Raw genomic sequence first — 288,358 nt, forward strand, 5'->3', positions numbered from 1 at the left:
CACCCCCACCACCATCCCCACCCCCACCCTCACCCCCACCCCCACCACCGCCATCCCCACCACCATCCCTACCACCATCCCTCCACCGACACCCCCACCACCATCCCCACCACCCCTCCACCCCCACCCCCACCCCCACCACCCCCCCACCACCATCCCCCGCCCCCACCATCACCACCACCACCCCCACTACCATCCCCACCACCATCCCTCCACCGACACCCCCCACTACCACCCCCACAACCATCCCCACCACCACCCCCACCCCCACCACCGCCATCCCCACCACCGCCATCCCCACCAACACCACCGCCACCACCACCACCACCATCCCCGCCACCACCACCACCACCATCCCCACCACCATCCCCACCCCCACCCCCACCACCCCCCCACCACCCCTACCACCACCCCCACCACCATCCCCACCACCATCCCCACCACCATCCCTCCACCGACACCCCCACCACCACCCGCACCACCCTCCCACCACCCCCCCAACCCCTCACCCCCCCACCCCCACTGCACCACCCCCCCACCACCATCCCCACCACCATCCCTCCACCGACACCCCCACCACCATCCCCATCACCATCCCCACCACCAGGCACAAACTTGCAGGCTCAGAGAGGGAGACTCTTGTTTTGAACAGCTTCCAGATACATTCCACGAATTTGAAGGAAGCAGTAACTAACAGCCTCCATTAATATCCCCGTGTGCACACTCATAGACTGTGTCATTGTGTGTGGATGAACAGATGTTCATGTGAAGATATGAGCAAGCATGTACATGGAGATGGGACCTATGTGGAGAAATGAACATGCCTGTGCATGTGTGAAAGCGGGTGCACACACATGCATGTGAACATTTTTGTGCAGGTGAGCCTGTGCATATGCACCCAAATGTGTGCGTGCATTGATGTGCATTGCAGGTGTGTGCTTGTACCTCCTGGTGAATCTCTCTGTGCATGTGGGTGTATGTGTACTGTTGAGCTTCCTTCTGCCCAGCCCAGGGGTACTGGGGAAGGCCATGGCCAGTCTGCCTTCCACACCTCCCTACCCTCAACCTCCAGGGAAGTGAGGAAGGCTTCACACTGCCTCCTGCCTTTTGACAGAGATAAATGAAGCATTCCTGTGAGGTTGCCGGGCTGCAGCAGGAGCAGCTGTGAGTGGCAGGGGTCTGGCCCCCACGGTGGCCTGGCCCTTGGCCGCCACCAGCCCTCAGCACACCCTGTCCCCCACTGAAGCAGTACCCAGGAGGAGGAGGACTCAGGACAGCTCAGCAAAGGGTAATGGCTCTGCCCTGGTCCCCAGGCCATAGGCTCCCTTTCTGGGCCAGCAAGTTTGTGCCTGGTGGAGGGATGGTGGTGGGGCCAGAGTGCCCAGGAGATGCCAGAGGGAATGTGCTCTTTCCTCTGGGGAGTGAACTTTGGTTGAATGAAGCAACAGGTTGATGCAGCAGGAGAATCCACTTGTGTGAACCCACTTTAGATGGAACAAGGAAATACAGGTTTAAAGTGCAGCAAGGAAGGTTTAGCTAGACTTAAGGAAGGAGTTCTTCAGTGGCAAAGGACAGAAAATCTGTGTCCACAAAGATCCAGACAAGACAAAAGGATTCATCTCCACCCATGGGGCGGGTGGAGGTGGTCGGAGGCAGGAGACTGGCCGGGATGACCTTTAGAAGTGCTCCCTCCCCACACAGTCCTGGCTCTGTCTCAGGGTCTCTGCAACTCCGAGGGGACCTGGAGGGGAGTCTGGTGGGGAGGATTGGTCAGGCACGCTTCTGGGCACTGCTCCCAAGCTCCTTCCCTTCTCTGCTTCCTCCAGAACCTTCTTATCCTCCATTTCCTGCTGCCCCCCTCTCACCTCCAAGTGGCTGCCCCAGCCGTGCTCCCAAAGTGGCTTCCTCACTCCCTCCCTGCTGCTCCAGAGTTTGGGAAAGAAGCCACAAATTCCCCCAGAGGACCACCCCCAAAGGCCCAGCCCCGTCCCACCCACGAGAGGTGCTTAGAGGTCCAAATCGGGTGCGGCTGCAGGGAGGGAGGCAGAAGTCAGGGGCCTCGGTAGGCACCATACCTCCACCGGGGTGGTCCCGAGGAGACAAGGCCAACTGCACAGAGAGGGTGTGCCCTGTGGGCAGGGTCACAGGAGCCCTGGGGCCTCCCTCGTTGGAGGGCTTTGGGGCCTCTGCTTACCCTTCCTGGTGGCTTCCTCTTGCTTTCTAGGGAGTAGCCCATGGAGAGGACGTGCAGAGGTGCTCGGGCAGGATGTGGAGGGACAGCAGGTGCCCCCTGCACTCCTTGCTCCCTCCCTTCCTCCCCCAGGAGCCCCTGTGCCTTCCCTGGGAGGTCTGACCCAGGCGAGCCTAGGGACAAGGGGAGGAGGTCATTAATCACCATTATTTATTATTTCTTATGTAACGGGGTGTTATGAAACATGCAACCCTGTGTCAGGCACGACTGGGAATATGGGAAAGACAGTCCCTACCAGTAAGAGCTTCCCAGGGGATGACCAGGTAGGCCCAGGAGCTACTGAGTGACCTGCGAACCAGCCTGGAACATGGGGTGCAGGCCAGGCTGGGCTCGGGCTGAAAGTGGGATGGTCCTGCTGCAGCTGTAGAAAAGGAAAACGAAGGAGGGGAGTGGGCAGCGGGAACCCCAGGGTGGGAAGGAGCCGGGTTTCCACCCCCACTCCCCGCACCTCGCCAGGCCAGGCCCAGACCAGCTCTGGCTCCGGGGTGGCCTGGGTCACAGCTGGAGTTGTCACAATATTGACCCAGGAGGAGATAACATCCAAAGGGCTTGGAGTCCCAGTCCGACAAGGAGGGGGATGTCGCCGGAAAAGATCCCTGGCCCCCAGGGGGATCAAACTAAATGGGGCTTTAATAGGTCTCTTCCAGCTCAGATTTCACGGGTAATTGGAAGCAGGTCTCCAGCCGGGAAGAGTGGGCGGCCCTAGTGGCCTGCTGGGCGGCCTCAGCAGCCAGGAGACAAGGAGGGCCCAGGTGGGGTGAAGGTGCCGCCCCCATGCCACCCCACTGTAGCCTAGTGGACCTCTGGCCTGACTGGGGCTTTTGGGCTTCCTTCTCTCAATTCCAGAAGTGCTGCTGCTTTAACCCCTTCAGGGAAGCAGGTAGACAAGTGAGGAGACCTGAGTCAGCTCCAGGGAAGGAGAGCAGCCAGTCCCAGCCATACACGCCCGGGCTCCTTCAGTCATTCAAATACACATTAGCATTTAAAGCTGGCAACAGCTCTGAAAAGAAAATCTTTACATTTTTTTTTTTAAATCACAAAAGGGGTACATACTTGCTGAAACAAAATTCAAGGTATATTAGTAAAAAGTGAGAATTCTCTCCCCACCACACACCCATTACTCCTCTGTCCCACTCTCACCATGCCAGACTCTGGGGGCAGCTTCTGACTGCAATTGACTGGCTTCTTCCAGAGCATCTCCAATGCCTTCTGAATTACATCCTGCTGTTTTAGCTCAGCGATGCATCATTGATATCCTTCCAAAGCCAGCAACTAGGGTGTGGACATTCTTCACTCCCATTTTAAAGATGAGGAAACTGAGGCTCAGAGAGGTTTCACAGCTGCCTTGAGCTGCACAGCCAGGCCTTGTTCTCATCCTACCACAGCTTTCAGTCTCTTCTCTGGAGCGGGTGGATGTGACACACAGAGGGCTAGAAAACCCTTGCGGGAGGGGGTTGGGATGGGGGAGAGGGGCTGGAGGATGAGAAGGAAGCGGCAGCAGGCCAGGGAGGGAGTGAGGTCTGCTTGGAATGAGGCAGTCGGTGCCTCTCCTCCCTGAAGGGCCCGGGTTTTCCTCAGGCAGTGGAGCCTGGGGCCCTGGAGGCCTGGGCTGGGCAGAGCTGGGCAGCTGGCAGTGGAGGGGTTTTCAAGGCAAACCTGGCAAGAAGGCAGGACGGATTGCATTTCAGCCTGAACGTGCCTGAGATATGCACATGTGTCCCCAGGCCTGGGGGGCATTTCTTGCCTGACACCACCAGTGGGGGCTAGCTCTGCCCCTGCCGACTGAGGCTGGCAGCTGGGTGCTGGCACTGCCTCCAGGGCTGCTGCAGTCTCTAGTGCCCCAGCCTCCAGCACATACTGCAGTGAGGGGGATGCCCCTTATTCCAGCCATGGCCCAGAGTAACCAAGAGTCACCTCTTACTTACGGAGGGCCTGGGGCACTCCTGCAGGGAAGAGCCCGAGGGGACAAGCAGGTAGGAGGCCAGTGTGGCCTGGCCTCGGCCTGAAGCGTAAACAAGGCAAGCTCTGGAAAGGTCCTGACCCAGAGGCCTCCACACCACACACCTAACCTTCCTCCTTCCTGCCCAGGACCTCCAAGGGAGGGACCCTGGGAAGCAAGAGGACACAGAAGATGTACGGGGAAGAAAATATCCAGTGTCCCTCCTGGGCCACGCGCCCCCAGGTGCATGCCTGCATGCACGTGCTCACGCACACAGGCACATGTAAGGGTGAACTCAGGAGTGCGGCACAGCTGCCCAGCAGAGAAGGCTGGAGGGATGCTCTCAGAGAGGCAGGGCCAGGGACCTGGTGGTCTTTGGAGAGCTCTTCACTCCTGAGATTGTAGAAAAATGTACCCAGACCTTGGAGGGGGTCACACAGGTTCTCCCACAAGGCACTTAGGCCAATCAGGGAAGAGGACATTGATCCATTCTGTTCGCCAATATCCTTAGCAAACCTATTCTGTGCCAGGCTCCATGTTGGGAGTACAGAGGTTACCTGCAAGGCATGACTAGTGCCAGGTACCAGTGGGAATGTGGGAAAGAGGGTCCCTTCTGGAAAAGCTCATCCCCCACGTAGGGCCGGCTGGGCAGTTGTGGAGGGACTGCAGAGCAGGCTTTGGCCAAGCTCAGTCCCAGATGAAGACCCTGCACCCCCACCCCAGCTAGTGGCCAGCTTAAAAGGAGCCTGGAAAGGCTGATGTCTGCTTTCTGCCCGCAACCCACCCCCATCCCCACAGTCCTGGCCCTGGCTGGGGCCCCAGGAAGGAAATCACTAAGGAGGATTGAGTGTCAATTCACAACCTAATCCCATCAGTGCACACAGCTACAGCACGGGCGGCCCCCTCCCCTGCTCTGCAGACCCTGGCGGCTGCCGGCTGTCAGGCCCAGCCCCTGCCTGGCTGCCCCTGCCTGGCTTCGAGGCCAATTACTGCGGCCTTAATCACCACGGTGGCGGCGGCGGCGCGGCGTTAACAACTGTCTGCTCATCAGTCTCCTTCCTGGGGCGTCGTGGAGGGGATGACCCCATGCAGCTCTCCTCGAAGGAGCCTGAAACTGGATCCCAACAACAGCCTGGTGGCTGCCGTCCAGGGAAACGCCTGGCTCCCTTCTGCTGCCTGCTGGTCTCCTGTGTGTTTGCCCAGCTCCTCCTGTCCTGCGGCTGAGAGCCCACGAGGACAGGCCCAGGGACCCCGCATCCCCTGAGCGAGCGCTAACGCCATGGTTCCCTCCGGCCAGCACTGCCAACAACGGAGCCCGGGAAGGCCAACGCTCCCTGGCAGCCAGAGCAAATTGGGTGCCTGGATGTTGAGGTCTGGCTGGCATTTCCTGTGTTGGCTTTGGCTGGTGAGGCCAGGCCAGTGGGCTGCCCTCTTGACCTGAGCCGAGTCAGGCAGGCACGTCCCAGACTCTTAAGCCCACTGACTTCTGCCCTGCGCCCCACAGGGAGTCTTGTTCTGGAAAAAAGATCTCCCTCCCCGCCTGGGTTCATGCTGAGCAGCCTTCCCTGCCTTGTAGGGTGCTCTGACAGCCCGAGGCCTGGCCGGCCCCCAGCCTGGCTGCCTCCCTGCCTGCTCCTAGGGCTCAGGCGGATCTCCGGGCTTCTGGATGTGGTGAGGCCCCTCTGTACGTGGCCCTCAAGGTTGTGGTCAGGGGCAGGGTTCTGAGCTCCTCTAATCCGCTCCCATCTGTATGCGGAATAATTTCCAGGCCCAAGACCTGAACCCCTAGGAGCCGTCAGCCCCAGGTTCCAGCTTGGGAGCCTGCAGGAGCTCTTATTCCCCACCCCTAAAGGGCCAGCTTCACCTGGAGGCTTCAGCAATGCTGGCTCCACTTCCTCAGCCGTGTCAGCCGTGTTTTGTTTTTTTTTGGCACTGGGTCTCTGGGACATCAGATTGTCCAAAACAAGACAATCTCATGATAATTATTTTTCCAAAGAGCACAGTCTGTACACAATTAGGCTTTCTGTGTGCAGCATGGAGCTTGCTGCCCCTGCCCTTGTTGCCCCATTCCTGCCCTAGCCAGGTCCCTCTGGGGCATGGAGTGCTCCTTGTTCCCTGTAGTGAGAGGTCTCTGGCCTAAAGCTCAGCAAGGCACTGGCCTGCAGTGCTTCCTTTTCTTCTTCCAGACTTGGAGAGCCCCTGGGAGAAGCAGCAGGACATGGGAACCACCTAGAGCATGAGCTCTGGAGTTAGAGAGACCTGATGATGAACCCCAGCTCTACTACACACCAGCTGTGTGCCTTAAACATGGTGCCAAACGATACCCGATCACCTGGTCAGCAAAATGGAGACAATCAAGGTACCTGCAGCACAGGGTATGTGCAAGGAGTCAGTGGGCCTGGCCTACAGGAAACCCTCAACAGCTGTCATTTACCTAGCTACTCCTCTGTGTGGGGCTGGCTGGGCAGCCACTAAAGAATCTACAGAGTAGACCTAGGCCAGCCTTAGGCCGCACCTGGGAGAGAGATGCTGTACCCCCACCCCACTAGTTGCTTCCTTGCCCAGGCTGGCTCTTGCCTGAGCCCCTCAGCTCCAAGTCATCAAGGATTTAAGACAGGGAGCCGCAGGGGGCACTGGGAGGAGATGGTTGGGTCACTGAACCCCTGCCTGTTTTTCTGAGCACCCCAGGTCCTCAGTGCCAGGCCCATGGGTGCTCAGAAATTTGCTGAATGTGTGGTGAACAGAGGAAAAGGCTCTGGGTTTCCTACACTGCTCATGGAGGAGGAATGGGCATGATTTTTCCAGAAAGTTTTGGGGGATAGTTATCAAGAGACTGAGGAGTGTTTATCACTTTGATGAGCAATTCCACTCCTGGGATTCTCCCTTGGAAAATCACCTGAGATGCTGGAAGTCAGGCAGGACCACAGAGGATCCCCCAAAAATTTCTACCAAGATGTTTTTCTCTCGGTCATTTTTAATAGCAAACAAATAAACCAAGCAAAGAGAGTTTCTCAGTATTTAAGAATAGGAGACTGGTGAAATATATTCTGCTATTCCATCTACAAGCAATGAAAAGGCAGCACTAAAAATCATGTTTAGGGCCCGATGTGGTGGCTCACACCTATAATCCTAGAACTTTGGGAGGCTAAAGAGGGTAGATCACTTACGTCCAGGAGTTTGAGACCAGCCTGGGCAATGTAGCAAAATCCCATCTCTACAAAAAAACAAAAAAAATGATCTGGGTGTGGTGGCATGCGCCTGTAGTCTCGGCCACCTGGGAGGCTAAGGTGGGAGGATCACCTGAACTGGGGAGGTCAAGGTTGCAGTAAGCTGTGATTGTGCCACAATCATCCCAGCTTGGATGACAGAGTGATATCCTGTCTTAAAAAAAAACATGTTTAGAAAAAAATTTTAATGACATGGCAACATCTGAGTAAAAAAAATCAGGATATTTAACACCTGACAAGTATAATCTTGATCATGTTGGAAAAACAGGTTATGAATGGATCAACAAAATGTGACACACAACGGAATATTACTCAGCCTTTAAAAGGAAGGAAATTCTGACACATGGTGCAACATGTGTCACCTTGAAACTAATATGCTCAGTGAAAGAAGCCAAACAGAAAAGGACAAATTCTGCATGATTCTGCTTATGCGAGGCGCCTAGAGTTGCCAAACAGAGACAGAAAGTAGAATGGAGGTTGCCAGAGGCTGAGGGGAGGTGGGAATGGGGAGTTGGTATTTCACAGGTACAGAGTTTGGGAAGATGAAAAGTCCTAGAGCTGGCTGGTGCTGAGGGCTGTAAAACAGTGTGAATGTACGAATGCCACTGTACACATAATGATGGTTAAAATGGTAAGTTTTAGGGCCGGATGTGGTGGCTCATGCCTGTAATCCCAGCACTTTGGGAGGCTGAGGTGGGCAGATGACAAGGTCAGGACTTTGAGACTAGCCTGGCCAATATGGTGAAACCCCATCTCTACTAAAAATACAAAAAAAAATTAGCTGGGCGTGGTGGCTTGCGCCTGTAATCCCAGCTACTCAGGAAGCTGAGGCAGGAGAATTGCTTGAACCTGGGAGAAGGCAGAGATTGCAGTGAGCCGAGATTGTGCCACTGCACTCCATCACTCCCTCTCAAAAAAAAAAAAAAAGTAAATTTTATGTTATGTCTATTGTACGACCATTTGAAAAATAACTTATAGGGAAATATGTCAAAATGTTCATAATGAATATTTTTGAGTGAGGGGCCTGGGGTGACCTCGGTTTTATTCTTTTTAGTTCCTAGCGTTTTCCCCCTACTAAATGAGATGTTTTGTCATATTTGTTGTTGGTTTTAAGGAAGCTTTCTCCAGCGTCTCCCAGATGTGTGCGGGGGCTGGGCGAGTGGGGAGAGGCTTGGTCCAGCTGCAGTTACAAAGGAGGGAGGCCACAGTCTGCTGAAGAGGGGCGGCTCAGACAGGGCTTGGGGCTCCCAGGCTCCCCTAAACTCTCTTGGCCTTACAGGCTGGCCTCTTTCTCGGCCTGCCCGGCCTGCCCTCGACACTCAGGCCTCACCAGGGGCCTCTCTCCCCAGCAACAGCTCCATCACTAGCCTGACGGGGCTGCCCTGGCCCTAGTGGGAATGTAGGCTCGGGGCTTTCTCAGACGGTCAGTGCGCAAGATGCCTTCCCGCTGCTGCTCCGCCCCATCCCAGCTGCAAAAACAACAGCCCATACCCAGAGCCCTGTTATTGCAGCCCAGAGTGGAGCCTCAGTGGACAGCGGAAGGAGTGGGGATGGGGCCGGCCAGCCCTAAACGGGCCTGGGGCAGGGGCTCCTTGGGGAGGGCTAGAGTCCCCTCCTGCTCCTTCTGGGGAAGCCTGGCTCTGAGGTGTGTGGGGGAGGGGGGCGTGCAGGGACCTGTGGGACTCGGGGACCGAGAGTCAACTCTGCCAGTGGCCTCCCTGTCCCCCTGGGGACTGTGGGAGGTGGGGGCAACGGGGGGAGGAAGTAAAGCCACTTGGGAACCCGCTGAGCCAAGCCGTGGGCAGGAGGCGGCACCAGCGTGGCTCCCGCCCGGGCCAGGGCCAAGGCTTTCCCACGGAGTGCGACTGGCCACTGGGCTCTGCGGAGCCGTCCACCCCAGTCTGGGGCCTATGAGCCTTGGGAAGTTTCTGCGCTCTCTTCCCTTAGGGGACAGGGACTGGAGGCCCGTGCGCAGAACCCAGCAGGACTCTTCCTCTGCACTCCCCGGTGCCCTCAGGTGTGTGCCAGGCATCTTATTGAGGCTGGGGTTCGGCTCTCAGAAGCCTGATGCCCAGCCTTCTCGGCACCCATGCCAGTTTCACCTGTCAGCTCCATACTCAGGGGACAAGGAGAGGGATGCAGAGCTTCTATCATTAGAGTCCTGAAGGCTTCAGAGGCTGGTGGGAGCCTGGCCCCTGTCTGACCCCTCAAGGCCATTCCTCCCATTCTAATGAGAAGGGTGTGGCCATGGTGGAATTAGAGGAGACAGACACCCTGGGTTAGACCCTACACTTGGTCCCCACCAGCTGTGTGGGCACGTCACACAACCTGAGCCTCAGCTTCGTCTGCTGTAAAATGAAGATGTTAGCATTACCTACAGAGCCCTGGGAGCCTTCGAGGCGATTATATAAAGTCTCTGGCACAATGCAGGTGCTTCATCAGTGCGGGCCACGCGATTCTTCTTCCTTAAGATGAAGAAGGGAAATTAGCTGAGATTGAAAAGAATTTTATGACCTCTGCTGTCCCCACCCCAACATTCCGTGCAATGGAGACAGCAGCTTGAGAAGTTTTGCCTTCTCCCCCGAAAACCCTGCTCAGGAACCAATTAATCAAACTACCCTCTGATGTTAGACAATGACTGTCTGTCAGAATATTCCTGGCCACAGCCGTCAAACCAGGGACAGAAACTATTCCTGGGACAGAGGGGAGTCAGATGGAGGGAGGGAGGGAGGGCCTCTGGTGGCCTCCACCTGCAGGTTAGTCACCGAGGGCCACATCTGCTCCAAGAATGGCAGGAAGCTGCTGGGACCCAGGACACAGGCATCCAGACTGGGCTGCAACCCCAGGCAAGGAGTCCTTGAAAGATACGTTCTCAGCTAGTTACAATAGCTGGGAATTCCTTGAGAGAGGAGTTATCAAAATAAAAGCCGACATTATTTTCTCTGAATTATCCAGTCTGAAATTACAACCAGGTCTACCAGAATCACCTTTTATGGAGAGTTCTAAAAATCGTCCCATGTAATGGGTATCCAGATCTGCTACTTCAAAGATCAGTAGTAGGTTGGGCGCCATGGTTCAGCCTGTAATCCCAGCACTTTGGGAGGCCAAATACAGTGGATCACCTGAGGCCAGGAGTTCAAGACAAGCCTGGCCAACATGGTGAAACCCCATCTCTACTAAAAATACAAAACTTAGCCAGTCGTGGTGTCACATGCGTGTAGTCCCAGTTACTCAGGAGGCTAAGGCAGGAGAATCACTTGAACCCAGGAGGCAGAAGTTGCAGGGAGATGAGATTGCGCCACTGCACTCTAGCCTGGGTGACAGGAGGAGACTCTGCTTTAAAAAAAAAAAAAGATCACATATCTCTAAATCTTTGAGCTTTACCATTTATCAGAGGTCACTGTTATTAACATCTTCACTGACAGACAAGATCAGTGGAGATGGGGCTTGTGAGGGGCAAACTCTAGGAGATGTGTGTGACTTCCAAACCCCAGCTTTTAAATGATTGAGCATTCAGTGATTAAGAGAATAACTGGCCACTGGGCCTTGATTTTTACTTTTTTTTTTTTTCAGAATCACAGACTATATTGTTTTGTGTACCTAATGTTTGGACATTCTCACTTTGCAGAATGGACCTATCAGTAGAATAACTATCTGCTGACCAGAGCCAACCCATCTCATAGGGCTGTTGTAGACACCAAAAGAGATAAGGAAAATGAAAGTCTCTAACCAAAAGGCAAAAATCCTCTAAAGTGTAAGGGATGATGCTGTTTATTAGTATTGCATTTCTCCTTGCCCAGGGTCTGTTTTCCAGTATGCAATGTTGGTGCTTAGTATAAAGGTGCATAATAAGTATTTGTTACACATTAAATATGTTGATCTATGAAGAGCAACAGTTAATACACAATCCTACTAACAATAGGGTAGGACTGTTTATTTTCTAATCACATACCCTGGTACCACTACCTGTGTCTGTCATTAGACTTTGTCTTCAAATTCCTAGCAATTGGCCTCATGCCTATAATCTTAGCACTTTGGGAGGCCAAGGTGGGCGAATCACCTGAAATCAGGAGTTTGAGACTAGCTTGGCCAACATGGTGAAACCCCATCTCTACTAAAAATACAAAAATTAGCTGGGCATGGTGGCGCAGGCCTGTAATCGCAGCTAGTTGAGGGGCTGGGGCAAGAGAATCACTTGAACCCAGGAGGCGGAGGTTGCAGTGAGCTGAGATTGCATCACTTTACTCCAGCCTGGGTGACAAAAGCGAGACTCCTTCTCAAAAAAAACCCCACAAAAAACAAACAATTCCTAGCAATTGACCACGATCAAGTGTCAGGGAAGCTCAAGAGCAGAGCCAGATGCTACAAAATATAAATCCATATTTACAGCAAGATTAGCTTCTCGTTTAGCAGAAACAATCAAATAATGAACTCCTCCCTTGACTGAAAATAGGCTTGGGCTCCTGGGAGGACACAAGCAGCTTAGTCAAGGCTCTAGCAACTCAAAAAGTTAAGCCAAAGGCTCTAACTTCAGGCATGGCTAGATCTAAGGGCCCACATCAGCTCATCTCAAATCATCAGCTCATTTGTTCTTTCTCTCTCTGTCTAGGACTGGGCTGTACTTGCTTCTCCTGGAGCAGTTGGCTGACTTTCTTCTACACTAGACAAGCTTACCCCACGAGGCAGGAAAGGTAGCCATTGCTAGTCCAAAGCCAACCTCCTTACAGCAGAGGAGGACAGAAACCTGCTTTCTTCCCAGGTCCATACAGTGAATCACAGGGAAGGATTGACTGGCTTTGCATGACCAATCAGCATGGAAGTTGGATGATGGACCAGACCCAGGTGTGGTGGGTCAGTCCTGTGGTTAGAGGCCACTTGGGGCACGAGGAGGTGCTGGGATTGACAGTTCCACCCAAATCACATGAGATGAGGAAGGGCAGTTCCCAACGGAAAGCTTGTGCAGGGTAGACAAAAACAACAGGTGTCTACTACAATAGCACTTGTTCTCAGGTTGCACAGAGACATGACTTATCCACCAAAACAATCAGAGAAGGATAAAAACAGTAGTACATTCACATGCCCAAGTGCTGAGTCAAAGCCCTTCAGGAAAAGGAAGCGATCCTATGGCCTAAAGGAGATTCTTTAGAACAGGAGGATAAAGTCACAAACATTTTAGTAAGCCTCCCTGGCCCCAGTTGAGAATTATCATCATAATCACCGTATTCTCCAAATTAAGTCCAGGAAACTGTTATTTGATAATTATGCAGATAATCAGCCATCATGTTTGGAATTGGGACATTTCTGGAAAATCTGGAAGATCTGATCAACAGAATCATATTTCTGGCTGAAAGAAAGGGACTGATAGATTTCTTATGTTTCTTAAAAATAACTTTTCTCATTATGAATGGCATATGTTGATTGTAGAAATTTTGGAAAATACAGAACAGTATACAAATAAAAATAAAAATCATTCTTGCATTTTATTAGGGTTGGGTGTGACTGAAAGTGATGGAAACTCCAAGATAACTGTGGAAGTTAAACAAGACCGAAGTTTATTTAGCTCTCAGTGTATGAAGCCCAAATGTAAATATCCGAGGCTGGTATGAGAGCTCCACTCCACAGAGACCTAGAGTGTCCAGGCTCCTTCTAGCTCACTCCTCTGTCATCCCTACAGTATGACCTGTATCCTCATCATCTAAGCTGGCAGAGCAGAAATGCAGCAAGAAAGAGAAAGGGATGAAGAGGCCAAGGACCCATCCCAGCTATCTCCTAGGGAAGGTTCTCAGAAGCAGCAACAAAATATTAATACTTCCATACATTCCCATTGGTAAGAACATAGTCATGTGACCACATCTACCTGTGAAGGAGATTGGGAAATGTAGTCTTTATTCTGGGTGGCTATTTGCCCAGCAAAAACTCTATTACTGTAGGAGGGGAGAGTAGCTTTGGGAGCAATTGTCTCTGATAAACCTGTAATCGTACTATCCAAAGAGAGTCACTGTTAATGTCATGGTATATGTCATTATACACACTTCACACACACACACGTGCACACACGCACACCCATATACATATATATGTATGTATAAGAATATGTGTAGTGTGTATATTTATATATATAATAATATATACAAATAACATACATTTTTATAATGAAATTGAGGTCCCACCAAATACACTATTTTTATATCCTGCTTTAGAAAATTTAGACTTTAAACAGCCTTTTTCATTATCTATTTTAGCATTGTGTTATTTAACAATTACAGCTAGAGTTATTTAAAAATTTGCTTGGCACAGTGGCTCATGCTTATAATCCCAGTGCTTTGGGAGGCTAAGATGGGAGGATCACTTGAGCCTAGGAGATCAAGATCAGTCTGGGCAACCCAGCAAGATCCTATCTGTAAAAAAAAAAAAAAAAATTAGCCAGAAGTGGTGGCCCACACCTGTAGCTGTAGTCCTCACTACTTGTGAGGCTGAGGTGGGAGGATTAGTTTGAGGCTACAGTAAGCTATGATTGGATCCCTGCACTCCAGCCTGGGGGACAGAGTAACCCTGTCTCTTAAAAAAAAATGACCAGCTCCCAAATGTAATGCTTTATAATTTTATAGTTTTATTTTAAATAGATGTTTTTATTTCATAAATCCTGGTTTTATTTTGTTTAACTATTTTGAAATAATTGTAGATTCACAGGAGGTTGCAAAGAAATGTACACCCTTCTCTCTCTTGATCCTTCCCCCAGACTACTCCAATGCTAACATTTTATACAACCATGATACAATGTCAAAACCAAGAAAAGGACATTGGTACAATCCATAAAGTTTATTCAGATTTCACCAGTCATACGTGCATTCCGTGTATGTGTGTGTGTGTGTGTGTGTGTGTGTGTATGCACAGTTTTATCACAGGTAGCCTTGCATAACCACCACCACAATCAAGAAACCCAACTGAACTATTAATATCACAAGACTCCTAGTGTTACACCTTTGTAGACACATACCCTACCCATCTGTAACTCCTGGAAATCACTAATCTATTCTGTATTTCTATAATTATTTCACGATTATTACATAAGTTATGCAGTATGTATACTTTTTTTTTTTTTTTTCTGAGACAGGGTCTCACTCTGTTGCCCAGGCTGGAGTGCAGTGGCACAATCTCAGCTCACTGTAACTTCTGCCTCCCGGGTTCAAGTCATCTTGTGCCTCACCCTCCTGAGTAGCTGGGATTACAGGCACATGCCACCACGCCTGGCTAATTTTTTTGTATGTGTATTTTTAGTAGAAACAGAGTTTCATCATATTGCCCAGGCTGGTCTTGAACTCCTGGGCTCAAGTGATCTGCCTGCCTCAACATCCCAAAGTGCCGTGATTACAAGCGCGAGCCACCACACCTGGCCTATACTTTTGAGATGGGTTTTTTCACTCAGCACAATTTTCTTGAGGTTAGTCTAAGTTGTTGCATTTATCAATATTTCACTCCTTTCTATTGCCAAGTTGTATTCCATGGTATGGATGGACACAGTTTGTGTAAACTTTCAGCAGTTGGAAGACATTGGGTAGTTTCTAGTTTTTGGCTATTATGAATAAAGCTGCCATGAACATTCATGTACAAGTTCCTATGTGGATGTTCTTCATTTTTCTGGGATAAATGACCAAAAATGCAATTGCTGGTTTGTATTACAAGTTCATTTTTAGTTTTGAAAGGAACTACCCAACGATTTTCAAGAGTGATTGTGTGCAATCCTCCTTTTAAACCTGACAATATGTTATCAACAGTTCTCCTTTGCTAAGCATTTACCATATCAAAATCCCCAAAACTGATATTCCATTATATGACTGTACTATAACGTTCTTTGGTTTGCTTATGTTGAAAATAATTATAACAAATACACAATCATAATTTCCTTTTCAGTTTTGAAGAATCGCAAAGACACATGGAAACTATAAAGCACCTGAGGTACCTTTCAGCTTTCCAGTCTCAAAAACAAGAATTACCTTCAACAGAAAGTAGCTCAGCCGGGCGCGGTGGCTCACACCTGTAATCCCAGCACTTTGGGAGGCCAAGGCAGGTGGATCACGTGGTCAGACGTCCAAGACCAACCTGGCCAACATGGTGAAACCCCATCTACACTAAAAATACAAAAAAAAAAAAAAAAAAGAAAGAAAAGAAAAATGCTGGGCATGGTGGCACATGTCTGTAATCCCAGCTACTCAGGAGGCTGAGGAAGGAGAATTGCTTGAACCTGGGAGGCAGAGGTTGCTGTGAGCCGAGATCACGCCACTGCATTCCAGACTGGGCAACAGAGTGAGACTCCATCTCAAAAAAAAAAAAAAAAAAAAGTAGCTCATCTTCCAAGTTTAACACACAAGAGGAAAATGAAGCTAGTATCATTTCAGCTTCAAATTTTAATCAGATTACTTTATATCAAGGTAATATAGATCGCAAGCATGCTAACAACCAGGTTTAAAGTACTTTTTGGACTATAATGCTCTAGACCAATGTCCTAGTTTTTAATTTTTCGGTTTCTGATTTTTGTGTTAGAAATAACAAAGTGAAAAATATTATTGTGAGCTGGGTGCGGTGGTTCATGTCTGTAATCCCAGCAGTTTAGGAGGCCGAAGCAGGTGGATCATTTGAGGTCAGAAGTTCGAGACCAGTTTGGCCAACATGGTGAAACCCCATCACTACTAAAAATACAAAAATTAGCCAGGCGTGGTGACACAGGCCTGTAATCTCAGCTAGTCAGGAGGCTGAGGCAGGAGAATTACTTGAACCCAGCAGGTGGAGGTTGCAGTGAGCCAAGATCATGCCATTGCACTCCAGCCTGGGCGACAGAGTGAGACTCTGTCTCAAAAAAAAAAAAAGAAAAAGAAAAATTATCGTGGATATCTGTATGCCTATTTCTGATTATTTCCTTAGAATGTATTCTAAACATGGATATGCTGGCTCAAAGGGTATAAATGAACATTTTAAAATCTTTTGCTGTTTCCTCAACTAAAACAGCTACTAAAAGGTGCTTTAATTTGCACTCTCACAGGAATATATGAGAATTGGGACAAAATTTCTAAAAATACTAATACTGCAACACAAATGGCAGTCAAATGGTTGGTATCCAAAATACAGTATATAAATAGACGTTACAAATCAACTAAAAACAGATAAATACCTAACATCAAGTTGCTTTGGGCTGCAAGTGATAGAGAACTCCATTCAAAATTATATAAACAATAGAGAAATGTATCATTTTATATAATACATCTAAAGGTAGGGCAACTTCTGGATATGTTGATTTCATACAATTTTAATAAAAGATACCACAGCCCATAGACTAACAGTGCAGGCTCTGAAGCTAGACTGTTGTGTTTGCATTCCAGTTCTTCCACTTACTTACTAGGTGTGTAATATTGAGCAAGTTACCTTATCTTTGCCTCAAGTTTCCCTTTTGAAAATGGTTACATTAATAGCACCTATCGCAAGGTTGTTGTAAGAATGAAAAGAGTTAATATATATAAAATACCCATTAAGTGTTGATATTGTCAAGAGTCTAGGTCCTTTGTTTTTCTTTTCTTCCTTTTTTTGTAAGGGGGAAAGGGGGTCTCACTGTGTTGCCCAGGCTGGTCTCAAACTCCTAGCCTCAAGCGATCCTCCCACCTCAGCCTCCCAAAGTGCTGAGATTACATGTGTGAGCCACCACACCCAGCTTCTTTCTGTTTTTCTGTTCTCCCTTCCTCAGCATGTTAACTGTATTCCCAAGTCTTGAGACCTCAGGTCACAAGATAGCTGCAGTATGTCCAGGCATCATATTCAAAAAGACTAGCCATAGAAGAGACTAAGTAATCTTTTCTACTTGCTTCTTAAGAGCAGGGAACCCTTTCCAGGGAATCCCAAACAGACCTCTTTCATATCCTGCTGGCTAGAAAACAGGTTACCCTACACCAATTTGTAAAAACAGGAGAATGGAAATAGCATGATTGGTTTAGACCAATTTGGATTTACCCATTAGTTACAGTCACTTTATCTATAGACAGAAACCAAACAAAATCAGTTTTGTTAATAAGGAAGAAGAAAGAAATGAATATTGGGTGGATGACCAAAATATCTGCCACACACTGCATTAGAAAAAGGGGCAAACCATAGGACCAGAAATTCATAAGAGAAGAAACACAAATGGTCAATAAATATATAAAAAATGTTCATCTTGACTAATAAGCAAATAATGAAAATTAAAAGGAGTTGTATTTTCACTTTCAAGTTGTCAATGATGAAAAAGAATGATAACTGCCAGGCACAGTGGCTCACACCTGTAATCCCAGCACTTTGGGAGGCTGAGGTGGGTGGATCACGAGGTCAGGAGATTGAGACCAGCCTGGCTAACATGGTGAAACCCTGTCTCTACTAAAAATACAAAACAAAAACAAAACAAAACAAAACGATAATCATCTACAACAGCAACAAACATAGAAGGTGGCTAGTAATAGGTCTTACATGAGATATACAAAGCCTACATGGAAAAAATTATAAAATTGTACTGAAAGATGGTAAAATCCTAAATAAATGGAAATACATACCATGTTCACAGAACGACTCGGTATCTTATTAACTTAAAGTTGTCAATTCTCTTAAAATTGATACATAAAGTTAAAGCAATTCCAACCAAAATCTCAATAAAGTTTTTAATTTAAATATCTTTTAGCAATGTTGTTTTTAAAATACATATGGAAATGGCTGAGCCAGTGGCCATGCCTGTAATCCAAGTACTTTGGGAGGGTGAGGCAGGATCGCTTGAGGCCAGGAGTTCAAGACCAGCCTGGGAAACAGAGTGAAACCCTGTCGCTACAAAAAATAAAAAAAATTAGTTGGGTATGGTGGCATACCTAGAGTCCCAGCTATGTGGGAGGCTGAGGCAGGAGGATTGCTTGATCCTACGCGGTCAAAGCTGCAGTGAGCCAAGACTGCACCATTGCATTCCAGCTTGAGCAACAGAATGAGACCCTGTCACTAGAAAATAAAATAAAATATTGGCTGGGCATGGTGGCTCACGCCTGCAGTCCCAGCACTTTGGGAGGCTGGGGTGAGTAGATCACACTGAGATTGTCCCATTGCACTCCAGCCTGGGTGACACAGTGAGACTCCATCTCAAATAAATAATAATAATAATAAATAGGCCAGGTGTGGTGGCTCACACCTGTAATCCCAGCACTTTGGAGGCCAAGGCAGGTGGATTACGTGGTCAGACGTCCAAGACCAGCCTGGCCAACATGGTGAAACCCCATCTTTACTAAAAATACAAAAATTAGCTGGGCATGATAGCGCGTTCCTGTAACCCCAGCAACTCCAGAGGCTGAGGCAGAAGAATTGCTTGAACCAGGGAGCTGGAGGTTGCAGTGAGCCAAGATCGCACCACTGCACTCCAGCCTGGTGATAGAAAAAGACTCTGTCTCAATAAATAAATAAATAATACAAAATAAAATAAAATATATAATAAAAATGTAAAGGCCCAAAGCTAGTTAAATAATTCTTAAAGAAAATAATTAAGCAAGAAAAAATTTCTTACCAGAGACCAAAACTTTTGTTCAACAAAACAATAGTTGCTGGGTGCAGTGGCTCATGTCTGTAATCCCTGCACTTTGGGAGGCCAAGGCAGGTGGATAACTTGAGCCCAGAAGTTCAAGACCAGCCTGAGCAACACGGTAAAACCTAATCTTTGCAAAAAATACAAAAGGCTTGTGTCTGTAAATCCCAACTACTTCGGAGGCTGAGGTGTGAGGATCAATCACCTGAGCCTGGGAAGTCAAGGCTTCAGTGAGCCTCCTTTTTTTTTTTAAAAAAAGATAATAGTTAAGAGAATATCATATTGATTCAGAAATAGGCAAATTCAGCGATGAAATCAAATAGCTCCAAAATAGACTCACAAATTATAGAAACTTGACATATGAAAGTGGTGACGTTAAAAATCACTGGAGAAAGAATGGAAAAACAAAATTATATTCAACTTCTCACCCTACATAAAATGTAATTCCACTTTGGGAGGCCGAGGTGGGTGGATCACGAGGTCAAGAGATCGAGAACATCCTGGTCAACATGGTGAAACCCCGTCTCTACTAAAAATACAAAAAAATTAGCTGGGCACGGTGGCGCGTGCCTGTAATCCCAGCTACTCAGGAGGCTGAGGCAGGAGAATTGCCTGAACCCAGGAGGCGGAGGTTGTGGTGAGCCGAGATCGTGCTGGGTAACAAGAGCGAAACTCCGTCTCAAAAAAAAAAAAAAATGTAATTCCAAATTATATGTAAAGATATATTTTTTAGTAATCAGAAGAAAATATAGGAGATTATATTTATAATTGTGGATTAGGGAAGAATTTCTTCTGTTTTTTTTTTTTTTTTCCAGACAGGGACTCACGCTGCTGCCCAGGCTGGAGTACAGTTGTATGATCATGGCTCACTGCAGCCTTGACCTCCCAGGCTCAAGAGATCCTCCCACTTCAGCCTCCCAAGTAGCTGGGACCACAGGTGTGAGCCACCATTCCTAGCTAATTAAAAAAAATTTTTTTTTGTAGAGACAAGGTCTTGCTCTGTTACCCAGGCTAGTCTGAAGCTTCAGAGCTCAAGCGATCCTCCTGCCTTGGCCTCCCAAAGTACAAGGATTACAGGTGTGAGCCACTGCACCTGGATGGATTTTTTTTTTTTTTTTAACTTTTTTGAGTTGAAGTCTCACTCTTGTCACTTAGGCTGGAGTGCAGTGGTGCTATCACAGTTCACTGCAACTTCAAACTCCTAGGCTGAAGGAAATCTCTTACCTCAGCCTCCCAAGTAGCTGGCACTACAGGCACATGCCACCACACTTGGCTAATTTTTAAAATTTCTTGTAGAGATAGGGTCTTGCTATTTTTCCCAGACTGGTCTAGAACTCCTCACTTCAAGTGATCCTCCTACCTTGGCCTCCCAAATAGTTGGGATTATAGGTATGTAATTTCAACACCTGGCAAATCCACTGTGCTGGCTGAATTTCTGAAATAAGACAGAAAAGGTATTAAGTATAAAAGACAAGGCTGATACCTTTGAACACATTAAAATCAAGAACTCTGTTCAAAGACATCTCAAAGTAAAGAAGACAAGCCATAATTGAGAGAAGATACTTATTTATACAATAAATAATTGAAAAAAGATTGTATCAAGAATATATAAAGAACTCCTACAAATCTATTTGGAAATATTTTTTAAGACAAAAACAGTAGGTAAAAGGCACAAACAGACAATTCACAAAAAACTCATGGCCAATAAACACATGAAAAAAATAAACAGTAATCAGGAAAATGCAAATTAAGACCATAATAAAATATCCTTTTATACCTAGCTGATTCCCAAATAAGAAGATATTTGATAATATCACATGTCGGTAAGGATGTGGATCAGCTGAAACTCTTTAAATATTGCTGGAGGGAGCATAAATTAAGCGAACCACTTTGTACAACTAGATGTATTTGTAAAGTTGAGCATTCATATAGCCTATGATCCAGCTATTCCACTTATATAAGTGCCAAGACATACACAGGACTATTTATAGTTTATATTCACCCACTCCCCCTAAAAAGATTGGAAACAACCCAAATGTCTGTTGAAAAAAAGAAATACATAAATTATACTATAGTCACATGAAATATTAGTGCAAATATGAGAACTACAAGTTCTCATCAGTACAAGTTCACCAGTGCAAATAAGAGAATTACAGGTACATGTAACAACATGGGTAAATTTTACGAATGTCATATTGAGCAGAAAACAGTGAAATATACCACATATATCCTTAATTGTAAAATAACACTAAACATAAATTTTATCATGTTTACCCTTTTTTTTTTTTAGATGGAGTCTCGTTCTGTTGCCCAGGCTGGAGTGTAGTGGTGCAATCTTGGCTCACTGCAACCTCTGCCTCCTGGGTTCAAGCGATTCTCCTGCCTCAGCCTCCTGAGTAGCTGGGACTACAGGTGTATGCCACCATGCCCATCTAATTTTTGTATTTTTAGCAGAGACGGGTTTCCCCATGCTGGCTAGGCTGGTCTCAAAATCCTGGCCTTGTGACCCACCCACCTTGGCCTCCCAAAGTGCTAGGATTACAGGCGTAAGCCACCACACCTGGCCTTAACTCTTTTTAAGTGTACGGTTTAGCAAAAACTGGCATGAAGTACATTCACATTGTTGTGCAATATAAATGCACAACCATTATCCACCATCTAGCTCTAGAACTCTTTTCAACTTGCAAAACTAAAACTCTGTTGCCATTAAACAGTAACTCTCTCCCTCCCCTCAGACCCTGGCAACCACAGTTCTACTTTCTTTTCTTTTTCTTTTTTGAGACAGAGTCTTGCCCAGAGCCCAAGCTGGGGTGCAGTGGCAGGATCATAGCTCGCTGCAGGATTGTACATAGCTCACTATAGCCTCAACCTCCCAAGCTCAAGAGATCCTCCCCCATCAGCCTCCCAAACTACATGGGAGTACATGAATGCATCACCACACCTAGTTAATTTTTAAATTTTTTGTACAGATGGGGTCTCGATGTTGTCAAGGCTCGTCTCACAACTCTTGGGCCCAAGCCATCCTCCCACGTTGGCCTCCCAAAGTGCTGGGATTCAGGTGTGAGCTACTGAGTCCGACCAATACAACTCTGCTTTCTATCTCTACTAATTTGAATATTTTAGTTTCAAAGTGAGGAACTGGTTCACATTCCTCAACCTGTTCATTTTGTCGTCATACTTTATAACTTGCATACACACACATATACATTCTTCAGTATATATAAAATAATATAAACCTTTTTTTTTTTTAGACAAAGTCTCGCTCTGTCACCTAGGCTAGAGTGCAGTGGTGTGATCTCAGCTCACTGCAACCTCCACCTCCTAGGTTCAGGCGATTCTCCTGTGTTGGTCTCCCAAGTAGCTGGGACTATAGGCATGTGCCACCGTGCCCAGCTAATTTTTGTATTAGTAGACACAGGGTTTTGTCATGTTGGCCAGTCTGGTCTCAAACTCTTGACCTTCAGGTGATCTGCCCCTCAGCCTCCCAAAGTGCCGGGATTACAGGTGTGAGCCAATATGCCTTGCCTATATACCTTATTTTTTTAAATGACTTGATATATATTTTAAAAAATGACAATATCCAAAATTGGCTATAATATGGTAAATGCTAACCAGCAGGTAAATTGATACAATTTTAAAGACATTTAAAAATTAACACACAATTAGCCAGGCATGGTGGTGTGTGCCTGTAGTCCCAGCTACTCAAGAGGCTGAGGTGAGAGGATTACTTGAGCCTGGGGAGGTTGAGGCTGCAGTAAGCAGTGAGCATACTACTGCACTCCAGTCTGGACAACAGAGTGAGACCCTGTCTCAAAATAAACAAAAACTAACAGAAAAATTGACAAATAGTTTATGGCTTTTTAGAGCAACTGTATTTTCAACTTCAATTTCTAATGTTCATTGCTAGTACACAGAAATAGAATTTTTGTAACTCTGCTAAACTTATTAGTTTCAGGTGGTTTTGTTTTTGTTGCTGTTGACTCTGGGATTTTCTGCGTAGACTATCATGTCTTCTGTGAACAGGGACAATTTCTTTCTTTCCATTCTGTTAATGCTTTTTCTTCTTCTTGCCTTATTGCAAGGGTTAGGACCTCACATATGATGTTAAATAGGAGTGGTGAAAGTAGACATCCTCGCCTGTGCTGATCTTAGGGAGAAAGCAATCTTTTACTATGAAATATTTTTAGGTATAGGATTTTGTAGATACCCTTTATCAAGTTCAATAAGTTGCTTTTTGTTCTAGTTTTCTGAGAGTTTTTATTATGAATATTCAGTTTCGTTAAATGCTTCTTCATCAATCGACACGATCATGTGGTTTTACTTCTTAGATTGTTAATATGGTATATTATATTGTTTTTTAAGTGTTTAACCAGCTTTGCATTCCAGGTTTAAGTTTTACTTTGTAATTACATATTATTCTTTTTTTTTTATGTATTGCAGGATTTGATGTGCTAGTAATTTGTTGCAAAATTTTGCCTCTATGTTCATGACAGACATTGATCTGTAATTTTCTTTTCTTTGTACTACCTTTGGCTAACTTTGGTATTGACATAATCTTTTTGGAGGGCAATTTGTCAATTGTAACAAAAGTCTTTAAAATGTGCTTGCCTAAGGATTCCACTTTGAAGATCTTATCTTAAGGAAATAGAGATTTCTTACACACAGACTTTGGGTTCATATAGTCCTGGATTTAAGTATGAACTCATCCCTTTATTACCTGCTTAAATTCTGTGGGTCTGTTTTCCACTCTGTAAAATGGGGATAAGAGGACCTATTTCAGACCTTTTTAACTGAGACAATTCACACAGTGCCCAACATCCAGTAAGCTTTAGGTGAATGGTAACTCTTGGTATAATGTTACACTCTCTGGCCTCTCTCTCTGTAGGAAGACAATTCTGTCCAAATCCGAGGATGTCATCTTTGCCTCTGCATTGGCTCCCACTTTGAATCTCCTTAATGGTTGGTAGTCTTCCTCATCTCTAATTCTGCCGTCTTCTATTAGACGTGTTAGGCCTTGAGAATACAAAAGCAACACAAGATATGGTCCTTGTTTTCAGAGAGGTGAACCTACTAGACACAAGCGCAAACGGTGCCAAGTAATGTAACAGAACAAAAGTGAGGCGTCTGCCTAAGGGGCAACCGACCTTGGACAGGCGTTCAGAGCGTCAGTGTCAGGGCACCAGGCGGTCCCCGAGCTGGGAAGCCAGGAAGGAGTGCCGCAACTTCTTCAGTGTAGCCTTAAATCGTGGTCGAGGGGCGCCTAGAGACTTGTTGCTTCCATAGCAACGAGACCAACCACCCTCTATAGGCCGGACGGGTTACTTCTGCTCACCTTCGGCCGAGCCAAGAAAGGCCGCTTCCGGTCCTCCAGCCCCGGAGGCGCGCGGACGCCCGGTTGGAACTGAGTGACCCGAGTCCCACGTCTCTGATTGGCTCAGACAGAGGAAGGGGGCGGGAGAGCAGCAACTAGAGGCGTGGCCTGCCTCCTCTCAAACTTGAGGTTCCCCCCTCCCCTCACAGCGGAAGCCGACCTCGCCTGCCCCGGAAGTGTAAACTGTGCGGTCTGGCAGGTGTGGATCGGCAGCTATCTTAGAGATGCCTGGAGCCGCAGCGAAGGGCTCAAAGTTGTCAGAGAGGATCGAGAGCTTCGTGGAAACCCTGAAGCGGGGTGGTGGGCCCCGCAGCTCCGAGGAAATGGCTCGGGATACTCTGGGACTATTGCGCCAGATCATCACGGACCACCGCTGGAGCAACGCGGGTGAGGCCGGCCTACCTCCGCCGGCGAACCCGGCACCTGTCTGTTCCCAATCCCAAGGCTGAAAGTTTCCGAGGCCTCACTTCGCGTTGGCTGCTCTTATCCTCTCTCTTTTGGACTGTAGGGGAGCTGATGGAGCTGATCCGCAGAGAGGGCAGGAGGATGACGGCCGCTCAGCCCTCCGAGACCACCGTGGGCAACATGGTGCGGAGAGTGCTCAAGATTATCCGGGAGGAGTATGGCAGGTTAGGCTTACGTCCTGGGCCCGGGGTTGGATCCAGTGACACTTTGCACGGGCCCCTCTCCCTGCTCGGAGGCTTTATTGGAGCTGAGCAGCCCTTGTTACCTGCCTGACCACTCCTTCTCCCCACCTGTCTCTTTGGGTCTTGTTGCCTCCATAGACTCCATGGACGCAGCGATGAGAGTGATCAGCAGGAGTCCCTACACAAACTGTTGACCTCCGGAGGCCTGAACGAGGATTTCAGCTTCCATTATGCCCAACTCCAGTCCAACATCATTGAGGCAATTAATGAGTTGCTAGTGGAGCTGGGTAAGAGGCCTGACCGCTGCTAAGATGGGACTGGTCACAGGCAAATAAGGGAACAGAAGCCCCTGAAGGTTGTTCATTAGCAGAGATGGGAGATTATCAGTCTTCTGGTTCTCAGAAGTTTGTCCTCCTTCCTGATTAGGAAATGTTGGAACAGGTGATAGGAGGAAAGTAACCCTCTCTACTTTTCCTTAAAGACCAACTCTTGATAGACTGCAAATCTGTGAAGTGGCAGAGACTCTATTTTGACAGTTCTTTATGTTCGTTGTAAAGAAAATGAACTCCCTAGAGAACCAAGGTCGATAGACCTCCTTCACTATCTCTGAATTTTTATACACACTACAATATACCACCTCCATCTCCCTTGTCATTGCGGCCCAAGTGACCTGCAGATACTCATTTTTATAATCAGAGTATGAAGAATCTGCTTCCAAATTCCTCCCCCATTTTTCTTCTCTGGCCATTCTCTCATGTGGAAGTGTGGCCACCTTTTGGAGGAAGAGTTCTTTTAGGCAGAAGCTCTGTTTACCCGATTCTCAGCACTTTAGGATTTCCCAGATTGCCATTCCTTGGCTGAATTCATTGTCTTCAGAATCACTTGTAATGAGCTGTGTAGTGACAGAGAGGTGGTTGATAGGTAGGGGTACTTCTGGAAGAGGGCAGGCAGAAAATCCCTGAGGAGTGGCGCTTCTAAGAAATTGTGGGCCAGGCCCAATGGCTCTCGCCTGTAATCCCAGCACTTTGGGTGGCGGAGGCTGGAGGATCACTTGAGGTCAGGAGTTTCAACATGGTGAAACCCCATCTCTACTAAAAATACAAAAATTAGCTGGGCATGATGGCACATTCCTGTAATCCTAGCTACTCAGGAGGCTGAGGCACGAGAATCGCTTGGACCTGGGAGGTGGAAATTACAGTGAGCTGAGAGCACGCCACTGTACTCCAGCCTGGGCAACAGAGTGAGACTTTGTCTCAAAAAAAAAAGAAAGAAAGAAAGAAAGAAAGAAAAGAAATTGTGATATAGCTGGGCACAGTAGCTCACACCTGTAATCCCAGAACTTTGGGAGGCCAAGGTGAGTGGATTGCTTGAGACCGAGAGTTCAACACCAGCCTGGGCAACATTGTGACATTTCACTTTAGGCACATTAACCCTGTGGTATCAGGGTCTGCTAGATGGGCAGTGCATGTGAAGGGCAGACATCTTTTTCCATATACTCGTCATGTGTTTGTGATATAGCAGAGCAGTTTCATATTTTCCTTGCAAAACTGTTCTTACAGAAGGGACAACGGAGAACATTGCAGCCCAGGCTCTGGAGCACATTCACTCCAACGAGGTGATTATGACCATTGGCTTCTCCCGAACTGTAGAGGCCTTCCTCAGAGAGGCTGCCCGAAAGAGGAAATTCCATGTCATTGTAGCAGAGTGTGCTCCTTTCTGCCAGGTAAGAAGACTGCTGGAGTTGCTAAGAAAAATGAAAAACGAAGAAGAAATAAACAAGGGATGGGTAGGGCCATTCCAACCTTGAATTGATAAGCAAGACTTTGAGACATTGAGAAGATAAAGTAAAACATTAAGGGAATTTTCAAGTTGTTCATCCTGTGAACATTCTTAAACAGTGGTTTAAGAAAGTTGGGGCTGGGCACAGTGGCTCATGCCTGTAATCCCAGCACTATGAGAGGCTGAGGCCGGCAGATTACCTGAGGTCAGGAGTTTGAGACCAATCTGGCCAACATAATGAAACCCCATTTCTACTAAAAATATAAAAATTAGGCCAGGTGCGGTTGCTCACACCCATAATCCCAGCACTTTGGGAGGCCAAGGTGGGCGGATCACAAGGTCAAGAGATTGAGACCATCCTGGCCAAGATGGTGAAACCTGGTCTCTACTAAAAATACAAAAATTAGCTGGGTGTGGTGGTGCACACCTGTAGTCCCAGCTACTTGGAAGGCTGAGGCAGGAGAATCCCTTGAACCCAGGAGGTGGAGGTTGCAGTAAGCCGAGATTGCACCACTGCACTCCAGCCTGGAGACAGAGTGAGACTCCGTTTCCAAAAAAAAAAAAAAATTAGCCAGGCGTGCTGGCACATGCCTGTAATCCCAGCTACTTGGAAGGTTGAGACAGGAGAATTGCTTGAACCTGGAAGGTAGAGGTTGCAATGAGCCAAGATCATGCCGCTGCACTCCAGCCTGGGCGACAGAGCTAGACACTCTCAAAAAAAAAAAAAAAAAAGGTGGTGAACTGCTGAGTCCAGGGAAAGATAAGTTGGTTTTTTTAGGACTCAAAACAGGGTAAATTACCTTGGGGATGACTGATGCTTGGTGTGACCTCACTCAATCCTAAGTAAATAATAGGTCTCAAAAAGGAAATATTTAAGGATGCAGGATGTTGTAAAATGATGAGCCAGGAGCTATCTTGTCAGCAGTCTTGATTCTGTTATACAAGCACCTTGTATTTCCAGTTTTGTGGCCACTCTAGTGCTGCTGTGGAGTATTACAGACATTTATTAGCTTCCCCTGGGCTTCCCTACACTTTACAGAGCTATGGTAGTCCAAAAAACGAGTTATCTGTTGGATATTAAGTGCTGGATATGCCCATATCACACAATTCCCCAGACCCAGTTACATTTGAGAGCACTTTTCATTATTTCTCACTCTTTCTCTTAGAATCAGCCTTTCTCTTCCATTGCAGGGTCATGAAATGGCTGTCAATTTGTCCAAAGCAGGTATTGAGACAACTGTCATGACTGATGCTGCCATTTTTGCTGTTATGTCAAGAGTCAACAAGGTGAGTATATTTGGAGTTACGTTGAATTCATGAAGATTATGTTTCTAAAATAGTGATTTTTATGTCCTGTAATATCCATGGTGAGAGAAAAAAATTTCTAGCACCTTTCAAAGTACATACTTGGGCCTTTTTAAACTGAATTTCTTTTCCCTTTTTCTGCATCATTGTTCCTTCTTGGAGTAGCCTCTAAATTTGGTTGAAGCACTGAAAAGAATGAAGTATTAAATAGCACTAAGGCAAGAGTGTCAGTTGCTAGTGATTGGCTACAGGGCTCCTGCCTTATGCTCAAAGAGCTTGGCAGCTGTAGATAGTGAATGAAAAGGTTCCTGGCTTCTCAGAAGGTGTGGCATCTCAATTTCCAGAAAATATGGGACTAAGAACAGTAGGTTTTGCAGTTTCTTGTTCCATTTTACATTCACTCCTTCCTTGGAAACTCACTTTTAAGCTAGAACTTGTGCTGAGCCAGGGATCCCTTCCCCTCTACCAGTCTGTGACCCCTCACGATACCAGTTCTGAGGCCTGAGCATTCAGCTTTTTGTGGCCAATGGCCCTTTTAAGGCTCCACCCCAGGATGCCTCACACTTTTCTTCTTTTTCCAAAGGTGATCATTGGCACGAAGACCATCTTGGCCAATGGGGCCCTGAGAGCTGTGACAGGAACTCACACTCTGGCACTGGCAGCAAAACACCATTCCACCCCACTCATTGTCTGTGCACCTATGTTCAAACTTTCCCCACAGGTATGTCTGTCTGTCTCAAGCTAGAAGCCAGCAGAAAGAAGGGAGCCAAAGGGTAGGCTTAAACTCTGGGACTTCAACTAACTCACTCCAGGGCCTCGATTGATCTGCATTTACTCAGTGGGTTATACCCTTAAGATTGTAAGGACAGTATGTAGTTGGAAAAGGCCCTTTGCTTATGATTGCCACCATTCCTGTCGCCTGACCATTTCTGAAAATGCCAAGCAGGTTGAAACTAGGATCATACAATCAGTATGGTTATTGTTCCAGGGCCTGTCCTTTGTAACCTGAATACAAGCAGGGACTAAGTGAAGGGCCATTTCATCAGTGATAGAAGCTGTTTGCTTTGAAAACATCAACCTATTTTAGGTCTCTATTTTTTAAATTGAGGTAAAATTCACATAACATACAATTAACCATTTTAAAGTATACAATTTAGTGGTATCTAGTACATTCATAGCATTGTACAACCACCACTCTCTAGTTTCAAAACTTTTTCTCCACTCTAGAAAAACACCCTGTACCCATTAAGTAATCTCTCCCTATCTCTCCTTTTCCCCATCTCCTCTAATCTGCTCCTGTCTCTATGGGCTTGCCCATTTTGTATAAAAGGAATCATATGTGACATGTTGTGCCTGACTTTTGTCACTTAGCACAATGTTTTCAAAATTCATCCTTGTTGTGATATGTCAGAATTTCGTTTCGAGGCTGAATATTCCATTATATGAACATACCACAATTTATTAATCCATTCATCTGCTGATGGACATTTGGGTTGGTTCCACCTTTTGGCTTTTGTTACTAATGCTGCTGTAAGCATCTGTGTATAAGTTTTCTGTGTGTACAGGTGTTTTAATTTCTCCAGGTACATATCTAGGAGTAGAATTGCTGGGTCTCTAGTTTTAAAAATTTTTTCCTTTCTAGTTCCCCAATGAAGAAGACTCATTTCATAAGTTTGTGGCTCCTGAAGAAGTCCTGCCTTTCACAGAAGGTACAGAAGCTCTGTGTGCATATGTGCTTGCGTGTGTGTGTTGTGTGTGTTCAGGGTTTGTGCGTGTGAGTGTTGTGGTCTTTTTGTTGTTTTGGTGGTCAGTAGACCTGAATGCTGTCAGGTTGTGTTTTTTATCACACTTCTTGTGGGGACTGTTTTCTTTAGCAGCTCAAAGTGCTTGAGGACCTAATCAAGTCCATGTTAATTTGTTGAGACAAATATATTTTAGATTTGTTGGGGCTGTGGTGGGTTGGATCATCTAGCATTGTCTGTGTTTGGCTTTGCATGTTGTTTGAGATACAGACAACGACCAATTGGGAAAATGAACTTGTTTTCAGTTGCTATTGGGAGTTGTTTTGGTGGATTGACTGCCAAAGGAAGCAGGCTGTGAAATGTTCCTACTTAGAAAACCCACTTGTAGCCTGGATAGTCTCATGTGTTGGGGTTATTTTCTCTGGCTTCTTCTAAAGGCAGCAGCTCAGCTCATTATGCCTGCAGCCTTAGCTAAGGTGGCCTTACACACCTGCTGAGAGTAAGGCATAATAGTTGGGGTACTAGTTCTTCTTGGAAGTTGAATGACTTCATCCCTTTATATAAACATTTATTCTTCAAGAAATAGTTATCGAGCACCTACAATGTATCCAGCACTCTTCTAGGCACTGAGGATGTAACAATGAATGAAAGAGATAAAACCCTGTTTCCACAGAACTTACATTCTATTGTGGAAGACAGATGAGGAAGTATCAGGTCATGAGGAAGAAATCAAGCAAGGGTGGTGTGATAGAAAGTGGCTAGGGGCCTAACTGACATTGAGGAAGAGTCTTAATGACATGACATTTCGGCTGAGTCCTGAATGAACAGAGTCTACTATATGAAGATCAGGGAAAGTTTTCCATGAACTGGTGCAGGGGCTTGGCCTGTTAGAAAAAGATGGCCATACATGGCTAGACAGTAATGAGTAAGGGGGAGAGTGGTCCAAATTATAATTCGTGTGGTGTGGTAGGGAGGGCCCAGATCTTAAACTTTAATCCTGAGTTTGAATTTTATTCTAAGGGCTCTGCAGAGGCATGGGAGAGGTGTAAGCAGGGAGTGTCATGAGATGAAGTCATCTCTTCTGGTTCACATTTTTCCATAGCTTCCCATCCTTGGGGAGCTAATATGCCTGCATTCTCCATCCTGGAATCTGTATGCTACTTAATTATGAGAGAGGGAGCCTCGGTTTTACCTTTAGCACGTGTGCTTGCCTTTCAGGGGACATTCTGGAGAAGGTCAGCGTGCATTGCCCTGTGTTTGACTACGTCCCCCCAGAGCTCATTACCCTTTTTATTTCCAACATTGGTGGGAATGCACCTTCCTACATCTACCGCCTGATGAGTGAACTCTACCATCCTGATGATCATGTCCTATGACCAACCAAACTTGTCCTAAGCAGAGATTGCTTAGGCAGATACAGAAGGAAGAGGAGACTTGAGTGCTGCCGCTGAAACGCATCCTTGCAATGTGGGAGTGCACAGGAGTCAACCTAAAAAAATCCTTGATACTGCTGCCTGCCTTTTTAGTCACCCCTTAACAAGGGCACACATCCAGGACTGTGTGTTGCCTTTCAGATCTTAACAGAGCAGCAGGGCTTAACCTATTGATTTTGGAGCCTCTTAGTGACCTGGTTGTGTCTGTGTCAGGAACTTAAACTTTCTGGTTCAGTAGTGTGTTAAACATAACACTGAATACCTTGCTGGGATACAGATTTTTGCTCAGAAATGGCTACGACACTTCTTCCTAGGCTGTGCCAATAAAAGCTACTTGAAGGTTCCGTAGTTGGTTTATTTATTGTCCCACACCGACAGAACTGCTTGAAACAGCAGCAGCAGAGCCTTTTTTGTGTTTGTATAGAGGGCTGTAGTTAAGAGGGAAAAATAAAACATGGAAATACTGGCCAGATGCAGTGGCTCCCATTTGTAATCCAGGCATTTTGGGAGGCCGAGGCGGGAGGATTGTTTGAGGCCTGGAGTTTGAGACTAGCCTGGCAACATAGCAAGATCCTGTCTCTACAAAAAATATTTTACAAAACCAGCCAGACATGGTGGCACATGCCTGTGGCCTTGCTACTCTGGAGGCTGAGGTGGGAGGACCACTTGAGCCCATGAGTTCAAGGCTACAGTGAGCCAAGATTGTACCACTGTACTCCAGCCTGGATCACAGAGCAAGACCCTGTCTCTAAAAAAATAAAACACAGAAGTACAAATGAAAGTATAGTTTCCTTTACAATTCACTGGTAATGGCCCCAAACAGCTTGTTAATAGGCTAAAACAGTAGTTCCAAAACCTCTCTGATCATCAGAATCACCTGAGAGTGATTCTGCTCACTCACACATACAGACTTGGGTTTCATCACAGAGGTACTGCATCTGATCTCGGTTACCACCTGGGAATCTGTTTAATGCTTCCCAGAAAAGGATAGTTCACGCAGTATTTATAGGACTATAAATTGGTACAACCTTTTAGAGGGCAATTTGGAACTTGTATTTCTAGAATTATTTGTACAAGCACAAAGATTTATACGGAATGTTCAGTGCAGTAGTTGGAATGTCATAGCCTAAGTGTCCAGCAACAGGAGAAAGGTTGAATAAGTACTGACAGTTACACCATGGAACATTAAGTTTACATGGCAATAGAAGTTTCAAAAGGATGGCTGGAGGGGCAGTGTCTGGAGTGAAGACATTTGGGCTGGTTCACTCTGCATTTAATGTGAATTTGTTACCAATATTTAAAAATCTGGAGATGGCACATTTCAAAAATTCAGATTTCTTGCTTTTCTTGAAAACTCAAATTTGGCAACTCTGGGCCAACATTTCCAAATGGCAATAGTTGGTTTGTGGTTGGCTAACGTCTGATGGCGTTAGATGGAACATCTCCAGTTTTCTGCAGTTCCTACTGGATCAATTTAACTAATTTATGTTATCTGCCTAACTCCTGTAGGCATTTGAGTTGTGATCCTAGTGTTAAAAGAATAGGATAGATTTGCAAGGAAGTGCATTTTTATATTCTGTTAAAAAAAGCTGGAGAAAAAACACAAGCTGCAGAGCAATATGCATAATATGGACTCATTTCATTAAAACAAAACAACACTGGCTGGGCATGGTGGCTCACGCTGGTAATCCCAGCACTTTGGGAGGCCATGGAGGGCAGATCACTTGAGGTGAGGAGTTCAAGACCAGCCTGGTCAAAATAGCAAAACCCTGTCTCCACTAAAAATAGAAAAATTAGCCAGGTGTAGTGGCAGGTACCTGTAATCCCAGCTACTCAGGAGGCTAAACTCAGGAGGTAGAGGGTGCAGTGAGCAGAGACTGGGCCACTGCACTTTAGCCTGGGCAAAAGAGTGGGTAAGCCTCTGTCTCATAAAAACAAAACAAAATTATATGTACATGCATAGGGAAACAGTATAGAAGTATAATACCAAGCACGGCAAGCAGAGGGACAGCCTCTAATTTTGTTGGTATGTTTATGTTTACATATTGTTTCCACTCTTAATGTATACTACTTTAGTAATTGACAGTTTTTAACCTAAAAGCCTCCCAGGTGATCCAGATTTCTGCCACGTTTAGGACCTAGTGGTCTGAAGCTGGGCCTCTTGTGCAGTGTCTGTGTGGGTGGAGGAAGCACTAAGAATCTGCATGTTTAACAAGTAAGCACCCCATGGGCTTTGAACAGGTGATCTAATAACCACATTTTGATTAACACTGTGCAGAGTTAGGTTCTGAGGGAAAGGCCTCTATTCTTTGATATCTCTTTGAGAGAAATCTTTGCCTTAGGTCTTCCAGAGAGGGAAAAAATAAGACCTCAGAAAGTCAATATTTTACACTGACCTAAAAGCTATGTGACTCAGAAGAGCCTGACTCGCTCAGGCTTAGTCTGTCGATGATTCTTAAAGCATCTAAGACCCCACGCTTTCTCAGTGAAGTGGCTTATAGCTACCAATTACGAGCAATTGTCTCCTCCAAAGGCACCAATTCTAACAGCAATTCACTTGGGTACAATTGTGTGGTTTGGAGTAAGAGCAGCAGAGAGGCAAGGAACTTAAATCTGTTTCTGGCTCCAAAAATGCTTTATGATAATTGTCCTTTGTGCATCTTAGTCTCTGTGTCTAAAATTAGCACCAACATCCTTCCCAGGCATGACAAAGATGGATGAAGGTTAATAAGTAGAAGCTCTGTCTCTTTCTGGTCAACTCTTAACAGCAGCTAGAACAGAACTGCAGTAATGCATAGTTTTAGAATCTTTATGACCCCAATTAAGTAAATCCTATAGAGGCTCATCTTCCTATTTCCCCTCTCTCCCTTTCCCTATTTGAGGATGGGCAAGTATCAGAAAGAGAGAACTTGAACTGAACAGGAAGAAACAGAAGTTCCATGTCAACTCACTGCCTATCAGCCTTGGTATCGGGGTGCCCACCTCCCACCCCTGCCTTGCTGGCAGAACCCAGAAACTCAGCAAAAAACAAAAACAACTGTTGTAGCTTGGAGAGAATTAATAGAACTAGGATTTCATGAATGTGAAAGTCTTCCTGAATATGCTAAATAAACCAAGTTAGATAACAGTGCAGTTTACTGTAAAGACACTTTTTCCCACGGTTTCTATCTTCCAGTTTGGGTAGAGGGCAGGAGAGGCACAATTCTTGGAACTTGAATAAGGAACAGAAATTCCTAATTTAGCCTCAGAAGAGACGTCTTTGGAAAACACTCTACCAGGAAAAACTGAAGTGTAAAATGATACCTCAAAGAAATCAATGCTGGTACCCATAGGATCATACATTTCATGGATGTGCTTCAAAACTATTTCGCAAAGCAATCTGTTGCATCAGTCTTTAGGCTAATGAAGGCTGCCAGTCACAGTTCCATCATGGAAATACATGATCTGTAACACTACAACTACATCAGAACTGCTCTGCCATAAAGACAGTACCAGATGGTGACGTGATTATTTTAAAGGCATCATAATCTCCACCTGTCCTTTGCAAAAACTCCCTTAGCAGACATGCACCTAGTTGGCATGAAAGAGCAATTTTGAAATGTGGTTTGGAAGTGTTTTATATCTGACCTACTTTGCTTTGAATTATTCTTTCATTTGCCAAAGAGTTCTTGCAAGATACTGCACAATGGCTAGGCAATTATTAATGGCAAAAACTAATTACTTTTGCACCAACCTAATAAAGAACTAAAGTCTAAGCTTCCAGTCCCTTGGCATCCCTCACATGATGGAGGGCAGTGCTTGAGGCTAATCACTCTTGAGATGGTGACTGCCTGATATGTATATTAAATACTATGCTTAAGAGATAGATTCTTTCAATAGCTTTTTTCAGGCATGTTACATTTAGAATTAAGACCTGCCTAGAAAAGAAGCCACTTAGTGCTGAAGAAACAAAAACTTGATAAGATTCCTAAAAGTCATCATTATATGTAATATTCTTCCTAAAACACTGGGTTTGGGAAGATAATAAATACATAAAAATAAAATTCTGCATTAACTAATATGAAAAAGAGGTAATGCAATGTTGAATAATGAGAAACTGCTAATTGCAGTAGCTAACTCCAAGCCACCTTTTTTGGATTGTTTGCCTGGTGCATCATGGGACATTCCTTACTTTGGAAGTAGATAAGAGCAAGTTGTAAGGGCAGAGCCAGGCAAGGCTGGACAAATCCCACTTCCTCAGGCTGCTCCTCGAGTGAGGCTGGCTCAATAGAGTTCCACATGCAGCACACTGCGATTCCCACACGGTTGGATCCTGCCTGGACCATACCCGATGCTTCTGGGTAAGCCTGAGTGCTCTGTAACTAATGGGCCTAGGGTGAAAATGATCCAAGAGTTGGAAACATCCTAAGCCATGTGATAATTTTTTTTCCTTTATATCCCCCACAAGTTCTGATACAATACATTTAGAAGGGACTCACTAAAGATTTACTGAATGATGAATGGAGGGATGGAAGGAAGAAGGAAAGAAGGCTTTATTTGGTGCAGATTCTTCAGTATTTTGTTTTTTCAGACTTCCTTCTTTTCCCCTTTTCTGGACCCACCTGTTTGCTGTCTCACCGTTGACAGGCAGCTTCATCTTAGAGAGTAAAGACAGGCATGATGGCGAGTGGCCAGTATACTGGGAGGTTCTCTCTGTTAGCAGACTTTTGCAAAGGGTTTGGATGGAATGGGTGGCTCTTAAGGTGGAAAACAAGTTGTGGGAGTCTGGTTCTGGGTGCCTGAAACTGCTCTTCCTTCAATCAACTGTGCCATGACTGGCTCCCACCCAAAGCTTCAGCTGAGCTGGCTTGTCAGGGCTCGCTATGAACTGCTGAGCCGCATCTGTTCTCCTCACTTGGCATGGCTTCCTCGGCCCACTCCACATCTCAAGAACGTGGCCTTGGGCCCCCTCCTGCTCTGACCGTTTTGCTTGCCTTGCTTTTTCACTGTCTGCTGTGCCCAGATCCCAGGTGTTTATTTGTATCTGACCTCTGACTGCTAGAACCCCTCCATTCTTATATCTCATGTAGTTCCAAGTCCCCAGCCAGGTTCTGGATGCTGCCCAAGGCCCCCCTCATTCTCCAGCTTCATTCTAGCCTACACTTTATGCTTTGCCTTAAGCTTTTCTGACACTAACTCCTATTGCCATCTCTAGTCTTAATTTTGATAGTGGGACTGTTAGCTCCTCCTCTTTCAATAATAAAGGGCTAGCTGTAACTAGCTGTGACTCTGATCCCTAACACCAGAGGAAGCTACTATAGTCTATCATTAGTTTTCTTGTCTTTCTCAGTGACTAAAGCTACGCCTCTTGAAGGTAGAGGCAGCCAGAGGAACCTTCACGTCTCAATGAAGTGTTGATGAATGTCACAGAAAAAGGAACTCTCAAGAAAGGCTGCATTTCACATCTCATCTCTCAAGTTTTACTCTGAAGTTACTAAAGCCTTCAGCGACTAATAAAGTTGAATCACCAAGTTTATAAACTAACGAATTCCTAATAAATTAAAAATATCAGGGACAGCATGTGGGTAATAACGGGAACGAGTGTGCAATTTGAAGTCACACAGACCTGGGTCTGAATTCTGGCTCTCATAACTAAGCCTTCAGTAAACCAGTGAACAACTCCGAGCTTCGGAAGTTTTATTATACAAAGGGGATAACCAGGTTCCTAAAAGGACTGTTCTCCACCTTTATTTTCCACTTTGTAAAATGGTGATAAAACTACCACCTTGCCTCACAGACTGTCAAGGAATTAAGATAAAGTATGAGAAAAATTATTTTGTAAACCTTAAAGCACAATATAGGTGTGAATGATTACTATTATAAATTACATGTATCTTTGTTCTTATGGCATCTGAATTAAAAACAATATAAAACCTTAATAGGTGATAAAGGTAATCTATTAGATATTTTTCTCTAATAGGTTGTTTTTATGCTGATGCATGCCCCTACACTTATAAATTATGAAAATAGAATAATTATCTCTTACATTGCTTGAGTCAGGCTAGCCAGGAAGCCTGGTTACATAATTTATGGAGAGCTTTTTCTAATCCTCTGCTACTCTCAAGAAAATAGTAGTTGGGATTACATATAGCAAATCCTTCTGAAATCATAATAAGAGGCATTGAGACACTTTTTTAAATCCTTCAAATTGGTCTGACCTTAAAAGATTTTTAAAACTCCCAGGACAGTTGGCTTCCATGCAGCCCTTGAGCAGGGAGGCGGAGGCCCTGAGGCCACGCTGCCACATTAGGCCTGGAGGCAGAGCCCCTGACAGCCTGGCAAATCCTCTGAAAACTCCCTCCTTTCTAAGGTCATGTCTTCCCGTCTATAAAACACCCGTTTATATGTCTTTGGAAGAATAAAAGCCATTTTTAGACAGTAGGGTCTGTTCTTCAGGGTTCCAATTACGTAAATCTACAAGGATCCCCTTGAAAACAAGTGAAGGTTTTCCCTGAACCTCCTCTGGGTCAGACGCTAATGAATGCAATACTTTCATTGCTCCTGTAAGATTCACTTCAAGGCTGCTGGCAAAGGAACCTTTCTTCCATGAGCACAAATTGGTTTCCTGTATTAAAAAATGAGGAAAATCATTCCATTGATATAAAAGCTACTTTGAGCAGGCAGGTCAGGAAATACAAAAGTGGAAATTCTCATTGCATCATCTTACTAATTGTATAGCACCCCAGTTGCAATAAACATTACCAGCTGGCTTTTTGCTTTTTTTTCTTTCTACTGTGCAATTTTACTCTATTGAGTCCTATTAACCACAAATCATGTGAAAAGGTGGGGGGAAATAGATTGAGAATGGCATAACAAGCATTTGCAGAATGAGCAGTCCTGGTCCCAAGTGAAATTATAAGGGCAATAGATAGGCATAATGTAATAACACCAAGATACCATTTGAAAGCGACCCAAAGAATCCTTGTCTCCTGAAAGAAAAAGTGTAAACATATTTGGTTAGGTTGAATATAGGCTGTGTTTTGATATGACAAGTGCTTTCATATAATGAGATACTTTATAAAGTACTCCTCCAAAAAATCATATTTATATGACAGGATATATTTGTTGGGAAGAAAAAGAAAAAAAGAAAAAAGAAAAAAGAATCATATTTTTAAAAACAAGCTTGGCCAGGCGTGGTGGCTCACACCTGTAATCCCAGCACTTTGGGAGGGTGAGGCAGGCAGATTACGAGGTCAGGAGTTTGAGGCCAGCCTGATCAACATGGTGAAACCTCGTCTCTATTAAAAATACAAAAATTAGCCAGGCGTGGTGGTGTGCGCCTATAATCCCAGCTACTCAGGAAGCTGAGGCAGGGGAATTGCTTGAACACGGGGTGGGGGGGAGGGGAGGGGGGTGGGCGGAGTTTGCAGTGAGCTAAGATCACGCCATGGCACTCCAGCCTGGGCAACAGAGACTCTGTCTCAAGGAAAAAAAAAAAAAAAGCCTCACTGTATTTTTACCATCTTACTAGTTTGGGATATGAACATCAGTCTCTTGAGTTTTTAAAGAAAACAAAACAAAACAAAAAACCAGGAATAGGACTTTAAATTTTCTCTGTTCTATCCTTGTCCTTCTATCTATCTATCTATCTATCTATCTATCTATCTATCTAAGTAGATATGGGGTTTCACCACGTTGGCCAGGCTGATCTTGAACTCCTGACCTCAGGTGATCCTCCCACCTCAGCCTCCCAAAGTGCTAACATTACAGGCATGAGCCACTGTGCCTGACGCCTTGTCCTTCTTTTTATCAATAGTTTTTAATCCCTAAAGTAACTAGAGGCCTGCTGAAAGACCTCAGGGAATGTTTTCACTGAAAGTAGAGAAACTCTTTAAGCCTGAGATGTAGCACGTGAAGCAGCAGCACAGGGAAGTGAAGAAGACTGAAGGGAAAAGAGGGGAGCAATGGAGACACCCTGGGGGCAGCCTGGGAAGGCAGACTATCCCTTGGACTTGAGCATCAGCTGAATTAGATACACGCAAATGTGAAGCTTGAAAAAAAGAAAACTGTATGAAAACAAAAATTACAACCTTCAAACAACAAGCAACCGATCAGTCATTAAATTTTATCATTAAATAAGCAGCAAAAGGTAGACATTATATGGCAACCTTCTGTGTCCACGGATGCAAATGAATGAGCTGTCTTTAGGCTTGAATTCCATCTGGCTACTCAACTAGAGGAATCATCTGCTCAAGAAAGACTGATACAAAGAGCCCTGCTGTCTAAGCTGCTCAGGGACACTGGGCTGATTCAGTCAGGGCTGTGCCGGTACCTGCTGCTGCTGCTCTCTGCTCAGAGGCATACAGTGAACATCCCTTTGTTCCTTTTAGACCAGTGATTCTGTTCTCATGGTGGCTCACAGGGAGCCGTGGATTGCTGCAAGCTCTGTCTCGTATCACACTCTGCTTTTCCAAAGAGACGCCAGGCCTCGGCCATTTTGCGAAGTTTAGTGAGATTGGGTTTAATCTATGGGAAGAAAGAATAACTTCAATTAGCAGTATGAAAATCTAGGTAGCACATAAATATTTCCAAAGTATGCTGTTATAATCCATTTAGATTTCTAAATTCTAGATTCAATAGAGATTATAGATTTTTTTAAGGATCAATGGAAGCCCTTCAGCAATGGGGACAAAACTTTCCTCATATTTTTCTTTGTGAAACAAAGAGGTTTTAATGAAGTAAAATCAACTAGTTGAGTCAGAAAACATTAGTACCTGAAATCTCCATGCAAGAAAAGATTTTATATTCCTTCGAAGGGAAAGGTTAGCAAAAGAAAAGATTTTGGAAAGCAGCAATAGGGGCATTCCTGTTATGCTCTCCATGTTCTCCTTCATTGAAGACTGTAACAAGGACAGAAGTTCTTAATTGAAGCCACTCTGTGCCTTTACTGCATTATCCATATCGTAGTTTTCAGGCTGCTGGGTAATCAAGGCCAAAGCATAATGTAGAGATCCCCAGGCCTGGGTCCCTACCTGATAATCCTCAAACCATAACTCAAGATCCTTGGGGATGGCCAGCTACAGTCACAGATCACCATTTCCAGCAGGTACTATCAATAAACCAGATGTTGAGGCTATATCATGCCAACAGTGAATTTGCTGTGCTTCTACCAACTTTCAGTAGCTTCAGGGAGAACTGCATCTTATCAAACCTAGAGCCTGCAGGCCACAGGTATTCAGGATATGTAAGTCTGTACATGTGTTAAGTTTTAAAATACAAAGCCATTATGTGGGTGACCTAACAGTTCAGTCTAAGCTCTATTTGGATTTGAACTGGAAGATGAAATAGGTGAGGCTTTATGTGAAACTTCCAATGCAGATTTTGCAAAATTCCCCTATTTTGGAAAGGATTAAGACAGATTACAGCTGGATAGTAAAAGCCAGAAAAGAAAGAGAAGATAAACTTTGCTCCCTCCTGCTCCTATTAGTCATTAATGTACCTGTTTTTCCTGCTCCAAGTGGTCTATGTCAGCTAATGGCAACATAGAAGGTCTCCCGTGAGCACACTGGAATGGCAGCTGGCACAAGGACAGAGCTTCAATAAGGCGGCAACTCTCCTCTAAGCTCAGGCCATCATTAAACTTAACGGCCCCTAAATGAAAGAGAAAAACAAGAAGGTTATAGTGTATATGGTGGGAAACCAGTGCTGACCTTGGGTCAGTGCCAAATATCTGGAAAAAGTAGTATGTTTCTTAGGCTTCTTTAATGAGGCTTTAATCCTGCTTAAAATTGGTGCTTATGACCATGGATGAAACTCAGGCTTAGGACTGACCTGTCTCTCAGCTTTTTCTTATGGAGTATTTGTCTTTCTAATCTCTGTAGAAGGCATTCCTTAACTTGTTAGGATCTTGCTTTCAGGGTTTTTCTCCAAGAGGCAAGAGGAGTGTTTTTGCCTACTCCTTATAGGTTTGTGAAGTGAGATTATCTTTTTCCATGGATCATCCAATAGCAATCTCTGATTGTTTTCTTACAATGTTCACTTTATTTGCTTCTTTTTTCTAATTTCCACAATAATCTTCCTAATCTAAACTCATATTGTTATAACCTGCCTTTATATATAACTTACCCAGTCAACAAATGTTTATTAAGTATATTGTATTGGGAGCTTCACCCGGCAGTTAATGAGACAGATAATTTCCACCCTCATGGCGCTTATGATCTAATAGCTCTAATAGGGGAGACAAACATGAAGCAGATAATTACACAATAATTTAAATGATAAGTGTAAGTACTATCAAATATGGGATATAAATATATAACAGGAAGACTAAACCTAGTTTAGGAGCTCAAGGAAGGCTTTCCTGGCAAAATGGTATTTAAGCTGAGGCCTTAAGTTAGGAAAGACATGGCTAATTGAAGGAGAGAAAAGTGTTTCACATAGACGAAAAGCCCAGTGCAGAGGTCCCGAGGCTGACAGATGTTTAGCTTACAGGAAGTGTAAGACCAAAAAGCCAGGATGTAAAGACCAAAGTGCAGAGTGATGTGATGCGATGCTAGCGAGGCAGGCAGGGGCCAAACCACGAAGACCCTTGTGGGCCACAGCAAAAAATTACATTTCTATCCCAAGAGCAATGGGTCATCACTGACACATTTTAGTTAGAAGAACAACATGCTCGGAGGGATATTTCAAAAAGGTTCCTCTGGGTGCTGAGAGAAGAGTGGCTTGACAGGGAGTCAAGAGTGGATGTGAGGAACTAAGTAAGAGGACTCAACAGTGGCAAGAATGAGGGAGGAGAAAGACTGAATCAGATGCATCTAAGATACATTTTGAAAGTGGCAATGATGAAATTTGGTGATGGAGGAGTATTAGTCTGTTCTCACCCTGCTATGAAGAAATGCCCAAGACTGGGTAATTTATAACAGAAAGACTGTTTAAATGACTTACAGTTCCACATGGCTGGGGAGGCCTCCGAAAACTTACAGTCATGGCGGAAGGCAAAGGAGAAGCAGACACCTTCCTCACAGAGCGGCAGGACACAGTGAGTGCAAGCAGGGGAAATGCCAGACACTTATAAAACCATCAGCTTTCATGAGACTCACTCACTATCATGAGAACAGCATGGGGGAAACTGCCCCCATGATCCAGTCACCTCCACCTGGTCCCACCCTTGACACATGAGGATTATGAGGATTATAATTCAAAATGAGATTTTGGGTGGGGACAGAGTCAAGCTATGTTTGAGTATATGTAAGGAGTAATGACAGGATGAAGGGGAAAGGACTTCAGGATTTTTGCAGGAGACAGACTAATGATGGGGTGTGGTTATAAAGCTGGGAAAGAAAGTGAAGAGAGAAGAAGGCTGATGGAGAAGGATAAAATGGGGAGGGGATCATTGGGTTGGAGACCCCATTGTGCTGACCATAATGATAGTTGCAGGGGATTCTGTAACTGTCATGATCCCTGAAATATATTCCTCTACTACCATTTTTTTTTTATTCTTTTATTCATTCATTCACTCATTTATGAGACAGAGTCTCACTGTGTTGCCCTAGCTGGTCTCAAACTCCTAGACCCCCTGCCTCAGCCTCCTGAGTAGCTGGGATTACAGGTGTGCACCACACACCCAAATCCCCATTTTCTATATTGTATCATATTACCCTGCTCAAGAATCCTCAATGGTGTTTGCTTTGGCAGCACATATAATAACATTGGAATGATACAGAGAAGATTAGCATGGTTCCTGAACAACGATGACATGCAAATTCCTGAAGCATTCCATCTTTTTATAAAAACCCTAGAAGAAAACCTCAGAAATACCATTCTGGACATAGGCCTTGGCAAAGATTTCATGAGAAAGACTCTAAAAGCAATTGCAACAAAAACGAAAATTGACAACTGAGACTTAATTAAACTAAAGAGCTTCTCCACAGCAAAATAAACTATCAACAGAATAAAGGGACAACTTACAGAATGGGAGAAAATATTTGCAAACTGCATCCAACAGAGGTCTAATATCCAGAATCTATAAGGAACTTAAATAAGTCAACAAGCAAAAACCAAAAAACCCTATTTAAAAAAATGGGCAAAGGACATGAACACAAACTTCTCAACAGAAGACATACACATGGCCAACAAGCCTATGAAAAATGCTCAACATCACTAACCATCAGAGAAATGCAAATCAAAATTACAGTGAGATACCATCTCATACCAGTCAGAATGGTTACTGTTAAAAAGTAAAAAAATAACAGATGCTGGTGAGGCTGCAGAGAAAATGGAACACTTATACACTGTTGGTGAGAAATATAAATTAGTTCAGCCACTGTGGAAACAGTTTAGAGATTTCTTGAAGAGCTTAAAACAAACTGCCATTCAACCCAGCAATGCCATTACTGGGAATATGCCCAAAGAAATGGAAATCATTCTACCATAAAGACACATGCATGTGTTATACTCACTGCAGCAGTATTTACAATAGCAAAGACTTGGAATCAACCTAAATGCCCATCAATGGAGGACTGGATAAAGAAAATGTGGTACATATACATCATGTAATACTATATAGCCATAAAAAAGAACGAGATCATGTCCTTTGCAAAAACATAGACAGAGCTGGAGGCCATGATCCTAAGTGAATTAGAAAACCAAATACTCTATGTTCTTACTTACAAGTGGGAGCTAAACACTGAATACATATCAAACACAAAGAAGGGATAATAGACACCTAGGCCTACTTGAGGGTGGAGGATGGGAGGAGGGTAAGGATGGAAAAACTACCTATTGGGTACTATGCTCATTACCTGGGTGACAAAATAATCTGTACACCAAACTCCTGCGACACGCAATTCACCCATGCAACAAAGTGCATGTGTACCCCCTGAACCTAAAATAAAAGTTGGAAAGAAAAAAAAAAAGAACGCTTGCTAATTCTAATGCCTTCTGTGTCAAATCCAAAAGTTTTGCTGTGACCTTCTAGGCTTCTGTTCTTTCTTACCTGCCTAGTTTCTTGATACTCTTCGCTGCTTCTCATATAACCAACTTGTTGCTGTTCTGTGTCTCTGCACAGGCTGTTTCCTCTCTCTGCCGTGAATTCTCCCTTCCATGATGTGAATCCACGTTCCTCAGCTCATTCAAAATTCAACTCAAAATGCATCTCCTCTAGAAGTAATTCCTCCATTCATATAGGTCAGGAAGCATTATAGTAAAATTTGTGTGCTGGGATTTTGTTTTTGTAAAAGTGATTTTTAAATGTATATTCAGTTTCTTGATCTAAACTGTATTCTCAGAGTCAAGTGGGAAATGTGCCTTCTGCTTCTTTTGTAATCCCGGCACCCCTGCCAGGGCTCTGCATGTAGAGGTGCTCGATTGCCGCTATATTAAAGAGCTTACCATGGCAGGCCTGGGATGCCAGCACCTTCTGGACAGTCAGTGGCAATATCCCTTGGATGCCTCCTGTGGTCTGGAGTAGCTAATGCATAAACACATTGTTAATAGGAAAAGAAATGGGGCGATGAAGCCTTGTATGTGTGGCACTTCTGTGTGAAACCCCCAAATAAGAGAAAAGCTTACCTCCACTTGTTCTCGGATAAATTCCTACAAAGCAAAAGGAAAATAGGCTTTAATCTACTGTTATGTTTTAATTCCCTTTGATAGTTTACAAAATATCTCAATTTCCTTCTTTAAATCATGCCTCCTGAAGGAAAGAGTTCCGGCAATATAGCATTTGGGTACAAATTTATTTGTTGTAAGGCACTTTGAATATGAAAAAAACAAGCAACTGAATGGAACTCTTATTGCACATAGAATACATTTAGCTACTGAGACTTCCTCCAGAGTTAGCTTCTCAACTAATGAGGTTATGTAGCTAGTAAGAGTAGCCCTGATGATTCAACCAATTCAAAACATCAGGAAGGCTTCTCACTAAGAGGCTGTCTGTTTGTGTGTATAATCTTAGCCAGAACAAGTGTAATATTACACACAAACTGAGAATAAATACACAACAACCTTCAACACAACCACTGCTCAGTATAACACTTGCTTAAATATCATAAACACAAGTAAACAGTCACTTTAGTTCCCACGGGCTTTTTGGGGACAATTCCCTTCAGGTCAGAAAGTTTATTTTCTGAGGCATTTTGTTGAGAAATTTCTCCTCCCTTGCATGTCTCTGTCCCTGGGGTAAACTTTTTAACAGTTATATCCCTGTGGATATTAATATTTACAAAAGAACTTTAAAGAAATTTAAAGCACACACTATTTCATGCTACCAATTTGTTTAACCTCTGGAGGTAAAAAGAAAAAAACCTGTTGCACATTTAATGATTTCTTTATAAGAAAATATTTCTTTACTCTGGAAATGGCTAAGTGTAAATCTGCCTCCTAAGATTACAACTTGGTATGTTTTCTTTTAAAATCAGACTCAGGAAATTCTCTTCCCTCCTTCATCTATACTCTAGTCTGCCACGCCTATAAATGAGCACAGTTACCAAGAACTAGGTAGTAGATACTATATTATCTATAATTTAAAAACCACGTTTTCCCAAACAAACCTAAACAGAAAGATGTTCTCATAATACTCAATCCACTAACAAAGCTTAGTGTGGCTGGAGAGCAAACCTAACTGCTCTGCTATTCTCTCTTGTGTTTGTATATCTTGGGGTGGTAAAACATCCGTTTCTAAGCCTAGTGAAGGGGAGATGGGACTCATCTCAATCCATTTTACATCATTTAATGCTGGATAATTTAATATTCTTATTTATTTATTTATTATTTTTAATCTTTTGAGACGGAGTCTTGCTCTGTTGCCCAGGCTGGAGTGCAATGGCACAATCTTGGCTCACTGCAACCTCCACCTCCTAGACTCAAGCAATTCTCCTGCCTCACACTCCCGAGTAGCTGGGATTACAGGCACCCGCTACCGTGCCTGGCTAATTTTTATATTTTTTAGTAGAGACGGAGTTTCACCATGTTGGCCAGGCTGGTCTCAAACTCCTGACCTCAAATGATCGGTCTGCCTCGGCCTCCCAAAGTCCTGAGATTACAGGCATGAGCCACCGCTCCTGGCCTAATTTAATATTTTTAAAGCCTCATTCATCAGGCTAGAAGATAGAGCTTTATAGAAAGATGTATTAATGATCTTTCAACTGCTAGGATTCAAGTAGCTACCTCCTCAAAACACCAAAACTGTTCCAGCTTCTTCCAGAATCATACAAAATCTTTCCTGATCAACCTGACATAGCATAATCAAGATTTTCTGAAACCAGAAGGTTTGTTTCCATTGGAAGTAAACTCCTTAACAGTAGTCTTTGAAGTTCCTTCAGGAAAAGTTTTTCTTGTAATTTTCTGGTTACATATTTAGGGATTGAATTACAATAAAAGACTCTAACAGATCTTATCTTTTGGATTTAGGACAATTGAAGCAGGAGACTTAGAGAAAGTACATCTGTGGGGAGGAAAGAGCTTCGCTGGAAGCAGAGTAAAGTCTGACTGATCCAAAGGCGATTCTGGAAAGGACAAAGCCAAGATGATCCAAGAGCTGACTGGCAGCTCTCTTCCTCTCAAATGTTTCACCCTTGGCCTGCAAATGTGCTTAGGTCTTTCTTGTCTTAAAGCAAACAAAAGCCCTTCCTCAGCCTTGAGTCCCACCACACTTCCCACACCTCTAACCTTTAGCTATCAACCCATCTCTCTTTTTCTGTGTGTAGCCAAAGTTCTAGAAGGAGCTGCCTACTTAGCTTCACTTCCGCTTCATGCACTCCTGACTCACTACACTCTATCTTCTGCCCCACCTCATCCCCAGGAAATGATTCCACAAGACAATCGATGTCCGCACGACAGCCAAGTCCAGCGTTTCGGGCTCTACTTCGTAGCCATTATTGACCATTCCCTTCTTGTTTAAAACTTTTCTTGGTTTTGGCAATATTACTTTTTCCTGGTTTTCCTCCTTCCTCTCCAACCAAATATTTTCAGCCATCCTTAGAATTTCCTCTTTTCAGCAGAGCTTTCCAGACCTTTGCCAAAACATATGCACCCTAGATGCTGATGTTCTACAGGCTCCACCATTTTCTCTGTTCTTCTTCACTCTCCATATTCTCCCTGGACAATCTTGCTTCATCAAGGCCCTTCTCCAGCTTCTAATACTATCAAAATATATACGCTGTTAACTCTAAGATAAATAGGTACAGCCCAGATTTCTTTGCCAAGTACTAGATCATTTAAGTCTGCCTATCCACTGGGCATTCCACCTGAAGGCCCATTCACTGTGTCCAAACCCAGCTTCATGATGGAACCCCCAGACAGGTTTGTTCTTTCTCATCTGTGTCCCTTCTCTGTCAATGGCACCACCATCCTTCCAGCTGCCCAACCTACAACCCTCAGAATCACTGTTGCTTCTCTTTTCTCCTTTATTCCTTTCACATTCGATTGCTTACCAAGTCCTCTAGCTTCTGCCTCCCAAATTCTGTCTCAAATATCCTCTCTACTCCCTCTGCTACTGACTCAGTCCAATCCTCATCTTCTCTTACCTGAACCACTGAAATAACCCCTCAGCTGCTCTCCCTGACCCAAAGCTTCCTATATCAATCTATCCCCCAATTTATCCACTATATCTGTCTTCTAATTTTAGATATTACTATTTTAGATATTACTAAAGCATTTCAGACTTCTACACAGAGTTGATGTGGATGTGCCTGTGCTCCAAATAAAGAAAGCTAGAGACAAAGGAGTAGAAACAATAATGAAAAAAGCAGGACACCATGAAAAAGGAATGGGGAGATTTGAAAAAAAAAAAAACAACTTCTGGAAATTAAAAATTTAGTCACTGAAATAAAAAACTCAGTGGATAAGCTGAACATATAATTAAATAGAAGATGAAGAGATACTTTAGTTCACCGGAAGATAAGTGAGGAGATTTCCCAGAATGTACCAGAGAGAGAGAAAGCAATGGGAAATATGGAAGACGGCTGAAGAGGCATGGAGAGTAGAAAGATAAGGCCTAGTAGATATCTGGCAAAATTTCCAAGAGACAAGAGAGAGAATGGGGAAGAATCAACGTTTGAGTTGATAATGACTGCACACTTTCTAAACTTAAGAAGCATAGTGAATCTCCAGAAGGAAATGAAAATAAATCCATACAAAGATACATCATAGGGAAATTACAGAACACCAAAGACGAAGTGAACATCTTAAAAGCAACCAGAGGGAAAATCAGATTACCTACAGAGTAATAATTGGATTGACAAAGGACTTCTTCAATAGCTAAAACAGAAAGTCGGGCTGGGCGCACTGGCTCACACCTATAATCCCAGAACTTTGGGAGGCTGCGGCAGGCAGATCACCTAAGGTCAGGAGTCCAAGACCAGCCTGGCCAACATGGTGAAACCCTGTCTCTACCAAAGATAAAAAAATAAGCTGCGTATAGTGGTGAGCACCTATAATCCCAGCTACTCGGTAGGCTTAGGCAGGAGAATCAGTTGAATCTGAGAGGCTAAGGCTGCAATGAGCCAAGGTCACCCACAGCACTCCAGCCTGGACAACACAGTGAGACTCTATCTCAAAAAAAAAAAATAATAATAAATAAATAAATAAATAAATAAAATAGAAAGTCAAAAGTAGTAGAATATTTTTAAATGAAGGGGGATAACTGGCAATGTGAAATTCTGTTTTTAGGTAGATAATCATGCATGTATGAAGGCAAAATAAAGATATTTTAAAAGATAGCTTATCATTCATGGACTTTTTGTTTTTGAGACAGAGTTTTACTCTTATCACCCAGGCTGGAGTGCAATGATGCGATCTTGCCTCATTGCAACCTATGCCTCCCAGGTTCAAGCAATTCTTCTGCCTCAGCCTCCCGAGTAGCTAAGATTACAAGTGTGGTCACCATGCCCGGCTAATTTTTGTATTTTTGGTAGAGACAGGGTTTCACCATGTTGGCCAGGCTGATCTCGAACTTCTGACCTCAGGTGATCCACCTGCCTCGGACTCCCAAAGTGCTGGGAGCCACGGTGCCTGGCCCATGGACTCTTAATAAAATAACTTCTGTTTATTATTTTTTTTTTTTTGTATTTTTTTGTCTCAAGATTTGTTTGTGGATAAAATATCTTTTAAGAGATTTACTTAAAAAACAATAAAACAGAATACAAAGAACACAGAATAAGTAGGATGCAAGAGGCAATGGGGAACAAAGACTCTGGTGAACATTTTAATCTAAATAAAGATTGACTATGAAATAATTGACCACCAGGGGATTAAAAACAAGATGGAATTAAAGTACTAGACAGCTACATGGAAGATGGGAGGAGGGTGATGCGAGATGAAGGGTTTGTAAGATTTTGGTATAGTTAGGAAGAGGATAGAGAAATGAATTACTTTTAAACTTTGATAAGTATGCATGCTAAAATGTAAGGCTAATTTCTAAAAGGATACAAATGGAATATATAACTTCCAAACCAGTAGAGAGAGAAAAAAGAGAAATAAAGAAAACTATAATAGAAAACAGGAAAGGAGAGGATAAAGGCAATAAAGGCAAAATAAATGATATTTGCTGTCAAAAAAAAAGAAACATAATCAAAATAAAAAGTAATGGTCCCCTCTAACACCTCCAATGCCATATTTCAGCAGTTGCTTTTCAAACCTTTACCCCAAAACATATATGTAAAGTAATCATATTTGGAATGCAATCTAAAATGTACCTTACTCTCCTGCTTAAAATTCTTCATTGTCTGCCTATAAGATGAAATGCAAATACTTAGCAGAATAAGCTAAATTCCTTTATGATTTGACCCTGACAACCCATCTAGCTGACCACCATCCAGTCAAAGATCCAAGTATAACTTCTGATTTACCCACATCTTTTTTTTGAGATGGAGTCTCACTCTGTCGCTCAGGCTGGAGTGCAGTGGCAAAATCTTGGATCACTACAGCCTCTGCCTCCAGAGGTTGCAGCAATTTTCATGCCTCAGCCTCCCGAGTAGCTGGGAATACAGGCACACACCACAATGCCCGGCTAATTTTTTGTATTTTTAGTAGAGACAGGGGTCTCGCCATGTTAGCCAGGCTGGTCTCGAGCTCCTGATCTCAAATGATCTGCCTGCCTCAGCCTCCCAAAATGCTGAAATTACAGGCATGAGCCACTGCACCTGGCCTGATTTCCTCAAGTCTTAACTACCAATAGCCTACCATTGACCAGAAACCTTACCAATAACATTAACAATTGAATAACACATATTTTTTGTGTTGTACATATTATACACTGTATTCTTACAATAAAGTAAGCTAGAGAAAAGAAAACGTTGGCCAGCCGTAGTGGCTCACACCTATAATCCCAGCACTTTAGGAGGCCAAGGCAGGTGGATCATTTGAGGTCAGGAGTTCAAGACTAGCTTGGCCAACATGGTGAGACCGTGTCTCCACTAAAAATACAAAAATTAGCCGGGCATGGTGGTGTGCACCTGTAATCCCAGCTACTCGGGAGGCTGAGGCAGGAGAATTGCTTGAACCAGGGAGGTGGAGGGAGTGAGTCAAGATTGCACCACTGTACTCCAGCCTGGGCAAGAAAGAAAGAAAGAAGAAAAGAAAGAAGAGAAAGAAAAGAAAGAAAAGGAAAGAAAGAAAGAGAAAGAAAGAAAGAAAGAAAAAATGTTAAGAAAATCGTAAGGAAAAGAAAATATATTTATTATTCATTAAGTAGAAATGAATCATCATAGGGCCGGGAGTGGCAGCTCACGCCTGTAATCCAAGTACTTTGGAGGCCAAGGCGGGCGGATCACCTGAGGTCAGGAGTTCAAGACTAGCCTGACCAACATGGTGAAACCCCATCTTAAAAAAAAAAAAAAATGAATCATCATAAAGATCTTTATCCTCATCATTTTCACATTGAATAGGCCTAGAAGGAGGAAGAGGAAGGGTTGGTCTTACTGTCTTAGGGGTGGCAGAGGTGGAAGAAAAACTGCATGTAAGTGTACATGTGCAGTTCAGACCCAAGTTGTCCAAGGGTCAACTGTAGATCTTAATTTGAGCCATATCTGTTGATAGTTTAGGATCTGCTTCAAGTCTCTGATATGTGTTCCTCTGTCTAGAATGCCCTTCTTCCCTCTTCTGTACTTGGCAGTTTCCCACTATTCTAGAAGACTTTTCTTGCTGCGCGCAGTGGCTCATGCCTGTTATGCCAGGGCTTTGGGAAGCCAACACAGGGGGATTGCTTGAGACCAGGAGTTCAGCCCGGGCAACACAGCAAGACCCCATCTCTACAAAAAAAAAAAAAAAAAAAAGGAAAAAATTAGCCAGGCATGGTCGTGCATGCCTGTAGTCTGGGAGGCTGTACTTGGGAGGCTACCTGTACTTGGGAGGCTGAGATGGGAAGATTGCTTGTGCCCAGGAGATCAAGGCTACAGTGTTCTATGATTGCACCACTGCACTCCAACTTAGGCAACAGAGTGAGACCTGGTCTCTCAAAAGCAAAAACCTGTCCTATGAAAACAGCTTTTCTGTGACAGTTTCATTGACTCCACCTCCCCAGGAATGGGAGTCATTCTATGTTTCCGTAACACTTCTGAAAAAATACCTGGGTGCATTCTAGACTCTTAGTTTTCATTACCGTAATTGTACTGGGAAGAAAGTAAAACACAAAACCTCTCCTAGCCAAAGTTCACTGACTATAATTCTTCAAATGCCTTTTTTCCTTATTCTGAGCTAATTCATCTCTGAATTTCTAGCTCCTGGCACACAGCAGGTAAATACCATGAATGCTTGTTGAAGAAAAGATGAATTCAGAGAATCTACAGACAAAATACAAGGTTACCATCACTCAGCAATTTCCTTAACATCTGCAGCTGTCTTACCTCCACCATACTCTTGGTCACAGTAGATCTTCCTCTCCGAAGTTCATTGGCTTCTCTTTCCACAAAACAGAGTGGTACTTTTCCCACAAGGACCAGAGAATCACTAGTGTCTGGAAATACAAATTCAAGGCCCAGATCTTCCAGATTTTCATGGTAACACCTAAAGAGATAACCTCAAATGTAAAAAAAAAAAAAAAAAAAAAAAAGTGCTACTTCATTCACATTTCAGTACTGGTTCTAAATACTACTTGGTAGTTTTTCAAAAGCTGCCACTGGGCTTAAAAATTGTATTGTTTTTCTCACACTTATGTGTGTTTGTTTGGGATTTTTTTATTATAAAATTTCCTTTTTGGATTATAGTAACCTTTATTGTTTTTCTCTTTTCCATTGAGGATCAATTTGTGTCTAAATCTTGTTTCTAAGTGTGTTTTCTTCATTGAGGAACTGCTAACTTCTGGCTGCTGGCACTTAAGAGAGTCTGGCACAAAAAAAAGGTCTGAGAGTGATTTGGATCAGCATTAAAGCACGGAGGTAATTAACAACCAAGGAACTTAGAAGTCCTGATTAATGGGATGTAAGTAAATAGATCTGCCTATAATATAAATTATGTCACAGAGAAAAAAGATTTACTGGCAGTATCATATTCCCAAACTTGAAATACATTGGGAGAAACTTCTCTTTCTCATTTTCAATAATTTGTGCTGCTCAGAAGAGGCAAAATGTCCTATCTTGTGACTCACTATATGATTTGCCCCTTCCTTACATCCCAGTGTTTTAGTTTCTTCCCATTATGATTATGATAATGGAAACTAAGAGTCTAGAATGCACCAAGGCAAAGCAGAATGGGAGCAATTACTGCAGAAACTTTGCTTTCACAAAGCATGGCATAAACACAACTGTTCCAAGAAATGAGAAGAGTGTTCTAAGCCAACTGCTGGAAAAAATTATCAGGGAAACTCTATCTTATACTCACCAGCTGGGACACAGTGGAAAGAAGAGGCTGGGTGCAGTGGCTCACGCCTGTAATCCCAGCACTTTGGGAGGCCAAAGCGGGAGGACTACTTGAGTCTAGGAGTTCAAGACCAGCCTGGGCAACATGGTGAAACCCCATCTCTACCAAAAAATTACAAAAATTAGCCCATCATGGTGGTGCCCACCTGTAGTTTCAGCTACTTGGGAGGCTGAAATAGGAGGACTGCTTGAGCCTGGAAGGTGGAGGTTGCAGTGAGCAGATTGCACCACTGCACTCCAGCCTGGACAACAGAGCAAGACCTTGTCTTAAATAATTAATTAATTAATTAATTAATTATTTTAATGGACGATTAGATGCAGAAAAAACATATTTTAAAAAAGGAAAAAAACCAGCCTGTGGAGTTAGATGACCAGCCTATGAGTGCCTGCTCCACTACTTAATAACTGCTATGACCTTAGACGAGTCTTGTAACCTCTCTTGGTCTCATCTGAAAAACGGAACAATAGTTATGCTTATTCCTCACAGAATTATTGTGAGAACTGATACCGTGAACATCACATTCTTATGGTGGTACGAACCGTAAGAGTCTCCTTTGTTCCTCTGTCACTGTTATCTCTAGTGGAGGAATTAGAGTAGAAGACAGTAATTTCTTCCGACCAGAGCCCTGTGCCTGTTGCTTCTCGTAGGAATCTATTGGCAGAAAGATGAATGGGTTAAGAGTAGGAAGAGAAGTCTTCTAGATTCAGATAAAAATACAGCACAGCCTTGATATAATCATTCTAGTGCATAGCAGAATGTTTAATGTTCAGTTTTAGACTTTGGATTTCCATTTTTAAAGTCAAGCTAATACTCAGCCTATTAACCAATTTTGGTAGTATTTTCCAAAATAAGAAATATAAGACTTGCATCGTACATTCAGATGAACAATGCAACGTTCCTGTAGTTAATAAATGTGGTTTTGATGACAGAGGTGAATAATGTGGATTACCAGGGACATATGTGGGTTTAGCACACAATCTCATGGCTCCAGAAGGCTTCCCTTTCCTTGAGCAGGGTCTCCCAGTCTCTGGAGAGAATTAGTATTATTCTCAAATGGTGCAGGGCCTGTAGAAGTAAGTTTTTCTAACACTGTTTTTACTATATCTTTCCCAACTTTTAGGCCATCATTTTATAAGGAAAGTGAAAATAATAGTAATATCATTGCCTTTCTAGTCCATGAAGCACCTCCTGAGGTCCTTGCCTAACTCTCTGACATTACTCATAGGCCACAGGAGTAAAGACTTTCCTGGTATTTTGCAACTTGGCAAACACAGTCTCATGATGAAAAAAATGGGTAGCAAAAAAAAAAAAAAAAAATTAAAAAGCATATATTGCTTTGGAAAGCTAGATTTAGTGATGTTGGCTGTGTCTGGGGAAGAGAAGCAAGGAGGGATGGGGGAAGGGTAGAAAGGAGACTTTATTATTATTCCCTTTTGTGCCTTTCAGAATTGAATCTATTTGATTATACTGTATATTCAAAAGCCAACTAAAATTTAAAATCAAAACAGTATACTGGGCCTTCTGAGCTGCCAGTGGTCTCTGCCTGAAGGGCTATGGGAAGGCATGCCAAGATCACCGGGCATAGGGAGGGGCAGATCTTTGTGCTGGATGTCAGAGTAAGCAGCCTGTCCTCGGCACCTCTGGGTTGATCATAAATGTGTGGCAAATACGCCTCTGACCACATAAATAAGACCTACATTTTTGAATTAGTGAACTACTACATTCTTTCAGTTATAACACAGGCCAAACTGGAAGACTGTAGTTTAATTTTTGAACATACAGTACAAAGCGTGCTTCCTCACAACAGTCACAGTTAGAAAAGCTTTTTGAGGTGTACCGATTCTGCTGGGAGTCTCAATTTCCTTCTGCTTGCAAAGATCCTTACCATTGATAAGCTGTTCCAGGCGTACACGCTCATGGGCAGCATGCTGATCCACCAGCACGAGCAGGTTCCCACCTAGATGAGCAAGGATTGTGGACTTTCAGATTCTCAGAGCAAGATGACAATGTGACAACCATCATGTGTGTTGAGGAGACAGAAGGCTTAATTCAAACTATCTAACAACAGCATAAAAGAAAACATTTTGAGTAGTAACAATTGAACCTTTTATTTTCTAAAACATGAAATTATGGGGAAAATGAAAACAAACTTATCCCATAAGTTTGGATCCCAGACCCAACACTGAAAGGCACAAAAGGAAATATAATCAGGTCTCCTTTATGCCCTTGCTCCACTCCTCCTAGTTTCCCTCCCCAGAGATAACCAGTATTACTAATTTTTATCTGATAAGTTTATTATTTTCCCCATAATTTCATTTTTTAAAAAACAAAAGGTAAACTAAGAAACTCTTTAGTTCATCAGTATCTCATTTAGAAAACAAAGTCAGGCTGGGCATGGTGGCTCACGCCTGTAATTTCAGCACTTTGGGAGGCTGAGGCAGACGCATCACCTGAGGTCAGGAGTTCAAGACCAGACTGGCCAACATGGTGAAACCCAGTCTCTACTAAAAATACAAAAAATTAGCGGGGCGTGGTGGCACATGCCTGTAATCCCAGCTACTCGGGAGGCTGAGGCAGGAGAATCACTTGAACCCGGGAGGCGGAGGTTGCAGTAAGCCGAGATTATGCCATTGCACTCCAACCTGGGCGACAAAGTGAGACTCTTGTCTCAGATAAAAAAAAAAAAAAAAAAAAAAAAAGAGGAAGAGAAAAGAAAAGACAGGGTTGGGAGGCCAAGGCAGGTGGATCACGAGGTCAAGAGATCAAGACCATCCCAGCCAACATGGTAAAACCCCGTTTCTATTAAAAGTACAAAAATTAGCTGGGCATGGTGGCAGGCACCTGTAGTCCCAGCTACTCAGAAGGCTGAGGCAGAAGAATTGCTTGAACCTGGGAGGCAGAGGTTGCAGTGAGCCAAGATCGTGCCACTGCACTCCAGCCTAGACAGAGCGAGACTCCATCTCAAAAAAAAAAAAAAAAAACGAAGTCAAAGTGGCATTTCTTCAAGTTTGAAGCTTGAATATATAATTCCTATGTTTAAATACTGATTTTGCTTTATTGATTCAACTTTAATATGATAAAGGATCATTAAACCACACATTGTTATAATCAGCTAACCCTGGCGTACAAGTTCCTTGGAAACCCATGAAGAATGTACCTCTAATGCACTTTAGATCAGAAGCCGGTGAATGTTTTCTGAAGGGCCAGATCATAAATATTTTAGGTTTCTTGGGCCACACGATTTCTGTCATGACTACTCAACAGTTCTTTTTGAGACAAAACAGCCACAGACAATATGTAAATATTGTAGCTGTGTTCTAATAAAACTTTATTTATCGATACTGAAATACTAATTTCATGTAATTTTAATGTGTAAAGAAATCTCCTTTTTCTTTTTTTTCCAACCATTACAAAATGCAAAAACCATTCTCATCTCCCCAGCTGTACAGAAACAGGCGATGCCTGGATTCCCCTTAGGTGGTGTTTGTCCTGCCTTAGACCTGGGCTTCTCAAACATTCATAGGCACACATACCACCTGGGGATCTTATTAAAATGCAGATTCTGGCTGGGCTCTGTGGCTCATGCCTGTAATTCCAACACTTTGGGAGGGTGAGGAGGGTAGATCACTTGAGGTCAGGAGTTCAAGATCAGTCTGTCCGACATGGTGAAACTCTGCCTCTACTAAAAATACAAAAATTAGCCAGGAGTGGTGGTACTCCCAGCTACTTGGGAGGCTGAGGCAGGAAAATCCCTTGAATCCAGGAGGTGGAGATTGCAGTGAGTGGAGATTGCACAACTATACTCCCACCAGGGCAACGGGGGCGGGGGGGGGAGGGGGGGGAGAGAGAAGGGGAGGGGGGAGAGGAAAGGGGAAGGGGAAGGGAGAGGAAAGAGGAATGGGGAGGAGAGAGGGAAAGGGAGGGGGAGAGGAGGGGAGAGGGAGGGGATGGGAGGGGGGAAGGGAGAGGGAAGGGGAGGGGGGAGGGGAGAGGGAAGGGGAGGGGGAGAGGAGGGGAGGGGGAATGGATGGGAGGGGGAGAGGAGGGGGAGGGGAGGGGGAAGGGAAAGGGGAAGAAGGGAGGGGAAGGGGGAGGGAAGGGGGAAGGGAGGAAGAGGGAAGGGGAGGGGGGAGGGGGGAGGAAAGGGGGGGAAGGGAAAGGGGGAGGGGAAGAGGGAGGGGAGGGTAGGGGGAAGGGAGGGAGAGGGAAGGGGGAGGGGAGGGAGGAGGTGACCTGTTTCATTAAAGCAGGTCACCAAGAGAGTCTGTGTAAATCTTGATAAACCTAGCAGAGTTCATTATATATACTTTCTATTATTATAAAGGGAAAATACGAAAATATTATTAAAAAGTCAAAAAATAGAAAATATTTAAAAGAGTACAAGAAGAAATATCTCCTTTGCGCACTCTCATTTTCATTCCCAAAGTAAATACTCTTGATAGTTTAATGTGTATCCTGAGCATATGTATGTGTATGAACATAAAACTAAATGTCTGTTGCCCAGGCTGGAGTGTAATAGCGCAATCTTGGCTCACCGCATCCTCTGCCTCCCAAGTTCAAGCAATTCTTTTGTCTTAGACTCCTGAGTACCTGGGACTAAAGGTGCACGCCACCATGCCCAGCCAATTTTTGTATTTTTAGTAGAGATGGGGTTTTGCCATGTTGCCCAGGCTGGTCTTAAACTCTGGCCTCAAGCAATCCACCTGCCTTGCCTCCCAAAGTGTTGGGATTACAGGTGTGAGCTACTACACCCAGCCTTCATAATATTCTTAATTTAGATTGGCTTTCCCTAATCCATCCAAATCATTGAAACTGTATTATATACCAAAAATAATCATTAAAAAAAGGTTATAAGAAGACCAGCTGGTTAGTCATTGAGGCTAAACTCCATTCTTACCTGCCTTGCCATTCTCTTCAGTCTTAGTGCTCATCAAGCAGGCAATAAACTTGTTATCCACTTGCTGGAGAACCTGTCAGACATTCACGTAAGTGGTATAACACTGAATAAAAATTAACAAAGGCTTATGTGCATAGAAAGGTACAGAACTGTACTTTCAGAGTTATTTGCCTTATCACACTCCTATCCCTAAGACTGGGTAAGGTTCTGATGAACCTGAAAAAGTCACTAGGAAGGATGAAAGAATGGGCAAGTGGAGTGATCAGAAGATACAAGAGGAGGGAGGCAACAGGGGAAGACAGATTCCCACATCTAAGAGTGGTGTGCTAGAAAGACTTTAGAGAAGGGCTGAGACGCTCCCAACAGAGTGACTCTTGAGAATAGGTAATGTGACCAGAGATTGGTAACATACAGGCTGAAATACATTTTTAAAATTTTTACAAAAGCAAAGAAAACTATTTTGGAGGAGCTAATCAATTAAAGAAGTTAAAATCCACTGGTGGCTTTAGACCTTGGTGGTTCCTCTCTGTCTAGGTACATGAGGCTCCTCAATACCCCCTAGCCTATACCACTGCCCCAGGATCTATTTCTAGATCAACTGCTTGCCTGCTCTGGTACCAGATGAATGCCAGGTTAGGAATTTACCTAGATCTGTTAACTGCCTAATTTGTTCCACACTGAAAACAAAGGGACTAAGACAGCCAAGGTGGTAAGCAGAGGGCAAAGCAGAAGAGCGGATCAGACAAAGGGTCCCTTTTGTCAATGGAACTCCTCAGTATGGGCTTTCCCAAGCCTGTGTAGCCTCACACAATAGAGGGTCATTTCTAAGACGGCATTGTTGCACACTTAAGGACAAGGTCACTAAAGCACTTATTGATTTATAAATTATTGCCAAATATAAAGTCAATATATAATCTACTTCAGGAGAACCTTGAGAATCCTTGAAACTGTGAGCCTGAATCCATAATTCATTCCCTCCAAACTTACTCACACTACCAAAGACATTTCTTTCTTTGTAATTATAATGAATTCCTTGCTTTTTCTTCTGATGATAAAAGTTGTAGTAAGATAAGTGTGCACCCACGCACTACACACACACACACACACACACACGTGCCTTGACCAGGGTAGTCTATATCATTAAATAAATCCAATTTCAGAAGAGTTAGTCTAGCTTAGGCCTTATATATATTTATGAAATTTTGAAATCAATCTTTTACCTGCATTGAATGAATCATTTCTTTGGTGAAACGATAGGGATACAAGATGTTGTGAATTTTAACCGCTAAGCTCTCAGCCTGGCCACTGCTTACATCAACAGCAACCTAGAAAGACTCAGCAAAACATAATGGAAATTTTAATTTTTGTGTCTGCAGAACTGTTTTACCAAAGATATCAGTGCTTTAAAAACATTCATTTTTATATAGCCTAGTAGAGGTGGGTTGAATTCAGGGAATTTAGAGAAATTCAAAAGAATCTATGAATAATGAGTCTTAAATAACAATTTTTGCATATAAACAAAATTACTGACAAAAAAAACCCCAATACTGTTTCAGAACAATAATTTGGCTATGCTCCACGATCAAGTCCTTAAATGACATCTCGAGGAAAGAATCGGCAATCAAATGCTCATCTATCATACACCCTGTTTACAGCATGCACAGTACATTCTGTGAAAACACACCCAGGAGAGAACATTCATCCAGGGCCAACTGTTCCTCCAGTAGAAGATGCGTGGCTTTATCTAATGATAACAGTTTTATTATCACCACCCTGAATACTGCGCCAAAGCTACAAGTCAGGGTTTCTGAGAGTAGTAAACACTTTCACTATTCTCAAATTGATTATACATGTTTAATCCAAAATGTCTGAGCTCCCAAAATGCTATAAATTTGATTTTTCCTCTCTACATTAAACATTAACTTCCAAATAAATTACTTGGAAATATGCCCAGTTTCCAATCATAATTATGACTTAGTATAGTCTTGCATGACCATACTCAGCTTAAATAAAATTCAGATTTTATTTTTAATTTATTTACTTTTTTTTTAAGAGATGGAGTGTGGGATACGGTGGCTCAAACCTGTAATCTCAGCACTTTGGGAGGCCGAGGCGGGCAGATCACGAAGACCAGCCTGGCCAACGTGGTGAAACCCCGTCTCTATTAAATAGACAAAAATTAGCCAGGCGTGGTGGTGCACGCCTGTAGTCCCAGTACTCAAGGGGCTGAGGCAGGAGAATTGCTTGAAACCGGAAGGCGGAGGTAGCAGGGAGCCAAGATCGCGCCACTGCACTCCAGCCTGGGCGAAAAAGCAAAACTCTGTCTCAAAAAAAAAGGGACGGAGTCTCACTATGTTGCCCAGTGCAGTGGCTATTCACAGGTGCAATCAGCACACTACAGCCTTGAAATCCTGGCCTCAAGTGATCCTCCCACCTCAGCCTCCTGAGTAGCTGAGACTAAGTGCATGCCGCTGTACCCGCCTTGAAACTCAAAGTTTAAAACAACAGGCAAAGAAAAACTGCTACAGACCCACCTCTGGATAACGGGCAAATACTGGATTGTCCCATTCTGAGAACAAAGACTGAAGCGATTTGCTACCAGCAGTATCATCCACAGTATCTAGGGCAAAAGGGAACAGGTAAAGTTGGCATCAAGAACCACAGGAAAGGAGGGAATGGCATTTCCTGTTTGGTGAGCTGTAACCTCAAGACCAAAGATCACATACATTGTTTCTATATTCTACAAATGTGCAGTGTTTGCTATATCTCTAAATTGTTTTGATTTGTTACTTTTTAAACTAGAGTTGGTGACTGTATCTTCTGGCATTATAGCTTTTCTCCAAACTGTTTACAAGAGATATTTTGGAATACTGGTGGAGAAGCTATGGCTCAAATTTGTAGCCTTACTGCCTTTAGGGAAAATATATACCTTATCTATTTTTAGACACACACAAAAAATAGCTGTCTGTAGCTTTTTCTGAAGATTTTTGCTTAGATAAAACTACAGCAACTTGGAGTGCCAGTCCAGCCTTTTTAAAAATAAGAAACATGTCCCCCAATCACAAAGACACCACAGACTACGCATAATCACCAAGTATTGACCTCAAGTCTGGAAAAGTAATTTCTGATCTAAATGCATGCACTGAATTACTTAGTTCTGCTGTTAAATAGGGCCGTGGGGAATTGCTGATTCCAGTACGGCACAGCTGGCACTGATCAAGCTTAATGCAAGCCTGCTTTTGTTTTTTGAGTTAGGTGGTACGATGTGTACTGGGTGCCCCAGCAGTCTCTGCCACCCCTACCTCTGTTTTCCTGTCTCATCACTGTCCTCTCTGCTCGAGCTCTCGGAAGGAAAGGAAGAACAAGGTCGCTTCTAAAAGGATGACACCTGTACTGAGATCCTAAATGTAAGAAAGAAAAACCTAGAAATTTGAACTTAAAATACAAGTAAACTATTCAAAAATTTAATTACATAAAACCTCTTTCTACACAAACTGAGTCAAGACATAAAGCAGACTACTAAACACTAGATGGAGAATCAGAAGTCCTTTAATGAAATTACGCTGTCAATTTAGGACTCTCCATTAATGCTTAGTTCCCTTATCTATTTATACCAGACAGAATGAAGGCCTAGAATAGGTCACTGTGATTCTCAATGGCAGGTAACTTTGCCCAAGGGAACATCTAGCAATGTCTTGAGACACTTGTCATTGTCACAACATTCTACTAGTATCTAGCAGATAAAGGCCACAGATGCTGCTAAATACCCTACAATGCATAGGACAAACCCTACAATGAAAAATCATCCAGAGAAGCCCTGTGTTAGACATAGAGCAGCAGTATTTAATTGTCACCCACAACTTGCTACAACCTTCACAACTCTCCAGCTTGAGTCTCTTATCTCCAATGTATGATTCTATCCTAACATGTGTCTCATTATATTACAATTATGTTTAGATAGCTGTCTTCCCTAATAGTACTGTGAACTCCTGAAAGCAAAGTCAGTTAACCTGCAATGTGGCAGCACCTCGCACAGTGTGGATGATCAACAAATGTTGCATGAATAAGTGAACAGATGGACAAATGAAAGGTTCTCAATTCAAATTTGAGTCTAATAAGGTCTGGCCCAAAGCTGCTGTTCTCCATCAAGGAAGATAAGATTTGAGTTGTAGAAGCAATGCTTAATTTGACAGCTTTAGAACAGGAGCAAAACATGATAGATAAATCTGTTGGACTACACCTGGAGAGGTTAAGAATGATAAAATTAAGATAATGAAGTGAAACATGTTTATAACTACTAATAGAAAGAATTGAGTTAAATAAAGAAAAAACTGCCAGGTGCGGTGGCTCACGCCTGTAATCCTAGCACTTTGGGAGGCTGAGGTGGGTGGATCACCTGAGGTCAGGAGTTCAAGACTAGACTGGCCATCATGGTGAAACCCCATCTTAAAAAAATAAAAAAATAAAAATAAAAAATAAAAAAATTTAAAAAAAAAAAGAAAAAACTACCAAGGCTTGGGGACTTGACACTACTCCTCAAAATCACCTTTATAGATCCTCTCTTCTGTACATTAAAATTTATCTTTTAGGCTGGTGGCTCACACCTGTAATCCCAGCACGTTGGGAGGCTGAGGCGGGCAGATTACCTGAGGTCAGGAGTTCGAGATCAGCCTGACCAACATGGAGAAACCCCATATCTACTAAAAATACAAAGTTAGTCAGGTGTGGTGGCACATGCCTGTAATCCCAGCTACTCAGGAGGCTGAGGCAGGAGAATCACTTGAACCTAGGAGGCAGAGGTTGCGGTGAGCTGAGATCACACCATTGCACTCTAGCCTGGGCAACAAGAAAAAAAATTATCTTTTACAATTTATCTCATGTAACACCTTTGTGTAAAGTTTGACAATGTCCTAATGTCATAATGTATATAAGCCATTTCCAGAAAGGTAGCAGGGTACTGAGGAGCCATCTCTTCATGGAACTCCTTTTTGTTTTTTGAGACAAAGTCTCGCTCTGTTGCCCAGGCTAGAGTGCAGTGGCACGATCTTGGCTCACTGCAACCTCTGCTTCCTGGGTTCAAGGCCTCAGCCTCCCGAGTAGCTGGGACTACAGGCACGTGCCACTACGCCTGGCTGATTTTTTGTATTTTTAGTAGAGATGGGGTTTCACCATGTTAGCCAGGATGGTCTCAATCTCCTGACCTCATGATCCACCTGCCTTGGCCTCCCAAAGTGCTGGGATTTCAGGTATGAGCCACTGTGCCCGGCCCACGGAACTTCTATACCAAAAATATTTTTCGTTAGGAAACTATGAGTTAACATGACACTCAAAAGTTCACTAAAAGGTATGCTAATCCAGAATGTTAAGTAGGTTAAAGTGTTTTAAATATCTAGATTCGAAAGGAAGAGATATTTATGTTGAGTATGGCAGCTAAGATTTCCCCCTTTCTTTTAGCAACAGCTATCTCACAGTGTCATGTAATCCAGTTATTTTTTGGCACCGTATCAGAAGCAGTTGCATTTCAGGAAGATGAGGTGCCAGTGCTGTAGATTTACCTCTGATAAACATTCAATATAAATCAGGACATAAAAATACATAGATTGAAAAGCACATAATGTGGCTTTAAGACCAACTTGATAGTCAGAGGAATAATAGTCAAAGAAATGAGTTTTCTCCTAATACTACTGAAATACTACTGAAGTTACTATAGTGATTTTTTTTTCACACGGGAAAAAACAGAAAAACACTGAAAAGTAAAGGTCTTATTTAACCTTAAAGAAATCACAGCTTCCTGCTAGAGATACTCATCCTCAGGAGAAATTATAAATTGACTTATAACTACATTTATACACGTTCCATTCTTCTGCAGCATTCAAAACTTTTAATATGGATACAGATGTAATGTTTATCCTCCTAGTGCAAAGCCAAAATTATAGCCAGATGAAAATCAGCTTTATCACCTCTCAACATCTGGCTCTCAAAACACTGCCAAGTTGATGTCATTTTAAATGTTGACCAAGAACCCAGAGTACTAGTGCAGGCTTTAATGTAACCCTGTGGTACGATCTAATAGTCATACTATTGTCTTCCTGCATAACAGCTACTTATACCATAAAGAGATCAAGGAGATTTTACCATATGCCTTATAATAAGGTATACATTTGAGGCCGGGCGCGGTGGCTCACACTTGTAATCCCAGCACTTTGGGAGGCCGAGGCAGGTGGATCACAAGGTCAGGAGTTCGAGACCAGCCTGACCAACATGGTGAAACCCCATCTCTACTAAAAATACAAAAATTAGCTGGGCATGGTGGTGCACACCTGTAATCCCAGCTACTCAGGAGGCTCAGGCAGGAGAATTGCTTGAACCTGGGAGGCAGAGGTTGCAGTGAGCCTAGATCATGCCACTGCACTCCAGCCTGGGTGACAGAGCGAGACTCCGTCTCAAAATAAATAAATAAATAAAGTACATTTGAAAAGTATAGTCATAAAAATACATACTTGACCTATATTTTGAAAAGTTCATGGACAAGTCCTACTTTCTAGAAAGAAAAAGTTCATAAGTATAGTACTGTACTAAGCCATAGAGTTTACTGGGAAACGTAGGATGGTTACAGAATCATTCTGGCCCTTAACCTGGAAGCCATGCAGAGAAACTTCCAGTAAAATACCATGCTGACACTGCAGGTGCCTTTAAAGACATATTTTTAGGAGAGTTGGGCATGTGAGAGGAAGGGAAAACAAGGTAGGAAAGTACTGTGGACTTTCCCAACTATTAATAGCATCATTTTCATTAAAATTTGACAGTCTAGGCCGGGCGCGGTGGCTCACGCCTATAATCCCAGCACTTTGGGAGGCCGAGACGGGTGGATCGCGAGGTAGAGATGGAGACCATCCTGGTCAACATGGTGAAACCCCGTCTCTACTAAAAATACAAAAATTAGCTGGGCATGGTGGCGCATGCCTGTAGCCCCAGCTACACGGGAGGCTGAGGCAGGAGAATTGCTTGAATCCAGGAGGCGGAGGTTGCGGTGAGCCGAGATTGTGCCATTGCACTCCAGCCTGGGTAACAAGAGCGAAACTCCGTCTCAAAAAAAAAAGACAGTCTCCCCACCTTTTACATTGTTGTTCTTGGTATATACTCATCACCCCCTTTCTTACACATACACACACCCATAGACACATATATACACACTTAAATCCCTTCACTGTATTTCTCCATTTAAATAGTGTTGGACCTAGAGGCTGGGCACGATGGCTCACACCTGTACTCCCAGCACTTTGGGAGGCCAAGGCAGGCGGATCACTTGAGGCTGGGAGTTTGAAATCAGCTTGGCCAACATGGTGAAACCCTGTCTCTACTAAAAATACAAAAATTTAGCTGGGCGTGGTGGCGTGTTCTTGTAATCCAAGCTACATGGGAGGCCGTGGCAGGAGAATCGCTTGAACCAGGGGTCAGAGGTTGCAGTGAGCTGAGAGTGTGCCACTGCACTCCAGCCTGGGTGACAGAGCGAGACTCTGTCTCAAAAAAAAAAATTAGTGTTGGACCTAGAGAATGTTCATATAGCATGAAAACACAACATATGTTTTATAAGTGGTCTTTAAAATGTTCTATCTATTGAGATCATCTCTTTGGATAATGAGGATCTTATTCCTTGTCCAGCATTCCCATCTCCAAAAGCATCTCATGCACATGAACACTACATACTTACCATTCTCAAGTACAACATCCACAGCCACAGTTGTCAGGTCTTTAGTACAAGCAGCCCGAATGTCCTCAGTTGGGGCAATGAATGTGCTGAGTCCAGTTATTTTGTTGACATAAACCATTCTTCCCAAGGCTACATCAAAATGCTGCTGCCAATCCGAACAACATGTGTTTGACTCTTCATTTTCAGAACAAGCTCTTGCTTTAGATTCCTCACTTTGAAAACAAATTCCTTTTTGGTCACCTGTGGCATCTTCTACCAGATTCATTAACATTCCACTGGGAGAGTCAGGACTTCCTATCTGTTCCTCTGAAGCTCTGATAAGAACATCTGAATCTTTACCGACAACTTTAGAATTATTACAGGGCAATACCAAAGGAGTTTCTGATATCACAGAGTTCTCTGTTGTATTGCTGTTAGAGTGTGTCTCACTATTTTTATTAAAGGAATTACCTTGTGTGGCAGAATCTGATACTGGGATGACACCATTCTCTACTTTTTCATGCTTGTTTTTAAATAACATACAAAAATCTTGTGTTAATACACTGTACAACTCGCTGTCTTTCTTACTGGAATCTGAATTTGGAAGTTCATTAAAAGGACTCGTCATCTCCATTGTTTGAGTTTCTTTTTCAGAACCCTTCAGTCTGGATAATTTAGAGGCTAGTGATTCAGATGACTTCTCAAGGTCCAGAGGTTTTCTATTAAAGAGAGAGAACTCCTTCAGGGTCATAGGGTTTTCTCTCAAACCAGGCATCTGTTGTTCTAAACAGTCTTCATCCTTGGAGAATGGAAACTTCTCTGAGTAAAGGATGTGGCTTGCTGGTTGACAACTACTATTTGAATCACTATGCTTCATAGTAGTGATTTTACAAACATCAGAGTTGTCTAAGCGGTTCTTGTCCTTCAGCAGAATGTCAGGTTCAACTTGAGGACAGAGATTGGTAGTGACTTCAACGTTACTTTCCTCTACTTCAGTATCCTGAGGATTTTCAATCTTTCCATATTGCCTCTTAAACTTCTCTAATGATCCTAGTTGTGAACTCAAGCTTAGCTTCTTATGGACGATTGGTTTGGAGGAACCAATTAATTTATCTGTTTTCTTAATATCATTTGAAATATTTCTACACCAGGGGAAAGAGGGGGATGTATTAGATAAGATGCAACCTGTTTGTGATTTTTTGCTACCTTCTTGAAAAGTAGAAAACATTTTATAAGTTGCTGTAGGTTCCTTCTCTAGCCCACAACTTATATTTGTTCTGCAAATTTTTTTGTTGGGTAATTGAGCAGATTCTTTACTTAAAGTTCTGGCTAAATATTTTATGTCTGGAGTTTCAACTGAATGACGTGTTCTATTTCCAAATGTTTCTTGGGCACTTGTGGGACCAGGTCTAACATAATTTTTAAATGAATGTTCTGTTTCAGTTGATTTAGTTTTCTCATTTTGTACCACATGAGTTATAAAGCCAGTGGAACATAATTTAACTTGTCCATAACTAAAAACATTTCTTCCTCCACAAGTGCTAGGTTCTTTTTGTCTTTTCTCTTTCTCTGTCTGAGCACTATGTACTCCCAATAATGTTGCCTCAGAAGGCAGAGCCTGGCATCTCACTTCAGTAGCATCTTTAAATCTCTCCGGTTGATTTTGAATTCTATTATTTTTCAAGATGTTGGCAGCCATGCCATTAACAGTACTTTCTTTCCATATTGTTAGATTCTCCCTGCTCTCCTCAAAGTGAAGTGGTGTCTGAGAGGGGCTTAAAAACATTTCCGAACTGGTTCCACACGGATTTTCTAAAGAGCTATGTTCCAGGCAAGATGTTTTATGTTTCTCATTTTCTCCTGCTTCTGATGCGACGATTGCCTCTTGTTCTAACATCTTTGATTCTGAGCAAGAGCTGTCTTTGTTTTGTGACGATGGCTCTGTCATTTTTCTGTGGCCTGGACCACCTGATTCACAAGTGTACAAAAGCGAATCATTTGTATTTCTTCTGATAACTTCTAAATCCCTAGAATTCTGTGTGTTTATGTTTTCTGCAGTAGCTTTTCTTTTCACAGCTTTTGATTGCAAATTAAACACCTCATAGGAATCTAAAATATTATTACATGCTTCCTGGAAACTGCCCTGGTTACTCCTCTCATTGGAAGTCGCATGCTTCTGAAGAATAGCACCAAATAAACTAAAACCGTTATCTTCACTAAATTCCTTAATATCCTCACCTGATAATTCCACAAATAATTTTTCTTGCTTTAAAAACATTTTCACTCCTTCCTGAATGCAAAACAAGAGAGTGTCCCAGTTCTGAAACTCAATCAGAGTTTTGGCTGGCTCCATGCACACATCATACTCACAGAATTGGCACTGCACATTAATTACATATATACCATAGAGTTCTGGGGTAGACCGGGACCGAGGACTTGAATTCATTTGCCTACTACTGGAACCATTCTTTGGCTTGCATATAATACTTTCTTTCCTTAATAAAAAGTCAATGAGTTTATGTAGCTTTGTCCTTAAAATTAGTCTTTTGTTCACAAATAAAAACTGCATATTCTTATTGTAATGTGCTTCAGAGCTGATATAGCCACTAAGCTCAAACTCTTTATATTTAAAACTTATTTCTCTTAACTTTTGGGACTTCCCCAATCCATAAATTTGACAAAATCGGGAACATATGTCTTTGGTTTTAGGGAGCTGAAGAACCATGGAACCGGAAACATCATTTCTCAAAGAGAAAGAAATGGAAGGGTGCATGAGTGAGAGAGCTTCTATCCTCTGCCTAACCTTCTCAAACTCCAGTCTAGGGTCCATGCATTTCCTCCGTACAGGCAGCTGGTAAAATAGGTTATACACTGTTACAGTTGTCCCGGCGCTTGGTCTCGTCACATCAGCTTCACAAGCTTTCAGGGCTTTTCCATTCTGAAACAGTTTCACAAAAGTTTTCATTGTCCTGTTTTTCTTGGATGAAACTTCCACAGTGCTGGCCATGTCAGCAATACTTGCCAAGGCCTCTCCTCGGAAACCGTAAAACCTTGGATTCTCCAAGTCCTGTACCGAGTGGCATTTACTGGTGAAATAACGATTTCCCACTTTCTCTACATCATCACTTCCCATCCCAAATCCATTGTCTATCACTTGAACTTGGAAGGTTTCCATATTCACCCTGACAGCCACACATTTTGCTTCAGCATCAATACTGTTGAGGGCAAGTTCCTCAACACATTGGCTCAAGGAGCTTATGGCCAAACCCGAACGCAATTTGGCTTGTACTTCAACTGACAAGCACTTGATCATGGCAGGTAGAAAGATGATGAGAATGCCAGGCACTGGTTTCCTTTTCTGACTGGAAATAATTGCCTATAGGAGAAAAAAACCATACACACACACATAATCAAAGCTTCAGCATTACACAATATTACACATTTCTTTCAAGCATTATGAAGAAATAGCATCTGAGGTAAATGAAATTGCTCTAATTAAACCAAATTGTGAAACAAAGCAAAACAAAGTTATACCTCTGATCTCTAGGCACAGCTCATGCTTGGTGCAATGGATTAACATCCAAAGAAACATTCATAATTTCATAATTTTCATTGCTCCTTTCTAAATCCCACATGCCCTAAAGTGAAATCACAATTACACTTGAAGTTGACCGGTAAAGACAGGATTCGAAATTCTAACCACTTCACCAAAAACAGATGCCTAAATTAAATACAGCTAAGAAACATTAGCTAGAAATTATTATTCATGACAAAAATGTCCAAGCTAGTTTCATAACATTTATGCATTACACAATAACCATGACTTTTAGAAAAATACTTAAAATGAATTGCTAAGACATTGTAATAAGGTGAAGCAACAGGAAGAAATTTTAAAAATCAAATTGTTATCAAGGAGAGGTTGGGGGCATTAGGAGATTATTATTATTATAGTTAAGCATAGTCACCTCAGGGGAAAGAGGCTGAGAATGGGAAAAGATAAAGAAGGAAAATTCCTTTTTTTTTTTTTTTGAGACGGAGTTTCGCTCTTGTTACCCAGGCTGGAGTGCAATGGCGCGATCTCGGCTCACCGCAACCTCCGCCTCCTGGGTTCAGGCAATTCTCCTGCCTCAGCCTCCTGAGTAGCTGGGATTACAGGCCCGCGCCACCATGCCCAGCTAATTTTTTGTATTTTTAGTAGAGATGGGGTTTGACCATGTTGACCAGGATGGTCTCGATCTCTTGACCTCGTGATCCACCCGCCTCGGCCTCCCGAAGTGCTGGGATTACAGGCTTGAGCCACCGCACCCGGCTGGAAAATTCCTTTTCATATAAACCTTTCTTTGCCATTTGATTGTTAAATCCTGTTTAATCTTGATGTTTTTATAACGTCGTTATTATTCTTTTTTTTTTTTGAAACAGGGTCTCGCTCTGTCACCCAGGCTGGAGAGCAATGACAGTCTCGGCTCACTGCAGCCTCTGTCTCTCAGGCTGAAGCAATCCTCCAGCCTCAACCTCCCGAGTGGCTGGGATTATAGGCGCACACCACCAAGCCTGGCTAATTTTTTTTTTTTTTGAGATGGAGTTTCGCTCTTGTTACCCAGGCTGGAGTGCAATGGCGCGATCTCGGCTCACCGCAACCTCCGCCTCCTGGGTTCAGGCAATTCTCCTGCCTCAGCCTCCTGAGTAGCTGGGATTACAGGCACGCGCCACCATGCCCAGCTAATTTTTTGTATTAGTAGAGACGGGGTTTCACTATGTTGACCAGGATGGTCTCGATCTCTTGACCTCGTGATCCACCCGCCTCGGCCTCCCAAAGTGCTGGGATTACAGGTGTGAGCCACTGCGCTCCGGCCAGAAGGTCATTATTATTAATATTCTTTTGGTCTTTACAGATGGGCATAAACTACCTTGGCAATAATGATGGCATGGAGCTGCCTGAACTTGATTTTAAGTTTTCCTGCAAGTAAAAAAAACAAAAACAAAAAACAAAAAAACCAAAGCCTAAGATTCTAGTGGCATTAAAGGTATCCCCCTCTTCTTCATCAGAGAGCCGCGTGGGTGGGCCCTCTGCAGGCAGTGGGGCTGGTTTTCGAAACTCGGGAAAATCAGGGCTCTAACTGCAGAACTTCTGCTGCTTTCTAAACTAATGCACTTTGTAGCCGGCAGCAAGAGAGGGGTAAACGTTTAATAAGTATTCCGATTAATGTAAGCCCTACGATTTCCTGATGACGTCTCCCAGCGCCTGGGACGGACAGGACGCCAGGGCCCAGATTCAGGGCCCAGGGTCCTGGGAGCGCCGCGCGGGCCGAGCCCCGGGCAGCGCCGCCTTCCAGCCAGGCCCAGCCCCTCCCCAGCCTGCCCCGTCCGCGTCCCCATACTGGGCCCGCCCCGCCGCCAGGCCGCCGGGCCTCTCGGGCCCTTGCGCATCTGGCTCCGAAAGCTGCACGCAGCCGTCCCAGGGTTCTTCTGGTGTTAGAAGATCTCCCGGAATCATCTTTTTGTCGCGTGCTTCCCCCAGAGTCACCTCGAGTCCCGCTTAACCAACTCCCAAACGCCAACCGCCTCGGACGCTGACGCGCGCACCTTGGGTCTTGAGGCTCGTGCACGTACGAGCCCACGAGCATGCGCTTCGGAGGGGGCGCGCCAGGCCGCGACACGCCAGTGCACATGCGCGCCAGGTGTTCCAGCAAAGGATCCGCATCCCAGGGTTTAGTGAACGGTACCTACGATTCTCAATCCTTATCCCTTTTGGCATGGTGTGAAAGATTATGCAGTAACTTTTACTTTTGTTTTTGTGTTTTTTTTTCCCTTTCCTTTTTTGTCATTTTCACCTTTGCTCTTGCTACCGTTTAATTCAATACATATTTTATGTGTTTGCGGATTGTCTTCTCTCCCTAAAATGTAACCTAGGTGAAGGTAAGGATTTTGTCTATTTTGCTTACTGCTGTATCCCAGTGACCAAGAACAGTGCCTGACCTATGGTAGGTACTGAATAGATGAATATTCCAGAGCCTTCCATCTTAGAATTACAGCATTTGGAACTGGAAAAGGCTCAGCAACTGTTTAGCTCAACTCTTTTTTTTTTTTTTGAGACGGAGTTTCGCTCTTGTTACCCAGGCTGGAGTGCAATGGCGCGATCTCGGCTCACCGCAACCTCCGCCTCCTGGGTTCAGGCAATTCTCCTGCCTCAGCCTCCTGAGTAGCTGGGATTACAGGCCCGCGCCACCATGCCCAGCTAATTTTTTGTATTTTTAGTAGAGACGGGGTTTCACCATGTTGACCAAGATGGTCTCGATCTCTTGACCTCGTGATCCACCCGCCTCGGCCTCCAAAGTGCTGGGATTACAGGCGTGAGCCACAGCGCCCAGCCCCTAGCTCAACTCTTAATTTACAGATGACAACACCAAGACTCTCTTCACTGACTTGACATCTCCCCAATGCCACCACAGCTTCTTTTATAACTAATGAAGAGCGGAACTCTGAAAATGCTGTGAGAATAAAGTGTTCTGGAATTGTTAACCAATCCTTAGATTTGGCTTTCTATCTCGTTTTCATTGAGAATTTAAAGTGGCTGATTGTTGTTAGAATACTGGACTGTATCTTGCTCATTTTCACTTCCCCTGTTAAATTGATAACAAATTTGTCAGACCCGGTAAGCATTTGATATATGCTCGTTTAGTGGTGAACCAAACTCAACCAACCGATATTCTAGGGTTGATTAAGTAAAATACTGAAAATTGTTTATGCTTATTACTATTGCTAGGGCTGCCATAACAAAGTACCTCAGACTGAGTAGCTTAAGCAGCAGTTTATTTCCTCTTAGTTCTGAAGAGAAGTCTGAGATCAAGGTATTGGCAGCAATTATTTCTTCTAAGATCTCTCTCCTTGGCTTGTAGACGGCCATTTTCACAGGATCTTTCATTTTGTACACGTGTCTATGTCCAATATATTCTCTTATAAGGACATCAGTCAGATTGGATTAGGGCCCACCCTCACAGCCTCATTTAACCTTCAGCTCTTTAACCGCCGGTACTGGGGATTGGGACTTTAACATATGAATTTGGCAGGGACACAGTTCAGCCCATAACATAACTTTATGTGAATTCCTTACCCAGAGAAAAGAAACAACAGCAGAAGTTGCAGAAAACTAAAAGTAATTCATCCAAAACATCATGTGAGCAGCTAACAAATTGAACTTGCAGTATTTGTTCTTATTAGGCATGCAATTTCTTGAAGAGAATTTCATGGAAACCATTTAAAGAAATGACTCAAAGTAGCATAACTTTTTCTCTTTTCTTTTCCTTTTTTTTTTTTTTTTTTTTGAGACGGAGTTTCGCTATTGTTGCCCAGGCTGGAGTGCAATGGCATGATCTTGGCTCACCCCAACCTCCGCCTCCCAGGTTCAAGTGATTCTCCTGCCTCAGCCTCCCAAGTTAGGATTACAAGCATGTGCCACCACACCCAGCTAATTTTGTATTTTTAGTAGAGATGGGGTTTCTCCATGTTGGTCAGGCTGGTCTCAAACTCCCGACCTCAGGTGATCTGTCCACCTTGGCCTCCCAAAGTGCTGAGATTACAGGCATGAGCCACCGCGCCCAGCCAACATAACTTTTTTCTTTCAGACCTCTTTAAATTACCTCAAAATCCTCTTCCCACAAATGTTTACTGAATAAATACTTCTTATTTCGCCCAAAAGGAAGTTCACTGAAGATTTTTTAAAAGTACTCTAAGCAGAAGGTTCTAATGTTTTTATTGATTAGATTTGTGTACAGTTGTAATCCTTCCATCATACAGGTAATATAATAACATTCAAATATCTGACATTAAAATAACTTATTGACTAATGCTAATATTAACACACAATAGTTCTATCTCTATTGACAATAAAAACCAAACCACTGAGATGTTTAAATTGAGACCATTATTTTACAATTTGGAAGTCTGAGTAATCCAACTTTAAGATGACTTTCTCATTGTTGAAGTTTGCTTTGTCGATGTGTGATTTGGGACTTCCTCTTGTTTCAAGCCATTCCTGCATATGACGCACCTTGGAGATGGGACCTTGCAATTGTCCTTGCACTGTGCCCTGGTCAGTGTTCTGGACCCAGCCTACCAATCCCAGCTTTTTACCCTCAGCCTAAGGCGGGAAAAAAAAGAGAGAGAGATCCAGTGAGATTGAAGAAAACAAAGACTACCATCTGTTGCCAGACTCTTGGCCTAGAATCAAGCCACTGAAACTAATTTGATATTGCCCAGAACAGTCAAAACAGAAAGACAGCAGGAAGGATCTCATTGCTGATCTTCACATGACGTGTTGGCCACTTGATTCCATGTCCTCCTTCTTCTACCCTATAAAACCCAGGCACTAGAATTTTTCAGTGTGTAGTCAATTTGGTTAAATACCAAAGACTTAAGTCCAAAACAGATGCTTTTAAAATGATCCCCTAAGGCTGATTGTTGTTAGAATACTGGACTGTATCTTGCTCATTTTCCCTTCCCCTAATCAAGAATCTATTGGGTATGTTAAATGGAAAAAGCATGAAGTTATTTGATCCTTCCCCTTGCCTTTAACCAGGACCACACCTAAACAAATCCAGATTAGTGTTCATTATATCTTCAAAGATCATTAGAAAGTATTTCAAGTTCAAAGTAAAGACATGTTTGCTTAATTTGTTTGTTATTTCCTGGGCAACTCATCCCATTGTTCTTACTGTAGTGAAACGGTCTAACCCAACATCTTTATATTGTATCCAAAGCCCACTTTGTTATTTTCCTAGAAAAGGAAAGCAGCTGGCAATCAGCCTCTCAACAGCAAACCATGAGACTATGTAACTATCAGGTTTTCACTTGACTTTCTTCTCTTCTATCTAAATAATCACAATGCCTTTAGGCTTATGAAAAGCATCTAATCATTATGGTGGCTTGTCCTTTTTAAGGTTCTTTCCTTTTATTAAACTGTGGCAAGACTGAATGTTTAGGAAAGGTAGCAATGTTTTGGAGGTAATTTTATTTTTGTATAGATTTATGATTAGAATATTAAGTCATTGATTGTTAAAGTAATCTATCTAATAGAAGGTGTTGGATTACGAAAGAAAATAGGAGTTAACATGATTGCATGTTAAAATGCCAGAGCAGTAACCTTGTCAATGTGGGAAATTGCTGGAAGTGGCCAAAGAAAACGTTATGCATAGCAAAAAAAAATGTTTCATGAGGAATTGAAGTATCCATCAAATGAAAGACAAGTTCAAAGCAAAGACATGTTTGCTTAATGAACAAAATAGACTCCAGTCAAATAAATAACCGTTTGAGGGATACAGAGGAAATCAAGGAATAAAGAAAAATAGAAGATACCTATCCGACATACTGCTAAGTGCCAAAGATGATAGCATAAAAGAATACTGCTGGGAATTAATTTTGAGTAAGATTCCACATCCAACTGACTTGGTATAACAACTGCACTCTTCTGTTTCAAATTAACCCAGGGGAGCTGACTATCTCTAGTTCTTAAGAGTTATCTTAAATAGTAAATAGCTATAAAAATGTGAAGCTTTAAACAGGAGGTTGTAATAGTCAAGTAAATCTTTAAAAATTTGCAATGTGATTTATCTGAACTCTTGAGAGTGAACAGAACACTCCAAAATTTAACTAGTATTGAGAATGGGCGTTTCCTACTGGTTTCATTTATGTGCTCAATTCTGTTCTTATTTTTTTAATGATGGCATAATGTTGTTGACTCATGTTCAGTTGTGAATATCTATTGAACAAGTAAACAGGGTTTTTTTCTCCTGAGAAAATTTCAAAAAGCTAATTCTACCTCATAACCACATTTCTGCTTAAACAATCATCTGACAACATTTGAAGGAACATAATCACCAACTCTAGTTGCAATCTAAAAAGAAAGTCTCTTCAAATCAATAATCAAGATATCGGGCCGGGCGCGGTGGCTCACGCCTATAATCCCAGCACTTTGGGAGGCCGAGACGGGTGGATCATGAGGTTAAGAGATCGAGACCATCCTGGTCAACACGGTGAAACCCCGTCTCTACTAAAAATACAAAAATTAGCTGGGCATGGTGGCGCACGCCTGTAGTCCCGGCTACTCAGGAGGCTGAGGCAGGAGAATTGCCTGAACCCAGGAGACGGAGGTTGCGGTGAGCTGAGATCGCGCCATTGCACTCCAACCTGGGTAACAAGAGCGAAACTCTGTCTCAAAAAAACAAACAGGCCGGGCGCGGTGGCTCAAGCCTGTAATCCCAGCACTTTGGGAGGCCGAGGCAGGTGGATCACGAGGTCAAGAGATCGAGACCATCCTGGTCAACATGGTGAAACCCCGTCTCTACTAAAAATACAAAAAATTAGCTGGGCATGGTGGTGCGTGCCTGTAATCCCAGCTACTCAGGAGGCTGAGGCAGGAGAATTGCCTGAACCCAGGAGGCGGAGGTTGCGGTGAGCCGAGATCGTGCCATTGCACTCCAGCCTGGGTAACAAGAGAGAAACTCCGTCTCAAAAAAAAACAAACAACAACAACAAAAAAAAACCAAGATATCCACCTTAGGATACTAGAAGAAGAGCAAACTAAATTCAAAACAAACAAGGAAATAAAGATTAGAGCAGAAATTAATGAAAAGTGGAAGAATAAAGAAAATCAATAAAAGTTGCTTCTTTGACAAGATCAACAAAATTGACAACCTTTAGCTAGACTGATAAAGAAAAGAGGATGAAAGCCTCAAATTACTAAAATCAGAAATAAAAGAAAAGACATTATCACCAACCTTACAAAGATTAAAAGGATATGAGGGAATTCTATGAACAATTATATGCCAACAAATTAGATTAACTTGGATGAAAAGAAACCTAATATCTAGAAAGACAAACAACCAAAACTGAATCAAGAAGAAACAGAAAGCCTGAATAAACCTATACCAAGTAAAGAGATTGAATTTTTAATCAAAAAACTTCCCACAAAGAAAAGCCCAGGACCAGATGTCAAATTCTACCAAATGTTTAAAAAACAACCCTTAGGCCGGGCTCAGTGGGTGACTCCTGTAATCCCAGCACTTTGGGAGGCCGAGGCGGGCAGATCATAAGGTCAGGAGATCAAGACCATCCTTGCCAACATGGTGAAACCTCATCTCTACTAAAAATACAAAATTTAGCTGGGCATGGTGGCACATGCCTGTAGTCCCAGCTGCTCGAGAGGCTGAGGCAGGAGAATCGCTTGAACCCGGAAGGCAGAAGCTGTAGTAAGCTGAGATCGTGCCACTGCACTACAGCCTGGTGACAGAGCAAGACTCTGTCTCAAGAAAAAAAAATCCTTTACCAACCCTTCACAAACTCTTCCAAAAAAATAGAAGAGGATCCAAAACAAGAATTAAGCATTAAAAAAAAGAAGAAACACTTCCCAACACATCCTATTAAGTCAGCATTATTCTCATACTAAAACCAAAGCTAAAAAATAAAAATAAAAAATAAGGAGAAAAAAAAGCCCAAAGTAAAAGAAAAAACAAATAAACCCCCAAAAAACTAAAGCTGTCACAAGAAAAAGCAACCAAAAAACCATACTTTTATGAACAGAGATGCAAAAACTGACAGCAAAATACAAGCAAACCAAATCCAGCAACATATAAAAAGAATTGTACGCCATGACAAGTTAGGATTTCTTTCAAAAATACAAGGTTGGTTCAATATACAAGAAGTAATCAATTTAATATACCATATTAATAAAACAAAAGCTATTTGATCATCTTAATAGATGGCAAAAAAAAAAAATCATTTGACAAAAACCAATACCTGTTTTATAATAAAAATACTCAACAAACTAGATCTATGAAAAACCCACTGCTAACATCATAGTTAGTGGTGAAAGACTGAAAATGTTCCCATTAAGATCAGGAACAAGACAAAGATGTCTGCTGTTACTATTCTACCCAATGTTATACTTGAGGGTTTATCTACAGCAGAGAAAAAGAAAAGTCATTCAGATTGAAAAGGAAAAAGTAAAACTACCTCTACTTACAGATGACATATCTTGCATACAAAAAGTCCTAAGGAGCATACACAGGCACATATTAGAGCTAATAAACAGTTTCACAAGGTTGTAGGATATAAGATTGTTATACAAAAATCAATTGTATTTCTATACACTAGCAATGAAAACCTAAAAATGAAATTAAGGAAACAATTCCATTTATAATGGCATCAAAAAGATGAAGTGTCTAGGAATAAATTTAACAAAAGAATTGCAAGACATATATGGAAAGCTACAGAACATTCTTGAAAGAAATTAAAGAGGATCTAAATAAATGGAAAGGCATTCCTTATTGATGGATTGGAAGACTTTACATTGTTAAGATGATAATACTCCCCAACTGATCTACAAATTCAACTCAATCTCTATGAAAATGCCAGTGCTTTTTTCAGAAATTGAAAAACTGTTACTAAAATTTACATGGAAACATAAAGGACCCAAGATAGCTAAAAATAATATTGAAAAGGAAAAACAAACTTGAAGGATTCATACTTCCCAATTTCAAAACTTACTACAAAGCTGCAGTAACTGAGACAGTATGGTATTGGCATAAGGATAGTGGCTTAGTCTGTTTCTTGTTGCTATGAAGAACTACGTAAGGCTGGGTAATTTATATAAAGAAAAGAGGTTTATTTGGCTCATGATTCTGTAGACTGTACAAGCATAGGACTGTCACTGGCATCAGGTGAGGGCCTTAGGCTGTTTCCACTCATGGCGGAAGGCCAAGGGGATTCTGCATGTGCAAAGATCATGTGGTTAAGGAGGAAGTGAGGCAGGGGTGGGAAGAGGTAAGGTACCAGACTCTTTTTAACTAGTTCTTGAGGGAACTAATTGAGTGAGAACTCATTGACCATTCCACCCCCCAGGAAGGGCATTAATCTACTCATGAGGGACCTGCCCCTATGATTCAAATACCTCCCATTATGCCCCACCTTCAACACTGGGGATCAAATTTCAACATGAGATTTGAAGGGAACAAACCTATAGCAGACAGCATACGGATGAATGGAATAGTACTGAGAGTCCAGAAATAAACCCTTACATTATGTTGATTTTTGAAAAAGGTGCCATGACGAATGTGGGAAATAATACTCATTTCAACAAATGGTGCTGGGACAACTGGATATTCATATGCAAAAGAATAAAGCTGGATTTCCTACCTCACATCACATAAAAAATAACTCAAACTGGAACAAAGACCTCAATCTAAGAGTGTAAACTATGAAACTTTGAAGAAAACATAGGCATGACAGCTGGGTGTAGTGGCTCACACCTGTAATCCAAGCACTTTGAGAGGCTGAGGTGGGCAAATTGCTTGAGGTCAGGATGAGCCTGGGCAACATGGTGAAACCCAGTTGCTACAAAAAACAAAAACAAAACAAATAAAAAAACACAGGCATGAACCTTCATGACCTTGGATTAGGCAAAGATTTCTTAGATATAACACTAAAAGTACAAGCAAAAAAAAGAACAGATAAATTTGACTTCATCAAAAGTAGAAACTTTTGTACTTCATAGACACTATCAAGAAAGTAAAAAGACAACCCACAAAATGGGAAAAATATTTGTAAATCATGTATCTGTTAAGGGACTAGTATCCAGAATAAAAACATTCTTACACCTCAAAAATAAGGCAAATAACTAAAAATGGGCAAAAAGATTTGAATGGACATTTCTCCAAAGAAAACATAAAATATGCCAATAAGCAAATGAAAAGATGCTCAACATCATTAGTCATTAGGAAGGCAAATCAAAACCACCCTGAAAGTATACACGTACAACAGGGTATTATTCAGCCTTACAAAGAAAGGAATTTGTTTTTACTTTCATGATATAACACGAATGAACCTTGAGGATATTACGCTAAGTGAAATAAGCCAGCCACAAAAGGACAAATTCTGACAAATTCCACTCATATGAGGTAACTGGAGTAGTTGAATTAATAGAATGTAGATTTATGACTGTCAAGGGCTTGGAAGAAGGAGAAATGGAGAATTAGTGTTTAATGAATACAGAGTTTCACTTTTACAAGATGAAAAGCATTCTGTAGATGTAAAAAAACAATGTGAATGGTTAAAACAGTAATTTCTATGTTTTATGTATTCTACCACAATTTTAGAAATAAGTGTGCTATATGGTTTCCATATATTTAGGGATTTTCCAGTTATCTTTTTTTTTTTTTTGAGACAGAGTCTCGCTCTGTCAACAGGTGCCAGGCTGGAGTGCAGTGGCGCAGTCTCGGCTCACTGCAACCTCCGCCTCCCGCGTTCAAGCAATTCACCTGCCTCAGCCTCCTGAGTAGCTGGGACTACAGGCGTGCGCCACCACGCCCAGCTAATTTTTTTTGTATTTTTAGTAGAGACGGGGTTTCACTATGTTGGCCAGGATGGTCTCGATCTCTTCACCTCGTGATCTGCCCGTCTCGGCCTCCCAAAGCCAGTTATCTTTTTAATTTTTTTATGTGGTTTACTTCCACTGTAGTTGGAGAACATTTCTTTTATGACTCAAATCCTTTTAAATGTATTAATACCTGAAAAACAAACAACCGCAATGAGATATTACCTTATACCCACTAGGATGGCTAACATAAAAGACAGTAACCGCTGTTGGCAAGGATGTGGACAAATTGGAATTCTCACACATTGCCAGTGATAACATAAAATTATATAGCTACTTTGAGAAAGTTTGGCAATTCTTCAAAAAGTTAAACCAAGTTACCATATGACCCAGCAATCTACTAGTATTTACATAATCAATGGAACTGAAAACGTCTACACAAAAATATGTGCATATGTGTTCACAGCATTATTATTCATAATGGCCAGAAATCAGAAACTCAAATTTCCATCAGTCAATGAATGGATAAAACAATGTGGTATATCCATATAATGGGATATTATTCAACCATGAAAAGGAATGGAATACTAATACATGCTACACTGTAGATAAATCTTGAAAACAATATGTTAAGTGAAAGGAGCCAGTCACACAAAAAAGGACACATTTGAATGATTCCATTTATATTAAATATTCAGAATAAGCATGGTGGTTCATGCCTATAATCCCAGCACTTTGGGAGGCTGAGGCAGGTGGATCACCTGAGGTCAGGAGTTCGAGACCAGCCTGGCCAACACAGCGCTCTATTAAAAAAAAAAAAAACTTGGGTGTGGCGGCATGCGCCTGTGGTCCCAGCTACTTGGAAGGCTGAGGAAGGAGGATCATTTGAGCCTGGGAGGTTGAGGCTGCAATGAGCTGTGACTGTGCCACCATACTCCAGGAAAAAAAAAAAAGAAAAAGAGATATTGACAATTCACACTCATATTTCAAAGATTCAGGTTAGAATTTGAATTGTAAGTACCACAGTCCCAGGAACGAGACATTTAAGAAGTCCTGCAGTTCTAACACATTATCTGTGGGGTTAGAGACATACTGGGAAGGCAGTAGCCAATACCTGCAGAAGGCAGAGGAAACGAGCTTGCATTTGTGTGTGCCTGTTGAGGGAAGATTAGCCACAGTAGAGCAGAGGCAGAGGCTGCCAACACTTTGTCCATCCCCTCAAATACTCCCTTATTGCTCTAGTAAGAATTCCAGGCTCCATATTCAGATCCCCTATTCTGGAATGGGTAAAGAGTTTTTAATAAGAAAAACATCAGCTAGAAAAGGTAAATGTTCTTTCAAAACCAAAAAAGAATAGAAAGCAATTAAGTGGAGAATTGAGGGAAGCTTGGAGAAAGGTCTGAAGAAAGTGCAGCAGCTACAGAGGAAGCATATACCTAAGTTATAAAAATGCCATCAGGTCATCTAAATGCCATCTCTTCAGTCAATGTTAGCCTTCCCCTAAGAAATCTGACTTAGTTTGATGATGCCACAACAGCGAGAACTGGGTACACCCTCTATTCCCCTTGGAAGAGAGAAGCTCATTGATACGTGTGTCTAGATGCTCAGGCACCACTGTTAGAAAAAGACCAATAATAACAGCAGGATGATCTTCCATTTACACCACGTTTTACCGATTGCACAGCATTTTCTACTTATTGCTCTACAAACTCCCTCTTTGCCATGCAGCTACCAAACAGCCAGCGGCTTCCAGTTCACAGTTGTCAGGAACATGTCCCTTGTTCCCATGCTCACAACCTAGGTTACGTCCCCAAAGCCTGCAGGCCACATACCTGAGTATACTTGCGGAAAAACACCCCTTGGACCTTCCCAAAAACTTCATAATCCACTGATATCAGGGTGTCTCCTTCTGCCATGCTCAAACCTGTCAGAAACCAGGAAAGCAGAAGAGTGAAGGACTATTCCAGGACCCGCAAGCCTGAGTCAGAAAGGGCCACACTCACACCTGTTCGTCCTTAACCACTGCGACCTCGCTGTGAGTGGATGGGATAAGGCGTGTGTGAAGGAGGAGCCAGACGCCGGGAGAGGAAGCTTCGGTTCGCAGCTCCGGCTGAAGCCTCTTCTGGGGAAATCACCTGCTGACCAATGACCTCCTTACATCCATGCCGGGTCCCGCTCTCTCCCTACCAGAATCTCCCGCTACTAACCCCCAGAATCCCCTGCTACTAACATTTTAGTGCTAATCAACCTGACAAGCACACTCCGGGGACCCCTCCCAGCTCACCCTCCTTGTCTTCCCCACCAGCCGCCGGGATCACACAGGGACCACCACGCCAATGGCTCACCAAGGCGCGCAAACCTCCGCGCCCGGAAGTTTAGTGTGCAGCTGCCCCTTCGCTATCTCTCATGCTCATCACCTCCACACGACCAATCAGAGATGGCGCATCAGCCCGAGCCCGCCCAGAAGATGGGACTTAAGGACGCGGTTGTCCGGCAACCCAAAAAGCTTTGGGTTGGGGATCTGTCCAGGATCTCGGCTGGGCCTCCACACATCTTGCCTTTATCCATTTCATTCACCAAGCGCACCCCTCTTCTCATTTTCTCATGGAGAGAAAGGCATAGACGAAGAAGTACATTGGGATACATTCAGTTAAATACCGACTGACAGCTACTGTGTGCCAGGCACCTGTTCTAGGTGACCTGGCAAAAGTTAGTAAACAACACAGGATCCCTGTCCTGGAGGAGCTTAATTCTGGAAGTGAGAGACAAACAGTACACATTAAATACCATAAATAGCTTGTAATCCCAGCATTTTGAGAGGCTGACGCGGACAGATCACTTCAGGTCAGGAGTTTGAGACCAGCCTGGCCAACATGGTGAAACCCCATTTCTACCAAAAATACAAAAATTGACTGGGTGTTGTGGTGGGTGCCTGTAATCCCAGCTACTTGGGAGACTGAGGCAGGAGAATCGTTTGAACCTGGGAGGTGAAGGCTACAGTGGCTACAATGCCCCACTGCACTCCAGCCTGCGTGATAGAGCAAGACTCTGTCTCAAATAAATAAATAAATAAATAAATATAAACATTATAAATAAGTCGAGTAGAATACATATAACCTTTTTGTCCCTTTTCATTCAGTTCTCCTTAAATTTTGGGTCATAACTAATCTGGAATAGGGGATACAGGGACATAAGTGCACAGGAGGTCCCAATGGAGGTTATTTCTCCTTCTGGGCTTCTGGAAACTACTCACTGGTCTCCCTTACTATGAAAATGTCAAATAATGCTTGAACAAATAACTAAACAAATAAAGTAAGAGCACAAGCAAAATAACTCATGGCTCCAGAATTGCAGTTGAATCAGTCAATCTAAGCCAAATGGCCAAACTACATGAATTTATTTTGGGAAAAGGGAATTGTCAGGGGATTTGGATGAAGATGGTTAAAATTAGAGTTGATGTGTAGACATTTGAATCCAGCTACCCTTATGATTCATAATGTGTGTGGAAAAAAAAACTGTGGTGTTTATTGGACCTTTGTGGATTGCTCATATACACTACACCCCTTCATAACATAAGACTCCTTATATGAATATGCCAGGTTGGCAGACTTGGCAATGAGAGATGGGTTTGTGATGGTAGCCATGGAAATTCATCAATCTGCTAGTTTCCTGCTACAGAGTGAGGATCCATATCCTAGAGAATCATAAAACGTTAGTGTTGAGAGGTGGAGGGTTGGTGGTGGACAAGCTGGATTGAATACTGTGCTTGGCAATATCTGAAAATAACTCTAAACAGAGTATCTGACTGATGGTATTTCTTTCTCTAAAATTCATTTAAAAAAAGTTTCTCAACTGGGTGCGGTGGCTCATGCCTGTAATCCAAGCACGTTGAGAGGCCGAGGTGGGTGGATCATGAGGTCAGGAGTTCAAGACCAGCCTGGCTAAGATGGTGAGACCCCCATCTCTATTGAAAATACAAAAATTAGCCGGGTGTGGTGGTGGGCATCTGTAATCCCAGCTATGAGGAGGCTGAAGCAGGGAATTCCTTGAATGAGGGAGACAGAGGTTGTAGTGAGCCGAGATCACGCCACTGCGCTCTAGCCTGGGTGACAGAGCAAGACTCTGTCTGAAGAAAAAAAAAGTTTCTCTATAGAATTCAAAACCTACTGAGTGTCTAATATATATGGGGCACTCTAAGATATACAAAGATGAATTATATATAATCTTTGCCCTCAAAGAGTTTTCAATTTAGTGTAAGGGATATATATGCATGCAAATAATGACAATAAAATGCACAGCATGGTAATTTAATTCCATGAAAATCCATTGAGAGCTCATCAGGAACCAGCCCTGTGCTATAACAAGAACAGAAAATATTACAAATGAGCAAAGAAATTAATTCTGACTGGGAAGATTGGGAAAGGGTTCTTGGAGGAAGCAACATTTAATCCAAGGTCACACAGCCAGTAAGTGATGAAGCTGGGATGTGGTTCCAGAGGGTCAGTCCAGAGTCAACTCCCATGAATGATATGCTCTACCAGTTCTCAGTCTGTGGAGCTTAGAGTAAGGTAGCACCATGGAGATGAAGAAGTACAAGTAGTCAGTTGTGGCTAGACCAGAGGTTCACTACCCTGCTTGTGCATTAGGATCTTTGGGGAAGCTCTAAAAAATATTAATGCTCGACTGGGTGCAGTGGCTCACGCCTGTCATCCAAGCACTTTGGGAGGCTGAGGCAGACAGATCACAAGGTCAGGAGTTCGAGACCAGCTTGACCAACCTGGTGAAACTGCATCTCTACTAAAAATACAAAAATTAGCCAGGAGTGGTGGCACACACCTGTAATCCCAGCTACTCAGGAGGCTGAGGCAGAAGAATCGCTTGAACCTGGGAGGCGGAGGTTGTAGTGAGCCAAGATCACACCACTGTACTCCAGCCTGGGTGACAGAGGGAGACTCCATCTCAAAAAATAATAATAATAATAATTAATGCTCAGGCCTCACCCCTAGATATTGCTTTCCAAGTAGTCTTAAGCAGCCAGGGTTGAGACTCACTGGGTTAGACCCTGGGGCTTATTAAGGGGAGGCAAGACTGAAAAGGTAGGCTGGGCCTAATCTGGGAGGTAGAAATGACATGCTAAATCATGCATTTCAACTTTATTCTCTAGGTAGAGAAGAAGCCACTGGGGAGGGAAATGATAGGGTTAGAAATATTTGGTAATTAGCTTGATTTAATCACTGCACAATGCATACATGTATCAAATCATCACTTTGTACACTGCAAATATAGATATAATTTGTACCTGTGAATTATATCTTAATAAAGCTCAGGGGGAAGAAATATTTAGCATAATTATTCTGGCAGCAGCATGAAGGATGGGTTTGAAGAGCAGATATTGAAGGCAAGAAGAGAAGTTAGGAGGGCTATGCCATCCCAAGGAGAAGTGAAGAAAAACTCACTTGGGGCAGCAGAAATGTAAAGGAAGAGTCATATATGAGAGACGTTGCAGAAGTAAATGAATAGGATGAGCGCAGTGGCTAAAGCATGTAATCTCAGCACTTTGGGAGGCTAAGATGGGTGGATCACCTGAGGTCAAGACCAGCCTGGCCAACATGGTGAAAACTCATTTATACTAAAAATACAAAAATTAGCCAGGCATGGTGGCATGCACCTGTAGTCCCAGCTACTAGGGAGGCTGAGGCAGGAGGATCACTTGAACCTGAAAGGCGGAGGTTGCAGTGAGCTGAGATCGTGCCACTGCACCCCAGCCTGGGTGACAAGAGCAAGACTGTCTCAAATTTTTTAAAAAAGTAAACTCAATAAAACCTGTGATCAGTTAGAAGGAAGAGGCAATGGTCAGGCGCAGTGGCTCTTGCCTGTAATCCCAGCACTTTGGGAGTCCAAGGCAGGCGGATCACGAGGTTGGGAGTTCAAGACCAGCCTGACCAATATGGAGAAACCCCATCTCTACTAAAAATACAAAAAATTAGCTGGGCATGGTGGCGCGTGCCTGTAATCTCAGCTACTCGGGAGGCTGAGGCAGGAAAATAGCTTCAACCCAGGGGCGGAGGTTGCGGTGAGCCGAGGTCGTGCCATCACACTCCAGCCTGGGCAACAATAGCAAAATAAGGAAGAGGCAACAAAGAGGGAAGCATGGAAGACTGATGTTGTGGGCATGAACAGGCACGCTGGAGAAGCAGATCTGAGAAAGGGAGAGGATCACGAGTTTATGTTATCATACAGAATTTGAGGTTCCTGAGGCACAATCTTGTGGAGGTGTCAAACGGGCAGTCCAAAATTTGAGTCTGTAACTTATGAGAAAGACTAAAACTAAGTTGGCTGTCATTTAAACACATGTGAAACCTGAAATTTCAGCACTTGGTTGAAATCGTTAAAGAAAAGAATGTCTGGAACTACATATATATATATATATAAGAAATATGAGGGCTTCAGAACACACGTAAATTTAGAGGGCAGATAGGGAAAAGATATATGCCAGAGACTTGGAAGAAAATGGAGCAAGGACATGAAAGAAGAAACCAAGAGGGCACAGGAGCAACTGAGAAGAGCGTTTTAAGTGGGTGGATAATCAATAATGTCACACGAGTAGGATGAAGAAATGAAGCGTTTGTCTTTGGAAGGTCACTGGTAGCTCTGTAGTTAAATAAAGTGGAGAAAGTAGAAGCCAGGCCCCAGTGAGCTGGACAACGACGGGGAGATGGGGATATGGGGGCAGCAAATGTGGAGATTTCCATTAAGAAGTCTTGTGGGGAGAAGAGGAGAAATGAATGGGACTGTAACATGAAAGTTAGGTCAAGGGAAGTAAAGTTTGTTTTGGAGGGGAAAGTTGAGTATCTTTTAAAACCAAAGAGATGGAGTTTATGGAGAGGTACAATTTGAAGTTAACAAGATGCAGGCAGGGTGCCGTAGCTCACATCTGTAATCTCAGTACTTTGCGAGACTGAGGTGGGAGGATCTCTTAACTCCGGATGTTTGAGTCCAGCCTGGGTAACAAAGGGAGACCCTGTCTCTACAGAAAAAAAAAAAAGTTAGCTGGGTGTGGGGGGCACACACCTATAGTTCCAGCTACTCCTGAGGCTGAGGTGGGAAGATTGCTTGAGCCATGGAAGTCGAGGCTGCAGTGAGCCATGATTGTGCCACTGCACTCCAGCCTGGGTGACAGAGTGAGACCCTGTCTCAAAAACAAAGAATGGGCGCAGTGGCTCCCACTTGTAATCCCAGCACTTCTGGGAGGCCAAGGCAGGTAGATCACCTGAGGTCAGGAGTTCAAGACTGGCTTGGCCAACATGGTGAAACCCCCTCTCTAAAAAAATAGAAAAAAAGCCGGGCGCGGTGGCTCACGCTTGTAATCCCAGTACTTTGGGAGGCAGAGGTGGGTGGATCACGAGGTCAAGAGATCGAGACCATCCTGGTCAACATGGTGAAACCCCGTCTCTACTAAAAATACAAAAAATTAGCTGGGCATGGTGGCGTGTGCCTGTAATCCCAGCTACTCAGGAGGCTGAGGCAGGAGAATTGCCTGAACCCAGGAGGCGGAGGTTGCAGTGAGCCGAGATCGTGCCATTGCACTCCAGCCTGGGTAACAAGAGCGAAACTCTGTCTCAAAAAAAAAAAAAAAAAAAAAAAAATAGAAAAAAATTAGTCAGACATAGTGGCAGACACCTGTAATACTAACTCAGGAGGCTGAGGCAGGAGAATCACTTGAACCCGAGAGGCGGAGGGTGCAGTGAGCCAAGATTGCACCACTGCACTCCAGCCTGGGCAACAGGGCAAGATTCTGTCTCAAAACAAACAAACAAAAAACCAAACCAAAACAAACAAAAAACCAGAAAACGACAAAAAAGGCCAGGTGTGGTGGCTCACACCTGTAATCCCAACACTTTGGGAGGCTGAGGTGGGCAGATCACAAGGTCAAGAGATCGAGACCATCCTGGCCAACATGGTGAAACCCTGTCTCTACTAAAAATACAAAAAAAAAAAAAAAAAAAAAAAAAAGCTGGGCATAGTGGCACATGCCTGTGGTCCCCGAGTGGAAGGCTGAGGCAGGAGAATCACTTGAATCCGGGAGGCGGAGGTTGCAGTGAGCCCAGCTAGTGCTATTACACTCCAGCCTGGGCAACAGAGCAAGACTCTGTCTGCAAAACAAACAAACAAAAAACCCAAAAAAAACAAAAACAAAAACAAAATGCAGGGGTATTCAGCAGAACTTTGAGTCAAAAATTAAAAAAACTAAAAAAAAAATAATAAAAAAATGCAGGGGTAAAGTGACAAAGTCAGTTCCTGGAGGGTACTGAAAAAAACTAATTCGGGGCTGGGCATGGTGGCTCCCGCCTGTAATCCCAGCACTTTACAGAAGGCCAAGGCAGGTGGATCATGAAGTCAAGAGATTGAGACCATCCTGCCCAACATGGTGAATCCCATTTCTCCTAAAAATACAAAAATTAGCCGGGTGTGCTGGCCTGTGCCTATAGTCCCAGCTACTCAGGAGGCTGAGGAAGGAGAATCTCTTGAACCCGGGAGGCAGAGAAGATAACTCATGGAAAGAAAGTGGCCCTTCTTTCTCATAAAGGAGAGGGAAGGAGATGGAAAGAGAGAGACAGACAGAGAGAGAGATAAAGAGGCAAGCTGGTAAATTCTGCCGACGGCAGCTGTAGGAGTTGATAACTGGGACTCTGAGTGGGGAATGTCTAAAGCTGCATACATGGAGAGGCGGTGGAGTCAACTAGGGATGAAAACAAAGAATTAAAAACAAAAACAAAAACAGGACTGACCTAGAGGGTCCACCAAGGAATTTCTTTGTAATATGTAACAGCTGTAATGTGACATGCTGAAGTATTAACACTGATGACTGCTGTCTACATTATTTTCCATGTGCATGAATTGAGCAGCTACAGGGAAAAAGTGAACTGCCTCTTCCAAACGGTTTACACAGATGAACCGAAGCGAAGAAGAAAAATAAACCTTCTTTTGATGTCAACAAGTTATAGAGTATCATTTAGTGTTGAAACCAGGTTATACCGATTATTTTCGATCTGGTAGTTAACTTTATTATCATTACATTTTGCTGAGTCATTCTTGGGCCCTAAGTAGAGACGGCCAGAGTTACCACGTGAGAGTAAAACATTATAATATCAAAATAATTAGATTGGCCACAAAAGCTACCCAGGAAAGATACTGCGTAGCAAAAACGTCGACAGCAAGTTCCAAAGCCTTGGCGAGGATAAGCAGGGAGCGCGCGCGTGCAGCCATACCTGGGACCCGCCCAGCGCAGCCGAGCGCGCCGAGAAAGGCCAGCAGCAGCCCCGCTCGCGCCAGGCGGGCGGACGCCGGCATCCTGTGGCGGAAACACATGGGGGCACAGCCAGGGCCTCCACCCTTTGCCCGAGAAGGGCACACCCCAGGGTCTGGGAGCATCGTTCTCAGTAAAGTACAAGTTCTTCTTTGATGGAGCCCCAGAAAAACTCTCCCCCGCCTCCCCTGTTCCCCAAGGGCAGGGCTGGACCGAGCTGCAGAGTTGGCCGGACACTGGGTCAAGTGACGCCCGGACTGACCGCACCCCCACCCCCGGCCGCCCGGGGTCGCTGGTGCACGGCGCCTGCGCGCGCCTCCCCGTGGAGTGTGCGGCGAGGGGCGGGGCTCGGCGCGCCCGTGACTCCGTCTCCAGGCACCGGGAATAACAGAGCCCAGCTGAGAGCGCCTGCGCGGCCGTCGGTCGACGGGGAGGTCAGATCTGGGAAACTGGGGCCTGGGGTTTCCCTTGAGCAGGAGCGGTGCCCGAGAGCCTGAGGTACGCAGAAGGACTCGGAGACCTGGGGTCAGCACCTCCACCTTCCAAGGGCCGGAAGGGCAGGCGAGCGAGAGGGCTTGTCCCCAAAGGCGGAGTCCGCAGTGGGGGCGCCCCAGTTGACCCTTCGGGACAGAACGTGACTTCAGCCTTCGGGATCTAAAACCGGCCGCAGCCAGGTCAGGTGACCTCAACGCTCAGGTTACAAAACTTTTACCGTCTGCGCCACGGGGACTCCTGGGATGAGGGTTTGACAGCCAGGCACCTGCTCCAGGCCCTAGCAGCCTCTGTGCTCTTTGAAATCAAGCACGGTTCTAGTAGGAGGGAAGACCTGAGAGCTCTTTGTGCCAGTCAGTATCTCTGGGGCACAGCTTTCTCACCTGTAAAATGGTGAGGCTGGACTCGGAGGGAACCCTTCAGTTTACAGGCGAAGAAACGGGGCCCAGCAAGGCAGAAGTCGCTTGTCCTGTTATAAGCCTAAATCCTGACTTTCAATCCGATGCTTTTTCCACCTACTATAGAATATACTGTGCGTGGCAGAGGCTGGTGCTGGAGGAAAGAAAGCCAGGTAGCAGGAACACCTGTGGCACCTTCGTTTTTCTATCTTTAGGGCCTAACACAGTGTCTTGTGCATTATCATCACTCACCGAATGCTTACTGAAGGGAAACTGGCAGATCGAGCACCACTGTCCCTAGAAAAGTTTCAGGAAATGTGGGCAGGGCAAATGTAGAAATAGTTTGCTCTAGCAGCTAAGAGTGAATCTCAAACTCTTCCCATGTATCTGGTTTAAATCTCCCATAGGCGTCAGTCCAGGCCCTGAATGGCTGGTCTCCAGTTGGCCTCACATCTGCCTCTGGGCGTTATGCTCCCACATAATACAACAGAAGCTCCAGGGCCCCACTCAGCGGAGCAAGACTCTTACAAACAAGGTGACTCTTCCCAGCAGTCCCTGAAGGGGCACCTGAGGAACAGTTTCCAGAAGAAGCTTTTGAGCAACAAAGAGTTGACGCTGGATAATGTCTACCCTCACCCCAAATGGAACACCCACACAAAAGCGCGGAGCTACTCCTATCCCGACTGTACTGGAATCAGCCAGCAAGATCCAGGAAGTGATTCCCAGGGCCAAGGAAAGTGTTCGTTTTACTCGTCAGGCCCTCAATCCTGGTATCCCAAAGCCAATAACCAGGACTTTATCCCCTTTACAAAGAAACGAGTTGGGGTGGACCGGACGTACCCACTGAAACCTGTGGTCCATCGGAAGTCGTGCAGTATGGGTGAGACTGGCACGGATGGGGACCAGAATGTCTACCCAAGGCCCCCTGAGCTGAGAGAGTTTTTATCCAGCAACCCTGGTGTGAGGGACCAGGTCGACTTTTCTGTGGTTGGCACTGTACTTGCTGCGGTTCAGGAGGAGAGGGCCGCGGTAAACCTCGAGAGGACTGAGCAGGTGCAGATCCGAAGACTAGAAGCTGCAGGGTAAAACTTAGAGGAGGAAATCCGGAGGAAGCAGATTCTTCTGAGGGGAACGCTGAAGAAGACAGAGGAGGAACTCAGAAGGATCCAGAAGCAAAAGGAACAGGCCAAGGAAAATGAAAACAGAGAGCTACAGGAAATTATACTACCCAGGAGAAGAGTTAAAGGTAATAGCAACACCACGTACAAAGCTATCTTCTCCCCAGACTGAGTTTGAGGAAGAATTCGGTAGAGACAGGAGACAGGATGAAGCTTGGGGATGGTCTCAACAAAATTCGAGTCCATTCCAGCTCTCTGATTATAGAATCCAGAGGCTCAAAAGGGAAAGGCTGGCGGCAAGTAATAACAAAATTCGAGACCGAGTCTCAGAGCCGTCGATGGAGAAGCTCTCTCTGCCTTCAGAAACACCAGGCGGTTCTTTGCAGGGATCCGCCAGAAATTCCAGCCCGTCCACGGCACCAGACTCCTCAGGTTCCGGCGGCTCCGTTGAAGAGCCACAACTGGGCGAGTGCAGCCACTGTGGGCGCAAATTCCTCTTGCTCAGGCTGGAGAGACACCACCGTCTGCAGCAGGATGCGGGAGTCCAAGAGGAAAGTGACTCTTCCAGGGCCCGGGCTAAGGGCACAGAACTAAAGCAGTACTTGAACTGGAAGGGGCCAGCTTCAGCCAAGGTAACAAGAGCCTTATGGATGTGACTTGGTGTGGGGATCATTGTAGGGGTCTGTTATGTCATCACCAGTTTTCTTTAGGGAAAATTCATGTGTCATGTAGGAAGAATTGACGTCTAAAATTAACATTTCTTGATTACTACTGTTTGCCAGCATTGTAATAGGAGCTTTTCATGTGATCCTCGCAGTATCTCTCATTGTATCAATGCAAAAATCAAGACTTGGATAGGCTAAGTGAGTTTGAGGTCACAAACAGCTTTAAGTGGCAGGATCAGCATATAACTCTTGGTTGGAATGACTAAAAAATCTAGACCTAGAATTTGTGTCCTTTGGATTGTAAAAGTAATAAACGTTTACTGTAGAAAATTTAAAGGACACAAAAAGAAAAAAATGCAGCATTTTGTTACCTGGAGAGAACCCCTCACTCTTTGCAATGTATTCTGCCACCCCCCAAGACTAGGATCTGTGACATTGAGCTTTCACTATCTACTCTTTTAAGATCAGCTCAGTGTTGACATAGCTTCTGAGTAAATAGAGGAAATACAACTAAGTTTGGAATTCTTTTTCACCCCATTTAGAGTATAAACACCTTGAAGGTAAAACAGACTTTCTTTCTGGTTATCTTACAAACCATGCCCCTGCCAATTATTTCTCACTTTAGAAAAACCAGGTTGTAAAAAGTAAGGGCTTCACGACACTTACATGATAAATTTAGGCTAACTTCATAGGCACATTTGGACAACATATCTGGAGAAGATTGTCTCATAAATGAATGGCCTGTCAAGGTGTGCCACTTGGTTTATAAAATGGGTATTTCTCAAAGTGTGGCATGCTGACAAACTTTATTTTAGTAGTCTTAGTGTCCAGTGTTTTATTAGAAAAATTTATTAGTCATTTGGTGTTATATTAGGAAAATATGACAATATGTTAAGCCCCTGATTTCCAGGGACAGAAAAATCTTAATTAATTGTAAGGATTAAGTGAAAGTGCAAATGATTGAAGTTTGGGAAGTGTAGACCATATGATCTCGGACGCCCATCTAGTTCTAATATTCCAGAAAAATAAGAGAGTGTCGTTCTGCTTTCATTTCTTTCCAACGCTCCCTCTGCTGTGCTGGCACCTCTTGTCCATCAGCACTTTACAGTTTCTGTGTATTTGCTGGAGCCTTTAAAAACTCACATTTATATGATGGTTGTTAGAAGAAACTGTTTACAGTTAGAGTTCTTTCTTTCAGTACAGTTTGGGGAAATCACAAGCAAGTCCCATCTGTGTTCAGAGACAATCTCCCTGAACTAGTTTCCAAAAAAGAAATCAACATTTTGCTCTTGCAGATAATAATATGATGGCCACTTACTGTTTTTTCCTGTTTTCTTTCTGTTCAACCCAATAATCCACTGGGGATTCATTCTGTCCCACTATAGCAATTTATTTTTGGCCAGAGCCTAAAACATCTTGTGTTTCTTAAATTCGTAAATACAGTTGCAGTAAAGTAAAATAATTAGGTTCCTGAGATCAGATGCTCCAGCTTTATGGCAGCTAGTTTGGCGGAATGTGTGACACTGAGGACACCAAGACCGAAGGGAACTAGACTAAGCTGTACCCACACCGCCCCGGTAATGTCTCAGGTCTTATTCCACAGTGCTGTGCCTTTGGAAGCTGAGTGGTTGTACCTTCCTGTCATTCCTCTAGAGTACTCAAGAACAGGTGATTTTCCTGAAATCCTTTAATCTTCACGTAACTTCCAGTGGACATATACCCCATCTCTCTCCTGGACTAATAAGCATTTTCAAGGACAGGGAACATATCTTTGTGCTTTGTGCTTAATAAGTGTTAACTGAATAGAATTTCAGTACAATGAGGAATAAAATTATAGGAATTAGTGTATAAGAAGTAAATTACTAAAGTATTTCATACACTTGAGGAACTTTCCCCTAATCAAGTTCTTTTAAAGGTTCCGGGATACCATCTCTAACACTTTCTTGCCTTCTTGTCTGTTTCAGTAAGAGACTTTCCCCAAGGACCCTTTCTTTTCCTTTGATAAAATCTCTCTTCCTACTATTCATCATTAACAATGCCAGATCACCAAGAGCTATTTGTCTGTTTTTTTTTCTTTTTTAAAAATCTAATAGTATTTGTACACATTTAAAAAGGCATGTTGTACTGAGTGACCTACAGTGGAGCCCCTAGTCCAGCCCCCGGAGGCAGCCTTTGTTAGATGGTTCTTCTGGTCTGCCTTTCCATATTTCTTTTCTTTTTTTTTTTTTTTTTGGAAAGTAGCAAAGAAGAAAATTTTATTTTTGTCATTGGTCAGAGTTTACCCCATGTGGGGTTTAACCCCCAGCCTTTCCATATTTCTAAATAATATGCTTATTTTCTTGATTTATCAATTTGTTTTTTTTTTTTTTTTTTTGAGACAGAGTCTCTATCATGCAGGCTGGAGTGCAGTGGTGCCATCTCGGCTTACTGCAACCTCCACCTCCACGGTTCAAGCAATTTTTGTGCCTCAGCCTCCCGAGTATCTGGGATTATAGGCACGTGCCACCACGCCTGGCTAATTTTTGTATTTTTAGTAGATACAGGGTTTCACCATGTTGGCCAAGCTGGTCTTGAACTCCTGACCTCAAGTGATCTGCCCACCTTGGCCTCCCAGAGTGCTTGGCCTACCTGGTATAACTTCTTACAGAAGCTGTGAGTGAAATTCTCTTTCATATCCCCGTCTCCTACTTTTCTCCTTCTCTTACCCTTCCACTGTAGTTGAATCACAATTTTTGGTTAAAAGAAGTCAGCTTTCACATTGTAATGATCATGTAAATTTTGTTCATTAATGAGTGAATAAATGTCTCTGCCCACATGTACCTAGAGTTAATAATGGACGTATGTTTTCATTTCCTTTCATTTCCTTAATTTTCTACATACCCCCAGTGATCCATCTGATACCAGACATCTGTTAATGTTTTTGTAATGCTCAAACACCTCTCATAATCTATCAGTTTGATTTTTTAATTCTGAAAACCTCCCTTCCACCACTGTGATCCCTTCTGCTTCAACCTGGACTGGTTATTTTCTAGGCCTGGTGCAAGCCCATTGTCTTGGGACTTCTCTTTTGTGTTGGCTCCCCTGTTTGCAGCATTCTGTGTCTTCCTTTTTCTTGCATTACTCCTTGCATTGCTGAAGCTAAGAAAGGTGCACAGCAGGTATATTGTCTTGGAATGAATGGTAGTATCTATCTAATAGGCTCCCATTTGATGATTTGGCTGGGTACAGAATTCTAGGAGGAAAATGATTTTCTGTTAGAACTTTTAAGATATTTCCCACTAGCTTTTAGCATCCAGTGTATTACTGAGAAATCTAATGTCATTTTGATTTCTGTTCCATTACAAGAAACCTGTGTTTTTTTTGTTTTTTTTTTTTTCTTTTTCTGAAAGGCTATGAGATTCTCTATTTATTTTGAAATTCTTAAACTTTACAATAATTGTGCTGGATACTTGGTAAGCCATTTCAATCTCGAGATGTGTGACTGTTAATTCTAGGAATGTTAATTGTATTATGTCCTTAATAATTTTCTCCTCATGCTTTCTCTATTCCTTTTGGAACTCTTACTGGTCACATGTTGGACTTCCAGGATTAACTTTCTAATTTTCCAATCTTATCTTTTTACTTTCCATCTTGATCTTTTTTCCCATTCTGAGAAATTTTCTTGACAACATTTCTATTTGATTTTTATTTTTAGCTATCAAAGTTTAAATTTATAATAGTTCTTTCTGGTTCTCTGGTTGTCCTTTTTTCACAGTATATGCTTCTTTTTTTATGGACACAACCTCTTCTAATACTCATTTTGTTGATATGGTTTCATGTTAAAAAAAAGTTTTCTTCTGCTATCTGCCTTGTTGCTGCTTCCTGGGTTTTTTGTTTGTGGACTTTTTGGGCCCTTTTTCTCGTTAGAGCTTTAGTAAATATTTGATGATTCCTGGCTGTCCTTTCATATTTAAGCTTAAGTGGGGCTTGTTGACTAAGGACCTTCATATTAAGGTTACTAAATCGTGAGCCTTTTAATTAGCATCCTCCAAGGTATCTGAAGGCTTTTCTCTAGACTGCTCTGTGTATCCAAAGAACCCCACTTTTTCCTAAGAGGATGCCAATATGCTTGGTACTCTGGGGGCTGAGCGGGAGAAGGGGGCTGACAGTTCCATAATTTGGTATGTACACTTGTATTTAATCCCCATTTTCAGCCCCCAGATTAACCCCCAAGTTTCACTTATCTGGATTTCCTGAGTCGGAAATTTGTCTGGTTCAATTTCTCCAGAGAATAAATCCTTGTTCTTCTGTAAGTGTGCTTGGTGTTGGACACTTGGGTGTGCAAGGTAGGAGGAGCTGTGGGGTCCTGCCTGTTTTCAGTCCTGTACCTCCTTACTTTCCACTATCTGGTACTTCCAAGCACCGAACCTCTCTGGGGTTCTGCTGAGAAAGCAGCTTGCCTCTCAGCAGCACCCCCTTTGCAGGTCCTTGGTTTGCCTCAACTCTGGCAAGTCAGTTACCACTGTTGCTCCTTTCCTGTTCTCTTTGACCTTGCAGATTATTACCCTTTTCATTTTCTTACTGTTATTCTAATGGAGACTCAGCCAAGTTGAAAGATCAGTATCCCTTTTACATTACAGGCGGAACCTCCTCGGAAGAGCAACTGAAGACAGAAGCACGAATATTTTATCCGTACCCTCCGCCAGGCTCGAGAGGTCCAGCAGGTAATTGCCAAAGGTGGAAACCCTTCAGACTTGCCTCCCATCCTGCCTTCAGAAAACCCAGACTACATTCAGTGTCCTCACTGTAGCCACCACTTTGCTCTCAAGGTGGCTGAGCAACACATTCCCAAGTGTAAGACCATCAAGAACTGCCCTCCACCTCCAAGGAAGCATTATAGTTGAGCAGACGACGGTGGAAACTTTTGGATAGTTCAGAAAGCTCTGCTTTTCTTCAGGACTAAATGGGAGTAGAATTTGATACAAAGCAGAAAGAAACGAAACGGCTCCCACATCTGCCTGCAGAGCTAAAATCTGAGGAGAGAGCCACTGCTAAGCAGCAGGAGGCAGAAGGAAGCCCCAGCTCCCCAGTAAATTACAACCTCGGGCTGGTATGCTTTATGTTATTGCAGTCAGAACTGATGGGTGAAGACACTGAAGAGTTGGGAGCAGGCTCCATTAAAGCTCTCTTCTTGCATGCCTGACTTGTGGTTTGTGCTAGTGAAGTGCCTGCATCTGGTTGTGCCTTCTTGTCACTGCATGTACGTTCATAGTTCCTGTTAACTCTTGCTTTTGTAGAAGTTGGAGTTACTAGGATGTGTTGGTGTCAGAGGGGCATGATCACCGAGATGGTAACTCTTTTATAAAAGACAATACAATTTTCCTGTAAGACATTATTAATGAAAATCTATCCTTGGTCTCCCTGGTGCATGATCCTGGCCAAAAACCAATACAAGTATGTAAGGTTAAGGCACCAGTGTCTCCTAACCTTCCCTGTGGTGTACTGTGTAATAAAGGAGAGATCTTTATATACTTCACACGGTAGAGATGGGTGTTGGGGGGACACATATTATACTTCTACTTGTTCTTTTCTAATGGGTTTCATATGTTAAAAAAAAGAAAGAAACCTCCATTTTAGCTGTTACTAGCACTCTACTTTCAAATCGGTTGGGCTAAATGACTGTTTAGAGGCAGCAAAATCTACCATAAAAGTGAGCTGAGACAGGCTGGGCATGGTGGCTCATTCCTATAATCCTAGCACTTTCAGAGGCTGAAGTGGGAGGACTGCTTGAGGCCAGCAGTTTAAGAGCAGCCTTGACAACAAAGCAAGACCCCATCTCAAAACAAAACAAAGCTGGGACATTGCACAGTGTCACATGCCCTTGCAAATTGTAGCATAGTCAACTTCTATTTCAGAGCATAAACTTTGAAGGGAAAGGGATCAAATCTTTTTAATTGTCTCTGTGTAGCATATTGCCTAGCACAAGTTAGACCCTCAATTAATGAGATGTGGAGATTTAAAATTAAACAAAAAGATGAGCGAGACCTAGACTAGTGAAATGAGAGAACTGATAAGTTAATGTCTGTGAGAGTATTAATCAGTCCAGATAGGAGTGAAGTTAGCACAACAGATAGAAATCCTAGGATTACTGTTCTGCATTACTCACATTGTTAGTTTAAAATACTGGAGAAAAACTACTCAATTTGAGCTAGGGCTAGACAGACAACAAAATCCTATTTTACTAAATAACAAATGGCCACTCACTCTTGTTCCATTTCCTCTGCAGCTTCTGCTGAGTGGCCGGGCTAACAGACCAATTTGAAATGTGAGTTAAGGCTTGAGTGGTGAAGCTACAGGACATAGGCTGGGAAAAAAATCCTATATATAAATACCTATTTCTTTGCACTTCTTTGTTTTTGAGAGACAGAGTCTTGCTCTGTCGCCCAGGCTGGAGTGCAATGGCGCGATCTCGGCTCACTGCAACCTCCATCTCCCAGGTTCAAGCGATTCTCCTGCCTCAGCCTCCTGAGTAGCTGGAATTACAGGTGTGTGCCACCATGCCCAGCTAATTCTTTGCACTCTTTTTAATTGTTTCAAAGGAAAGGAGGTATCACATCATAAAGCTTTTGGTTAGCCCCTTAAGGAAAGCTCACACAGAGATACTGGATAAACCTAATATGTACATTCTCTAGGCAAGTTCAATGAAATGCACACTTTAAGTGGAAATGTAAACTAGTATATTGCAATAGATGGCAAGAATAAGCTGTGGCCAAGGTCACAAAATGGCAACATGTGGAATGCTTTGCTCCACAGATGTTTTATTTAGCTGGCCTACCATTCAAAATATAATCTGACATTTAAAAACTGGGATATGGGGCTGGGCGTGGTAGCTCACACCTGTAATTCCAGCACTTTGGGAGGCTGAGGCGGGTGGATCACAGGTCAGGAGTTCAAGACCAGCTTGCAAGATGGTAAAATTCCATCTCTACTAAAAATACATACATTAGCCAGGTGTGGTGGCATGCACCTATAATCCCAGCTACTCAGGAGGCTGAGACATTGCTTGAACCCGGGACGTGGAGGTTGCAGTGAGCCAAGATCATGCCACTGCACTCCAGGCTGGGCAACAGAGCAAGACTCTGTCTCAAAACAAAGAACAGAAAAAAAAAAAAAAAAAAAAAAAACTTGGGATATGGAACATCTCTTGAAAAACTGGAAGTTCTGGAAACACTGGGCCAGCAACCTGCACAGCACAGATTGGGTGGGGTTTAGAATCAGATGCTCCTTCCAATGGGAATGGTAGCAGCAGACCACCACAGTCTCACCTGGCCTACTTCACTTCTTTACCTTATCTGCCTGGTCCCATAGGCACTTGGATTTGGGATCCCTGGATAATGTTAGTAGGGTCGCAGATCAGGGCCCTCCAGATAGAACAAATGTTGTTATATGTGGAGAGTGCTTTCTATAGACAATGAAGCAGTTATTCACTCTCATTTTGCTAAAGAAATAAAACAATATTCAATGCTTTAGGGTTCCCTTTAATCTCTACATGTTTAGACCTTGGTTATATTAGAAATAGCTTTCATCTTTTAAATTTAGCTTCATCTGGTCTCTGGGAAGATGTAAGAACCTTTTTTTAAAAAAAATCTATATCTTGGGCCAGCTGAGGTAGCTCATGCCTGTAATCCCAGCACTTTGGGAGGCTGAGGCGGGCGAATCACCTGAGGTCGGGAGTTTGAGACCAGCCTGACCAGCATGGAGAAACCCCGTCTCTACTAAAAATGGAAAAAAAAAAAAAAAAAAAAAAAAGAGGCCGAGATAGGAGAATCGCTTGAACCTGGGAGGTGGAGGTTTTGGTGAGCTGATATCGTGCCATTGCACTCCAGCCTAGGCAACAAGAGTGAAATTCTGTCTCAAAAAAAAAAAAAAAAAATCTGAATCTCTTCCTGGATAGCTCAGCGGATGGCAGTAAATAAATGCATGCTTGTTAATGTCTGTATTTTATACTACTTTATCCAAGAACCTTTAGTGCAAGTAAACATTTTAAGTTCTAAAGTTCAAAGGTTGATCCATGGGAAAAATTTCATAGGGAAACTCACATAGAAACTCATTTCATTAAAAATGTGTGTGGATGTGCTAAGACAGTATTTCTGGACAGCAGTGTATGTAATGCAGCACAGCACCTTCTAACCAATGTTTGCTTTCATTATCAATATATCACTCTCCACAGCTTCACAGGAGGTAACAGAAATGTGACATAGTGGAGTTTTTCGCCCTAATGTTCATGATTCTGTGAGGTTTAGTGATCAGCTTATTTCCACACTTAATCACTGAAACAATAAATGATTTTTGGCTTTGCAGCGGGAAGGAATGTTTTATAGTCCTGATTACAGCCCACTCTGCCCTAACCATCATGAATACTTTTTTGGGGTTCAGGCATTTCATCTGAGTGAATTTATTTAAAATGCATTCTTGCTTCTGAATTGTTCTATTATGAATGTTTGTGAACATATGGCAAATGAAATGAAAACTTTTAGTCTACTTTTGCTTTAAACTTCAGTGAAATGCTCAGCCAAGAGAAGTTGTAACTTGGCTATGCTATGCCAGGGAAACCAAATTCAGTTCAATCTCTTTGAGGGAAAAGTTTCACAAACCATAAACTGGCATTATCACTTGGAAAGGCCCCCCACTGAGACTGAGACTGAGACTGAGGACGCAGGTACAAAATTCATCCTTCTTTTTTTTTTGAGGCGGAGTTTCGCTCGTTACCCAGGCTGGAGTGCAATGGCGTGATCTGGGCTCACCACACTGAGACTGAGACTGAGACTGAGGACGCAGGTACAAGAAGGGATCATCCTTCTTTTTTTTTGAGACGGAGTTTCGCTCTTGTTACCCAGGCTGGAGTGCAATGGCGTGATTTCGGCTCACCGGAACCTCCGCCTCCTGGGTTCAGGCAATTCTCCTGCCTCAGCCTCCTGAGTAGCTGGGATTACAGGCACGCGCCACCATGCCCAGCTAATTTTTTGTATTTTTAGTAGAGACGGGGTTTCACCATGTTGACCAGGATGGTCTCGATCTCTTGACCTCGTGATCCACCCGCCTCAGCCTCCCGAAGTGCTGGGATTACAGGCGTGAGCCACCGCGCCCGGCCCATCCTTCTTTTAATGGATAATTTTTTCCCTCCCTTTGCACTTTTGGCACTTTTAGATCTTATTGGGAAAAAAGCTGTAGCAGCAGAAATGATTCTGCTGGCAAGAATAAGAAACTGGAGAGAAGCAAAGATTATTTCTGTGCAAATGTCCCTTGCATTGTTTCTGTTCCAAGAACATTATTTATATAAAGAGTCACAGAATCAAAGATTCACAAAGGCCTAGAATCTGGATGTTTCATCCCCAGAGACTAAGGTCCATGCACAGACTTACTGAGGCACAGTACTGACTGAGAGTTTAAATGTTTATTTAAAACAGAAATGCCAAACCACTCCACCCTCAACCTTTCAAGCAACCTGGCTAACAATAAGCTAGTTCTTCTGCAACAATGTTAGAGCAGAGGAGTAACTCAGGTTATAGTGTAACTCAAAAGCAATACTACTAGAAAACTTAAAAACACCTAGCACTGCATAAAGAAAAAAAGCAGGACAAAATTTAAAGAGAATTAGCTACAGAAAACCATTCAAAGGCATTTCTACTGCCTCATTTTTTACTCTATCCCCCTTTGAACTGGTTTCCGTTTGCATACTTGTTTGGTGGAAAAAAAGTCATATGGCTGTCCCAGGCACAATATAGGAAAGTGCAAATTGTCTCTAAGGCACAGAACTTAGATTCTCAGCCACATTAATAGCAAATGTAGACTTCCCAAGGGAATATGCTAGAGAAAATGACCACAGCATTCCACTGCTAGGGAAATACTCCCCTCTGAACAAGAGCAAGGCCCTCACCCACCCCCGACGCTCACTTTCACCCCACCTTCTCGGCAACATGCCTATGTCCATCAGATCCACAGCAGAAGCAATCCTCATGATGAACACCCAAACTGACCTGGCCTCTCAGGCCTGCTGAGATGATGAGCATGAGGATACAGGGACATGATAGGCCAATCGGTCCTTAAGAAAATCAAAGTTCATTTACATGCTGAACCAAAACCCACTGTTAGGGTTTATGGCAATCCGAAGTCCCCAGAACTTGCAACTTTAATCAAAGTTTGGCCGCTTCCCTTATTTCAAGAAAAGGTTTCAGTGATTATATTAGTATTAATGTACTAGGCTTCCCAGAACTGAGAAAACAATGGGAACATCAAACCAAAGAAGATCCCATCGAACAGAGTTGCCTCTCCCCAGCCATGGGGTTCTCCCCGAGCATCAGTCTTTATGCCACCAGTTTTGGGGAAATGGCAAAATTTCCATTGCACAGGACCTCCCACAATGTTGAAAAGATTATCAAACACTTTGGTCTGGAGAAAATGAAACAAAATTAATTTAGCTTTTTGTAGGAAGGTGGGATGTGAGACTCATCAAAGGTAGGATGTTTGACTCAAAATACTACAGGAATATTTTACAAGGCTAGGTGGAAACACAAAGCTCACATCCTTAAGGAAACCACCAAATACTTGTCTAGAACTTTCTCTAAGAAGTTTTGTTCTTCAAGGACACTGTTTCTCTTTGGCAAAGCTAGCTTTTTCCTGTCTACAAAGACACAATGAGTACAAGATTAGAAGTGAGCTCTCAGCCAAACTCCTTTTGCAAGTTCTGCCTGTTGTTAGGCTTCAGGGACTCCAGGGTTTGGTGCTGGCTTTGGCCACACAGGTAAGATGATAGAGATTCACTGGTTATCATATGGCTTCATAAAACACCAAAAGGGGAAAAATACTGACTAGACATACAGAACTGAGAAACAGCATACAAAGCTGTTGGGGCTGCTGATATCAAGATTAGAACCCTAAGAGCCATGAAGGCAGGGGCTCAAGAAGTCTTCTCACAGGCAGAAGATTCAGAGCCCTCTAAGCCCTCTCTAAGATGCCAAGTAGAGGCAGCTAAAGGAAGACTTCTTCTCCTTCATGATTTTCTCTTAAGGCTATTCCAACTGCCCCATGGACTCAATTCTCTGAGACACCTCATCCCTCAGAGGCATCTTCCACAGTTAGGAAATCCCACCCTGCACTGGCCACAGCCTGAAACTCCAGCTGTGTGATGAGGAGGGTCCTGCCCTTTCTCTACTCCTCACTCAAGAAATTTCAATCAACCCTCAGAGGAAAAGCAACCTAAGCCTACTTTTCCTCATAAAGCGTTTAGCTGCACAAAGTAACCGAACTTTCTGGAAAGAAGCCCTAGACTGACTCCATCAGACATATTTTCCTGGACTCAGGGCTCCCGAGAGGGCTCAGACTACTTTACCACTCTGCAGAGGACACTTGGGCGGGACACGCCTGACTCCAGCCCGCTCCAGCTTTACACTTTTCCCTCTCCCACCCAGAGGGGTGATGCCTGGTACTGAATTCCCAAGGCAGCTTCCAATCAGTGGTGAAAATGATGTATGGGATATAAGCTGCTACCAGCACAATTAAGGTGAGCACTGTGTCTCCTCTTCAGAGGTGGGATCAACAGATGAGGTACAGAGCTGCTGTTGCTATGGCAGTCACTGATGACAAAGCCAGGGCCATGGGGGCCCTTCCATTCTCCAAAACAATAAAATCACTCCTAGATCCTATCTAAAAGGCAATGCCACTCTCCAAATGTACAAGGAGAGTGCTTCAGAGCCTCTGCCTTGCGCTGCTTGTCTGCAAGTGAACAAAGCCAGGAAAGCTGCTCTCTGCATTCAGTAAGTGTGCTGTGAAGTTCTTTGGGTCCCAGTTTCCTGGGGGCTCTATAGGCTCAGGAGACTAGAGGCTGGGTCGACAGGAGTCTGTTCCCAGGAGGCACCAGGAATCTGAATCTAAGTCAGGCTTTGGATCCATTTCCATCTCTTCCTTTGCTGTCTGAGTTCCTTTGGAATGCATCCCCACCTGTCCAGATAGAATACAGTTCCACATTAGCAACAGTGCCACCTAGTCACAGCAGCAGTCCAGTACTATATTTTCAATGCCAGCCTCTAAGGATTTGTAGCCGTGATCTTGTGAGAAGCTCATGGCACTCTTTTAGATACAGTCCATACCTTTACTGCAGGTAGGGTGACCAACTAGCTAGGTTTGTCCAGGACTGCAGGGTTTTCTGGGATGCAGAACTCTCAGTTTTAAAACGGAAAAAGTCCTGGGCAAAACAATCTTCTACCTCCTATTGCTGCCAATCTTACCTCGTGTGTTTTTATTTTTTTGAGACAGGGTCTTGATGTGTTGCTTAGGATGAGGTGCAGTGGTGTGATCATGGCTCACTGCGGCTTCAACCACCACAGGCTCAGGTGATCCTCCCACTTCAGCCTCCTGAATAACTGTGGGACTATAGGCATGTGCCATCATGCCCAGCTAATTTTTATTTTTGGTAGAGATGGGATTTCACCATGTTGCCCAGGCTGGTCTCGAACTCCCAGGCTCAAGCAATCTCCCAAAGTGCTGGGATTACAGGCATGAGCCACTGTGCTCAGCCCGTGTATTACTTTCTAAAGTAATTTCATAAACATTAGTTCATTTAATCCTCCAAAGAACCATGCAAGGTGGGCATTATTTTCTTTCAGGTGAGAAACCAGAGCTCAAAGAAAACAAAGTAAGTAGCCCAAACACCTACAGCTGGTAAATGGCAAAGCCAAAAGCCTAACCCTATTTCCCTCTATATAAACAATAGCATGGCTCTCAAAAAATAATGCAAGCAGCATCACCTTTGATGTATTTTCACTAAAAATGTTTAATGTGAAGCTAATCAAGCCTTAGGTTACAATTCCAGTTTTCAGAAAAGACAGGGTGACAGAAAAACAAGTTAGACAACACCCTAAGAAAACAAGGGAAATCTAGAATGTGGGACATTCTGTTGAATGACTGGTTCTTCAACAAGTTAATATCATGAAAGTATTTTTTAAAAAGGTGAAGCAGGCTGGGTGTGGTGGCTCATACCTGTAATCCCAGCACTTTGGGAGGCCAAGGAAGGGGGATCACAAGGTCAGGAGTTCGAGACCAGCCTGGCCAACATGGTGAAACCCTATCTCTAGTAAAAATACAAAAATTAGCCGGGCATGGTGTTGGGCACCTGTAATCCCAGCTACTCGGGAGGCTAAGTCAGGAAAATCGCTCGAACCTGGAAGGAGGCTTCAGTGAGCCGAGACTGCACCACTGCTCCACAGCCTGGGTGACAAAGCCAGACTCTGTCTCTTAAAAAAAAAGGTGAAGCCAAGCGTGTTACCACATGCCTGTAGTTCCAGTTACTTCTACTTGGGGGGCTAAGGTGGGAAGATCACTTGAGCCTGGGAAGTCAAGGCTACAATGAACCATGTTTCTGCCACTGCACTCCAGCCTGGGTGAAAAAGCAAGACCCTGTCTCTAAATAAATAAATAAACAAATATTTTTAAAGAGGTGTTGGTGGTGGAGGGAATTGTTCTAGATGAAAAGAAATAAGAGACATAAACAAATATAATATGGGGTTCTTGATTGGATTCTACCTGATAAAAAATGGTTATAAAGGACATTTTTGTGGGGAAAATTGGGAAAATTGGGGTCTCAGCTAGATACTGGATGAGAACTGAGAATATTAGTGTTAATTTTTTTAGGTGTGGTTATAGTATTGTGGTTGTTCAGGAGAATGTCTTTATTTTCAGAAATATGTAATTAAGTATTGTAAAACAAAAAGCATACAGTAACAAAAGCAATGCAAGTTAAGTGATGAAAATGATTCAATACAGGTGCTTGAACAAGGCCCAAGGCTTCTGGGATTATAATTACAAAAATGGTATCATTAAAAAGTAAGGACCTGCGAAGGAACAAGTCTATTTCAATACTTTGTGTTTTGTTTCTGTGATTCTTCAAAACAGGCTTAGAAATTGAATTATTCTTTGAATGCTCTCACCTGCTGCTCTCCTTCTAATTTATTCTTCAACTTCTGCAGCTCAGTAAAAATCTGGAGGTTTTCTTGCTGTAGCTTCTGTTGTTCAGCCATACACTTTAACACCAGATCCTGCAATCTCTCAACCTCCATCTGCAGAGAGCTGCATGCACAGGCAGGAGGAATCAGTGGTGTTCCCTTCCCAGCACAGGCTACTGCAGGATTCAGCCTAGGTGACTAGAGAGACAAGAAGGAAAGATTGCAGGAGGTTCTGCCCAGGTGCCATAGCTCCTCAATCCAAACTTCCTCTAAGTGCAATCAGATTTTACTTGTAAATTAACAAGATAAAACATAAATACACATGAATATATGTAAGAAAAACAGAAATGCTAGGATTGTAACAGCATTTGGGCACTGACGTAACAGGGAAAGCGAACTCTCAGTGCCTCAGTCCCCATTAGGCCAAGGTGGAAGACCAAACATCTATTTTGGATGACTGTGAAAAATTTTAAACCACCTTGGTATCCTCATTTAAAATGCTGGAGCAGGGAAAAGCATGATCTGGTTTGGAACAAGTCTTTCAGATCACAGTGAGACCCAAAGGGTCAATATTCATGAAATGCAGTGAATTACACTTTAGAAAAGATCTGAGAGGTGGTCAGTAAACAGGACCACTAACACAATTTAAGAAGGTGAACTAACAGAGAAATGAAAACATTCACTCTGAAGTTTCAAAGGTTTTATTACCACTTCTGGGAATCTTTCTGATGATCCTAGTCTGGATTTTTCTCTTTTCCACTGTACTGTTTATAGGAAGGTTCAGCAAATAGCCCATGGGGCAATTCTGGCCTGCTGCCTGTTTTTGTAAATACAATTTTATTGGAACCCAGGGATGCCCATTCATTATGTACTACTTGAAGCTGCTTTTTGTGCTACAATGTCAGAGTTGAGTAGTTAAAAAAGAGGCTGTACACATTTCTGTCTAAAATAGTCTAAAATAATTACTATGTTGCCTAAAATAATTATTATGTAGCCTTTTATAGAAAAAGTTTCATGACCTTGGCTTATAGTTTTTACCACAATTTCATTTCTACCAAGGTTAGGTGTACATGGTGTTGCTTCCTCACTAGACTACCAGTATTACTTTTTTTTTTTTTTTTTGAGACAGAGTCTCGCTCTGTTGCCCAGGCTGGAGTGCAGTGGCGAAATCTTGGCTCACTTTAACCTCTGGCTCCCGGGTTCAAGGGCTTCTCCTGCCTTAGCCTCCCGAGTAGCTGGGATTACAGGCGCGACCATGCCTGGCTAATTTTTGTATTTTTAGTAGAGACAGGGTTTCACCATGTTGGTCAGTTTGGTCTCAAACTCCTGACCTCATGATCTGCCCGCCTCAGCCTCCCAAAGTGCTGGGATTATAGGCGTGAGCCACCGTGCCCAGCCCAGTATTACTTCTTTCTTATATTTAGAGCGTCTAACCCACCCTAGTAGTGTCATGAAAAACTGAATTTGAATTTTGGCATTTCTAAGGCAGAGGGAAAAGATAATTCTTTGGTCTAGAAAGGTGTTAGCCTGTCAGAAATGTGGAATGGCAAATACCTTTCTGAGGCAACTCAGTTTAGTCTTGGGTTGAGGCTTTAAGTACTGCTGAATGGACAGTATAATGAGTTAATGCAGGGCAGCTGAGACCCAAAAGCTAGAGTAAGGCCAGAAGAACCGGACAGAGCTTGCAGTGACTGTTTACCTAGTTGTGATTCAAAGGCAAAAAGCTCAGTTACCCAGGCTCCTACTTGGGGCTTGTGTTCCAAAGGAGCTTCAGAGGCCACTTTGAGTCCTTGTAGCTCTTCATAGGGCAGGGTATCTTTTTCAGATTCTGAAAATGCTGCACTGAGGGGAGATGGGCTGTCAGGCATGGGGATAAATTCTGCATTTTCCAGCTCCTATATAGATGAGAAAGAATCTCATTAGTATCTCATTATTCTATTTGCAGTATTTGCTTTCTCCCAAATTCCCTTCTCTGTTTTGCTATAGTTTTCCTTGTCATGACATCAGCACCCTCTAGTGGGCAGGACAGTTGTGGTTAACAACATATCTCAGCCTACCTGTGAGCAAACTGCCACCCCTTCATTGGAGGAAGAAGAGTGATGCTGAAGTAAACTCAAAGAACACAGGCTGGAGTGTCTGGTGTGTCTCCCCGACACACTTATTCTACACAGGCTATTCAGTGAGCTGGGAAGCTCCAAGGAAATGGCAGTGAGGCTGGCTGCCGCACTGCTGAAAGCTGAGGCTAAAGGTACAGACAGAACAGTGTGTGGCTTCCTGTTCATACTCTTCAAATCATTATCAAGTTAAGTCTTACTAGACAAGGAGCTTTAAATCTACGGTGTTTTTTTTTTTTAAATAGGGTCTTGCTCTGTTGCCCAGGCTGGAGTGCGCAACCACAGCTCATTGCAGCCTTGACCTTTGGGACTCAAATGATCCTTCTACGTCAGCCTCCTGAGCATCTACGACCACAAGCATGTGTCACCATGCCTGGTTAATTATTATTATTATTTTTGAAACAGAGTCTCACTCTGTCGCCCAGGATGGCGTGCAGTGGCACGATCTTGACTCACTGCAACCTCTGCCTCCCAAGTTCAAGTGGTCCTCTTACCTCAGCCTCCCAAGTAGCTGAGATTACAAGTGTGCACCACCACGCCCGGCTTTTTTATATTTTTAGTAGAGATAGAATTTTACCATGTTGGCTGGGCTGGTCCCAAACTCCTGACTTCAAGTGATCTGCCCGCCTTGGCCTCCCAAAGTGTTGAGATTACAGGCATGAGCCACCTTGCCCAGCCTAACTTATTTATTTAATTTTTGAGATGGAGTCTCACTCTGTCACCCAGGCTTGAATGCAGTGGTGCGATCTCGGCTCACTGCAACCTCCGCTCCCTAAACTCAAGTGATTCTCCTGCTTCAATCTCCCAGGTAGCTGGGATTATAGGCGTGCATCACCACACTCAGCTAATTTTTGTATTTTTAGTAGAGACAGGGTTTTACCATGATTGGCCAGGCTACTCTCAAACTCCTGACAGGTGATCCACCTGTCTCAGCCTCCCAAAGTGCTGGGATTATAGGCGTGAGCCATCATGCCCAGCCCCGGCCTTATTTTTTAAATTTATTTTATAAGGATAGGGTCTCCCTATGTTGTCCAGGCTGGTCTCAAACTCCTGGGCTCAAGCAATCCTTTTGCGTTGGCCTCCCAAAATTCTGGAATTATGGGTGGGAGCCACTACGCCTGGTCTTTTTTTTTGGTGTGTGTGATAAAAAATTTAAAATTTCACAAACCATAAATATTCACAGTAGAAAATGAGAAAATACAAATGGGCAAAGGAAATTAATAAAAACCACCAGCAATTCCATCAATCACAGATAACCACTTTAAAAATTATCAATACATAGTCTTGTCGACATTCTTCTGTGTATTACCTATTTCCTAAAAGAATGAGATCATACAGATATTTCATCCTCTTCTGCATAGCCATATGTTATGACTAACTTTCCATGAAAATGAATATACTCCAACTTTTTTTTTTTTTTTTTTTTGAACAGGGTTTCGCTTTGTCTCCCAGGCTGGATTGCAGTGGTGTAATCATGGCATAGCTCGGCTCACTTCAGCCTCCACCTCCCTAGTTCAAGTGATCATCCTGCCTTAGCCTCCCAAGTAGCTGGGACTACAGGTGCACACTACCACACCCGGCTAATTAAAAAAATTTTTTTGTACAGACAATGTCTTGCTGTGTTGCCCAGGCTGGTCTTGAACTCTTGGGCTCAAGTGATCCTCCTGCCTTGGCCTCTGAAAGTGCTGAGATTATAGGCTTGAGCCACTGTGACCAGTCCAACATTTTTACTTTCTGTACCTCAACTTTCATCAACCATTTTCCTATTGTAAGACATTCCAATTGCTCTAATATTCCATTTCTATAAATGACGGTATGAAATCTATAAGCTTAATCTTTACATACATATACTACAAAAACTGCCATCAAGGTAGGTTATAGTACTTACGATACATTCACTTAAGTAACAAGGGTATGAGAACATTTTGTATTCCTTTTTGGAAAGTAAAAAGGATTAGTGATTAGGCAATTTCTTTCCAGGTAAAAATCAGAAAGCTGGATTCAGGATGCAAAACAGTTTACTAGGTACTTTGAAAACTGAGAGACCCTGACAGCTGTTTCTAGTTCCTGCAAAGAGCCAGATATTTTATTTGACTTACTTCTTCCAAAGGAATTACCTTTCGAAGCCAGCCAGGACAGGAGCTGCTGGCCCCATTAGTGTTCCCCATGGCCTCTGTGGGACTGATTAAACCTTCCATTCCTCGGTCTGCTTCCATTGTTCCTCGGAAGCCTCCACTTGGGTCAGGAGTTTCAGATTCCTGCTGACTGTCCTCCTCTTCACCACTGCCGCCGCCACCACCGCCCCCGCCGCCTCCTCCCGGGCTAGAGCTCTGAACCACTGACAGATATACAGCACAGAAATAGACAGCTTTGCTGCACAGATTTACCATCTGACAACCCCACTTACCCTGGAAAGGTGCCTAAAGTTGCATGAAGTGCAATGGCAACAGTACAAGTCAAATACTAGGAACTAAATTTTAGGTTTTCATGCAAACTAAGTTTTGTAATTTTGTATAGTTGTATTTGTGTATCAGGATGCTCATAACCACAATTCACTTCCATTTAACAATTTTATCTTATATCCATAGCAGGTTATCAATATTCTAAAAGCATTACCAAACAATCCCCCCAACCACACAGCCCATCGAATCTAGCACCCATGCTTACTCTGCTTCTTTAAGAGATACATTCAGATTCCAGCATTCTCCATAGACATTCATCATATATAAAAAGGTCTTTAACATTTGAGCCAAACTCCTCTTAAAGCTGTCAGATAAAAGTTACCATCAACTCCCTGTCTGGGGAAAATCTGAATGTTGAATTCTCTTTCTCTTTTTATTTTTATTTTGTTTTTTGTTTGAATGTTGAATTCTTTTAATTTTTTGTACAGACTTTTTTTTTTTATTTTTTGAGATGGAGTCTCGCTCTGTCACCCAAGCTGGAGTGCAGTGGCCCGATCTTGGTTCATTGCAACCTCTGCCTCCCAGGTTCAAGCAATTCTCCTGTCTCAACCTCCTGAGTAGCTGGGATTACAGGTGCACACTACCACACCTGGCTACTTTTTGTATTTTTAGTAGAGGTGGGGTTTCAACATGTTGGCCAGGCTGGTCTTGAACTCCACACCTCAGGTGATCCACCCACCTTGGCCTCCCAAAGTGCTGGGATTACAGGTGTGAGCCACTGCACCCAGCGATTTTTATTTTTTTGAGACACAGTTTCACTCTGTCACTCAGGCTAGAGTGCAGTGGTGAGATCTTGGCTCACTGCAACCTCCACCTCCCAGGTTCAAGAGATTCTTGTGCCTCAGACTCCCAAGTAGCTGGGATTACAGGCGTCCACCACCATGCCTGGCTAATTTTTGTATTTTTAGTGGCAAGGCATGTAAAATTTGTATTTTACATGCCTTGCCACGTTAGCCAGGCTGGCCTTGAACTCCTGGCCTCAAGTGATCCACCCGCTTCAGCCTCCCAAAGTGCTGGGATTATAGGTGTGAGCCACTGCGCCCGGCCAATTCTTCAACATTTAATGTGAACGTTACATTCTCTGATGACTATCTGTATGAATTTTTATAATGTAATGCTGGTTCTTTCATATCATATAGCATATTCCAAGCAACCTTAATGAAGACTAGCTGATGTGTGGTCAGGAAATGAAACTGAATTTTAATATGGGCCAAAGAAAAATATAATTAAGAAAATTAATTTGTCAAAGTTAAAAAAATTGCCTGTTATTTTCTTTTTTTTCCTTTTACTCCTCAGAGATCCTTGTTCTGACGCCTGGTATTTTTCAAGGATAAATGTAAAGAAGGGTTAATTATCACCTGCTGTGCTGGCCTGGGGACTAACCGGGTCATGCTGAGATCCTAGGGAAGCAGCAGAACTACTGTTACCAAAGTGAGTTCTGAAGCTTACTCTTTTGTTTTAAATGGTTTTTTAAGATTTAGCTGCATTTTAGATATGCCTGACTATTTTAACATTATGTGTAAATATTCAGGCTTAACAATAAACACAAGTCTCTCTGCCACTAGAAGAACTAAAACTGCACTATCCAGTATGAGTTACTAGCCATATGTGGCTGTTTAAACTGAAAGAGAATTAAAAATTCAGTTCTTCAGTCACACGAGCTACTCTCTTGAGTGCTCAATAGCCACAGGAAGCTGGTAGCTACTCTACTCAACAGCACAGATATGGAACATTTCCATAGTTGCAGAAAGATCTACTGGACACTGCTGAACTAGAGCATTACCTATGTCACTGTATCTGCCTTGTAAACTCCTTCCTTCTCTGGCCTCTTACCCAGATGAAACCATTCTGTTTAATTTTGTATTTATCATTTCTTCTTAAAAACTTTATCACCTTTATGCATCCTTAAACAATACATTACTATTTATTTTACATTTTTTTTTTTTTTGAGATGGAGTCTCGCTCTGTCACTAGGCTGGAGTGCAGTGGCGTGATCTTGGCTCACTGCAACCTCCGCCTCCTGGGTTCAAGCTATTCCCTTGTCTCAGTCTCCTGAGTAGCTGGGACTACAAGCATGCACCACCATGCCCGGCTAATCTTTTTTTGTATTTTAGTAGAGACATGGTTTCACCATGTTGGCTAGGATGGTCTCGATCTTCTGACCTCATGATTTACCCGCCTTGGCCTCCCAAAGTGCTGGGATTACAGGTGTGAGCCACCATGCCTGGCCTATTTTACTTGTTTTTAAGTTTTATAAAAAGGCATGTAGTCTGCTGCAACTTGCTTTTTACATTTCATATTATGGAAATATTTGGAGATGTTCACATTCACTCCAATGGATGGTTATAACACATTTAATCAACAAATAGTTACTGAGCATTTACCATTTGCCAGGCATTGTTCTAGGCAGGTATATAAAGTTAATGAATAAAAAAGGCACAAATCCCTGCCCTTACTTGAGTTTACATCTTCCCACCAATGGACATTTGCTTTTAATTTTATGTTTTTCCTTTAAATTCTGTTCTGGCAAAACAAAGTTGTAGAACAGCTGTGCTTAGCAAAAAGATCTTCAGTCAGTTTTGACAGATATTAATATACATAAACAGAGATGCCAAGCAATTGGCTACTTAAGTAAACTATATATAATATGGTATAAGTCGGTGTATACGTGTAAACTGAAGTTCAACAATTCTAGATCATGTTTTCAGCTGTTTCTTTTTCGGGGTTTAATCTGTTTCACTGACTGACTGACTCACTTTATATATTTATTCATTCATTTGAGATAGGGTCTCGCTATGTTGCTCAGGTTGGATTGCAGGGGCTATTCATAATTATGATCATAGTGCACTGCAGCCTTGAACTCCTGGCCTCAAGTGATCCTCCTGCCTCAGCTTCCTGAGTACCTGGGACTAATGGCTGTGCCACTGTGCCCAGCTTTAATCTGCTATTATTCTGAGTGTTTATGTGTTTTGATTTCAAACAATATCAGAATCTGGGCTGGGCACGGTGGCTTACCCCTGTAATCCCAGCACTTTGGGAGGCTGAGGTGGGCGGATCACTTGAGACCAAGAATCCAAGACCAGCCTTGCCAACATGGTGAAACCCTGTCTCTACTAAAAATACAAAAATTAGCTGGGTATAGTGGTGCACACCTGTAATCCCAGCTACTGTGAGGCTGAGGCAGGAGAACCGCTTGAATCCAGGAGGCCGAGGATGCAGTGAGCCAAGATCATGCCACTGCACTCCAGCCCGGACAAAAGAGCAAGACTGTGCCTGATTCCTCAAAAATCAATCAATCAATCAATCAATCAATCAGAATCCTGGTTCTGAGACATCAAAGACTACAAGGACTCTAGCAGGTAGAAAACCAAAAAGGAAAAATATAATTTCCTGGCATGGTTCCCAATAATAGAGAACTATGAAGACAGCAGTCAAAGGAAATCTATCAGAGAATTTTGGGATGATTCTCCTAACCACACTGAAAGTTTAGCTGAGTTTTATTCTGAGTGCCTGTTTTGGTGGACTATTTCTTTAGACTGGAATACCCCTGGGAATACTGTGGAAGCAGAGGACACATTACCCACTAGGATAGTAAGGAAAGGAATAATATATAAGTCACATTACAGTACTGGGCAAGTTACTTAATTACTTCCATATGCATTGGAGGCAAAGATGATGTACTGTCTCTCTGACCACAATGTAAAGTCATAACTTACTGTGAAATCCACCAAAGCATAATCTTCTCTCTTAATCACTGTATTCCTCACTTCCCAAAGAAATTTCCTATTTTCCTTTGAGTTTTGGAGACTACATGGAATCTAGCCAAAAGACCCACACTTCAGAAAACCACTAGTACCTGAAACATTGGTACTTACCAGTTCCAATGGATAAGCCACTGCTATTGGAACGGATGGTCTTAGAATTCAGTACTTTCTCTGAGAAAAAATATTTGGTAGGTAAGCACTGTATACAGATATAGGCAAGACAAGTGAGAGAAGACTGGGATAGGTAGATAATTGCTCTCCCTGACTCCAGATAACTTTAGAATTATTACTTACAGTTTTAGAAATTAATATCATAAGCTAAGTACCACTTGCTATTCTAACTATATTCACTATCTACATTAGCAACTGTCTGCCTTGGCTGGTCACTGGAATCACCTGGGAAGCTTTAGAAAGTAACCATGTTTGAGACCAGCCTAGGCAACATGGCAAAACCCCATCTCTACAAAAAATACAAAACTTAGCCAGGTATGATGGCACAGGCCTGTAGTCCCAGCTCCTTGGGAGGCTGAGGTGAGAGGATCAATTGAGCCTCACAGATGGAAGCTGCAGTGAGCCATGTTTGTGCCACTGCACTCTACTCTGGTAACAGAGTGAGACTCTGTCTCAAAATTTTTAAAAAAGGAAGTAACACTGTGTAGGTCCGTAGATTCTACCCCAGAGATTCTGATTTAATTGGTCAGCAATAGGGTCTGGATAACAGTATTCTTAAAAGCTTCTTGGCCAGGCACAGTAGCTCACGCCTGTAATCCCAGCACTTTAGGAAGCTGAGGCGGGTGGATGATGAGGTTGGGAGTTTGAGACCAGCCTGGCTAATATGGTGAAACCCCGTCTCTATTAAAAATACAAAAATTAGCCAGGTGTGGTGGCGTGCTCTTGTAGTCCCAGTTACTTGGGAGGCTCAGGCAGGAAAATCGCTTGAACCCGGGAGACAGAGGTTGCAGTGAGCCGAGATCGCACCACTGTACTCCAACCTGGGTGAAAGAGCGGAAGTCCATCTCAAAAAAAAAAAAAAAAAAGGCTTCTCGGGATTCTAATGTATGTGCTGCTAAGGTTGCAAACCACTGACCTAAAAGTAGACTTATAAACCCTTACACAAGCATTTATAAAGTAGTTCATAACAAAGTAATCTTTATGCAGAAAGGACTTACAATTTAAACTATCTTTTAAAGATTGTACTGAATGTTTCTCATGAAAGCATGAGCATAGACAACAAATTAATTGGTGGATGATTAGAAGTAACAAATTCTAGGGCTGGGTACAGTGGCTCACGCCTGTAATCCCAGCACTTTGGGAGGCCAAGGCAGGTGAATCACCTGAGGATAGACGTTTCAGACCAGTCTGGCCAATGCGGTGAAACTCTGTCTCTACTAAAAATACAAAAATTAGTCAAGCATAGTGGTGGGTACCTGTAGTCTTAGCTACATGGGAGGCTGAGCAAGAGAATTGCTTGAACCCAGGAGATGGAAGGTGCAGTGAGCCGAGATCACATCATGGTACCCCAGACTGGGTGACAAAAGCAAAACTCTTGTCTCAAAACAAAGACCAAAAAAAAAAACCCAAAAAACAAAAAAACCCAATTCTAAGTGGGGAAGCAGAGCCCAAAGTTATATTAAAAAATAATCAGGCTGGGCACAGTGGCTGACGCCTGTAATCCTAGTACTTTGGAAGGCTGAGGCAGGCAGACTGCCTGAGGTCAGGAGTTTGAGACCAGTCTGGCCAACATGGTAAAACCCCATCTCTACTAAAAATACAAAAAAATTAGCTGGGCGTGGTAGTGTGCACCTGTAATCCCAGCTACTTGGCTACTTGGGAGGCTGAGGCAAGGGAATTGCTTGAACCAGGGAGCTAGAGGTTGCAGTGAACCAAGTCACGCCACTGCACTGCAGCCTGAGTAACAGAGGGAGACTCCACCTCAAAAAAAAAAAAAAAAAAAAAAAAAAAATCAAGAGATGTCAGACAGCAAAGCTCCAGGAAATGACAACATTGTATTCCCACCACTGGGCATGGCATCCTTGACCATTACAAGACTTACAGAAACGGCTTCTTTTCTTCAGGACATTTCTGTTTCCAAGAATGTGACCAATAGTACCTTAGATGTGGGTCTATCCTCTGTCAAAGCCATCCCAACCGCAGACATATGAAACGCTTACCAACAATGAGAATGGTATGCCAGCCACGGCAAGATAGGTCCGGGACGTGATGCAGAGATCCAAAAATAGGCCGAGGCCATGAGGTACAGATATCAGAGCCATGTGGTCTCTCTGTGGGGGTCATTGCCAGGCGGCCATTACCACCATTGCCCCAGGCAAAAATGTGATTATCTAGGAAAAAAGTTAAACAGCAGACCATTTAACAGAACACTGGCTTCCCAACTCTCTGAGTTCTTCCCCATCTTTACATCCTAGAGCTAGAAAGACTTCCCACTATGTACTACACAAGGGAAAGCTGTTTATTTTCCTATATAAAGCCTAAACTCTTCCTGATCCCACTCGTGTAAAAATGCCCACTCTTCCTATGTACTGACATCCAATCATTCATTCATCCATTCAGCTACCTTTTTCTTCAAGAACTTTTTCTTGGTCATTCATTTAAACACTGACTGAACATCTACTTCATGACAGGCAATGCATGGGGTGATAGAGCAGTGAACAAAACCAGGTCCTTGCCCTTGTGGAACTGACATTCTAGTAGGGGGAGACTGATAATACATAAATAAATGCCTAATATTTCAGGTGGTGATAAATGCTATTAAGATAAATGGTGAAAAAAAATAAGTGGAAACAAAGAATAACAGTGAGGTGGGATATCATTATTTTAGAAAGGGTAAGTCAGAGAAGTTCTTTTTGACAGTTGAACAGAGATCTACTGGAGTGAGGAAGAGTTTCCAGGCAGAGGGAACAGCAACAGCAAAAGTTATGTCAGTAGCACAAACAAGGAACAAGGAGACTCCTGCAGCGGGAAGAAAAAAGTAAAGGAAGGGACAGTGATAGCAGAAGGGGTCAGGAGGTGGCTGGGGTCCTGCTCACATAGGGCCACGCAGGCCACTTTGATGACTCTGGTACTTACTGACTGATAGAGGAAACCACTGGAGGTTTTGAGGAGTAGGTATTTAAGAGAATCCCTCCGTCTACTGAGGAGAACTGATAGGAGGAGAGCAAGGATGGAAGCAGGGAGACCAGTTGTAGTGCAGATGGTGAAAAGTGGCTGGATTTATTCTGAAGGTAATCAGTATGGATGGGATGTGGAGTGTAGGATGAAGCTGCCATTTACTGAGACAGGAAAGCTGCAGGATGTACAGGTTTGGGCAGAAAATCAGAAGTTTGATTTTGAGTATATGAAGCTTGTCTGAGATGCCTGTAACTTCTCAACCAAATCAGGCTTTTTTTCCTTTTAAATGAAAAGGGGGTGCTATTAATCATTAAGCCAGGACAACAGGCATGAAGGCATGAATCAGGATTGGTCTAAGATAACTGGGCGATACGGTTCACCCTATAATTAGACATCATGTTGAGGAGCTGTTGAATAAATGAGTCTGAAGGTCAAGGCTGGTGATATAAAGAAGTCAATGTATAGGGGAAATTTAAGAGAACAAGCTCACTTTGGAGAGACGAGTAAGCCTTGGAGTACTCCAGGACTTAGAAGACTAGGTTGCTGCTGTTACAGCACCTAACACCTGCCTGTGCTAGTCCCCTACTCTACTAGACTGTGGGCTTCTTGAAAGCAGGGGTTTTCTGAGACTAATTTCTATATTCCTAGAGCCGAAAAGAGGACCTGGACATGAAGGAGGCCAGCAAGTAAAGTTCAGAGAAGTATAGGAACATCAACAGGTAATATGCAAAGCCACAGAATCCAAATTTACATTCCTCATTCTGAAGTTAAACTCATAAACTACATAGATCTATTCAAGAAATATGAGCTCTCTGAAGTCCTGTCAGAAAGTGCTACTGCATCTGCTGCACTAAATTTATATTCAGTGACATCCTGACTCTGTCCTACATACCGTTTCCATTTATCCAAGTCTGGCCTAAACAATTTGCTCCTTAAAGTCCCTTGTTTTGGGACAAGCAGAGAGAGTTAATATGCTGTTCTGAAAGCTGGTTTACTTAAATATGGTAACCAATCACTTAACTGACAATATCCCTGAGACCCCTCATAAGTACCCAACAGCCACAGGCCAAAAGAAAACCAGGATACCTCAGAGCACAAGCAACAAGAAAAAAGTTGATGAGTCAAAAAATAAGAAGATGAAATGTATTAGCTGGGCATGGTGGCACCCGCCTATAATTCCAGCTATTGGGGAGGCAAAGGCATGCGAATCACTTGAACCTGGGAAGTGGAGGCTGCACTCCAGCCTGGGCAACAGAGCAAGACTCTGTCTCAAAAAAGAAAAAAAAAAAAAGAAAATGAAATTTGAGTTGTTACTAGTCAAGTGAAAAAAGTGGCACAAAAATTTAGAAGTTCAGAAGATGACGCAGGAAAAAGAAAAAAGAGGAAAAAAGAAAGCAGAAGAGTGAAGAGAATGAAGGATAACAACAGCAGCAGTATAGAAGAGGAGTGGCCAGGCATGATGGCTCATGCCTGTAATCCCAGCACTCTGGGAGGCCAAGGCAGGTGGATAGCCTGAGGTCAGGAGTTTGAGACCAGCCTGGCTAAATGGCAAAACCACATCTATACTAAAAATACAAAAATTAGTCAGGCATGGTGGGGGGTGCCTGTAATCCCAGCTACTTGGGAGGCTGAGGCAGGAGAATCGCTTGAACCCAGGCGGCACTGGTTGCAGTGAGCTAAAATCTTTTTGTACTCCAGCCTGGGCAACAAGAGTGAGATTGTGTCAAAAAAAAAAAAAAAAGGAGTGAGGAACCAGACAATACTGCAGAAAGAAATAGCCACAGATGACCGGGTGTGGTGGCTCATGCCTGTAATCCCAGCACTCTGGCAGGTCAAGGCGGGCAGATCACTTGAGGTCAGGCGTTCAAGACCAGCCTGGCCAACATGGCAAAAACCCGTCTCTACTAAAAATACAAAAATTAGCTGGACGTGGTGGTGCGTGCCTGTAATTCCAGCTACCTGGGAGGCTGAGGCATGAGAATCGCTTGAACCTGGGATGTGGAAGTTGGAGTGAGCCAAGATCATGCCACTGTACTCTAGCCTGGGCAACAGAGCAAGACTCCATCTTAAAAAAAAAGAAAGGGCCGGGCGCGGTGGCTCATGCCTGTAATCCCAGCACTTTGGGAGGCTGAGGCGGGTGGATCACGAGGTCAAGAGGTCGAGACCATCCTGGTCAACATGGTGAAACCCCTGTCTCTACTAAAAATACAAAAAATTAGCTGGGCACGGTGGCACGTGCCTGTAATCCCAGCTACTCAGGAGGCTGAGGCAGGAGAATTGCCTGAACCCGGGAGGCAGAGGTTGCGGTGAGCCGAGATTGCGCCATTGCACTCCAGCCTGGGTAACAAGAGCGAAACTCCGTCTCAAAAAAAAAAAAAAGAAAAAGAAAAGAAAGAAATAGCCACAGAGAAAAGAGAGAAGAAAAATCAATTAGACCAACTCAGAAATCTGAGAGACACACAATGTAGAAAAAAACAGCACTTCAAACCTTAGCAGTCCCTATAGATACCACTGCAGTACAATTGGCCTCAGTCAGCAGAGAAAATATGCTGTTTTCTCCAGCTACCCAATCAATGTTTATTGAAACCAACCAACAAAATACTGGGCAAGGTATAATATAGAAGTACTTAATAATTCTTATAACATTTTACAAAAAAAAGTTAAAGTTGAAATGAAAAAAGGAGGAATGTAGAACATTAACCTATCATTATCTAGAAATCTGGCCTTTAAAATTAATCATTATGTTGAATACACGAAAAGTTAATGAAGCTCAATATATAAAATGGCCACCAATTTAATACAAATAAAAAAGGGCATCCATAATTTAGCTATACAAATAACCAATCCATTTCTTTCCCAGTCAAGAACTGAAACAGAGCCATCCATCCAGAAAGCTTGAAATGATATGTACAGACTCACCATCAGTGGCAGCAATGGTAAACTCATCACCGCAGGAGACCCTGATCACTTGCTTCCCACCTAGGGGTCCCCCCAACAGGTTGATTCCCAGACGCTTCTTATAGTTCCCAACGCCCAGCTGCCCACATTTGTTGCAGCCAAAGGTCAGCAGTCGGCCTCGCTCTGATAGAGAAGCAAAAAAAAATAACCAGTCACAAATGAATACTGGAACCCAGAGAAGATGCAGCCAGACAGATGTCCGTGGACTAGCTTCTGGTTGTTAGAATATACAAATACCAAACTAGCCACATGATCCTGGACCTAGGGCAGCTAAGAGTATCTAGGCACTATAACCAGTTAGATCCGGTCAGTGACTTGATATTGTATTCGCTCTCCAATATTGTATTTTTAGTGAGAAAAATGAGTACTACCTTTGAATACTTATAAAAGGTGCTAATCAGAGACAACAGATGTCTGGAATCATAAGTGTGGTGTTCCCATAAAATGATATATTTATTAGGCATTTATAATGATTATCAATAAAAATATGTACCTGAATACATTAATAATACTAGATGTTCAGGGGAAATCAGGATGACATATATATGAAGAAAACCTAGTACTTGATAGAATAAAAGAGGCTGAGCTACTAAGGCATGTTATATAGTTGTAAATCAACTTACCATCAATAGCAGCTGTGTGAGTCTTGCCTGGGGCAATGGTACGGATTTTATAAAAGGACAACTGTTTGGCCAAGGTAAAGGATGTTGTATAGGTAACCTCATGGTATGCCTGAAATAAGATAAAACATAAAGCAGATGCATGAGGTAAGAAAATGGAAGGGAAATCAGGTTGAGAATGGAAAAAAGTCCTGGTGATCAAAAGGTCCTTCAAGTGAGTCATATTATTAAGAAGAGGGTGCCAGGTAGCTTTCCATTTCCGACAGAATACCAGAGGAAATAAGCTCAATAAGTAATCAGAGAATGCAGCACATGAGGCAGAACTTTCTGACAACCAAAGTTTTAGATTCTGAATTAGGGTTTACAAAACATGAACTTTCCATCCCAGAAGGTATTTATATAAGGATAGAATCACCGACATTTACCTTGCATATCTAACAAGGGCAAGGCAAAGAATTAAAGTCTTGAGGACTCTCTCCAGCCCATAAAGCAATCAGTTTACTGTGATCTAATTTCATCTATAGGGCAGTGTTTCTCAACTTTATTAAAACTCATGTTCCCTTTGAATTAGTATTAAGAATCCTCTTAATTTAAAAATTTCACAACAAATCCACTGCTATAATGAAAACATAAATCAAGTAATAGTAATTCTGAATATTTCTTTTCAAACTACAAAGACACTCTATCTTTGCCCTGAATTTGTACTCTCCTAATTGAAAATCACTACTTTAGAGATTGCTTAAAAATTCTTACCTTTTCATTGAGTCAGAAAATTTCTGTCTCTTAATTTTATTCTTTGGAAAATGACAAAAATTCACCATATTAACACAAAAAGGAAACTAAGGCAAAACCAGTGGTGAATTTACTAACATTTTTGAAGAGAGAATGGTAATTACATTCAATAAGCCTATACAGGATCAGTGATTTGGGAGAAATAAATCTAAAAAACTCGAGGGAGGTGATGCATGGAAATGTGGTTTTTTTTCCCCCCTCGTAACATTAATTTGCTTGTTCCTATTTCAATGATAAGGTAAAAGCTAAATTTCATCATTTTATTCTTTGTAATCAATTTATTTATTGAGGTACAACACACTGTAAAATACCACACAGCTTGAATTTTTCTATATATATTTACTTGTAAAACCATTATAGATCAAGATATAGACCATTCCCATTACCCTAGGATCCCTTCCACCTCTTCTGTTAATACCCCTCCTTCCAGAAGTCGCCACAATTTTGATTTCTGCCAGTATAAGTTAATTTTGCCTGTTCTTAAATTTCACACAGATAGAGCTATATAGCGTGTATTTGTGGGTGGCTTCTTTTGCTGCACACAATGCCTGTGAGTTCATAACTTTATTCTTAAGTCAAATGCCATGGTCACTAACCAATAATAGCATCTCAAAGAAATTCCAACTTAGAGAAATTCTGATAATGTGGTTAGAACACCAATCAGGACACTCACTTCATGGTTGATAATTCCTGACATGCACTGATTCAGACCCAGCTTATTGAATTCATTGAGTCCACAGGCCAGCACTTTTCCTGATTGGGTCAAAAGAAATGTCCCATCACAGCCACATTGAACTGCAACAATAACCAGGGCCTTGGGAACATCCACCTGCAAGAAAAAAATAAACCAGAAAAAGAAATCCCAAATATATAATTTGTATTAGAAAAAAAGCTGTCAAATTCTTTGAAAAGAGACATGCTGCATTTAGCAGAGTGACTAAAGGAAAGCGAGGACCACTCTATTCTTTGCAGATTTGCCCAGTGTCTTAGAGACTACGAAGTATTTTCTTTTATTTTGCATGAAGAGTTGGGCTTATTTCAACAATAAATTTGAAACTCTTGCCTTAAGCAAGAGTACTGCAGTAATTATATCAGGATTAGACAATAGAAAATTTCCTACACTGTCAAATATATAAAAGTCCCTTTTGCACTTTCTTTTTCTCTTTGCAGATTCAGTCCATATTTGCTTTGCTCTATCTACTGAGTTAATCCAAGCTGCTTCTTCAGAGACTCTGGAATTTTGGGTGGAGGAGGGTGAGGGAGCCTGAAGTAGACCTTCACGGAGACAGATAAACCACTGTAGTGCAGTCAGGGTACCAATCATGATGATACGGGCAAACAGTCCCTTCCATACACTTTTAAATCCAAGTCTCTGGAGGACCTGAGAAGCACTGCTACCTTTTTCTTTATTCAACACAGATACCACAGAATCAGCAGGGTGAGAAACAACTGCACAAAAGACTCCAGCTATGTAACCTGGTACAAATGTTATAGCCGGCTGCTTTGGCTTTGAACATTCACTGTAGGACTTAGGAACCACAAACTTGTACAGTGCTTCAACAGTACTTTCAAAGCAGGTGAACTTCATCATGGTGTATGGTATCTGCCTCATTCAGAGAGGAGCATCCCCCTTGTAGAATGCTTTTAGGTCTTCTTCCTTATACATTTTGGGAGCTGCGTCCCTCAAAGTGTTGGCATAAACTGGCTGGGTTTGAATTTGAACCTTAGCAGCTTCCATAGGAGCCAGGGCAATGTCAGCAAAGAATTCAGCACTGGCAGAGGCAGCCAAATATAGTGCGCCAGAGACAAGTATTCTCCTCTCCAAGCATGTTGCTATAGAAGACTTTAAAGACCGCATAAAAGCCAAACTTGCAGAGCCGCTGCATGGAGTAGCCAATGAAAGTCAGAGACCATCCTTTAGCCACACCATGAATACTATCCTCTTTAAGTGTAAATAAGAATTTGTTAAATATGCCCTTGTACTTTTGGGGGTCCACCTGCATACAGCAATTGACTAAATCCAGGGGAACGACAGCAGTGTGTGTCAGACCACATCTTAAGACCCTACCAAAGCCACACAGTGGATAATTCTTCATAAAGCCAAATTCACAACTGTACTCTTCCATGGCGGTGGCTGCCAGGTTGCAAGGGCGGTAGGGCTGGCCAGTGGATCTGGGAGGGCTCCTGCAGAGGCCATCATACACCAGCTGCAGATGAGGCACGTTGAAGGGGTTCACCCATGCCAGGTGCGTCACGGATAATGAGAACATCTTTTCCCTAAGATGGTGATCACCCAACCACTCTGTTGGAAAGGTTGTGGCTCACAGTCTTCTTATTTTTTTTTTGAGACACAGTTTCCCTCTTTCACCCAGGTGAAAGTGGTGTGATCTCACCTCACTGCAACCTCCACCTCCCAAGTTGAAGCAATCCTTCTGTCTCAGCCTCCCGAGTAGCTAGGATTACAGGTACATGCCACCATGCCTGGCTAATTTTTGTATTTTTAGTAGAGACAGGGTTTTGCCATGTTGACCAGGCTCGTCTCAAACTCCTGACCTCAGGTGATCCACCCACCCTGGCCTCTCAAAGTGTTAAGATTACAGGCGTGAACCACCACGCCTGGCCGAGACTACTATTTTCTTTCTTTTTTTTTGAGATGGAGTCTTGCTCTGCCACCCAGGCTGGAGTGCAGTGGTGTGATCTCGGCACACTGCAACCTCTACCTCCCAGGTTCAAGCTATTCTTCTGCCTCAGCCTCTTGAGTAGCTGGGACTACAGGCGTGTGCCACTACACCTGGCTAATTTTTGTGTTTCTAGTTAGAGATGAGGTTTCACCATACTGGCCAGGCTGGTCTTGAACTTCTGAACTTAAGTGATCTGCCTACCTCGGCCTCCCAAAGTGCTGGGATTACAGGCTTGAGCCATTGTGCCCAGCCAAGGCTACTATTTTCAACAAAGAGTTCAAGTTTTACAATATCAAGGAAAAGGTGACAGTTCCAGGTCAACTAAACAAGACAGCCCCTTCTCAGTTTATCTTAGCAAGAGGTCCTACTTCGGGTGACTTGTCAAAAAGTTGAGAAAGAAGCTTCAATTCATTGCTGACTTTGTCTTTTAAGATGGAAGGCTGCTTGACAGTTACAGAAACTCAATAGCTCTGTGGGGTCCCAATCTGGTCATTTTATAGGAAAGGTGACAGAGTACTGAGGTAATATCTAGAACTTCCAAATGCTTATATCCTTTTACAGCTAACTAGACAAGGCTGGAGAATGGTGGGGTGATGCATGTGTGGGGCCACAGTGGATGTGTGTAAAACCTGAAACCTCAACCTTCACAGTTTCTGCCTCAGCCTTTCCAGGAGAAAAGGAACAGCTGGGAATCCCACTGAGGATGGTGCCCACAAATGCATAATTTAATAATTTAATTTTTAAAATGTAAATAAAAACTGGTTTGTCTAAAAGTTCCCAAGGAAAGAAAAAAGAAAAAAAAAAAACAACGAAAACACTGGTAACTGTAAATGGTATAGCTGATTTAGCCAACTCTCCAGTGGGTAAGCCTGTGCCCTATGGAAGGTGGGAGAGATGTGACTGTGCTTTTCCTTTCCCCCAGCTGGTGTCAGCCTCTGTCAGCCTATCACAGGGCCAGCTCTGGCAAGGCTGAGAGTAATTAGATCGTATGTTTCATACAACATGACCACTAAACAAAAACAACTATTAATATTTTATCTGGTGGTCAACTGTAGAAGCATGAGAGGAAAATGGCTGAGTTGGGTTAAGAGACAGTATACTGCTTTACAGTAGCTTCTCGAGTTTTCCAGTGTATTTGCAGCTATATGTGACTTTTCTGCTGTACATGTTGATTTTAGCTATCATCCCTGAGTAAGATGTGACTTCACATGTCCACAGTTGCTGTACCCACTTTCTCAGTTTTCTATGATTCAGTCAGATGACAAGACCACAGGATGCTAAATCAGAAATCCTAGATTGTCAGTCTCCCACACAGGAAACACTTAGGAAATAAACACCTTGATACAACAGAGCCAATGAAAGGGCAAATGTTATTGGAGTCTGTGCGATTTAGCTAGGTTTTAGAAAGAAGCTGCTTCTGATTTTACCTTTTGTGGTGTATAATAATCCTCTTCTGAATCCAAACCCAGTCGTCCTGAAACACACATAAGAATGAAAATCATTATAATGAGGGCTTCCTTCCTAGTGAAGAGGTTCTATAAGATTCTCTTTTACTGAATTAACACTTCTCATTTAGGGGCTGCACGATGTATTTAGATGAATACAAGTTTGAAGTCAGGTTGTATACTGGCGAAGAAGTGGACAGAGACAAGGCTACCCCTACCATATTCGCCACAGCCCCAAGAATAGACTTCCTTGTTTCGTGTCAGAACCACCACATGATTATCTCCACAGGAGACCTGCTCCACTGGATTGCTGAGAAAAAAGTTCAGCTGCATGGGCTCTAGCACTTCAGGGCCAGCAACTTTGTCCACCCCCATGCAGCCATAATAATCTGATCCAAAGGCATAGAGCTGACCCTCATCTGCAAAAGAAAGAAAAACAGAACTCATTAAAGGACTGACTTATTATGTAATCAGAAAGTTGGGCAGGGCTGGAATGAGGACTACCCCAGCAAATGATCTCACATGAAATGATTACATCTGAGAAATTAAAAGGATAGACTGTGCAGGTCTAGAGTTGTTTTCATTTTAGAGAGTCGTGTGTACTACTACTACTACTAAACAATTTAAAAAGTGGTAGCATTATCATGTTAAAAGGATTTAATGGGGCCATCTTTATTATGTAGATAAAAATATAAGTACCAAGGAATCATAAAGTAAGTAATGACAAGACCAAAACTAAAGTTAGGCCTTGATCCTAATTTTGTGTTATCCATAGCCTGATGAGGTGGTAAGATTCTTCTTCCTGCCAACTGGGACACACATTTTCTCCTGATCCTACCTCCCCTGTTACCCACCTGTCTTTTCTTTGCTCACCACCCCCTAATACTATAGCAAATTTGGCATGTTATTATTAATGAGTACATTTGCTCAGTGTCCTCTGGTTCTTTGAATACTGTCTTTTGTTGTAAAATCCCAGCTCAAATAGCACAGCATTAAGCAAATATCCCACATTAAATGCACTTAAGACACTTTCTGCTGATGGCTTACCAGTCACACAGACAGTGAAATCATCACCACATGACACCTGATGGATAGCTTTGCCTTGCAACTTTTCCACATGCTTTGGTTGTCGATAGGAGGCTTTGTCTCCATGGCCCAGCTGACCATGGAGTTTAGTACCTCCTTGCATATTCTGTGAAATAAAGAGGTTTTATGAATTTTTTAAAATTACATTTTATTAAACTTAAATTTTAAAAAGACATGGGGTCTTCCTATGGTGCCCATGCTGGTCTTGAACTCCTGGGCTCAAGTGATCCTCCTGTGTCAGCCTCCCAAAGTGCTGGGATTATAGGCATGAGCCACCATGCCCGGCCAAGAGGTCTTATGAAGTTTTAATTTTTCATGCCAAAAGCTGATCTTCAATGTAACTTCATAAGAAGAAAAACAGTAGAAAAAAATAGCTAGAAATTTAGAAATTAGAAAAAAATGGGCAAAGGGATTAACATTTTGTAATAGGTAGTATAAAGACCCTACCAACAAGTAAAGAAACTTAAAAAGTATCCAGATTAATATTCATTAATCTAATCTTTATTCTTCAAGTCTAAGGTAATATTTAATTACAGGTGATGGTGAAAAAAATTCTTTATAATATAGTCTAATTTGGTTGCTTTCTATAGGAGTAGAGCTTCTTGGAAATCAAGTTTTATAAGTTTTAGTCAGTTTCCCTGAAGCATGGAACAGTTATAAAGAATCTGGCTACATCAAAGAGGCTGCTATACAGCAATGAGATTAGTCCTTGATGGTTTGCAACAATTTTATAGAGAGAAATAATTATTTCTATTAAATGACTAAACTACAAGTCCTCATTTTATATATATATATATATATATATATATATATTTTTTTTTTTTTTTTTTGAGACAGGGTCTCACTCTGTTGCCCAGGCTGGAGTGCAGTGGTACAATCTTGGTTCACTGTAACCTCCACCTCCCAGGCTCAAGTGGTTCTCATGCCTCAGCCTCCTGAGTAGCTGGGATCACAAGCATATGCCATTACTCTCAGTTAACTTTTGTATTTTTAGTAGAGACGGGATTTTTGCCTTGCTTGCCAGGCTGGTCTCAAACTCCTGGACTCAAACAATCCACTCTGGCCTCCCGAAGTGCTGAGACTTCCGGTGTGAGCCACTGCACCTGGCCAATAAATGTTTAAGATACTAATTGCTCTCCAGCGGCCTGAAATGAGCCTGAGAAGGCACAGCAAGAGATAGGAGGAAAGCCAAGAGAACACGCTATCACAGAAGGCAAGTGAAGACAAAGCTTCAAGAAGGAGGGAGTGGTCAACTATGTCAAATGCTGCCGAGAGGTCAAGCTAGGTAAGGACTAAAAAGCATCTGTTTTATTTGAGCAATTTATGGGTCATTTTGTCAAGACCAGTTTCAATTGAGTGGCAGAGATGGAAGCTGCATTGTAGGTGAAAGAGGAGAGAGTGGGAGATAAGGAAACAGACAGTAAACACAATTTGTTAATGAAGGTGAGGAGGAGAATCTAGAAGGCAACAAAGAAATTCTACACAAAATATATCTAGCTATCTTCAATGACTGCTGTGGGTTTCAGGGGTTTCCTGACACAGTATAGTGGTTCCTTTGTTTACAGAGCTATTTCACAGATAACAGTTGCTCTGAACTTCACAGTAATATAACAGAGTAATTGAGTGATTTGTCTGAAATCATCCAGCTATAAATGGAAAGCCCAGTTTCCTGAGTCTTTCAATTTTCTCTCCCTCTCTGATTCATTCATTCAAAAAACATTTATAAGTGACCTAATATGTACCAGGCCCTAGGCATACATCAGTGAACTAAACAGACAAAATCCCTGCTCTCATAAGAACTTCCATTCCATCAACTTGTGTTGCCACTCCCTTAGTATGGGTTCAACTAATAAAATGCTTAGACATCCTGGGCCCAGTAAACAATTAGGCTTATAGCACCATTCCAAAATGCTGAGCTTTCACTTACCACCCAAGTGTACAGTTCCTTCTCCACTGTGACCACAGCAAAGTGGGTATTCCCTGCGCACACCTGCCGGGCACTACAGCCACTCTTTATAACATCCAGTTTCTGGGGGGTGGATTTTCCACCACCCCAAACATAGACTTCACTGGTTCGTGATGTTACGACAGCAATGGGTGCTTCAGTCACAGTGCTTGACCTGCCAACAACCCCCAGAATAAAGGCACATTTAACATTAAAAACAACATCAAAGAAAAGTGCTTCCAGTCTATTCCCTGAGAAGAAGTGCCAATTATGGTATGAGAAAGTATGTTCTTTCTCAACAACTTATTTCAACGTGCTCTATCACAGCAGACTTTGCAATTCCTGCCTCAGGGCTTCATCACAGCTTGGCCAGATCAGGTTCCAGTCTGACCCGTAACACCTACACTTTTCAACATTCATTATGGTAATAATGGCCACTTTAGTGTGAGGGTGAAATTATAGCTTTCTTCTTAGAAATGACTGTCTGACATTTAAGCAGATGCTGTCTCCTGAAAGGATGCCAAAGGATCCTGGGATCAAATAATGCCTACACTCAAGAAATACCATACACTGGTGGTAATTTAGGATATATTAGTTTTTAAGAGTCTCTTGATCATTACCTTGGTCTCTTTGTAGGTGCATTAAGCAGAGTGACTTTTTCCTCCATCTCTCTACCAAATAAAAGCAAAGATACATGAGTGAAATATAGGTTTTTATATTGCAAAGGTGTCTAATACATTTCACAGATTTAATCCTCTTATAAACTGTATGCATCTTACAACATTACAATACTTTTAGCAAAGTACTTCAATACAACTCAAAACAGTTATATAGTCCTTTCATTAGACAATTCATTAAATACCCAAGGGCTAGCAGTATGGGGCCATTTGCTTTATATCTCTGAGAAATGGTGCAGGCTGGAACAGAGAGCCTTAAGAACCTCTGACGTACATGTTTAATATCTGATGGACACCTTCATCTAGTCTGCCCACTTACTCCCAAACTCAGTATCTCCAAATATGAGCTTGTTAGCTTTTTCCCAAAGGAGCTTCTCTTTCTGACTCCTCTATTTCTGTAACTAGTAGCAACACCCTTCGCCAATTCTCCCAGTCAATTGGGCTTAAAACCTCAGTCATCTCTAATTCATCCCTCTCCCTTTCTTTAATATTCAAGTTCTACAGATCCTACCTATATAGTACTTTTTGTACTCACTTCTTCCTTTCTAGTCTCACCACCTTAGTTCTGTGCAGTTCTACTTCCCACCTGTACTTTGGTAATACCTTCTACTCAGCCTCACTATAGTCTTAATCCATTTTACTATACTAATTTAACACAGATACTAATATTGCTAAATAACTCTTCCTTAGGTATGCCTCTCATCACATAAACTGCCCTCTTGCAAACATCTACTATCTCTTGAAAGTGGGTGTAATATCCACTCTATCTTCTGCACTATCTCTTGAATTAACCACAATTTCCTTGGCCTGGCATGCAAGATTCCTTATTTTTCCAGCCTTCCTTCCTTTTGTTTACACCCCATGTTCTAGCCCAAGGCTCTCATTCTACCTAAATCAATTATAGCTGGGCTATTGGAGTAGCGCTCAGGCATGAATACTTTTTGAAAGCTCCTGATATTTTGCATCAAAAGTCCCATGTCTAGAACCACTAATCTAGCCAAATAGAATTTTGTGTTTCCTGAATATTTTCCACAACTTCCTATGTCTATCTGTGATTCTGCTTATGCTATATTCTTTGTCTAGAAAACTCTGTCTTATGTTTTCCATCAAAGGACAAAGTTCCAACAAAGTATTGCAGGCAAATCTATAATTAGCTCAGTAAATATTTCATGCCATACTATACTCAAGAAATAAGAGGTTAAAATAGTGATTATGCCGGGCACAGTGGCTCATGCCTGTAATCCCAGTACTTTGGGAGGCCGAGGCAGGCGGATCATGTGAGGTCAGGAGTTCAAGACCAGCCTGGCCAAGATAGCAAAACCCCGTCTCTACAAAAAATACAAAAACTAGCTGGGCATGGTGGCGCCTGCCTATAGTCCCAGCTCCTCAAGAGGCTAAGGCCAGGAGAATTGCTTGAACCTGGGAGGCAGAGGTTGCAGTGAGCCAGAATCATGCCACTGTACTTCAGCCTGGGCAACAGAGTAAGACTGTGTCTCAAAAAATAAATAAATAAAATAAAATAAAGTCAGTCATTATATTGCTGAGAAATAAGCCAGATAAAAATTTTAAATATGCTTAACCAGACCGAAAGGGTGATACTGCCTACACATGCACAGAACATAAATGAAAGGTCACCATGCTATATGTGGAGTACTGTACATAATTGCAGGCACTAAAACACTGGCTAGAGACCAACTGGAGAAGAACCAGGTAAGATTAATTAAATGACATAGTAGAATAAAAGTATTGATCAAACAGCAAATATGGAATTAGGGATGTACAGAATGTATCTAAGGGCAAGACTTGAAAAGAGCATTGTATGTATTTGAATATTTGGAAGATATAAAAACAAAGCACCGGCCAGGTGTGGTGGCTCACACCTGTAATCCCAGCACTTTGGGAGGCCAAGGTGGGTGGATCACCTGAGATTAGGAGTTCCAAACCAGCCTGGCCAACATGGTGAAACCCTCTCTATTAAAAAAAAAATACAAAAAATTAGCTGGGTGTGGTGGCACATGGCTGAGGCAGGAGAATTGCTTGGACCTGGTGGAGGCTGCAGTGATCTGAGATCACGCCGTTGCACTCCAGCCTGGGCAACAAGAGTGAAACTCTGTCTCAAAGAGAAAAGAAAATAAAAAAAAGAACTGGTAGTGGAGGAAGAAGGGTAGCAAGTCAAAAATAGTATAATAGGATGAAATTTAGAATCAAACATTTAGGAAAGATAAACATTTTAAATTAAGGTATGAAAACTCCTAGAGGAACCCAGGGATAAAGGATGTTCTTCCTATCTCGGAACCCAGGGATAAAGGATGTTCTTCCTATCTCTAAAGATATCTGATAGAATAAATCTCAGGAAATAACCTCTGAGGAGTCAATAAAACTCAACTTCAAAAATAGGCAAAATGTACCCGAAGAAGATTCTTCCAACTCCAACCTACTACCTAAACAAATGCAGTAAAAAACAAAGGCCCAGGCTGGGCACAGTGGCTCATGCCTGTAATCCTAACACATTGGGAGGCTGAAGCAGGGGGATTGCTTGAGGCCAGGCAACGGCTTTGAGACCAGCCTGAGCAACATAACAAGACCCTGTCTCTACAAAAATAGAAAAATTAGCCAGGCATGACGGTGCACACCTGCAGTTCTAGCTACTTGGGAGGCTGAGGTAGCAGAATCACTTGCAGCAGGAGTTCAAGGCTGCAGTGAGCTAGGACTATGCCACTGTACTCTAGCCTGGGTGAGACTCTGTCTCAGCAAACAAACAAAAAACAAAACAAAAAAACAAAGGCCCAGTCCAATTCACACTACTATCCAAAAATTGATAAGCACCCTATGCCAGGCCCTAGGCTGACCACTTTTTATGCGTTACCTTCTTTAATTCTTACTTTATCTTGCTTTATAGAGGAGAAAGTTAAGAAATAAGGATGTTAAATAACTTGACAAAGATAATGACAAAATTCAGAAAAAAACATCCAGACACCCCTCTTCCTTATTGCACTCTAGTGCCTCAATTCTAGGTTTAAAACCAATGGATGGGGGACTGAAGGACTCTTGGGCCTCATCAGTAAAAATTTAGAACAAAATAGCACAGGCTAAGGAGGTGAAAGTCAGAAGCTACCCCCAAGCAATAAAAGCAGAAATGCTGGTAGAAAATAGCACTATTGCAACCAAATCAGGAAATGCTACTCTTCCTTGTAGTACTCTGATCAAGCCTCTAAAAGTCAACCATCTCAGAAAAGACAATGGAGTAACGTCTTCATACTTTACCTCCTGCGTTTCCTGAGGAGGGGGCGATCCAGAAGTTCATCTGCAGTAGGTCTCTGTTCAGGATCCTAAAAAGTAAAAATAGGGTTAGCTTTCACTTAAAGGAAATGGGCAATATGGGATCTAAAGATGATAATTAGTCAAAGCCTACTGCATTATCCTTTTGTTTCAAAAATCATTCCTCTTATGTGCTTCTCACCTCATTATCATCAACACTTGTACATGAAGGAGGATGTTTATAATGCACCTTCCTCACTTGTTCAATTAGGGTAATTCAATTAGGGCTCTCAAACCTCAACATATACAGAAGAATCACCTGGGGTGTTTGTTACAAATAAAGATTTCTGGGCTTTATCCACAGAGATTTTGATTGAGTTCGTCTGGGGTGGGGCCCAGGAGTCTTCTTTTTACTTACAAAATTCCCCCACTCCCTGGTGATTCTGACTCCAGTGTTTCATGAAACATACTTTGAATAATACTAGGACTACACAGGAAGAGAACTACAAGATATGAGAAGTATATACATTCCATATTAGAAATGATAAATTATCTTTCATTGCAGTTTTATGAAATCTATATCCAGAAATTAATCTTGGTCATAAAAATGGAGCACAATTTAGATGGGAAATTCATTTCCCAAACTAGTACTCACAAAGCAGAATAAAGTAAGAATTTGTTCACTGAAGCACATAACTATAATGAATTATCAATGCCTATAATGGGTACAGCCACAAATACACTCTACCTTGGGGAAGTAGATGTGGTTTTTTATGGTTTATAGCTATGCCATACATCAAACACTGAGGTTGAAGTGAATATTTAAGTCACACCTACCTGGTCAAGGCATGAATGAACCATCTGGATCAATTCCAAAGAGTACTGGCTAGAATCAACTTCCATGGCCCGAATTCCTTGCACGATCTTCACACACAGGTTGAGTGGATTCTATGAGAAAATTATGACTGTATTGCTCCTGGTTATATAATGATGATGCTATACTCTACTGGTAGGGGCTCTGAGGTGTCTGTGACCATTACTTAAAGAACTGGCAATAGGTCTGACTTCCTTTTACAACTATTAGTATGCATCAGCAAGAAATGGTTAGGGATGCACTGATGCTATCAGACAGAATGAAGCCAACTGGCCATAAAATCTGTAACTATGTGGCCAATAATGTAATGCTCAGAATATATTATAATCTGACCTTTCAAATGAATCCCAACAAAAAGGAAGGCAAGATTAGCCATGCTTCTTGGCTTCAAGTAGTTCCCTTGCCAACTAACTTGCCTCCTAATTGTGGTTGTACAGGCAATACTCTGCTGCAACAGACAAGGCAGTGACTAATAATAAGACAATAATACTAACAATATTATGTAATACCATAGGGTTAGTTTTCATTTAAAGGAAATGGGCAATATGGGATCTAAAGATGATAATTAGTCAAGACCACTGCATTATCCTTTTGTTTCAAAAATAATTTCTTATGTGATACTCCATGTTTCATGCTTCTCACCTCATTATCATCAACACTTAAACATGAAGGATGTTTATACTGCACATTCCTCACTTGTTCAATTCGGGCAGTGGCTCTCAAACCTCAACATATACAGAACAGAAGAATCACCTGGGGTATTTGTTACAAATACAGATTTCTAGGCTTTATCCACAGAGATTTTGATTGAGTTACCACATTATTGAGAGACTACTACATACTAGACAGGCACTTTACATATATGATATTTTTTAGCCTCACTAACACCATTTAAGGAAGTTATTATCATTATTAATTTATATATAAGAAAAATGGGGCTCAGAGATGTAAAGTATCTTGCCCAAAAAATGGAGCTATAACTCCAACCAAAGCCTGTCTGACTCCAAGTCATATATATATATTTTTATTTTATTTTATTTTTTTTTAGGACAGAGTATCACTCTGTCACCTAGGCTGGAGTGTAGTGGTGTGATCTCCACTCACTACGACCTCCTCCTCCTGAGTTTAAGTGATTCTTGTGCCTCAGCTTCCTGAGTAGCCGGGATTATAGGCATATGCCACCACGCCTGGCTAATTTGTGTTTTTGTGTTTTTTTTTTTTTTTTTTTTTGAGATAGAGTCTTGCTTTGTTGCCAGGCTAGAGTGCAGTGGTGCGATCCTGGCTCACTGCAACCTCTGGCTCCCGGGTTGAAGCGATTCTCCTGCCTCAGCCACCCAAGTAGCTGGGACTACAGGTGCGTGCCACCACGCCCTGCTAATTTTGTATTTTTAGTAGAGACAGGGTTTCACCAATGGTCTCAATCTCTTGACCTTGTGATCCGCCCGCCTTGGCCTCCCAAAGTGCTGCGATTACAGGGGTGAGCCACTGCACTCGGCCTGTATATTTTTTAGTAGAGATGGGGTTTCACCATGTTGGCCAGGCTGGTCTCAAACTCCTGACCTCAGGTGATCCACCTGCCTCAGCCTCTCAAAATGCTGGGATTGCAGGAGTGAGCCACCATGCCCGGCCTCTAACTCCAAGTCATTTTTCTTCTACCATACTATTTAGGAGAATTAGATGATATACTACAACAACCTTCAGGATTTAGAAAAATGAATAGGTCTCATGAAAGGGCAATGAATTTGCATTACTGTACATTTGCATTTTTCATATACATTACAAGAGAATCTCTGTGTGGGGAATATACATTGTTACCATGTCACAGATAATGAAACAGAGGATCAAAGAGATGAAGGGATTTGTCTAAATTCTCACATCTGGTTGGTAGAGGCAACTGGATGTGAATCCACTTTAACCCCTCAGTGTGCTCCATGGACCAGTGGCATCAGCATCACCTGGGAGCTTGTTAGAACCACAGAATATCAACCCCATCCCCCCAAAAATCTGCATTTCAACAAGATGTATGCCTATTAAAGTTTGAGAAGTACTGCTTTATATCAGGCTGCACTTTAATTTACTTAAAAAAAGAAAAAAAGACTTAAAGGGATTCATTGTCCATAAAATGACAATCTTTATTTTTTAACAGATAAACTTTTTTTCCTAGTCAATGAATATTTATTAAACATGCACAATATATTAGGTATTGCAGAAAATAAAGCAAACATTTGGAAGGGTTTTAGACTACCTGGCAAAACCACAGCTATATAAAAAAAGTTAAGTGCAATCAAGTGATACTGGTGCTATGTCAGAAGTGTTTACAGGATAAAGGCACGAAGAAGTAACAATTTAGAAAAAGGCATAAACATGCTGGGCATGGGGGCTCACACCTGTAATCCTAGCACAGGCCAAGGCAGGAGATCACTTGAGGTCAGGATTTCAAAACCAGCCTGGGTAACACAGTAAGAACCCATCTCTACAAAAAATAGCTGGGCATGGTGAGGCACGCCTGGAGTTTGAGCTATTCAGGAGGCTGAGTGGGGATGACCGCTTGAGCATAGGCGTTTGAGACTGCAGTGAGCTATGATCACATCACTGCACTCCAGGCCTGGGCAACAGAGCAAGACCCAGACGGTATTAAAACAATTATCTTTTGCTCCATTCCATTCTGTTCACTAGATTTGCATCCTTTTACACGTTTCCAAGAAAGTGATGCAGTAGTTGCTAGTTGCATGATCATCTGGCTGCTGTTAATAATGTTCTAATTCCTACTGCTTGAAAAAGTGAACCATCATATTCCATTTTTTGCTTTTAAGAGATGAACTTTCTAATTTAATTTAATTTTTATTTATTTTATTGAGACAGTCTTGCTCTGTTGCCCAGGCTGGAGTGCAGTGGTGCGATCTCAGCTTACTGCAGTCTACACTTCCCAGGTTCAAGTGATTCTCGTACCTCAGCCTCCTGAGTGGCTAGAATTACAGGTGCAAGCCACAACGCCCAGCTAACTTTTGTATTTTTATTAGAGATGGGGTTTCGTCATGTTTCCTAGGCTGGTCTCAAACACCTGGCCTCAAGTGAGCCTCCTGCCTTGGCCTCCCAAAGTGTTAGGATTACAGGCATGAGCCACTGCACCTGACCAATAATCTTTAATAAGGGTCAGGGTGTTTAATTTTTCATAAAAAAGATCAAAACACTTTAATGGGTATTATATAATCAGCTTTAAAAAAAATGTAGTTAAAGCATAAGAAATAAAATGGCTTTTCCAAACTGCAGCATCACACAGTTGACCCTAGAGAGTAATTTTTTTTTTTTTTATTTTAGTAGAGACGGAGTTTCACCATGTTGGCCAGGATGGTCTTGATCATCTGACCATGTGAACTGCCCGCCTCAGCCTTCCAAAATCCCATAAACCAAAATGGGATTACAGGCGTGAGCCACCGCACCCGAGATTTTTTTTTCTTTTTTGAGACGAAGTTTTGCTCTTGTTGCCCAAGCTAGAGTGTAATGGTGCGATCTCGGTTCACTGCAACCTCTGTCTCCTGGGTTCAAGCGATTCTCCGGCCTCAGCCTCCCAAGTAGCTGGGATTACAGGTGCCTGCCACCATGCCCAGCTAATTTTTTGTATTTTTTTTTTTAGTAGAAACGGGGTTTCTCCATGTTGGTCAGGCTGGTCTCAAACTCCTGACCTCAGGTGATCCACCCTCCTCAGCCTCCCAAAATGCTGGGATTACAGGCGCGAGCCACCACACCCGGCCAAAAGCCAGTTTTAAAATGACAATGAACAAATTCATGTACAGTGTTCAAACTACTTTGATTATGATCATTTCAACAGGGAATTTAAGTTGGAGATTAATTGGGTCTATAGCATTTTTTTTTTGAGACAGAGTCTTGCTCTGTTGCTCAGGCTGGAGTGTAGTGGCACAATCTTGGCTCACTACAACCTCCACCTCCCAGGTTCAAATAGTTCTCATCCCTCAGCCTTCCAGGTAGCTGAGATTACAGGTATGTGCCACCATGCCACCATGCCCAGCTAAGTTTTGTATTTTTTAGTGGAGATGGGGTTTGACCATGTTGGTCAGGCTGACCTGAAGTGATCCACCCACCTTGGCCTCCCAAAGTGCTGGGATTACAGACATGAGCCACTGCAGCTGGCTGGGTCTATAGCATTTTAATAATAGATTACCTGTACCTGAATCCTGTACCTGAATACAGGTTATTTTTGCCAGAGATCAGAAGCCTGGGAATAGAGTTGATCTGCTTGGCCAAGCTATACCATTTGCAACCTGCTAAATGTAAAACAGGGATAATATGCCAACTTACTGTAGCATCAAACGTCCTCTTTAGGGTAAGCAGTTCAAAAATGACGCAGCCTACTGCCCAGATATCAGACTTGAAATTGTACTTTACTCCTTGACAGAGCTCTGGAGACATGTAATATGGGGTTCCTACAAGCTGAGCAACAAAGAAACAATCAAAGAATAATTTCTTTTCTGAGGTAACTATGTTAACATTTCAACAGCTTAATTCAATTTCCCAGGAACTAGTGGTAACAACCATAAAACATTCATCAGCAGATTCCAAAATGGTTTTTATGAGACGATGTCACCATGGAAAGAAATTTTTTTTTTTTTTGAGACAGAGTTTCACTCTTGTTGCCCAGGGCTGGAGTGCAATGGTGCGATCTTGGCTCATCGCAACCTCGGCCTCCTGGGTTCAAATGATTCTCCTGCCTCAGCCTCCCAAGTAGCTGGGATTACAGGCATGTACCACCACACCCGGCTCATGTGTATGTTTAGTAGAGACAGGGTTTCTCCACGTTGGTCAGGCTGGTCTTAAACTCCCAACCTCAGGTGATCCACCTGCCTCGGCCTCCCAAAGTGCTGGGATTATAGGCGTGAGCCACCACACCTGGCCTAAAGAAATCTTATTCACATCAAATCTCTTGGGTCAATCATAAAGGGACAATCTCTGAAGTAAAGGAACTGTGGTAACTTGAGGGGCTCAGTAACTCTGTGATTCCTAGATCACACAGGCTTCAGGCATTCAATGCCTACTAAAGACTTTACACATACTTAGGGAAATACTTAGTAAAAGTTCACCAATGAGGGAAAAAACCCAAACACTGGCAGTGGGGAGCTGATAACTGAATGAACGAATTAGATGTTCTGACTAAAATACGCAGTAATGAAACTTTTAAAATGGCCCAATTTGGCATCTGTTACACTAACACAGCTAGTGAATTTCCTTGTTTTTTTTTTTTTTTTTGGAGATGGAGTCTCACTCTGTAGCCCAGGTTAGAGGGCAGTGGTACAATCTTGGCTCACTGCAACCTCCACCCATCAGGTTCAAGTGATTCTCCTGACTCAGCCTCCCAAGTAGCTGGGATTACAGGCACCTGCCACCGCGCCCGGCTAATTTTTGTATTTTTAGTAGAGACAGGGTTTCAACATCTTGGCCAGGCTGGTCTTGAGCTCCTGACCTCATGATCTGCCCGCCTTGGCCTCCCAAAGTGCTGGGATTACAGGTGTGAGCCACCGCACCCGGCCATGAATTTCTTTTGAATTTGAAAAAGATTTTCTGACTTCAGAAATAAATTTGGAAATAAAAATGTCCTAAGAAGTCACGCCTCTCCCAAGATGAGATATAATGAATGCCCTAGCAGCTCTAATAAAACTCACAGTTAGCTTTAATCAACAAAGCAAAGCAAGTTTCAGATGGCTTATATGGCTTTTATAAATTTTCATATCATTAATTCTTTGCATTCAACTAGCTAAAAAAAATCAAGTCTTGGTTTTATCAGATTGTTCTTGATGAGAAAAATCTATATAAAGAAATGATTGCTTCTTCAGAAGCTCACTTTGGCCTCCATCGAGTCCTTGAAGCAGACTCCCAACCCTAAACATCTAAATTGCTTGCAGGCATATCTTGACAATATATATATATATCAAAAAAAATTATTGGCCAAAATCAGTTTTCAAGTTAAGGATAGAGCATTGTGAAACCAGAAGAATAATAACTGGGTTTTATAATTCCTAAAAGGATAAGATTACTGTTCTAAAGATTAACTTATGTCTACTCTTTACCAATGATCTTTTTCAAAATCACGTGAGAGGGGACCCCTGTACAGTTCAGACTGTGTATGATATGAAAGAATTGACTGTTCTCTGAGCATCAGCCTTCATTTGTAATATAGGGCTTCTCTTTGAACCAGAAACATTCAAAGAAAGTACAAAAAGAGACGTCTAACACCTTGAGCTCAAACATTAAATAAAAGATAAAGTGAAATCTACTAAAGATCCTAAGCTGGACAAAATAATAAAGCATTTTGTTGCTTTTAGATTAAGTCCCTAGTCAGTGTTGAAAAAGGCTATGAGGTCAGAGCTATAATGTGGACAATGACTCTTGAAGGGACACCTGACCATGTAAATGCCTGCTAGTGAGCCCAGGAAAATGATTTCTGAAGACTTGCATTCAAAGTGTGGAGAACGTCCAAGAATATTGAGAGAAGTATGCAAGATTTAGGGAGCATAGTTATATTTCACAGTGCTGGAAAGGAAAAGAAAATAAAAATGAAGTCAAGGGCAACACATACCGTCTCAGCCATGGAATACTCAGAATTAAGTTTCTTTGCTAGGCCATAATCTCCAAGTTTTATCAGGTTTGCCTTGGTCAGAAAAATATTTAATGTCTTTATATCTCTGAAAAAAAAGATGCTGCATATTAAGTTCACACAAATAATTGTTTTATTTCATCCCCCATCTTGCCCAGGATTATTATAGAATAAAAATGAGTGTGGGGCGGGTGCAGTGGCTCACACCTGTAATCCCAGCACTTTGGGAGGGCAAGGCAGGAGATTGCTTGAGGCCAGGAGTTCTAGACCAGTCTGGGCAACATAATGAGACCCCATTTCTACAAAAAAGAAATTAGTCAGGATTGGTGGCATACACCTGTAGTCCTAGCTTCTTGGGAGGCTAAAGCACCCGATAATCAGTTGAGCCCAGGACGCTGAGGCTGCAGTGAGTCATGATTGCACTACTACACTCCAACCTGGGCAAAGGGTGAGACCCTGTCTCAAAAATTAAACAAAACAAAAAAGAGTTTTACCATTGCTCATATTCTGTCCTAAACATTCCACAGTGGTCATCACTTTCACATGCTGTTTAACAATGAAGGGAGAACTTAAAGAAGTGAAGGCAGAGAATTAATTTCATCCTCTAGGACTTCACAGCATAGAAATACTACTGAAGCTACTAGAAAAAGTTGAGAGGGTCAGATGAGGAAAATGGTGCTCTAAGTAACCATAATTCCCATAAGATACCCCCCCCTTCAACTATTACTTATGACTTGAATTAAGTGATATCAAGACAACTTTAACAAACTTGGTTGGTGTCAAAGTTTTGAATAATCTTTTAAGGCAAGAGAAGAGCCTACATGTCCCTGTAACAATATGCTTAGGCCATTTAGTCATCTAAATAAAATCACAAGCTACTTTTCTAAGGATGAATGGACCATATGTAAGACAAAATGAACTGTGCCTGGTTCACTAGGGCTTTCTTTATTGAAAGATGCAAATAAATCAGAACAATATACTTTGTTACTTTTAAAAAGAAAATAACAACATGCAACATAAGCCATTGAATAGTTATCAAGAAATATACATTAATTGAATGAACAAACCAATGAAAAAAGAAATCTTAGTGTATTATAATTAATCTGGTACTAGTCAATGACTCACTTAAGAAGGTTATAATGATGTGAAAATGTTATTGAGACGGTTTTCTTCATTAGCTAGAAATGAATGGAAACTTGTTTTTTTTCCCCAAAGATCTGGTAAATTTGTACTATTAATTGTACAAAGTCAAGAGACTTTTATTTAAATTAAAAGAGCTTAATTATAGACTCAAAAACAATTGGCAATTATTATTGCCGTGAATTCTTACCAAACACTCCTTATGAGGCCTTCTAAGCTTTACTGATAAATTAACAAACTGAACTCTAAACTTTTTGTCTGTTAAAGAAATGACAGCCAGGCGCAGTGGCTCACGCCTGTAATCCTAGCACTTTGGGAGGCCGAGGTAGGCAGATCACTAGGTCAGGAGTTCGAGACCAGCCTGACCAACGTGGTGAAACCCCATCTCTACTAAAAATATAAAAATTAGCTAGGCATGGTGGCACGTGCCTGTAATCCCAGCTACTCAAGAGGCTGAGGCAGGAGAATCGCTTGAACCAGGGAGGCGGAGGTTGCAGTGAGCCAAGATCGTGCCATTGCACTCTAGTCTGGGCGACAGAGTGAGACTCTGTCTCAAAAGGAAAAAGAAAAGGAGAAATGACTAGGAAGTACTTAGCTACTGAGGAGATTCTTCCTAGATCATAAACATAGTTTAACCTCAGGAAGTGAAAATAATATTCCTCATTACTTTCCTTTCCTAACGATATCAATGGAAAAACTCTTGGCTGCTTAATCAAGAAAATAAAAGTGTTGATGGGTAGTATCCAGGGTAGGGGCTGAATTGGTAGGAAAGAATCCATCCATAAATTTTTTCACTTCTTACCTATGAAGGATTCCAGCTTTATGGATACAGCTCACTGCTGAAACAATCTGGAATAGGTACCATACCACCATCTGCAGAGAAACAATAAATATTTGGATTAGAAACAAAAAGCTCCATTTAAGTAAACACACACACATATATAAACAAACAAAACAAAAGAAAGCTGAAACCAGAAGTTACGATTCAACATGACTTGACACCTCTTCCTTGCAGATTGAGTAGGCAAAGAAAAGTGAAGGGGTAAAAAAACACAAAAAACAGGTTCATCATAAAACAGTTCCAATGTCATTATAAAATATAGTATGGTAAAGTAGATATGTGGAAAAACTCAGGAAGAATGCAAAGTTATTAAAAACTGGGCATACCAGTATGCAGTAATAGAACCAGTAAAGAAAGCCCACAGAGAATCATGATGTGGAGGTAAAACGTTTAGGAAGCAGCTATAGACAGCTTAGCTTCCTTGTTAGAGGTTTCCTTTCTCATGAATATCAGAGCCTGGAAGGAGTCTGAACAAAAGGGAAAAAACACTCTTCATTATTGGAAGAGTAAATACAGAACTAGAACGCAAGAATTACAACACTACAATTCTAACTTCCTTCCATAAAAATATGAATTACCTCTTCCTCAAACAACTTGTCCTTCTGACGAAGGATTTTGTCATACAGGTTCCCTCCTGCAATTAAACAAGACACAGGTTTGAATTGCTTAATACAGATCCAAGCTTGGCTCCTGTAACAGGGTTTTAACAGATGACACAAAAGAAATGAAGGATTCTGTTTCTCTCCATAGGCAACTACTTCTTTTGGCTTTTCACACGGGGACAAAACTCTTCCCATGTCTCAAGGACTGCATCAGAAATATTCTTCAAAGATTTTCCTCTCTAACACAAGAGGCTCAATACAAAAAAAGAAATTTTTAGAAAAGAGGAGTAAAGACCATTCCTGTTATTCCCAACAAGCGAAATATATTCAAAATCAGATGATTTCTTTTCTAGAATTCCCCTTTAAGGACTCTGCAATATTTTTGTAACAATTCTCCGAGTTGTGACTACTATAACATTTGGATTAGGCTGGGTGCAGTGGCTCATGCCTATTATCCCAGCACTTTAGGAGGCTGAGGTGAGCAAATCGTTTGAGCTAAAGAGTTCAAGACCAGCCTGGGCAACATGGCAAAACCCTGTCTCTACCAAAAATACAAAAAATTAGCTGGGTGTTGGGGCACACGCCTGTGGTCCCAGCTACTCAGGAAGCCTGGGAGGCAGAGGTTGCAGTGAGCCAAGATCGTACCACTGCACTCTAGGCTGTGTGATAGTGAGACTCCATCTCAAGGAAAAAAAAGAAATAATTGGATTACACCTGTGATGCAAAGTTTTGTATTGATAGGGTGTATATTGACATATTTTCTACTTCACACTGAAAAATTTCCCAAAATTTAGGGTCTACCCCTAGACTGTTTCCAATCATTACTCTCTTTACTAATTCCTTCCTGTGGAATAAGTGTGAATGTACTTCTCTCTTTCCTTTATCAAGTAGTACAGACTGCAAGTAATCGTGGTTCATCTTACATCCCACCTGCAACTATAACTTACACTTTAGCCCTGTGTAAGTTTTTACAACTGCTTTTTCCTTGCAACTTAATAATTTAGTTTCAATAAATGTATCATTTGTTCCAGTTCTTCCTAATCCCAAAAGAAGTTAACTACCTAGGGCTTCTGCTACTTTGAAAATTTTTAACATAATCTTGAAAATGGCTGTGATCACCAATGATCATAATATACAAGAGTCAACACAAGAAAGTTGTAAGTGATGAATATGCTGGGACATCTTTAGCAGGCAGTTCAGAAAAGGGCTTTGGAGGTTCTCTTGTACAATAGGATAATTAACAGCTAGTACAGTATGTAGCAAACACTTCCTACCTACCAAGCACTATGCACTTAATACAACAACCCTAGAAAGTAGGTACTGTTATCCACAAACTTTTTTTTTGAGATGGAGTCTTGCTCTGTCGCCAGGCTGGAGTGCAGTATCGCAATCTCTGCTCCCTGGTTCAAGAGATTCCCCTGCCTCAGCCTCCTGAGTGGCTGGGATTACAGGCATGTGCCACTACGCCCAGTTGATTTTTGTCTTTTTAGTAGAAATGGGGTTTCACCATGTTGGCCATGATCCTGACCTTGTGATCCGCCCACCTTAGCCTCCCAAAGTGCTGGGATTACAGGTGTGAGCCACTATGCTAGGTTTTTTTTTTTTTTTTTTTTTGAGACAAGGTGTCGCTCCATCACCCAGGCTGGAGTGCAGCGCTGCAACCTCTGTTTCCCGGTCTCAAGCCATCTTCCCTCCTTATTCTCCCAAGTAGCTGAACTACAGATGCACACCACCACACCCAGCTAATTTTTTGTATTTTTGGTAGCAACAGGGTTTCATCATGTTGCCTAGGCTGTCCTCAAACTCCTATGCTCAAGGGATCCACCTGTCTTGGCTTCCCAAAGTGCTGGGATTACAGGTGTGCACCACTGTCCCTGGCCAACAAACTCATTTTAAAATCAGGAAACTGAGGCACAGAGTAGTAGTTTCTTACCAAGGTTATAGAGAAAGTAGAGAAACTTCGGATGTGGGTTCAGAGTCTATTTTCTTAACAACTAGTCTATATTGCTATCTTACAAGCAAAATGATCTGAAGAAATCAGAGACCAGATAAATAGGGCCATGCTTTACCATATATCATTTTGACTCAGTTATGATCTTTGGACCACTTTTTAATAGGATAGCTTTAGCTGAAGACAATATAAATAAATATCACCTGTAAAATCTTATTAAATATTGTATCAAGTGGTACCAATCCACACTCTAGTTAACCAATGTCATTTCATAAAGAAAAGCATTGAAAAATAAATCCAACCGAAGAAAAAATAGTTTGAAAATGGAACTATAATCACAAGAGAAAATTTGGGTATGCAGGGGAAAATCCCTCTCCTTCTTTGGTATACCACTTCAAAACTCTCCAAGGCCTGAAAAGTTTCTATTAAGCTCTATAAATTCATTTAAAGTTTTTATCACTGTATATGTCTCTTCTTATATTCTTATCCTTAAGGTAAGTATGAGTCTAAGAAAGTCTTGCTGGAGAAAGGCCCACTGAAGTCTATCTTACCATTACAATACTCCAGCTCAATCAGCAGAGTGGTATTGTCCATGAAATGATTGTAATAGGCAATAATGTTGTCATGCTGCAGCAGTGCCAGAATAACAATCTCATTCAAGGCATCACGACGTTCCTTCTCAGATAGCCGAGTCAAATCAACTTCCTTCCACACAACCAGTGAGTCATCCTACAACACAGTAACAGAGGTATCGTGCTTTCTTCTTGCCTGACAGCAAATGAATCCATACCTACATCTGTAAGCCTAGAAGGAAAACTTCCTAGAGGGGCAGAGACTGACTCCTCTTATTTTTTCCTTTTAACAGACTTTAAAGGTTGTATGTAGAATTTAGCACTATAATTTATTGCAGGACAGGGGAAGTAAAGCATTAAGTCGTTGTTGCTGTAACACTTAAATCTGTCATTTCCAGGTAAAAATATGGATTAGGGATAGATCTCAAAAAGATTCTATTGAGGACACTATGACAGACTGCTAATCATGATGGTGATTATGGCAGGGCAAGAATACTGGAGAAGAAGAGAATTGGGGAGCAATTATCTATAGCAGATCACAGCTTCCACTAAAATGAAAATACTAAACTTGCCTCTAGTTTTATAAATTTAGACTTCCCTAGTGATTTTCACTTACCCTTTCTGCTAAGAATAAGTCATGCCCCCTTTTGCAACACTATAATCTCCTATCACACTTTTATGTATCACATTTTCTTCTATTCCTGAAAGTTCCTGATGTCTACTATCCTTTTACTTATTATTTTTGTTTTTTTAGAGATAAGATCTCACTCTGTTGTCCAAACTAGAGTGCAGTCATAGATCGCTTCAGCTTTCAACTCCTGGGCTGAAGCAATTCTCCCACCTTGGCCTTCCCAGTAGTTAGAACTACAGGCACGCACTGCCACACTCAGCTAAATTTTTTTTTAAGAGATGGGGTATGGCTGGGCGTGGTGGCTCAAGCCTGTAATCCCAGCACTTTGGGAGGCCGAGGCAGGCAGATCACAAGGTCAAGAGATCGAGACCATCCTAGCCAACATGGTGAAACCCCGTCTCTACTAAAAACACAAAAATTAGCTGGGTGTGGTGGCGAGTGCCTGTAGTCCCAGCTACTCAGGAGGCTGAGGCAGGAGAATTGCTTGAACCCAGGAGGTGGAGGTTGCAGTGAGTCAAGATCATACCACTGCACTCCAGCCTGGCGCCTGACGACAGAGCGAGACTCTGTTTCAGAAAAAGAAAAAAAAAAAAAGAGAGAGATGGGGTATCACTGTATTGCCCAGGCTGGTCTATAACTCCTGGCCTCAAGTGACTCGACCACCTTGGCCTCCCAAGCGTTGGGATTACAGGCATGAGCCACTGTGCCTGGCCTCATTCTTTGCTAACACTGCTTCCTAGCCCAGGAGCATCTCCACCTATATAACTCTCCCTATCCTTTTGAATGCCTCTGTCAAGCCTTTACATTATTTTTGAAAAGACTCTGATGAACCTTTTACTGTATTTCCCATGCATAAATCCTGTAGGATAAACAGATGGTTATGCCTTTCATTTTTAGACCTCATACACTGAAATGCTATTTGTCCATTCTTTTCATATCTCCACATGTGCAACTTAATGCTGTTTACTAACAATGGCTAATTTATTTTCCTATTGAAATATAAGCTTCTAGAGGAAAAGGGTGCTTCTGAACTTTTGTAAATTCACAGACCTAATAAATATTTGGTGATACAGATAACACTATGCAATTTTTAGGAAGTGTAATCAGATTTAACTCAAAACAAACCCAGTAATCAAGTTCAACAGGATAATAAAAAGGAAATGGGCAAGGAGATTTAAGCTTTAGTTCTAGTCCAAGATTTACTTGTAACTTAAGTGAGCAAGTCACTTAAATATACTGTCTTGGTTTCTCCAACAAAAATATAGGAATAACAATCCTTATCTCCTCTTTCTCATTTTGAGTGCAAAAAAGAAAATAGACTACTAAGAATAACTAACTACAGCATCATACATTAATGTGGCATCAAGATAAAAAAGAACACTTAAAAATTTTCTCTTGCAACCACTTCTCTCCTCCATCTTTCAGCCTTAAAAGTATGCTGACTTGGAACACACACCAGAACTGTAGATGGATTTCTGATGGATGAATCACCTTCAGCAACCCCAGCAAGTTCTCACTAAATATTTACCTTAAAGTAAGATTTTAGTGATCAAATCCAGTGTATTGTTAGTTTTTGGAAGTAGAATCATCACTGCAGAGTTTTGCACTAGTATATATTCTTAACTTGGGATTCTGTGATCCATGGATCTCTCCAAAGGATGTGCATATGTGCAAACGTGTTGATGGAGGGAGTAAGATTACTTTGCTTATGGTAGGTTCTCAAAGGGGTCCTTGTGCCCCCCAAATTAAGAACTAATGGCTTAGAATATGCCAACAAAGTATTTCACATGCATAAACGCTGTAGGATAAACACTGAGGAAGAACCAACACACAAAGATCTTCCCAATGAGCTTCAAAAAAAAGCTTCCAACTGAGTGATCACTGCTGAACTTCAAGATAATGACAAAAATAACGGAGATGCCACTGGTGTGGGAATTTTGAAGCTATGCCCCTCCTCTCCACCCCGACCTTGGAGAGCTATATATATACTGCATGAGAGAAAGGAAGTTTTGGCAATACCTCACATTCGTATACCATTTTAATTTACAGAACAAGTGCCTTCGTTCGTTTGATTCTTAAGATAATCTTTAACAAAAAAAGATGATTTCAAGGTATTATCACTAATCCATTTTACAGATGGGGAAACTAAAGCTCAGAGACGGTTCGGTGACTTAGGTCAATCAAAAATGACTAGTTAGTAAAACCAATGATCTAACCAATTTCTAGTACCGGTGAGTGGGCAAAGTGGTGAAGACCCTGAGACATATACCCTGTGGGAGCCTAAAGGACTAAGCTCACGACGCGGGGAAAGCGGGACCGGGAAGGAGGAGGGGCTTGGGGCGACCCGGCAGCGTCAGGCAAGGCGGCCGGTGCCTAGGGCCGCTACCTCGGTGCGGCGGTACAGCGTGGCTTCCCCGAAGGCGCCGCGGCCCAGGACACGGATGGGGATGTAGTGCAGCTCCTCCTGTTCCGCCGCGCTGCCGCCGGCTCGCGGCCCCTGACTGGCGCTAGGCCCCGGACTCGAGACCCCGCAACCCCCGGACTCGCTCCCAAAGTCCGAGTTGATAGAATCGCAGTGTCGCTCGTACTCGCCCAGCACCGACATGGCGGCGGCCGCGGGCCTTCGGGACCGGCCTGCGTATGCCTGGCGGCGCTAGCCGCACTGCGCCCCGCTCGCTTCAGACACCGGCCCGCGGATCCGTCAGCCCATCAACTCCGCAAGGCTCCATGGTGGCTCCTGCCCCCTGACCCGGAAGCAGTTCTCTGTGTTTCCGGCCCGGCTAAGTTTCCTCCGCCTTTGCCTCCTCGCTTGGCTCGTCTAACGGCTGAGGTTTCCTGATTTCGGGCCCGGCCTGCAAAGTGCGGCCTCAGGCTGGGGTTGGCGGGCCCGTGGTGGGAACCGCGTGGAACCGAAGAGCTCCCACGGGAACAAGAGCATCACTGACGGTACGACCTCACGAGTCTGTTGACCCTCCTCGGCCTCCCTGGTCCGGTCCCCATACAACTTCGATTTCCAGAGGTCGTTCAGTCTCATCTTGGCGTCAGGCCTGTCTCAAGAGGGTGATTGGGGAAGCAGCCTCAGTGTACACCTTCTTCCCCCTTCCAAAGTTGGACAGCATTCTTGTTTAGAGAGATAGTATAGTAAAGATAATATGGCGGGTCAGGGTGGCTCACGCCTGTACTGTAATCCCAGCACTTTAGGAGGCCGACGTCAGGCGTTTGAGACCAGCCTGGCCAACCTGGTGAAACCCAGTCTCTATAAAAATACAAAAATTAGCAGGGCGTGGTGGTGGGCACCTGTAATCCCAGCTACTCGAGAGGCTGAGGCAGGAGAATCACTTGAACCCCGGAGGCAGAGGTTGCAGTGAGCCAAGATCGTGCACTCCAGCCTGGGCGATAGAGTGAGACTCCGTCTCAAAAGGAAAAAAAAGGTAATATAGACAGCCTAAATGTCTGCCTGTCATCTTGGCCCCTGGGCCCAGTTCTTTCTCCCAGAGCCATCCTAAGTACCTCCCTCTTCTACACAACTCCAAAAATACTGTAAGTCAACTCTCCTGACACTTTCCTTTTCCGCCTTCTCTTTCTCCCGATTCAATTTCTTCTATATGTTTTTCTCGATCTTTGACCATATGATCTCATGAAACATTTTTTGAGCACTCGGTGCCACACACTGTTTGGAAACAGGAAATCTGCAATAACATGCTCCCTGCCATCAAGTAGGAAAACATCAATAAACGAACAATAGGTGTTTCATCAGTTATGTGACCTTCGGCAACTTTACATCTCCAAGCTTGTTTTTTTAACTCTATAAAGTTGTGAGAATATGGTCTACATCACAGAGATAACAACTAATATTTATTGTTATGTTCTGGATATTATGCTAAAAGTTTTTCATGTATTATCCCAGACATTATTATGTATTGTCCTATGTATTCTCTTAACATTCTCATTTTACAGAAACTGAGGTACAGAGAGGCTAAGTAACCTGCTCAATGTGACTGACCTATTAAGGGGAGCTGGGAAGTTGAACCCAGCAATCTGACTCCTGAGCCATGAAAAAGCAGGATGTGATGGGGCTGAGAAAGCCATGTGGCTAGCTGGGTGTGGTGGCTCATGCCTGTAATCTCAGCACTTTGGGAGGCTGAGGTGGGTCGATCACTTGAAACCTGGAGTTCGAGACCAGCCTGGCCAACATGGTGAGAACCCATTTCTACTAAAAATACAAAAATTAGCTGGGTGTGGTGGCACACACCTGTAATCCCAGCTACTTGGGAGGCTGAGGCACGAGAATCGCTTGAACCCGGGAGGTGGAGGTTGCAGTGAGACAAGATCATGCCACTGCACTCCAGCCTGGGTGACAGAGCAAGAACCTCTCTCAAATAAATAAATAAATAATAAATTGTGTTATATGGATTTGAGAAAAATTCCTACTTTAACAGAGCTTACAATCCATGTAACAGAAAACCACCAGTCAATTAAAACAGTTTGTATAAGGGCTATCAAAGTGCAAGATTCTAGAAAGGCATTTATGGGGGGCATCTGTCCAAGCCAAACTTGCCATGTCGGTGCAGACTCCCTGAAGGAATATACAAAATGTTAAATCCAATGGTGGCTAAACAAAGTAGAGAAATCATTCCAGATAGAGGCCATTCCATCTACATCCTCATAAATTAGAAGGCATTTTGAGGATAGGTATTGCCTCTTTAGATAAACGCCAGAGTTTAGTTTGGTTTAAATCTGTTAATTCTATTAACTGTTAATTCTGTTATTCTCAGTTAACTTTGTTAAAACAGAAAAGATGCTCAATAAAGTGTTTCTCAGTTGAATGAGAAAAAAACCAATTACTTAAAATTGGGAATGTTGACTTCCAATGAGGCTGAATAGATTTCAGCCTAAGCTTTAAAATTCATTTTTTCTGGCACCTTTGCAACGAGGAGCTAGTTTTCTATAACTTGGTTGGCCTGAAACTGAATTGTTCTAATGATAATGCATAGATACTACAAGCTTAGAAGAAACATGACCTATTACAGAGCAGAGACATTCCTGCTGAATTCTTCATTATATTGGATGTAACTAAAACAAATTGTCTTATCTTTGAATATTCATAAGTTCAAAAATAGTCAACATTTATTCTAAAGGTATAACTTTTTTTTTTTTGAGACAGAGTCTCACTCTGTCACCCAGGCTGGAGTGCAGTGGCACAGATCTCTTGGCTCACTGCAACCTCCACCGCCTGAGTTCAAGTGATTCTCATGCCTCAGCCTCCTGAGTAGCTGGGATTATAGGCGTTTGCAACCACATCCAGCAAATTTTTGTATTTCTAGTAGAGAGGGGATTTTGCCATGTTGGCCAGGCTGGTCTCAAACTCCTGACCTCAAGTGATTGGCCCACTAAAGTGTTGGGATTATAGGCATGAGCCACCTTGCATGGCCAAGGCATAAAATTTTAAAGGGCCTTTGGTTGAAACCAGACTATTTCCACATTTTACTTTAACAAGTGAATGGTTAGAAACTTCTGCTGTATTGCAGAAGTTTCCAATTTGTGAATGGCAAATTCCCAGGGGCCGTAGAGTTACTGTAAAGATGAAAGAATCTACCAAAGACCAACTAGAGTTTGTACCCTTCACTGTCTGCCACAATAGCTGCTAGCTACATATAGCTATTGAACACTTGAACTGTGGCTAGTCTAATTTTAAGCTATAGATGTGGTATAGCTTAAAATGCACACTGGACTTCCAAAATTTTATATGAAAAATACAATGCAAAAACATCGCGTTAACCATTTTTATATTAACTATATGTTGAAATAATATTTTTGGTATATTAGGTTAAATATTCTATTATAAATAATTTTCGGCCGGGCGCGGTGGCTCAAGCCTGTAATCCCAGCACTTTGGGAGGCCAAGGCGGGTGGATCACGAGGTCAAGAGATTGAGACCATCCTGGTCAACATGGTGAAACCCCGTCTCTACTAAAAATACAAAAAAATTAGCTGGGCATGGTGGCGCATGCCTGTAATCCCAGCTACTCAGGAGGCTGAGGCAGGAGAATTGCCTGAACCCAGGAGGCGGAGGTTGCGGTGAGCCGAGATCGCGCCATTGCACTCCAGCCTGGGTAACAAGAGCGAAACTCCGTCTAAAAAAAAAAAAAAAAAAAACAAAGTAGCTGGGCGTGGCGGCACGTGCCTGTGATCCCAGCTACTCTGGAGGCTGAGGCAGGAGAATCACTTGAACCTAGAAGGCAGAGGTTGCAATGAGCTGAGATGATGCCACTGTACTCTAGCCTGGCGACAGAACTAGACTCTGTCTCAAAAAATAAACAAATAATTTTACCTGTATTTTATTTATTTTTGGAGACCCAGTTTTGCTCTTGTTGTCCAGGCTGGAGTGCAATGGCATGAACTTGGCTCACTGCAACCTCTGCCTCCCAGGTTTAAGTGATTCTCCTGCCTCAGCCTCCCAAGTAGCTGGGATTAAAGGCATGCACCACCACGCCCAGATAATTTTGTATTTTTTTAGTAGAGACGGGGTCTCCTCCATGTTGGTCAGGCTGGTCTCGAACTCCCGACCTCAGGTGATCTGCCCACCTTGGCCTGCCAAAGTGCTGGGATTACAGGCGTGAATCACTGTGCCTGGCCAATTTTACCTGTTTTATACATCTTTAATGTGATACTAGAAAATTTAAAATTATACATGCAGCTCACATTATATGAGACACCACTGCAACACACTGATTTATAAAGCATATACATGGTGGCTCATGCCTGTAATCCTAGCACTTTGGGAGGCTGAGGTGGATCACTTGATGTCAGTTCAAAACCAGCCCGGCCAACCTGGTAAAACCCTGTGTCTGCTAAAAATACAAAAAAAAAAAACTAGCGGGGCATGGTGGTGCATGCCTGTATTCCCAGCTACTCAGGAGGCTGAGGCAGGAGAATCACTTGAACCTGGGAAGTGGAGATCGTGTCACTGCACTCCAGCCTGGGTGACAGAGCAAGACTCTTGTCTCTTAAAAAAAAAAAAAAAAAGCATATATTACCACTTAAGTTTAATGATACTACTGAAACTATTAATTTATAAGTTTTGCTGAACTCATTATTTATACTCTCTAAAAGTAAGCATCAGTGAGAAGACTTTGTGAGACACAGTCTTGCTCTGTCACCAGGCTGCAGTGCAGTGGCGTGATCTCGGCTCACTGCAACCTTTACCTCCTGGGTGTATTTTTAGTAGAGACAGGGTTTCGTCATCTTAGCCAGGCTGGTCTCAAAGAAAACATTTCTTTTTTTCTTTTTGAGACAGAGTCTTGCTCTGTCGCCCAGCCTGGAGTGCAATGGCATGATCGTGGCTCACTGCAACTGCCGGCTTCCGGGTTCAAGTGATTGTCCTGCCTCAGCCTCCTGAGTAGCTGGGATTACAGGTACTCGCCACCATACCCAGCTAATTTTTTGTATTTTTAGTAGAGATAGGGTTTCACCATGTTGGCCATGCTGGTCTCAAACTCCTGACCTCGTGATCCACCCACCTCTGCTCCCAAAGTGCTGGGACTATAGGCATGAGCCACTGCGCCCGGCCTGAAAACTTTTTTTTTGAGACGGCGTTTCTCTCTCGTTGCCTAGCCTGGAGTGCAATGGTGCGATCTCAGCTCATTGCACCTTCTACCTCCCAGGTTCAACTGATTCTCCTGCTTCAGCCTCCTAAGTAGCTGGGACTACAGGTGTGCGGCACCATACCCAACTAATCTTTTGTATTTTTAGTAGAGATGAAGTTTCACCTTGTTATTCAGGATGGTCTCGATCTCTTGACCTCATGATCCACCCACCTTGGCCTCCCAAAGTGCTGGGATTACGGGTGTGAACCACCGTGCCCTGCCAACATTTTTAATATTAAAGCATTTATACCCAAATAATGGAAACCACTACTTTACAGACTATGGATTCATAATAAAAGTTTGAGGGAGAATGCAGATAGGATAAATAAGAGGCCAGTCAGTGAGTGTGCAAAGCACTTCATATTGGCTCTTGGAAAGCTTTGAAAAATGTTCAACTGTAAGTGAAAGGAGAGGAGAAAATGGCCTTTACCTCCTGGAGTGGGGCTTTGCATTGGATATGATAGGCCTATAGTGAGTCCTGAGAGGTCATATATTAGGAGGGGTCTTTTAGGAATGGAAGGCAAGGGAGATGGCTCTCTGTAGGAATGATTCTATGTAGTAGCAATTTTAATTGCAAAAACCATAATTACTTTTGCACCAACCTAATAGTAGCAGTTTCCAAAATAGAGACGATAAAGAGAATAAAATGCCTAGCTTACAGAACTGTATTTGGTCTGAAGATGTATAATGAAGGATTCTTAATTATATATAAAATGTACATGTATTACATATATAAAAATATGATAATCTTTTACTAGCTCATATAGACTATAGAACTGCAGTAACTGAAGAATAACAATATTTTTTTTCTAATTCATCAGGTATCATTTCCCATAATTTAAAAGTGGAGAAATATGGAAGAATTATCACCAATCCAGACACAGAAGTACTCAAGAGTAACAGAATATACACCTAAAATGGTTTCTGCTAGCCTTTATTTGCGAAAATTTACACAAAACCCCCCAATCCAACATTTACAAGTGAATCTGTATAAATCCCACATGCCTCTTTCCCAAACAAATCGAAAAATGGCTTTATGACAGGGGTCCATGACAATGGTATAACAAAGCTCACTTAAACTGCATCCTTCTCATTTATATTATACAGACCATTTTGGATAATATGCTCAAAAACGGAGGAAAGCAGATAACACCTGTTTTTAAAGCTTATTTGTGCTTGTATCAGTCTTTTGTCAAAGGCAAATACTTTTACTTTTTGGATAAAACCAAAGTATAATATCAATTAACTTTTAAAACAAAAGCACAAAATATCCCAGTTGATAGTTTTGGCATGAGTAAAGGGAGGGGACATGAAAGAATGTGAGCTCCTACAAAGCTTAAGTTTAGGGTCACACTTGGGAACAAAAGCATCAACAAAATAAAATATCTTTTCCTATCTTTTCTTTGACATTTTGTCACATCTGAAGAACATAACAACAGAGTAGCCTTCGTTGCTCCTAAAAAGGGGAAAGGCACCAGTCAGAAATATGAAAGAAAATCTTGTTAGGCTAATGGTACATGATAGAATTTCACATTTAAAAGTTTAAGGATGGAGGCTGGGCGTGGTGGCTCACGCCTGTAATCCCAGCACTTTGGGAGCCAGAGGCGGGCGGATCACTTGAGGCGAAACCCTGTCTCTACTAAAAATACAAAAATTAGCTGGCTGTGGTGGCATGCGCCTATAGTCCCAGCTACTTGGGAAGCTGAGGCAGGAGAATCGCTTAAATGGAGGAGGTGGAGGTTGCAGTGGGCCGAGATCATTCTGTTGCACTCCAACCTGGGCGTTGCAGCAAGACTCTGTCTCAGAAAAAAAGTTTGAGAATGGATCTTAGCCCACTTATTATTCTCTATTTGGATGCATCCTCTGTAACTTAGTATATGTAATAGTACAGGACAGATAGACTTTCTCAACATTTGCTGCCCCTATGGTGAGGAACTGCAGCCAGGTTCTCAGAAGCAGTACCTACCAATTCTCAACAGCAGATGGCAATGTTGTACAAGTTAATGACGACTACTTTTATGCCACATAAAGTACAAGGAGTCAAAAATGGGGAAAAAAAAAAAAGGCTTTGGGTTCATAGTGGCTGGAACATTAACAGAATATCCTGAGATTTTAACAACATAACTCACCCCCTCTTCCACCTTTGTACTTTATCCAGGTCAATACATCAGGGTTCAATTCCAATATTCTGCTTCTTTACTGCAAGATACATATAATTCTTGCCACTGTGATTAAACAAGCCCTGTAATATTCAGCAGGGTTAAAAAGAGATTACAGAAAGGATAAACTCCTACCTACTTCCTTAGGAGATGTGGGAAAGATTTCAAGTGACAGCATTTTTCATAACTTTATTAACATTTATATCCACATTTTCTCTTATTTACATGAGTTTTGGCCCTTAAGCACCTCATACTCCTACAGTGACTATTGGCTTTGCTTTCATAACATGTATTTGTAAGTATTTATTCTCTTAATGGCCCTCCTAGATGTCTATTTTATACATCATATCTCTTAATTCTCTAGGTGGAACACAGAAGGACAGGAATTAAGTAAGTGGCCATGCAAAAAGAGTTGGAAATTTTACTTATTTTTCCTTGGTAGAAGTTATGTTAAAAATTCAGGGCTGGGCGCGGTGGCTCACGCCTGTAATCCCAGCACTTTGGGAGGCCGAGGCGGGTGGATCACGAGGTCAAGAGATCGAGACTATCCTGGTCAACATGGTGAAACCCCGTCTCTACTAAAAATACAAAAAATTAGCTGGGCATGGTGGCGCGTGCCTGTAATCCCAGCTACTCAGGAAGCTGAGGCAGGAGAATTGCCTGAACCCAGGAGGCGGAGGTTGCGGTGAGCCGAGATCGCGCCATTGCACTCCAGCCTGGGTAACAAGAGCAAAACTCCGTCTCCAAAAAAAAAAAAAAAAAAATTCAAGCAACCACATATCTAACAGAGGAATTTTAGCTAGGATATATAAAAAACTCTCAAAACTCAATAGTAAAAAGAACAAATGATCTAAACAGAAAATAGACAAAAGACATGAACAGACATTTCACTGAAGGGGATATATAGATGGCATATGAGCACATGAAAAGATACTCAACATCATTAGCCATTGGAAAATGTAAATTAAAACTATATGTGGCATCATTACACACATCTATGTGAATGGTTAAGATAATAATACCAAATGCTGGTGAGGATGTGAAGAAACTATATCAATCATACATTGCTGTATGAATTGTATGAGTGGCTGTATGTGAAAGATACAGCCAGTCTGGAAAAACAGTAGGGTAGTTTCTTACAAAAATAAATGTGTTTACCACACAACCCAACAATTGCCCTTTTGAGCATTTATCCTAGAAATGAAAATGTATGTTCACATAAAAACCTGTACATGAATGTTCACAGCAGCTTTATTAGGGCAAAAAACTGAAAACAACTCTTATGTCCTTTAGCGGGTGAATGGTTAAGCAAACTGTGGTACATCCATACCATAGAATACTACTCAGCAATCAAAAAGAACTGCCTAGACTTCACCACAATCCAATATATGCATATAAGAAATCTGCACTTATACCCCCTAAATATATAAAATATTTTTAAAAGAAAAAAAGGAACAAACAAACTATTGATACATGCAATTTGGTTTCAAGAGAATTAACTGAATGAAGAAAAATCAACCTTGTAAGATTACATTGTATATGATTCCATTCATACAACATTCTTGAAATGACAAAATTACAGAGATGGAGGACAGAACAGCAGTAGCCAGAGGTTGGGCTGAGGGGATAAGGGACATGGCTGTGGCTGTAAAAGGGCAGCAAAAGGGATCTGTGTGATAGAACTGTTCTGTCTCTTGTGATGGTGGTCACATGAATCTACATGTGATAAAATTGCACAGAACTAAATAAACATACACGAAAGAAGTTCAAGCAGTTGAGCACAAATATTTTAATTGCCTAAAATGACATTTTCTTTAAGAGTTATCTACAGTTCAAAGCTCATTTTTATGAGATGTCACATCCATCACCATTTTAAGAGACATAAAGTCATGAAAAGATACCACCAGAAGCTACATAAACATTTCAGCTAAGGGTAAAGGGAAAGTTAAGGGTGTTTGCACAAGAAAACTGAAAGAGGGCAATGCGAATGAAGTCAACATGGTCACACAAAATCTTGGTAAAAGAAGTAGAATGGAAGCCCAAGCTGCTGAGCAAGTGGGAGAAGAAAAGAAAACATGGTTCAAACAGATCATACAAGGGAACCCAGGACAAATGCTGACTTTGGCATTATCTAGGTAACCCCTATTTTTTTGTCATAGGTGACTCTAATAATAGACCTATTGTTGCAAAACCAGTCCAAATCCTACCAAATTAAAAAGAAGTCCCTCATTGACTTGTTGGGTATAGGTGGTACCCCATGTCCTCCTACAACAAAAGAGATCAGTTCTGGCAAGAAAGCTCCAATGTGCCTTGATGGTGCTATTGGTAGGATGCCTTAGGCCAGACACGTCCCAGCGATGTTCTGCTGGCTGAGGTACAAGGTGGGAGAAGAATGTGCCTCAGTCATTCATTACTCAATCAACTTCTTGGCCTTGAAGAAGCGTCGCAGGTAGAAGACCTGCCAGGTGGCTAGTCCAATGAGGCAGAACATTGAAAAGATGCTGAAGTACAGGACCCGAGTGTTTGTTGACTCTTAAAAAAAAAAAAAAAAGCATTATAAACATAATGAAGTGAGCCTCCTCAGCTGGCTAAACAATGGCAGGGGACGGGGGTAAAGGCAATTAATTAACTTCACTCTGTCCCTAGGTCTAATAGTAGGATTTCAGATAATTTTTTTTAAGTTCATTATCCTATATATAAATGTTGAAAATTACAAAGATTGGTGCTATTTGATATGGGTATAGGCTAACTGAGGATGTTGTCAACTGCATTTATCACGGAGAAATTTCTACTTTCTTGAAAATCTAACAAGGCTCATTTACCGTTAGAAGCAGCAACAGTGAAGCAAGCAATTTCCCTTCCATTTACCGGTCTTGGCAAAACTGAGTAAAGGGTACACCAGAAGTGAAAGTTTGGGGATGGTCTCATTTATGGGTCACTTAAGAAGAGTCGCCTTTCCCCTCACCATTGGTATCACGCATCTCCTCTTCTCTCTTTTTCATGTAGGCAAAATCATTAACAATAGATTCTGAAAGGTCTTCTAGGCGTCGCAGCTCCACCTCTAATGGTTTGAGCTTCTCAACTTTTGCAATCTGGAAAAGAATGAATATTTTCAGCTCCCTGAAAACACTGCTTCACTCAAGAACATAAGGAAGGCAACGGAGGAGTCTTTTTTTTTTTTTTTTTTTTTTGAGATGTAGTCTCACTCTGTCGCCAGGCTGGAGTGCCGTGTTGTGATCTTGGCTCACTGTAAACTCCGTCGGACTCCCCGGCTCAAGCCATTCTCCTGCCTCAGCCTCCCACGTAGCTGGGATTACAGGCACGTACCACCATGCCCAGCAAATTTTTGTATTTTTAGTAAAGATGGGGCTTCACCATGTTGGCTAGGATGGTCTCAATCTCCTGACCTTGTGATCTGCCCGCCTCAGACTCCCAAAGTGCTAGGATTACAGGCGTGAGCTACCATGCCCAGCTTAGGAGTCTTTTTTAAGTTTCACCAGATTTAAATTCTTCCCTATCAATCACCCTAACATTTTAAAATTTGGGCTTCTTTCTTTCCCTATAGACTGTATCTTTTCATTTCAGACCTTTTTTGATACTTTAATTTTGACTAAAATCTCTTTAGAAGTAATATAATAACAGTAGGCTATTAAGTAAGATATACTATTGTCTCAAGATTTTTTACTTTGTTTTGAGACAGCGTCTCACTCACTCTGTTGCCCAGGCTGGAGTGCAGTGGCACGATATCGGCTGATTGCAGGCTCAACCTCCTGGGCTCAAGCAATCATCCCACCACCTCAGCTTCCCCAGTAGCTGGGACCACAATCATGCACTGCCACCCCCAGCTAATTTTTGTACTTTTTGTAGAGATGGGGTTTTGCCATATTGCCCATGCTGGTCTTGAACTCCTAAGCTGAAGCAATCTGCCCACCTTGGCCTCCCACAGTGTTGGGACTACAAGTGTGAGCCACCAGGCCCAGCTGATTTTGGACTTTAGTAAAGCACTTTACTTTGCCCTTCCACTCGTGTAAGAAGTAAACAATATTATTAATATAATAAATTTGAGAGTCATATTAGTTCAAATCTGATTTTAGAAGAAAAACCACTAAATTCATTAAAGCTTTGACAGTACATAGGACTGAGAGCATGTTTTATTATAGCATTAAGGTAATAATTCAAAATACACAAGTAGAGAATTCCGGTTTGTTCCGATAAATCCTACAACTTTAAGGTTTACTATCAGAGCACAGATGGGAGAAAACTACACTGAATTTTTCTTTTAGAAATAACACAGCCAATTATCAAAAGAAATCTCGAAGGGAATTCCCTGTGTACTGAGGAATGAAGGATGTGAGAAATAAATTAACTGTCTCCTGTTCTCAACTTAGACCCCTAAGAAAACTCTAAGAGTTAACTAGAGGCATGTATCACACCAGCAAAGATTTCATTATTCTATGTTTTTTTCTTATCAATCTTAGATTATGCTTGTCTTTAAAATGGGATAAACCACCAGAACTTTCCAGATCTTTTTTCTTTTTGTTTCTTTTCTTTTTTTTTTAGATGGAGTCTCACTCTGAAACCAGGCTGGAGTACAGTGGTGCAATCTTGGCTCACTGCAACCTCTGCCTCCAGGGTTCAAGTGATTCTCTTGCCTCAGCCTCTTGAGTAGCTGGACTACAGGCATGCGCCACCATGCCCAGCTAATTTTTTGAATTTTTAGTAGAGACAGGGTTTCACCATGTTGGCCAGGATGGTCTTGATCTCTTGACCTTGTGATCTGCTCACCTCGGCCTCCCAAAGTGCTGGGATTACAGGTGTGAACCATCACTCCTGGCCAGGTTCCAGATCTTAAATCCTCCCACCTCAGCCTCCCGAGTAGCTGGGATTACAGGTGTGCACCACCATACCAGGGTAATTTTTATATGTTCAGGAGAGATGATACTTCACCACGTTAGCCAGGCTGGTCTCAAACACCTGACCTCAGGTGATCTGCCCGCCTCGACCTCCCAAAATGCTGGGATTACAGGCATGAGCCACCTCACCTGGCCTTAATAATTCTGTTTCTATATCTGCTTCTTTACTCCCTATTTACTGTACATTCCCTATGGCCCACTTTTTTTCCTCTCTTCTGTTCAATTCATTGTCCTTGTCCTTTCTCTCTATGAAATGTTAACAGCAGTCAACAAGGGATGAATAGGAGGCATTTATTTTATGTTTTCTTATTATATTCTTCACTAAATGTGTGAACAAAAGTTATTTAAAATAAAACAAACTGCTGTTAAGATTGGGATATAAAAATTGAGTTTATATTTAAGGTCCATAAAAATATGGTGATAGACTTATGATGATACACCTACGTTTTCTCTCACCAGATGCACATTTTCTTGCATTTGTAAAATGTTGGCTACAGTTAATGGTGTGACTGGTAACTGCAGAACAGCTTCTGGGTGTAAGATTTAACCAATGGTTAATGCACAGAGCTAACTTTCCTAGTTGTATGGCCAAATGCCAGGTTTTGTCATTAACCCAGAATATATATCTGTTCATTGATCTTATACAGAGCTGCAGAACAAAAACATTCCCCAAGAAAAATACAGGAGCTATACAAGCTAAGCCTTAGTCTAACATCTTTCCTCCTGCTCTGTACTTCCCCCCGCCACCCCAGAGCTTCCTGAATGAGACAGTATAAAGGAAATGGCATGATACTTCTTAGAGATAAATTATTTAAAGTTCCCTAAATAGAAATTTGCAAAAGAAACTGGAAGTGAAACTATGGCTGTGCCTCTGCCAGCTGAAAATAATATTTTTAAAAATTACTTTAAAGCCTGCTTAATCCCCCTTTCCTGCCTTTTTTTTTTTTTTTTTTTTTTTGGGTTAAAGGACAATAGTCCAGAGGCCTAAAACCCAAAAAACAATGATGGAATTAAACTTTGTACTGAAGATGGCTTTTGTAGATTACAGCCCCCTGCAAGCTGTACCCAATCCCTTTCCAGTAATAAAATTTATTTTTTAGTTGTACAACCAACACATGGATATATTCTTCTGCTAAAAATTCAAACTCCAGAAGCAAAGAGAATATAAACCAAAAGTCTACCTTCATGGTTCCTCAATCCCCACATTCCCGCATTGCTTTCCAGGGGTAACGATGGTTATAAAGTTGATATATTATCTTTACACACTTTTTCTTCTGAGATATTATGCTTTTCTATGTAAATGTACACAGAAAAATATAACTTAAAATATATTTAAAAATGAGATCATACTATATACATTGTTCTACAGCCTTTTTTCCATTTAATAAGATCTTTCCAAAAATGTCAGTGCTTATCAATTCACTTTATTCTTCCTAACTGCTGCATAGCATTCCACGCTGCTTGTATTCCACATTGTTTACTTAATCATTCAGTCCCCAACCCCTTTCCTAGTACAGGTGCTACTCCAGACTCTACACCTCTATTCATAACCAAACAGTGAAATTCCTATCTTCAAAGTTGATTTTATTTCCTCAACAAAATCTCTGCCAAGGCCAGGCACAGTGGCTCACGCCTGTAATCCCAGCACTTTGAGAGGCTAGAGGCAGGAGGATCACTTGAGCCTGGGAGGTCAATGCTGTAGTAAGCCAAGATCATGCCACTGTACTCCAGCCTGGGAGACAGAGTGAGACTATGACTCCTCTCCACACAAAAAAATTCTCTGTTGAATCCCATCTTTCATCCAGGAAATTATTTTCAAAACTTCATTAGTGGGATGAAGTCTCATTGCCTAAAAGTCATTTTTGCCTAATAATTATGTTCACTCATGATACTAATTTAAAGTCTAGAAATCTTAAAGAAATCTCAAGAGACTAAAACAGTACTGAAATCTAACTTGCTATTCCAAACACCTAGTACACTATGGATACTCAACAGTAACAATAATCATAGATCTATTTCTACATTGAATCTAAACCTAGAAATCAAAATAATATTTGGAGGAAATTAAAGAACAAAAATCTGTTCAAACCACCAAAATCTGACAGACTTAACAATTAAATGCTATTAAGGGAAGTAACTCCACATTCCTCCATGTGAGAACAGAGTGAAAAGGCAGTATGCACTCAGAAGAGGGCCCTCACCAGAACCTGACCACAATGGCGCCCTTATCTTAAACTTCCTAGACTCCAGAACTATAAGAAATAAATTTCTGTTGTTAATTTTTACAAAAGAAAAAAATTAGTCAGGTGTGGTGGCTCACACCTGTAATCTCAGCACTTTGGGAGGCCGAGGCAGGGGGATCACTTGAAGACAAAAATTTGAGACCAGCCTGGCCAACATGGTGAAACCTTGTCTTTATTAAAAATACAAAAATTAGCCAGGCATGGTGGCATACTCCTGTAGTCCCAGCTTCTCAGGAGGCTGAGGCACGAGAATCTTTTGAACCTGGGAGGCAGAGGTTGCAGTGAGCTAAGAAGGTACCACTGCACTCCAGCCTGGGCTGAGTGGACTCTGTCTCAAAAAAAAAAAAAAAAAAAGAAATAAAAGAAATAGTAGTAGTCAGTGGTAAAAACAAAACAAAGCAAACAAAAAAACCCCCACTTCATTGCAGGCTAGGGGCAGTGGTTCATGCCAGTAATACCAGCACTTTGGGAAGCCAAGGTGGGTGGATTGCTGGAGACTAGCCTGTGCAACACACAGCAAGACCCCATTTCTATTACAAAGTAATAATAGTAATACAGAAAAAAAACTTTATTGCAAGAATATATAATTAACAATAGACTTTTGTAGCCAGCTTAAAACAAATGTAAAAAGTTGCTTGATTTTTTTTTTTAACATTTTAAGGCCTTAATGTTTTTTGAGTTATTATTATGTGCAAGGTACCAAGATAAATTATGATCTTAAGCTCTCATAATCTGATGGAGAGGCTTACACAGTAAGTTATAACCGTAATATATGGCTTTATATAGTAACTTCTACAACAAAGATACACATTAAAAACTGAGTTCTAGTTGGGAGGACAAAGTGAAGCTTAACAGGAAGTGGGTGAGCTGGGTCTCACAAGTTGGGCAGGACTTTTGAGAGGGCCTTTAAGGCTGAGGGGAACCTGTAAACCAAAACACGGAGGGAGTAAAGTGCAGGCACGTTTAGCAACTATGAACAGTCAAGACATAAACAGTCTGGTGTGCTAGAAACTAGACTATAGGGTGTGTGTGCATGTACACACATAATTGCCATACACACATGCTTTGGGAGGGGAGGGGATAATAGCAAATAAAAGGCTCAGAAGTTAGGCTGAGACGAAACTGGGGAAAGGGATGAAAAAGGTAGTATAATGAATCAGACCTATTCATATATGCTCACAATGTGGTATATTTTATAATCTCATTTAATCCTCGCAAACCTATAAGGTGAATATTTTTATCCTTAAGTTTTGTAGATGAGGAAACTAAGGCTCTGAGGTGTTAAATAACTTGCCCCAAGTATCACAGCTTGGTGCATTGGGATCAGAATTCAAGTCTCTCCGAGTTTATTCTGTAAGTACTAGAAATTTAATAAAGAAAACCAGATGACTATACTAAGTTTTTCCTGAATCAAAGGTGAAATGAACAAGCTCTATTAGGCTACAAGGATCTATGTAAGTTGTCCTTTTTGCTTGACTAATAAAGCTTGACTAATAAACGTCCTAGGTTTCCCATTGCTATTATTTTTATGGGGCAATAGAGTAAAATTTTAAGACAAATCATGGTAAGTATTCTCAAGAAGACCTTCTTTACTTGCTCAGGACTAAGCATACAATAAATAGCATCAAGACTTTATATCACAATGCAAAAAGCTAAAAAACAAATCCTCAATATTGAAATTCCCACTTTTCTGTTGTTCTGTTCTTCTAAATAGTTGATTGAACTGTTCAAAGGATCTGTAAGAATGCCAAATTATACATGTTTCATGAAGGCAGGCTGGTATTCTATTCTACTTTCCTTCACGGCTGGAAGCATGAGGTGTTTTGCCAAGTCTGTAAGATAATGTACACCACAGGTTCTCCAGTAGGGGGTGACATTCCCCTGGCAAGCTGCATGTAGTTGTTAAATAATCAAAGGATGTTATAGCTACAAGGTGAATGAGGAAACTAAAGATTCCGTAAAGTTACTCAGCCCTTTGGGTGGCCAACCAAGATGAACAGTACCATGGTCTCTTAACTCCCTACCAGGGTCATTACAGCATTTAAATTGCCAAACTCTGCTGTAAAATTTGAGAAGAGAATCCCTGACTTCCAAAAGCATACATGCTCACTGTACCCAAATCGGACCTATCTTTCAAGCCTCCTTCAACCACTCCTGTCCGTGCTGTCTCTTCCCTGAACCCCTACAACACTTACTGTGTCACACAATTAACACTCAATCATATAGTCATATTCACAAATTGTTTTGATTTTATCCTATCCCTCCCTCCACACTAGTTTGGCCCCTGAACTCAAGGAAATTAAAACGATTTATAGTTTATAGAGTCTTAAACACCTGATACATAGTAAACACTTGTAATTGACCTGTTCTGCCCACTCTATGCCTTCTTCAAAGAAGCCAACTTTCTCAAAGTAGCTAAGTGCTGCTGGTCCCCTGAAGCAAGTGTTTCCTGTATGCTAAGAGCACTCTGCATCGATTTTCTTTTTTCTTTCCTTTTTCTTTTTGAGATGGAGTCTCACTCTGTCACCCATGCTGGAGTGCAGTGGCATGATCTTGGCTCACTGCAACCTCTGCCTCCTGGGTTCAAATAATCCTCCTGCCTCAGCCTCCCGAGTAGCTGGGATTACAGGTACTTGCCACCATGCCCGACTAATTTTTGTATTTTTAGTAGAGACAGGGTTTCACCATGTTGGCCAGGCTGGTCTTGAACTCCTAACCTCAGGTGATCCACCCACTTCAGCCTTCCAAAGTGCTGGGGTTACAGGCGTGAGCCACTGGGCTGGGCCTGGCCTGCATCTATTTTCATGAGGCTCACTGCCTAGCAGAAAGCCTTCTCTACCACCATATCTATTAACATCATTCTTAGCAGTCATGGTAGGTACTGTTTGGAAAAGCTACAAGTTACAAAGCCTTTTCCTGTATAACACCTCCAAAATAGCAGTAAAATTAAACTCTTTTTAAACCATATCAAAACCGTCCATTATAATGATGCTTTGAATCTAAAGAGTTTACACAGTTATATGTAACTGTGCCAAGAAAAGGTGTTAACTCTCTGAAAAAACTGCTTCTTAAAACAGAGGTATTAATCTAACCTCTAGAGAATCTCTAGATTCTTTTCCTTGGTGGAGCATCAAGATCCAAGAGAGAAGCTTCTTGTGACAAGACAAATTCAGTCAAAGTAGTTTGCTGCCTCCACATCTCCCACCACAGCCCCCACCAACTACTCCAGGAGCACTGCAATAAATGTGAAGATGATCTAGTCTAACACAGCAAGATAAACATAACACCGCTGGGTGCAGTGGCTCATGCCTGTAATCCTAGCACTTTGGGAGGCTGAGGCAGGTGAATCGTTTGAGCCCAGGAGTTTGAGACCAGCCTGGGCAACACAGGAAAACTCCATCTCTACAAAAAAAAAAAAAAAAACACACACATAAGAAATTAACCAGGTGTGGTGGTGGCGCACACCTGTAGTGCCAGCTACCGGGGGGCTCAGGTGGGAGAACCACCTGAGCCGCCCTGGAAATTCAGGCTGCAATGAACCATGAGCCATAAGCCATGCAATTCAGCCTGGGTGACAGAATAAGACCCTGTCTCAAAAAAAAAAAAAAAAAAAAAATTAACAGACCTACCTAGATCTAAGGACATCTACTTCCTGGAGATGAGAGTAGTCACAGAAGTTCAAAAGGTCACCAAGGTGCCAAAATAAGCCCAGTTAAAACTATCAATGTTAGGGCTAAATGAAATTTAGAAAGAGCCTATTTACTCCGTCATGACCATACCAGTTTCCAGAACGAGTATAAAATATACTGAAATGACAAACTAATTATGTGTCAGGTGCTTTACCCATGTTATTTCATTTAACTTATATCAAGAAAAGGATTGTGGCCAGGTACAGTGGCTCATGCCTGTCATCCCAGCACTTTGGGAGGCCAAGGTAGCCGGATGGCATGAGGTCCGGAGTTTGAGACCAGCCTGGCCAACATGGTGAAACCCTGTCTCTACTAAAAACACAAAAATTAGCTGGGTGTGGTGGTGCACGCTTATAATCCCAGCTACTTGGGAGGCTGTGGCAGGAGAATTGTTTGAACCTGGGAGGCAGAGGTTGCAATGAGTCTAGAGGCTGGGTGACAGAGCGAGATTCTGTCTCAAAAAGAGAGAAAAAAAAAAGGGAGGGGGGGGCAGGCCCAGTGGCTCATGCCTGTAATCCCAGCACTTTGGGAGGCCAAGGTGGGCAGATCACACGGTCAAGAGATCGAGATCAGCCTGGCCAACATGGTGAAACCCCATCTCTACGAAAAATACACAAAACTTAGCTGGGCATGTTGGCATGCACCTGTAGTCCCAGCTGCTTGGGAGGCTGAGACAGGAGAATTGCTTGAACCCAAGAGGCAGAGGTTGCTGTGAGCCGAGATCATGCCACTGCACTCCAGTGGGCAACAGAGTGAGACTCTGTCTCCAAAAAAAAAAAGAAAGAAAGAAAGAAAAAAGGATTTTGGATCTAGTACATGGTCAAAGTTCTTCTTTCCTGAGAGCACTCAGAGAAACAGAAATTTTAGAAAGTCTTCAGCTGTTGCTCCAACTAGGGCAGCTGTGTTTTTGGTATATCTGTTGATAGCAATGACAGACAGATAGAATCCCTAGGCAAAACAGTATTTTACTTGTGGGATGCACAGCCCAGGAGTTAGAAGATGTGTCAGATAGCTCCTTCTTTGTGGGACAGTAATTGCCTGCACTCTCCCAGCTGCACAATCAGACAATAAGTCCTTGCAAACAACTGCTCTAGTCCACAGATCATAAACTAAAAAGAAGTGGCTTGGTTCACATCCTGAATCTATAAAGACACACTCTCTGAAGGGCAAAAGCAAGACAGTGGTCAGAGGTTCATAAACTACAATACAGGAAATCAAAATCAAAAGTGCTTTATTTCTGAGGACAGAGGTATTCTTTCTCTTTCAAACGACAAGACTTAATGCTTCTTTACAATATGACAAGCATTTTGTCTTCCAAATAATATCACCTTATATTTATATTGTGTTAGATAGCAATTTCACGTACATTAACTAATAACAATTTAGGTAGGTAGTGTGGTACAATTACTATTCAATTTTACAGGACCACATGGGATTTCAGAATTATGAGTCCACAAATATGAGGGAGAGATGTGTTGGATGTGAAGAAAGTTAAAGAAGTGTGCCACATTCCTTTAATACTGATGCCAAAGGTTCCAAATCCTCTGGAGATAAAGCCTGTCCATTATCTCAAGGGCCTGAAATTAAATGCCTCAAAAACTCTACATATGCTCAGTGTGCTCTGATTAACAAGGGAACAAAGTTCTTCTTTTGGAGACAGGGTCTTGCTCTGTTGCCCGGGCTGGAGTGCAGTGGTGCAATCTTGGCTCACTGCAACTTCCGCTTCTTGGGTTCAAGCGATTCTCCTGCCTCAGCCTCCTGAGTAGCAGGGATTACAAGCAAATTTTTGTATTTTTAGTAGAGACAGGGTTTCACCACGTTGGCCAGCCTGGTCTCGAACTCCTGATATCAGGTGATCTGCTCACATCAGCCTTTCAAAGTGCTGGGATTACAGGCTGGGATTACACCGCACCTAGCCCAGTGCTTCTATGATCTGTGTTCTTGTCACAGATATTAGCTCAGAGACAACTAACAGCCATTTCTTTCTTTTTCTGTTTTTTTGTTTTGTTTTGTTTTGTTTTGATATGGAGTCTCACTGCACTCTTACAGAGGCTGGAGTGCAGTGGTGTGATCTCGGCTCACTGAAACCTCCATATCCCGGGCTCAAGTGATTCTCTTGCTTCAGCCTCCTGAGTAGCTGGGACTACAGATGCCTGCCACCAAGCCTGGCTAATTTTTGTATTTTTAGTAGAGATGGGGTTTTCGCCAAGTTGGTCAGGCTGATCTTGAATTCCTGACCTCAGGTGATCTGCCCACCTCAGCCTTTCAAAGTGCTGGGATTACAGGCTGAGATTACAACACACCCGGCCCAAAGTGCTTCTGTGATGTGTGTTCTTGTCACAGATATTAGCTCAGAGACAAGTAACAGCCCATTTCTTTCCTTTTCTTTTCACTTTCTCTCTCTCTCTGAGATAGAGTCTCACTGCACTCTTGCACAGGCTGGAGTGCAGTGGTGAGATCTCAGCTCACTGCAACCTCTGTCTCTCGGGTTCAAGCGATTCTCTTGCTTCAGCTTCCTGAGTAGCTGGGACTAGAGGTGCCTGCCACCACGCCCGGCTAATTTTTGTATTTTTAATAGAGATGGGGTTTTCGCCAAGTTGGTCCGGCTGGTCTTGAACTCCTGACCTCAGGTGATCTGCCCACCTTGGCCTCCCAAACTGCTGGGATTACAGGCGTGAGCCACTGCGCCCAGCTAGCTAACAGTCACTTCTAAGGAAGGTTCAAGGGAGCCTTGCTGCAGACTGAAGAAAGGGCTGGTTCTTGGACTGCGTCATAGCCATTCCTCTTCTGCATCAATCTGGTTTGCTGTTGGGGGACATGCGGGGAGGGGTAGGAGGGTGGGGAGAGATGTTAAAGACAGTAGTGGGGAGGAGTTTCTTGATTAAGAAGCAGAACTTTGGAGCTGTGTTGTAACTACATGCGTAAAAAACGGCTTAGGACATGTCAGACATGTGAAGCAGGAAGCAGGCAAAGGAAGCACCGTAGTTTCCTTTGGGCTAGGGATTCCCCTCTTGGGTTAAGCAAAAGGTCAGGAAAGATAAGCCCCTTTCCTAATGTCTATAAAGTCCAAGGATGATGGAAATTCCAGGAGGTATAGGGGTTTTAAAATGCTATACAACAACTTTGTCTAAAGCATTCTTCATATAAACCCACAATAATGTCCTCTGATTTTTCAGGGGAACTATGTCTACTGTCTAATAGGGCATTGATGTGTTGTTATTTAATAAATACCAACAGCCATCATGTTGGAGAAAAAAACCACAACAGGTAAAATTCCGCAGAGTACAAATTCAACTGAGAATGGTCCACAGTTGGGGAACAGAAGCAGTAACCACAAACTGGAAATCATTTTACCTATTCTTCCATCTCATAATAATGACAACATTTTCCCTAGTGTTTATATCTTACAAAAGCACTTGAACATAATCTTATATAAATATAATTAAGATATAATTAAGATTCTTCTGAATCATGAAGGTTTAAAAAGATTTTTCAATTTACTCTGAAATTCATCAAATAAAGAAGTTTTTTGGTTTTATTTATTTAAATTAAACTAGCCTGGAAACAGAAACAAACAACTTGTCTCTACCGGGAATTGTCACCCATTCACAACTGTATCACTTGCTCCTACTTACTGCCTCTAAATAACACTACCTAGTTTCATTCAACTGAGGATCTGAACAAGGAAGAGCTGCAATTGTGCTACTTCCTGTTGCAGAATTACACAGTCACTTCCAATCTTCTTCCATTTTAGGATATTTTCCTTCCAAAGTCCTGACCAAAGAGAGAGCAACTTCTGTTCCACTATTCCTAGACAATTTTCCTCAATCACTTAAACCAATTTTCCTTCATTTTCTTGGTTCGCATTCTTCAAAAGTCAATTCTATTTCCTGTACCCCACTCCTCCTTCATGCCCTCAGATTCTGTTCTGCTGGGTAAAAATACTCTTATCTTTCTGTAAAGATCAATTCTCTAGTCTTAAATAGTTCTGGTGGTTTTTCAAAGGTGCCCTTCGTTTGAAGAACGCTTTTGTGCTGCCCCCAAAGTCTCGCACAGAGATGAAAAAAGCTGTTGCCCTTCTCCTCATTCTGTGCACACCTCCATCTCCCTGTCACCCAAATAAATGTCAGTTTTTATTACTCTATAATAAATACTTCCTATCAGCATCAAATTTCTATTAACACCATTCTTAGTCTCTTGCAGCTTTTTCCTCCATCCTGCCCTCTTATAAGTTTGAAATTATTGTAACTGAAAACTATCTTTGACTATTGTTATTTCCCAAAGACAGAACACTTGTTGAAGACTAAACAGCACTGAATCCATGCCCTAGATATAGATAGATAGATAGATAGATAGATAGATAGATAGACAGACAGACAGATAGATAGAAACAACCGCTGGTCTTTGGAAAAAAGTCTTAGGAATTAAAAACAAATCACTTTTCTTAATCTTGGGCATTAACAAATAACTGAATTCCAGTTTTAAACATTTTAAAATCAATCTCTCTCTTTCTCTCCACACACACATCTTTAGTTTCTGTCTCAGAAGTAATGCCGGCCGGGTGCAATGGCTCACACCTGTAATCCTAGCACTTTGGGAGGCTGAGGCAGGGGGATCACAAGGTAAGGAATTGGAGACCAGCCTGGCCAATGTGGTGAAACCTCATCTCTACTAAAAATAAAAAATTAGCCAGGCGTGGTGGCAAGTGCCTGTAGTCCCAGCTACTCGGGAGGCTGAGGCAGGAGAATCGCTTGAACTTAGGAGGCAGAAGAATTGCTTGAACTCGGGAGGCAGAGGTTGCAGTGAGCTGAGATCACACCACTGCACTCTAGCATGGGCAACAAAGCAAGACTCTGTCTCAAAAAAAAAAAAAAAAAGAGAGAGAGAACTAATGCCATATGCTTGAGTGTTTTACCAAACCAACATTTCTGTGGGACAGTGAGTTCAGTCCTTTGGCTGACAGCACAGCCAGAATTACTGTTCAAGGCTGTTAATACAACTTTTTTATCAGTAAGATCATGGCTGGCTGTCACATGACTGCTAAGAAACCACAGCCTTTTGGGCAAAGCACAGCCTGTGGGCCTGGCGAGGTCACAGAAACCTCACAGCACAGCACACTGCTGCCTCTTCTGGCTGTTACTGTAGGACATACCTCTTCGTAATTTTTTGCCTCCACTCCATGCTTCATGTCTAGGATCACGAGTTGGTCAGGTATCCGCCCTGTTCCTGAGAAAGAAATAAAAGGATTCATTGTGTGGAATACTTAAAATTCCGGGAAATTACCCACCCACCCACCCGCCCTCCCTCCCCTGAACCCCTACACACTCAATAGAGGGAAACAGCCACAACTCCTCCCCCTGCTCAGTTGCAGAAAATTCCTGGCTCTGGCTAAAATCACAAACATTCCAGACAAAGCCTCTATCTGTGCGGGGTACCGGAAAGCAACAAGAACATGCTGCTGGCAAATATCTTTGAGCAGGCAAGGACACAAGATACTGCAACTGCTACAGAGGAACAGAACAGCAGAAGAGAAAACACATAGGCTTATTGAATTGAGAAATAAAACTCAAAAATCAAAACAGTGTGAAATTGATTGGCATATAAATCAAGAGATAGTGGGCACTAACTTGGGCTGAAAATGCATATTTCCAAATCTGAAAAGGTTGCCCTGTCAAATTTTGAGGGAAGGCCATAATGAATTAGGATTATCGGATATGTGCCTAAGCTTGGATTTACTTAATAAAAATCTGAGCACTGAAAAGAGCACAAGTTTTATCTAATATTCCACTCAAACACTGTGATCAATGTATCCCTTATTTCAGCAGATGAATAAAATGTTACAGAGCTATTCCCACTAAGCCCTTAAAAGAGTTACAACAGCTCGAGGGGAAAAAAAAACTTTACAATAAGAGTTCAAATCTTAGGGATGATTCTTGTAATAGAAAGAGTTCATGTTAGAAGAGTCAATCTGATTCAGCTGGATCAAAGAGGCATTCTAATCTTAAACCATCAAGTAGGAGAAAGGAAAAGATCCAAAGAGCACCAGAAAACTGTTCAGCCCCGATGCCCTGGCATTCACCTAGTTATAAAATTTAAAACTACCTGCATGAAATTAGAAGCTTTAGGAAGCATAGTGCCACTTAAGCACTGGGGTTCCTGAGACCATAAGCCACAATTAATGGTACTGTACCCTCTGATGCCTGAGAGACACTGGAAGTTTTCTGAAATGAACTGAAGTCAACTCAGTAACTACTCATTGAGAACTCACTAAGTACTAGAACTGTGCTAGAGATTTTAAAGGGATAGGATACAGCTTAAATGCATCCTTCTCAAAGTTCATGTGTTGGAAACTTAATCCCCAATGCAAGAGTGTTGAGAGGTAGAACATTTAATTTTATATACTTATTTAAAAAATTTTTTTTGAGACAGGTTCTTGCTCGGTCCTCCAAGCTGGAGTGCAGCAGCATCATCATGGCTCACTGTAGGCTTGAACTCCTGGGCTCAAGTGATCCTCCTGCTTCAGCTTCTCATGTAGCTGGGACTACAGGTGTGAGTCACCACACCCAGCTAATTTTTATATTTTTTGTAGAGACAGGGTCTTGCTATATTTTCCAGGCTGATCTGGAACTCCTGGGCTCAAACGGTCCTCCTGCCTCAGCCTCCCAAAGTGCTGGGATTACAGGCATGAGCCACTGTGCCCGAACAAGAGGTAGGACCTTTAAGAACTGATTAGGTCGGGTCCCTTGTGGTGGTTCACTTTGGGAGGCCGAGGTGGACAGATCACGAGGTCAGGAGATTGAGACCATCCTGGCCAACATGTGTAAAACCCTGTCTCTACAAAAATACAAAAATTAGCCAGGCATGGTGGTGGGTGCCTGTAGTCCCAGCTACTCAGGAGGCTGGGGCAGGAGAATGGTTCGAACTCAGAAGGTGGAGGCTGCAGAGAGCCAAGATCCCACCACTGCACTCCAGCCTGGGTGACAAGCGAGACTGCATCTCAAAAAAAGAACTGATTAGGTCATGAGGACTCTGCTCTCATCAATCAATTAATGTCATTATCATAGGAGTAGGTTTGTTATAAAAGTGAGTTCAGCCTCCTCTTGCTCTCCTGTGCATTCTCTCGCCATGTGATACCTTCTGCCATGTTATTGTGACACAGCAAGAAGGCCCTCCCTCACCAGATGTGGTCCCTTGATCTTGGACTTTCTGGGCTCCAGAACCATAAACCAAATAAATTTCTACTGTTTATAAATTACCCAGTCTGTGATGTTCTGTTACAGCAGCACAAAATGGACTAAGACAGGATACAATCTCTGCCTTTAAATAATTCAATTGGGATTTAAGACATATACACAAAACAGCTATGGTGAAAATTCAAAGCAATGTAAAATTTTAAGCCAAAGGAATTGGTTCAGACAATCCCAATATGGAGCAAAGGTAAGAGGAGGGAAGACAGTAGTTGTGGACAGACTTCACTAAAGAGGGAACGCCTAAAGGCAGGGCTTAGGCAAAGTACTCTAGGCAGATGGCAAAGCATGAGCAAAGACTCAGAAATTAAAACTGGAGTATGGCATGTTTGAAAGACAGTAAAGAACTTCTTTTGGACTGGGCACGGTAGCTCACACCTGTAATCCCAGCACTTTGGGAGGCTGAGGCAGGTGGATCACTTGAGGTCAGGAGATGGAGACCAGCCTGGCCAACATGGCAAAACCCATCTCTACTAAAAATACAAAAGTTGGCCGGGCGTGGTGGCTCACGTCTGCAATCCCCAGCACTTTGGGAGGCTGAGGTGGGCGGATAACAAGGTCAGGTGTTCCAGACCAGCCTGATCAACACGGTGAAACCCCATCTCTACTAAAAATACAAAAAAAAATAAGACAGGTGTGGCAGCACGCACCTATAATCCCAGCTACTCAGGAGGCTGAGGCAGGAGAATTGCTTGAACCCGGGAGGTGGAAGTTGCAGTGAGCCGAGATCATGCCACTGCACTCCAGCCTGGGTGACAAAGCGAGACTGTCTCAAAAAACAAAAACAAACAAACAAACAAAATACAAAAATTAGCTAGGCACGGTAGCACATGCCTGTAGTTCCAGTTACTCCGGAGGCTGAGGAATGAGAATCGCTTGAACCCGGGAGGCGGAGGTTGCAGAGAGCCAAGATAGCGCCACTGCACTTAAACTTGGGTGACAGAGCAAGACTCTGTCTTAAAAAAATAAAATAAAATAAAATATTTTTTAAAAAATCCAAGAATGTTGCTGGGTTAAAATAAATTTAAAAAAAGAACATCTTTTGGATAGACTGCAAAGATTAATTTGAAAGCAAGAGAAATATAAATAAGACTGCACAGGGTAAGACTGAGAACAAAGTAAGACAAGTCACAGGATGTCTTCTGAGCATGAAAACAACAAATCTCCAAACAAAACGTGGTACCCAGAGTGTTCTGTTCTCCCAAATCCGATGTGTAATCCTGATTATGACATTGCCCATAGAAGATGTAATGCAAATTTTTGCTTTTCCTTCCTCATTGAAAAAGTTGTGAAACCCAAGCAGTTCCCAGCCCCACCTGGTCCAAATGATCAGGCTGTCTTCTTACTTACAGTCTTCCAACTACCTCCCTGATTGTCACAGCACAGTACAGTCATGCACTGCATAAAGATAGTTCAGTGAAGGATGAACTGCATATATGAAGGTGGTCCCATAAGATTATTATAATACCGTATTTTTACTAAATCTTTACTATGTTTAGATACACAAATACCATTGTGTTCCAATGGCCTACAGTATTCAGTACAGTCACATGCTGTGCAGGTTTGTAGCCTAGGAGCAATATAGCCAAGGTGGGTAGTAGGCTAAACCATCTAGGTTTGGGTAAGTACACTTGATATATGCACAACAAAATCACCTAACAACCATTTCTCAGAATGGTCAGAGTCAAGTCTATATAGTCTCTTGCACAGAGAACTGTCAGGCACTTCTGCCTCAGCCTCCCAAGAGCTGGGATTACAGGCATGCGCCACCACACTCAGCTAATTTTTTGTATTTTTAGTAGAGATGGGGTTTCACATGTTGGCCAGCCTAGTCTTGAACTCCTGACCTCAGGTAATCTGCCTGCCTTGGCCTCCCAAAGTGCATGGGATTACAGGCATGAGTCACCATGCTCAGCCAGTTTTTTTCTTTGGCTGTTGCTACTGTTTATTTTTTTGAGACACAGTCTCACTCTGTTGCCCAGGCTGGAGTGCAGTGGCAAAATCTTGCTTACTGCAACTTCCATCTTCTGGGTTTAAGTGATTCTCCTGCCTCAGCCTTCCGAGTAGCTGGGATTACAGGCATGAACCACCACACCCAGCTAATTTTTTTTTTTAGTAGAGACAGGGTTTCACCATGTTGGCTAGGCTGGTCTGAAACTCCTAACCTTCAGTGATATGCCTGCCTTGGTCTCCCAAAGTGCTGGGATTATAGGCATGAGCCCAAGCCCAGCTTTCTTTTTTTTTTTTTTTAAGACTTCATTTTGTTAGAGCAGTTTTAGGTTCACAACAAAACTGAGAGGAAGGTACAAAGATTTCCCATATCCCTCTTCCCCTTACCCATATCCAATGCATACCTTACCCCATGATCCCTTACCAACGCATAGCCTCCCCCATTATCATCATTTCCCACCACAGTGGTACATTTGTTACAAATGATGAACCTACATGGACACATAATTATCAACCGAAGCCCATAGTTTATATTAGGATTCACTCTTGGTGTACATTCCAAATGTAATGTTTGGACAAACATATAATGACATGAATCTACTATTACAGTACCATACTGAGTATTTTTACTGCCCTAAAAATTCTCTTGTTCCACCTATTCAATCTTTTATTCCACTTAGATGACCTTTTAAAAGGTGCTCCAAAGACTACAAGGTAACAGGTCTCCAAATCAGAATAAACATATGAAGGAAACTAGATATTAAGTGCTGACTGTAATAAGGAGCACTAGAGTTGGAGAAGATTTTTAATCCAGGGAAACACTCTGGTTACTCACCCTTGCTCTCAAAACACACTTCAAACATGTCATAATCTTCAGTGGTAAAGGCAAATTTCCCCTTGGTTGCATCCTCTTTGGAGTAGAGAATATGGCCAGCAGAATCTGTGATCTAAAAATAAGGTAAGTAGTAAGAACAGGCATAGGCAGCAAATAACACTCAGGAAGAGAATTTGCAGAAACTGGGGAGACAGAGACACTACCTATGAAAGACAATTGATAGTCATTATGATGACTACGTTCCAACCATCCCGAAAGACAAAAACTGAATTAGAAGATTAAATCCAATGCTGGAGAGGATGTGGAGAAATAGGAACACTTTTACACTGTTGGTGGGAGTGTAAATTAGTTCAACCACTGGGGAAAACAGTGTGGCGATTCCTCAAGGACCTAGAAATAGAAATTCCATTTGACCCAGCAATCCCATTACTGGGCATATATCCAAAGGATTATAAATCGTTCTACTATAAGGACACATGCACACGAATGTTCATTGCAGCACAGTTTACAATAGCAAAGACCTGGAACCAGCCCAAATGCCCATCGATGATAGACTGGACAGGAAAAATGTGGCACATATACACCATGGAATATTATGCAGCCATTAAAAACGAGGAGTTCACATCCTTCGTAGGGACATGGATGAACCTGGAAAACATCATTCTCAGCAAACTGACACAAGAACACAAAATCAAACACCACATGTTCTCACTCATAGGCGGGTGTTGAACAAGGAGAACACATGGACACAGGGAAGGGAGCACTATACACGGGGGTCTGTTGGGGGGGAGGGGGGATAGCGGGGGGGGGGGTGGGGAGTTGGGGAGGGATAGCATGGGGAGAAATGCCAGATATAGGTGAAGGGGAGGGAGGCAGCAAATCATACTGCCACGTATGCACCTATGCAACAACCTTGCATGTTTTTCACATGTACCCCAAAACCTAAAATGCAATTAAAAAAAAAAAAGAAGATTAAATCCAAATACAGCAAATTTCATTCATTCAAATATTCTAATCACATTGTGGGCTAAAATCTGTTGCTGCTATAGGATGTCTTACCATACCAAAAAGTTAATCTAGCCAATGCTCCAAGTTATATACATTGGATTTATTTGCAAAAACTCACTTTATAGAATGCAGACTAGTATCATTCCCTGTAGAGGGACATGTCACAAAAATGAAAGTAGACAATTATCAAAAGATTATACAAGAGTGACAAAGATATATAAAAACACATTTCTTCTATAAAAACAAATTTGATAGGGAAGGGTTGTGGGTGGAGAATAAAATTAGGACATACGATACAAGGACAGCAGGAAAAAAAGGAATGCATACAGAAGAAAAGCCAGGAGATCTATTCCTGCAAATTTCATGTTAATTATGTCAATGGCTAGGTAGAGTGGGAGCAAAACACAGGAAACAAACAAGAACTTCCTGGCCAGGTGTGGTGGCTCACGCCTGCAGTCCCAACATTTTGGAAGGCTAAGGCAGGAGGATCGCTTGAGCTCAAGAGTTAGAGACCAGCCTGGGCAACATGGCAAAACCTCACCTCTACAAAAAACACAAAAATTAGCCAAGTTTGGTGGTGTGCACCTCTAGTCCCAGCTACTGGGAAGCCTGCTCTGTCACTGCAGCCTGGGTGACAGAGCAAGACCCTGTCTCAAAAAACAAACAAAAAAAAGAAGAAATTTCTCCTAAAAAACAAAAATATCCTTGGCTTCTAGAAATGATTACTCCTTTCTTCTAGATCCTTAGCTTTAGTTCTTCTGCTAAAGCTGCTCTATTACCAGAGAATGGCCTATCAGCACAGAAGAAAGGGCATACATTGGTAAGTAAATGCCCACATACAAAGCAAGGGAATTCCATGGTAATTTAACAGCCTGGATCTCAGCCTTCTTTTCTAGAGGACACGACTGTCTTAGTAGAAGGCACATTTCATCACTTAAGACTAGAAGCTACTTTGCAATGTGGAACACAAAAATAGTGGCTTAATTATATTAAACTGGATGTCCTAATGCTATTTGTTAAAACATAATTCTTTTAAGGGGAAATTTTAAGCAGGAAAATTAAGTAGCACACATTTAAGCTTATACATTTAAAAGCACTTTATAACAGTAGTTATTTCCAAGGAGTAAGAATAATTCTTACCCTACTGGCAAGAATTATTTCCCCCGTGTTCCACTGGAGGAAACTGAGGCCCAGAGAGATTAAGTGCCTGGAGAGGTACTGGCCAGATCGTGAACTAGAATAGCACATCTCTACTATGTGCTATTCTAGTTCAGAGATGTGCTATTCTAGTTCATGATATGGCCAGTAACTCTCTAAGATGAAGCCACCTGTACTATGAAGACAGACGAGAGAGAGAGAACCCTAGAGATAAGGAGGTGGGTTGGGACACTACTCCAGGTAAGAAAGGAGGAGGGCTTTCAGTATAGAGAGAAAGGGACAGATTTTACGTAATTAAAATAATTTTATATTTTATTAAATTTTATTAAAATAATTTTATTTAATTAAAAAAAAATTTTAGTAACACATTAACTGAAGAGTTTAAGGGATTTTAAGGAGGTAGAGTCTACAGGACAAAACCAAAAAGTAAACGCCCACAGAGTAAATGCCCATTAACTGAAGAGTTCGAGGGATTTTAAGGAGGTAGAGTCTACAGGACAAAAACAAAAAGTAAATGCCCACAGAGATCAAGTGAGAAACATATTGGGTCTACTGAACCAACACAAGTCATACATGGCAAACTAGAAATGATGGCCTGTGTCATAGGAAAAGCCAATGACTACCATGGCACTCCGGTATTCAGATCATCCAGTTTTTCAAGAGAAGCTAGATATTTTAACTTTTATTTGAAATCTCCTAATTTTTAAATCTTTACAACCAATCCCAACATTTGGAAAACAATCTCAAGGAAAACAAAACAAAACCAAGTTTTTCTGGGCCAAGAATTTTGCCCTCTGCAGAGGACAGAAAAAAAACTGACTAACATCACATAGAATGACTGCTAGATAGCACTGAGATCTCAGCTAAGATAATGAACCACAAATTTCTAGTGGTAAAACCTATTAGCCAGGATGCAGAAGCAAAGAAAAGGCACATGCATGAACTGATTGGAGCTTGAGGTTCTGCAACTGAGTGGTCTAGAGAGATAAAAGTATTAAAGAATCATGCTATACACTTTGCGAACATAATCTTTAATCTTCTTAACAACTCCATGGAAACTGGTCTTGTTATCCCTATTTTACTAATGAGAAAACTTAGTAACTTGTCCATTATCATGGTTAATAAATAGTGTTGGTCAGGCATGGTGGCACACACTTGTAATACCAGCACCCTGGGAAGCCAAGGTGGGAGGATCACTTGAGCCCGGGAGTTTGAGACCAGCCTGGGTAGTATAGTGGGATCTCGTCTGTACAAAAAATAAAATTAGCTAAGTGCAGCCGACGTGCACCTGTGGTCCCAGCTACCCAGGAAGCTGAGATGGGAGGACTACTTGAGCCTGAGGTCGATACTGCAGTGAGCCGTGATTATGCCGCTGCACACCAGCCTGGGCAACAGAGTAAGAACATGTCTCAATAAATAGCCAGGCACGGTGGCTCACACCTGTAATCCCACCACTTTGGGAGGCCAAAGTGGGTGGATCACCTGAGATCAGGCATTCAAGACCAGCCTGGCCAACATAGTGAAACTCCATCTCTACTAAAAATACAAAAATTAGCTGGGCATGGTGGCGCGTGCCCATGATCTCAGCTACTCGGGTGGCTGAGGCAGAAGAATCACTTGAGCCTGGAAGGCAGAGGGTGCAGTGAGCCGAGGTCACACCATTGTACTCCAGCCTGGGTGACAAGAGTGAAACTGTCTCAAAAAATAAATAAATAATAAAAATAAATAGTGTTATGTGGATTTGAGAAATGTCTAAAACTCACTCTTTCCACATCCCATGCTGCCTTCCCCCAAAAGGAAATGTTTGAATAAAGTGGAATATATAGAGGCCAAGAAAGACTAAAAGAATCTTTGGAATCTTTCGATCAGTGCAAATCAGAGTTAAGAATCCTCTCAGGTGTAACACAGCGCTGATCAGTCTGCATTCTCCACCTTAAAGAGATCAGCAGGCAGCCACAATGTAAAGACCTTGAAGTTAGCAACAGCTAAACAATATTCGAGGGAAATTTAGCCTTGAAGATTCCTAAAGGCCTCTTGTTCATGTGATACTTTTTCTGAATCATAAACTGAAAGACGCAGCATAAAAAAAGACTACTTTATTTTTAAATTTTTTTTTTTTTTTGAGACAGGGCCTTACTCTGTCATCCGGGCTGGAGTACAGTGGCACAATCATGTAGTAAATACTAGATCACTGCAGCCTCGACCTCGTGGGCTCAAGCAGTTGCCCAGGCTGGAGTGCAGTTGCATAATCACAGCTCACTGCAGCCTCAACCTCATAGGCTCAAGCCACCCTCCTGCCTCAGTTTTTCAGTTAGCTAGGACTACAGTTTACACCACCATATCTGACTAATTGTCTTATTTTTTGTAGAGACAGGGTCTCCCTATGTTGCCCAGGCTGGTCTCAAACTCCTCAGCTCAAGTGATCCTCCCACCTCGGTCTCCCAAACACTGGGATTACAGGTATGAGTCACCATGCCCAGCCAAAAAGTACTTTAGAACCTTGGATACACACATATAAGTCAAAAAGGTCTGCGAACTAACCAAATCACTAAGTAATGTGTAGTCATCCGTGTGGTGCCTCTCTTCCTTTCTTTAGAATCAGTTGACCCACACAGATACTCACTTCTATGATAAGGATCAAGGTTAAAGTACTGAAAAGAGTCATCATATATTTCATCATCTCCACGCTAAGGTAAGGAAAGAGACTAAGTCATTGGCCTAGGACCAACAACTCAATTTAACAGGGCTTGTGGGATTTGGCACACATTTGCCCAATCACCTTATTTCCTGGAAGAATAGATTATAATCTCTTTATTTTCCTCCAAGATATTAACAGCGTCCTTCAAAAACTTTTTTTTCTTTTAATTTAAGGAGAGGAGTCTCTCTACATCATAAAGAAGCTTAAATGCAGGTCTTAAAATTCATGTTACGGCATTGCTAAAAGTACCTTACAAAATGAATTAAGAAATCTGCTATGTTGGCCAGGCGCGGTGGCTCATGCCTGTAATTTCAGCACTTTGGGAGGCTGAGGCAGGTGGATTACCTGAGGTCAGGAGTTCAAGACCAGCCTGACCAACATGGTGAAACCCCCATCTCTACTACAAATACAAAATTAGCCAGGTATGGTAGAGCATGCCTGTAATCCCAGCTACTTGGAAGGTTGAGGCAGGAGAATTGCTTGAGCCCAAGAGGCAGAGGTTGTGGTGAGCCAAGATTGCGCCACTGTACTTCAGCCCTGGGCAAAAAGAGCAAAACTCTGTCTCAAAAAAAAAAAAAAAAAAAGAAAAAGAAAATAAATTTGCTATGTTTTTCTGAAAAACTCCAGGAAAATCACATCTCCAACTGGTACTCTGAAGGGGTAAATACTATTTAAATTGTTCTCCACCATGTTGTACTAAGGAACTACAATCACGGAAGAACCATTTGCATTGCGTCTTCTCTCTATGACATCTGAAGATTATTAAAGACTCATTCTAAGGCAAAATCTCAAATTTCAAGAGGCTGAAGGCAAAGGGCCCACCACTGCAGCCTGCACCTTTTATCAAAAAGAAATTTACCTTCCAGAAATAGCGTGTGATGATGCCAGAAGTTCCCCCAGGGCCTCCACATGTCTACACTCCCTGTAACCTTCAGATGACACAACCATATGAGGGAATTGATTTGGCTATTTGGAAATCCAGGCAGGAAACCTGACAACCAAACTTTCACGTGAGGCTAACTCATAAGGACTGTTTGGGCATTCTAAAGCATCTCAGGATTTTTCTGAAAATCAGTAGTCCTATCTAGCTCATATAACTTTGTAGCTATTTAGGAGCCAAGACATTAGTCTTAAAGAAAAAAAAACATATCCCCCAACCTCAACATAATTACATAAAACAAGTAGCTAAAATTAGGGAACAGGAAACTGGGACAAGCTCAATGACTAACCAGAGCCAGCAAAGTCTAATAGGCTGAAATGATAGTTTAATTTCCTTCAATTAAAATGTTCTAATTACAGATCACCTTAAAGATCATCTGGTTTCTCAAGAATTGGGAGGTTTTTTTTCTTCTTAAATTGTCCTAGAGAACCACCTTGGTGAATCAATAACTGCTACTTTTACCTACTATAATAGCAAAACCTTAAAAGGATTCTTTTCTTCCCTTCTAACAATAAAAGTACTTATAATACTAATCATAATGTTCTTTAATTAAACAAAGGTAATACCAAGCTATAGTATTTCCCCATATGATATCAAGAAATGGGAAGTAATAAAGATTTGTTTCTAGATATTGCCTTCTGAAGAAAGGCAAACCAAAGTTCACAACTTAAAAAGTAGGGAGGACAGGCATGGTGGCTCACGCCTGTCACCCCAACACTTAGGGAGGCTGAGGCGAGCGGATCACTTGAGGTCAGGAGTTTGAGCCCAGCCTGATCAACATGGCAAAACCCCATCTCTGCCAAAAATAAAAAATTTGCTGGGCATGGTGGCAGGCACCTGTAATTCCAGCTGCTCAGAAGCCTGAGGCAGGAGAATCACTTGAACCTGGGAGGTGAAGGCTGCAGTAAGCTGAGATTGTACCACTGCATTCCAGCCTGGGTAACAAAGCTAGACTCCATTTAAAAAAAAAAAAAAAAAAAAAAAAGGTAGGAAAATAATTGTATATGCAGAGTAGGTGATGTCAAGAGTATGTGAATACTCACACTGAACCTGTGAGAAGTGAGAAGACAGGTAACTGGGAAGATAAACTCATTTAGAATTTGATTTTCTTGGACCGTGCTAAGCAGTGGCTGGAAACAGATTTTACAGCAGATCCTGCTACTGAAGCCTGCTCTCATTCCTTTACCAAACATTCAAGATAACACTTCAAAAGGATGTATAAGTAGCTTAGGTCAGCAAGGCAATTAGGAATAAAATGGAATAGAGTTCACCTGATGGAAGAAACAAGTCTTATTCAAGAACCTGAATTGAGCAAATTATATTTGCATAATAAATTTGGTTCTAAGTTTTCTGGAAGCCAAAATTAAAAGACTAAAAGAGACATCATTTGTTTTCTGATGAAAGCTCACAAATTTATCTCAGGGACAATTTTCCTGGAAGTAACCACAAACAACAATTTATTAGTAAGGTCCTCGTGAAAGGACTGTAACTAATAGACTCTTCATTTTCAACCATGGTCTTGCTAAAGATAGAAGTACAGTTCAAATGATTGCTTTTAGTGACCCTCCCTAATATGAATGACCTGACCTAATGCAGAGTTGAGACCTGGTTCTCTGCCCGGCCCCTATGCACTACCACTCCTGCTGCTCAAAGAATTCCAGACTTACTCTAAAGTTGCAGGAAGAATGGGACTACTTTTGGCCACTTGGTACCATAACTGCATTGAAAAAAAAAAAAAAAAAGCCACCAGGGCTCCTTGGAGAAATGATCCTAAGACTGAGGAAGGAAATGTACAAAATGAGCCTGGAGCATCTTATAGTGCAGAAGTAAGAAGGTGTTCAAAAACAAAAACCAGAGGTCAAAGTCGGGGTATCATTTAAGGTCAGGAGTTTGAGACCAGCCTGGCCAACATGGAGAAACCACCTCTCTACTAAAAATACAAAAATTAGCTGGGCAAGGTGGCACCCACCTGTAATTCCAGCTACTTGGGAGGCTGAGGCATGAGAATCACTTGAATCCGGGAGGAGATTGCACCACTGCACTCCAACCTGGGCGACAGAGCAAGGCTCTGTCTCAAAACAAACAAATAAGCAAACAAACAAAAACCAAAATCCAAAAAATACAAGAATGGGTGTGTGTCAAAGGGACACAGGAGCGGATCAAAAGAGCTCCCAATAGCTAAAGCTGAAACAATTATGGCAACCAAATATAGTATTGGTTTATAATCCAAAGTACACAATAAATATCCATGAATCTACACTTACATATAAATGATTAAGTAAATAAATGAAGAGAGACAAATCTTCCGTGAAGATTCTCAAATGATTTATGTAGGCACCCGCAAGGAGGGTGAAGCGTAACTCCCCATTCCTTCAGTGTGGGCTACATAAAGTGTCTTCCTTCTAAAAAACACAGTATAGAAAGGGGGAAAAAAGAGTAACTCTGTAGTGGACTGATGAAAACATCATTAAGGGTGAAAAAAGGAAAGAGAAGAATAATTGTATTGTGAAGAAACCTGACAAACACTAATTCATCCAAATGATCAAGGGCAGTATCAACAGTGACATCATGTTGATGTGAAGTGATGAAAATGACACTTTACAAGTGAATCATGGTTTTGACAAGAAAAAAAAAAGATACTTTATCTCTGTGGTCTTCCTCTTCAAAACCCATAACCTCAGCTTATCATGAGAAAAGCATCTGACAAATGCCCAACAGAGGGCATCCTACAAAATACTTGCCCAGGGTCCTCAAAACTCACAAGGTCTGCCAGGCTCAGTGGCTCACACCTGGTAATCCCAGCACTTTGGGAGGCTGAAGCAGGAGGATCACTTGAGTCCAGGAATTCAAGACCAGCCAGGGCAACACAGGAAGACCCTGCCTCTACAAATAATTTTTTTAAAAATTAGGTGTGGTGGTGCATGCCTGTGGTACTAGCTAATCAGGAAGCTGAGGCAGGAGGATCATCTGATCCTGGGAGGTCAAGGCTGCAGTGAGTTGTGATCATGTCACTGCACTTCAGCCTGGAAGACAGAGCAAGACCCTGTCTCAAAACAAACACATAAACAAAAAAACTCACAGGCCGGGCACAGTGGCTCATGCCTATAATCCCAGCACTTTGGGAGGCCGAGGTGGGTGAATCACTCAAAGTCAGGAGTTTGAGACCACCCTGGCTAACAAGGTGAAACTCCAGCTCGACTAAAAATACAAAAATTAGCTGGGTATGGTGGCAGGTACTTGTAATCCCAGCCACTTAGGAGGCTGAGGCAGAATTGCTTGAACTTAGGAGGCATAGGTTGTAGTGAGCCAAGATCGTACCACTGCACTGCAGCCTGGGTCACAGCAAGATTCCATCTCAAAAACAAAAAAACAAAACAAAACTCACAAGATCATCAAAAACAAGGAAAGCCTGAGAAACTGTCACAAACTAGAGGAGCCTAAATAGACATGACTAAATATAATGTATCCAGAATGGGATTCTGGAACAGAAAAATGGACACAAGCTAAAAAACTACCAAAATCTGAATAAAGTGTGGACTTTGTTACTTAATAATCATGTATCAATACTGGATCATTCATTGCGACAATTGTATCATATAATGTAAGATGTTAACAACAGGGAAACTGGGTCTAGGGTACATGGGAACTATACTATCTTTGTTATTTTTTTGTAAACCTCAAACTTTCTAAAAAGAAAAGCTTACTAAAAAATATACTATCCAGAAGGATAAAGTCAAATAGATAGACAGATTGAGCATCCCTAATCCAAAAATTTGAAATGCTCTAAAATTCAAAACTTTTTGAGTGCCAACATAACACTACAAGTGAAAAATTTCACGCCTGACTGCATGTGATGGGTCGAAGGCAAAACTTTGTTTCATGCACAAAATTATTAAAGATACTGTATAAAATACCTTCAGACTATGTACATAAAGTATATATGTAACAAAGGAATTTCATATTTAGGCTTGGGCCTTATCTCCAAGATATCTCATTATGTATGTGCAAATATTCCAAAATCCCAAAACACCCAAATCTGAGACACTTCAGGCCCCATGCATTTCAGATAAGATTCTCAACCTGTATGTATACACACATACCCCCTTCTAAATTCTCAAGAAATTTAGTCTACTCAGAGACAAGCAAGCAAACAAACATTTTCATATACTTTTTACTTTTTATGAAGTCTATGCAAATAGCTCATTTGGACAAGTCTATACCTACTCATGTAAAATGCCATACGATCCAGAGGTGGCGACTAGTCTCTGTCCTCCCACTGGCACAGGTCATATATAACTTTCATTTGTTGAGTCAGCTCCATACCCCATCAGTCTATGTTCCCCTTGCTTCACTTTTTTTTTTTGAGACGGAGTCTCACTCTTTTGCCCAGGCTGGAGTGCAGTGGCATGATCTTGGCTCACTGCAGCCTCCGCCTCCCAGGTTCCAGCCATTCTCCTGCCTCAGCCTCCTGAGTAGCTGGGATTACAGGCGCACGCCACCATGCCCGGCTAATTTTTGTATTTTCAGTAGAGTCGGGGTTTCACCATGTTGGCCAGGTTGGTCTCGAACTCCTGACCTCGGGTGATCCGCCCCCCTCGGCCTCCCAAAGTGCTGGGATTACAGGTGTGAACCGCTGCGCCCAGCCACTTCACTTTTTAAAAAAGCAAAAACATATTCTTTTCTGGGTGCAGGAGAGGTCACTCAGCTTGTAGTTTTGGTGCAGCTGGTGAAAATCTGAAGATGCAACTTGCTTCAAAGAGGCTCCTACCTGCACTCTGTCTTCTTCAGGTTTATGATCAGTCTGTGGTATAAACTGAGTATACAATGTGTACATATTAAAGATAATCATCAACCTTGTAGTTCCTAACTCAGAAATTAAGCAGCAGCAAGTCCTTTGCAGTAGCTCTATATACTGGATAAAAATAAATGGAAACAGGAATATCTAGCTTTTTCTCTCTCTGAGAGACAGTACAACACAGTACTTTGAAGATGTAAGGTTCTAGAGTCAGACTTTCTGGTCCATGCTCAAATCACAGGTATGGGCCGGGCGCGGTGGCTCACACCTGTAATTCCAGCACTTTGTGGGGCTGAGGTGGGTGGATCACGAGGTCAAGAGATCGAGACCATCCTGGTCAACATGGTGAAACCCTGTCTCTACCAAAAATACAAAAAATTAGCTGGGCATGGTGGCGCATGCCTGTAATCCCAGCTACTCAGGAGGCTGAGGCAGGAGAATTGCCTGAACCCAGGAGGCGGAGGTTGCAGTGAGCCGAGATCGCGCCATTGCACTCCAGCCTGGGTAACAAGAGCGAAACTCCATCTCAAAAAAAAAAAAAAAAAAAAAAAAATCACAGGTATGCTGCTTACCAGCTGTGAAGACTTGGGCATGTTCCTTAACTCCTCTACCTCATTTGTAAAACAAGGACAACAGTTATATATACTTCATAAGGTTATCGTGAAGATTTTTTTTTTTTAGAGAGGGTATCACTGTGTTGCCCAGGCTGGTCATGAACTCCTGGGCTCAAGAGATCCTCTTGTGTCAGCCTCCTGAGTAGCTGGGATTACGGGGACACACCACCATGCCCAGCCACTGTGAGGATTAAATGTTACACAGGTAAACTGCCTGGAACAGTGTTGGTCACATAGCAGGCATTCAATAGGTGTTATATTATTGTTGTAACTGTTTGTTGGTGGTAATTCAGAACTCCATAAATATTTAGGTCATTAACCATATTTTCTTTCCTTTTTTTTTTTGAGACAGAGTTTCACTCTGTCATAAAGGCTGGAGTGAAGTGGCATCATCTTGGCTCCCTGCAACCTCTGCTTCCTGGGTTCAAGCAATTCTCATGCCTCAGCCTCCAGAATAGTTAGGACTACAGGTGCATGCCACCATGCCCAGCTTTTATATGTGTGTGTGTTTGTAGTTTTAGAAGAGGTGGGGTTTCATCATGTTGGCCAGGCTGGTCTCAAACTCCTGAGTTCTGGCAATCCATCTGCCTCAGCCTCCCAAAGTGCTAGGATTACAGACGTGAGCCACCGCGTTCGGCCCATTAACCATATTTTCTAACCTAACAGTACTAATGGATGGCAAAATAGATAAATTGTGCTATGTTCACTAAACCCAGGGATGATTAGGGCTCAGATGGTTATTGCATGGAAACAGAAAGGGATAGTCAGGTACACTCTCAAGGAAGCAGCAGCAAGATTTAGAAAATAAAAGGATACAAAATGCCTAATAAAGCAGATGTTTGATCCTTTTAGCTGATAAAAAGAGACAGTGAGAAATCCAAGATGATGCCAGCTTTTCCTATATGTGGTTTTTAACTTAATAAGGAATAAACTACATGAAGAATCCAACATTAGATATGAAGGAAAGAGAGAGAAGATTGAGGTTGCATATATAATTATCTCCATGCTTTACTTCATAAGAATTCACAAGTAAATACTGAGCCAAAGGGCCTAATCCCCTAAGATATAAAAAGGCAAAAAGAACACCAACTCATTAAAGACACTATGGTTTTAAATAGAAAAATAGTATCAGAAACACTTTCAAAAGGGACCACTGGGCCGGGTGCAGTGGCTCACCCCTGTAAGCCTAGCACTTCGGGAGGCTGAGGTGAGCGGATCACCTGAGATGCGCAGATCACCTGAGGTCGGCAGTTCGAGACCAGCCTGACCAACATGGCAAAACCCCGTCTCTACTAAAAATACAAAATTAGCTGGGCATGGTGACGCATGCCTGCAATCCCAGCTACTTGGGAGGATGAGGCAGGAAAATCACTTGAACCTGGGAGGCAGAGGTTGTGGTGAGCTGAGATCATGCCATTTGCACTCTAGCCTGGGTAATAAGAGCAAAACTCTGCCTCAAAAAAAAAAAAAAAAAGGGATCACTGTATCTCAAAAATGAAAAATATGAACTCTGATGGCCTAGGTTTTATATTTAATGGGCATACAATGGATGTCAGCTGATCTTTTAAACAAAAGCATGTACAAAGTCTATCAAGTATATTCCTGAAATCAAAGGATCACATCTAGATTTTACCCAGAACAAAGTCAAACTTAGAAAGGCAGCATTTGGCAACACTAAATTCTTTCAAATTTCTAGCACAATTCACTGATGGTATAGCATACTACAGAAGTATTGCTTAAGCTAAAATATGATCAAGGAGGCTGGGAGGCTTTTTCTAGAAATGCTGAAAACCAGAAATAGAAAATTTCCAGGCACTGGCATAATGGATAGATGCTCTCTTCCTGCTTCTATCAGCATTTGCTACATTAACTTAACATAGGCAATACGTCATGCTTCACTTGGGGGAGGAGGGGCGGGGAGAAAGGGAGGAAAGGAGGGGAATGAGAAGGAAAGACCAGTTGCTGCCCTAACAATACTACCGCGGGGGTGAAGCCAGATCAAATGTTTTTTTTCATACTGTTCCAAAGTTATTTACGGTAAAAACCTTCAGCGTGACCCTTTTATTCTAGGCACAGACAAAGTCTTGTTCTTTCTTAACAACTAGTCCCTTGATTTCCCACATTTTATGTTGAACAATGAGGTTGGGAGCACAGGATAAAGCAGATGACATCAACCTCCCTCAAGTCGGAGACTTGTTTGGGAGCCCAAGTTCTGGTTTGCAGCCAGCTGGCTGATTTCACAGAGGGCTCTACTGTCCAGGCTGCCAGGCTGCGTATGCATATGGGGGCAATGGCTCAGGATCAAACTACCAGTCAGCAATTCACACAAGAAACAGCATACAAGTTACTGCACCCCCACTAGGTTACCTTTATATATTTGTTCCACTTTCCTAGAAACCAGACTCAGTCTTCAGAAGTCATCATAAAGACAGAGTGTAGCAATTTCAAACTGGAAGCAGCCCCCTTCTCTAGATCAGTTCAAAACAGGGAAGGCTGCAGATAACTGTTTACAAACATAGATTTAAATGGAGTAATATATCCTTTAATTTATGGAGAAGGAAACACAAAAGCTAGAAATTTTGTACATAATACAAAAAAAGAAATTAAATTATTGAATGTTAATGTACCAATTAGCCTTCTGTACTGAACAATCTATTTATTGACCTGTTTCTAACCCGGTGGAGAATAATCACATTAAATTCACACTGAAAGGGCTGTATTTTTCCCTACAGAAAAAGTCTGGCCTAAGTAAGGGTTCATGGGATAGTTATTGATAAGAAGGATGGCTTGTTTTGATGAATGAGCAACAAGTATCCTATTTTTTATTTTTTATTTTTTTTTAGACACAGTCTTGCTCTGTTGCCCAGGCTGGAGTGCAGTGGCAAGATCTCGGCTCACTGCAACCTCTGCCTCCTGGGTTCAAGTGATTCTCCTGCCTTGGCCTCCTGAGTAGCTAAGACTATAGGCGCATGTCACCACACCAGCCTAATTTTTGTATGTTTAGTAGAGACAGGATTTCACCAGGTTGGCCAGGATGGCCTCGATCTCCTGACCTTGTGATCCACCTGCCTCAGCCTCCCAAAGTGCTAGGATTATAGGTGTGTGCCAACACGCCTGGCCAAAGCATCCTATTCTTTCTCCTTGTCAGCACAGAACAGACCTCAGTACAGATACCAGTAATAAAAAATCTGATATACAGTAATTTCAAACAAAATAATCTGAAAACTACAGCATATATAGCATCTTTGCCTTCCGTCCCCCCCCACCTCTTCTCCCTTCTACCACTCTCTGTTTCTCCTCCCACCCCTTCTCTCCAACCTCCTCCCTCTTCTCTCTCTCATCATGCCTGGCCTACAGTATCTTTTCATAACACTTTTTGTGAGGGGAAAAAAGAAGTTATAAGTCAATCGCTTCTCAACTGCCAAATTACTTCTTCAAAATTTTTAGGCTTAAGTTGTGGTAGGCCTATGAGTGAAGGCTGAACTCTTTAGGGGATCTGTTTGGCTTTCTTATCCATAAGCTAGTTGGCAAGGATTAAAATCATAACTGGGTATAAGATCCAGATTTTCAGCCAGGTGTGGTGGTTCACGCCTGTAATCTCAATGCTTTGGGAGGTGGAGGTGGGAGGATCACTTGAGGCCAGGAGTTCAAGGTTGCAGCGAGCTATGATCATGCCACTGCACTCTAGCCAGAGCAAAATAATAAATACCCAAATTTTAGAAAATCTCATTTCACCAAATGAATTGTTAATTAGCATCAGCACTCTTGAAAATGACAATTAAAAAATGTCAGACTGATTAGATTATTTGGAAGAAGCTAAAAAGGTGTTGTAAATGACTTAAATTATTACCATCAGGCTTTTCTTTCCTTTCTGTTGATGATTATGACAATTCCTCATAATTGGCTTTCCCCCCTTCTGTAATCTATTTCCAAAGTATAAATCATCCTTAGAAAACAACTCCTCTTATCTCCTAAAATTAACTTATCCCCAGATTTTCACTATTAAGAAGCATTCTAAATAATAAATAGTACCGAATCCTAGTAAACTATTATGGCATCTATTTAGTATTCATAAAAATGTGGTGGCTCACACCTGTATTCCCAGCACTTTGGGAGGCTGAGGTGGGCGGATCACCTGAGGTCGGGAGTTCGAGACCAACCTGACCAACATGGAGAAACACCATCTCTACTAAAAATATAAAATTAGCTGGGCATGGTGGCACATGCTTGTAATCCCAGTTACTCGGGAGGCTGAGGCAGGAGAATCGCTTGAACCCAGGAGGTGGAGGTTGTGTTGAGCTGAGATCACGCCATTGCACTCCAGCCCAGGCAAAAAGAGCAAAGTTGCATGTCAAAAATAAAATAAAATAAAATAAATGTGGTTTTCAATTCAAATCAAAAGAGGTAAGATTCTGAGTCCCTGCAACAGGCTTTTATTATGGACCTGAAGTAATGGGGGAAAATTCTATATTCACTATGAATGATGAGTTGATACTTCCTGCTTCAATTACGTACAGCAAAGTCTTTATATCTGACACTAGTTATCTTGATTTAGCCTCACTTTGTGAAATGAGTAGGGAAGTATGGAACAGACTCAATTTGGAAAGCTTAACACAAAATACATCTCAACATAGGCCTGAAGTAGAAATCTTTGCAGTAGAGGATCACCCATCATTTCAATCCATTTCTCTCTCTCTGTTCAGAAAGGCCTCCCCTGACCACTCAAACACTCTTTAACTCATTAGTCACCCACTACTCCCCGGTCCTTGAACTTTCATTATAGTGCTTATCACTACCTGAAATTCTATTCTTTTAACTTGTTTTTTTGTCTTTGTTACCCACGAGAGCTCAAGGACCTTGTACCCCATTTATCCTCATATTCCCAGCCAGGTCTGATACATACTAAGTATCAAATAAATATCTGTTGAATGAATGAAAGAATCACAAACTACTTGTAATTCCTCTTATTAAAATACTCCATATCTAGTTATTTCAATGACATATACCATGAGGGACTCTGAGGAGCAATTCAAGTTTTGTTCAATACAAAGGAAAGAAAAGAGGACTAACATCTATGGAGCATCATAATGGGACGTACACAATAAAAACCTTACCCATCTCAATCAGGCCTTCAAGTATATGAGCTCTACAATTCCCATATTACAGAAAGGGGACCAGAGGAGAAGGGTTAAGTAATCCCCCCAAGACCCATATATCCTTTAGGTGGTGGAGCTGGTGGGATCTGAACCAAATCTACCTTACTTCAGATATAGTCTTTTTTTTTTTTTGAGATGCAGTCAGTGCAACAGTGTGATCTCAGCTCACTGCAACCTCCGTCTCCCAGGTTAAAGGGATTCTCCTGCCTCAGTCTCCTGAGTAGCTGGGATTATAGGTGTGTACCACTACACCTGGCTAACTTTTGTATTTTTAGTAGAGATGGGGTTTCACCATGTTAGCCAGGCTGGTCTTGAACTCCTGACCTTGTGATCCATCCATCTCAGCCTCCCAAAGCGCTGGCATTACAGGTGTGGGCCACCACACCCAGCCAATCTAGTCTCTTTCTATTATACCACAAGACTTCTCAAGAAGACTAAGATGTTTAACTCAGTTGTACAACAATGTGTACATTAAATTGAAGACAAAGATGAGTAAGGCATTGAAGAGTTCACAAAATAAACACTGCACTGTACGAAAAGTGCCATGTACAACAGGATGTAATGGTATATGTGCTATAGTATCTTTTCATACAGTTTTTGGTGAGGGGGGAAAAAAGTTATAAGCCAATGGGGCACATAGGGGACACAGCAAGGCAAAGACTGATCCAGGTTAAGAGAACATTATATTCAAAGAACTGTAAGGTGTTCAGTATAGCTAGAGTCAGAGTGGGAGAAAGGAAATAAAGAGAATGGAAGAGGGAAAGATCAGAGATGAGGCAAGGACGGTGCTTGTTCATCTGCTCACTAATTCCTTAGGATGAAGTCCTACTATGTGCCAGGCCCTATATTAGGCAAGCATTGCAATGATGAATGAAACCTAGTCTCTGTTCAAGCAGCTTATAGTTTATCCCAGGAAATGGGTAAACAAAAAACTGCAGCACAGAGAGGTGTATAATAACATAGGTGCATTCACTGGATACTAAGATGTACCTAGACAGGAAGAAAGTGAATCAGACAGATTAACTAAGGCACTACATTCACACAGACACTTATAAGAAAGACTGCTCTGGGCTGGGCACGGTGGCTCATACCTATAATCCCAGCACTTTGGGAGGCTGAGGCAGGCAGATCACCTGAGATCAAGAGTTTGAGACCAGCCTGGCCAACATGGGGAAATCTCATCTCTACTAAAAATACAAAAATTGGCCGGGCATGGTGCTGTGTGCCTGTAATCCCAGCTACTCGGGAGGCTGAAGCAGGAGAATCACTTGAACCTGGGAGGTGGAGGTTCTGGTGAGCCGAGATCATGCCACTGCACTCCAGCCTGGGCAAAAAGACAGAAACTTCATCTCATTAAAAAAAAAAAAAAAAAAAAAAGACTGCCTCATTCAGCACAACTGCCAAATGCCAAGCTCAGGTGACCAGGTTTTGTACCAGTCTCTCCAGTTCTCTTCCTACTTCAAATCAAACCACATCGGCCTGAACCAGGGGTGGACATGTGACCAAAGAGAAGACAAGCCATTGGCTGATCTGAGACCTCAATGTGGCCTAGCATATGAAAAGGAGCTCTGGCACTCAGGAGTTGCACCTCAATAGCTAAAATGATGCACAGAGAGAATCCTTGAAGCAGTTGTCAAAACATAAGAAAAAGTGGAACTAAATGAACAGACACTGAAAAACACTGAAAGCTGCTATAGGGCTGAATCAGCTCCAGATGTGTTCTGTGGCTTCCATGGTATATAACATTTTCAAAAATGACACGTGGCTTGTGGTCTCCCAATACCAATCCCCACAAAAAGGAACCAGCATTCTGTAGAGGAACAGTTGTTCTGAGGTCAGGGGATAGATATATACAAGACAAGCCTAAAATACTTCGTTGTGCCAGAAAACAAGGATGCTATCAAAGCCTAACAGGATTATGTTGAAAAAATGCAGGTGCTAATATGAAGGAACCAAAGGGACGAAATGAGCATAAAGAATGGAAACAACTGCCTAAAAACACAATGACTCTAAAAGTTGAAACAAACACAGAGTTCAGTAAAATACTTTTAAAAAAAACCAAAAACTCTTGGACAACACTGAAAATGACAAGGGCAACAATTCTTTACTCTGAAAATGATCAATTAGAAGAAATCAATTCTGCATTTATCCTGCCTACATGAATGATACATTTTAGGGTAATTAGATGATATTAATTGATTAATTCCTTAAGAATAATTTCAGCTAATAAATATGGAAGGAGTAACAGAATTAGAAAATCATCATTTCACAACCTTAATGAAATAATAAATTCACACAGTGGTCATCAGCGAATTCCTAAGTGAAAGATTAACGGGAAACTTTACAATGAAGTCTTCAGGCTACTAATACCCGGGTAGAGAGAAAAATGCTTCCCCCACACAAAGACATCCACATCCTAATCCCTAAAACCCAAGAATGTGTTATCTCACATAGCAAAAGGGATTGTTCAGATGTGATTAAATCAGATTAAGGGGCTTGCGGTGGAGAAGACTGTCACAAGGGTCCTTATATGGGAACGAGGGAGGCAGGTAGTATGAGGATGAGATGATAATAGCAGGGGAGAGAAGGACAGTGGGAGAGAGGGTGGTGAGGAACAAAGTAGAGGATGGAAAAGGGAAGGAGAGGAAGAGAGTTGAAGATACTATGTTACTGGCTTTAATTTTTTTTTTTTTTGAGACAGAGTCTTGCTCTGTCACCCAGGTTGGAGTGCTGTGGCTCAACACAACCTCTGCCTCCCAGGTTCAAGAGATTCTCCTGCCTCAGTCTCCTGAGTAGCTGGGACTACAGGTGTGCATCACCATGCCAGCTAATTTTTGTATGTTTGGTGAAGACAGGGTTTCACCATGTTGGTCAGGCTGGTCTCAAACTCCTAATCTCCAGTGATTCGCCCACCTAGGCCTCCCAAAGTGCTGGGATTACAGGCGTGAACCACCATGCCCATCCTGGCTTTAAAGATGGAGGAGGAGATGTGAGCCAAATAGAAGTGGCCTCAAGAAGCTAGAAAGGGCAAGAACATGGATCCCCACCTCACTCACAATGAGTCTCCAGAAGAAACACAGCTCTGCCAACACCCTGATTTTAGGACTTCTAACCTTCAGAACGAGTAAGACAAATCCCTGTTGTTTTAAGCTGTAAATTTGTGGTAACTTGTTACAGCAGCAAGACACTAAGACACACAATCCACTGATCAATCTTAGCAGCAGCAATATGGGGCACAAAAAGTACTGTGTTCCTGCAGTGATACCCTTGACAAAAAGATAAACCTGAATCTGGTTACACCTTTACAGCTGATTCCTTTTACAAAATACAGGGGAAGAACTCATTAAAAGACACCTCTAAGAAGCAAACAGACAAATCCAAAATGTTGGACATTCTTTTAAGAGCAATTGACTCCAACAATTCAATTGCAAGCATAAAAAAGGTGAGAGGGGTCAGGCACAGTGGCTCATGACTGTAATCCTAGCACTTTAGGAGGCTGAGACAGGCGGATCAGAAGGTCAGGAGTTTGAGACCAGCCTGACCAATATGGTGAAACCCCGTCTCTACTAAATATACAAAAATTAGCCGGGTGTGGTGACAGACGTCTGTAGTCCCAGCTACTTGGAAGGCTGAGGCAGGAGAATTATCTGAACCCAGGAGATGGAGGCTGCAGTGAGCTGAGATCGCACCATTGCACTCCAACCTGGCTGGGCAACAGAGGAAGATTCCACCTCAAAAAAAAAAAAAAAAAAGGAGGTGCGAGGAAAAGGAGACTGCTTTAGATTAGACACTTGAGAGAGACAACAAATTAACTTTCAAAAGACATTTTTGAGACAAGTGGGGTCATCAGAATATGGACTGGGTATTAAGGAACCACTGTTCATTTTGTGAGGTGTGATTATAGCCACATAACATTGTGGTTATGTTTATATTTTTAAAGAGATGCAGGCTGGGCATGGTGCCTCATGCCTGTAAGCCCAGTACTTTGAAAGGCTGAGGCAGGCGGATCACTTGAGGTCAGGAGGCCAAGCCTGACCAATATAGTGAAACCTCATCTCTACTAAAAATAACAAAAATTAGCTTGGCGTGGTGGTGTGCACCTGCTGTCCCAGCTACTCGGGAGGGTGAAGCAGGAGAATCACTCGAACCTGGGAGGTGGAGTTGCAGTGGGCCAAGATCGCACCACTGCACTCTAGCCTGGGCAAGAGCAAGAGTCTGTCTCAAAAAAATAAATAAAAATAGATGCATGCTGAAGTATGCAGGACTGAAATACCATGAGATCTGTGATTTACTTTAAAACAATTTAGCATGAAATGAAATGGTGGAAGCAGTTAAGATGACACGTGTGGAAAGATCCTGTTAATTGCTGAATCTGAGTAATGGGTATAAAGGTGAACTCACTATACTATTCTTCATAATGGTGAAAACAAATCAATGCCAAAACCAATTTGAATTGGTTGGTGAAATTTATTTTATTTTTAGGGGGCCAAATCATTTTATTGAGGAGAATGGAGTGGCAAAGCAGCAGTGAGGTCGATGACATCCATGGTTCTCCGGTGGGCCAGAATTTCTGAGGCTCTACAGCACTGAAAACTGGTTGGTGAAATTTAAAATCAGGAGCTGGCCGGGCGTGGTGGCTCATGCCTGTAATCTCAACACTTTGGGAGGCCGAGGTGGGTGGATCACCTGAGTTTGGGAGTTTGAGATCAGTCTGACCAACATGGAGAAACCCCATCTCTACTAAAAAATACAAAATTAGCTGAACGTGGTGGTGGTGGGCACCTGTAATCCCAGCTACCTGGGAGGCTGAGGCAGAAGAATCACTTGAAGCCAAGAGGTGGAGGCTACAGTGAGCGGAGATTGCACCATTGCACTCCAGTCTGGCAACAAGAGCAAAACTCCGTCTCAGAAAATAAACAAATAAAATAAAATAAAAAAATAAAAATCAGGACCTTTCATTTCAAAATCTAGTGTTCCTATTTCATTTGAAAAATCAGGTGGGGGCTGGGTGCAATGATTCATGCCTGTAATCCTAGCACTTTGGGAGGCCACGGTGGGCAGATCACTTGAGCCCAGGAGTTCGAGACCAGCTTGGGTAACATGGCAAAACCCTGTCTCTACAAAAAAAAAATATGAAAACTAGCTGGTCATGGTGGCATGTGCCTGTAGTCCCAGGTACTCAAGAGGCTGAGGTAGGAGGATCACCTGGGCCCTGGGGAGGTCGAGGCTGCAGTGAGCTGTGACAGTGCCACTGCACTCTAGTCTGGGTGGCAGAGTAAGACTCCCATCTCAAAAAAAAAAAAAAAAGAAAAAAAAATCAGATATGGTAAAAGAGCCCACATGCTTGCATGGCAAGTCTCATCAAGAACTGAGTATTGGTCATCTCTAATTAACAGTTTCCACTACACCAAATTATTCTGTTTATCATCACTGCTGCTTTTAAAAAATACCTGGTCCACAGGCGGATGGAGGCAGCAAACCACATTGCCATGTAGGTACCTATGCAACAATCCTGCATGTTCTGCACATGTACCCCAGAACCTAAAGTGCAATTATATATATATATATGTATATAAAAATAACACACACACACACACACACACCCACTCACCCCTGGTCCAATTCCTTCAATTATATTACCTATTTGACATTTGGGTTTAGGACCCCTGTACTTCCACTAAGCTGGTTAGTAGCAAAAGAACAGAGCAGACACAAGAGAGCAACTGAGTGATGGCAAAATGCAGGGTGTAGATCCTGCTGTTTTTTTGTGGGTTTTTTTTTTGAGATGGAGTCTTGTTCTGTCGCCCAGGCTGGAGTGCAGTGGTGTAGTCTCAGCTCACTGCAGCCTCCACCTCCCGGGTTCAAGCGATTCTCCTGCCTCAGCCTCCGGGGTGGCTGGGATTACAGGCACGTGCCACCATGTCCAGCTAATTTTTGTATTTTTAGTAGAGACAGGGTTTCACCATGTTAGCCAGGCTGGTCTCGAACTCCTTACCTCATGTGATCTGCCCACCTCGACCTCCCAAAGTGCTAGAACTACAGGCGTGAGCCATGGTGCCCAGCCTAAACTCCTGCTGTTGTGGTCCCTTCAGCAGCCCCAGATTCAATGTAATTCCCATAAGGCCATGCTAAACTACGGTTCCTGTTATTTATTGAGAACTTATTAGAAGCAAGGTAACAGGTTTGGCATTCTAGAAAGGATGAACCTGAGAATAGTTCCTACCCTGAGGATACTAATAGTCTAATAAGTAAGACAAAACATAAACAAAAGCAGTTCAGAAAATAAGTGAGTTCAGGGTACTGTTCAGGGTGGCGCCATGTAGAATGCAAAGTGGGAAGTGACCATATGTATAGCTCAGGAGCAGATCATGAAGAGCACAACAAAGCATGTTGAGAAATTCAAACTATCAACAAGCAACAGTGAGCCACTGAAGGGCTTTAAAATATAAGAACAAATCAGACAGCAACACTGGAGATGAGAGCAAGGTCTCTTTCACTGGGGAAATTCCCTGAGTCCATGAACATCCTCTGAAGAGCAGCAAGCATGATCTCCCATCCTGGAAACACTGTATCTAAGCTTCTAAAATTATGCCATCACTATTTTCCTGAGTAGACTGAAGTTTGGAACCCAAAGAGAACAGAGTCACAGAGTAACTGTCTAGAAAATAGATTCTCTCTCCTAAATAAAGTAGAAATAAATTACATGTATTACCACCCTACTGGGTTCCACTAATTTAACATATGTTATGGTCTTATTACATCTAAAACTATATTAAAAAATAAAAATTTCTTACTATTTAATATAAGAAAAGCCCCAAAGAAAAAAAAAAAAAAACTTTGCTTATTGTGAATGAATAACATTACCAAAATGCAACCAAATACTGATGGATATTAAATTATATTAATGTCTCAAAGTCCAGGCCAGACTATTCTTAGCTCCAAAATGGGACCAAACTGGTATTACGATAGTAGTTGTCACCATGCAAGAGCATAGTTGATATTTACATAAAAGCAGCCGAGTCCAGATTCTGGCATACCAAAGAAAAAGGACTAGAGACTGAGACTATTTTGTAACCAATAATCGACTTTAATCAACTACAGAAATTACAAATTTAAAACAAGGAGAGAATAAGTTTGCAGCGTTTTTCCCTCAACATACTTCACTACCAAACTAAATAAGAATCAATTCCATCTGTGACATTACTAGTTTATCCCACCTCTCTGATTCCTCATTTGTAAGATGGGGCTAACAGTACCCACCTACTGCATAGGGTAGTGCCTGAACCAAATGGTAATATATGCAAAGTAGCACAGTAACTGACACAGCAGATGTTCAATAAATAACGTATTTTATTAATCACAGTTAGCTTTGTCTCCACTACTTTCCTGCAGGTATCGCGGTATCTTATGATGCCAAACTCCATAAACATTCAACATCCCAAGACTTCTTTGGAGAACCAAGTTACGGTTCAAGGTATCTGGGACCAAAGCTGGTATAGGATCCTGCCAACAACCGCCTCAGCTCGGGTGTCACCACATCCGCCAAGGCCTCGCAGCCCTTCTTGGGGTGCCCAGGCGTAGGTGCTCAGCCCCGCCCTGCGAATGGCAACCAGCGGGCTGAGGGGGCGGGCTCCACCGCACGTCCTTCGCGCTCCCGGGAGGCGAGAACAACTTCCAGGCCTCCTCCGGCCCGACACCCCAAACCCGGGCCTCCCCTCGCCTAAGCCTGCCGTCTTCCCTCCCGGCCCCAAGACACCCAGTGCCGCACCTTGAGGTGGCTGCGCAGGCCGCCAGCGCCCCCAGACTGGTCGGAGATCTCGTACGCGCCCGTCACTAGCAGGTCCTTGTGGATCTCCTCACGGAGGCACTTGCGAGAGTTAATGGGCAGATGGAAGGAGATGGCGAGGACCAAGCTGGGGCCGAGCAAGAACAAAAGCAGCAACGCCAACAGACAAGGGCCACGCCGGGTTGGTGGGCCAGACAAACCAGACATGGTGCTGGAGACTCTTTCACCACCTCAGGCCTCTACCGCGCCGGAACCGGGAGGACCCACGTGATTCGCCTCTGACCTACTGATGCCTTCTGCGCCATTTTGGAGTCTGGCAAATCGTGAAAGAATCTGTAGTGAATCTTTTGAAAAGGGAAGAAAGGATAGGTACCATGTCAAAACCACAAGTTTAGGGGTTTAAGAAGCTTTACTGGAATACTATTGCAAAAGTTTTATTTTTATTGAGGTCAGTGACTACTGAGTCGGCTATGGCAAGTATGGGCAGCCCTGGAAGTAATTATCCTTTAACTTCCGGAAGATGTACCCACGAGTTTTAGGGCGAGTGACACCATAGCAACCAAGGCCCAATAGGAAACAGCCACAAGGCCCTTCGCTAGGCCCACCCACTCGCCGCCCAGGCGCGAGGGCGGGGGATGAGGCTGTGGCTCCGGGGACTGGGCAACCGCCGCGCCTTTGACACCTTGATGACGACTGGGGCATTGAGACACTAGAGAGGAATATTTCGAGGAAAGATTTCAACCTGGCTATTAGCGAATGTGGACCAGTACCTTAGACAAGAAGTTGTAGAGGTCACCTGATGAATGTGTGTCGGGCAAGATCTCCAGTTCATGTCCCCAGCAGGGTATTTGGGCTGCAGTGACTGTCTGGCTTCCTCAATGTGCAGGGTATTTTTTTTTTTTTTTTTTTGGCAAACATTTAACGTCTTCTATGGCAGACTATATTCAAACCAAATTTGAATTTGGTATTTAAATTGAATAAAACAACATGTTTTGGTCCAGTCTCAGATGAACATAATTGAGGGTTTACCAAATAAGTGTTATCAGGGAAAGTGAGTATGTGTGTATTTTGAGTGCACAAACCCTTTAGGGATCAAATTAACTATTAATATTTTCAAATAGACAAGCAAATTCACATGGTAATAATTCATGCATTCATTCAATAGAGTACCTACTGTATGCCAGACACTATACTATGCATGTATATCAACACGTTTGTTGATTTAACAAACTATTATTGGGATGCTATCAAATAATCAGAGATGAAGAATATATGAAAATGAACATGGAATCGATTCTTGGCCTTTTGGCTAAGATCAAGTGTGGAAAATAAACATGGAAGACACAATAGCCCATGTTGGGGATCATTACCTACTTTGATTAATGTTTATTGAGCATCTTCAGAAATATCCAGAAGATGGACTGTCTGCCCTTAATGTACATGATCTTTTTTTAAATTTAGTCCATTTAATTCTTTTCCTAGAAACGAAATCCCACAAACAAAACAAGAACAAACAAAGGAGCTGTAAAGCATTTAAAGTTTTGACAAATGCCATACAATAATTATTTTATGAGGCGTCTACTTAGGAACATTTAGTTTGATTGTTGTATCCCTGATCTAAGATAAGATTGCTAGTGCACACAGTACATCCTGATAATTTGCATTGGCCTTTTCCCTACTAAGGCAGGGAATCAGTATAAGCAGTTATCTAATTCACTGTCTACTTGCATTCCTGAGGCTCTGCTGACCAATAGCAAGAGATCTGCAACCCATGAAAAGACTGTGTGTTTTCGTTAAATTTCCGTCTTAGGTTTACATAACAGATAATGCAATTTAAAATATTTTCACATATAATGATCTCCTTTGACATTTTAAAAGCCCCTGTGAAATAATCTGGGCAATGTGTTCATTTTACAGATGAGGAAACTGAGATTCTGAGAAGCCAATAATGTTAAAGATAAAATACTTCAAGACACTTGTTAAAGAACTGTAAAGCAAACTTTTATTTAAGGGGGCCTGCCAAGATACATAATACAGGGGCCTACCACAATGGGGTTTTGTAACAGTGGGGGAGAGATCGGGCTCAATTCCAAATACAAGAAAAAGTAGGGATTTACAGTCAAGAATCAGGGTCAGTGGATGGAAAATTAATCAGAGGAAATTTGGGAGTAAGGGGAGATTCTGGCTAAACTAACTTAGCAGGATTCTTGCTAAAATTGGATGATGACGAGTCGTGGAAGTCTGAAAGTCAGAGCCTAGTTGAGAAGACAGATCAGAACAGCCTGGATAGAGTTTGGTCAAGGAGAGAATCTTGGTCAGTACCCCAAATCCCATAGCTTAAAAGTGACAAAAGCAGTCTGGGGGCCTGAGCTTTCCTCAGGAAGGTGCTGTTATTCCTTATTTTACAGATGAAGAAACTGAGATGCAGAGCAATTACTTTTCTGTATTATTTATAGCTCTCAAGTCCCCCTCTTTTTTTTTTGAGATGGAGTTTTGCTCTGTTGCCCAGGCTGGAGTGCAGTGGCATGATCTCTGTTCATCGCAACCTCTGCTTCCCAGGTTCAAGTGATTCTCCTGCCTCAGTCTCCTGGGTAGCTGGGATTACAGGCCCATGCCACCACGACCAGCTAATTTTTGTATTTTTAGTAGAGACGGGGTTTCAGCATGTTGGTCAGGCTGATCTTGAACTCCTGACCTCCTGATCCACCCGCATCAGCCTCCCAAAGTTCTGGGAATACAAGCATGAGCCACTGTGCCCGGCCAAGTCCTTTCTTTTTAAAATTTTCTTTCTTTTAGCCGGACGCAGTGGCTCACGCCTGTAATCCCAGCACCTTGGGAGACTGAGGCAGGCAGATCATCTGAGGTTGGGCGTTCTAGACCAGCCTGACCAACATGGAGAAACCCCATCTCTACTAAAAATACAAAAATGGCTGGGGATGTTGGCGCACAGCTGTAGTCGTAGCTACTCGGGAGGCTGAGGCAGGAGAATCGCTTGAACACAGGAGGTGGAGGTTGCAGTGAGCTGAGATCGTGCCATCACACTCCAGCCTGGGCAGAAAGAGTGGAACTCTGTCTCAAAAAAAAAAAAAAATTCTTTCTTTCTTTTTTTTTCTTTGACAAAGAATTTCACTCCTGTCACCAGGCTGGAGTGCAGTGGCTTGATCTCAGCTTGCTGCAACCTCCACCTCTCAGATTCAAGCAATTCTCCTGCCTTAGCCTTTCAAGTAGCTGGAAGTACAGGTGCTTGCCAATGTGCTTGCCTAGTTTTGTATTATTTTTTATAGAGTGGGGGTTTCACCATGTCGCCCAGGCTGGTCTCGATCTCCTGGGCTCAAGTGATCCACTTGCCTCAGCCTCTCAAAGTGCTAAGATTACAGGCATGAGCCACTGCACCCGGCCAATCCCAGCACTTTGAGAGGCCGAGGTGGGTGGATCACCTGAGGTCGGGAGTTTGAGACCAGCCCGACCAACATGAAGAAACCCCATCTGAACTAAAAATACAAAATTATGGTCTCAAATTGCCTGTGGAAAAAAAAAATTTTTTTAAGGAAAAAAGAAAAAAAATACAAAATTAGCTGGGCATGGTGGTGTACACCTGTAATCCTAGCGACTCAGGAGACTGAGGCAGGAGAATTGCTTTAACCTGGGGGGCAGAGGTTGTGGTGTTCTGAGATGGTGCCATTGCACTCCAGCCTGGGCAACAAGAGCGAAACTCTGTCTCAAAAAAAAAAAAAAAGTACTGGTACTACAGGCTTGCACCACCATGCCTGACTAATTTTTGTATTTTTAGTAGAGATGGGGTTTCACCATATTGGTCAGGCTGGTCTCAAACTCCTGACCTCAGGTGATCCACCCGCCTTGGCATCCCAAAGTGCTGGGATTCCAGGCCATGACTTTAAATGTAGCTATAGACCTATCCCAAATGTGGATCTCCTGACTTCTCCCATAAGCTCCAGAATCTGTATTGAGCTGCCTCCTTGACATCTCCACTTGAATGACTAATAGGCAATTCATACTTAACTCTTAATTTCCCTTCTCCCCTCTTCCCCCACCCGGTTCCTGAATCTGCTTCTTTCTCATCTCAGTAAATGGCACCACCTTCTGCCTAGTCAATGAGACCATTCTTATTTCCTCTTTAACTTACCTTCTCCCCAGACAGAGCCAGTTCATCAAGAAGTCCCATCAGTTCTGGGTTGGGTCCTAGAATGTATGCTGGTCAGTTTCTACTTGTCTATAAGCTAGGGATCCATAAACTGCTGCCTAGCTAGGCAGGCCAAGCTGGCATGCAATCTCCTGTTTTTCTATTGCACAAGAGCTAAGAATGGCTTTTACATTTTTTGGGAGGAGGAGAAAGTAGAGAAGAATGTGTGACAGAGAGCTCAAGTGACCTGCAAGCCTGAAATATTTGCTATCTGACCTTTCACAGAAAGAGTTTGTTTCTCTCAGTTACGAAAACAAGACTCCTTAAGGTTATCTCTGCTTTTATTATTGCCTGACAATAATCATACTCATTAATATACCCAGAATAATTTTTTTTTTTTTTAAGACGGAGTTTTACTCTTGTTACCCAGGCTGGAGTGCAATGGCGGGATCTCGGCTCACTGCAACCTCTGCCTCCAGGGTTTAAGCAATTCTCCTGCCTCAGCCTCCTGAGTAGCTGGGACTATAGGTGTGTGCCACCATGCCTAGCTAATTTTTGTATTTTTGGTAGAGACAGGGTTTCACCATGTTGACCAGGATGGTCTCGATCTCTTGACCTCGTGATCCACCCACCTTGGCCTCCCAAAGTGCTGGGATTATAGGCGTGAGCCACCGCGCCCAGCAATTTTTTTTTTTTTTTTTTTTTTGAGATGGAGTCTCACTCTGTTGCCCAGGCTGGAGTGCAAGTGGCGCGATCTTGGTTCACTGCAACCTCTGCCTTTCTGGGTTCAAGCGATTTGCCTGCCTCAGCCTCCCAAGTAGCTGGGACTACAGGTGGGAGCCACCACGCATGGCTAATTTTTGTATTTTTAGTAGAGATGGGGTTTCCTTAATTGGCCAGGCTGGTCTTGAAATCCTGATCTCGTGATCCCCCCAGCCTCAGCATCTCAAACTGCTGGGATTAGTGTCATGAGCTACCAGGTTCAGCGATTTTTTTTTTTTTAAGTAAAGCAGATCGACTAGATTAAAATCCAAACACCCAGCCACAGCCTGAAGGCTGAAGGCCACTGTGCTCTGGCTCGTGCCTGCCTCTCTGTGCTCATCCTACCCATGAATGTCTTACCTGGCCTTCCAAACAGTGTAGGCTCCTACCTGCATCAGAGCCGTGGACCTTGCTGCCTACCTGGAGCTCTCCTTCTGAGCTGTTGTCTCATAGACTCTGCTGACTGCTCCTCATCATTTAGGTCCCAACTGAATGTCACCACCCCACATAAGTAACCCCGCCCCTGGGTTTTTCTATTATATTATCTGGTTTTATTATCTTTTTTTTTCTTTTCTTCCTTTTTTTTTTTTTTTTTTTTTTTTTGAGATAGAGACTCCCTCTGTTGCCCAGGCCAGAGTGCAGTGGCACGATCTTGGCTCACTGCAACCTCTGCCTCCTGGATTCAAGCAATTCTCCTGCCTCAGCCTCCAGAGTAGCTGGGATTATAGGCACGTGCCACTGTGCCTGGATAATTTTTCTATTTTTAGTAGAGATGGGGTTTCACCATTTTGGCCAGGCTGGTCTTGAATTCCTAACCTCAAGTCACCTCACCTTGGCCTCCCAAAGGGCTGGACTTACAGGTGTGAGCCACCTCACCCAGGTGGCTTTTTTTTTTTTTAGAGACAGGGTCTTGCTTTGTCACCCAGGCTGGAGTGCTTTGGCGCCATCATAGCTCAGTTTAGCCTCCATCACTCTGGTTCAAGCGATTCTCCCACCTCAGCCTCCCCAGTAGCGGGGACTACAGGCACATGCCACCACACCTGGCTAATTATTTTTTTAGTAGAGATGAGGTCTCAATATGTTGCCCAGGCTGGTCTCAGACTTCTGAGCTCCATCAGTGCTCCTGCCTCTGCCTCCCAAAATGCTGTTATTACAGGTGTGAGCCACTGTACCAGGCCCTGGTTTTATTATCTGTGTAGCTCTTGTCACTGTTTGAAAGTATCTTGCACATATCTTTTTTGTTTATTATCACCCTACCCCACTGGAATTTAAGCCTAGAAAAGCAAGGGCTTTGATTTTTACCTGATCTTTCCCTGAGATCAAGTACAATATCCTGTCCCTAGTTGGTGCTCAACAAATGCTTGTTGAATGAATGAAATACAACATAATATAAAGCTCCTAGCACAAGATGAACATAGAGCAGTTGCTCCATAAATGCTAGTTCCTCTATCTGGTAGGTACAGTATTTTAATTGCCATTTTTTATATGGAGAAGCTGAGGTCTGAAACTGTTTAGTGACTTGCCTCAAGTCATACAATGAGTCAGTGTTAGTGCCGAAAATAGAAATGAGAGTTCCTAACTGCAGACCAGTTTTTGTCATTACATTTGATAAAACTTGGTATTTATGATTTAGTTTCCACTATACCAAGAAGTTTTAAATTCTTGGGCAGTCTTTCTCTACCCTCATTTATAGTTCTAGTATGACATTTGTGGTTTTATATGTGAATTTAAAGTTTCTAGAACATCCATGAAGATGTCAGTAGTTAATACTGAAACTTGTAACCCACTAGCTTCTCCCCTAAACTCATTTTTCTTGGAAAAAAAAAAAAAGATTTATCAGTTGGACATGGTGGCTCACACCTGTAATCATGGCACTTTGGGAGGCCAAGGCGCGTAGATCACCTGAGGTCAGGAGTTCGAGATCAGCCTGGTCAACATGGTGAATCCTCATCTCTATTAAAAATACAAAAAATTAGCCAGGCATGGTGGTGGGCACCTGTAATCCTAGCTACTTGGGAGGCTGAGGCCTCAGAATCACTTGAACCCAGGAGGTGGAGGCTGCAGTGAGCCAAGATCACATCATTGCACTTCAGCCTGGGTAACAAGAGCAAAATCTGAAACTCCCTCTAAAAAACAAGATTTATCTTCTTTTCCAGATTCCCTAGGTTGGAGATGTGAACCCCTGTGGTATCCGTTTGTTTTTTCTCTAAGGTTTCTGGCTCATAACTCTGGTAGCCCTTGTTACAGCTTTTGTTGTAATGTTGGGTATGTCAGGCCTCAGGGGCAGGCCTTAGGTCATAGAATCTCGCTGACCTTCTTCTGCTCTCCTTTCACCTGCCCCAAGGCAGGACTCTAATTTTCCTCCACCTTTCTGATTGTGGGTCTTAATACCTTCCCCAGAGAGGGTCCTGCCCTATTCCCTGCAGGAAGGAATGCTGCCTTCACAAAGTTTCCAGAAAAGCCCAAAAGGACTGGTTTTGGGAGCTTCCAGGTAACTGAATACGTGGAGGCTCCTAGAAGGTGGAGCACCCAGGGAGGGTGTGGAAGCTTCCTGCTCCTTCCCCTATACCTCTCCCTACACATCTCTATCTGTATCCTTTGTAATATTCTTTATAATAAGACAACAAACGTGTTTCCTGAGTTCTATGAGCCTCTCTAGCAAATTCATCAAACTCAAAGAAGGAGTTGTGGGAACCCCACTTAAACCCATTGGTTAGAAGTTCCGAAGGCCTGGACTTTGGTCTGGTTGGGGGTGGAGTTGGGGGAAGTTTTGGGGACAGATCCCTCATCCTGTAGGATCTGACGCTGTCTCCAGGTAGATGGTGTTGCAGTTGAATCAGAGGATGCCCTGCTGCTTGGTGTGTGAGGAAAACCTTTCACACATTTAAACTCAAAAGTCTTCTTCTGGCCCCGAGCACGGTGACTCACGCCTGTAATCCCTGCACTTTGGGAGGCTGAGGTGGGCAGATCACTTGAGGTCAGGAGTTCAAGACCAGCCTGGCCAACATGGCGAAACCCCTTCTCTACTAAAAATACAAAAGTTAGCCAGGCATGGTGGTGGGTGCCTATAATCCCAACTATTCAAGAAGCTGAGGCAGAAGAATTGCTTAAACCCAAGAGGTAGAGGTTGCAGTGAGCCAAGATCACACCACTGTACTCTAGCCTGGGTAGCAGAAGGAGACTCTGTCTCAAAAAAATAAAACCAAACTTTTTCTGTGTTGATTTTTATGTTCCTGTGAGAACGGAGGAAAAACACAGGTTGAGAAAGTTTTTTTTCAAAATAACCCCTCACCAGCTTCTCCCCTTTATCAATGTTGTCTACAGGACATTGTTAATAAAAACAATTAGAAAACTGTCTTAGATGCTATCATATAACCTGTAAGTCTGATTGCCAGGACCAAAGTTCTTCTAGTGATTGACATAAGTGGGCTGGATTTAACAACAACAGCATTTATTAGGTAGAATTTTAGAGATGATGCAAGCAAAATATATAAGATGTGTCCCCAAAGAAGAAGTTCAGAAACTATAAGAATCATTACATGAACCATCATCACTACTCATATTCCTTAAAAACAAACAAAGTTCAAAAAAACAGGATTAAAAGAAGAGAGGCATCTCCTCTGCCCCATAAGCACTGCTTGCTTATGGAGAACTTTGGCCCCAGGTCCTGGTGCAGAGAGATGAAGTTCTAGAGGTCAGGAAGACAGTATCCCAAGGAAGGAATGAGAGAGAAAGACATCCACTGAACTAGTCTGAGTGGAGGAACAAGAGACAAAAAGAAAAAATCGAATTGTAAAGATGAGACTCTATGGGAGAAAGAGATGGGGTAAGGGAGGTCCAATGGGAACTGCAGGGGCCCTGGTTTAGCTTATATCTGTAGACCGACAAAGGAAGGGAAAAAAATATTGAGAAAGAAATGGGGAAGTTGCTTAGAGCTTTGAGAAATAGCCCCAGAGCTGAGGCCTCAAAAGGGGGATTAATGGAGAGTCAAATGCATCCATCCCCAAACACCAGCTACGTTCTGCACCTGGACACAACCATGCCTGAAGCCTGAGTACGTGCAGATTCTCAGAGGGCTTGGGATTACTTCAAAAGGGCTCTGAAACCATAAAGCTCTGTGGCCTAGAGTGGAAAACTACGCCCTTATAGATCTTCATGCCTGGTTCTGAGAAAGTTTTGGTTTTCCTCTCCAGGCCATTAAGTGGTCAGTATCTGGCATCCACCATCACTGTTTGGCTCTAAAATCTGCCAAAAATCATTATCCTTCAACAAAACTCCATCCTGTGAGAGAGATGGATCATATAGATGGAAAAAGAGTACCAGCAGGCTTCATGATATGGCCCGTACGACTGCATTTTTTTTTTTCTTTTTGCGACAGAGTTTCACTCTTGTTGCCCAGGCTGAAGTGCAATGGTGCAATCTCAGCTCACTGTGACCTCCGCCTCCCCAGTTCAAGCGATTCTCCTGCCTCAGCCTCCTAAGTGTCTGGGATTACAGGTGCCTGCCACCACACCCAGCTAACTTTCATATTTTTAGTAGAGACAGGGTTTCACCATGTGGCCAGGCTGGTCTCGAACTTCTGACCTCAGGTGATCCACCCGCCTCGGCCTCCCAAAGTGCTGGGATTACAGGCATGAGCCATCATGCCTGGCCTACGTTATTTTTATTATCTACTGGAATGAATAGTCTCTGCATACCAGTATCACCTGAGCAGTTTTAAAAACTACCAACTTAGATGAATGAAAACAAAACATCTAGGTATGGCACATGGTTCCCCAACTTTGCTGCACATTGGAATCACCTGGGGATCTTTAGAAAATACCGATGCTGGCGGGACGAGTGGCTCATGCCGGTCATCCCAGCACTTTGGGAGGCTGAGGCGGGTGGATCACCTGAGGTCAGGAGTTCCAGACCAGCCTGACCAACATGGTGAAACTCCATCTGTACCGAAAATACAAAAATTAGTCGAGTGTAGTGGCATGCGCCTGTGACCCCAGCTACTCAGGAGGCTAAGGTAGGAGAATGGCTTGAACTCAGAAGGCGGAGGATGCAGTGAGCTGAGATTGCACCACTGTACTCCAGCCTGGGCGACAAAGTGAGGCCTTATCTCAAAAAAAAAAAAACAAACCCAGAAAATATTAATGTCTGTCTCCCAATCCCAGACATTCTGATGTAATTGATATGGGATATAACCTAGGCATTAATATTTTTTAAAAACTCCCCCGTGATCCAGTGTATATCCGTGGTTGAAAACCAAATTAATGCTTGCTCACTCCTATCTCAGCACCTATCCATTACTCTTCTTTTTTATTTTAGACAGAATTTCACTCTTGTTGCCCAGGCTGGAGTACAATGGCTCGATCTTGGCTCGCTGTAACCTCCGCCTCCCAGGTTCAAGCTATTCTACTGCCTCAGCCTTCCAGGGAGCTGGGATTACAGGTGCCTGCCACCATGCCCAGCTAATTTTTGTATTTTTAGTAGAAACAGGGTTTCACTATGTTGGTCAAGCTGGTCTTGAACTCCTGACCTCATGATCCACCTGCCTCAGCCTCCCAAATTGCTGGGATTACAGGCGTGAGCCACTGCACCCGGCCTCAGCACCTAACTTTCAGTGTCTTTCAAGTAGCATGCTCTTAATAAATATTGCTCAGTTTGATTTACATCCCTGTTTCCCCTGCTGAAGCATTGCCTCCCTTTCACCTAGAACATTATATGAATTTGTCCTCTGGCGAGTAGAGTACCTGCAGTACCAGCTTGAGGACAAGGTTCATTCCTCTGCTGGCCACGTGCTACCAGCTCAAGTTTCAGCAAAGACAGAGGAATGGGAAGCTAGGACTTCAGAAGAGGAGGAAGCTCTCTGCACAGGCACATGGGGGAGGCTTTTCCTTCTCCCTTGCAGAAAGTCATCGTGGCACATGGACAAAGGAAGTATTAATAACCTTTCTAAAGATGCACTTCTCCAACATTTGGTGTTTCAAAACCGCAACCAGTGCTGTCAGTTCTACAGATGGCCAACTTCTGCATTTTGGATGCTCAACTTGTATCCCTAAAGCAGAAGACTCAACCATGGGGAAGAGAACAATCTTCATTTTTAAGCCAGAGGTGAAAAGCCACTACCCACATGTTGGTCAGGGACAAGAAGACTGACCACCAAGCAAAGTCATTAGAGGCAACCGACTTTTTTTGCTGTAAGATTAAAGTAACATTATTACATCATGATCACAACCAGACCTTAACTATACAGACTGGGCATCCCACAGGAGTGTGCTCTGGACAGAAGCTTTGCCTTTGCCACCCTCTTGCTGGGTGACCTTGGGCTGAGTGGTACCCTTTCTAGGTGTTGACTTCCTTCTTTGTAAAATGTGAAGCCAGAAACTGAGAACAGAGCCTTTCTTTGACTTCTTCCAAATCTGCATCCAAAGAGAAGTGAAGAAGCATCAAGTTCACAAGGACGATGATACTACATCACTAACAGTTGTGCTTCACCAACCTCCTTCAGGGTCTTGGGTCCCAGCTGGGGATTTGGCAAGCACAGCTCAAGTGTCTGCAGGCTCTGACCTCTGTAAGTCAGAGTCTGGTTGCAAAGACCTCCCCAGAGCCACTTTCGGGACTAAGATGAAAGACTATGTTTGTTTCCTCTGTTGCTGTAACAAATGAACACAGAGTGGGTAGCTGAAAACAACAGAAAATATATTCTTTCACAGTTCCAGAAGCCAGAAGTCTAAAATCAAGGTGTTTGCAGGGATGCAGTCCTTCTGAAGGCCCTAAGGGAGAATCCTTCCTTGCCTCTCTGGTGGTTCCAGGCATTCCTTGGCTTGTGGCTGCATCCTTACAATCTCTGCTCTGTCTTCACATGGTCTTCTCTGTGTCTGTTCTCTGTGTGTCTCGTAAGGACACTTTTCATTGGATTTAGGACCCATCCAGAGAATCCAGGATGATCTCAAGATCCTTAACTTAATTACCCCTGCAAAGACTCTTTTGCCAAAAAAAAAAACATTCTACAGAGAGCCCACAGAACCTCATACTAGGACAGCTGAGCATAAATGTGGGGTCAGAGCTGCCCCAGGTTCCCGAGTAGGGCAATGCCTACTAGAACCATGGGAATGGGACCACTTCTGAGACTCCAGAACTGTAGAGCTACCAGCTTGCAGCATCATCCTGGGAGAGCTACAAGCATGTGACTCCAGCCTATGATAACTGCTGGTTGAACTGAGGCCAGTGAAGCCACAGGGCCCAATCCCCACCCCAGTGTGCCTAGAAGGGTGAGACATGGAGTCAAGGAAGATTATTCTGGATCTTTAAGACTTAATGTCGTGGCCAGGTGCAATGGCTCATGCCTGTAATCCCAGCACTTTGGGAGGCTGAGGTGGGAGGATCACTTAAGCCCAGGAGTTGGAGACCAGCCTGGGTGACATAGGGAGACCCTACCTGTACCAAAAAAAAATTAGCTAGGTGTGGTGTTGCCTGCCTGTAGTCTCAGCTACTCAGGAGACTGAGTAGGGGGGATTGCTTGAGCCTGGTAGGTCGAGGCTGCAGTGAGCCATGATTTTGCCACTGCACTCCAGCCTTCTCTCTCTAAAAGAGAGAGAGAAAGAAAAAAGACTTAATGTTGTTTTCCCTGTTGGGTCTTGGATTTACTTGGGACCTTACACATTTCTTATTTCTCCGGTTTGGAATAGGAATGTCTATCCTATGCCTACCCACTATTGTATTTTAGAAGTGCATAAATTTGTTGCCTTCACAGCCTCTCAACTGGAGAGGAATTTGTCTTGGGATGAATTATGCCTTGAGTCTCATCCCTATCTAATTCAAATGAAACTTGGGACTTTTGAGTTGGTGCTAGAATGAGTTAAGACTTTTGGGGCAATTGGGATTGAATGAATGCATCTTGTATGTAAGAAGGACATGAGTTTTGTGTGGCCAGGGGTAGAATGCTACGGTTTGAATGTCCCCTCCAAAACTCATGTTGAAATGTAGTTGGCGCTGTGATGATGGTGTTAAGAGATGGGACTGTTAAGGGGTGATTAGGCCATCAGGGCTCTGCCCTCATGAGCAGATCAATGTCATTATCATAGGAGTGAGGTTGGTATGGTGAGAGTGGGTTGTTATAAAAATGAATTTGGCCCTCTATGTCTTTCGCTATCACCCTCTCTCACCTTTCTGCCTTCCACCATGAGATGATGCAGCACGAAGGCCCTTGCTAGATGCTGGGGCCATGCTCTTGGCCTTCCCATACTCCATAATTGTAAGTCAAATAAATTTCTGTTCATTATGAATTAGCCAGTCTATGGCGTTTTGTTATAGTAACACAAAATGGACTATGACACAACCAAATCCAAGCTCTACCATCCGTGAACTATGTGACTTCAGGATAGTTACCTGGACTCTCTGCATCTCTGCTTCCTCATGTAAATGAAGAAAATTATAGTGCCTACTTCATAAGTTTGTGAGGATGACTAAATGAAATAAAGCATGTAAAATGCTTAGAACAGTGTCCTTTTTTTTTTTTGAGACAAGGTGTTGGGTATCCAGGCTGGAGTGCAGTGGCGTGGTCATAGCTCACTGTAGATTCAACTTGCCAGGCTCAAGAGATCCTCAGCCTCCCAAGCAGCTGCACATCACCATACCTGGCTAATTTAAAAAATTTTCTGTAGAGACAAGGTCTCACTGTATTGTCCAGGCAGGTCTCAAATACCTGGGCTCAAGTAATTCTCCTGCCTCAGCCTCCCAAGTGCTAGCATTACAGTGCTGGGGTAATTTCCATCCTGTCCAGCTTCTTAGAGCAGTGTCTATTGCCAGACGCAGTGGCTCATGCCTGTAATCTCAGCACTTTGGGAGGCTGAGGTGGGCAGATCACCTCAGATCAGGAGTTCAAGACCAGCCTGACCAATATGGAGAAACCCCATCTCTACTAAAAATGCAAACTTAGCTGGGCATGGTGGCACGTGCCTGTAGTCCCAGCTACTTGGGAGGCTGAGGCAGGAGAATCACTTGAACCCAGGAGGTGGAGGTTGCGGTGAGCCAAGATCACGCTGTTGTACTCCAGCCTGGGCAACAAGAGCAAAACTCCGTCTCAAAAGAAAAAAAAAAGAACAGTGTCTATCACATGGTATGCATTTAGTAAATGTAAGCTGTCATGAAACAGAACAGGCTGGCAATGGCTTATTTTTTTTAACTATTATTATTATTATTGTTCACTATATTTCTAGATCCCTCTCTTCTAGGAACATATCCTGATCTTTCCACCATCATTAATTATTACTGATGTTGATTGGACCTTTCTCTCTTCCAGGCACTGTGCCAAACTCAGGTCATGCTTTATCTCATTTCATTCTTACAACAAGGGTATAAGGCATGTAATATTATTACCTCCCATTTCATTTATAGGGCAATTGAGGGTCAGACAGGTTAAGTAACTTGCTCAAAGTCCTTTAGCCAGTGAAGGGCGAGGCAGGGATGTGAAATATCAGCTTGGGCCCCGCCTTTATGGCTATTCTGCATTTCTATGACTCCAAAGACATTCCCTGTATGGTCATCAGGCCCACCATCTCCTTGAACCAACTCCCTAAACCTCCCATCACACAGCTGCCTTACATCAAATTCCATCTTTGCTGGGCCAGGTGTGGTGGCTCACACCTGTAATCCCAGAACTTTAGGAGGCTGAGGCAGGCTGATCACTTGAGGTCAAGAGGTGGAGACCAGCCTGGCCAACATGGTGAAAACCCTCCTCTACTATAAATACAAAAATTACCTAACTGTGGTGGTGTGCACCTGTGGTCCCAGCTACTCGGGAGGCTGAGATGGGAGACTCGCTTGATCCCAGGAGGTGAAGGTTGCAGTGAGCTGGGATCACACCACTGTACTCCAGCCTGGATGACAGAGCAAGACTCCATCTCAAAAAAAAAAAAAAAGTTTTATCTGATCCCTTCAAACTATGCTTTTCTGTTGCATTCTTGGCCTGGGACTTCTTTTTTTTTTTTTTTTTTTAAGACGGAGTTTTGCTCTCGTTACCCAGGCTGGAGTGCAATGGCGCAATCTCGGCTCACCGCAATTCTCCTGCCTCAGCCTCCTGAGTAGCTGGGATTACAGGCAGGCCTGGGACTTCTAAGAAAATGTCCTTTTCCATGTTGAATCAGACCATATTTCTCCTCCATCTTCCTATGAAGCTCTTTCAAATCCTACCTCTGTTCCCAGGGTCTCCCAAACCCAAATGCCCACTGCCCCAGCATCCCCATTTAGAGTCCTCTCCTCACACACAGCCACTCTGACTGCCTTTCCCCACATCCCCCAGGTGACCCTGTGTCCACTGAAAGGCTGCCTCCTTCTCACTCCCCTGTCTTTGTAGCTTCCTCTGGTGCGAAAACCCGAAGGTCTTGATGCTGGGAAGCTAGCAACTAGTCAACCCTCAGGATGCCCCCCACAATATCCCAGGTCTTTTGGGCACCCCAGTCCTTCTGTCAGCCCTGTTAGGGCAGGCGTCTCGCACCACCCCACTCTGCTGCCCACCTCCCACTCTCATCACTGGCCCAGGGCATAGGGTGTACCATACCATCAGGCACACAGGCCTTATCACTGTGCAAACACTTCCTCTTTCCCCAGTGCTGGTTCTCACACAATTGGTAATCAGTGTAAACTTCCACTGACAATTTACTGAGCAAACATTTATCATACAGCTGCCTTATGTAGGGTGCTGTGCTAAGGCCTGTGGGGAACCCACGCCTGCTCTCCACCTTGGGGCGTCTCGAGTCTGGTAGAGCTGAAGCATTCAAGGTGGCTCAGATGCCCCGGGCCTTGTGGACCAGATCACCGTGGACTGGAATCCCATTTCTGCTCTCTACTCCCTGTCCTACCTTGAAGCAAATGACATCCTTTCTGATCTTGAATTTCCTTAGCTGTAAAATGAGAATAATGCTGTTTAGGTTTGTTGTGAGGACTAACTAAGATCCCTAGGGGGCCTGGCAGAGCACCTGAGATAAGGACATTCGGCAGTCCATGTGGTGCCACCTTTCAGGTATAAATCGAGGGGTCCCTGCATTCTACAGAGTCAGCCAATCATCCAGTCAACAAGAACGCATTCAAAACGGAAGTGTTGGGTAATGTGGGGAACACACATGAAGTATAAACATAACCCTTTAGTTCAACTGGAGTGGGTGATGGTGGGAGTTAGGTTTTTTTTTTTACGGAATCTCATTCTGCCACCCAAGCTGGAATGCAGTGGTGTGATCTTGGCTCACTGCAACCTCCGCTTCCTGGGTCCTGGTTCAAGCAATTCTCCTGCCTCAGCCTCCCAAGTGGCTGAGATTACAGTTGTGCACCACCATGCCCAGCTAATTTTTGTATTTTGAGTAGAGACAGTGTTTCACCATGTAGGCCAGGCTGGTCTTGAACTTCTGACCTTGTCTGCCCACCTCGGCCTCCCAAAGTGCTGGGATTACAGGGCCACTGTGCCCGGCCTAGTTTTTTTATTTTTACTTTTTATCAAAAAAATTTTTTATAGAGGGGGGTCTCACTATGTTGCCAAGGCTGGTCTCAAACTCCTGGACTCAAGCAATCCTCCCGCCTTGGCCTCCCAAAGTGCCCAACTGATGGACAACCTTTACACCTACATGTTCGGTTCTTTCTTAGTACTTTAGGGTTGCTTTGCAGGAAACATGGGAGAGAAGAGGAGAAAAGGGCTGGAGGAGGCTTGGCTACAGTAGAAGGAATGGGGGGAGCATGGGGAGAAGGAAGCACAGAGTGATGGGCAGCAAGGAGTCACAGGGTTTGGGGACCTGGGCCAGCGACCCTCCTGGCCTCCAATGGGGTAACATGGAAAAGAGAGATGCTGATAGTCCCGGCGCTGGAGGAAGATTCTGGGGAAGGACACCCGGGGGAGCACAGAGCAGCTATGGACGCAGCCATGGACCGCATGAGCTTCGCTGTGAGGTCGACCTCGCTTTTCATGGGGCCCTCAGCACTGACTGGCTGTGTGACCTAGGTCAAGTTACTTTACTTCTTTGAACTTCAGTTCCCTAATCTCCAAGTGAGAACAACAGCATCTGTTTCATAGCTCTTTTGCGAGGACTGTAAGTTGTATAGCACAGAGCCTGCCAGAATGCAGGCGACCAAGTTCCCTTCCCCCCTTTCAAGCTTCCAGGAGTGCCCCAGAAATACAAGACTGACTATATTTAGTGCTTGGCTCCCTTCCCTGCCAACCCATGGTTAAATTAGAATGAAACTATTTATGCTAAAGTCTCTGAAGTTCTAAAATTCTCTGGCAATGTGAGTAGACTGGGTGGGAGAGGACAGCAGTTCACCTCCTGGGGACATGGTGGCTGCTGCTGCGAGGCTGCACTTTCTGAGCAGCACATGCCGGTGTTCCTGGGTACTAGCCTGGCAGACAGCCAGGAGCGGGGCAGGGGGCATGCCCAGAAGCCTGGCAACTCCCCCTTCCCCATCCATGTTCCCTGTGTCTGGGTTCCCTCAGTCCCCTTGGCCAAGCTTTGACTTGGGTGATGGTAGGGGTGGAAGGAGAGGCTGGCCCACGGTAGTGTGTGTGCAGGGAAGGTACCCAGAGGCTGATTTCAGCCCATTCTAGGAAAGGACATTGTAGTAATGGATGCTCCATGCTGGAAAGGGCTCTGAGGCAGCAGCGAGAACTTGGGCCCTGAAGAGTTTACCCAGATACTATGGTTTCCACTCGGATGCCCACAAAATACTCCAAGAGTTTTGTAAAAATACTGTTAGCCTGGCCCCCATCTATGAGATTCTGCTTCCATTGGTTCACAGTGGCCATAGCTAGCTAAAATTTTGTTAACAGTGCCCTAGGTGGACGGGCACAGTGGCTCACGCCTGTAATCCCAGTACTTTGGGAGGCTGAGGCGGGCAGATCATGAGGTCAGGAGGTTGAGACCATCCTGGGCAACATGGTGAAACTTGTCTCTATCTGAGCGTGGTGGTGTGCGCCTGTAGTCCCAGCTACTTGGGAGACTGAGGCAGGAGAATCACTTGAACCTGGGAGGTGGAGGTTGCAGTGAGCCAAGATCGCTCCACTGCACTCCAGCCTGGTGACAGAGTGAGACTCCGTCTCAAAAAAACAAAACAACACAAAACAAAAAACATTGCCCTAGGTGACTGCATTGTGCAAAGGTGGATGAGGACCAGTGTTCCCAAGGCTGGTGACCCCCAGGCATTCCCATGTCTCTGGACCAGAGCTCCTCTGTGCTCCTTTCTGTCTCCAAGTGTCTACATGTCTGGTATGATGTGTATGTTGTAATCACTTGAACTTGCTTCCATCCTGGCCCCTTGCCATCTACCCTTTGAAACACAGCAACCAGAATGAGGCCTTTAAACATAAATCAGCCAGGCATGGTGGCTCATGCCTGTAATCCCAGCACTTTGGGAGGCCAAGGCAGGCAGATCACTTGAGTCCAAGAGTTTCAGACCAGCCTGGCTAACATGATGAAACCCCATCTCTACTAAAAATTCAAGAATTAGACGAGTGTAGTGGCAAATGCCTGTGGTCCCAGATACTCAGGAGGCTGAGATGGCAGAATCACTTGAACCTGGGAGGCAGAGGTTGCAGTGAGCCGAGAGCATGCTACTGCACATCAGCCTGGGTGATAGAGCGAGACTCCATCTCAAAAAACAAAACAAAACAAAACATAAATCATATCTTATCTCTTCCCCACTTCAATATCTCCAGTATGTCCCATTTCAATCCCACCTCCTCACCAGGGGCAGTAGGATGCTCTGGGATCTGGCTTTTCCCCTACCTTCCTCCCTGTGCTCACCCCTGATACCACTATAACCTTCCTTTTTGTTGTTGTTGTTGAGATGAAGTTTTGCATTTGTTGCCCAGGTTTGAGTGCAATGGTGCAATCTAGGCTCACTGCAACCTCAGACTCCCAGGTTCAAGCGATCCTCCTGCCTTAGCCTCCCAAGTTGCTGGGATTACAGGTGCCCAGCACCACGCCTGGCTAATTTTCATATTTTTAGTAGAGATGAGGTTTCACCATGTTAGCCAGGCTAGTCTTGAACTCCTGACCTCAGGTGATCCACCCGCCTCAGCCTCCCAAAGCACTGGGATTACAGATGTGAGTCACTGCACCAGGCCACCACTAGCACCTTCCTGTTCCTCAGATGCACCGAGCTGGTCCTGCCCCAGGGCCTTTGCACTTCCTGTGCCCTGAGCTTGGTGCTTTTCCCCAACCTGGTTCAAGGCTGGCTCCTCCTCATCGTCCAGGTCTCAGAGGTCCCTTCTTCAGAGAAGCTTTCCCTCACCTGCCTAGTCCACGTGGCACTCCTTTCCCTGCCCATTCCTCCCTATCATTATCACCTACAATACTCCCCACTAGGAAGTAAGTTCCATGAGAACAGGGAACTTGTTTGACTGGTTTGTCACAGTGCCTGCACAGATGAATTCTTAACAACTAGTTATTAAACAAATAAGTGGAAATGAACATGAGTGGTTATATATTAACTTATGTGCTTTTATGTACACAGACATATAGCTATGCCTGCATATAATGTGATTAGAGGTCTGGGGTAGAAATGGACGGATGGTGCCAGAGAAGAGGGCACCAAAGGGGAAGGGAAAAGAACACTGATTGAGCTCTGACTCAGTGCCAGGCACTAGTCTAGAGTTTTTCATACATTTAATCTTTTTTTTTTCATACATTTAATCTTTACAACAACCTACTTGGCACTGTAAACTAAATTCTGGGCTGGCTGCAGTGGCTCATGCCTGTAATCCCAGCACTTTGGGAGGCCGAGGCGAGTGGATCACGAGGTCAGGAGTTCGAGACCAGCCTGGCCAACATAGTGAAACCCTGTATCTACTAAAAATAGAAAAAAGTTACTTGGGTGTGGTGGCAGGTGCCTGTAATCCCAACTACTTGGGAGGCTGAGGCCGGAGAATCGTTTGATCCCGGGAGGTAGAGGTTGTAGTGAGCCAAGATCGTGCCACTGCACTCCAGCCTGGGCGACAGTGCAAGACTCCGTCTCAAACAAAACAAAACGAAACAAAACAAAATTCCAAGGATTCAACCCGCCATGGACCAAAGGAATCAGAATCTTGAGGATGGGGCCAGCATTACTGTCCTCATTCTACAGATTAAAAATCTGAGACTTCGAGAAGGGAAATGACTTGCCCGAAGTTAATCTACCAACAAGTGCCAGAGCAGGATATGAACCCGAGTTTATTGGACTCCAAGACAGTCTCGCTTATTGCATCATTCTTGAAGGAATGATGCAATTACTTACTCATTACCTCTCTCCATTATCAGGGAATAAAAAAGCCCTGGTGAATGTGGCTCCAGATAGCAGTGGCTAATTGGTGGCTGGAGCTAATAACATTGGCCAAGGGAGCAGGGCAGATAAGGAAGGGAAAGAAAATTCACTAATAGTCTTGCTATCAGTCTGGAAGCAACTTTTTTTCTTAATTTTATTTGTGTTGTTATGAATTTGCACTCCTTGCCTTTTGCAGAATAGATACATATATTCTGCTTGATTTAAATTTCTGGGATACAACAACCCAGAGGGATTTGGCCTCATCGAGTCAGTGGGCTAGTTTGCTTGGGCCTGCTATCTTAAACTTCCAAATCTAATTTCCAACCAAAGGAACAGAATATACTCTTTTTTCTTTTCTTTCTTTTTTTTTTTTGAGATGAAGTCTTGCTCTGTTACCCAGGCTGGAGTGCAGTGACACAGTCTCGGCTCACTGTAACCTCTGCCTCCCAGGTTTAAGTGATTCTCTCACCTCAGCCTCCCAAGTAACTGAGATTACAGGCGCACACCACCACGCCTGGCTGGTTTTTGTATTTTCAGCAGAGATGGAGTTTCACCATATTGATCAGGCTGGTCTTGAATTTCTGACCTCAGGTGATCCATCCACCTTGGCCTCCCAAAGTGCTGAGATTACAGGTGCGATCCACTGTGCTTGGCCTAGAATATACTCTTTAGAATACTCTTTTTAAAATACCCCCAGAACTTAGTTTATATCCAGGTTGTCTGTAATCCTAGTCTCTGGAAACCACTTCTATTTTTCATTTTTATCTATTCTTTTTTTTTTTTTTTTTGAGATAGAGTTTCGCTCTTGTTGCCCAGACTGGAGTGCAATGCCGTGATCTCAGCTCACTGCAACCTCTGCCTCCCAGGTTCAAGCGATTCTCCTGCCTCAACCTTACGAGTAGCTGGGATTACAGGCATGCGCCATTACACCCGGCTAATTTTGTATTTTTAATAGAGGCAGGGTTTCTCCATGTTGGTCAGGCTGGTCTTGAACTCCCGACCTCAGGTGATTGGCCCGCCTTGGCCTCCCAAAGTGCTGGCATTACAGGCATGAGCCACCGCACCTGGCCTTGTTTATTTATTTATTTTTTTTGGTAGGTGTTAGCAGTTCTGCCCTCACTGTGTGCTCATTGGACAGTAGCACAACCCCAAGAAAAGGATGGTGATTTGGCAGTCATTTCTAAATATCACAACACCTTTTCTTATTTTAGAATATGTAGGGCTGGGCATTGTGCCTCACGCCTATAATCCCAGCACTTTGGGAGGGTGAAGTGGGAGGATTGCTTCAGCCCATGAGTTCAAGACCAGCCTAGGCAAGATGGCAAGATTCTCCATCTCTAATAAATAAATACATAAAATGTCAGAGCTAGTTCTCAAATCTGATCAAAACATATCATGCCATCTAGCATGAAACCTCAAGGCCTTATTGAGGTGAGTTATATGTCCTGCTTGCCTATAAAATGCAGACTGTCTAATTGCTAGCTCACAGAGGATCATCACATGGGGTTTAAAGCTTAGTTGGGGCAGAGCCATTATATGAGATATAAACAGAAAGGGAGAATCGGTAATATAGGGTGAGAGTGTTGTAAGCTTTGTTCTATAGACAATGGAGAACTATACTGGGGCTCTTCAGTTTCAAGAGATAAGAACCAATTCTGGATTAACAGGAAAAAAAAAAAAGAAGCCATCTGAAGGAAGGGTATTGGGGAGTTTACAGAATTGAAGGAAGAACTGATCAGGCAAGAGGGAATCTTCTGGGGATTACCTCATGATTCAACTTCAACTTTCTCATCCCTGTTCAAAATTCAAATTCCCAGGAGAGTCTGAATGGCTTAGCTTAGGCCATGTGCCCCCTTCATGGGACCTGGGATTGGTTGACCTCCAGAATTCTGCACAACAGGAACAAGGAGACAAATTCCAAAGGAACAGATGCTGGCCAGACAGATGAGACATATTTGCTCTAGTAGGCACTGGACCTTTCTTTTTTTTTCTTTCTTTCTTTTTTTTTTTTTTTGAGACAGAGTCTCACTGTGTTGCCCAGCCTACAGTGCAGTGGAGCGATTCCAGCTCACTGCAACCTCCACCTCCCAGGTTCAAGCAATTCTGCCTCAGCCTCCCAAGTAGCTGGGATTACAGGCACCTGCCACCACGCCCAGCTAATTTTTCTATTTTTAGTAGAGATGGGATTTTGCCATGTTGGCTGGGCTAGTCTCAAATTCCTGACCTTAAGTGATCCACCTGCCTTGGCCTCCCAAAGTGCTGGGATTACAGACATGGGCCACCGAGCCCGGCCAGGCATGTGTGTTTCTGTGTGTCTTTAAAAAATGCTGCGTCTGTGTTAAATTGTACTTAACCACGATGGCAATGACTAACATATAATAAAAGATTACATTTAAAAAGAGAGAGGGCCAGGCATGGTGGCTCATGCCTATAATCCCAGCACTTTAGGAGGCCAAGGCAGGTGGATCATCTGAGGTCAGGAGTTTGAGGCCAGCCTGACCAACATGGTGAAACCCTGTCTCTACTAAAAATAGAAAAATTAGCTGGCCACAGTGACAAGTGCCTGTAATCCCAGCTACTCGGGAGGCTGAGGCAGGAGAATCACTTGAACCCAGGAGGTGGAGGTTATAGTGAGCCAAGATCATGCCATTGCACTCCAGCTTGGGCAACAGAGCAAGACTCCGAAAAGGAATGAAGGAAGGAAAAAAGAAAGAAAGAGAGAGAGAAAAAAAGAAAGAAAGAAGGAAAGAAAGAAAGAAAGAGAAAAAGAAAGAAAGAAAGAAAGAAGGAAAGAGGGAGAGGGCAAGTCGTGGTGGTTCACACATGTAATCCCAGCACTCTGGGAGGCTGAGGGGGGCAGATCACTTGAGGTCAAGAGTTTGAAACCAGCTGGATCAACATGGTGAAACCCTGTCTCTACTAAAAATACAAAAATTAGCTGGGCGTGGTGGCACATGCCTGTAGATCCAGCTGCATGGGAGGATGAGACAGGAGAATCACTTGAACCTGGGAAGTGGAGGCTGCAGTGAGCTGAGATTGCGTCATTGCACTCCAGTCTGGGTGATAAGAACAAAACTCCATCTCAAAAAAAAAAAAAAAAGAAGAAAAAGAGAGAGAGAGAGAGACAGAGAGAGGCAGGGGATGAATTAGAAAGTTATTAGCTGTCTACCACTGTGGAAGGAGTGAACCAGGCCAGGCTGGTGAGGAATGAAATGAGTAACCAGATATGAGGCACAAGGGCTCAAAAAGTTTGCCCTCGATTGAGTTATCTGGGGCAGTTGGGACCCCAGGAGTTCGTCTCCAGCCCACACTAGAACCCTCTCTGGGTAGTGACTGGAAATCTACAATTTTAAAACACACAGCCATCCTCCATAGAGGACACTGGTCTGTGTAGATGGGCATTTGAAAACCATTGACCTATTAGACCCTTTTTTCTAAATGTCCTCTAGTCCAGTTTCTCATCTTATCTCTTTGTTCTTGCAGTTAAGCATTATCAAAGCTTAGCTTTTGAGTACTTGCAATTTGTACTCATTACATTTAGAGTCACATATCTGCAAGATCTCTTCTGAGGTCTTTGGAATGAAAACGAAGACAGAGAGGTATGTTGGCTCCCAGCTGTCGCCTCATTTTGTTAGTGTGTCTGGGGCTTCTGGCTTTTGACAGGGACTCTTGAGAGATGACTTTGTCAGCTTTTCCTTTGAGGACAATAATCCCAAGTTTCGTCCTCCCTTTCGCTATAGTAAGTCTCCATAACAAACACACCCAAGTCTGGCATTTCTGAACTTATGGCTCTGTGCTGAATACATGCTGTTCCTGGAGCCAGGCTCATTTTGCAGTTTCTCCTCCCAACTCCACCCTTTGGTCCTGCCGATGGGCACATTCAACCTTGGCATGTGATAAACCTCAGGTTCTCGGAGTTCTCTTCTTGGACACTGAAGAACGGTATTGACTTTTCAGTCATTGCTGGAGTTTAAAAGGAATGGTGGTCTTTGGGGGTGGGAGTGTGGTACAGGTGGGAAAACATGACTTACAGTGCCAACTTGCTTCTCCCCAGCCCTACAGTGAGGGGACTGATGAGAACGAATAACTAGAAACGTGTTTCCCAAACTTCAGTTGTGTGAATACCATCCTCACGATTTTTGCCAAATCTTCATGTTATCCATCTGTTATTTATTTTATACTGTTCATTAATTAACATATTTTTGCTGGCATAGTCACTACCTACTCTAGCCTTGCTATAAACTATCATATTCATGAAGTTGCTGATTCATGAAATTAGGTCTGGTATGCTGCCTATGAATTTTTTTCTAGTACACGTTAAAATAAATATACACTTATTGAAATTGTGTAAATGTTCACCCACGTGCTAAAATCCTCCCGTGTGCCACTAGCGGTATATGTATCACAGTTTGGGAACATTAGCCTAGGAATGTCCATGAGCTAAGAAGCCAGTGATTCCAGACTCCTTAATTCATTGTCATTTTGGTGCCAAATGTAGAACTTTTTTGTTTATTTATTGAAAAGCTACCCTTTTGTATATATCCTCTTGCTGCAGAAGTCAAGGTTCAGAGCCAGAAACAGAAGCTTCCCCAGGTATTTTAAGCAAGGACAAAATTAATAATTTGCTGTTGTTGTTGTTGAGATGGAGTCTTGCTCTGTCATCCAGGCTGGAGTGCAGTGGCACTATCATGGCTCACTGCAACCTCTGCTTCCCAGGTTCTAGTGAGTCTCCTGCCTCAGCCCCCCAAGTAGCTGGGACTACAGGTGCCTGCCACCATAATTTTTGCATTTTTCATAGAGACGGGGTTTCACCATGTTGGTCAGCCTGGTCTTGAACTCCTGACCTCAGGTGACCCACCTGCTTCAGCCTCCCAAAGTGCTGGGATTACAGGCATGAGCCACTGACTTTGGCTGGAAATTAATAATTTTATATTATCAGAAGGTTGGGAACTGAGCTCCTTCTTGGATTGAGTACCCGGGCACCCCAGAACTGACCTCCCAGGGGACCTGTAACTCCTTCATACTCAGGATGCTGCTAATGAGACAGCTCGGTTTAAGATTTCACCACCATCATAGCTGTAATCCAGGGATTGGGTATCACCTCCCCCTCCTCTGCCTCGAGTTCCAGTAGATACCCATGGATCTGGAAATTGCACACTGGATTGCTATGGATTCCCATGTCTCTTTGACATTGCTTGCAGCAGAATGTGGCCAAAGCAGCAAGGGGGCTCATGACTCAACTTCCTTCTACCTTCCAAATCTCTCATGAGTGCATCAAATTTGTTGGGGCTTACTTGCATCATCCAGAGCTCCAACTCGAGGGAGTCTGAGTTTGTAGCTGGAGAGCTTTCTTAACATACGAAAGCCCAGTATGCTGGGCGCACTGGCTCACCCCTGTAATCTCAGCACTTTGGGAGGCTGAGGCAGGTGGATCACTTGAGATCAGGAGTTCAAAACCAACCTGGCCAACATGGTGAAATCCTATCTCTACTAAAAATACAAAAATTAGCCAGGCATGGTGGTGCACGCCTGTAATCCTAGCTAGTTGGGAGGCTGAGGCAGGAGAATTGCCTGAACTCGGGAGGCAGAGGTTGCATTGAGTTGAGATCATGCCACTGTACTCTAGCCTGGGCAACAGAGTGAGACCATGTCTCAAAAAAAAAAAAAAAAAGAGAGAGAGAGAAAGAAAGGCCAGCAAAGGTGAAAATGGATGCTGAGAGCCAATTAGTCATATTCATTAAACTGCCGATTAGTGGCAGCTCTGCTGCTAATTCCCAGTAAACTAAGAAATCACTGAGCCAACAGCAGGAAAAAAAACCATGGAAACCCACAGTTAATGCAGGTTCTTATGCTACCAAATAGTTGCTCTTATGTGAATTGGGGGGAGTATGCATGTGTGTATGTGTGTAAAACCAGGTTTTGTGTAATCTGAAGGTACACACTTACAAACATACAGGTTAAGTCAGTAAAAGTGACCTTGGAAGGCCGGGCGCGGTGGCTCACGCCTGTAATCCCAGCACTTTGGGAGGCCGAGGCAGGTGGATCACGAGGTCAAGAGATCAAGACCATCCTGGCCAACATGGTGAAACCCCGTCTCTACTAAAAATACAAAAAATTAGCTGGACGTGGTAGCACATGCCTGTAATCCCAGCTACTTTGGAGGCTGAGACAGGAGAATCGCTTGAACCCAGGAGGCGGAGGTTGCAGTGAGCCGAGAATGCGCCATTGCACTCCAGCCTGGGCAACAAGAGCGAAACTCCATCTCAAAAAAAAAAAAAAGTGACCTTGGTAGCACAAATTGACATGCCACACCAAAACCTCTATGGCTCCTCATTGCCTGGTATACTATACCTTTTACAAGTTGGCCTTTAGTTAACCTCTCATCCCTTAACACCTGGCATATTCTATGACAGCCCTCCATTCTGGTCAAAGAGCTCTAGTGATTGGATAAGAAGCAGCCAAACAGTCCCCACTTCCTGCCTTCCTGGTTGATAGGGTGCTGCCTGGAGAGGCTTGTCCTCTTCCTCCCGACTAACTTGCGTCTCAGTCTTTCTTCAAGGCCAATTCTGTGCATTTTCCTCACTTCCTAAAGCAGGTCTTCTTCTCCCACTCTCCTCTCTGTATTAGTAAAAACTCTTGGCTGGGCACAGTAGCTCATGTCTGTAACCCCAGCACTTTGGCAGCCCAAGGTGGGAGGATCACTTGAGCCCAGGAGTTAGAGACCAGCTGGGCAACACAGTGAGACCTTGTCTCTACAAAAAATAAAAAAAATTAGCTGGGCGTAGAGGCGTGTTCCTGTAATCCCAGCTACTCAGGAGGCTGAGGCAAAAGAATCACTTGAACTTGGGAGGCAGAGGTTGTAGTGAGCTGAGATCGGGCCACTGCACTCCAGCTTGGGCAACAGAGAGAGACTCTAATAATAATAATAATAATAATAATAATAATAATAATAATAATAAAACCCAGTAAAGGCTGAGTGCAGTGACTCACACCTGTAATTCCAGCACTTTGGGAGGCCAAGGTGGGAGGATTGCTTGTGGCCAGGAGTTTGAGACCAGCCTGGGCAACACAGCAAGACCCCATCTACTTGGGAGGCTGAGGTGGAAGGATCACTTGAGCCCAGGAAGTTGAAGCTGCAGCGAGCCAAATGGCACCGCTGCACTCCAGCCTGGGTGACAGAGAGAGACCCTGTTTCAAAAACAAGAACAAAATTAAAAGAAACCCTTTTTTTCTCAGTTGGGATCTGGTTTCTACCCTCCTAGTCACCCTTTCAGGGCTTTGCTTCCCTGTAACCTGCTTGGAGAGGTGGTCCTCCCACCTAGTGTTCCTGTGCTACTGGGTACCTCCATTAATTCCATCCATAACAGGTGAAGGTGGAAAAAGGAAACCCCTTCACCTTTATTCCCATTGCAAGACAAAGGTGTGGGAGGAGGATGGCCTTGATTTAAGGATTTAATCTGGTAGGTCCTTACAGGCAGTGACAGGCAAAGCCTTAGCCAAATCATCGAAAGTGCAAACATTCTGCTCCGGAGGTGGGGAAAATGGAATCCCTGCGCATAAGGAAAAAGGAGATACAGGGCTGGCTTCTGAGAAACAGGGACGAGGTAAAGCACTGAGAGAAGGGACACTGGAGGAGAGAGAAGGAAGAGAGCCACGAGGATGAAGGTCATCTGAGGAGATGCTGGGTGAATGAAGAGGATGGAGGGCATGGTTCAAGCCCTCATTAAAGTCCACTGCTGCACCCACCAACGCCACAGAGAGTGCCAAGACTAGAACACGACTGAGCTACAGAACTGGGCTGTGGTGGGACACAATAGGGACCCTTCATGGGGACAGCAAAAAGATTTGCAGCCTGACCTAATTCAGAGGAAGGAGGAGCCTGGCCTCCAAAATCACTTTGATCATCAGAATGTCCTAGGAGATCACAGAAGTAATGGAGTGGGTGTGAGGCCTTTTGCAAATGTGTGCACTCCTACACTGCAAAGACACACCTGCCCAGGGGACTCATTAGGATGCTGACCCCCTTTTACCCTCACAGAAGTTTGGCTGCTGCAAAGGCCTGCCAGTGAGGATTCCAAGCCTCTATTTTGATTCCTAGCTCTTGTAGGAGACAACATTTCTAAAACGGTTCCCAAAAGATGTCCAAATCCCAGGAACTTCTGAATGTGATGGGATTTCAGTCCCATCATTATGTTCTGTTTCAAGATAAGTAGATTATCCAGGTCTGCCTGACTTAATCATGAAAGCAGAGAGCTTTCTCTAGCTAGCAGCAATGGAGGAAGTCAGAGATTCAAAGGATGAAGGAGGGAGATGACTGACTTTAAAGATGGAGTGGGTAATTTGAGAAGAATGTGGGGGCATCCACTTACAGAGAGTGAACTCCAGATAGCAGTGAGCAAGGGAACAGGGATCTCAGTCCTACAGCCATGAGGAATTGGATTTTGGCAAAACCTGAATGGGTTTAGAAGTGAGCTCTTGGCCGGGCAGGGTGGCTCACGTTTGTAATCCCAGAACTTTGGGAGGCTGAGGTGGGCAGATCACTTGAGGCCAGGAGTTCGAGACCAGCCTGGCCAACATGGTGAAACCCTGTCTCTACTAAAAATACAAAAAAAAATTAGCCAGGCAGGCCGGGCATGGTGGCTCATGCCTGTAATCCAAGCACTTTGGAGGCCAAGGCGGGCGGATCACCTGAGGTCGGGAGTTCAAGACCAGCCTGACCAACATGGTGAAACCCTGTCTTTAAAAAAAAAAAAAAAAAAAAAATTAGCCAGGCATGATGGTGGGCACCTGTATTCTGAGCTACTTGGGAGGCTGAGACCAGAGAATCACCTGAACCCAGGAGGCAGAGGTTGCAGTGAGCAGAGATTGTGCCATTGTACTCCAGCCTGGGCAACAAGAGCGAAACTCTGGCTCAAAAAAAACCAAGTGGGCTCTTCCCCAGCACTTTTAGATAAGAGCCCAGTATGGTTGATACATTGACTTTAGCCTTGTGAAAAGCTAAACGGAGAGCTCAACTGAGCCTGCCAGAGTCTGAATTGTGAATTCTACAGAATCATGAGCCAATAAATAGGTGTGTTTTAAGTCACTAAGTTTGTGGTGACTTGTTATGAAACAATAGAAAACTAATATACCTTTCATGCCCTGCACAGGTTGACCTTCTCAGCAGCACCTTCTAGCCCTAAGGGACTCTTTTTTTTTTTTTTTTTGAGACAGAGTCTGGCTCTGTTACCCAGGCTGGAGTGCAGTGGGGTGATCTCAGCTTACTGCAACCTCTGTCTCCCGGGTTTAAGTGATTCTTGTGGCTCAGCCTCCCAAGTAGCTGGGACTACAGGTACACACAATCATTCCTGGCTAATTTTTGTGTGTCTAGTAGAGACAGGGTTTCATCATGGTGGCCAGGCTGGTCTAGAATTCCTGACCTCAGGTAATCTGCTCGCCTCGGCCTCCCAAAGTGCTGGGATTACAGGCGTGAGCCACAACCATGTACTCTTTGATTATGGCATGCTTTAGCTGGGACCTCTTTGTTTAGTCTCTCAATATTTGTCACACTCCACTTACCCTATCTGATCCTAGGCTTGGCCTCCCTTGGACTCTTCTGCTTGGGGGATTCCTGAGCATTCCTGAAGGACCTCTGATGTATGTGTACCTCTTCCCTCCAGTTGTTATAGTATATAGCAAACCTAGACTGAAGTCCTGCGTATAATGGGTTTGTGATATTTTTTACCCACATCCCCAACACCTATCATGGTGCCCATCATATAGTAGCTGCACAATAATATGTGTTGATGATGCTGATGAATAGAGAGGGAAGAAAATCTCCAGATCATCCACCTCAAACATTCCCAGGGTTGGTGTCTGATGCTCTAGCCATGTTGAACTATGTGCAGTTTGCAGAAGCCACCATGGTCTGCCTTGCCTCTGAGTTCCTCCATCTCTAACTTGCTTTTCTCCATCCTCACTCCCTGTGTCTTCCTCCTTGTTTCAACTAGCTAAATCTTCTTATTCTTCGGGTCTTAGCTAACTATGACATTCTCAGGGCCAGGCATGGTGGCTTACATCTGTAATCCCAACACTTTGGGAAGCCGAGGTGGGCAAATCACTTGAGGTCAGGAGTTCGAGACCAGCCTGGCCGAAACAGTGAAACCTCATCTCTGCTGAAAATTCAGAAATTAGCTGGGTGAGGTGGTGGGTGCCTGTAATCCCAGCTACTCAGGAGCCTGAGACAGGAGAATCGCTTGAACCCTGGAGGCAGAGGCTACAGTGAGCCGAGATGGCACCATTGTACTCCAGCCTGGGCAACAGAGTGAGACTCCGTCTCAAGAAAACAAAAACAAAATCGAAAAACAACAACAAAATAAATATGACATTCTCTGAGAGCCTTCTCTGGTCTCCCAGTTCAAGCGTAGGCCCTCTTTTGTTCCCTGGCAGTACCCATCATCACAATTGTCTTTATAATTGTAACTGTTATTCTCTAATAGACTATATGTTCTAGAACAACAGAGAGATGTTTCTTTTTATTTTTACTTTTGAAACCCCAGCACCTGCCACAGAGTAGGTTCTCAATAAATATTTGTTGCATGGCCATGCTTCTTAATCACTTGGATAAGAATGTTGTTAAAGTGCAGACTCCTTCCTGAGTCTGGGTAGCACCTGAGCGTCTGCATTCTAAAAAGGTCCAGATGATGGTGATGGTGCTCGTTCAGGAGTCACACTTGGAGTAGCAAGGTAATATGATACCCACTCCCACCGTTACCTCACAGTGGCGAAAAGTTTGCATTTAAGAGAAGCTTAACAGGATTTGGGGTACAAATAATGGCCACGGGACAAAATTTTTCCCGTCATTGCTGAGGCAGCCGACTCATTTACAGAGGTGAAGCCAGTAACCTTGGCCTCGTTAGCAACTGAGCTAACTGCCACAAATGAATAAATAACAACATTTGGCTAATTTGCATTTCAAAACTGTTTCCTTGCCTTGCTCACACTCTGGTAGAGGTGCTAATGAACCATGAAATGTCTAAAACATTGGCAGCAAGGAGGAAAAGAAGCAGCATTGGCTCCTGCCTGAAGAATAATGATCTTCAAAAATCAAGAGCTATTAAATGCAATGCGGTATTCTGGTTTGGATCCTGGAACAGGGAAAAAACAGAAGAAAAACTGGTGAAATCAGAATAAAGTAGGGAGTTTAGTTACAGCAATGTACCAGTGTGGGTTTCTGAGCTTTGACAAATGTACCATGGTAATATAAGAGAAACTGGATGATGGGTATTTGGGAACTCTGTGTTATCTTTGCAACTTCTCTGTAAATCTAAAATTCTTTCAAAATAAAAAATTTACTAGGCTGGGTGTGATGGCTTATGCCTGTAATCCCAGCACTTTGGGAGGCTGAGGTGGGTGGATCACTTGAGGTCAGGAGTTCAAGACCAGCCCGACCAGCAGAGAAACCCCTTCTCTACTATAAATACAAAAATTAGCTGGGTATAGTGGTGAGCACAAGTAGTCCCAGCTACTTGTGAGGCTGAGGCAAGAGAATCACTTGAACCCAGGAGGTGGAGGTTGCAGTGAGCCGAGATCATGCCATTGTTCTCCAGCCTGGGTGATAGAGTGAGACTCCATCTAAAAAAAAAAAAAAAATTATTAAAAAAATCAAGAGTTAGATAGCTGTATAGATTTGCTTCACCTCACATAATAATATTCCATAAATATAAAACAATTGCCATTGATTTAACAATAGGTTGGAAATGTGTATTCATGGAAAAGATTCTCTAACCAAGCCTAAGTAGCAATCAAAGAAGGGATCAGATGGTCCCAAGAGCATACCTGGCAATGTGGCATACCAGTGGCACCAACACTCCAGAAGTGCTTTGCCATATATCTTGCATTCCAAGATAGCCTGGTTCTTGATTCCTATTTTTCTTTCTTGAGCATATCAGGAACTTCTTCCATGCTTGGAGGAAATGTCTTTGTATGCTTGTTTGTGTATGTAACAATATTATCTTAATCACTTGGTATTGGCATCACATTTTGCCTTAACTGTATTTCTCTGTATTCTTTTTTTTTTTTTTTTTTTTGAGACGGAGTTTCGCTCTTATTACCCAGGCTGGAGTGCAATGGCGCGATCTTGGCTCACCGCAACCTCCGCCTCCTGGGTTCAAGCAATTCTCCTGCCTCAGCCTCCCGAGTAGCTGGGACTACAGGCGTGCGCCACCATGCCCAGCTAATTTTTGTATTTATTAGTAGAGACGGGGTTTCACCATGTTGACCAGGATGGTCTCGATCTCTTGACCTCGTGATCCACCCGTCTCGGCCTCCCAAAGTGCTGGGATTATAGGCGTGAGCCACCGCGCCCGACCTGTATTCTTATATACTGGAGACTTAAGTCTGGTGAGACCGTGGACTTACTCATCATTGCATGCCCAACACCTGACTCCAAACAGGGCTCATTATAGGTGCTTAATAATTATTTGTTAGATGGATGAGTAAATGAGGTAAGTCAACATTTGAAGTAAATTCCTGCCTGCAAAGCATGCATTTTCCAGTGATACTTCATTATGCAAGTATACCCCTTTGATGGAACTTTTCTTCAAACCTTGTAAAAAACTTATCAAAAGGTCTTTTCCAATTCCTTCTGGTGAATTCGTAGAAAGCCATGAAGATCTTATTACAGAAACTACAACCGTAACTAAAACAGTGCACAGTGGGTGTACTCTGGTCTCAGGAGGCAGCTCCCCAGGACCTGCACTGAGGCTCAGGGTCCGGGCTGGCCACGGAGGTGTGGTCAGAGGCTGTGTGGTCAAAGGAGAGTCTGCGTCATGTTTGTGGCAGTCATTATTGCTTTGTCTGTCCTACTGTACCTGCTTCCTTGAGGAAGCTGCTCTTACTCCACTTCAATGTGATGGGAAAGGAACTCATAGTTCACCTTCCTCCCTGGTAGGTCACTGGTCTATCTTCTCTGTGGTTTTAAAATTTGGAGCTAGAGGAGAAGGAACTTTTGCCTTTTAGAGCACGGAACTGGGATGATGTGAGTCAAGAGCAGCTGTCAGCCACCTTCCCTGACATATGGAGAATATCTATACGAGAAAAGAGGGACTCAGCCAGGACATGGAAATGGAGAGAGGAAGAAAGAACTAATATTTGTGTGTGAGTGCCTGGATGCAATTGTACTTTAGACAAGCTCAACCCCCTGGACTTCCCAGTTATGACAGCCAACATGTGCCCTTTTTCTTTTCTTTTTTTTGAAACAGGGTCTGGCTCTGTCACCTAGGTTGGAGTATAGTGGCACAATCTCGGCTCACTGTAACCCCTGCATCCTGGGTTCAAGGAATTCTCATGTCTCAGCCTCTCTAGTAGCTGGGATTACAGGTGTGCTCCACCATATCCAGCTAATTTTTTTTTTTGTGTTTTTAGTGGAGATGGGGTTTTGACATGTTGGCCAGGCTAGTCTCAAACTCCTGGCCTCAAGTGATCTGCCCGCCTTGGCTTCCCAGAGTTCTGGGATTATAGGCATGAACCACCGTGCCTGATCTATGTGGCCTTTTTCTTAGGCTGATTTGGGTTTCTATTAGTTACCATAGAGAGTTCTGACTGCTACTATAATCCTAGAGGAAAATGTGCATTTCCTTCTCATCCCTCATGGGAAATAGAATACATACTTCCACCATTGCTTCACGGTGGCAGAAGTTTGCATTGCTCATCCAGAGAACCAGCAATGTGGCCTCTGCTTGGACTTGGTGCTGTGACAGAGATAGCCCACTGTCCACCCAAAATCCAAGCCCTTCCTACCATTGCATGTCATTGTCACTGGGGGTGGCATCTCACCACAGACTATATGCCCTATCTCCTTTTGTGTTTAGGTGGGGATCCATGATTAGCTCACACCAATGGGATATGAGTAGAAATGATGCGTGTCACTTCCAGGAGGCAGTTAAAAAGTAGGGATTCCTTTGCCACTCTCTCCTTTTTGCTCCCCACCAGCTGGATAAAGAGGATTTTGAGGCCCTCAAAGATGGCTAAGCCACAGGTGGAAGGAGGCTGGGACAACTTACATTTGACTGTTATGTAAGTGAGAAACAAACTTTTCTGATGTGAAGCTGCTGAAATGTTGGGAATTTTTTTTTCCGATTATAGCTGTTGACTGCTAATATTATTTGATAGTTGAGGCTACTATGATTATGCACTGCTCATGGATTCCATTACTGCACCAAGAAGCACATGAAATAAGGGCAATTACCCAAACATAAGACCCACTTAAGTTTGTCAAGAGCCAAATAAAGTCCTCCTCGTTAGAGGAACAAACATAATATGCTGGCAACTTGGCACAAGAACTTAGTTCAGACCACAGTAACTGCCTTTCGTTATTTCTGCCATGCTCTAGTTAAGGCCAAATTGGATATTACTATTATCATTTTAAAAATTATTTATTTGTTTATTTTTTGAGAAAGAGTCTCACTCCCAAACTGGAGTGCAGCGGCACATTCTCAAATCACTGTAACCTCCGCCTCCCGAGCTCGAGCAATTCTCTTGCCTCAGCCTCCCAGTAGCTGGGACTATAGGTGCATATCACTGCACCCAGCTAATTTTTTTATTTTTGTTTTTTATTTTTTGAGATGGAGTTTCACTCTTGTTGCCCAGGCTGGAGTGCAGTGGCGCAATCTCAGCACACTGCAACCTCTGCCTCCTGGGTTCAAGTGATTCTCCTACCTCAGTCTCCTAAGTAGCTGGGAGTACAGGTCTGCACCACCATATCTGACTAATTTTTGTATTTTTAGTAGAGATGGGGTTTCACTATGTTGACCAGGGTGATCTCAATCTCCTAACCTTGTGATCTGCCCACCTCAGCCTCCCAAAGTGCTGGGATTACAGGCATGAGCCACCGTGTCTGGCCGCACCCAGCTAATTTTTGTATTTCTTTTCTTTTTTTTTTTGAGATGGAGTTTTGCTCTTGTTGCCCAGGCTGGAGTGCAGTGGCACGATCTTGGCTCCCTACAAGCTCCACCTCCCAGGTTCAAACGATTCTCCTGCCTCAGCCTCCTGAGTAGCTGGGATTACAGGCATGCACCACCATGCCTGGCTAATTTTGTATTTTTAGTAGAGATGGGGTTTCACCATGTTGCTCAGGGTGGTCTCAAACTCCTGAGCTCAGGTGATCCACCCTCCTTGGCCTCCCAAAGTGCTGGGATTATAGGCATGAACCACCACACCTGGCCGATTATCATTTTTTTAGGGATGCGTTTGTTATAGCAGCCAGCAGTACTCTGACTAATACATTTCCAATGCCCAGGGCTGGATTGAGTTGAAGACTTTGTAAGAAGAAGCACAAAGTTTAAACTCCATCTTGACAGTGGCCAAGAGTCACAGCAAGAAGAGCTGAACTCTGTGTCCAAATCCAAGGGATGATTTCAAAGATGGAAACAAAAGAGAAGGTCAAAGCGTCAGCAACCAAGTGGGACCTGAAAGAAGTGGAGAGTGGGAAAAAAGATCAGGGACAGATACAAAGCGAGAGCAGACCAAGTGGAGGTGCCTGTGGTTTGCTTTTTGTGGCTACCAGCAGCCCAGAGCATGAGTGTGTCTTCCTGATTTGGCGGGGCAGGGGCAGGGTGGGCAGGAAGCACAGGTAACCCGGTGGTGGTGGGAGGGAATGGTACCAGGTGTCGGTCCAGGAGGATGAGTCGTACCCACAAACCAGAAAGCAGTCATAACGTCGGAACCTCCAAGGCTGGGGAACATGTTGGGATGTAGGGCAGGAAATAGGTCAAGGCAAGTGGTTCAGAACTAATGACTGAGGTATTTTGGAAGCCTCATTCTCTGTGGAGTCTTAGGAATGGGCCTGGTAGGTTAAGTAGAGGAGAGGAGAGAGCTAGGCGGGGCTGGGGCTCAGGGGGCACCCAGGCCGCATCCAAAGGGGGTCTTGCTGCTCAGGTCCTGTCTGTTGTTGCCACATGGACTTGCAGTCCCCATGTCTTCAGCTCTTCCAATCTTTCAAGAAAAGCAGGAAATCCGGATTTTTTGGTGAAATCTACTGATTTGTAAATGCTGGCAACGAAGTCAAAATTATTATTATTATTATTATTATTATTTTTTAGCCTACGGCACCCAGTATTCCCAGGCGGTCTCCGATCCAAGTACTAACCAGGCCTGACCCTGCTTTGCTTCAAAATTATTAAAAAACAAACTGTAGGCCAAACAAAACACACTTACAGGTTGAACTGGTCCACTCAAGCTGCCAGCTTTTGGCCTCCAGCTTAGAGGAAATGGGAAGAACCAAAGGCATGTAAAAAACAAAAACAGAAAACATGCAAGCCGTTCCATTTCCTCTAACTTCCAAGCACCACAAGATATGACTGGAAAAAGAGCCTTGTGATAACTGCTAACTAAAACACATTCCCTTGGGTCTTCAGAAAAGCAACGGGCCTGGAAGTTGCCGGAGATGCACCTTGTAGCTTCCCAGGTCTGTTGCAGTTTCCTTAAAATTGGATCTCCAGCTTTGATGGAGTGAACTAATTTTCTTTAATCTTTCTATCAGGTGCATCAGTTTTGAGGTTTACTCTCTTTTCTGAAAGGCCATCCATTCTATCTTGACCCCTGAGTTTACAGTAAAAGTAATTGATTGGGTGAAGGCAATTCAGAAAAACAGCACTTGAGCCAAATAAGAGTTTGACTTAACTAAATTTTATGATAGGAAATGCTTCCAGGCCAAAACCCTCAAAAACGATCAAAGATTTTCAAAGACTGGATCCAGTGAGTTCAGTTTATTAACCCTGGCCTATGTCTGGGCCAGGGTCATGCCCAGAGGATGTGGCAAATGCAGGATCTGATTTTTTAAAGTGTGGTCTTTTAGAGGGTATGTATTGACATTCCCAGTTGCCAAACTATTCATTTTTAGTGCTCCGACTCAGTGCCTTACTGTAAGGCTCTGCATATCCTAACCGTCCTGTTTGCCCAGGACTGAGATGTTTCCTGGGATATGGGACTTTCAGTGCTAAAACTGGGAAAATATTGGGCAAACCAGGATGGTTTGTCATCTCACACCTAGAGGCCTTTTCTCAGTGTTCATGCTATGAAGCTTTGAAACCTATTGATTGTCCCTTAAAAAAATAAAACCTGGCTGGGCTCAGTGGCTCATGCCTGTAATCCCAGCACTCCAGGAGGCCGAGGTGGGAGGATCACGAGGTCAGGAGATCAAGAGCATCTTGGTCAACATGGTAAAATCCCATCTGTACTAAAAATACAAAAATTAGATGAGCGTGGTGGTGTGCGCCTACAATCCCAGCTACTCAGAGGCTGAGGCAGGAGAATTGCTTGAACCTGGGAGGCGGAGGTTGCCGTGAGCTGAGATTGTGCCACTGCAGTACAGCCTGGGAGACAGAGGGAGACTTCGTCTCTAAATAAATAAATAAATAAATCCCTAGGCTGGGCAACATAATGAGACCCCCATCTCCACAAAAAATTTAAAAATTAGCTGGGTGTGGTGCTGCTTGCCTGTAGTCCCAGCCACTTGGGAGGCTGAGATGAGAGGACCACTGGAGCTTGGGAGGTAGAAGCTGCAGTGAGCTATGATTGTGCCACTGTCACCTCTGTTAGAGGGACAGAATGAGACCCTGTTTCGAAAACAAAACAACAACAGAAACAAAAATCCAAAAAAGCTAGTATGGTGGGGTGCGCCTGTAATCTCAGCTACTTGGGAGGCTAAGCCAGGAGGATGATTTGAGGCCATGGGTTTAAGACCAGCCTGGTCAACATGAGACCGTGTCTCATTTAAAAAAGGAAAAAAAAAATTAAAACAGCAACAAGAAAAAAGCAAAGCAAAGCACGCTTCACCCTAAACTGCAATAGTGCCAAGCTCTCCTGGCTTTCTTCCTATTTCTCCAGTTGTTCTTACTCATTTCCTTTGCTGCTTTCTTAGCCTCCTCCTACCTCTCATCTCTGAATTGCACCTCAAGGTCCAGCCCTTGGGCTTCTGTTCTATTTCTGCCCTTTTCAGTGGACTCACCTTTACGTGGAAGACTTCCACATTTAGTTCTTGAGCTCATATTCTCGCCTAAGATCCAATCCTTCAGCTCCAACAACTTCATAAACATTTTCCACTGGGATGCCCTGATCACCTCATGCCCTGAGTCACTGTCTTCCAGACCAACCCAGCTCCCACTCGCTCACTTAGTGTCCTCTTCCATTAGAGGCAGTACTATTTTTTTCAAGCCTTCAGTCTCAAAATGCCAGACTGATCCCAAATTAGCATCCACGTACTATGAGTGTATCCACAGCAACTACTACACTGCAGGGCACATCTGAAGGGCTCAGTGGAGGCTTGTCGAATCAAAGCAGCTCTTAAGAGAGTCGAAGGAGGAGGACATGCAATAGCTTTCTACCAGAGGCTCAAGATACCCAAGTAAATACCCAGAATTTGCAGGGAGAAGTAAAGCAAAGATCTGGCAAATGTTATCACTGCAGTCATAGTTAATTTAAATATTCATGGATACAACTTTAACTATAGGTATTTGACCACCTGTTAAATGAACCAGAATTTTTAGTTCACTTTGTCTTGTGTTGATAACTTTCAGCCATGGTCAAAGATATTTCCAAGCTTCCAGACAATTATCAGGGTTAACATAACAAATATGGATCCCATTGTTTTCTTTTATTTACCAGATTCCTGACAGGAGAGTCTTATGTCTAATTACTAGGTGCTCAGAACCAGAGCAAAGCTAGTGACCAGAATCCAGATTTTTCTCTTTCCATCCCCTATCCTTTCCCATGTTTTTTTTTTTTTTCCTTAAAATTAAGGAAAGTGGCCAAATGTGGTGGCTCACACCTGTAATCCCAGCACTCTGGGAGGCTGAGGTGGGCAGATCACTTAGGTCCGGAGTTTGAGACCAGCCTGGCCAACATGGCAAAACCTTGTCTCTACTAAAAATACAAAAATTAGCTGGGTGAGGCGGTGAGTGCCTGCAGTCCCAGCTATTCAGGAGGCTGAGGCAGTAGAATCGCTTGAACGTGGGAGGTGGAGGCTGCAATGAGCCCAGATTGTGCCAGTGCACTCCAGCCTGGGCCACAGAGTGAGACTCCATCTCAGAAAAAAAAAAAGTACTTGTGGCCAGGCACAGCAGCTCATACCTGCAATCCCAGCATTCTGGGAGGCTGGGCAGGAGGACTGCTTGAGCCCAGGAGTTCAGACCAGCCTGGCAACATAAAAAATGGAAAATTAGCTTGGTGTGGTGGTGTGTGCCTGTAGTCCCAGCTACTCAGGAGGTAGAAGCCAGAGGATAGCTTGAACGTAGGAGGTTGAGGCTGCAGTGAGCCATGATCATTTCACTGCACTCCACCATGGACAACAGAGTGAGAGAGACCCTGTCTCTAAATTAAAAAAGAAAGAAAAGTTCTTATAGCATAATAGCTTTAAAAAGTCTTTTTTGAAATAGGCCAGGCACAGTGGCTCACACCTGTAATCCCAGCACTTTGGGAGGCCGAGGCAAGTGGATCACGAAGTCAGGAGATGGAGACCATCCTGGCCAACATGGTGAAACCCTGTCTCTACTAAAAATACAAAAATTAGCTCAGCGTGGTGGTGGGTGCCTATAACTCCAGCTACTTGGGAGGCTGAGGCAGGAGAATTCCTTGAAAAAAGGGAGTTGGAGGTTGCAGTGAGCCGAGATCATGCCATTACACTCCAGCCTGGCGACAGAGCGACACTCCGTCTCAAAAAAAAAAAAAAAAGAAAAGAAATAGAGATATACCCTGCTTTTGGTGGAAGCCAGCAGTTTGGAAACATTGCTCATATTCTTTAGGAAAATCCTTCCCCCAGTGGATCTTCCATTTCAGATACTCCAAGTCTTGGGATGCCCTAGTACCCCCTTTCTTTGCATCTATAAAGTACAGGGCACACCTTAGACCAGCGTTTCCCAATTTCAGCATTATTGACATTTAGGGCTGGTTAATTACTTGATAGGGTCGAGTGGAGCTATGTGCTATCCTGAGTATTGGAGGATGTTTAACGGACGTTAGTAGCACACAGCATACAGTTGCAATGACCCAAGATGTTACTAGACATTGCCAAATATATCCCGAGGGGTAAGTTGCCCATGGCTTATAATCACTGCACTCGATTCTTTTACTCAGAAATGAACATGGAGCCTTTTACCTGTACTCGTAAAATGCATCTGTTCTTGGAGTCCCTTTGGGCGGTACCCCAGCCAGGGCAGTTCCCAGAGACGGGAACAGAGAATTATCTCCAGGCGGTGCTCAAGGTGAGACCTGAAAGCCTGATCAATCAAGGAAACTCTAATTGGATGCACTACCTTACCTAAGCAAACTCTCTTTTGGAAGCTCCCCCCTGCACCCAGGTAGGTGCCTCTGGGATCTTTTGTCTTCCTCAGGAGGTATGGGATGGCGCGTGCTGGAGAGGGAAGGCTGGCAGGGTTCCGAGTCACAATTAGAATGGCCTGAGTCAGCAGAGCTCCTCTGGGCCTTGGGGATTTCCGTGGGGGAACTCTGTGGACAGAATTCCCCTGGGATAGTGGTCTAGACAGGGCTCACCCTCCCCTCTGCTCACCAGGAGCTTCTGCTTCCCCTTTAGGAAGAGGAAACACCCCGGCTATTTATTTTGGGGCTGTAGGATCTGTTATGAATAAGCCCCAGGACGGGCCACAGGATGTCTTCCCTGGTGAGACATTTCAGGAAGTGCACAGAGCTGGCAGCAGCCCTGTGAGACGGAAGTGGCGTGCCATGTGGGCAGGTGCACCAGCAGAACTATTAGGAAAACCAAGGAAGGAAAATGTCTGAGATTGAGTCCAGTGACTAAGAAAATGTAACTTAAAAGCAGATCAGAATTCTTGTTAACTTTCCTTATCTTAAAAAGCAATCTGCTTGTTAAAAAAATTAATTTAAATTAGAAAAACTGCAAAGTGGCAGAGTTCGGTGACTCATACCAGTAATTCTAGCACTTTGGGAGGCCAAGGTGGACTGATCATGAGGTCAAGAGATCAAGACCATCCTGGCCAACATAGTGAAACCCCATCTCTACTAAAAACGCAAAAATGAGCTGAGCGTGGTGGCTCGCAACTATAGTCCCAGCTACTCGGGAGGCTGAGGCAAGAGAATCGCTTGAACCCAGGAGGCGGAGGTTGCAGTGAGCTGAGATTGTGCCACTGAACTCTAGCCTGGTGACATAGTGAGACTCCATCTCAAAAAAAGGAGAGAAAAAGAAAAACTGCAAAGTATACTGAAGCAAAAATGAAGAGGAAAGGCACAAAAAATCCTACAGCCATTGACAGTATTTATTAAAGTGTCTTCCAAGGTCAACTTAACAGAGCTGGGCTCTGGGCTCCTACAAAACATACTAATACTGTTATATAATCTTCTTTTTCTCCACTTAAAAATATTTTTCCAGCCAGGCGAGGTGGCTCATGCCTATAATCCCAGCACTTTGGGAGACTGAGTCGGGTGGATCACGAGGTCAGAAGACAGAGACCATCCTGGTCAACATGGTGAAACCCCATCTCTATTAAAAATGCAAAAGTTAGCTGGGCATGGTGGTGCATGCCTATAATCCCAGTTACTTGGGAGGCTGAGGCAGGAGAATCAAACCAGGGAGTCGGAGGTTGCAGTGAACTGAGATCAAGCTACTGCACACCAGCCTGGTGACTGAGCGACACTCCCTCTCAAAAAAAAAAAAAATTCCCCTCACACCATTTCATGTTGATAATTATATGTACTTTTTATAATTTTGATTTATTTTTTTGAACATGATTGGAAATGGGTGATTTTATTTTATTTTTTAAACATAGTTGGAAAATTGATAAATCTCTTCATCGTTTTTAAGGGCAAGAAAGCTTTCTGATAGCATATATGTGCTCTAATTATTTTTAACTAAAATCTGTACCTAAACATTTTAGTTGTTCACATTTTTTGTCATTATAAACTATGCCTGCAACAAACATCTTTATGCTTTTTCTAACTGCATTCTTGAAAACTTTTTATTCATTGTATTTCTTTTTTTCCCACTTTCTTTCTCTCTTTTCCTGCACCCTCCTCCAACCAAATAAATGTTGACAGCATGGTATACAGTTTTCTATACCTTTCTCTATGCTCAAGCAATGACGCACAGCCTATATGCACATGGAGGGCAGGTTGGTTTGGTCACTGATTTATGGGTGATGGAATGTTGCTCCATATCCTTAGTGAGTTGGTTTTCTTCTTGATGAGAAACCTTCTGTCTGTATCCACAGGTTCTTTCCCAGATGTGAGCACCCATGGGGTTAGGAGATCTGAAAACTTTATCTTTCCATATCTTCCACTTTGACTTGGAGGCCTCAGATAGAAGCCATTGTCTCAGCAGACTTTTCATTTCCTCACCTGTGAAATGGGAGCATGCTAATCCCCATCGACTTTATAGGATCACGGTGAGCAAAACTCCCAAGGGAGTATATACACATGCATATATGGTAAACCCTTACTTGGTAGCCATGACAATCAAGAGAGTCAATGTCCCTTCCTTGCTTTTTTCCAAACAATCCTGGCACATCTCTGAGTCAGTGCCTTTGCTTATGCCATTGGCCTTGCCTGGAATGCCCTTCCACCTGCTCCGCTTATCCAAGTCTTATCCATCTCCTCGAGGCTCAGAAATTCTATTTCTTTTGATACGGGGTGTTGCTCTGTCACACAGGCTGGAGTGCAGTGGTTCCTTCATAGCTCACTGAAGCCTCAACCTCCAGGGCTCAAGCAAGCCTCCTGCCTCAGCCTCCTGAGTAGCTGGAACTACAGGTGCACACTATCACATCTGGCTAATTTTTTTTTTTTTTTTTTGTAGAGACGGGTTCTCATTATGTTGCCCAGGCAGGTCTTTAACTGCTGGCCTCAAGTGATCTGCCTGCCTCAGCCTCCCAAAGTGCTGATACTATAGATGTGGGCCACCTCACCCAGCCAGAAATCCCATTTCTGGCATGTAATTACCTTTAATGTCTCCAGATGGTAGTTACGTCATCCTCCTCAGGACCCCTAATTTTCCACATTATTCATTCATTTCCTTGCCTTTTTCGGATTAAATTTTTTTTCACTAATGTTTTATTTTAATTTTTTGTAGGTCTTGCTATATTGCCCAGGCTGGTCTTGAACTCTTGGCATCATGCAATCCTCTTGCTTTGGCTTACCAAAGTGCTGGGATTACAAGCCTCAGCCATTGCCCAGTCTAATTTTTTAAAATCTAAATTAAAAAGAGGACAGGAACAGTATCCTAAACATCTTTTATTCCTATAGGGTCCAGCAATAATACACATTAAGCACATAAATATTTGCTACATAAAAGAATGCATGGGCCAGATGCAGTGGCTCATGCTTGTAATCCCAGCACTTTGGGAGGCTGAAATGGGCAGATCACTTGAGGTCAGGAGTTCGAGACCAGCCTGGCCAACATGATGAAACCCTGTCTCTACTAAAAATATAAAAATTAACTGGGTGTGGTGGCAGGCACCTGTAATCCCAGCTACTCGGGAGGCTGAGGCAGAATTGCTTGAACCCTGGAGACGGAGGTTGCACTGAGCTGAGATCGTGCCACCGCACTCCATCCTGGGTGACAGAACGAGACTTGACTCTGTCTCAAAAAAAAAAAAAAAAAAAAGAACAAATGATCTTTACTATCATGCTTTTTTTTTTGAGACGGAGTTTCCCTCTTGTTGCCCAGGCTGGAGTGCAATGGCGCCATCTCAGCTCACTGCAACCTGTCTCCTGGGTTCAAGCGATTCTCCTGCCTCAACCTCCCAAGTAGCTGGGATTACAGGCATGTGCCACTATGCCTGGCTAATTTTGTATTTTTAGTAGAGGTGGGGTTTCTCCATGTTGGTCAGGCTGGTCTCGAACTCCCGACCCGACCTCAGGTGATCCACCCGCCTCAGCCTCCCAAAGTGCTGGGATTACAGGCGTAAGCCATTGTGTCCAGGCTTTATTATCACTCTTATACAAACGTCTGCCATGGAAATGGTTTCAGGGAGAGATTAGAATCATGGAAGATTTTGAGCACTTTGAAAGAAAGAGATTTTAGAAGTTCTTTAGTTATAGTATTTTACCCTTTTGGGAAAAAATACATTGCAGAAAACACAGAAAAATCACAAAGATAAAAATAATTCACAATTCTGCTATCCAGAGAAAATATACCTTTAACACTGTAATGTCTATTTTTTGGTCTTTCTATACATATACATACTTATAAAATATGACACATGTGTTTATATATTCATACATATACACATACATATATAACTTTTAAAAAGATTAGACCGGGTGCAGTGGCTGATGCCTATAATCCCAGCACTTTGGGAGGCTGAGGTGGGCGATCACCTGAGGTTGGGAGTTTGAGACCAGTCTGATTAATATGGAGAAACCCCATCTCTACTAAAAATACAAAATTAGCTGGATGTGGTGGTACATGCCTGTAATCTCAGCTACTCAGGAGACTGAGGCAGGAGAATCCCTTGAACCTGGGAGGTGGAGGTTGCAGTGAGTCAAGATCACGCCATGGCACTCCATCCTGGGCAACAAGAGTGACACTCCATCTTAGAAAAAAAAAAAATTAGCACTTGTGCTGTCTGGGGAGCCAGGAGGGAGACAGTGGGGAGAGCTACTTTTAGGTGGCCTGGCCCCTGCTCTCTGATTTTGGTTGTAGGAGGTCCAGAAGCATTTCCCCAAGTCCAAGTCAAGGCAAGTTCCTGGGGCCCTTTGTGTTCATTGAATCACTGGGTCAGGGGTGAGCCATGGGCAGAGGGCCCATGGCTCCCTGGGCCCTCATAAACAGAGGAGCAGCACATAAACAGACTCCACCTCCCTGGATCCCACATAAACAGAGGAGCAGCACATAAACAGACTCCACCTCCCTGGATCCCACATAAACAGAGGAGCAGCACCCACAGTCTCCAAATCTTCCTGCTCCATTCTCATTCTTATCCCCTTTTGGGGAAGTCCAGGCCCCCAAGAGTCCTGGATCTCACTCATTCCCTAAAAAAGCCTTAGCCTTGGGGCAAGGATTTCCCTATTGTCCCAGCCATGTCTACAGGGAGTACCAAAAGCACAAGAATTACCCAACCAGTGAGTGGGTGAATCGGGTTCTCCTTGGGAAGTGTGACACTGCCGGAGGAGTGAGGGAAGTACACCCACTCCGCGGGACGGCATGGTGGGAGGGTGCATTCTAGGCAGGGGAAGTGGGTAAGGACACTCACTGTGCACTAGCTCACCACTGATCCTTCATGCACCTGCTCATTTAACCTTGAAATGACATGCTCAGAATGTCATTGTCATGGCCATTTTACAGATGAGGAACCTGAGGCTGGTGCTGAAGCTTCTGAAGTCCAAACTGTGTGAGCCTGGCTGAAGCCACCCGGTGTCATGTATGCCCACACTGCTGTTCACTAGCTGGAACCCCCTACTGCCTCCTCTCCATCACTGGTGCCCCTCACGCTGTAAGAGTGGCCTTCCTGGTCAGGCACAGTGGCTCATGCCTGTAATCCCAGCACTTTGGGAGGCTGAGGCAGGTGGATCACCTGAGGTCGGGAGTTCGAGACCAGCCTGACCAACATGGTGAAACACTGTCTCTATTAAAAAAAAAAAAAAAGAGTGGCCTTTCTTCTCTCAGAAATCATCTTTGACTCTTTCCTTCACATCTACATCTGATCCAACAGCAAGACCCGTCCACTCTACCTCCAACACATCTCCTGTGTCTTCCATTTCTCTCCATCTTTGCTGCTCCCACCTGGCCTAAAACACCATCATTCTTTCCTAAGCTTTTGCAATTGCCTTTTCATTGGTTTTCCTGCTGCCCTGTGCCTTATTTTCCACACCACAGCCAACATGATCTTTTATTTTTTTAAAAACATTATTTATTGGGGGTGCTGGGTGGTGGCTACACCAGGCGGCCTCCGCATGCTACCCCCATTAAAAGAAAAAAAAAGAAAGAAAAGAGAGAAAAAAAGAAAAACATTATTTATTAATTTTTTTTGACACAGGGTCTTGCTGTTGCCCAGGCTGGAGTGTTGTGATGCGATCACAGCTCGCTGCAACCTTGACTTTTTGGGCTCAAGTGATCTTCCTGCCTCAGTTTCCCAAGTAGGTGGGACTACAGACATGTGCTCAACTAATTTTTTATTTTGTTTTTTGTAGAGATGGGGTATTGATACATTGCACAGGCTTCAAAATGAGACATATATATATATATATATATATTTTTTTTTTTTTTTTTTGAGATACAGTCTTACTTTGTCATCCAGGCTGGAGTGCAGTGGCAGGATCTCAGCTCACTACAACCTCCACCTCCCAGGTTCGAGTGATTCTGCTACCTCAGTCTCCCGCCCCAGTCTCTCAAGTAGCTGGGATTACAGGCATGCACCACCACATCCGTCTAATTTTTTATTTTTTTTTTCCCCGAGATGGAGTTTCACTTGTTACCCAGGCAATCTCAGCTCACCGCAACCTCCGTCTCCTGGGTTCAAGCAATTCTCCTGCCTCAGTCTCCCGAGTAGCTGGGACTACAGGCGTGCGCCACCATGCCCAGCTAATTTTTGTATTTTTAGTAGAGACGGGGTTTCACCATGTTGACCAGGATGGTCTCGATCTCTTGACCTCGTGATCCACCCGTCTCGGCCTCCCAAAGTGCTAGGATTATAGGTGTGAGCCACCGCAGCCGGCCAGTTTTTGTATTTTTAGTAGAGATGGGGTTTCACCATGTTGGCCAGGCTGATCTCAAACTCCTGACCTCAAGTAATCCACCTGCCTCTGCCTCCCAAAGTACTGGGATTACAGCATGTGGCTTCAAAAGGAGCTTTTAAACAGATTATATCACTCCGCTGCAAAGCCTCCAATGGATTCCAAACAATCATTCAACAAAACCCTTAATTTCTACAGGATGTGGCCTCTGCTTGCTTCTCAGACCTCATTCCCATCACTTCCCCTGCCCACCCCCACTCTAGCCATGCTGCCCTTCTCTCTGTTCCTCAAACAGTCAAGCTGGCTCTGCCTTAGGGACACTGCAGTTGCTGTTCTTTCCATCTGGACTGCTTTTCTCACTCAGTTTCCCATGGCTGGTTCCTTCTTGCCATTCAAGACACAGTATAAAGGTCACCTTCTCAGAGAGGCTCTCCCTAACCACCTGTTCTAAGTAGCCACTTAATCACTTGCTATCACATTCTCCTGTTTTAATTATTTGCATACCATTACCACTATGGGGTGTTTTTTTCTTTTCTTTTTGCCTCATATAATCTGCAGTAGTGTGCTTTTTAAAATTTTGTCATTTTGGCCAGGTGCAGTGGCTCATACCTATAATCCCAGTACTTTGGGAGGCCGAGGTAAATGGATTGTCTGAGCTCAGGAGTTCAAGACCAGCCTGGGCAACATGGTGAATCCTCATCTCTGCTAAAAATACAACAATTAGCCAGTGTTGTGGTGCATGCCTGTAATTCCAGCTACTCAGGAGGCTGAGGCGGGAGAATAGCTTGAACTCGGGAGGCAGAGGTTGCAGTGAGCTGAGATTATACCATTGCACTCCATCCTGGGCGATAGAGTGAGACTCCATCTCAAAAAAAAATTAAAATTTTGTCATTTATTCATTTATTCACTTGTTCATTCCCTGTGTCCTCCCACTAGAATCTATCCCCAATGCCTAGAACAGTGTCTGGTATATAGTGGCTGCTCAATAACTATTTGTTGAATGAATTTTTGAGTGAATGAATCACTTTTTTCTCTGATTAATTTTGTTAACAATTGTTATCTGTTAGGGCCAGATGCTAAGCTAAAGGCCAGGAGAAACATAAACAAGACACATCAACCCCCAAGACGTGTTTGATTCATGATGTCTGAGTCATACTTTCAAATAATTCAGGAAAAAAAGGGGGAACAGATGAAATCCCAGCTACTCAGGAGGCTGAGGCGAATTGCTTGAACCCGGGAGGTGGAGTTTGCAGTGAGCCTAGATGGTGCCACTGCACTCCAGCCTAGGCAAACAGAGCAAGACTCCGTCTCAAAACAAAACAAAAGATGTTTCTAAATTTTTATTTAAAAAGCAGCTTACAGCCAGGTGTGGTGACTTAGCCATGTAATCCCAGCACTTTGGGAGGCTGAAGCGGGAGGACTGCTTGAGCTCAGGAGTTTAAGACCAGCCTAGGCAAAATGACAAAGCCCTGTCTTTGCAAAAAATACAAAAAATGAGCCTAGTGTAGTGGCATGCTTCTGCAGTCCCTGCTGCTCATAAGGCTGAGGTGGGAGGATTGCTTGGGCCTAGGAGGTTGAGGCTGCAGTGAGCCAAGATCATGCCACTGCCTGGGCAGCAGAGTGAGACCCTGTCTCAAAAAAATATAAAAAGGCAGCTTATGATCAAGATGTCATGGGGAGAAGTATGTATATACAAATAACCATTTTGTTGAAGATTGCTGAGAATGGTAAAAATGGAGAAACTTATTAGTGAATAAACATTTTTTGAGCATCTGGTGTGCCTAGGCACTGTGCTAAGCACCAGGGATAGAATGATAACAGGATACACACGGGGCTGGGTGCAGTGATTGACGCCTGTAATCCCACCACTTTGAGAGGCCAAGGTGGGCGGATCAACTGAGGTTAGGAGTTCGAGACCAGCCTGGCCAACATGGTGAAACTCTATCTCTACTAAAAATACAAAAAAATTAGCCAGGAGTGGTGGTGCACGCCTGTAATCCCAGCTACTCAGAAGACAGGTGGGAGGATTGCTTGAGGCTGAGAGGCAGAGGTTGCAGTGAGTCAAAATTGCGCCACTGCACTCGAGCCTGGGTGACAGAGCAAGAATCAGTCTCAAAAAGTAATAAAAATAATAAAAATTAAAAAGATACACACAGGTTCTGCTTTCATGCAGCAGAGTACAGCAAAGCTGGGAGACACAGCCGATTAAAAGGACATACATAGGATGCCAATAGAGAGCTCTCACTTGGTCTGGGGTCAGGAAAGTCGGGGGGTGGGGAAGGGTGAGCACGGACAGCCTTCCAGACGGAAGGAACAGCATGCACAATGGCTGAGTGGCATGGAACAGCCTGGTACATGTCAGGAGCCCAGAGAAGGCCAGCATTCTAGGGCAGACAGAGCCAAGAGGTGAGTGGGAAGAGAGAAGGCGAGACTAGTGAGCAGAAGCTAGAAGGACCCCATAGGAATAGAAAGATCCTGTTCAAGATTCAATACTTTTTTTGAGATGAAGTCTCACTCTGTCGCCCAAGCTGGAGTGCAGTGGCGCAATCTCAGCTCACTGCAACCTCCACTTCTGGGTTCAAGCTATTCTCCTGCCTTAGCCTCCCAAGTAGCTGGGACTACAGGCATGTGCCAGCATGCCCGGTTAATTTTTGTATTTTTACTATAGACGGGGTTTCACTATGTTAGCCAGGCTGGTATTGAACTCCTGACCTCATGGTCTGCCTACCTTAGCCTCCCAAAGTTCTGGGATTACAGGCGTGAGCCACTGCGCCAGGCCAGCATTCAAGACTTTATCCTTCGCTACTTCAGGAGGATGCAGGAAGCTTTCTTGAGGTAGCTCAAGAAAGCCTTAGGAACCAGGCCTTGAAGGTTGGTGAGAATTGCAACAGGCAAAGGTAACCCCCAAAGGCATTCCCTGGTGAAGGTAACAGAGTGAACTCTGATCCAGAGGGACAGAGTCCAAGGTGTTGAGGAAATAGTGAGTGGCCTGGCATGGGAGGAGTCTGGCAGGGGTGGTGCATGCAGGGGTGTAGGGGGCAATAAGCCCAGATAGGAAGGTCAGAGACAACAGCAGACATGGCGTGCTAAGGAGTTTGGACTTTATTCCACAGACAATGGGGAGCCACTGAAGATTTTTTGATTATTAGAGAGATAGGACCAGAGCTGGCTCTTGGGAAGGTTGGATTTGGTGGGGAAACCAGGCAGGAGAATATTATTTATTTATATGAGAGGCAACATAAGTTTGATTTTAATACTCAGCAACTTACTGAGTGCATGCAACTTGCCAATACTGAAAACTGGAGGGGCAAAGAGAAAAAAGGGACTGCCCCGTCCTATCCCATGGAGCTCATAGATGACTAAACTGACAATGATGATACAGTGTGATGTGGTAGTGACATGACCAGCATGTTATGGGAGCCCTTAAGAAAGAGGCCACTGAAGCTGGGCATGGTGGTTTATACTTGTAATCCCAGCACTTTTGGAGGCTGGGGCGGGCGGCGGATGGCTTAAGTCTAGGAGTTCAAGACCAGCCTGGGCAACATGGTGAAAGCCCATCTCTGCAAAACATTTAAATGTTTGCTGGGCTTGGTGACATATGCCTGTAGTCCCAGCTACTTGGGAGGCTGAGGTGGGCATTGCTTGATCCTGAGAGGTTGAGGCTGCAGTGAGCCAAGATCGTGCCACTGAACTCCAGCCTGGGTGACAGAGCAAGACCATGTCTCAAAAATAAAAGAAAGGGGGCCACTGAACCCAGCCTGAAGTGGAGCAGCGGTCAGGAAAGTCTTCTGAATGAAGGACGAGTTACCAGGGAGAATGGTGAAGTGTGGTATTCCAGCCGTAGCGCATGCTAAAATCACGGAGCAGTAAGAGCAGAGCGGCTCAGCTTGGGCTGAGGATGAGGAAGCTGGTGCTGTGTCTAGAGAGAAAGCCAGAAAGAAAGCAGGGGACAGATCACGGGGACTTTGCGTATCACACTAGTTTGTTTCTTATCATTAGGGTCATGGATCCCTCTTCCCTAAATTCATAATCCCACCTTTTCCCTTTGTTCCCACAGTCCTGGGAGGAAGAGTAGCTGTTTCCTGCAGTTGCTGCCTCAGGGGTACCTCAGTGTTCTCATCATTTCACTTTCCAAGTTGACAACTGTAGACCGAGATATAAATCATTTATTTATTTATTTTGACCCAGTAAACAATTCTTTATCTTAAATTGACCCTGTTAAAACATCTGGTGTGGTTTCAGTTCCCTGTCTGGACCCTCACTGAGAGAGGGCCTTGGGAGACATTTTTTTTTTTTTTTTGAGATGGAGTTTTGCTCTTGTTACCCAGACTGGAGTGCAATGGCACCAGCTCGGGTCACCACAACCTCCATCTCATGGGTTCAAGTGATTCTCCTGCCTCAGCCTCCCGAGTAGCTGGGATTACAGGCACTTGTCACCATGCCCGGCTAAGTTTGTATTTTAGGAGAGACAGGGTTTCACCATGTTGATCAGGCTGGTCTCGAACTCCCAACCTCAGGTGATCTGCCTGCCTCAGCCTCCCAAAGTGCTGGGATTACAGGCCTGAGCCACTGTGCATGCCGAGAGATTTTTAAGTAAGTGGAGGAGTGCTGTCAGATTTACACTTTAAAAAGTTCTTTCTGGGGGCAATGGTAGAGAACAATGACTAGAAGCAAGGAGCCCACTGAGGCCGCCGTTGCAGTGCTACATGGGAGATACAGCAGCAGCCAGAATGCAGAGGCGGAAGGTAGAAGGGAAGGAGGCGATACAGTGAAGAGATACTAAGAAATAGAATTAACAGAAGAGGGAGACCAAGAGGAGATTCGCGTATGCTCTGGGTTTGCAGAACGTGCCATTTACTGGGGCACAGAATATAGAAGAATTAGGTGGGTGTTGAGGAGATCAGTCATTCTGTTTCATACACGTTAAGTCTAAGAACCGCCAGGTGGAAATGGAGGCAGCTGTGTATGCAGCTGTGTGGTCAGAAGAGCCAGGCAGATGCACTCCGAACTCAGCAGGGCATGGCTGTGGTTGAGGTCATGAAGAGAGCGTGGTGGGTGGGGGCGCTGAGGGCAGAACCTCCTGGAACCCCAATATTTAGGAGATGAGCTGAGAAAGAGAAACCCTAGATAATCTAGAAGAGAAGCTTGGGAACTGCGAATGTGTTCAGAGGGAGGACCAGGCAGGGCACTTGTCAGAACAACTGGAGTCTGGGCACTCGAAGGAGGGAGACTTGTCACAGGTGTGTGTTTCAGGCACGCAGATACATATGCATTTGTAAAGTCATTCCTTCCTGTAAGTTTGGAATATTGAGCAAAAACTCTTTCACATGAACCCTGGTGCCACCAGGCGATCTGGCCCAACCCTTCACTGTTGTCCTAGTGCGTCAGGAGAAGCCAGCTGGCCGGAAGGAGCCAGGTGGAGCAGAGGGCAGCCAGTCTTATAGTCAATAGTCAGTGATAAGGCCAGATGTGTGGCAATATCAAATAATCAAGAACTGGCGTCATCCCCAGACAGCATGCTTAACTGTCTTCAAGGAAGGGGTGGAGGGGTGTCTCTGACGCCTGGGAGGGGAAATGGGAGGGAGAGCTCACATTTATGGAGTGGGCCAGGCCCTTGGCTAGGTTCTTTCCACGTTATCTCCACTAACCCTCCCAACAGCCATGCCAGTTTCAAGGATAAGGCAGCTGGGGCTCCAAGAGGTCAAATAGTGTGCCTCGGGTAGTAACTGGCTGACTAGGATTTGAACCTGGAAGGCCAAAGCCTGTGCTGTCTCAAGTGAGGCCTTGGTCACCAGTTCCATCTATCTCCCTGGTGACCTGAAGGTCTGCATGCTATAAGCTTGGGCATGGATCCAAACCTTCCCGTCGAAGCTTGATCTCCGTGATGGCTCAGCGCCCAATCAGCGGCCAGATTAGGTGTTCTCCATGAGTGGTTTGCTGCTAGCGCTTGCTTCCAAACCAGACTTCCTGTTCATTTTTCACACCTATTGTCTCACTGCTGGGTTTCTTGCCAAATGCCTCCCTTGCCACTCCCAGTTTGGGGGTGGGGTGACTGGGTAACAGCTTACAATGAGGAGTCTGTCAGACCTCCTGACTTTGCAGACGTCCTAAACACCTGATGAGCAACCACCAACTACGGGGGTGGGCCAATTTGCACCCAATTTTTGAGACCCTAAAAGACCCTCTGAGCCTGATTATAGGTCAAATAATGGTCATAGCTAAAGGGTGGCTTCCTGTGTGCCAAGCCTTGAATTGTGTGCCTAACATGAGTTGTTTCACATAATTCTTAAAACAACCCCGTGAGGTGAGTGCCATTATTATACCCATTTTGCTTACAAGGAAGCAGACAGAGAGAAAAGGGTCTACACCCAGTAAGCACCAGGAATGTCTGAATCAAAGGCAGGGAGAGGTGCCTGCCATGCCCCACACTTCCTTTCCCTCCCTTCCCCCAAGGCCTTTGGCTTAGATAAGCTGATCCACACCGATGCATGAGAAATCCCTCCTCCTCTTTTCTTTTTCTTTTTCTTTTTTTTTCTTTGAGATAGAGTCTTGCTCTGTTGCCACGCGGGAATGCAGTGGCACAATCTCGGCTCACTGCAACCTCTGCCTCCCGGGTTCCAGCGATTCTCCTGCCTCAGCCTCCCAAGTAACTGGGATTACAGGCGTGAGCCACCACTCCTGGCTAACTTTTGTATTTTTAGTAAAGATGGGTTTTCACCATGTTGGCCAGGATGGTATCCATCTCTTGACCTCATGATCCTCCCACCTTGGCCTCCCAAAGTGCTGAGATTACAGGTGTGAGCCACTGCACCCGGCCTATTCAGGAGCTTCTACCCCACAAGTCTTCTTACACAGAGAAAAATAAAAAGCTCTGTCCCTTGTTACAGGTATTTTACATTCTCAGTGGCACCAATAAAGAAGGGATGTGGGTGTATGTGCACACATGCATTGTCCGTGTGTTCACACATATGTGGGGGTGGAGTAGGAAGCAGGCAAATCAACCTCAGAGACCTGTTCCCTGTTTCTGGGATCATATGTGGTTACAGTGACTGTGTTTCTGAACCACAGGTCAGACCACATGTCCTGGCCACTGCAATGGTTGTTGAGCGGACATGACAACCATGAAACATACCTGCCCATGAGATACAGAGGCTATTGGCTAACAGTTCAGCAGATTTGCTGTGGTATGCTTTGGAGACATTCTTTTTTTTTTTTTTTTTTTGAGACAGAGTCTTGCACTGTTGCCCAGGCTGTAGTGCAGTGATGCGATCTTGGCTCACTGCAATCTCTGCCTCCTGGGTTCAAGCAATTCTCCTGCCTCAGCCTCTCGAGTGGCTGGGACTACAGGCGTGTGCCACCACGCCCAGCTAATTTTTTTGTATTTTTAATAGAGATGGGGTTTCACCATATTGGCCAGGATGGTCTGGATCTTCTGACCTTGTGATTTGCCTGCCCCAGCCTCCCAAAGTGCTGGGATTACAGAGCTTTGGAGACATTCTAAAGGTCTCTGAAAGAGACAATATCTTGCCAAGAGTTGAGGCCTGAAACTTGACAGCTGCCCACTACCCATTAAAGATTAGTGTTACTCAACACAATTTGTCATGGAGGAGCTGATATTCTCAGAACATTCAAGAGAAATGTTATAACCTAAAGCCTAAATGTTATAACCTAAAACAAGCACATCTTGTTTTAGGGGCTACTATATAATTCATTAAATTAATAATTAGATCTATGTATGTACATACAAAATATAATGGACAACTGAGACAGCCCTGCACATACACAAGATGTCAAAAAGATTACCTCCGGCCGGGTGCGGTGGCTCGTGTCTGTAGTCCCAGTACTTTAGGAGGCCAAGCTGGGTGGAACACCTGAGGTCAGGAGTACAAGACCAGCTGTTGGCTGTCTTGAACAGCTATTCACTGCCTGGTCAACATGGTGAAACCCTGTCTCTACTAAAAATACAAAAATTAGCCAGGCGTGGTGGTTCATGCTTGTAGTCCCAGCTACTTAGGAGGCTGAGGCACAAGAATTGCTTGAACCTGGGAGGCAGAGGTTGCAGTGAGCTGAGATCATGCCACTGCACTCCAACCTGGGCGACAGAGTGAGACTCTGTCTCAAAGCAAAGCAAAACAAAACAAAACAAAACAAAGATTACCTCTGTTGAAAATACGCAGGGAATGGAGATAGGAGCCAGTTTTGGGTTTGCATGATATTAATTCAACAAGCATGTATTACTTTCTATCTATTAGCTTCCAGATACCTGGTATCAAGCCCAAAGAAGACTGAGGCTGGGACTGCAGTGACAGTATAGGGTGGCAGATGTGTGGGGATGAGTATGATGTGGTGTAGGGAGGGTTATAATACTGAGCAGTGCAATGTGCTACAGCGTCCAGAAGATGAAGTATTCTTGGGAGGGGTGGTGGCATTAGTTTTTTATAACTGTGTAACAAATTACTACAATTTAGCAGCTTAAAGCAACGATTTATTATCTCACAGTTTCCGTGTGTCAGGGGTGCAGGTATGGCTGAACCTGGTCCTCTGCTCACGGTCTCACAAGCTAACAATCAAGGTGTCTGCTGGGTTGCATTGCTCTCTGGAGGCTGAAGTCCTCGTTCAGGCTCACGTGATTGTTGGCAGAGTTTCATTTCTTGCATCTGGATGATTGAGGTCTGTGTTGTCTTGGTAGCCGTCAGCAGGGGCCACTCTCATCAACTAGAGGTTTTCCTGAAGTCTTTGTCACATGACCCCCTTCATAGATCCTTTCATAAGGTGGCAGCTTTCTTCTTCAAGACTAGCAGGAAATTCTCTGACTTTAGGGAGGATCCTAGTCCCTTTTTGTTTTCAGGGTTTTATTATTTATTTTGAGACAGAGTTCCACTCTTGTTGCCCAGGCAATCTCAGCTCACTGCAACCTCTGCCTCCCGGGTTCCAGAGATTCTCCCGAATCAACCTCCTGAGTAGCTGGGATTACAGGCATGCACCACCACGTCCAGCTAATTTTGTATTTTTAGTAGAGATGAGGTTTTACCATGTTGGCCAGGCTGGTCTCAGACTCCTGACCTCAGGTGATCCACCTGCCTCAGCTTCTCAAAGTGCTGGGATTATAGGCATGAGCCAGCATGCCAGCTATTTTATTTTTGAGACAGGGTTTCACTCTGTCACTCAGACTGGAGTGTAGTGGTGCAACCACAGCTCACTGCAGCCTTGAACTCCTGGGCTCAGGCCATCCTCCTGCCTAAGCCTCCCAAGTAGCTGGGACTACAGGCATATCCCACTATGCCTGGCTAATTAAAACACTTTTTTCTTTGTAGAGATGGGGTCTTACTATGCTGCCCCAGCTGTTCCAGAACTCCTGGGCTCCAGAGGTCCTCCTGCCTCCCAAAGTGCTGGGATTACAGGCATAAACTACCACATCTGGCCCCTAGTCCCATTTTTTTTTTTTTTGAGACGGTGTCTTGCTCTGTCACCCAGGCTGCAGTGCAGTGGCGCGGTCTCAGCTCACTGCAACTCCACCTCCCAGGTTCAAGAGATTCTTCTGCCTCAGCTTCCTGAGTAGGTGGGATTACAGGTGTGCACCACCACATCTGGCTAATTTTTGTATTTTTAGTAGAGACAGGGTTTCTCCATGTTGGTCAGGCTGGTCTCTAAATCCTGACCTCCTGATCCGCCTGCCTCAGCCTCCCAAAGTGTTGGGATTATAGGCGTGAGCCACTGTGCCCAGCCTACCCCAGTCCCTTTTTGAAGGACTCCCTTAATTAGGACAGACCTACCCAGGATAATCTCCCTTTTGATTAACCCAAAATCAGCTGATGAAAGACATTAATTACATCTGCAAAATCCTTTTTACCATAATCAAAGGACACATCCCATCATACTCACAAATCCTGCCCACACTCAAAGAAAGGGGATTATGTAAGATGTGTACACCAGGAGACAGAAATCTTGGAGGCCATCTTAGAATTCTGCATACCATGGGTGAGACGGGGAGAGGGAAGAGAAGGAGAAGGTGCTAGGATGGATAACCTTTGAACTCAGTACTGAAGAATGAATTTAAGTTCTCTAGGCTGCCAAAAAGGGAGACAAGTGGGTAGGGGAAAGGGAAGAGAGGGAAGAACATTATGGAAAGAGAGAAGGGGCCGGTGCAGTGGCTCATGCCTGTAATCCCAGCACTTTGGGAGGCTGAGGTGGGCGGATCATCTGAGGTCAGGAGTTTGAGACCAGCCTGGCCAACGTGGTGAAACCTTGCCTCTACTAAAAATACAAAAATTAGCCGGGCGTGGTGGTGTGCTCCTGTAATCCCGGCTACTCGAGAGTTTGAGGCAGGAGATTGCTTGAACCCAGGAGACAGAGGTTGCAGTGAGCCGTAATCGCGCCGCTGGACTCCAGCCCGGGTAACAGAGAGAGACTCCATCCAAAAAAAAAAAAAAAGGGAGAGAAGGTCATGAACAAAGTTTCTTACTGAACAAAGGGCATGAAGAAACCTGTTCAGTGGCAGTGGAACTGTCCAGTGGGACCGATGTTCGGTAGGGCTAGTGAGACAGAGGTTGAAAGCAGGTAGAGAGTACAGAAAAGGCGGACAGAATACTAAATCCAAGTACCGTGTACTTTCAATAAGCTCTTGGTCTCAACTCTTAGTGACTGTACAAGGCAGGCCGAAGACGAAAACTGTCAAACAACAGAAATTCCACTTTGAAGTTCCCTCCACTCCATTTCTCCCCCATTTCCTTCCCATCTCCTTTAGCAAAGTCCTTTCCTCAGAGATCTCCCTGACCCTACCCGTCCGAGCACCACAGCCCTGTCGGTCTAGCAGGGTGAGTAGCCGCACTGTCTCTGAACCCTCGTGCCTGGACTTCGAAGGGGGAACAGATTCTTGCTTACTGAGTCAGCTTTGGCTGCTTCCTTTTTGTGTGTGAAGAAGCCAAAGAGTGAGCAGATTGGAGAGGACTAGAAGAAGCCAGAGATGCTGGTGAATTGACACAAAAATAAAGAGCTAAGGGAGAGGTTGAGAGAGGGAAAGAAATATTTATGGTGTCTGGGATTTTTAGGGGGCTCAGAGCAGCTGTAAGACTTAGAGGAGGAGGCCAGCTGCAGTGGCTTACGCCTGTAATCCCAGTACGTTGGGAGGCCGAGGTGGGTGGATCACCTGAGGTCAAGAGTTTGAGACCAGCCTGACCAGTCCAATATGGTGAAACCATGTCTCTTTAAAAAAAAAAAAGATTTGGAGGAGGGGGCGGCAAGGTGGCTCAGGCCTGTGATCCCAGCACTTTGGTAGGCCAAGCCTGTTGGATCATGAGGTCAGGTGTTCAAGACCAGCCTGGCCAACAAGGTGAAACCTTGTCTCTACTAAAAATACAAAAATTAGCCGGGTGTGGTGGCCCGTGCCTGTAGTCCCAGTTACTGGGGAGGCTGAGGCAGGAGAATTGCTGGAACCTGGGAGGTGGAGGTTGGAGTGAGCGGAGATTGCACCACTGGACTCCAGTCTGGGTGACAGAGCAAGATTCCACCTCAGAAAAGAAGAAAAAAGACTTGGAGGAGGGAAAGGGGAAGTTCAGAAGTGTGGCTTTGCTTGCTGTCAGATCCTTTTTGTCACTTTTCTCAATATTTAAATAAAAATGGGGATTATTTTTAAAATTGTTTTATCTTATTTTGAGACAGAGTTTTGCTCTTGTTGCCCAGGCTGGAGTGCAGTGGCATGATACCGGCTCACTGCAACCTCTACCTCCAGGGTTCAAGCGATTCTCCTGCCTCAGCCTCCTGAGGAACCGGCATTACAGGCATGTGCTACCTTGCCCAGCTAATTTTTTTGTATTTTTAGTGGAGATGGGGTTTCACCATGTTGGGCAGGTTGGTCTTGAACTCCTGACCTAAGGTGAGCCGCCCACCTCAGTCTCCCAAAGTGCTGGAATTATAGGCATGAGACACCTCAACCAGTCAAAAAGCTTTTTTAGAGAGGCAGTCTCACTCTGTCACCCAGGGGCTGGGGTGCAGTGGTGCGATTGTAGCTCACCATAACCTTGAACTCCTGTGCTCAAGCAATCCTCCCACCTCAGTCTCCCAGATAGCTAGGCAGGCGCCACCATGGCCAGCTTCTAAAGCATTTACTTAAAAGGGAAGTCCAAGAACATAAACTTCTCAACATAAATGTGTAGTAGTAGAATTTCAGAGGTCCTAGTGTGGGATAATGGCTCTTTCCTAAAAACAAAACACAATCTTGTCTTGTTCTGTCTAGCTTATACTTACTTATCTGGTCTCTGGTTCCTGGGGTCAGCCATGCTTCCTCTCTTGAAATTTATATCATATCTGGTACCTAGTCACCCAAATGACAAACTTTTAACTGTGCATTTTTTGGGGAAAAAAATTCTTCTGCCCTGTTTTCCCTCAAGCAGAAACAGAATAAATGACCTGCTGCCTGGGCAGGACAGGATTTCTGCCAGTCCCACCTGTGAGCTGCCTTCATGGCTTCCAGGCAAGGTGGAGGCCGGGGCTGCAGAGCAGTCAGCCTCATTCACAGCCTGTCTCTCCTCTGGACCTCTTGGCAAGCTTTTACTCTCCAGACTGTGTACGTTTGGTTGGATTGCAATAAACACAGTAGGATTTTGTTTTAGTTTATTGTTTGTTTTGCAGAACGAGGTTTTAAAGGGAGGGTGTCCCAGCCAAAAGACCCCACACAGGCCAGAGAGAAGCAGTATCGAGAGTGGCGAAAGGAACTATGAAGTACATGGGGACTGAATTCCACCCCGAAAAGCCTGGAAAATTCTTCCCAAAGCCCCATGCTGCCAAACTTCCCAGCCATTCCCTTGAAATGTTCTCCTCCGAGCAGGGCTCCACATGGCCCGCATGTACACCCGTGCACGTGTGTGCCACACACGGAGACACACACACATGCGTGCGCGCACGCGCGCGCGCACACACACACACACACGGCTCTGTCTGGTAGCAGATTGGGTCTGAAAAATCTGGCAGTCTGCGTGGCTGATGGCAGAATGTCGAGCCTGTTCTCTCTGTCTCCCTGGAGTCCCTGTGCAGACGCAGGTGCACGTCAGCGCCTGCTCTAATTTTATCCCTGGTTGATGGAGGAGACTAACTGAGCAGCAGGGAGGCTGCTATTTTGGGTCTCTCCGTGGCTCTGGGTTATATAAAGCCTATTGCTGTGACCTGCATTGCTTTGAGCCTGTGCCTCACTGTCTTGCGTCCTCTGTCACAATATGTCATCAGTTCAGACATTCACACACACACCCCCAGGTCTCTGGAGAATGAGAAAGGAGGTGTGTGCTGGAGGAGTGTGTGTGTGTATATGTGTGTGTGTGTGTGTGTGTGTGTTCCTGCCAGCTCCCTGTGGAATGAGGCCTGCATATGCTACTGGGAGGGATATTGTGTGTGAAGGAAGTTTGTTCTTGAAGGAAATGGAACAATCTTTGGAGGAACGTGAGGGCATGTGCTTTGGGCTTTAGGACAGAACGTTTGTAAGCTGATGTTGTGGGTCTGCTGTTGGCATGGCGATAAGAATAAATTCTATTTCAGTAACTCTTTTCATTTCGAAGGAACCCAAGGGTTGCATAAATTACACACAAATGGCTCTGCCGTTGAATGACAGGAATTTTTCATCTGGAATTAGGAGTAGCAGCTACATGAACAAATGTGATCATGAGAATTTAGAGATGGGCTGATGGCAGAAGATGGCATTTCCTACATCACTGGGGAAAATGTTCACCTGGAAATGTTGCCATCCTAATTAAAACAAAACAAAATTTCTGTTTGCTTGCTATTGCGATTATTGTGTATTGTGTTAAGATTTTTTTTTTTGGGGTGGAGTCTCGCTGTGTCGCCCAACCTGGGGTGCTGTGGGGTGATCTTTGGCTCACTGCAACCTCTGCCTCCCAGGTTCAAGTGATTCTCCTGCCTCAGCCTCTCGAGTAGCTGGTATTATAGGTGCCCAACACCACGCCCAGCTAATTTTTGTATTTTTAGTAGAGATGGCATTTCACCATGTTGGCTAGGCTGGTCTCTTGGCCAGGCTGGTCTTAAACTCCTGACCTTGTGATCCGCCTGCCTCAGCCTCTCAAAATTCTGGGATTACAGGTGTGAGCCACTGCGCCCAGCCAAGTTTTCTGACCAGGCATGATGGCCCATACCTGTAATCCCAGCACATTGGGAACCTAAGATAGAAAAATTGCTTGAGCTCAGGAGTTTGACACTAGCCTGGGCAACATAGTGAGACCCCTGTCTCTTAAAAAAAAAAAAGAAAAGAAGGAAAAAGACTGGGTGCAGTGGCTCACACCTGTAATTCCAGCACTTTGGGAGGCTGAGGCAGGAGATCATGAGGTTAGGCATTTGAGACCAACTTGACCAACATGGTGAAACCCCTCGTCTCTACTAAAAATACAAAAAAAAAAAAAATTAGACTGACTGGTGGTGCATGCCTGTTATCCCAGCTACTCAGGAGGCTGAGGCAGGAGAATCTCTTGAACCCAGGAGGTAGAGGTTTCGGTGAGTTGAGATCCTGCCACTGCACTCCAGCCTGGGCAACAGAGCCAGACTTCATCTCAAAAAAAAAAGATATGCATTTTCTAGAGTTAATCATATATGATATCTAAATTATCTCTCCCCATATTCAATGTGAATATTTTAAGTATAAATTTTGATAGATGAACGTACAACAGAAGCCTAATATAACACAGCTCATCATTGTATAAATGTGAAAGTACCAGGCTTCTCAAAATATAAATTATTCACAGCGAACAAGTCCAACAGAGCTCAGTGAGCTTATCACACAGATATTCGTCCTATCCCCGCAATGCCAGCAGGGGAAAGGTCCCGTACTTGGTGAGCTACGTGTCTCCCAGATATAATCTCCTAGGGTATATTCTGGCTGACATGAGGGAGCCCATAAGGCATCACCAGGGGAATGAGGACTTGGCGTGTCCTCTTGGCTCGTGGAGGCTGCCAGAATGTGAGGCCTGAGGCTGGGACTCATGTTGCTGATTTGGGCTTCCCGTCACTGGCAGCTCCCACAGCAGGTGGCGTTCCCATAACTAGCAACTTCACTGAGCCACTATTTCTTAGCTGCTCTTTGAAAATCATTGAAGACCCCGTCTCTTCAACCGGCCAAAGCACTTCTAAGGAATCTGGGCACGAAAAACTTGGACGCTTTCCATGAATAAAACAGAAGAATCTGGTGGCCATTTCCATAGGGCTGAACGGTCACCTTAGAGAATTCCAGTGAAGGGGGCAGCTAAGGGAAGAAGGAAAGAGAAACAGACCGGAATCACAGGGCTCCTAGGGGATGGATGGGGAACTGAAGCTAGGAATGGGGAAGTATAGAGGAATCACTGTGTCGCTTATTAATGATTGATTTAGGCAGATTTCGCTACTCATGTCCTCCCTGCACCCGTGGGTGGGGGCAGGAACTCACCACTCTGGCTTCTTGGGGGTCTGTTTGCTGCTCTCCAATACCCCTCCACCATGCTGTCTGTGTCTTTCTAAAACACAAATCCTGTGATCCCACTAAGTAAGCCTGTCCTGTGGCCCTTCATTTCTCTTTCTGGAGAAAACCTAAATGCTTTAGCAGACAGACAAGGCCCTCTGCAACCCGGGACCTGCTTATTTCTCTGGCTTAGCTCATACTGCAATCCTCTCAACCCTTCACACCAGCTCCTCTCCTCGTTCCACTCCTTGGCACCTTTTTTTTTTTTTTTTGATACAGTGTCTCACTCTGTCACCCAGGCTGGGATGCAATGGCACAATCTTAACTCACTGCAGCCTCGACCCTCTGGGCTCAAGGAATCCTCCTGTCCTCCCACCTCAGCTTCTCAAGTAGCTGGGACCACAGACATGTGCCACCACGCCCGACTAATTTTTCTACTTTATTTATTTATTTTTTTGTAGAGATAGGATTTTGCCATGTTGCCCAGGCCGGTCTTTAACTACTGGGCTCAAGTGATCCACTTGTCTCAGCCTCCCAAAGTGCTGGGATTATAGGCATGAACCACCGTGCCCTGCCCTTGGCACCTTAAAGCTAAGTGTGCTGAACTCTCACATCCTCTGTGTTTTAGCAATCACCATTCCATCTGCCTGGAATGCCCTTTCCGTCATGTTTTTTCCCCTGAAAAATTCCAAAGCTTCCTTCAGGCCTCAACTCAAGCAGGACGTGTTAACCCCTCCACACCTGGATCAGGTTCCTTTCCACTCCATCTTTGCTCACTGTTGCTGGAGTGAGCAGTCTTTCCTGGGGTTCTACAAGACCAGACTGCTTTTTTTTTTTGGGACAGAGTCTCACTCCTTCACTCCTTCAGTCAGGCTGGAGTGTGCAGTGGCACAATCTCAGCTCACTGCAAACTCTACCTCTTGGGTTCAAGCTATTCTCATGCCTTGGCCTCCTGAATAGCTGGGATTACAGGTGCACATCATCATGCCTGACTATTTTTTTTTCTTTTTGTATTTTTAGTAGAGATGGGGTTTTATTGTGTTGGCCAGGCTGGTCTCAAACTCCTGACCTCTAGTGATCCGCCCGCCTGGGCCTCCCAAAGTGCTGGGATTACAGGTATAAGCCACCACGACCGGCCAAGACTGCATTTCCTGACAGGGCTTACTGCTCAGCCTGCCCAATAAGTGTTTCCTGAATGAATGAATTGGGGAAGAAGCCACATTTTTGAACTAAATCTTTCTCAAATGTTGAGAGGGATAGGGTTTGTGGGAAACGTCAGTGGCATTGAGGAGGGAAAACCAGGTCCTGGGAAGTCTGACTATGAATAAAACCAGTGGGCCTGCAATCATCTGTCTGCAAAACCTCAGAGGGGCACAGAATAGACCTGTCCTGTCCTGCCCACTGTTGTATCATGCAAATAGCACTGTTGAGTGGGATGGAACTGTTAGCATGGCGCCCGTCCTACCATGGTGATCACCCACCATGGATCAGCATCTTTCCAGTGTTTTTCCTACCATCTATGGCAGGGACTGCCTTTTCTGCAGTCCCACGCCACCATGCATCTGGGGGTAAGAGTAGAGAACTTGTATATGGACCTTAGTGTCCTTCCTGGAGGAATGCATGCCTCTATCCATGTCTCCCCTTTGGTCCCATCAAGAAACTGCCAAGCCAGCTATGATTCTACTATGACTATCAGTACCTTGCAGCTCCATCCCACGGGGTGGGCTACCCTCTCTGCCCAGGCCACATCCCGGTAAGGCTGTCCTTAGGGATTTGGGCACATGAAAGGATCCAGCATGCTAAGTGCCTAATACTTGACTGAATTAAGTTGGGCCACGTTGGGTCAGGGTGGTAATTCTAGTGGTAATTGACATCAGCTCAGCAATTCTAGTGGTAACTGACATCAGTATTTTTGAGGAAATGGAGACAGGATTAAGAGTCTTCATGGGCCAGGTGCAGTGGCTCACACCTGTAATCCCAGCACTTTGGGAGGCCGAGGCGGGTAGATCACCTGAGGTCAGGAGTTCAAGACAAGCCTGACCAATGTGATGAAACCCCATCTCTGCTAAAAATACAAAAATTAGCTGGGCATGGTGGCGCGTGCCTGTAATCCCAGCTACTTGGGAGGCTGAGACAGGAGAATCACTTGAACCCGGTAGGCAGAGGTTGCAGTGAGCTGAGATCACACCATTGCACTCCAGCCTGAGCAACAAGAACAAAATTCCGTCTCAAAAAAAAAAAAAAAAAAAAAAAAGACCTCATGCTATAAATCAAGTTCAAATGCACTGAAAAAGGTTATTTAATTAAATCCCTGATACTGCCTATGTATACAAAGTAATTTTTTATGAGACAGCTAATCACCACTTAATTCATCTGTTTTAATATTTACACTTTCATTTATTAGGCTTTATTAAAGTAGGACCTAGCTTTTCTATAATCTGAAGGCATCACTGCTCAAATTATTTTCATTTAATACTGTGTCAAAAGCTATCTACTTATCTTCCAAAGACAGATCTGTGTGTGTGTGTGTGTGCACGCACACACACACACACATGGACTGTTGTCCTAAGTCCTTTGTCTCCTATTCTCAGAGTCTGCCCCATGATAATAGAATAATAATGATGTTAATCCATAATAAACTTGCACTGTGGGGGCTAGGAGTGGTGCCTCACACCTGTAATCCTAGCGAGATTGCGCCACTGCACTCCAGCCTGGGTGACAGAGAAAGACTCTGTCTCAATAAATAAACAAACAAACAAATAAACTTACCATGGGGGATGTGGGTACATAACTGGCATTTTTTGGGAAACTTTCAGAATTTAATTTAATTTATTTATCTTTTTTTTTTTTTGAGTCTCACTCTATCACCCGGGCTGGAGTGCAGTGGCGTGATCTTCGCTCACTGCAACCTCTGCCTCCCTGGTTCAAGCAATTTTCCTGCCTCAGCCTCCCAAGTAGCTAGGATTACAGATGTCTGACACCACAGATGACTAACTTTTGTATTTTTAGTAGAGACAGGGCTTCACCATGTTAGCCAGGCTGGTCTTGAACTCCTGGCCTCAAATGATCTGCCAACCTTGGCCTCCCAAAGTGCTGGGATTACAGGAGTGAGCCACTGTGCCTGGCCAACTTTCAGAATTTTAACAGTGCCTTCTTAGGCTTGTGAATCCTGACAGCTAGCCCACTGTGACAGAGAGGGAGCAGCAGAGAGCCTGTGTGAACAGGAGGCTGGGGGACTAGAGAGTAAAGGAAGATGACTGTTGGCACACTTAGAATTTTAGAACAGCTGCAGTGGTTAGAGTAGCTCCCCCTGAATATGATGATGCTGGGCCACTTAGGGGAAAGGGAGGGAAGATTCTGCAGCCAATGACAAGGAGGAGGGAGAACTCACTATACTCAGTGGGTGGGTATTAAAGGGATTATGTGTATTAGGCAGTATTACCAGAAAGGCATGTGCTTTAACTGCCAAGAAACTAATAATGAATTGGAATGCCTTCCAGGGATGAGAACAAGTTAAAACAATATCTTCTGTGCTCAGCATGTACAATATTTCAAAATCAATAGCACACTTGACTTTATGGGACATGATGAGGGAGAAATTATAGAAGATCTCGTATCGTCATTTAATTTGGTCTCTTTTTAAAAGTCACATAACAGGGCTCTCCACAGTAAGGGTGCCAGCTAAAATTATTGAATGTTGACTGCATGCTTATTGATCATTTAAAGCTTTTATATCCAGGCTGGGTGCGGTGGCTCATGCCTGTAATCCCAGCACTTTGGGAAGCCAAGGTGGGTGGTTTACTTCAGGTCAGGAGTTTGAGACCAAGCTGGCTAATATGGCAAAGCACTACTAAAAATACAAAGAGTTCCCATGACAATGCTTGCAAAAATGCTGAAAAAAAAAAAAAATCCAAAGAGTAGCCAGGCATGGTGCGTGTGTGCCTGTTGTCCTAGCTATTTGGGAGGCTGAGGAGGCAGAGGTTGCAGTGAGCTGAGATCATGTCACTGCACTCCAGCCTGGTCAACAGAGTGAGACTGGTCTCAAAAAAAAAGTTCTATATCGATCAACTCAGGTAACCCTCACAACTTTATGGGGTAGTTACTTTTATTATCCCCATTTCACAGATGAGAAAATAAAGCCACAGAGAGATTAAGTAACATGCCAAGACCCCACAGCTAGTAAATGTTAGAGCTAGGATGAATTGAACCTAGGCTGGCTGACTCTAGATCCCAAATTTATTTTTATTTTTTATTTTTTTTGACTATTACAAAAGTTTATTTAACAAAAAGTCTAATACGAAAATGTACATGACCCAATTTTTACATCATAGTAAAACAGGCCCTATGGAGAGAGGACATGGGTTTCTCCGCTGAACAGCCATTATTTATACTCGTTCCAAGGCTTCTAACATGATGATACTATTTCCCCGTATTACCACCATTCCAATATTGTTCTGTTGTCCGCTAACTGCCATCTCCACACATTCATCTATCACAAGATTCATAAAGGGATCAAATCCCCGCAATATTCCTTGGACATGTCTGCCACCATTTAATTTCAATGATAACTTCTTGTCCATAAATTTTTTCAACTCGGGAGGGTGAGCTTTGCTCATGACGGCTATTCCGCAGGCTAACAGAGCAATCCCAAATTTATAACCACCATTCTATACCACCTTTATGGTGAACCAGATGCCTTCTTCTTTTTTTTTTTTTTTTTGGACACAGAGTCTTGCTCTGTTGTCCAGGCTGGAGTGCAGTGGCACCATCTCTGTTCACTGCAACCATTGCCTCTTGGGTTGAAGCAATTCTCCTGCTTCAGCCTCCCTAGTAGCTGGGACCACAGGCACGTGCCACCATGCCCAGCTAATTTTTGTGTTTTTAGTAGAGATGGGGTTTCACTATGTTGGCCAGGCTGGTCTTAAACTCCTAGCCTCAAGCTATCCACCCGCCTCGGCCTCCCAAAATACTGGGATTATAAGTGTGAGCCACCATGCCTGGCCCAGATGCTCTTTTAAAACTGTCTATTGATGGTATGCAAGGTATTTGTTTTACTGAAATATGTAAGAATGAGAAATGATGTGGAAATCCTGTTTAAACATCAGCATGACATCATTAATAATAAATACTTATGAATCCAGGTCAGTTGTGTTCACCTTTAGGGCTTAGGAGCCTCTCTCCAGAGGACTCAGCATGGGTCTCATTTCTTGATGCCCTGCGCCAAAGTTTTCAACAAGTAGCCCCTTTATCCATTCACTCAATAAATGTTTCTTGAGCACTTACTCTGTGCCAGGCATGCCAAGCACACTGTACTAGGATCTGGAAATAAACTTGGGTCTAAAGCATAGTCTCTGTCCTCAAAGGGCATGTAACACATGGACATCTCTCAACCAATGACCAGTGGGTTAAAAGCTCAGTAGCCTAAGGTTGATGCCCACCTGTTTTTCATTTGTCATCTGCTTCACACGTGAGGGTTGTTACTATTTGCTGGAGGCCTTAGAGGAAGCTCAACTCCCAAATGAATGGGCTGCCATCCTGAAAGTCATCTGTGTCCGGAAAAGTTTTCCCCCGGATAAGTTAAGAGTTTGATGTTCTTAACTGGAAAGTGACATTGAGTGATGTCAAAGATGATAGTCAGTTAAAACAGATGATTGTGAAACGAATGTGTAACATGAACTCATTGTGGTTTAAATATGTATATATGTATATTTATGACTAAACATCTAATTGCAGGCAGTGTAGTCTGGTGGCTACGAATCAGGGTTCTAGAGTCAGATTATTTGGATTTTATAAGCTTTGCAACTTTAACCTTTCTTTTCTTTTTTCTTTTTTTTTTTTTTGAGATGGAGTCTCGCTCTGTCACCCAGGCTGGAGTGCAATGGCACGATCTTGGCTCACTGCAACCTTTGCCTCCTGAGTTCAAGTGATTCTCCTGCCTCAGCCTCCTGAGTAGCTGGGACTACAGGTGCACACCACCATGCCCAGCTAATTTTTGCATCTTTAGGAGAGATGGGGTTTCACCGTGTTGGCCAGGATGATCTTGATCTCTTGACCTCACGATCCGCCTGCCTCAGCCTCCCAAAGTGCTGGGATTACAGGCATGAGCCACCACACCCGGCACAACTTTAACCTTTCTATGCCATACATTCAATGTGAAAACACTTGTAAAGTACATACAGTGATGCCTGGAACATGGTAAGTCCTTTAGAAACATTAGTGATTATTCTCATCAATATTGTTACTCCCCAAAGCTACCTCTAGGAAATGGCTCCAGGGGAGAAGGCAGAGGAGACTTTACCTTTTTATTAGTGTTACTTACTTCTTGGTTATTGGCATTTCAAAAACATGTATTACTTTCATAATTAAAAAACAGCAAACCTTAATTAGGAGTATTTAATGCAGAAAAATAAAACAAACTAAACTGGCCAAGCGTGGTGGTTCACACCTGTAATCCTAGTACTTTGGGAGGCTGAGGCAGGCAGATTGCCTGAGCTCAGGAGTTTGAGACCAGCTTGACCAACATGGTGAAACCCCATCTCTACTAAAAATACAAAAATTGGCTGGGTGTGGTGGTGCAGGCTTGTAATCCCAGCTACTCAGGAGGCTGAGGCAGCAGAATTGCTTGAACCTGGGAGGCAGAGATTGCAGTGAGCCAAGATAGCAACACTGCACTCCGGCTGGGTGACAAGAGCGAAACTCTGTCTCAAAAAAAAAAAAACAAAACAAAAACAAAACAAAAAACCAAACTAAACCACTTATTTGACTATCTGGAGGCTCCTGTTGAAACATAATGAATCACCTGAAAGGTACATAAAAAGTGTACCCCAGCCGGGTGTGGTGGCTCACACCTGTAATCCCAGCACTTTGGGAGGCCAAGGTGGGTGGATCACCTGAGGTCAGGAGTTCGAGACCAGCCTGACCAACACAGAGAAACGCCGTCTCTACTAAAAATACAAAATTAGCCAGGTGTAGTGGCACAAGCCTGTAATCCCAGCTACTTGGGAGGCTGAGGCAGGAGAACCGCTTGAACCAAGGACGTGGAGGTTGTGGTGAGCCAAGATCGTGCCATTGCTCTCCAGCCTGGGCAACAAGAGTGAAACTCTGACTCACAAAGCAAAACAAAACAAAACAGTGTACCCCTCAGCCAGGTGCAGTGGCTCACGCCTGTACTGTCACACTTTGGAAGCCCGAGGTGGGCCGATAACTTGAGGTCTGGGGTTCAAGACCAGCCTGGCCAACATGGTGAAACACCGTCTCTACTAAAAAAATACAAAAATTAGCTAGGCATGGTGGCATGCACCTGTAATCCCAGTTACTCAGAAGGCTGAGGCAGGAGAATTGCTTGAACCTGGGAGGCGGAGGTTGCAGTGTGCCAAGACTGTGTCACTGCACTTCAGCCTGGGTGACAGAGCAAGACTTCATCTCAAAAAAAAAAAAAGTGTACCCCTTTCACCCTCTCCCACCTGGTGCCTGTTTGCTAGGGAAAACTGACTTCAGGTAGAAAGCCTAAAAATATTCTCATCTAGTTTCTCTAGGGAGCAGTTTATAGAACTAAAAAGTCCAGGGTAGGCAGCATTAGGTAAGACTTCATCTAGTGCTCCAGGATCCCCTCTCTATTTATCTTTAAGTAGAGCTCTCCTCCACTGATGGTGCAATTCTCAGGCTCCTCACGCAAGGTGGCTAACAGCAACTCTAGGTCTATATGTGCTCGTGCTCAAGTTCAAGTCTAGTGGAAAAAGCACATGCTTCTCTCTGGGCAATCCCTGCAAAAGTCTCATTGTGTTTCATTAGGATAATGTGCCAATCTCGGAACCAATCACTATAGCAGAGGAATTGATCAGTGCTCTGATTGGCCAGACCATCTATGGAAGGAGAGGTAGAGTCAACTGCACTGAATGCACAGAGATTAGGAGTGGGGAAGGGTAATTTCCTAGAGGAAAATGGGAATCCAGTTGCCAGAAGAAGCCTGAATGAGTGTTGGGTGGCAAAGCAAGAATTCCAACACATCAACGAAGGAAAATGTGCAGTTTCGGGGGTGACCTGATGGTGCTGTATCTCCTCAATTGATTTGCTTGTCCAAAGCTTCCGTGTAGGTATCTCTCGTATACAGACCTACCCTGGGGTGGAGAAAAGAAATGGCAAACTTTCCTAGTCATCTGTCCATCTCTGGGGTCACCAGGACTAGTGACTTGGAATCAGGAGACTCATGCAGGAAAGAGAAGGTCAATCAAAGCAAAAGACTGAATATACAGAAGGCCAGGCTTGAGGTGTCAGGAAACTATACCTGTCTCCCGGGAGTGGCAGATTCGTGAATGCCACTCAGATACACAAGACATAAGCCTGGAATCTCAAATGTCCTGGGGTCAGGCATGTGAAGCAAATGAGTGTAGCAGGCTACTGCACCAAACCCAAGATACATGCCTATCTAATAGCAGTAACTATAACCCACTATCACTATTTTTCCCTAAGAGAGGCTGTAAATCTGGAATTGGTGTGTGTGCGTGTGCACATGTTTGCAATCTCTCTGTTTTTATTCTTATTTTGGGGAACAGTGTCTTGCTCTTTTGCCCAGGCTGGACTGCAATGGTGCAATCACAGCTCACTGTAGCCTCGACACCCTAGGCTCGAGCAATCCTCCGACTTTAGCCTCTCAAGCAGGTGGGACCACAGGTGTGTGCCATTGCATCTGGCTAATTTTTTTATTTTTTGTAAGTGGGGTCTCCCTATGTTGCGCAGGCTGGTCTCAACTCCTGGGCTGGTCTTGATCTTCCTGCCTCAGCCTCTCAAAGTGTTGAGATTATAGGTGTGACTTAACATGTCTGGCTTCTCTGTTTTTAAATGTTGACAAATGAAACAAATTTTAAAATACATTATGTGATCAGGCTCGGTGGCTCGTGCCTGTAGTCCCAGCAACTCAGGAGGCTGAGGTGAGAGGATCGCTTGAGTCTGGGAGCTCGAGGCTGCAGTGAGCCATGATCCCACCACTGCATGGACCTCCCCAACCCCCAAGATTGTGACATCTGATAGAGCCATATCGACACAGAGCAAATGGAAGACCCTCACGATTAGTACAGTATTAAATCTGTGTGCAAGTACCAGGAGTACTTGTTAATGACAGCCCACTGCTCAAAGTTCAGCCCTTTCATCTACACTATCTAACTAAAATCTGAAAAATATCATGAAAGGCGAGGGAACATCACTGTGAGAACTGTACTTTCATTTCCTGGCGGGGGTGTGGTTAAATTCACAACTTCGGTGTGACACTAACCGTAGGAGTGTTTTACATTCGATTTCCTGTTTCCTTTTCTTAATAAAGAAAGGAAAAGTGGGCCCCCGCAGCAACGGTAAGCTGAGTTCCATAGGAAGACACCACGGGGGTTCCAACCTGGCCACAAGCAAAAACAAAACACAACCCCCAAACCTGGCAAATAGCAATATGTAGAAAACTGTGGGCCATGTGGTTGCTTAGGGTTGTTTTGATCATCTTAGGCAGCAATTTTCCACCTTAAAGTCATCAGACTAGTGGCCGTGTCCTTTATTTTCGAGTTGCTGGAACCATTTCCCATGAAAGATTTATAATACAATAACAGTGATAAGAATTATAGTAGCTTTCATGTGCCAGGGACAGTGAGAGGTGCCTCACATGTCTCTAATTTTGGGGTAAATGCTCTAAGAATGATTCTCATTTTACAGTCGAGGAAACTGAGGTTTCGAAGAGTTAAGATAACTTGTCCAAGTTACTTGTAACTGAAGGAGCTAGAGTTTCATTCTTGCATTCATTAAATATTTATAGATTGCCTATTTATTGGGCTAGACACTACAGAAACATTGAGGGTTGACGGCAACTGAGCTCAGAATGAATCCCACTTGCTGAAAATAACCACTGTGGAGAAGCCACATTTGGAATATTTATTTTGAGTTTTCTTCCTTTCTTTTTAGAGATAGGGTGTTGCTCTGTCTCACAGCAGTGACACCGTCATAGCTCACTGCAGCCTCAAACTCCTGGGCTCAAGTGATCCTCCTGCCTCAGCCTCCCAAAGTGCTGGGAGTACAGGTATGAGCCACAGCATTCTGTTTTATTTCTTCAAGACTTTAAAATTTTTACTGTATTTTATCTTTTCCCTTGGTGGTCCTCAGCAAGATTCAGACTCTTTTTTTTTTTTTTTGAGATGGAGCCTCGCTTTGTCACCCAGCCTGGAGTGCAGTGGCATGATCTCCTCTCACTGCACCCTCTGCCTCCCAGGTTCAAGCAATTTTCCTGCCTCGGCCTCCTGAGTAGCTAGGGTTACAGGTGCACGCCACCACTCCCAGCTATTTTTTGTATTTTCAGTAGAGACAGGGTTTCATCACATTGGTCAGGCTGATCTTGAACTCCTGACCTTGTGATCTGCCTGCTTTGGCCTCCCAGAGTGCTGGGATTACAGGCGTGAGCTATAATCCCAGCTGCTTGAAAGGCTGAGGCAGGAGAATCGCTTGAATCTGGGAGGTGGAGGTTTCAGTGAGCTGAGATAGTGCCACTGCACTCCAGCCTGGGTGACAAGAGTGACTCCATCTAAAAAATAAAAATAAGAAAAAAAAAAGCTCTATGAAAAGCTGATCCTAACTTCTGAGGGCTTGTCATTTAGTTAGGGAGACAGAGCCTATGCAATAAAACATTTATATAATAACACAAGATAATGCATGATAAAGTGCCAAAGTAAATGGTCTGGGTGAAAAAGTTCAGAGGGAAGAGAGGCTACTCTAGGCTGACACAGGTGGGACACTGGAACAGAGGAGGCAGATCTTCGAGGGACAGACAGTAAAGAAGACATGCTCAGTTGGTGTGCAGGAGAAAAGGGACAAAGCACAGCATAAACGAAAGGGTAGAAAGAGGAAGAATATAGTGATGCAGTATATGATTTGGTGCATAGTTCTCAGTTTCCGCAGTTACACCATCCCGGTGTGAATCCAGCCTCAGCACCATTCTACCTGAGTGGCCCTAGATCAGTGATTTTACTTGTATTAAGCCTCAGTTTCCTAATCTGTAAAGTGGGCATAATGAATGAAACCATGCAAACAAAGCGGCATCTGGCCCAGGGCCAGTCCTTAGTGGCAGCTACTGCTATTACGATGATCTCTTTGCAGGGGGGACCTTTGCAGCCATTCCACCTGTATAGTGGAGAGAGATGTGTGGCCACACTGAAACCTAAAACCATAACGTAAGAGCTCAAGGGAGACTGGAAACTCTACAGCCACGAACTAAAAGCAGCGTGTGTCAGCCGCAGAATCGGATAACACAACCAAACCGCAAATGTGCCTGCCGCTCAGGCTTTAAAGTTCTACAGCAGAGCGGGACCCACTGTGACTTACTTTGTGTGATGGAGTCAAACCACATATTTTTTCTTCTTTTTCTCATCAGACTTTACAGGAAATAAACTTCTTTGTTCAGATTTGATATAAGGTACCCCTTCACCTTGACTCTCCTTTGCGGCATAAACTCACCCATTAAGCTGCTCACTTTCTATCCTAGGTCCAAATCATCACCCACTTATATTTAGTAGGCATGTGGGTTTGTATTGCTCTTAAGGCAGAGGTGGAATCAAAGCTTTATCTATTAAGACATAGTTTGTAGTCAGACTGAGATGGCAATCTAAAAAAAGGAGGTGAGAGTCTCTCGGAGGATACAGCCAAGTGGGGTGGATTCTGTTGAAGGTTGTTTATTTTGCCATCAGTAATCCCCTACAATGCTGTTGCTCAATAATTATTTTAGGTCTCATGACTGTCAGCCTAACCTCTGTGCCCAAAAGTGAGAATCTATACCAAGGTGTTGACATGAGTTCTTAGCAGCTGTTAAAATTAATAGCCTTGACTCCCTTCCCATGTTGATTCATTAAAATTCTGAAGAAAATTGGCATTAAGGAATTTCCCAAAGACCCCTCACCCAGACTAATGGGACCTCTGTCCCATTCTAGGAGTGCTTATTTGTATATTTATTATTTATTTATTTTTATTTTTTCCTTTTAAGCCCAAATCTCACCACTAGATGTCTTTAAAAAAGGACTAACCTACAGGGTTGGGGGCAGTGGTTCATACCTATAATCCCAGCACTTTGAGAGGCTGAGATGGGCAGATCACCTGAGGTCAGGAGTTCAAGACCAGCCTGGCCAACATGGCAAAACCCCATCTCTACAAAAAATACAAAAATTAGTTGAGCATGGTGGCGTGCACCTGTAATCCCAGCTACTTGGGAGGCTGAGACAGGAGAATCGCTTGAACCCCGGAGGTGGAGGTTGCAATGAGCTGAGATCACACCACAGAACTCCAGCCTGGGTGACAGAGCAAGACTCCATCTCAAATAAAAAAAAAAAAAAAGGACTAACCTAAGAATTGATGGTAGGAGGGCATGGAAGGAGGAGTACGAGCAATAGCCCAGTCAGTTATAGCATATAGCTAGCATTCAATAAACTTATCTCAGTATCCTCGGCTCACTGCAACCTCCGATTCCCAGGTTCAAGTGATCCTCCTGCCTCAGTCTCCTGAGTAGCTGGGACTACAAGCATAAGCCACCATGCCCGACTAATTTTTGTGTTTTTAGTAGAGATGCGGTTTCACAACGTTGGCCAGGCTGGTCTCGAACTCTTGACCTTGTGATCCGCCTGCCTTGGCCTCCCAAAGTGCTGGGATTACAGGTGTGAGCCTGTGCCTGGTGCTTTTTTTTTTTTTTTTCCAAGACAGAGTCTTGCTCTGTTGCCCAGGCTGGAGTGCAATGGCACAATCTCAGCTCACTTTAACCTGCACCTCCCGGGTTCAAGGGATTCTCCTGCCTCAGCCTCTTGAGTAGCTGGGACTACCGGAAGGTGCCACCACACCTGGCTAATTTTTGTATTTTTAATAGGGACGGGGTTTCACCATGCTGGCCAGGCTGGTCTTGAACTCTCAACCTCAGGCAATCCGCCCACCTCAGCCTCCCAAAGTACTGGGATTATAGGCATGAGCCACCGTTCCCAGCTGACCCATTTTTTAAAAATTAAAAATATAGAAGCTGCGTCTCACTATGTTGCCCAGGCTGCTCTTGAACTCTGGCCTCAAGCAATCTCTGTGCCTCCATCTCTTCATCCGTCAAAGGGGATAGTAAAAGAACCTACCTCATAGGGTTGTTTTAAGGACAAAGTAAATAAATTCATATCAGCCACATAAATTACACTCAGCACTCAGTAAATGTGGGTGATGGTAATGAACTACACCTTGCCCCTGTTTAAGAAGTCATTCTAACTGTCTCAAGCCCCACAATGCACATTATCTCATCCGGGTAGGGAACGGCCCCAGGAACAAAGCCTATGGTTTTGCCAGGCCCTGCAGCCATGTGCTCAGGCCTCTCCGAGAGGAAATGGTTTCATCATTCACTGTCTAGGTCATGGCCACTTTCTTCAGGCCAGGGATCTCTGTGGCCTTGCCTGCCCAACATGCTTGGTTACGCCCAGCATGCCAGGCTGGCTCTGCCGGCCCCCAGCACGCGAAGGAGCATAGAGAGGATACGCCTGCCTGCCGGGTAGAATACTCATTCATGACCCGCCCACAGAGTCACAATGCTAGGCTTCATTCTTGCCCCTAGAGCAGGTGAGGAGCCCATGGAAGCTAGTGCACTTCTAAAGATCCTTTTGTTGATCTGGCTGGATGACCATGACTGTCACCTTCAGCCAGGAAATACCTGCATTCAAGGGAAGGCTACCCCAGGGTCCAGGGCAAGGGCAATGTTTGGACTAGTAGAAAGGCACTTTCTGGCTGGGCACAATGGCTGACACCTTTAATCCCAACACTTTGGGAAGCTAAGGTGGGCCATCGCTTGAGCCCAGGAGTTTGAGACCAGCCTGGACAACATGGTGAAACCCATCTCTACAAAAAATACAAAAATTAGTCAGTCATGGTGGCTGGCACCTGTAGTCCCAGCTATTCAGGAGGATGAGGAGGGAGGATCACTTGAGCCCGGGAGGTCAATGTTGCTGTGAGCTAGAATCAAGTCACTGTGCTTCCACCTGGGGAACACAGCAAGATCCTGTCTCAGAAAAAAGAAAAGCCCTTTCCAAAGTTGACTTGGGAGCCTCAGAAGATGACAGGGCAGGGTCTGGGGGGCTGTGTCTGTGTCTGCTGTTTCAGGCATCCAGCTACTGGCACAGCAGCGCTCTCCAGAAACATCACTACCATTCTGGTTCTGAGATGTGTTCCAGAGGCTCTGGCTCTGGTTCTGCATGGGCTCCAGACTTCCTTCCGTCAAATCCTAGCACTGTCATTTACAAGCTGTCTGACCTTCAGCAGTTTCCTTAACCTCTCTGCCTCCATTTCCCATCTGTAAGAGGGGATGATCATAATCTACTCACCTACTCACCTCTTCATATTGTTTTGAGGCTTAAACTAGTTTTTACAAAAATGCTTAGAACAGTGCCTGGCATGTAGTAGCATAAGTATTAGTTGTTATTTTTCACATGCTACAGATTTTCGTTCTGGATGGAGGCTAATCTAAATAAGGGGGCAAATCTGGAGTTCTAGACTAAGTGTATTTGACATTGATGTCTGTTCTCCTTGAAAGCTACCACGTTGTATAAAAACAATCCCTACTTTGTATGCTTTAGGAGAGACTGTACTTCAACTTTGGGGACACCAGTCCTCTAAGGTACAGCACAGTTGTCAGACCTCAGAATTTTTTTTTTTTTTTTTGGTTACAAACAGGGTCTTGCTCTGTCTCCCAGTCTGGAGTGTAGTAATATGATCATAGCTCACTGCAGCCTCGACCTCCTGGGCTCAAGTGGTCCTCCTGCCTCCGCCTCCCAACGTGTTAGAATTACAGGTATGAGCCACAGTGCCTGGCCAGATTTTTGTTTTAGAAGCAGGAATTAGGTACCCATGGGTAGTAGGAACTCAGGATAATCCAGTCCAAATGGACTTGACCAACCGTTCCCAATCCCAGATCTCAGGGTGATGGGAGTCTAGGAAGCCTGCCCTTTGACCTGAATCTGAGTGACGTTTAGTAATACAGGAATAGGTGAAATGCTGGCCACACCTGGCTGGCCCATAAAAAGGAAATACTTCCCACGCTTTGCTTTTGCACACCAAGGGCCCCCAGGTAAAGGCATCCAGGGTGCAAGCCTCCTGCCTTAATGCCTGGGTGTGGCCACAGGAACAACCCAGTACAAACTGGAGTGAACCTGCTGCCCTCTACCTTGCCTGCTGCCAAGCCAAACAGAACACAGGGAACACAAATAGAATCATCACAGTAAACCGGTTGTTGGAGCCAGACACAGAGAGAACCCACTCCCTGGCACTGCCACCCCATTCACAGGTCCAGACATGATGAAGGGCTTTGAGGGCTGAGGATGGTGTGGCCTGTGGGCATTCCTGCCCAGCAAGAACCCCTCTGGCTTGTCTGTATTCATTGCCACCCACATGGACCTCACTAGGGTTGCTTGCCAAAGCAGGGAGGGAGAAGGATCTCCCCTTCCTCCAAGCCCTGGCTCACCAGGAAATGCCCTTCCCACCCACTCGACTTGACTAATGCAGCTTGTCAAGGAGGGCACTCTTCAGACACATGAAAATTCTAAAGGCAGCAGAGGTTTGAAGGAATTCGTGCTGGACGTGCTTCCCTACAGGGTCAGGCATGGGGGAGGCGGGAGAAGAGGAAGGAGGAGCTGGTTGTAAGTGACAGCTGCAGATAAATCTGAGCGGATCTCTCCAGGGAGCCCGTGAACTCAGGTATTGCTGCAGTGCCCTCCCTAGCCCGGGGCAGGTCAGAGTCTACCAGAACTGTCCAAACCTTTCTGCTGTGTGTGCTCTGGGACATGTCTCTCTTTGCCTCCTTGGATCCTGGGCCAATGAGGAAATACAGACTAGTCCCAAGAGGCAGGGATGGATTTGTGTTCTTTGTGGTGTCAGCACCTTTTCATGAAGCTCTAGCAGACCTCATAATCTTCCCGCCTCTTAAAAAAAAAGTTTGGAAAAGGGGGCTAGAGTCTCCCCACTGAAAAGAAAGCTTGCGGAATGATCCAAGTGGAGGATTTCCACGCATTCCATGGCACCGTTGGGGATGTCCTGGCTCTGCACTGCATTCTTGGGCAACTTATTTAACTACTGGAACCTCAGTTTCTTCAGTTGTAAAAATGGGCACATGAAGACCTAGTTCTCATGGATGTTAACAGGATAAAATGAGATCACATACAGAGTACTCTCAAGTACTCTACAGAGTCCTGGCATATCAAAAGTACTAGATAAATTTTGCCTTTATTTTCTCCTTCTCCCACACTTGTCGGTGGCTTGCTGGGTCCTTGATTAACCTGAAGAATTAGAAGAGAGACCTCAAGAGAGAGAATGGCAGAGTAGATACAACCACCTTATTTGAACTTAACTCTGAGTTTAAAGTAGGGGAGAGAAGAAGGACTGCTGCTCCACTTCTTTTCCAGAGGATAAGATGGGTTATATATGTGCCTAGGGGTAAATTACATCAGTGTTTTCCCATCTGAAACAAAACACAAACCACTTCATTTCCATGTCAAAAACTGATTCAATCTAATCTACTCATAAGTCAGTCTTTCTCATTAACCTGAATTTGAAGTTTCTTTCTTTTCCAGCTGCTTTATGCTGTAGGTGGAGTTTAGGAAAGAGAAGTCTAGCTTAACCATTTGTTGACAGAAGAAAAGTAGAAATTGTCATTTCTTCCCTGAAAATATCAGAATTAGTAAATTGCTACCTTGGTCATAATCCTGTAATCAGCAGAATCTGCATTATGGTTGGATATATAGCATGAATCTCAACTACTATCTGGGTTTTTATTTTTATTTATTTATTTATTTTTGAGACCAAGTCTCACTCTGTCACTCAGGCTGAAGTGCAGTGGCACAATCTCAGCTCACTGCAACCTCGGCCTTCCAGGTTCAAGTGATTCTCCTGCCTCCGGCTCCCGAGTAGCTGGGATTACAGGCGTGCGCTACCACGCCCGGCTAATGTGTTTGTATTTTCAGTAGAGACGAGGTTTCACCATGTTGGCCAGGCTGGTCTCGAACTCCTGACCTCAGGTGATCCACCTGCCTTAGCCTCCCAAAGTGTTGGGATTACAGGAGTGACCATGCCCGGCCAAGTTTTTCCTTCCTTCCCTCCCTCCCTCCCTCCTTTACTTCCCTCCCTCCCTCCCTCCCTCCTTTCTTTCTCTCTCTCTCTTTCTTTCTGTCAGAGTCTTGCTCTGTCGCCCAGGCTAGAGTAAAATGGCAGGATCTTGGCTCACTGGAATCGCTGGCTCCTGGGCTCAAGCAATTCTGCCTCAGCCTCCTGAGTAACTGGGACTACGGGCGTGACCACCACATCTGGCTAATTTTTGTATTTTTAGTAGAGACAGGGTTTCACCATGTTGGCCAGGCTGGTCTCAAACTCCTGGCTTTAAGTGATCCACCTCCCTCAGCCTCCAAAGTGCTGGGATTACAGGCGTGAGCCACTTTACCTGGCCAGGTTTTGTGTTTTTTTTTCCCTAAGTGCTTATGATGGCATTGTTCCACTCACTGTGCCCTTCTGCCTCTGTTTGGAACTGGACGGCAGTTCCAAAACGCTACTGTCTTCTGTGAAGTAAGGACCAGACATGAAAAACACTATGGTGGGATGAGTGGATAGGGCAAGGGTTTGGGGAGCAATGATCAACTGGGTAAAATCCTGGGGAGTGGCAATTGAGTGGGAAGGGAGTCAAGGGAGAAGTGTTTAGAGAAGGATGTCTGGGAAGTGAGTAATAGGTAGGTCAGAGGATGGAGCAAGGGAATGTTGAAAGGCAACGGATATGCTCTGTGGGCAGGTGGTAAAATATCTGAATGGGGGCCCAGGGAGAGCTACTATGGAGTAACAGGGAAGGGACCCTGAGGTGCCGATTTGTCACAGATAGACAATGGGATTGGATATGTGTCGGTGAAGGAATGGAGGGAGCCCAAACCCTGAATGCCATGCATTTTCCTGAAATCCTTCTTTATGCTTTCACCATCTGCAACAGACTATGTGCTCACCCCAATGGCTTGCTTTTAATTCCAGCAAATAATATACCCTCTGCTTTCTCCCTGATACAAAAGATACCATTTAAATTCAGCCAGGATGGAAGATCATGATATTTGGAGAAAATTCAAAGTCTGGGCCCTTCGGCTGTGCTTTACCATTCAAAAGGCATTACATTTTGTTCAAGTCGGCTGCCTTCACATGGTCATCTCAACCCTTCACTGCTCTGTTTCTTCTTTCTTTTTTTTTTTTTTTGGAGACAGAGTCTTACTCTGTCACCCAGGCTGGAGTGCAGTGATGCGATCTCGGCTCACTGCAACCTCTGCCTCCTGGGTTCAAGCGATCCTCCTGCCTCAACCTCCCGAGTAGCTGGGACTACAGGCTTGCACCACCACGCCTGGCTAATTTTTTCTGTTTGTTTTTTGTTTTTTTATTAGAGACGAGGTTTCCCCCGCTCCCCAGGCTGGTATCGAACTCCTGATCTCAGTTGATCCACCTGCCTCAGCTTCCCAAAGTACTGGGATTACAGGCTTGAGCCATCGTGCCTGGACCACTCCTCTGTTTCTTGACCTGGTTTTGTTTACAATTTGTTGCTGGAATCTTCCTATAACTATTTCCAGAGTTGTGTGACGAAAAAGGCGGCTGGCACGCAGAGAGATTTCTCACACTCTGTTGGCTTGTGCAGTGGAGATGAAATTAGGCAATGTAGAAATTTAAGCTTCAGTTTTAATTGCCCTAGGTTTTTCCAGCCTTTCCCATTTTTGAGTATCACAGTCCTCAGGGATTTCTGAGTTTTCTCGCCCTTTGAGAGGAACTATTCTTCAATGGGATTATTAAGCACCCCTTCCTCAATTCTTCAACACAGCTCCAAGGAATGAATGTCTCAAGTTCTGCTGCTTTTAACTAATGCGTACAAGATACATCCAAAGTTCCTTCTGATTTTCCTTTCTGGGAGAATTCTGGGGTTTACTCCAACAGTGGGAAAGTTTTCTAAGCTAGTTCTGCTCTTGTCTCATGGTCAAAGCAGTTTGGTCGGTGGCTGTTCTGTGGGCTGCTGTCTGGAGGAGACGGTCTATAAGGGAGGTCACCCTGACAATTATGGCCAACTGAGGGTGGAGGGAGTGGTCTCGGTTTGGCCTTCAGTCTGGAGTCACAGGCAGTGCAGAGAGATGTTGGCTCAGGACCTGAGGCTGAGGCGTGCTGGGACAGCCGAGGGGGTGTCCTGGCTTTCCAGGGTCTGGGGAACCCTTTCTGGCCCGGGGGCGGGAGAAGCTGTTCCAGAGTCGGTTCTGGCTCCACTGCCACCTCAGCACTTTCTAATTATGGCTCCAAACAACAGTCGCAGCTGCAGTCATAGCAACAGGCCCCGCCCACCCGGCTTCGCTCCCGGCGTCCAGCACGTGACGGCGACGCCTGCGTGGCTCCCTCCGCCCCTGGCGCTAAGGGAGGCGGGGAGGTGGGGCGGGGGGCGATGACGTTTACTCTGTCGTCTCCATGGATATAATGCATAGACGTCAACGTCGCCAGTGTTTAGTGTGTAACGTTCTTCCATCTCCATGGGAACGTCAGGCGGCCAAACACCAGGCCTCAGCAACAGGCTTCTGATTGGCCTGAGGCTTCCAGAGGCGGAGCTTCGTCTCCAGCGCCCGCTCGGCTGTGTTGCTGTTTTGGTTGTTGTCTCCTACTTGTTTATTTCTCTAACAGATCCTGGAGGCTGAGGTCTAGATCGGTCGCCAAGATGGAATCCAGAAGAAAACGTGCTCAACGTGCGGCTTGCTCCTACCGATTACAGCCCAGCAGATGACATAGTTCCACTGTGCTCTAGTCCGTTGTGGGAATCATGGCCCTCATGTCTGGCGTGTTACAACCCAATATTTGGTATTATAACCCCTGCTCCCACCGCCCCGCCAGCACATCTCAGAAATGTCGTTACCCTCTCAGTCACATCTCAGAAACTGTGTTTCCTTCATGGTTACGCTTGTTTACGCTTGAGAGCAATCGGAGGCCTTTCCATATCTAAAGCTGCCATTCAGTGCTACCCCCTGCAGGATTTGGCTACATTTCCCCGTCTGGTCCTGATTCTGTTGAATGACATCATTTATCCGTATTCCCACCCAGAGATGGGCAGATTTCTTGTAGCCTGAATAGGTACCAAGGAATCCCAAAGGATCTGGGTGGGTTCTTCTATTTATGGGCTCGTTGGATCTATTCTTTCCTCTTCGCCTGTTTTAATTCGAATCGAGGGGACCATTCGATTTCTGCAATAGAAACAGAAAGAAATTGAGGACAGAGATGAACAGAATCTTACAGATGAAGGGCCCAGGTTTCTTGATATCTAATACTAATATACTGATGGAGTTAAACTTTCTAAAGTACGAATGTGTCCAGAAGCAGTTTTAACCTTACCCTGGGTTTCCATCAGTGAAACCAAGTTAACATCTGCCAAAAGATAGCGATCTAGCCTCAGGGGTTTCAGTAAAGTTGTGCTTAAAAGAATGCCTTAAAATCTGTAGTTATGGTGTCAAATATAATAAATCTTCACCGGCTCATGCACGTACAAGTCTGAAATGTTTCATAAAAGGTTTAGATGACCTAATAACATGTTTTTAAAACCCAGAGAGAAAGAGAGAGACTGATATAAACGTCAAGTTGGAAACAAGAAAGTCAAATTAGTTTCATAGATTGGGGTTGATAAGGAGGGTATCTGTCCTCTATGCTCTAATCTGAGCCCACTACCTACTTTCCTCTATCTCCTCTGGTGGATATTCTTGCTATCTGTCTTCCCTCCGACTCTTTGGCTAGTCTCATAGCCTATAATTTCCTTGGGAGATGTGAGTGAAATTAAATGAAATTGAGAGCCTGCTTAATGCAAACAGGACCAAAGGGCACAGCTCTTTATCGTAATGAACTTTATTCTGATTAAGTCAGGGACTGCAAGTGCTTACTATTTACCCAGTAAATATATTAAATTGCTGGGCTAGTCTCCCTTCTGTCCTGACACTGCCAGGGAATATTTGAAAGTCTGATATAAGATCCTTTTTAGACCATCAAATATCCCTTTCTAATTCTATCATCTCTCTTTATGTTTCCAGGAATATAGCATGTCTTGGTCTCTGAGAGCCAATATATCTGGGTTACACTGAAAGAAGAATAGCAAGATAATATTTATGCTCTACATTGAAGATGACCTGAAAAGCTGGAAGAGGTGACTGAGGGCATTTTCTTAGTGTGGATGAGGAAGAGGGGAGGAAGGTAAAAGATGACAGAACATCTAAGTGCCTAGATTTGATTCTAGCATATGAGTCCATTTTATGACTCTGTCCCAGGGCATCAGTTATACCCTCCAAACTTCCATGTCCTTCTCCATCTCCCAATCTTAGTTCTTTCCTTTTTTTTTCTTTCTTTTTTTTTTGAGACAGAGTCTCATTCTGTCACCCAAGCTGGATTGCAGTGGCGTGATCTTAGCTCACTGCAACCTCTAACCTCTCAGGTTCAAGCGATTCTCCTGCCTCAGCCTCCCAAGTAGCTGGAATTACATGCACCTGCCACAGCGCCCAGCTAATTATTTTTGTATTTTTAGTAGAGACAGGGTTTTGCCATATTGGCCAAGTTGGTCTCGAACTCCTGACCTCAAGTGATCCGCTGGTCTTGGCCTCCCAAAGTGCTGCTGAGATTACAGGCATGAGCCACCACACCCACCCAGTTCGTTTTGTGTGTGTGTGTGTGTGTGTGTGTGTGTGTGTGTTTTGAGATGGAGTCTCGCTCTGTTGCCAGATTGGAGTGCAGTGGTGCTATCACAGCTCACTGCAACTTCCACTTCCCGGGTTCAAGGGATTCTCCTGCCTCAACCTCCCCAGTAGCTGGGACTACAGGTGCCTGCCACCATGCCTAGTTAATTTTTTGTATCTTTAGTAGAGATGGGGTTTCACCATGCTGGCCAGGATGGTCTTGCTCTCTTGATCTCGTGATTCATCCTCCTCGGCCTCCCAAAGTGCTGGGATTACAGGCATGAGCCACTGCACCTGTACTTTTTTTTTTTTTTTTTTTTTTTTTTGAGATGGAATCTCACTTTGTCATCCAGGCTGGCATGCAATGGCAGGATCTCAGCTCACTGCAACCTTCGCCTCCTGGGTTTGAGTAATTCTCCTGTCTCAGCCTCTCAAGTAGCTGGGATTAAAGGCACACGTCACCACACCCAGCTAATTTTTTGTATTTTTAGTAGAGACAGGGTTTCACCGTGTTCCTCAGGCTGGTTTCGAACTCCTGAGCTCAGGCAATTCACCTGCCTCGGCCTCCCAAAGTGCTAGGATTACAGGCATGAACCATGGCGCCCGGCCAGGCCAGTTTTTTCTTTTTGTTTGATCCAAACATGGTCATGGGCCATGATGAGGGACCCAGGGAATTTGTAATCTAGGAAATACCAAATAGATATCATTTTGATGGTATGGTGAGAAACAATTTATTTCATATATGCTTGCATGCACACACACATGCATATTCTCTTGCTGTCCTGTGTTTCAGCTGAGCCTGTTTAGATGACCAGATTCAACATAGAACCATGATGTTCTTCTATTTTGCTGACTTCCCTAAACCACAAGATGATTAATCTCCCCAACCTATTTCCTCATCTATAAAATAGGGTCTAGCAAACTCACTGACCCCACAAGTTTGCTTTGACACAGAGGATTGCAATGATACAGTGATTATTAGTTGACACTGTGGAAATACTAAATGCTGGGCCAGGTGTGGTGGCTCACACCTGTAATCCCAGCACTTTGGGAGGCTGAGGTGGATGGATCAGGTGGTCAGGAGTTTAAGACCAGTCTACCCAAGATGGTGAAACCCCCTCTCTACTAAAACAAAAATACAAAAATTAGCTGGGTGTGGTGGTGGGTGCCTGTAATCCCAGCTACTCGGGAGGTTGAGGCAAGAGAATCACTTGAACCTGGGTGGTGAAGGTTGCAGTGAGCTGAGATCATGCCACACTGCACTCCAGCCTAGGCAACAGAGCAAGACCCTGTCTCAAAAAAAAAAAAAAAAAAATGCTGTATAAATGCTAGATTATTGGCTGGGCCCAGTGGCTCATGCCTGTAATCCCCAGCACTTTGGGAGGCCAAGGTGGGTGGATCACCTGAGGTCAGGAGTTCAAGACCAGCCTGATCAACATGGAGAAACTCATCTCTATTATAAATACTAAATTAACTGGGCGTGGTGACGCATGCCTGTAATCCCAGCTACTTGGGAGGCTGAAGCAGGAGAATTGCTTGAACCCGGGAGCTGAGACTGCACCATTGCACTCCAGCCTGGGCAACAAGAGTGAAACTCCATCTCAAATAAATAAATAAATAAAGGATTGATTATTATTCTTAGGTACATTTTCCCTTAACACCTCTCCATCTTAGTGTTGAGTGGAGCCTACGCTTGCCAGGTTTCCCTGGCAAAGAAGAGGCTTTGGCCCAGGGAAAGATGGGTAGGAGCAGTGACCTACCTGGCCTTTCAAGGCCCGGGTCCACACTATCCTTCTCTACATCCCAGCCATGATGGAATTCACTTCTTCCACTCATGCTTTTCAAGCCTGGCTTTCCTCAAATATAAAAATGGAGACGTTGCTACTTGCCCTCCTTACCTCTCAGGACTGTTAGGAAGGTCTTAGTAGGTCAGCTTGTGGAAGGGCTTCAATAACCATAAATCAGAAGGTATTTTGAAGTTTAAAATTATTTTGCAAGATGAGGTGACCTGCAAATGGAGCAGTGTCAAGGTCAAGAGAGATGTAATTCATAGACAGACTGGATGAACGCCCATCTATGTGATTTGATATGCCCTATGCCAAGGAATGCTCCTTCACTGTCCCTAAAATTCCATCATCAGCAATATATTTCCTTGGATTTGCCATTCCCTTTGGGTCTTACTCTTTTTTTTTCTTTTAGACAGAGTCTCGCTCTGTCACCCAGGCTGAGAATGAGAGTGCAGTGGCAAGATCGAGGCTCACCACAACCTCCGCCTCCCGGGTTCAAATGATTCTCCTGCCTCAGTCTCCTGAGTAGCTAGGATTACAGGTGTGCACCACCACACCTGGCTAATTTTTGTATTTTTTTAGTAGAGATGGGATTTTACCATGTTGGTCAGGCTGGTCTTGAACTCCTGACCTTGTGATCCTCCCACCTCAGCCTCCCAAAGTGCTGAGATTACAGGTTTGAGCCACTGCACCTGGCCAGATTTTACTCTCAAAAGACAGATTCTCTTGGGCTGGGCGTGGTGGCTCATGCTTGTAATCCCAGCACTTTGGGAGGCCGAGGCGGGTGGATCACCTGAGGTTGGGAGTTTGAGACCAGCCTGACCAACATGGAGAAACACAGTCTCTACTGAAAATAAAAAATTAGCCAGGCGTGGTGGCATATGCCTGTAATCCTGGCTACTCGGGAGGCTGAGTCAGGAGAATTGCTTGAACTTGGGAGGCGGAGGTTGCAGTGAGCCGAGATCGCATCACTGCACTCCAGCTTTTGTGAGAGAGTGAGGCTCTGTCTTCAGGAAAAAACAAAACAAAACAAAAAAAACCTTATTTAAGACTGAAGGATAGCCCTTTTAAATCAAAGATATGTGGCTTTATGCAAATTCCCTGCTTTGTCTTTATTTTCTGTCTTCCTTGGACACTCCTGTTTCTTCTTCAGTATTTATGGGGTGGTGCTGACAGTGATGAAGATCAATAGAGAAATCAAGGAGAGGTAAAAATTTAACTCAAAGCTGGGGCGGTGGCTCATGCCTATAATCCCAGCACTTCGGGAGGCCAAGGTGGGTGGATCATGAGGTCAAGAGATCGAGACAATCCTGATCAACATGGTGAAACCCCATCTCTACTAAAAATACAAAAATTAGCTGGGCATGGTGGCGCGTACCTGTAGTCCCAGCTACTCAGGAGGCTGAGGCAGGAGAATTGCTTGAACCCAGGAGGCAGAGGTTGCGGTGAGTCGATATTGCGCCATTGCACTCCAGCCTGGGTAACAAGAGTGAAACTCCGTCTCAAAAAAAAAAAAAAATTTAACTCAAGAACTAACATTCCTGATAAGATGACCACTTCTCACACGTTGCATCTTTGGTTCACC

The 288,358-nt window shown here is 43.6% G+C and overlaps 7 protein-coding genes, 2 long non-coding RNA genes, 1 other non-coding gene and 2 pseudogenes across 17 annotated transcripts; 4 read left to right on the forward strand and 8 right to left on the reverse strand.

Moving 5' to 3' along the window:
- Positions 1-20,538: 20,538 nt before the first annotated feature.
- Positions 20,539-24,396, reverse strand: LOC105707315 (uncharacterized). Its single transcript, XR_001105037.2, has 2 exons — positions 24,134-24,396; positions 20,539-24,002 (listed from the first exon to the last, which is right to left on the reverse strand). It is a non-coding gene; the product is annotated as an uncharacterized LOC105707315 (long non-coding RNA).
- Positions 24,397-24,538: 142 nt separating this feature from the next.
- Positions 24,539-31,610, forward strand: EIF2B2 (eukaryotic translation initiation factor 2B subunit beta). The gene is made up of 8 exons (XM_012438275.3): positions 24,539-24,747; positions 24,869-24,989; positions 25,146-25,294; positions 26,567-26,730; positions 27,978-28,073; positions 28,675-28,812; positions 29,734-29,800; positions 31,052-31,610. Exons 1-8 carry the CDS (start codon positions 24,585-24,587, stop codon positions 31,207-31,209), a joined length of 1,056 nt encoding a protein of 351 aa, XP_012293698.2. The 5' UTR covers positions 24,539-24,584; the 3' UTR covers positions 31,210-31,610.
- Positions 31,611-39,355: 7,745 nt separating this feature from the next.
- Positions 39,356-71,284, reverse strand: MLH3 (mutL homolog 3). Of its 4 annotated transcripts, none has more exons than XM_012438266.2 (13): positions 71,209-71,284; positions 65,706-69,060; positions 61,297-61,395; positions 60,529-60,614; positions 59,215-59,319; positions 57,995-58,067; positions 54,983-55,054; positions 53,637-53,748; positions 52,086-52,245; positions 44,815-44,838; positions 44,635-44,713; positions 40,745-40,896; positions 39,356-39,771 (listed from the first exon to the last, which is right to left on the reverse strand). In XM_012438266.2, exons 2-13 carry the CDS (start codon positions 68,995-68,997, stop codon positions 39,652-39,654), a joined length of 4,374 nt encoding a protein of 1,457 aa, XP_012293689.2. In that variant the 5' UTR covers positions 68,998-69,060; positions 71,209-71,284; the 3' UTR covers positions 39,356-39,651. The 4 variants fall into 4 exon arrangements, with proteins under 4 accessions (XP_012293689.2, XP_012293690.2, XP_064231112.1 ...); XM_012438267.2 differs by having other exon boundaries at positions 71,268-71,279; XM_064375042.1 differs by lacking the exon at positions 71,209-71,284 and adding an exon at positions 69,219-69,717.
- LOC135274357 (U6 spliceosomal RNA) lies at positions 42,924-43,030 on the forward strand. The gene has a single exon (XR_010342201.1). It is a non-coding gene; the product is annotated as a U6 spliceosomal RNA (small nuclear RNA).
- A 2,133-nt stretch (positions 71,285-73,417) lies between the features above and the next one.
- On the reverse strand, positions 73,418-89,596 carry ACYP1 (acylphosphatase 1). Of its 3 annotated transcripts, none has more exons than XM_012438072.3 (3): positions 89,319-89,596; positions 81,882-81,973; positions 73,418-73,821 (listed from the first exon to the last, which is right to left on the reverse strand). In XM_012438072.3, exons 1-3 carry the CDS (start codon positions 89,479-89,481, stop codon positions 73,606-73,608), a joined length of 471 nt encoding a protein of 156 aa, XP_012293495.2. In that variant the 5' UTR covers positions 89,482-89,596; the 3' UTR covers positions 73,418-73,605. The 3 variants fall into 3 exon arrangements, with proteins under 3 accessions (XP_012293495.2, XP_012293496.1, XP_064231114.1); XM_012438073.3 differs by lacking the exon at positions 89,319-89,596 and adding an exon at positions 82,334-82,429; XM_064375044.1 differs by lacking the exon at positions 89,319-89,596 and adding an exon at positions 82,055-82,262.
- A 161-nt stretch (positions 89,597-89,757) lies between these two features.
- ZC2HC1C (zinc finger C2HC-type containing 1C) lies at positions 89,758-100,368 on the forward strand. The gene is given in 4 exon segments (XM_012438070.2): positions 89,758-89,854; positions 90,654-91,532; positions 91,534-91,996; positions 96,649-100,368. Coding segments are annotated over 3 exon segments (1,587 nt in total). The 5' UTR covers positions 89,758-89,854; positions 90,654-90,672; the 3' UTR covers positions 96,913-100,368.
- A 1,079-nt stretch (positions 100,369-101,447) lies between these two features.
- On the reverse strand, positions 101,448-148,759 carry NEK9 (NIMA related kinase 9). Of its 2 annotated transcripts, none has more exons than XM_012438069.2 (22): positions 148,541-148,759; positions 145,503-145,680; positions 142,977-143,032; positions 142,360-142,430; positions 140,400-140,505; positions 138,128-138,259; positions 133,774-133,884; positions 132,943-133,007; positions 129,622-129,672; positions 128,984-129,176; positions 127,018-127,162; positions 126,189-126,389; positions 125,953-125,999; positions 122,518-122,673; positions 121,056-121,164; positions 120,394-120,555; positions 116,517-116,687; positions 114,457-114,516; positions 110,237-110,457; positions 107,751-107,900; positions 105,991-106,203; positions 101,448-104,005 (listed from the first exon to the last, which is right to left on the reverse strand). In XM_012438069.2, the coding sequence occupies exons 1-22, from the start codon at positions 148,757-148,759 to the stop codon at positions 103,883-103,885; spliced, it is 2,940 nt and encodes a 979-aa protein (XP_012293492.2). In that variant the 3' UTR covers positions 101,448-103,882. The 2 variants fall into 2 exon arrangements, with proteins under 2 accessions (XP_012293492.2, XP_012293491.2); XM_012438068.3 differs by having other exon boundaries at positions 107,739-107,900.
- On the reverse strand, positions 122,682-124,381 carry LOC105707215 (solute carrier family 25 member 3-like; annotated as a pseudogene).
- Positions 148,760-148,950: 191 nt separating the features above from the next.
- On the forward strand, positions 148,951-158,447 carry LOC105707216 (uncharacterized). Of its 2 annotated transcripts, XR_010342084.1 has the most exons (3): positions 148,951-149,100; positions 149,432-150,350; positions 154,622-158,447. It is a non-coding gene; the product is annotated as an uncharacterized LOC105707216 (long non-coding RNA). The 2 variants fall into 2 exon arrangements; XR_010342083.1 differs by lacking the exon at positions 148,951-149,100 and having other exon boundaries at positions 149,111-150,350.
- Positions 154,719-201,242, reverse strand: TMED10 (transmembrane p24 trafficking protein 10). The gene is made up of 5 exons (XM_012438067.2): positions 200,974-201,242; positions 176,837-176,948; positions 171,957-172,030; positions 158,925-159,051; positions 154,719-158,491 (listed from the first exon to the last, which is right to left on the reverse strand). Exons 1-5 carry the CDS (start codon positions 201,196-201,198, stop codon positions 158,370-158,372), a joined length of 660 nt encoding a protein of 219 aa, XP_012293490.1. The 5' UTR covers positions 201,199-201,242; the 3' UTR covers positions 154,719-158,369.
- A 20,945-nt stretch (positions 201,243-222,187) lies between these two features.
- LOC135274480 (U4atac minor spliceosomal RNA) lies at positions 222,188-222,328 on the reverse strand (annotated as a pseudogene).
- Positions 222,329-267,652: 45,324 nt separating this feature from the next.
- Positions 267,653-267,883, reverse strand: LOC110569182 (small nuclear ribonucleoprotein G-like). The gene has a single exon (XM_064374494.1). The coding sequence runs from the start codon at positions 267,881-267,883 to the stop codon at positions 267,653-267,655; it is 231 nt and encodes a 76-aa protein (XP_064230564.1).
- Between the last annotated feature and the right edge of the window lie 20,475 nt (positions 267,884-288,358).

This window comes from Aotus nancymaae, unplaced genomic scaffold (assembly GCF_030222135.1).
Source record: "Aotus nancymaae isolate 86718 unplaced genomic scaffold, 86718_ANA_hifiasm-v0.15.2.pri h1tg000011l, whole genome shotgun sequence".
Lineage (NCBI taxonomy): Eukaryota > Metazoa > Chordata > Mammalia > Primates > Aotidae > Aotus > Aotus nancymaae.

What these genes read in the sequence shown, in the direction of transcription:
- MLH3 (XM_012438266.2), bottom strand. Translation starts at nt 68,997, where the DNA reads ATGATCAAGTGCTTGTCAGTTGAAGTACAAGCCAAATTGCGTTCGGGT. An exon ending in TGAAGAGAATGGCAAGGCAG is followed by an intron (nt 55,055 to 57,994) that starts GTAAGAATGGAG and finishes TTGCTCATCTAG; the next exon opens with GTGGGAACCTGCTCGTGCTG. An exon ending in ACTTGGAGCAGGAAAAACAG is followed by an intron (nt 39,772 to 40,744) that starts GTACATTAATGA and finishes TTCTTCCCATAG; the next exon opens with ATTAAACCCAATCTCACTAA.
- TMED10 (XM_012438067.2), bottom strand. Translation starts at nt 201,198, where the DNA reads ATGTCTGGTTTGTCTGGCCCACCAACCCGGCGTGGCCCTTGTCTGTTG. An exon ending in AGGCAAAAAATTACGAAGAG is followed by an intron (nt 159,052 to 171,956) that starts GTATGTCCTACA and finishes ATTCTTTTCCAG; the next exon opens with ATTGCAAAAGTTGAGAAGCT. An exon ending in GGAGATGCGTGATACCAATG is followed by an intron (nt 158,492 to 158,924) that starts GTGAGGGGAAAG and finishes TTTTTTTTTAAG; the next exon opens with AGTCAACAAACACTCGGGTC.
- EIF2B2 (XM_012438275.3), top strand. Translation starts at nt 24,585, where the DNA reads ATGCCTGGAGCCGCAGCGAAGGGCTCAAAGTTGTCAGAGAGGATCGAG. An exon ending in CCACCGCTGGAGCAACGCGG is followed by an intron (nt 24,748 to 24,868) that starts GTGAGGCCGGCC and finishes TTTGGACTGTAG; the next exon opens with GGGAGCTGATGGAGCTGATC. An exon ending in TGTTCAAACTTTCCCCACAG is followed by an intron (nt 28,813 to 29,733) that starts GTATGTCTGTCT and finishes TTTCCTTTCTAG; the next exon opens with TTCCCCAATGAAGAAGACTC.
- LOC110569182 (XM_064374494.1), bottom strand. Translation starts at nt 267,883, where the DNA reads ATGAGCAAAGCTCACCCTCCCGAGTTGAAAAAATTTATGGACAAGAAG.
- NEK9 (XM_012438068.3), bottom strand. Translation starts at nt 148,759, where the DNA reads ATGTCGGTGCTGGGCGAGTACGAGCGACACTGCGATTCTATCAACTCG. An exon ending in AGTATTCCATGGCTGAGACG is followed by an intron (nt 138,260 to 140,399) that starts GTATGTGTTGCC and finishes TTTGTTGCTCAG; the next exon opens with CTTGTAGGAACCCCATATTA. An exon ending in CAGGAATTATCAACCATGAA is followed by an intron (nt 121,165 to 122,517) that starts GTGAGTGTCCTG and finishes ATCTTATTTCAG; the next exon opens with GCATACCATGAGGTTACCTA.
- ACYP1 (XM_012438072.3), bottom strand. Translation starts at nt 89,481, where the DNA reads ATGCTCCCAGACCCTGGGGTGTGCCCTTCTCGGGCAAAGGGTGGAGGC. An exon ending in CTGCGCTGGGCGGGTCCCAG is followed by an intron (nt 81,974 to 89,318) that starts GTATGGCTGCAC and finishes GGTTTCTGACAG; the next exon opens with GTTTGAGCATGGCAGAAGGA. An exon ending in TTTTCCGCAAGTATACTCAG is followed by an intron (nt 73,822 to 81,881) that starts GTATGTGGCCTG and finishes TTCCCGCCTTAG; the next exon opens with GCTGAGGGTAAAAAGCTGGG.